General features: G+C 42.7%; 9 protein-coding genes across 12 annotated transcripts; 4 read left to right on the top strand and 5 right to left on the bottom strand.

The window, feature by feature from the left end:
• The first annotated feature begins 75,710 nt into the window (after nt 1-75,710).
• Nucleotides 75,711-140,362, top strand: LOC104342396 (poly(rC)-binding protein 3). 2 transcript variants are annotated; one of them, XM_086469478.1, is made up of 12 exons: nt 75,711-75,788; nt 90,260-90,283; nt 90,381-90,413; nt 93,094-93,210; nt 98,995-99,126; nt 102,993-103,121; nt 105,173-105,316; nt 110,101-110,157; nt 110,644-110,719; nt 112,565-112,617; nt 121,815-121,984; nt 140,302-140,362. In XM_086469478.1, exons 1-12 carry the CDS (start codon nt 75,711-75,713, stop codon nt 140,360-140,362), a joined length of 1,074 nt encoding a protein of 357 aa, XP_086325604.1. The 2 variants fall into 2 exon arrangements, with proteins under 2 accessions (XP_086325604.1, XP_086325603.1); XM_086469477.1 differs by lacking the exon at nt 140,302-140,362 and adding an exon at nt 127,666-128,014.
• Nucleotides 137,201-148,764, bottom strand: ZNF830 (zinc finger protein 830). The gene is made up of 10 exons (XM_086469479.1): nt 148,634-148,764; nt 148,397-148,496; nt 147,244-147,364; nt 146,678-146,711; nt 145,070-145,311; nt 144,663-144,753; nt 143,949-144,012; nt 141,219-141,299; nt 139,803-139,879; nt 137,201-137,873 (listed from the first exon to the last, which is right to left on the bottom strand). The coding sequence occupies exons 1-10, from the start codon at nt 148,753-148,755 to the stop codon at nt 137,690-137,692; spliced, it is 1,116 nt and encodes a 371-aa protein (XP_086325605.1). The 5' UTR covers nt 148,756-148,764; the 3' UTR covers nt 137,201-137,689.
• Nucleotides 148,765-149,431: 667 nt separating this feature from the next.
• BAG1 (BAG cochaperone 1) lies at nt 149,432-169,614 on the bottom strand. Of its 3 annotated transcripts, XR_015183736.1 has the most exons (8): nt 169,557-169,614; nt 165,656-165,784; nt 165,425-165,507; nt 164,629-164,742; nt 164,019-164,126; nt 163,722-163,859; nt 158,663-158,728; nt 157,356-157,409 (listed from the first exon to the last, which is right to left on the bottom strand). XR_015183736.1 is itself a non-coding variant. In XM_086469375.1 (7 exons), exons 1-7 carry the CDS (start codon nt 169,597-169,599, stop codon nt 152,700-152,702), a joined length of 630 nt encoding a protein of 209 aa, XP_086325501.1. In that variant the 5' UTR covers nt 169,600-169,614; the 3' UTR covers nt 149,432-152,699. The 3 variants fall into 3 exon arrangements, 2 of the variants coding, with proteins under 2 accessions (XP_086325501.1, XP_086325502.1); XM_086469375.1 differs by lacking the exons at nt 157,356-157,409; nt 158,663-158,728; nt 163,722-163,859 and adding exons at nt 149,432-152,789; nt 155,064-155,126; XM_086469376.1 differs by lacking the exons at nt 157,356-157,409; nt 158,663-158,728; nt 163,722-163,859 and adding exons at nt 149,432-149,715; nt 155,064-155,126.
• Nucleotides 169,615-170,106: 492 nt separating this feature from the next.
• Nucleotides 170,107-180,485, bottom strand: CHMP5 (charged multivesicular body protein 5). The gene is made up of 8 exons (XM_086468872.1): nt 180,354-180,485; nt 175,466-175,570; nt 174,653-174,699; nt 172,975-173,068; nt 172,824-172,895; nt 171,712-171,820; nt 171,194-171,306; nt 170,107-170,716 (listed from the first exon to the last, which is right to left on the bottom strand). The coding sequence occupies exons 1-8, from the start codon at nt 180,420-180,422 to the stop codon at nt 170,666-170,668; spliced, it is 660 nt and encodes a 219-aa protein (XP_086324998.1). The 5' UTR covers nt 180,423-180,485; the 3' UTR covers nt 170,107-170,665.
• Nucleotides 180,486-180,858: 373 nt separating this feature from the next.
• On the bottom strand, nt 180,859-197,153 carry FH (fumarate hydratase). Its single transcript, XM_086468978.1, has 10 exons — nt 197,037-197,153; nt 191,709-191,843; nt 190,828-190,938; nt 188,994-189,170; nt 187,858-188,040; nt 186,714-186,879; nt 184,674-184,877; nt 183,390-183,517; nt 181,639-181,792; nt 180,859-181,075 (listed from the first exon to the last, which is right to left on the bottom strand). Exons 1-10 carry the CDS (start codon nt 197,151-197,153, stop codon nt 180,933-180,935), a joined length of 1,518 nt encoding a protein of 505 aa, XP_086325104.1. The 3' UTR covers nt 180,859-180,932.
• A 504-nt stretch (nt 197,154-197,657) lies between these two features.
• Nucleotides 197,658-212,979, bottom strand: SDHA (succinate dehydrogenase complex flavoprotein subunit A). Its single transcript, XM_086469020.1, has 15 exons — nt 212,920-212,979; nt 209,573-209,659; nt 209,102-209,263; nt 208,677-208,820; nt 208,368-208,532; nt 207,009-207,157; nt 206,120-206,244; nt 204,764-204,932; nt 204,006-204,201; nt 203,110-203,281; nt 201,656-201,774; nt 201,169-201,280; nt 200,103-200,233; nt 199,505-199,618; nt 197,658-198,634 (listed from the first exon to the last, which is right to left on the bottom strand). Exons 1-15 carry the CDS (start codon nt 212,977-212,979, stop codon nt 198,548-198,550), a joined length of 1,992 nt encoding a protein of 663 aa, XP_086325146.1. The 3' UTR covers nt 197,658-198,547.
• A 340-nt stretch (nt 212,980-213,319) lies between these two features.
• CCDC127 (coiled-coil domain containing 127) lies at nt 213,320-215,975 on the top strand. The gene is made up of 3 exons (XM_086469101.1): nt 213,320-213,350; nt 213,793-213,921; nt 214,572-215,975. The coding sequence occupies exons 2-3, from the start codon at nt 213,801-213,803 to the stop codon at nt 215,243-215,245; spliced, it is 795 nt and encodes a 264-aa protein (XP_086325227.1). The 5' UTR covers nt 213,320-213,350; nt 213,793-213,800; the 3' UTR covers nt 215,246-215,975.
• An 11,913-nt stretch (nt 215,976-227,888) lies between these two features.
• On the top strand, nt 227,889-251,409 carry LOC104340296 (sodium-dependent neutral amino acid transporter B(0)AT1). The gene is made up of 12 exons (XM_086468898.1): nt 227,889-228,090; nt 235,389-235,529; nt 237,022-237,159; nt 238,886-239,067; nt 239,868-239,978; nt 240,738-240,850; nt 244,015-244,143; nt 245,665-245,821; nt 246,567-246,771; nt 247,364-247,523; nt 249,812-249,974; nt 251,200-251,409. The coding sequence occupies exons 1-12, from the start codon at nt 227,889-227,891 to the stop codon at nt 251,407-251,409; spliced, it is 1,911 nt and encodes a 636-aa protein (XP_086325024.1).
• A 2,559-nt stretch (nt 251,410-253,968) lies between these two features.
• On the top strand, nt 253,969-281,138 carry LOC104348647 (sodium-dependent neutral amino acid transporter B(0)AT3). Its single transcript, XM_009953986.2, has 12 exons — nt 253,969-254,125; nt 263,300-263,440; nt 264,802-264,939; nt 267,202-267,383; nt 267,754-267,864; nt 273,054-273,166; nt 273,454-273,582; nt 274,194-274,350; nt 275,942-276,146; nt 277,771-277,930; nt 279,693-279,855; nt 280,926-281,138. The coding sequence occupies exons 1-12, from the start codon at nt 253,969-253,971 to the stop codon at nt 281,136-281,138; spliced, it is 1,869 nt and encodes a 622-aa protein (XP_009952288.2).
• The last annotated feature ends 6,027 nt before the right edge of the window (nt 281,139-287,165 follow it).

The raw sequence follows: 287,165 nt of genomic DNA, 5'->3' as shown, positions 1-287,165 counted from the left end.
ATTTCAAGAGGTCAATTTTTGTTGGTCAATATTTGAAAACTATGTAGGTGTTTCTTGCAGAAAGCAAATAATCTGTCCAGTGATCCTCAATGCTCTGGGGAAAGCCAGAGAAAATAGTGTGTACTTGCATGCTGTTCACTGAGAACGGTTGATTAGGGTAGACATCAGATGGGTTCATAGCTCAGTTGTTGTTGTGAGACCAGCTTTCCTGTCTGCAGCTTTGAATAACTGCTGCTTATAACAGTCTCTCATGCCTTTACACTTCTCTTTTGTAAAAAGGACTTACTGAACTGTATCTGTTCAGATAAATCTCTTCAATTTATGATGTATAATCAACAAAGTATGGAGTTAATCTATATTAATTTTAACCAAATAATGTTGTTTAATTAATATTTAGTCAAAGTCGATAGTTTTATGTAAGCACTGGGCACCTAATTTACGTACCTGTCTGTAGCTTCTATACACAGTGACTTTGTGACAAAAATGGTATCAGAGGGGATTCTGAGGCATAAATATCTTCTTCTGTTTCTCTTTTTTGGCAATGTGAAATGCCATTGATCTGCACTCCTAGCCAATGATGCTCTTAAATTTGAAACTGTAGCCATATTTTAATACAGTTTACCTGGTTAGATTTTACGAATTGAAACAGCTATTTGTATGTATTCCACTCATTTTCTGCCTTAATTCTTTGGGAAAGACTGTGAAGGTTGTCCTGAACTTTAACATGTGTGCAGAAGACCAAATGTGATAAAAGGCTTATCTAGGGGTAGCCCTCTCCTGTGGTAACGTCCAAGGGAGGCGTTGAGGAGAGGAGGAGATGTCCATAGAGCTCCTGACAGAATTTCTCCTCGATTTTTCTGTTGCAGCAGTAGGATGAGAAGATGTTTCTGTCTAATCCCCGAGGGCTCCTGGCATCCTCTGTTCTCTTACATCCCAGGAACATTCATCTTTGTGGTGACACTAAAATGTTACCAGGCACTTCTGTTGACTTGGGCTGCAAGATGGCATCTCATTGTGAAAGTGACGTGTGATACTGTTCCAACTCATATCTGAATAAGATACGAACTTTTTCCCAAGTAACAAGCAATAGGACAAGAGGAAACATCTTCAGGTTGCATCAGGGGAGGTTAAGATTGAATATTAGGAAAAATTTCTTCACCGAAAGGGTTGTCAAGCACTGGAACAGGCTGCCCAGGGAAGTGGTTGAGTCACCATCCCTTGGGGTATTTAAAAGACATGTAGATGTGGCGCTTAGAGACATAGTTTAGTGGTGGACTTATCAGTGTTAGGTTTATGGTTGGACTTCATGATCTTAAAGCCCTTTTCCAACCTAAATGATTCTGTGATTCTGAGATCCATGGAAACTGTTTTTTAACAGGCCCTGTCTTCTCTCCTCATCCATTTCTTCTGAGTTTCTCTCCCCTATTCAGTTTTAAGCCTCGATGGCACCTTCTGTTGGGGTAAAAGAAGAAAGAAAAAGGTTTGCAAAGATTCCTTGTCTCAATCATGGGACCAGTGGAAAGGGGGAGTGACAGTGATATATCCATGAGATTAGAAAGGAAGAATGAAAGTCTTTGCAATATGTTTAGGTAGAAAATGGTTACCTTAGTATGTGGATTTTTTTTCCACATCCCGAAGAGGGGATACTGTTTTTAATGACGTGGGAAAGGTCTAGTGTTTAGTGTGGGAACACGACACTGTAGTGCCTTATTGTATTGTGTCCACCACCGCTTCCATAGGAATACAGACTTTCCAAAACTTGGGCATTTTCATTTCAACCTCTTGGAACATTCAGCAGTGAAATACCTAAAAGATCATATTTTAGGCAGGCTCTTTTTTTTTTCCCCATTCAAAACTGTCTCGGCCCCAGAATTTCTGGTGCTAGCTGAAATGGAAGTAAATGCCACAAGAAGGTGCTGCGGTGGCACGTGAGCAGACAGCCTTAGATGGCATCCAGGGCATCTGAAACCTCTCTGTGAAGCTGTGCATGTCGGCATGTCTGCGTAGGCAAGGGACACTTAATGGGGTGGAACAACTAGGCTTTGGTTGGTTGTTGACCGATCCTCCCTAGTAAACACTGGTGTATTATCTATTGTGCTGTAATCACTGAATGGTAGGAGTTGGACTATAGACACAAGTGCATGACGTAAAAATTTAAAAAAAAACCCCACCAAACGAAACAAAGAAACTCTGTTGCAGCAAGAGGCAATCTGTAGCTCTGGATACACTTTTAACTACTGCAGTGTTTCTCTTCTGAGCTGAATATGATCGTACATCTTGGGTGTGTTTGTAGAAAAATACAATTGTGCAAATGTTTGTCAGCAAATGGACTGCCGTCGATTGCCTTTCTTGAATCTGTGATATTTCCATAGCAGAAAAAAAAGTCTCAAATGGCCGTATTTGGACAAAGGGGTGCATTCTTGTTCCACTGCTCATGTAAGCTTTCATGACAATTGGCAATCAAGTAAAAAAATCTTCCCAAGATGTCTGCAGCAATGCCATTAGGTATAAAAAATTCTTACTTGCCTCTTCCTAAAGCCATTGTAAATCAGTTGGATTGTCAGACACACACTTAAGAGTATTACAAGTGTGCAATCCAAGGTAAAATGCTGCTGTTTCAAGAATTTAGTGGGCAGTTATATCTGGTTATGAGTATGATGTGTCTGGTGTGAGGGGAGAGTATTCCCCAAAGCAGCCCTACAAGGCTTCCCCCCACCCTTGGCTATCTGTAGTGGGTGGAGAGAGGAGCACCTCCAAGCAGAGCAGCTCTGAATTGCCTGTCTCAGAAGCCAGTCATTCTCCCCTGACTATTGGGAAGCCTTGCTAGGCTGGAGTTAACCCCTGGACATAAGTCCGCTTGGATACATCAGTATTTGGCTGCTCGCAGTGCAGACTAGTGCATCACCGCAGTCCTCCTGCAGATCTTTTAAAACTGCCATTAAGTGGGCTACTTGTGCTGTGCCAGCGATGTAGCCACAGCAGCACAAAACCAGGGAAGAGCCTGAGCTTTTTCCGGCATCCCAACGTGGGTTTGTAGGCTGTGTTTACATCTGCGTGATTATGGCTACGCTGCCTGCACAGTGCCCAAGGAGGTAATTACTCTCAAGTTATCTTGGTCCGTGCTGCTGTACAGCAGCGTGAGGGGTACAGCAGCAGCCTTCTGGATCTCATATTAATCTTAAGGCCAGCTTCTTACTGTCTTTTGTAGACTCCTGCTGCCATGTTGGATGTATTTGCAAAGTCAAACTTGACTTTTTTTGGTCTTTAAGGTAAATCTCTACTTACTCATTAAAAATTAATTGCTGTGAGCAGGTTTTGCTTATGTTGACATTATTTGAAAATTCGCAAGTTGGATTAATTGAGAGCAAGTCTTCTCTTGCTGTTTGAGACACCTCCTGGGCACTCGCTGTGTGTCCATCTTTAACTGTTATGATGGGTTTTTTGCCATATTAATGCCGTTATTCCCATCTGTGGTTAGTATTAGCAACCTGTTTCCCATAAGTTGCAGGTGAAAATAAAAATACTTCTTTTGGACAGCCTGTCATCTACCTTTAAACCTACTCAACTTTGATGTCTCTATGAATTAATCTCTGCTATTTGGTACCCAGACAGCAAAACAAACGCTGGTCCATTCTGTCGGCGGGTGACCATAGGGCTGGGCTGTGTCCTGCTAGGCACAAGACTCGCTTGTTTTAGTTGGAACTGCCGTGTATGTGAAATGGCTCCACCTTGATTAAAATGCAGTCCCATGCATACAGCTGTGGGGTGTTAGGTTTTGCAAATGTTTGGCCTACATTCTTCTGTTCGGTTTTTCCTTCTTTAGCTAAAGGAAATTGCTTCTCATCTTATCCTCTACCAGGACTCTAAATAATTCTTTTCTTTCATCTATATTGTTACCTGTAAGTTATTTATAGACTATGATCATATTCTGCTCAATCCTCTTTTCTGGATTATATGACTTTAGCTTCCTTAGTCTGTCTTCGTATTGAGTATCTTATCCTCCAATTCTGATATCATTTAAGTTAGCCTTCTTTGTATATGCCTAGTTACTTTATATCTTTTTTTGCAGTCTGTCGAGATAAGAGCTGCATACGATATTCCATTTGTGGTCACGTCATGGCTTTGTACTGTGGAATTATTACCTCCTTGGATTTACAGGAGATAGGTACACATCAAAGACCAGCAGTTGCTTCTTCTGCAAACCGATCAAACTTGCAAAATAATCTTCAATCTCCAATCAAATATTGACCCTACTTTCAGGTGGCGTCATGCTCGATAATTTTAGACAACTACAGTTTTTGTCAGTGCTGCTTATATTCCAACCTAAGGCAGGAATAGCTCCGTTGTGAGTAAATATTACCTTGTTTTCTGGGTCAGCACGTTTCAAATGTTTGTGGATTGCTATCCTCTTTGGCTTTGTAGACAAAGGCAAATAAAATGGGAAGATGCAAAATATTTCCTCTGAAATGCATGGACTTAATGGTTATGGACTTTTTTTTTCCCCCAAAAAATCATTCCTCTTGATACATATTTGGGTTTTGGTTAGTTTTCATGTGTATTTGTCGTTTCTGATTTAAAGAGAGCAACAAAATAATAGTTCTAAAATAGAGAGAAACTAGCTACATGTAAGACCAGCTGCTAGACATTCCAGAAGACTCACAAAACCAACTTCAGGTTCTGTGTTTAAGAGGCCTCTACATTTTTACAGGCTTGGTTGGTTTTGTTCTTCACTCCACCCCCACCCCCTAGTACATCAAACCTCTGAACTGTGTCTGATTTTCTCTATCTTAAATTCAAGATGTTTTCAGTTTCAGTGTGATCCAATAATGAATTACATTTATAAATCAAATTACACAGAAATATCATGAGGTTCTATGAATGACATCTGTAGTAACTTTTATAATAAAAAAAACTTTTTTAACTTTCTGTAATTTTCTCGTAATGTGCATTTTCCAAGTCAGTAGTCTTTTTCTGCTAAATTTATCCTACGTGTCTAATTCTTTCTCTACTGCTCTTTCTCCTCCCTTGAGTAACATTTAGCACATTTTGCTTCCTTCTAGAGTTGCTTATCTGTGTGAAATAGCTCACACTACTGGCATCTTGTATTGTTCTTGCCTGAGTGAATGCTACGATTTCAGAATTAGTAAGAAAGCAGTTTGTTCCTTGATTATCAAATGCTTCTACTCATCCAGATGTAAACATTTGAAGACTTCGTGCTGATTGTGCCACCACTGGTGGTTACTTATTCTTCCCATCCAGATTTGTCCTTGGCATTAGTGGCCACATCTCTTACTTGCTTCCATACTAGTCTATGCCAGAGGTTCATTTATTTCATTATCTTCAGTTGGAAAAAATTGCTGTAATACCGTATGAAATATTTTGATGCATGGTTCTGGGTGGTGCTTTGTCATAATCCAGGTGAAAGTTGAATAAGGCAAACTGCCTTTAAAACAGCCTGCTTCGTCCTGTGCCTGCTTTGTCCTGTGATGGAGGTCCTTGCTGATTGTTGGCAAATCCACTCTGATTGCCAGATTATGCTGGTTGTTTAAAAAAAAAGAAAAATTTTAAATGCATTAAGTGCACAAAGATTACAGCCAAAATGAATGTCGTTAAGTAGTCTAATGAACCGAGTTTGTTCCCTTTTGAAGTTGACAGTCACTGAGCTCTGAGAGAGCAGTGTTTGTCCTGAAGAGTTGAAATGCAGTCCTACTGTCCCAAGGGAAGCCCAAGGAAAGGGGACTTGCTGCAAAAATTGAACTGGAATTAGAAAATAACAGGATTTAGGGAGAAAATTTAAGCTATTTGAAGGCCTCTTTCTAGCCCCAGAGCTGGAATCTTGTCTTATACCTCATTGCCACCGAGTCTGCAGAGATGTGGCTTTGATTACCATCTCCTCAGTAAATGACTAGTTCCTTCCTAATGTCTGTCTCGCGCTATTAAACGTGGAGTTCATCTTGCCATACTGTGCTGGGAGGAGAGGAGTTCTGGGTGGTTATTCCTGCTTTGCCTTCCCCAACCTCAAAGCAGGTCTCTTCAATGCCCTTGACATTACTGTTAACTGAAGGGTGGTGAGGGGCAGTTAGGGGGGTGTTGTTCCCTGAGTGCTTGATTTTAGGATATTGGAGGGGTTATTTATTTCTTTTACTTGGCATCATTTAAGGTTAGTAGCCTGTACAGGGAGTTTGTGTTGTGGTGCATAAATAGCAAAAGAAAAATGTACGGTCGCAGACTGATATGTACAGATAACAGGTTCTCAAGATTAAAAGAAGCCATTTGGTTCCTACTGATACAGCTGAAGCTTTCGCTATTGTTTTGTTTCCGAAACAAATGATGCTGCCATGTTAACTCCAGTCCTGGGAGTGCCCTTGCAGCCCTGCAGAACCGCCTGGCATCTGGCAAAGAGGCCAGAGATCAGAAAGACAGCGTGAGTGGGCTCCGCACCACAAGTGTGCGTCCCCGTGGTATTTATAGGCTCTTGCAGCGCTGTTGGTAGGCAAGGCAGAGGCAGGCAGCGTGCAGTCGTGCTGCTTGAGGTTGCATTGTCAGCAAGAGAGGATAGATGTGCATTTGGGATTCTTGTGAGTGGGTTTGTGTTTTGTGGGTGGTTTTTGGTCTTTTTTTTCTTAATCTAAGCCACCCAGGTTGATTAGTCTGTTGAGAGCAGGCAGTTGGCCTGCACGGGCTAGCTGCTGCCTGAGTGTCCGTGTACCTTCTGGGATGAGCAGAAATGGCTGTTAAACAGCTTCATCTCGCCGACACTGGCAATGCAGCTGCTCCTGAGACAGCAGTCGTGTGTGTGTGTGTGTGTGTGTTTGTGGGGGAGATCCCTTTGCAAATGCACCAGATTTTCAAGGTCTGAGCAGTAACTTGTACTAAGTTCGCTTCCATTGTAACAAACTTCCCTTGCAAGGTTAAATAGGAAAACTGGCTCATGTTCCTAGTTTCCTGGTGTCTGGGGGTTGGAAAAAAGTCTATAGCCATTAGAAGAGCCAGAGATGAGGTGCTCATAAGGTGTGAGTGACCACTGGCTGTAATGCTCCCCTTCCCTCAGCTGAGGCCATGCCTCCTGTGTTTGCAGGCTGGACTGAGCAGGGACCCAGAACGCAAAGCCACCAAACGTTGCTGGTGCTGGGCTGGGAGTCAGGCAGCCAGGACGCCCTGACAGGGCGTTAATCCTTCTTGACAGAGAATCAAGAGACAGGAAAGGTGATTTTGTGGAAATTTAGCACACCATCACCACGGGCTTGCACATCCTGTCTCCTAACTGGTTTTTGTGTCTTAGTAGTCCTTGCACCTTCGTTGCTTTGTTCTTTGGCTTGCAATCCATGTGACCGCCACGGTGCTTGTCTTAAGGTCTGTCTTTAAGTTGGGATGGGACAGGGAATGCTTACAGAGGCAGGAACTGTGCGCTCTCTCTCTTCTGTTTTTGTCTTTTGTCCCCTTTTGTGTGTCTCTTTTCCTTTGGCATGTAAAGAAAAAAAAAAAATGTGACACACAAATCAGAGTAGCAGTCGCTTTGTGCACTCCTGACACACACCCACATTTAGAGATTGGCTCAGGAGAGTTAAGTTGCAAAGTGCTGTTAAACAATCCGTTTAAGACCAGCAGAAAGTGTATTTGTTAATAATGCTGGGAGGGCTTGGGCAGAATATAACAGTATGAGGTAGAGTTAAGTCACCTGGGTTAACTCTTTCTTCTGTGTCCGCTGATCAGACAGTTACCAATGGTAAGGAAGCTCTTTCTAGTGTGACCTGAGCTATTTTACTCTGTTTGGCAGCATTCTTTGCGAAGACAAGCATGTATATTTCAAATTCACTTTGATTTTCGTATCTTATGAACCAAGGGTAATAAATTTCAGTGCAATTTTTAACATGATTCCCTTATTTAGCGGGGGTTTTTTTGTAGTTATATTAGCATTACTTTTAATTTTCTCTAATTAAGTGGCCCAATTGCTGTTGTGTGAAGTAACAAAGATATTCAGTAAGATTCCATGGCCACATAAAGGGAAGTCTTGATGTTCTATTTCGTCCAAAAATCTGAAGGATTTTTCTGTAGTCCATTATTCTTTGAAGCCATTCTGGACCACTGATTTGTAGCTCATCAAAATCAAGTTTTTATTGAAGTGGAGTGTTTTGCAGATTTATAGTAATACAAGTATGAACATTAGATCTGTCAGGATGTTATATGTATCACTTGTCTGGAAAAAAAGCCAGGTAGTCTATTCTGCTTTTTTTTTTTTTTCCCCACAGTGAAGCTTTCTCGTGTGAACTGGTCTTTGTTTATATTTCGTGTACTTGATCTGGATCTCTCTGAAAGCACAGTTGCTCCCAATTGCAAATCGGAGGTGTTGACTCAGCCTCAATGTTGATCAGCCATACAGAGACTAAAAGAAAGCAATTTTATTTTATTTGATCAAGTGCAAGAGTAGATGCATGCAAATCTTCTAGTTTTGTTCATGAATTCCACACCCCCCCTTTTTTTTTTGATCCATTTTTGATCCTACCAAAGAATCTTGAATTTGAGCCAGATTTCTCTGGGAAATAGTCCCCTTGATGCTGATGTTTGTTAGGAAAGGGATTTTTATGGTGTGTTAGCAGGAGAAAAGAATGCTAACACACTGTAGATGTGGGAATAAGTTACATCAAAACCACAGTGGGGGGAAAAAAATTAGATTATTGTTGTCTGCACCATATAAATTTGTAAGAATTTTTTCTGGTGATTCTGTCAAGGTTTTGTCATGTTTTCTATCAAATTGCACATTCCGTACATACAAACTAGTCTGAGGATTTTTTTAGGTCATTATTTCCTGTATAAATTATGGAGAGGAGGGGATGCCATTATTGGAAACAGCCTGCATAATCATCTAGATTGGGTCTCAGCCAGTGCACAGTGACTGTATTGTTCTTTCTGCTCTGTAAGACGGTGTACCACCAGAAGCCATGGTGTGCCATAGCTGAACGCCAGAGTTAGAGCTGAAGCTTAGTGCTTAAACCCTTAGTCAAAATTTGGAAATGGATTGGGGAAGAGAAAGTACACAGCCACGAAAAACTCTATTCAAATCAATATTTCTTCTAAATGCCTGCACTGAGAATGCTCTGTAAAGAGCAGAAGGGATGCGTGTCCTCAAAACCAACATGTGTACAAAACGTGGATTGAGAGCAGTGCTCCAGGGGCTTCGATGGTCAGTGGGCACAAAGATGCTTTTGTTTGCGTCTTTGTGCCTGAGGGGCTATCTGTCACGTAGAGGACTCTTCATATAGGCCACATAATGCTGGGCTGGCTCCTTTGGGTGGATTGTATCTGTTGCTAAATGGACACGTGAGATGCTCCCAAAGGAAGTGTGGGGAGCACTGTATATAGTGTAAACATCTGTCGGAGCAACGGACTCTCCCCTCGCTCCAGTGGAACTGAGGGAGGGAAAGAATTCTGCAGGCAACTAAAAGAAAGATATTTTAAAACAAACAAAAAGCAAATGGCTTTTATAGGTTTGTCCCACATCTGGTGATTCTTGGGCGAATGGAGGTGACACAGGGTGGCAGGTATGCAGCTCCCCAGCTCCCAGGTTGTATATTGGCCTTTCACTTCATTCTGTAAATTGAGTCATGGTTCTGGCTGAAGACATTCTGGCTCTGAACATGGACCCGGCGCAGACCTTGCGTGCTGAAGATCAGTCTCACAGAGACATGGGTGCTTTGCTGTATAATTGAAGGCTGATAAACTACAGAAAGAAGGATTGCAACGTAATTTGTACCTAAACATCTCTAGAATGAAAGGATCTGCAAACATAAGCATCCGTGACTCCAGTTCAGAGAAATCTTGTCCACAGATCATGGGTAGTGTGTTTCTTCTCCCCGCTTCCTTTTGGAGGGAGCTAGGGTAGCAGTATTCTAAGCAGAACAGCTAAATTACAATAAAAAGGTATCTGTTAAAAATTTTTCAGCCCATGGTCTGTGAACCATATCTCAGAAGCACATTGCCAGGTAAAGATGAAAAGCAAGCACTTTGCCTTGGGCTTAATTTTTCTATTCAAAGGTCTGTATCTCCGCTGGAAAATATTTAGGGATCTGTGAACTGAAAACAGTTGAAAGTCACTGACCTGAAAATATATTCCCTCGTTTTCAGAAAATCAGCGAGACTGAGGTAGCAGAACGTTTCTCTATGGTGATGTTGATGCTTTTCCCCTCTACTAAAGGATCACACCATTTGTAGTTAGAATATAGCCTTTTTTTCTTATGGTCAAAACCTTTTCTAATGAGATCTTTTTGTGTTGAAACGTCAGCATGGAGCTTTCCTAGACCACTTGAACTGATGTGCTGCAAATTTAAATGCAAATTAAAAGTTAGATTAGTTCAAAAAATCATGGTTTTCACTTAATTTTAAACGGTCAGTTTTGCCAAAGAGATATCCCATTATAATGAAGATGTCTTATAGTTGTGGATCAAGGCTTATTTCTATTTATGCTCAAAAAAAAAAATGTACTACTGTAAATGAAACTGAGATGTGTCTGTACTAGATATCATAATTATCCATGACAGTGCAGCCTGCCTTTGGAATGCATGTACAGGCACAGCATTCGTATATTACAGACCTCTGACCTTAAGCAGATGTCATTATTTTAGTCGTATGGGCAAGCCAGAAGGAAAGGTCGGAGTTCATTCATATATACTTTTATTATAGTTCTATGTTATGTATACGTGTGGTGTTTTTGTTTGGAGGTTTGTAGGAAGAGGTTACCCCTAAAAGGTGTTTAGTTGGAATTGAGCTTCATTCTGACAGAAGGTGGTGTTTTAAGGAATGTGGCATTGTTTTCTTTGGTGTTTGGGATTCTGTGCACCCACTTCCCCCCTGCCCCCCCCTCCCACCTTCGTGGGTTTTTTCTTATCAGGGAACGTGTAGGAGGTTGCTGTTACCTAAATTATGCACTGAAATTGTGATTGTTGTCTGGAGTGGATATCAGCCCAGACTTTGTTTCCATCAAAGGAACTGTCATCTTCATAATTAATGCTCGTGTCTGACCACAGACTTTGGCAGCGGTCTTGGGCAGAAAAAACATTCTTTCGGTTCAGGTGATTGGGGCTTGTATTTGTTGCAGACCACTCTTGATGCAGGTAGGGAAGCTGCAGCTCATGGAGTTAATTGTGCTGGGTTTTACTTGAGCACCCCTGAGATATTTATGACCTTGCTCCTTTCCTTTGTCTGAGACCATATCATTTTATTTTGTGATGTTGCCTGAAGCCGCCTGGTTATCCAAATAACTTTCCAGCCTCAAAGCAAAACATAAAACCGTCCCCCTTTCCTAAAGATCCTTTCACCCTCTGCCACTACCACCACCGAGCTACCTTTTTTTTCTGGGAGTAAAAAAGACCAACCTTGAATCATCTTGCAATTGCTAACACAGCAAACAGGTCTAATTAAAATAAAAGGACAACTGAGTAACAAATTGAAGTCTACCCTGAAAGGAAAATGGATAGATGAGTTCCTGTGTGAAAATGTACCTTTTCTTATATTGTGTTGTATAAGGCGACTGTTGCATTTTAGCTGAGTAGTTGAACTCTGGAGTACATGCTTGTGATGCCGGGAGAGCAGCATGAGCTATGCTGGGAATTTCTCACAGTTAAGTCACAGACCTGTTAAAGCTTAAGCAGCAGCTCAGTAGCACTGCAATGCCATCTTAATGGTAAGAATAGCTGCATTTGTACCCATGACTTTATTGAAACAAATGCTGCTTTCAGGTCTTTAATGAAAGAACCTGTCTTTAAGCAATAGCCAAAAGATAGGCATAGGTTGTGAGAGGCACTTCAACTGTGTATTTTCCTGTCCACTACGAAAGCAGATACAGTGTCAATATGACCCCAAAAATACATATGAAAAAGTTTTCTGTATGTATGACCTCGGTGTTGAAGAGCATTCATGGAAGAGCATAGCTGCAACAGTCGGTGTATTGAAGCTGATTCCATCCATCAGCCTGTACAGTCTGGACCACTTGGTCCTCTGCAATACGGTCCTCCTGGGCTCCGTACTCAGGCAAGAGCCCAGGCAAGAATTCCTGAGCTGCTTCTGAGCTGCAGCTGCCCTTTGGCTTTCCTCCAGCCTGTGCCCTTTGATGCTCTTCATAAAGATTGGGAAGAGAAACTTGGCTCATTTGTAAAGGGTTTGTTGCTTTGTTTTATATATTTTAGGGGGAAAAAAAAAATCCTTAAAACTCTGAAAACTGTGGGAATTGGCAGTTGAATTCCTCCGTTTACCAAAACTCTTCTCTCTCTTCCTTTATCCACCCTCCCATTGTGCAATGGGGCTGGAAATTACCAGAGCAAGCTGAGGGCAGACACTTGCACTATCTGGATCTGTCCCAGGCCTTAAAGGAGCCAAGCAAACTGTGTTGGGTTAAGGTGGGGTTTTTTACTGTATGTTTTGTCCTGTAGGGCTGGATTCTGTAAGACTCAAAGCTGGGGATTTAGACCCTGATTTTAATTCTGATTTAAAAAACAATGACAATGAAGGGGGTAAGTAAAGCTTGTAAAGCCTAACAGTAACAGGTGTTACAAGAAGATTGACCAAGGTGAGCAAACCTCACTGCAGGCTCAAGAACAGCACTGACGGAATCCAGACTTGGCAGCAGTAGAGGTTAAAGTTTAAAGAAAAATAGATGAGTTATAAAGAAGAGATGCAAGAGTTCACTTACAGTTGATAGTATCTGGCATCTGTTTCCATCTACAGGTGGAAGGCTGTATAGTTTGGCAAAAAGATGCACAGAAATAACCGCAGGCATTGTTTCTGTGTGGCACTAGGCCACATCAAAATTACATGGGGCATGACGATATTTAGATCAAAGTTTTGAGTCTGAAAGGGCATCCGAATGTTATTGTACCTTTAAAAAAAATAATAAAAAAATAAAAGTAATGCTTGTAAAAGCTTTGGCACAGTATTCATTTGGGGAGAGGGAGAGAGAACTTTTGAAAGAGCTCAGGTTTGCATTGCTTGAAAGTGGAAGATTTAGACTTGTAGGTTGGGAAAAGCCACTTTTAAAGGATGAAATTGCATTGTCTGTTCTTTATGGAGTGATTATTAGTAACTTGATATGAAAATGTCCTTTACCTTCTTTGTATGGTATATGAGTCGACAAGTGGTTGCTATGAGTTAGCCATGCAGTGTTCAACATTGCTAGTACTGGTGGGTATATGTCATTTCAGTTCCAGAACCTTTGAGGGCCAAAGTGAAACACGTTTAAAAATGACTAATATTCTAAATGCCCATTTACTTCCCAGCTCATGCAGAGCAAGTTCTTAATATCAAAGGAATATGTTAGGGCATAGTTTATGTTCTTTTCTAAGTGCATTAAGCATCGCAGTTCCACCTAACAAACGAGATCCAAGGGTGGAAGTGAGCTTTTGACCTTCCAAGCCCCTTGCTGATAAGAAACTGTCCCTCTGTGTGCAAAGTACCTTATTAAGGAGAAAAAAGTTGTAACTGAGGATTTGCCTAGCCATAGGGGTTTAGGAACTCTGTTAAACTTTTCTCTGTAGCTTGGCTTTTCAAGAGGCTCTTGCTGGTTCAACCTGATAGAGTAGCAAGTGATTTTGATACTGAGGAAAAATAAAGAAACTTTAGGGGGCAAAACAAGAAATCTAAATTGGATCATTCCTTTATAAAGACGTGTCTCTATCTTTACTGTAAACCTGGCAATCTTGAAGAAAAATCTGTTTTCTGAGCCAAACTGGAAGAGTCCTAAATATTGCTTTAAAAGTGAAAGCCAGACACAATCTGCAGGGACTGCAACATTCTTCTATAAAACAAATGTTAAAGACAGAAGGATCAAAACAACGTAAGTGACTTCAGTTCCAATTTCTTGCTGAAGTCCAGACTATAACTGACTGCACTGATTCTCCAAGATAGGTGTAAAATGTTGCTGTTACAAACTGGTGATGTTTTGCTCTCTTTTTGCGTGTTACATTGCAAAAGAAAATAAAGCCAACCAAGTTCTGTTATCTGTGCTGCCAGTAAGGGAGATTTTCCCTGACTGAAGACAAATGCTGTAAAAGCTTTTGTGAGTAGCATGCACTGATCTGGTGGTAAACCCGTCACGGGACTGAAGGAAAACTGTTTTCATACACACTTTGGCACAGATGCCATGGAGAAGAGAATGGGGAATCTCTTGGCAGGCACCTCTTTAAGATTTCTCTCATTTCTATAAAGCTCACAGGACAAGGTTTTTTTTTCTGAAAGGGATTTATCACTGCTATCTGTTGTGTGAACACTGTGTACATTAAGTGTTTTGTAGCTACATGAAGGGATCGGCGCTCATTAGGGCACTATTGTTTTATGCAGCATATCTGTCAAATGGCTTTTATACTTCCAGTTTCGTAATATGTTTTACCTAGAAATGTGATTATCAGGACACACTTATTTATAAATAACTCCTTTACACCAGGACGGAAAAGTGAATATATAAATTCATTCCTAGTGTGTCTTTACCTGTTGGCCCCTTGTTTGTTGTTCAGGTCATTGAGACCTTTAGCAGTGCATGGGTATAATCTAATTTAATAACAAAAACAAAGAACCAGCTCTCTGTTTTTGTAAGTTACAGCAGATGTAGAGAATAAATTATAAACAATTTTCCAAACATAATGTATAAATTTATAGCAGTGACATTTTGATCTTGCATGAGAATTACAGCATATACATACTAAATAGAACAGTTCATGCTAACCAGATGCAGGGTCATCCATTAGCAATACTTTATCTGATTAGTATCGTTAATGGAAGGGCTTATCCAGCCATTTCATAAAAGCAGATCTGCTGTAGATCATGATTTCTTGTCAATACAGCCATCAAGGCTATCATGGTTAAGACAGCCCAGCTATTAACCTACTAGAGAGAACTGGAGAGAAAAATATACTGAGCAGTCAGTGAAACGGAGACGCTTCCATTTATTTTTCTTCCATGCATAGCATTGCCCTCTGCACTGCTACCTTTTCCATCATTTCAGTTGGCAAGACAAATTATTTCAGCGTCTTTCTTTATTCAACTTCTAATATATTCAGTGGCTTGATTGTGATAATTTATGGTAGTTTTGATTTTATATTCCTCATGGTCTTGAAAAATGAAAAGGTAGTACTGAAAGGGCATGTTTCTGGAACAGATGGAAATACCATAGTTACACCATAGATTAATTTTCAATATGTAGGTTAGGAAGCAAACAAAAATTAATCCTCTGTCTGAGAAAAGAGTGATCTTGAGAATGAAATATCCTGCATTAACTTTGAAGATGACCTATCTAATATTTTAATTTTGTACAATAAATTTCTGTTGTTTGTTTTAGCATTTCTGACATCAGACAATCACAGTATTTAATGATATGTCTTCATTATAAATAGGATGTTTAGATATTCACAATTCGGTGTAATTTTAATCAATTAGAATTTGTATAGAAATTAGTTCAACTGGTAATATTTTGTTTGGAGTAGTTTTGAGTTGGTTTTTGAAGCCACTGGTCAGCTAAAATATAGTGGGTTTTTTGTTTATTTTGAATAACCTGGAAAAAAATCTTATGTTTAGAAGTAAGATACACGATTTTAAACAAAACAGGTTTTCGGAAGCTATTTGCCTAGTTCTGAGGCGAAAACATTTATTTTTAATTTAAGATGCTGATACTTTTAAAAAGCTGTTGTGAGTTTAAATTCATTGGAAAATAGTCCTAAAACAAGTGAGGGCTTGCATGCGTGGTAAGAAACACATCAAGTAGCTGTGCTATGGCAGAGCAGTGAAACCACAGCGCTTCTCTTGGTATTGATCACGATCCCAGCGCTGTATTGTGTTTGCAGCTCCCATGTCAGACCCCAGCAGCACAAAGTCAGCTCTTTGTTGCCATGGTTGTGGAGCTGCACCATTAACTCGGAATACCTTCTCAAACCAAACATATTCCTTCCCTGTTTTCGGGAATAAGTAAAGATTAATGAAAACTTTGGAAATATGTTAGATTTTTATATACTTCTTGCTAAAACAAGGTGATTTTTGGTTGATGTCTGATTATATGAGGTGGTTGTATTTCTTTTCCTAAAATTATAACTGAGCTTACCATTAATTTCTTTTAAATATCCCTAGGTATTGAAGACTTCCCTCATTATTTTTTTCTTTTTTTCTTTTTCTCTGTTTCTTTCTTTATTGCACACACTTTTCTTCTTGTGTTTCTAACTTTGCTTGCATTTCTTTGATTCTTTGTCCTTTTCTTTATTTCCACGTTCCCTATTTTTTTCCTTCCATGTTTCACTTCCCTAGATTGGATATAGGACTTTGTCCCATGCTCTAGGTGCGTATGAATCTGTCTGTCCCTGTTGACCTGCCTGCCTCTCACTCCTTATGTAGGGATAGGAAATAAAACCTGAAAGATCTGAACAAGGGTTTTCTGACAGTAAAAGCATCTAATATTGTCTGCCATGACCACAAGAAGATCACAATTCTTGAATTCCTGCATGAACTGAGAAACATGAAGAGCTATAAAAACTAACAAAAAGGCCACAACATGCAAGTTTTGGCAATGAGGATGAACAGAAAAGATCGTATCTCGTGCATATTTGCAAGATCAGGATGTAGCTAGAGAACAAAAGCCACGCTGAGGGTGGAGTTGAAGATGGCATCCTCTTCAAAGATTGTGTGATTGGCAAGATGGTAGAGCCCTCGTGTTTGAGGAAAGAGATAGCAGGAAGGTCTATTGTTTGTTGTCGCTGTTCTTGAATTTGCTGATCATTACAGGAGATGTCAGAATGAAAGATCAAAATACAGGCTGGAGAAAAGGAGACGGCTATGCACAGGAGAGGTAAATAAATCAGCACAGGAATCCAATTTCTTGACAAGGTTACCTGGGGAATAAGATGCAGAAGGTAAAAGAACACAAGACACACCCATGTCAGATCTATTCTGAAAATCATGGGAGAAAGTGAGAATTATTCTCTTAAGTAATGATTGGAGGGGTAGGAAAAAGAGCGTTAAGCTTCTTGCAGAAAAAACTTCTGACTGACTTTGCAGAAGGCGGTGGGTGGCCAGGGTACTGATTAAACAATCTGACAAAAAAGAAGACACTAAAGCCTTCAGTGAAGGCAGGAGTTTGTACAAGAAGTAGAAGCCAAACTGCAGCAGGTCAACAATGGAAATGGAGAGTTTCAAACAGTATCTGTAAAAATGCTTGTGGGAAGTGAGATATCCAAACAGTTGCCATGCTTTGTAATGAGGCAGAAGAACAAATGAGTTGAGGATGAAAAAATTGGAAAAGGGAGACGATCTGCAGGCACATGCACATGAGCAAAGAAACTAACAGAGTGCAAGAGTAAACTGGGAAGAGGCAAAAAGTCATCAGCATTCATGACCTGGAAATCACAGGGACTTCCAGTGGTGGGGAGTGAGGAGGAGGGGTTGATGCTCTGTTTTAGCTGAGACCAGAAGAAGATAGGAGAAGGCTATCATGGCAGCAGGAGGTAACATGTTATTACTTAGTTGGAACAAAGTGAAATGAAAGGTTAGTCTGGCAGGGTGGAAGAATTGAATCAATGCTCTTGGCTGAATGAAGGTAGGAGGGTGATGAAGTGTCTAACTGAAGGAGTGGAAGACAAATCATTATAAATTAGTTCAGTTAGTTGTGAAGAAAGGAAAGAAGGAGTTGGTGGATTGTAGATGACAGCAACACAGAGGGGAGATGCAAGTAGAACTGTATGTGACACTAAATAAACCTGAAATAAAATAATTGAACAAAACTCCAGACTAGAGAACTTTTGGGGAAAGATAGCTAGGAAAGTCTGATATCCCAATGACCATCTGAGCAGAGGTAAGGAGAGTGGTAGGGAGAAGGGGAAATTGCTCAGAAAGTACAGTTGAAGGAGTCGTTTTGGAAGAAAGCATCTTGATCTCTCAGGGAATGGTGCAAAGGGGAGTTGTAAGGAAGCTGTGGCTGGTTATGGTTGTTTTAAATACAGAGTTTCAGAGAAAATAAAAGCAGAGACAGAGAGAAAGCAAGAGGTTGAGGCATGACATGAGGTGTGCAGGGTACAATAATGTTACTAAAGGCCTTGAGGTAGTGCCAAAACTGGGGTGGGAAGTAGAAGGTGGACATGGCAGGAAGGTTACTCCTGGGGGAGAATGTCACCAGAGGCAGGACAGTGGGGGGGATGTGGGATCGTAGGGTGGCTGAGAGAGGGAAGTGAAGAGAGAATAAACAAAGATGGTCAGATGTAGCAGACAGGAACCAAAAAGAAGTTAAAATAACAGAAGAAAGGAAAGGGAGAGGAGCAAATGGAGCTAGTGTGAGGAAAGGATAAAGGAGACAGATGCTATGAGGCAGTAGGGGATGTGGTGAGAGCCCTAGGAGAATAGCAGATGGACGGGGGTTTTTTGAAAACAAACAACAAAAAACCCAAAGCAAAACAAAACAAAACAAAAAAACACACAAAAAAACCAAACCAAAACAAAAAAACCCTAACAAAATAAAACAACAACAAAACTCCTGAATGACATCCAAGGAATTCATGGACTTAATCCACCTTCAAGAAAAATCTCATAAACAGCTAGGAAATCATAGTGAAATGGCTAAAATGTTGTAAATAGTTGTAAACTGCATGGCTGGATCCCCAGATGCTGTAAACTAAAATGTAGCTCTCCGCTGAATTTTTAACCCGTTACCACTCTTCCTCTGTTACCAGAGTGTGAGGGCCTTGCTGGAGCCTTAAAACTGAAAAGCAGCAAACACTGAGGTTTATATGCTGCAGATGTCCACAGTAATGAACTTAAACTCCCGCACAAATGCTTTTTGTATCTAGTACTTCTCACATCTATATCTTTTGTGTCTTTTCTGCATTTAGTTTTATATCTGAACACTTGCAACCATAGTTCCGAGTGGATTCTCTGAAAAACTGTCTGCATGGTCAGAATTTTACACACTTAGGCAGTATCTCCTTGCATTTGGAGCTACCTAAGATCTATGGATGGGACATGCTTGACTTTCAAGTCGTCTAGTTCTAATCAAATCAGTAGATATCAGCTCAGTCAGTGTAGAATCAGAGCAGCTAGTGTGCTTTCGATGACTGCACTCTGAATTTGCACTGGTGGCCTTCAACATAGAATCCAGCCACTTGCTCTGAATGAGTATAGGTAGGAGAAGAGTTTTTTCTTAGTGAATGAATGAATTATTGTTTCCTAGGAGCACTCAAATACTAAGTTTCTCTATGTCTTTGTATCGTAAGCATAAAGGACTGAAAGTGACACAGCAGTCATCTGTGCCAAATTATATACATAGTACAGCACAATAGCAGTGACACCAGTGCATCCTCTAATGTCTGCTTAAACGTCCTGATGCCATATTTGACTTAAAAGGGATTGTTGTTTTGTTACTCTGCATGACAACCATGCTCTTCCCCTCCCTTCACAGCATCTTGACTGAACAACCTATTGAATGGAATATGTTCTAAGTGGCCATATTTTATATTAAAATTTGATTACACTCATTCTGTAGGCCACTTCAATGTGAATCATAATTATATTATTCTGCCAGTAACTGAGGTAATATGATAAGAAGAATGTCACATTCTCTGGACTGCTTTTAATGGAGTATATATTACAGCTCGGTGCTTACCACATTCAGCAGTCCTCCCTTAAGAAAGAAATTTAGAACTAAATGGCAGCTTGGAGCTATAAAACTTGGTGGGTCACACTCTTCCTGCTCATGAATAAGCCTCGTTGGGTGTAATGGAAATCAGCGCAAGATCAAAGTCCACCGCAGGATTTGAAAAGAAGTGAGAGTGGTGATTAAACTTCCTCGTATTATTAAACATTTTTCCTACACACTCTTCATTATTGCAGGGCAAGTGGGGCACTGTACTATCTTGGTTGACCTCCTCTGTGACTTATTTTCAGCTCATCTCCTTCGATAGATGAGAATGGACGTGGCTCTCTGTGGCGGTTTGTTTTACTGCAGCAGAGCTAGCAATAACATTTCATAGCCCTCCCTTAGAGAATTCGGCTCCTCATGTACTGGCATTGCTGTGTGGCTTTGTGCTTTCAGCCATCTAATGCAGTTTTGGTTTAAATGAGTGCCGTTAAAAGAACAAAAGAGGAGAAATCTTGGTGAGGCAAATAAAGGACTAAGAACAAGGTAAGCAGTAGCACCCGTGTGTCAAGTTACTGAGACTATAGTTTCTATGTAGGTACCGTGTGTTGTGGCTTCTCCATGCTGCATGTTATTGAAATTTATTTTAAGATAATGATTCACAGTTGTTTGTTTGGTTGCATGTGTATACAGTTGTAAGAAAATGGAGCCTTAAAAAATAAACACCTTGGGAAAATTGTAGTGAATCAGCTGCTCCGAATGAGCAGTAGGGTCAGCGCTGATGCCAGTTTTGCCTTTTTATGCTACTGTTTCTGGGAGATCGTTTTGTCTTGGTCCTCTCCGCACTGATGTTCTTTTTTCCTTAATCATTTCTGACAAGATACCTATTGTATGAGAGAACTCAGACAAACTTCCAAGAGCAAAGAGTTTGTGCTCGGTGTCTGGAGAAGAGCCGCTCAAGTCCACTGTGATTAGTCTAATGGCTGAGGCACTGTCAGTAACTAGGGAGGCTGGTGGTGCGCTTCCCAACTGAAGAAATTAATTTTCCATATGTTATCAGTCAATGTGTCTGGCTCCTCTTTGGCCTGGGAACTGCACGTGCACGAATTAACAGCTACGCTCTGAGCTTTGATGCAAAAAGTAGTAAGACTCTGTTTTGGTTTTTTTTTGGTCTCTGCTAACCACGCTAAAAGTGTCAGGAAAAAAAAAATTAGTGACCTTGTCCTGCTAAGCCTTGAAATGGCATTGGATCAGCAGCTGACTTTGGCCAAGTTCTCTTGTAAAAACACCCCTCGGCAGCATTGCAACATGTGGATAAACAATAAGCGTCATTCTAATAACAGCACAAAGGTCGAATATAAAAATAAATAAAAGCAAGGATAAAAATTGCTGACCTGAGGGCCCCGTCCTCAATCACAGAAGTCCAGTGACTTTTCAGCATATTTCAAAGCAAGCAGTATGTCAGGCTGACCAGGATTAGTATTTTTCCTGGTCCCACTCGTATTTACCCTCTGTGTCATGTTACAGTGATCACTGTTCACACTGTGATCAGGCATTAGTAGCTCTGCTAGATGTGGGTCTTCTTTCACTGATACTGGAAGTGCAAATTTTTAGGTTTGGAGAGTTTTATTTTCACCTCAGCAGCAGATTCAACTTTTGCGATAATGAAATTGTCTCATCGTGTTAGCCGGTGCCTCACGTGGCTGTGTCTCTTCTCGTTGGGCTTGGCTCTAAATTTGGGATGTCACTGAATTCATTAATACATGGAAATGATTCATTTAAGGGAGGTTTCTTTCCCCTCTGTACATGCTTGCTAATTAGCAGATGAATTTTGGTGTTCTAATTGATCTGCTGCAGAGAGACAGCTGTGTGCCCCAGCTGTCCTCCGCTCCGGTGGGCCTCCGCTGCAGAAGGGAGGGAGCAGCCCCGCTTCTGACAAATTGATTTAACTAGAGTGCGCTGCCTTGGGGGAGTCGTACACCACGCTGTCGCTGCAGATGATCGCAGCCTTTGCGGGCTGCAAACACTGGAGCGCTGTAATTGCCCAACAATGTCCTTTCCGTTGCCTCGCTGAAATTCAATTTTGCATGCCTCACCAAGCTTTCCAGTTCCCCTCCTGCCCCTGGCGTGGAAATACTGTATTCTGCCTGACTCCCATTTTAGGAAAAAAAATCACGTGCTTGAGAATGGAGTTTAAGTTGTATTACATATGCTGATAGTAACTAAATATGCTCACTCAGTCACATATCAAAGTATTTGCATTTAATTCATAGGCAAGTATTCTCTAATTATATAGTATTTAGCAGGTAGTCATTGCTATGAACCTTTTAACAGTAATGTTAGTGCATCACCATTCATCCGTGTGTAGAACGATGGCTGTGGTATCTAAACGTGTACTCTTTCAATTGCAAGTTTTGCAATCGAAAAAAATTGCAATTTTTAAGGCTGCATGTCCAGTTATGCCACACTTTGTCAAACCTGGTAAATACTTGCATGTAACAGGTGCCTTTTCACAAAAATGACAACTGTGGCCGCAGAAAAGTACAAATATCTAATTATTAATCTTTCATGTCACACTCCCTCATGAATGGATTTCCAACCTGTGCACTGCATCATCACCACTTTCTGGAGGCTATTGATTTGGCCTGAATATACCTCTGGGGGGAAAAAAAAGCACTGCAAAGAGTGCATTCATGAATTCTAATGTGTGCCACACCATTACCTTTCTTCATATCTGATAGATAACCAGGCACATCCAACACATTTATGGATGTGCAGATTTATAGACTGCTAATAAGTAGCAGCTGTTCTGGAGGTCCACAAGTTTTGCATGCAGAGGACATACAGGATTCCTGAGAAATGGCTACCCGTTGCGTTTGCAGAAATGTAGCGACATTTTTATTATTATTTATTATTATTATTTGTTCTATTTATGCTCCTCTTTGTGTAAATGTGTGCCAGTGATTGTCAGACAGCAGAAAGGAAAAAAGATACAGGTTTATGCCATTGCTTGTTGAGGCAAAACCAAGGTATGTATGCGTGCAGGTATTAAGGCTGCTAGAGATTTTGTCAAATTGACCATATGTTCAAAGGTAAGTGACGACCACTATAATTTTTCAGAAAACTATCTTTCTGTATTGCAGAGGCATAGTCCCAAAGAGCTGCAGAATGGTTATTGTGGGGGGGGGAGGAGGTCAGAATTCCGTCAGTCTTGTATGCTGCCCCTGCACACAGGAACAATATGGGTTAAGCTTAAGCAAATAGTATTTAGGTTTAGGTAAACGTGACTTCCTTGATGTAAGTTAAACAATTTTCTTAATTGGTAGTGCTTTTCTCAAAACTCCTGTTATATTTTACATGTCTTCAGAATAAATACAGGTCAGCCCCTGTACCACGTGTTGCCATGATGGTTATTTTCATCCTTCAATAGCCTGTCTTGTTTTCTTTGTTATGTTTCCAGTGAGGTACAATGTAAGCAATTAGGCATGTTTCCCTCAGAGAATGACAGAAACATATATTGCATAAAGAGTAACACATTTTGTGGTTAAAAATAGTGCTTATTGGTCATTTATTTCACTTTGTAGCAGCAGCTGAGTATTTACTGAGTACTATTAGATGATACATGAGATTCATGGGCTGGGGAAGCAACCTGAACGCTTTTAATCTTTGGCAGCATGTAAGAAAGTGATGCCCTACCACTAGTAGGACTGGATTATGCTGAGCTCATTTGTAAACCCCTAATGGGGAGAAGGGTATTCCTAGGGACTAGGTGTACATCCCACCACTGTGTGTTGCAGCCCCAAGGGGCATAGAAGAAGGCGTGCTCTCCTGACATGCCTGGGATCTCTACAATGAGATTGCTCCTTGGGGGCTTCTGATGCTGATGGCTGTGCCTGCAGATGGCTACAAGTCACGGTTGCTGCTCCTGCTCCCACTGGAGTGCGAATGGGATGGATGCTGTACCTGCTCACCTTTGGCCAGTCCTGTTCTGTAGGGCATTACCTTGACAACCTGCTTGTAGCTTCCTACCAGCTGTGCAGTTACGGCTGGTAATAGCAACAAACCACAATAGATGGGGGAATCAAAAGGTCATGTCTCTTCTCCAAATGCAAAACTGTGTTGTGAGGCAAGTCCTTTTTATCCCAGCAAGGCATGAATGAATAAGGCAGAGGCTCCTTTTGGCGCATTGGTCAAGTGGGAACTTCTTACGCTCCGATAATGTCAGGCTGTATGGGTACCATGTCCTAGATGTGCCCATCAGACACATTCACTGGCTGAAGGTCTTCGGATTACAATGTATTATTTGTGGCTGAAAGTACTGCAGGTCTTGGGGCCTCCATGGAGGGTCAGATGTTTATGTCGCTTAATGTGCAACTCTGTCTTTTTCATTGCATTACTTCAGGGGAAAACATCCCGTTAATCCCTTTTTGTCATTAACACTGTGAGCATATGCCTTCTACACTCCTCTAGATTCTGTCACTGGGAAAAGCCAGTCCTTCCTCCCTCCCTCCCTTCCCTCCATTTCTCTGGGGTGAAGAGCCAGCAGCTCCTCTGGCTGCTGCCACACCTTCCTTTGCTCAAAAGCATTAGTACTAACAAGGTAGGCTGTTTCAGAGGAAACTGCTGGAACATTGCGGGGGTTGACCACTTTAAGGATTAATTTGCTGGAATGGGATTTTTCCCGCCAGCCAAGATTGTTTGTATTGAACATTTTAAGCTGTCACCTCACCTATACCGTGTTTTTTTTACTGGCAGCTTCTAATGCAGAGTACGGAGCATTGCCCATCTTCTCGTACATCTACATTGTAATGTTTAGCTGTTGTGTATCAAAGAAGTGTTTATTCCAACACATATTGCAACATACCATTTTGTGCTGACTTTATTTAGTTTTGTTTCATAAGAAGCTAACAGGATGCTAAGGGAATATCTGCAATACAGCCTCCACAGTATATTATCACAGCTAAGACATTAAGGAACTGCTACTTCAAACTTGCAGATGAGTACAGACACCAAAGAGAAGGCAGTGCTTAGCTCTTTTATTTTGACCACCGTTATGTAATTTCTTATACTAATCTTTCATTATATTTCCATGACTAGCAAAGACGGAGACCTAATTGTGCCTCTAGCTGTTGCTACTGCAAAGTACCTTTTAAATCATATTAACATCTGTACTTGATCTTCCTACTGTTTTTGACATGTAGATCACAAGATACTGTTAAATTACTTTGCAAGAGCGACTGGCTCAGGTAGTATGCAAGCCCCAGCATAGAAATGTATCTAGTGTGAGTGATTTGATAGAACTAAAAGAGGCATTGACCCCTTTTCTCTGGGAAGACATATGACCTTCATTTTTCAAAGCATTATGAGTTCTGTGCAGCATTCTACTCTAGCTAGTACTTCAATACCAAGATGCTAGAAATAGTCAGAAATTAATTATTCTACTTCTGGCTGTTCCAGAAGCTATGCTTCCTTTCTTTGGCACAGATCTAGCGGTAGTGATGAACACGTTCTGCACAACTAGGCTGGATTATTGTAACTAACTGAAGTTGAAGATAAAAGCTCCATAGAAACTTCAGCTATTGCAGAGCGCAGCAGCCTACCTCATTAGTAGGGATAGTGCTGCGAACACACAGCGCCTATGCTGTGCATCATCAGCTGGCATCCCATTTGCTTTAGCAGCCAACTGTGGGCTCATTCAGTGTATAAGGTCATCAAAGTACTGTATGGATGCTGTCCTGTCTACAGATTGCCACGCTAGCTTTATGTCTCTGGTACAGTGCTGCTGATCATGTGCAGAATTAAACTCCCTGGAACTGGACATGGGCAATTTTGGCCAAAGACCTTTTCCTGAATCTCAGAGGCAGCTACAAAAAAGGTCTCATCTCGCTTTATAAGCTTCACGTTCTTTTGAAGGAATCCTTCTACAGTAACAGAAGAGACGTTTAAAGATGTGTATGTCAGAAAGGAAGGATACTGAAACTTGGGAGCAGAGAGGAGCCCACCCTGGAGATGTGTGTGAACTTCCAATACTGACATTGCCATTCTAATCATGTAGCAAGAGATGTCCCAGAAATGTCTTAGCTAGTGTTTACATCATAGTGTACTGTGGGTAGATCTCAGCCTTTCTGTCAGGACATTGCCAAGAGGTCGTTTAGCTTCTTTATGTACCTGGTTCCTACAAGAACAGCAGACAGCTCCCCAGAGTCCAAAGGGAGCTGTTGTCCATGCAAAGGTTTGAGAGGGCTTGGAAGGCCAGGGCAGAGGTTTGCAGGAAAGGCAGCAGGGAAGGCCAGAGGTAGTTGCAGAAACACCAGGAAGATGGTTCTAGGAAACCTCAGAGAGCTTTGGATGATGTGCTGACAGAGGGATTTATGAAGAAAGTATATTGTTTGACTCTTCCCGCATGAAGGAAGGTGGAAAACTTGTCATTCGGCCCTGTTAGGCAGCCCTGTTTTCTCAGAAATGTAAGACTAGAGGGCAGAGAAGCTGTGAGGGTGACTCCTGCAGGCTGTTGGGTGGGAGCACCAGGCCTTGCCAGCCCTTCTTGTTCAGTAGGTGGGCAGCCGTGCTACAGGGGGACGGGGCTCATCTCTTCCCCTTTGCTGTGTGGACCACCACAGTTCTTACACTGCTTCTGCTAGAAGGGGTCTCTAAAGGTCACCTAAGATTGAGAATTGTTTATACTTACGTTGTCTCTTACAGGATTTTTTTCTTAAAAATCTGCAGTGAAGGGGATTGCATGCAGTACTCCTGCTTGTCTGCTTTGTCATCCTTTTAGTTAAAAGTCTATCCTCTTATTAATTAGAATCACAAAATAATTCTTTTTTTTTTTAATTGCAAACTAAACCAGTAATTTTTTGTCCAGACATAGAGAAGAACAGTACTGTCCTCATTTATAGGAACATTTTCCTCTCAGAAAACTGTCCTCTTTTCCTAAGACTAGGAAACCCCACTCTTCAGTCTCTCCTTCCTGGTCAGAGCTTTAGGAACTCTATGTTGCTTTCTTCTAGATTCTCTCCAGTTTCTCCACACTCCCTGCAAGTGCAGTGCCCCAAACACCAGATGGGGCCTCCTTGGTGCTAGGCAGCAGAGAATAAGTGCCTCCTGTCTTTCGCTTATAGCACTTCTGCTAATACGTCACAGAATGAGATTTATCTCTCCTGCTGCCCCAAACAGCCTTACAGTATTGCTTCTTATGCAAGTCATAATTCCTCGTGGGTCACAGATCCCCAAGGATTTTTGTGAATTTTGGTTTTTTGGGGGAGTTCTTTTTCGTTTTCTAGTTATACCCCATTGTGTACTGCTTGTATTTTGTACCAAAACTGAAAGTGTCTGCATCTAAGGACATCTGATTTCATCATGAGCTTTGTGTCCTAGTGAAACTGGTCCCCTGAATTTTGGGGTATTGTTAAGGTCAGAAAGGGGTATCAATAGTGCTTCATAAGGTACAGTGGTCTTAATGTGATGACTAACAAGGTCATTACAGCATCTGGCTTTAAAGTTGGTGAGAAGAATGATTAATGCTACTGTTTTGTACAGACATCCATGGTAGGTATTAGTACAGTAGAAATAAATGAGGGTCAGCTGTTGTTTTCTGTATGAAGCCAACTGTGGCAACAAGTCAGAAAGCCTCACAGAGGCCAAAGCAAATTCTGTGGGTTTCCTACTGAAATAAGTGGCATGCCCTGCAATGTGTGACATCTCTTCCTCTGACCTAGGACACCTTGCTTTTAGCAGCGTTCAGCTCTGCAATTTATACCGGCATTCATATTTCACTTTCTCCAGTTAATCCTAATAACCAGCTTTTAGAAGAACATGACAGCATAACATATGGGTGGTAAAACTGCTCATAAACCATAATAACATGGCCAAAAAAGATTAGATAGATAGATAGATGCACTATGCTTATTGTGACATTTGCTGATTAGGAGGTATAGCTGCTTATTACAGCCATTACCTTGGTGACTTGGAAGCAGACTGAAGCTGTTATTAGAAAAAACAGGTTGTAAGTCCAAATTTAAAACAACTGTGTACTTACAAGTAAGAGATATAATTATGTTTGCGATTCTGTTCTTCAGTGTGCAGATGGTAATTTTGTTCATTTATGGTTGCACACTGATAATGTTTTCTGTAGAACCAGAGTTGGCAGGATTAAGTGTATGTTAACAGTAAGTAGGCAGTCTGTAATACATGGTTATCATTTTGGTGATAGGGTTCTGGTGGGATGAAAACGAACCAGAAACATAAGTTCAAATGGTTCCTTACTGTAGCAACGAGACAGGCTTCCTCTGTGTGTGTGTGTGTGTTTTTGCAACTTATTATTCATTTTTATTGTGTGAAGAGTTTTGTTTGGGTTTTTTCCCTTCTCATTCAGCAACTTTTACCTTAGCTTCATTTTCAGAGTAGGCAGTAGAGTTGGGCATCTGCAGGTTTGTGCCTTTAGGAATAAAAATCAGTTTCCACTCCAAGTAATTTGAAGTTTTCTATTGGGTTTTAGGGGTTGATATATTACTATGTGCTTATAAATATGTATATGAAAGAGGCATAAAGAAAAAACATCTATTAAAGATACCCTTTTGATTTTATATCTTCTCAGAGTTGTTTAACATGTTTGAGGGCAATTAACAAAAAATTTTCAACAGCTACTCCACTTTTCTAGATTGAAAGGGAAACATAAATATTCAGATCAAGTCCGTAAAGTGCTCTTAAGATATTGAAGTTAGGTGTTAAAGAGTCATGGTACAGTATAGCTATTGGTACAGCTCATTATTCGGGTTTTCTAGTTTTAGAATCGTGTGGCACTCTCAATTTAATTAAATAGGTGTAAAAGGGGAAAGATGTAGGTATGTGTTAAGCCCAAGATGCATAATAACCATCCTCTATTGTTACTTGTTTAGGCAGTACGATGAGTTTTGCAATGTATTATGGGAAAGGGCATAGTACAGTATATATCTACATAAAATGTGTTACGTACTATTTAAGTTATATGCAAATATAAACATAAAAAGTAGACTGCATATGAAATCTACCTATGTATGTTTGTATGTTAAAAATTCTGTATAATACGCACAGAATTTGTGACAGAAAATACAGATGCTGTGGAATGTATTGTCTTAGAATGGCCAAAATGTTTTGAATTCTCAGAATAAATGAAGAAGCTTAGTCTGGACTGTGAGATTATGCTTTAGCAACTCAAACAAGATTTTACCAGAAGCATCATAGCCCCCAGAGCCATATAAAGCCATCATGATTAAAAGGAGGTCTCATTTAGCATGAAGAAAAGCCCTGACTAGTTTCTGTACTTTTATTGTGTGTTGGGTTTTTTTTTTGGTTTGTTTGTTTGTTTGTTTTTTGTCCCTTCTACGTCAGTAAGTTTATGAAAGCAGCATTATGGCTAAATGACTGTGTTTTATCTCAGTTTTCCATGGTTATGGGAGGAGATAATTGCTCATGGAGCCCTTTGTATCCTGTTAGGACCATCCCTAAAGAATCTTCCCTTCCCTTTTTCATGGGATGCAGCATTGAAGTGAATGGACCTCCCTATGTGTGAGGCTGTGAGTGGCACTTCAAGAAAAGCACTCTAGTAATTGCGTTGCACACAGACGTGTTTAGTAATGTATGCGCAGTGTTTAGTAACCTATAGGTTGGGAGACACAGGCTAACTTGTTTCTTTCCTGCTGTCTTTCCACTCTCACTCCTCTCGTCTCTGAAGCCTGTAAGCCTGCCAAGGCGAGGTTTACTGTCTTGTTCTGTAAAGAACCTGGTACGGTTGTTGGCAATGTAAGTGTAAGGAATATTGAAGATCACTCATATTAGCATGAGTGATGCATTCAATACAGAATCAAAACTAATTGTTTCCAAAATTGAAATGGTTACTGTGATTTCAAAAGAGTAAGTGTTTGTTTATGGGCCATCAGGCCCTTTGGCCTCTCCATTCCCCATGTGTTAATAAGTCCTTTATTAGGTATTATTAACACCAATTTATGATGTTCTCCATAGATACAACCATTCCACTTAGAATATGTTAGGGTGCTTTACAGACGCATTTAAGTAATTCAGGAGCTTGGAGACATGACTGGAGATGATTGTGGCCGTCATGAATTCTCTCACAAGGCAGTGTCAATTTAACGTCTGCAAGATAATTTGGGTTCTGATTTTTTTTTTAATAAGCCAGCATATAGTGAACTATCTGTGAGACAAAAAATGCATGAAGTAACCTGAAATAATGTTCTGAGAAAAACACAAGTGTCTATTTAAGGAGATGAACATTTTGTTAATTTTTTAACTGAGAGCAAATCCCTGTTTAAATACACTGTGGTTAAACATTTGGGTGTGATCAATAACCCACAAACGTACATATATTTTCAGATCCGTAAATAAACTTGCCTTTCCCTGCCCCTTGGTGATCTAATTATTGATGAAAGGCTGTTGATGCTTCCTGAAATTGTTACAGCTCTGGTCAAATACTCTAAAACAATCCCTGTTCTTCCGCCAAGCAGCGAGATGTCCGTCCTGTATTTAGTCCCTGAAGAGTTACAGCTTTAAACATATATCCTTAAACATATCATACAAGTGCCCCATATAATTTCTTCTTCTCCTTTCAGGAAACCTGTGAAAGCCAAGACACCCATGTGCCTGGTTTGCAGGCTACCCTGCAAAGTAGCATCCTTGGAAGGCATAAGCCACAGTCCTAGTTGATACTCCTGCATTTTTGCTCCTCTCAGTCACCCATCTTCCCGACTTAAACCCATAAATAATGCTTTCTTCCTGCCCTTTTACTCCTCCCCCCTTGTTGCCTCTCTCTGGAGGAGCAAAGTCCTTTTTTCAGACTAATGTTCAAACATGTGACTGGCTGGGACTTTGATTGCAGAGAAGGATGTGGCCTAAAAAAAAAAAAAACCCAGGGTGTGATAATCTGGTTTTAGACTGTCAAAAGAGATATGGCTGACTTTGAAACAGTCAGCAAAAGTGGCTTTGACAGCCTTTGGGGCCTGAAAATGTCCCCTGAGAAATACTGTTGACTGATTATTAAAAGAAAAGGTGAATTTCATGAGATGGCTCCCCCTCCAAATATCAGGAGTAGCTATATTGTGAACACATTTTTCCCTGGATTTTTATGCAGAAGAAAAAATAATGTAAATCTGGAGTTTCCCGTAGCATGTTTATTTCTCAAATAATCATTAGCAACTATCTCTTGTACAGTAAGTTGCTTTGTATGGCAGCAAAAGGGAAATGTTGGAAAGCAGTATCCCAGACCCTTCCTTGGTTATTAGCCACAGGCTAATAGTAGTGTCATTTTTTTGTGTGATTTGTCAGTGCTAACCCTGTGAATACAATTTTGAATACTGTTGGCACTAATCTGAATTGTGTATTAGTGACCAGATAACATAGATAACCTTACATAGGTGACAATTTAAGTTAGCAGGCCAGTATATTGCATGTACCTCCTAGGAACGCAAGCTCTGCCTTTGCCACAAATGCTGTCAAATAAGTGGGGCTTTGCAAGTAGAGTCATAGGAAGGAGTGCTGGAAGGCACCTCAGAATGTCATCTAGTGCAGACCCACTGCCATAAGGATCAGCTTTCCTTAATCATACCATGAAGGTCATCACGTTCCAGTTTGTTTGAAGAACTTGCTCTTTGCTGTGGTCTACAGTTTACTGCCCTTATGAAGAGTATTGGAGTTGCAATCCTGTTTTTTATGTACAAGAGTGACAATACACTCTGCAGCTATGGCAAGAATCATAGAATCACAGAATCATTTTGGTTGGAAAAGACCTGTAAATCATCAGGTCTGACCATTATCCTAACACTACCAAGCCCACCACTAAACCATGCACCTAAGCACCACATCTATATGTCTTTTGAACACCTCCAGGGATGGTGACTCCATCGCCTCCCTGGGCAGCCGGTTCCAATGTCTGACCACTCTTTCAGCACAGAAATTTTTCCTGATACCCAATCTAAATCTTCCCTGGTGCAGCTTGAGTCCATTACCTCTTGTCCTGTCATTAGTTACTTGGGAGAAGAAACCAGCACTGGCCTCACTAAATCTTCCTTCTAGGTAGTTGTAAAGAGCAATAGTGCAGCGAGAGGGACAGTCACTTGAATACATCAGACCAGGCTTGGATTTGCTGGGGAAGGGAGAGGGATGATATTTTGGGGGCTCACAGGTTTGGATTTACTGTGTCTTGTGACAGGAAGATGCTTTTTCCTCCATTTCCCAGAGCTGGGCTGAGCCGTGGCATGATGCCTGTTTAGAGCTTCACACATGATAACCAACACCTCAAACTCTACCTGCTGAGCCGTAGATGCAGCCAATGCAGACCTCAAAGCACTAGGTATGGTCAATTAGCGTGCTGCTTTGCTTCTCATTAACGGAAAGGCAAAGGCTTTCTGCCAGGGCCCCACTGTTATGGGAGGTGGTGAAGCCATGGAGGGTGAATAGCAAGACTGGTGTCTCTGGATGGAAAAGGTTCGTGTCCTGCTCAGGTGGATGTGGTGTGAAGTTGTCTGGACTACTGCTGTAATATGGTTGTCTACCAGCAGGTGGGTGAGGAAGGGCGAAGGGAAAAAAACAGTCCAGCACATGGTGGCAGATGGGACATAACCTGCTTTGCCTCAGTTGGGAAAACTGATGGGGACTCTTGTAGCAGGGCGCTGCTGTACAGTGGGGAGGAGGGTAGAGCACTGATCACTGTGCAGTTCTTCAGGCTTTGTGGCTCTGCCTTGGAGAGGTAGCAAGCCTCCTTCGTCCTAATGCATGTTAGCTGTGGGTGTTCATAGCTGAACCCAGGGGGTTGTCCTCTCTTCATTGTGGTGGTGCCTACAGATCCTCTGTGGATTAGGGCTGTGTAGTGCTTTGATGCTTATGGAAGCTCCTTCAGCAGCTGCAGTCACAGAGGGTGCAAGCGACCACACTGCCTTCAGGGAGCACTGCTCTTTAGCTTGCAGTACCTTGGGAGAGTATCTAGTCTCCCCTATGACCTTCTTGCTACTGATTGTTCCTCATCACAGACTCAACTGGGTTTGTGTCATGTGAGTAGACAGAAAGTTAATTCATGATCTCTGCAAATGCTTTACTTGGTAAGGATGGGCACAGAGTGCATGTGACAAATGGAGATGCTAAGGGTTGCGAGACCGTGAAAAGGACTGTGATTTAGAGTCAGTCCTCTATTCCTCTTTGAGTCAGGCTCCTGAAGGCAAATGCAGTGAATTGCTTCAGTCAGCTGCGTGCTGTACCATAGGCTAATTATTTCTGTTTGAATGCATGACGTATGAATAACCCACCGTCTTTCATGAAGAACTTGTGCATTCCCATGCAAAAGGCTGGAATCCAGAGTCTCCAGCTGAACGGACGGTTCCTGCCTTCCTCCTTGGTAAGGGTTAAGTGACCTTCACAGTGAGAGGGCACTCACCAGCTCTTAGCCTTTGTACACTACCAGATGCTCTAAGCAGCCTCATAGGTTTCTGGTCTCTGTCTCTTAGGTGGGCAATGCCTGCCTAACTGAAAAATGAGTACTGGAAGGAAACAGTATGAAAATAAACAGATAATAATTTAGTCAGAGTGCAGCTGTTTAATTATTCACTTTCTCCTTCTATTGGGTATTTGCACTGTTTCTTTTTCCTGGAAATAGACTTTCGCACAAGTAATTTCTAGCTCTTCATTTCCTAATAAAGTCTTTTGCTCTTAGCTCTGCCTTCTCAGATGATTCCTGTTGCCCTTTAAGCCTCGGTGGTTGCGATACACTTGGTCATGAATTAGTATGTATTAAAAAAATTATATGGACAGGTTGTCTTTGGTATTTAAGAGGCCTTTATCTCCTGCAGAATCTTAAGTGACTTGTAATAGTTAACACATTTCTTTTAAAGGCTCCAGGGAGGAACAATTAATCAGCTTGTAAAATAGATAAATGAATTCACTTGCCCAGGATCAAGCAAAAAGTCTTTGGGAGAGGGGACGTGAAGCAAGATCTCTTATAGTCCAGTTTGGTAACATGTGCCCTAGGCCAGCCACTGTCTCTGATAAAGTCAGGCAGAAATATTCAATGGAATGTTTAATTTTGGCAACTGCAAAGGTCACTTCTTGGAAGCTGGTATTGTCTGTGTGGATTATTCTTTGTATTTTTATCTACCATTTGCTTTTGATCACAACTCTTTTTTTTTTTTTTTTTTCTTCATTATTCTTTATATGAAATGTCAGCACTTCATCCAAAGAAGAGCTAAATTCTGGTAGAAAGGTCCGTAGTAACTTTCATAACTATAACAAAAGTAGCCTCAGGTCCCCAGTTGATGTAAATCACAGGGGAGCTTCAGAATTGCATTTGAATTAGGTTGCATCCTCATCCCAAACCTCTGTTGCATTTTCTCTTTGTAACAAACTGGCATTGCAAAATATTTGTTTGTTTTTCCAATACAAACGTGATGGGCTTGTAGCTGTCCAGACCTGTCAAATACTGCTGGTTGCCCCAAAGGCACCACCCAAGGACCTGCCAGCTCAGCAAGTACACACTTGGCAGGGTTTGCAGCGCTTGTGCTTGGCTCAGTGAATCCGAGGGAAATGGGGGTAGTCCTGAGGTTTCGGTGCGTTGCCTGCGTATTGGCTGCGGGGCATCGCGGTGGAGGAATGGTAAAAATAAGGCGGCCCTGGCAAGGGTTACGGTACTGTAATGACTGAGTGAAACAAGCACTGTTCAATAAATACTTTGTGTAATTTGTATAATACCTTTTTCTGTTAATGAGTTGAAGCTGGGCTGGGGTGCAGCTGCTTGGGGGCAGGGGAGGACTGAGGGGGGATTTGAAGCTGTTTGACAGAACACTCAATCTCTAGTAATCTGTTAAACAATTTTTAATTTACAATAGGTTTTCAGAATATTTGCTCTAGTCCTTTTTCCGCACTTATTCAAAGCGCTCCTAATGTGTTAATTCCCACCCCAATGGAACATAAAGTGAATAAACAAGGAAATGAGTGGAGATGTGTGAAATGATGATCTTAAACTTAACAAGCCTGTTTGTTTTTTCAAGCTGCTGAATAAATCCTCTGTGGTTTACGCTGCAGAGGTCAATGTTCTGCAGTAGGAAATGACTGGTTACATGTCAGTATTCTCCAAGAGTTCATCTCAATTACTGGATTTGTCAAACATGACAAGCCTGAATGACTCTGTGGTGAAAATAGCGCACAGTTTGACTATTAAAGTAATTGGAGCATTGACATTTAACCGAACTGCAAGAGAATTGCAGTAATAAGTCTGAGGAGCACAACCACAAGCAAAGCAGAGAATAATATTTTTATAAGATCTTCAGTGAAACTGGCACTTTCTTGCGTTTTGATTAATGTAAATTTCAGTATCTTTTAAATTATGAGATAATTCCTTTTTGCTACTTTTTTGGAAGTACTGCTAATATTTGTATAATTGGAAATTCCATTAATTTAATATACACCCTGGTGCAATTTTAATATTGTTACACATAATCTATGTCTGTATTTTTAATGCCCTTATAAAGTACTATATATACACTATACACTTAAAAATTTATGTATGTATATATGTGTATGGGGAGATCATCATGTGACGATCATCCCAGAATTAATGCTATAAATGTGACAACTGCTTACTGGATCTCTACTTGTGCTCTACCTTGCTAAACAGCTACTCTGGGCTTTCAAGCCTGAGATTTGGGACTTAAAATTCATTGCTCTGGTAAACACAAAAGAGCTTGTCTAAAATCATTTAGAAGTCATTTACTTGTATCCATTTACAATTAGATTTTCATTTTTTTGAGTAAGTTATTTATGATTGTAAATTCTACATACATCAACTTTTCTTTAGACTTTAGAGAGCAATATGACTATCAATCACTTTGCATAATTTGGATTTGTCCTTGTGGATCTGACTGGATTTTACAGTCACCAGAATTGTATTTCAGACAATGGCTTAAGCCACAGCGTCTTCCAATGTCTCTGGAGTGGGGACTGAAATAATGATAATTTATGACCTTAGTCTCAGAGGGCTCTTCCTCAGGTGAGTTAGCTGCATTTTGGCACATTGATTTTACCTTATCTGAACGAAAGTGTGTTATCTCCCAGTGATGGGAGCAAGTCTTCGTGTGGAAATTGGGAATCTCCTATTCCTGGTGAAGGAAACCAGACAGATAGTAAAATAATCCCAAAGAGAGGGGTAAAAGCATGGTACAACCAATGATCTGTCTAGAATACCTTAATTACATTAATTTATAAGTATATTATTTGTGAAGTAGATTAGGGGTACAGAGTGTGATTTGCCACTTCTGCAGTCACATCTTAATTATTGTGATATCGCAGAAGCACAGAGCAGTACTTTTAAGTTTAATCTGTTACTTGCCTTGACTTGCTTAAGTCCCACCTCCATAGGGCAGTTGAACGTTACGCTTAAATCCATCTCCCGTGTGTAAATGTAGGTATGTATTTTAAATCCTTTTGATTTATTCAGTGAGGCTTATGCATATAGGTATGCCTTTAGCTCAGTAGAAATAAACCGAAGCATAAATTTAACTGTTTTACTGAATTTTGGACTAGAGCAATCCAAAGCAATGCTTACTTGCAGCCTAAGTACAGATTTTGGGCAGCCTTCCGTGAGGACAGACTTTCCAGTATTTCCCTATGGAGAAAACAAAGGAGAATTCAAGAAAATACAGCAGAGGCTTGTGTGACTGTTTGCTGACCTTAGTGTGGAAATGGAGTATTTAGTAGGACCAGAACTGTGTCTTGGAAAAAACCAAAAGGTACAGGTGAGAGTCTTAGTTTCTTTGGTGTTTTTTTTTTTTTTTTCTGAATTGCATCCTGCAAGTCTGTATAGACTTGAGGTTGGGGGGAGGATGACAGACCTACAGACTTCAACTTTTTGAAGTACATTCTGTAAAACCAGTTATCTCCTTGTCTACCATGGATGTAAATCCAGTCAATGTCCTGTCAAAATGTAAATCCAGTCAATTTTCCCCTAGTGTAATAGAAATCAGATATGCATCCCCACAGAATGAGCTCCAGCTTCAGAGCTTGAGCGGCGCTGTCCCTACCTGATGTAAGTTCGTTTACTTTATGAGTGTCATGGCACATTGCAGTTGTCTGACTCCTACTTTTCTTGCCAGATTCTCCTAGAATTTAATTCTTAAGATCCAAACTCATACTGAAATGTTCCTCACAAGAAGGGACTCAAGTAAAATGAAGTAAATAAATAAAAAGGAACAGCAAGCTGTTCCCTTTTCTGTGTGCTATTCAGTGGAACTGGTGTCCTCCAAAGGAGAAACATCCATCCGGTTCCAGGAAGAAAAAAATCATGATTCTGATTGAACAGTAAAATAGCAAAATAGTTTGGGGTTTTTTCAAAGCTTCCCAAGTAGGAGAGGATCAGGTGAAAACTGGTAGCAATCATACCTTTCAGTTCTTGGGCAGAGGGAGGAAGGCAGCATTCCCTCCGATAGCAGGAGAGCAGCATAGCCTGTGTTAGCCATTCATCCTGTAACCATGTTTTGAACTTTGAGATGATGGAAACTGATGCAGAAACACTAGATACCAAACTGAGTAAATCAACATCCAGCAAAAGATTGCTGACAGACGTCTCCAAAGCAGCAGGAGGACCTTGTAGAAGTTTTGCTTAAAGTCTGAATACAGTGAAATAATGTGTAGTTCTTAAGAGTAAGAAAGAAAAAATTAGGGAGGTCTGCAGATGACTACCAAGCAATCGCAGTCACTAGAGACACTTTGATAGGCACCAGTTGTGTTAGGACTTCTGAGAAGATCTGCAAAAATCCCAGGTGGAAGACCACTGACTCCAAGATACCAAGATTACTGGCTCTGCGAGGAGAAGATGTCAGCCTGCGAGGCCTAAAAATAGTAACTCTAAAATGCAAGAGTGCAATCAGTTAAAACACCCAAGGCTGTTTTGCTCAGATTTCATGCAAATTTGCCCGAGATCCAAAGCCATGTGGGTAGCTGCCTTACTAGGCAGAACTGCCTGTCTAAAAAGAAATTTCGTCTAGTTGGTGGTATGAGTTATAACAAGTTTCATTCCAGAGACTTGTCAGTGACTGGGGCAACAAAAGAAAGCCAATTGCAGTGTAGTTAACAAATCCTTTTGTGGGTAACTTACATGGAGCAGATGGGGAGCAGGGCTGGATTCTGCTCAATGGGCTGTGATTGAAGAGCTCCACTGATTCAGGCCAAGGCCGTTTAAGAAGTTACTGCCAATTACTTTGCCCTGCCTCTGTTGGAATTCCTTATCCTTGAGGTAAAAACAGCAGAAAGTAGTGTGCTGGCTCCCCAGCCACTGCAGCTCCCAGCCTGAGGGCAGGGTAATCCACCTTCGGGTTGTATTTGGTGTCGAGGCAGTGTGTGAGCAGCTGCGGACTTGGACTCACTGACTCATCAGATTTAATCGTGGCAATGGGGTGGTGTGGGAAGAGGATGGGAGGACTGGCAACCTCTCCAGTCACTGCTGTTAAATCCAGCAGGGATTGTTTTGCAGAGTGCTTGCTGTCCAGGTGGCAGAAGTTGCAACGAACCTTTTCTTATCCGCAATGTCATTGACTGGTACTTTGCTATCTTCAGGGGATGAATGGGCCCTATATTAGCTAGTAACTCTAGTCATCTTCTAATTGACCTTCTTTCATGAGTTTGCTTGCAAAAGACTTGATGGATAGGAAGTAAGTACCACGTATGAGAAGTAAGTAGATGATGACTAGAATGGAGCACGCTCATCTTCCTACATTATTTTCCTGTTTTCTAGAAGATAAGGTCTTAGTTTGGCTCCTGTAACTGTTTCAGGGCAAAAATAAATACTATCAAGTAGCAGATGACTAACCATGCAGTGAGTAGGTATAAAGCAGTTGTACGATTCGAAGCTGCCTCAGGAGTAATTTTTAAGAAACCATCAAATGCATTGAATGTGGTAATCATGAAGATCCGTTTATGTTGGTTGTAGTTGTGTGATTCTTCTCTTTTAGCAAATTTTAAACTAGAGATCAGATTATGTGTTTTGTTGGGTGGGGAGAGTGTCTTTTTCAGACATGGAGATGTCCAAAGGACCTTCCGCGGGGATCTAAAGTTTTGAATTTACGCTAGAAAATATTTTGTGATGCATCACGTTATTTTTACAGGAAAAGATGGACAAGTCCATGAATCTCATCCCTTTATTCATGCTCACACAACAGTAAAGCTTTTAAAGTAAACCATATCTACTTGTAAGGTCAATATAGGCTTGATGTAGAAAGGCACTTTGACATTAGTATAGTGCTTTAGCACGTGCTTAACTTTGAGTGTAGAAGCATGCAAGTAGCTTCTTGAAATGGAGAGGGGTAACCTGGGGCTGTATTCAACACAACTCAAAAGCTTTCTCAAGGAGGAAAGGGTTTGATTCTCCCTTCTTCCTCTCTGTGTGGGACACACTGAGCCTCCTTTTGTAAGAACGATTTTCACTGTAGCACTCGGGGAGAAGCAGGGAAGCAGGCAAGGCTTGAAGGAGACTTCCTAACAAGTGCTAACACACTGCTACCTTGAGACAGCGTAATTTAATTATCATGATTTTCCCCAAAAAAATCTGTGAAAATGCTTTAGTTTTATAGGATGGAAATGTTGAGACTTTCTGCTGAGTTTTGCTTTTGCATTTGGAATCCCTTTGAACCCAACACTCAGGACAACAAGCTTACCAGCCAAAGAAAGCATTCACTCATATAAAACCCTATGAAGTCAGAGATCTATTTCATACTGACTACTTATTAGCCTATTCTTATAGCAGAACTCTCAGCTTGCTTTGTTGTTGTTTTTTTGTAAGGAAAAAAAACAAAAGTTGCTTTTATTTTTACCTGGGTTGGGTTATTTAAACGGAAAGAATCTGGTGCAGTACATTTTTAATCAGTTGTTTTTAATGAATTCTAGTCACTAGGAAATACTGTTATCTAGGTCGGATTTTTTGAATATTGTTTTTCTGTGACTGCACGTCCTGCTGTGCTTTCTCTAAATGAGCTCCCCAATGATGTTTTACATTCTCACAGCTTCCTGGAATGACTTTCCTAACTATAAGTGTAGGTTTTGTTTTGGTTTTGAATACAAATTTACAAATGGCTGAACCAGCATCCACCCATCTAAGACTCAGCCCTAAACTTTCTTGGGGGAGAAGGGGAAAAGTAGTAAGTTTTATCCTTGATTTGAAATTTTGCTTCCCTGGAAGGAATGGAGAAAAGGTGATCAAACTGGAATTTATTACTGAATTTCAAAGGTATTGACACAACCGTTTCCCAGCTACTTACATCAAAATGGCCATAGCCATACAGCAAGGCAAGACACCACCTGATGCCATGGAGAGGCTCTTAGAGGTTTCTGAGCATTTCAGTTCTTTCTGGCCCTTTAAGAAGACATGTCTAGATATCCCCTAACTGATCTTGTAGTATGTCTTCCCAAGAGATTTCTCAGTGCCTTAAACGGAAAAGCATCAAGACTGCTAGCCATGCTTACAGGAGGGGACACTGAGCAGTGGTCACCCAAGGTCACCCAGCAGATCTGTGGCAGAGTAGAAAATTGCACCAGTTTCTCTTCAGCTGGCCATCCTGCTCCTTTCTGAGACCACATTTTCTTCAAAGTGTTACATGGATTAGGCGCATACCTCCGTGTTCATTGGTAGAATACCACTACGCAGCTACGTAGTTTCTTTGTTAAATGGATATCATTCTCTGCTCGTGGTGGAATAGTTACTTGCATAAAGATATTTCCAGGATAGTATAAACAGGTAGATGTTCTTAACTTCTGTGCTTAGTGATAATTTTATTTTTGTTTGTTGTTGTGCTAAATAGAAATTATATAGCCTTACTTGGTAGCAGGTGCTGTGTGAGCTGATATGAAATTCATGTAAGAGGTCGTGGTTTAGAGGCATTCAGTGAGAATCCAGGAAGGCAGATTGAATCCATACCATTGTCTCCACGTATAGCTATTTACAGCAAATATTTATGCCACCAGTGCCTCCCATGCTAAGCACAAATAGTACTGGAACAGAAAGTTGTCAGGAGGGGACACTTTTTCGCCTAATGTGGAGTGGAAACGTTCCTATGCAGCATGAAGAGAACTCAAGTCCTTCCACTGAAGTCCCATGAACTGGGGGATTTCTACAGAAAACCTTACATGGACCACACAATTGCAATAGCTAACTAAATTATTGCATGCATTTTCTTAAGCATATCTTGGGCAGGGAGATTCTTTTGGGCTCACTGGGAAAAATAGAGTGTCAGAAAATTGCCCTTTGCACAGACACACCTGTGAATAGTAATCTCAATTTTGTCTTTACAAAGTGGTTCTTCTCTCATGTGTTTTTTGCCATTGTAGCAATATCAAAACCTATTAGTAACGTAGCTGTGGCAATTTGCTATGTGGGGTATTCATTTCTGACAGTGATGTAACAGAAGAGAGATGAGAGAACAAGGCTGGATGACAGCCTGCTGAAAGCAGTTCTAGAGCAGCTCACTCAGTGCTTCCTGTTTTGGAGCTCACATTTTGGGGTTCCTGGGCTTTCTGTCTCACTGAGGTTGATGGCAAACCTCAACGGTTTGAAAAGAAGGGCTGTAGCAGAGCACTTGAGGAGCAGTTGCTCTTAAAAGCTTGGGCTTGGGCTGATGGAGTGAAAACATGTCTGGGGCCTTCCTTTCCTCTAGAGAAAAGAAAGGCTGGATAGAGTCGCTGGTGCAAAACCCAAATAAAACTGACTGGTCCCAAGGAGTTTTGAGCTCTGTGAATGCTAACTTGGATTATTTGTCAGTGTTTGTCAGTGTTAATATAAGGCCTAATTTTAATAAATATTTATTTATTAAAATAAATGCAGCTTTTCTAGAAGTTTGCAGCTGACGTTAAAGTACAGCAAAGAGACATGGGCTTCAGCCATTAAGAAATCCAGCCTTTTTAAACTGACCTGACCTGACCTGGTGCAATTCTGTGTTCAAGTAACACAAGCAGAATTTCAAATGCACTTGCATAGATGGTGGATAATTGACTCCTAGTGATAGATTATGAACATGGAGGTGCCTGTGCTGCGTTTTATTAGTTGTATTGTCAGCCTTTGACACCATCGATCACAAGGCTTGTTGATTCGTGTGCTGTATGCTCTACTTCATGCCTAAGTTAAGCATTCAGGCAGGTGGTCAGCATAACTATTATACCTCTCCTAAGTCTTATTTAAACCCTAGTTTGAAAGTTCAAGAGGGACTTAAAGCTTGCTAGTCCTCTGCAAAAGGGGAAACTACTCTTGAGCTGAATTTTGCTATCTGAAGGAGCAACTGGCTGAGGATTTGTATTTCAGTAGGCACCCACCTCTGGTTAGATCTCCTAGTTACTGACAAGGTAGTGCATTGGGAAACATCCGTGGAAATGGAGGCTTTTTTTAGTAGCAGTTTGAAGCTGAAACAGTTGTCTCAGTCCTTTAGCCATGCTCAGTTCTGGTTTTGTTATGTAAATTAAGTGCCATTAAAGACCAGCTGTGGTGTTGGATTTGTTTTTATTTGTATACATTCTATTTGTGCTGAAGACATATATCCTTAGAAAGTACTTGTACCTTTTTATTAAAGGTTATAATTCTGGCTGAAGCATATTTATTTGGACAGCTCTGACCAGTGACATTTCAAGATCAAGACCTTTGAGGTTCAGTGTGTAGAACAAAATGTTACGATTCTTTTGTTTCTACCTTCAGATTCATTCATTGAGATGGCTGAAACTGTGCCTAGTGAATCAACAGAGAGCTCTATCTTGCCTCTTCAAAGCTGGTGGGCAGGGATGGGAGAGGACATCAAGGTAGCATTTAGAGGAAAAATGTCTTTTTCTCCGCAGTATCAGTTATCTTCCATGTAAGCTCGACAACGCATCTAATGGGAGTGAAAGTCCTGTCTTGTATTAATTGTATTTTCTCAACAAAGCAAGAGTTCAACAGTCTTCTATTTTTAACATGGACAGTGTTTAAAAATTAAGTAATTAATTTTGATTAATGCTTGTCCATGTTAAATAGCTTTGTGTAACAATACTGTTTTATTAGCAGCACAGTTTAGTTCTAACTAGTGCATTTTATACAACGATCAAGGCATGAGAGATTGACAACTTTTCCACCTGCCTCCTATAATGCTAATGCCTAGGACAGCCCTTCTGCCATGTCTGCAAAGGGCAAAGCCTGCTCTTTGCAGGGTGAGTACCACTCCTCATTTCATTACAGAAAGAGGCAAAGGACAGCTTTAGTCTTACCTTTTGGCCAGCCCAGCCAGGCCTAGCAGTTTGTGTAAGCATCGTGCAATAGAAAGCCGCCTTTGAATGTACCAGGGAAGAGCTTAGTCCAAAGGTTTTCTTTATCTAAACAAAGAAGTTCCCACTCAAGAAGCTGACACTTTTTGAGGGGTGTTGCCTTAGAAAACCAGGCACTGTCACTCAGCTCAAATGTTTTAACCATCCAATAAAGAGTCCATCTGCATCACTGCTAGTACTGATAACGGGTCCTCATCTCCTAAGGGAGAACGTAGGTTCTTGTTCTATACTTTGTGCTCCTGTATATATTTAATCTTGCATTGGGAACAGCCTTCCTGTCACTGTAGGTTAAGCAGTACCAGTGGGATTCTTGAGGAAAAGAAGTTTTGGAGACTTTCAGAAGTCTCCAACAGCAGGGACTGGGTTCACCTTGAGTTTGCAGGGTGGCCTCAGGCCCTCCTCCTTCCTCCCAAGTTTGCAGCTATTCCTCCAAGTGCAACGGCGCGGTTGTTCACTGAACAGCCTGGGCTTACCTCCCCGTCTTTGAGGCGTGTGGGAGTGGAAGCCCACAGTCATCCAGGCTTTGTGTGAGTTCCCAAAAACAATTGCCCCTTTTTTGGAGATGGAGGAAACGCCCAGATCCAGACAGCATGCAAGGTCAAAACCTTCTCAAAGCTAAAGCAGCTTGTGCATTTCAAAAGAAGCAAACGATAAAACTGTAACAAAACACGATGCTGCCTTGCTCAGAGGCCCTGCCTGAAGAAGGGGCTGAAAGAGAAAACAGGACAAAAGATGTTAGCACATAGTATTTAAGCAAAAATGCTCAGTCCTGCTACTGCAGGTCTTTGATACATCCTAAAGCAACAGTAGGGACATAGTCTTTTTCCTTGGCAGTTCACCTTTAAATGAAGAAAACAGCCCATTAAAGTATATATATTATCGAGCATTATTAAGACACAGGCTACTGCTCATGTACAGGAGCTGAACAACAATAGCCTAAGGGGAAATGCCTTTAAATTTGTAAGAACACCAAAGAGACAATATTATCTTTGATACATCTTATTTGGCAGTGATGGATTTACCCTAACTTTTCATTTCACTAATTGACTCTCTAACACCTAACATCTGTATTGTAACAAATTAATCTTATGCCTATGGCATTTTAAATAAAGGTGTGGTTGTAGACAATTAATTTATCTACCATTTCCACTGCCATTGATGTGGCTGCCATTTATTCTTGTGGCAGAGCTCCTGGTGGTTTCCACAAGAGGAGTACTACGCTTTTAATTTTAGTTTTCAGGATCTTAACTTTTGCAAGTAAGTATGAACTTAGGAACATTTAAAAGATATTTCTTTTCTTTTAAAATAAGATCCTCTTTTTAAAACACCGACAGCGAGAGTATCTAACTATTTTTAGCGTTGTGGATGAAAGCGTAATCTGCCTTGCCCTTCTCTATGCAGTCATACAAATAAGCTAAATTAATTTACTCTAGACTTTTATTAGTCCTACTGAAAACAACATCTAGTGAGATCAAGGTAGTAAAGGCTTTTTATATGTAATTTGCATATATATTTTCAGAAAAAGGATTAAAAAAATTTGTTAGCTTTGAACAAATATGTGTACAAATACAGCTAGAAGACTAACAATGTGTAATGTGCTCTGTCTGTGTGGACTTCTGAAGAGCCTTCAACTCTTGATGCACAACATTTTCAAGTTGAGCTACACCTTCAACAAGTAACGTCTATATAATCAAATGTTTGATTGTCTATTGAATTATTATGTTTTCTAAAGAAAAGGTACTAGTTGCACATTTCATTGAAAAAGAGCTCATCCCAATGCTCAGTTTCAAGGGACAAATTATCTCTTCAAGATCTGGTTTAGAAAGTGTTGTATTATTTGGTGGACGACTGGCTATGTGGTCTATGTTGATTTGTTATTTTGGAGAATCGTGACTCGTTGTAATTTGGTCTGGGGCTCTCTGGCCCCATTGTGTTCATTTATACATGCCCTGTTAACTTACTCCTGATGCACTCCAGATATTCTCTTCATGCAGTGGCCTGGTTTTTGTCTTTTTCTTAATATTGTACAATCTCCCACCGCTTACACGTGGTCAAAAATTGCATCATCAATTTTATTCTAGTTATAACATTACCCTAGAATCTTCCTAGGCAGATTCCTAGCAGCAGATTCATTCCTAGCAGCTGCTTTCAAAACAGAGCAAGATCCCTGGGGCTTCTCTTCCCAGGCAGTTTCTTACTAACACGTTCTCCGAGGCATCTATTCTCTCTCTTTCCCTATCTAGCAGTGGACAGCTATTCTGAAGAGTCTTTCCCAGACCCACAGGTCCAGTCCCCTACTAATTTGTTCAGCAGTACAATCAGCATAGAGGTGCCTAGCAAGATGAATTTCACTGCTGCATGGACACTGAAATAGGAGCCACAGATGCCTAGAGATCTGTTGGGAAGTGAAGTATTAATTCAACAAGAAACACCAACTTTTCTCACTTTGGCTGAACATCTAAAAATGCCCTTATAAAAAAATAAATCATCTCATTGAAGCAGTTTCCTACTGTTTTTGTGCTCAAGCTTGCCAATTTCCCAGCTGCCTGCTATTCAGTACAAAGACAGGTACCATCCTCTGTTGTGCTTTTTTGACCCAGATTCTTTATTCACGTATGTCAGTGTTTGCAGTAAACAGGAATTTGCAGTAACCAAGTGCTGGATCCTGTTGTCTTGCAACTAAACTTTTCAGTCGTTGTTATTACTACCCATCAACTGGATAAAAATAAAGCAAAGGAATAAAGCCTGAAATACTCAATACAAATGAAAATCATAAAAAAAAAAAAAAACCCAAACGTGCGACGTTTATAGGAGGCTACTCTGAATCATTTGCGTATGTTGCAATTTACAATCACATCTGCTTTGCACAGTCTGCAGTTGTTTCTCTGTCCCATTCCCCTCATAGCCAACGTAGAGTAGCCTATCTTCCGTTTCTGTGATATGGAAAAAAACAAGGGGTGTCTGAAGAATTTTCCTTCCCAGGCCCTGCTCCTGTCTGCGCTTCTGTGACACTGTTGTAAACTTAGCTGGGTTGTTATGTGTGTCTTTATAAAGGATATCAAGGTATCATTTTATCTGTTCTTAAGCTGGATTTGTGCGTTTGCAAAAATAAATTCTATTTATTTCAAATCATTTCAGTAACAGTAAGAAAAGGAAATCAACTCAGAAGTCTTTAACTAATGCAGAGAGTAAGCCCATACATCTCGCCGGGAGGCAAAGCTGCCATTAGCATGTTTGAATGCCTTACTACAAGTGATACTGTGTGAAAATGCAGCACTTTTTGTGGGAATGAAAAGAGCAGTTGCAAAGCAGGTTGTTAATTAACAGAAGAGTTAGTGTAGTGTTTGTTGTGATTTCATCCTAGTTTAACAGACCAGAACCAAACTGAAGAGCCAAAAAAAACAGGCAAGCAACAGCTCCGTTGTTGGTGGTTTTGTACATCCTGAGAATTTGACTTTATACGTTATTCTAGTCCCTGTACATTAAGGGGCAGAAAATTATGAAGCGTTGATTTTAGTTCAACTGTCCATATGTTATAAGTAGGTACTTCTATTTTTCTGAGATTATCTCTAGTTCTTGCAGAGCTCTGAAATGAACAAGGTTGTTTTGTTGTTGAAGCCTTATCAACGTTTTAGTCTGAGTTCAGACTGACACTTGACAGCTAGATTTTCTTTGCAGAGGAAATAAGAAGGAAAGAGAGTCTCCCTAGGGTAAAGGCATCATGTTAAGGCAACAGAGTGTTCTCTCTTGTCCTGCACTCATCCCACTGCCTAAGCAAAACCGTGTGTGAATGCTCACCTAACATTGTGTCCGTGACATGCTTGGAGGCATGCTTCAGGTTAAAGTGACTGGATGCAATTTTGCCACTGAACCAGCGAAGGTCGTTGTGGCCTGCCTGTTTTAATGGTTTTGCAGAATGGTTGAACAAATTAGGTGCATTCTGACAGCTCCTAATATGGAACATCACTAAATACACAGACTCAGTGAAAAATTAGTATTAGCAATTCCAGAAAAGCACATCTAACTAATTTTGTTAGAAAAGTCCTTAAGATAGGCAGTCCATTCCAATTTTCTTAACTGATAGCCTATTTTCTGTCATGTAAAATGCAGTAATGTTACAGTTTCCCCTTGTCAGCTGAGGATAACTGATGAATGAAGTTCCTTTCAGTGTAAGATCGTGTGATAACTCAGCATGACGAAATCAAGTGAATTATAGATCAGTGACAGATGAAGAGTGCTCTGTCCAAATTGTCATCGATACCGTGCAGTGGCAAAAAGATTATCTCCTTATGTGCTCCTTTATGAAATCATTTGCATTGCTTGCTATTCCTGAGTTGCTAAGCCACTTGGTGCCTCACATCATATCTGCTTATGCTCCAGCAGAGAACAAGCCAATACATTCACATCCTGGCAGTCTTAAAGCAGACTCTTAGCACAACTCTTTCTTTGGGAAGGGGATCGAGGAAGTTTTCCTCTCTCCAGCCTCACGTCCCCATCCTTGCCCTGCTTGCAGAGTCGAGAGTGATTCAACTGTAACGGGAAAAGGGCAGTGATAGGTGAATTTCTCTGACGCTAGGGTTAATGAAGATGCAGTTTATTGCAGTCAAAAAGAGAATACTGTTCCCAGGCTTTGAGTGTCTTACTGAAGACCCACTCAACAGCAAGAAATGTTTGGGGTTTTTCATTTTGCCTCACCTCCCAAAGTCATTTCAGGTATCCATGGCTCTGTTTCATTTATTCTTCAATGAAATATGCTTTGTAAGCGAATTTTCCTCAGCTAAAGGCCCATGTGCAAGTGAGCACTGAAACCTACATGATCACAAATGAAAACACCCCGTGCTGTTGAAATGCCCAGAGCTGTCCCAGGCCTGGACTAAGGCCATAGAGCTCCTTTGACAGCCTCTCTGCGCTCACAACTGCACAGCGCAGCAGCAGCAGACTGTGATGACTTCCAGGGTTTGAGTAGGTCTTCTCTGCCTCCGGCTTTATCAGTCCTGGCACAAATTTGCCCTGAGAGGGTTGTTTCTCAGAGACAGCCTTGCCTTATGCTATGGAGAACCTCATGGCATGTCCAAAATAGAAAGGAAAATGCCCCAGAGGGCAGCATGGGCAGGTCTGGGATCTGGCTTGCACTGTGTGAACTGGCTCCGAAGAGCCACGAGTGGACTAACTGTAAGGCATCACCCATTGCCTATCACTGGTACCAGTCAGTGTCTGAAACACGAAGAAACAGTGTGCAAAAACCAGGCTTTCCAGCCCCAAACCCCATAAAGACAGGTTTGTTGTATTACAGTTGTGTATTAATTGTGCAGCACTAAACATTAGCAAGAAAAGATTGTTTCATTACTCATACTGGTGAAAAATCAAGTGATGTCTTTGTGGTCACTGTGAACAGGACTGTGTTTGTAAGCCAAAAAAATGTAAGCTAGAAAGCTTTCTTGTTTCCTGTGATCAAGTTATATTCCCGCATCAATGTGCATAGCAACAACTTTAGGAAACAAAAGAGTCTTTGTTTAAACTAAATGATTATTCAGTCCTTTTTAATTTAGCATAGAGTGACCCTTTATATTCAGAACCTGAAACATGTCTACAAATTGTTGGAGTGCTTAAAATTCTCTGCATATTAAAATTGCTCTTTTTAGAAATGGAAACAGACTGAGCATAGCAGGAGGAGGACTCTGGCTTGCAAGGAAGAAGAGGGCAGAACCAGAGGTAGTGCTGCTCTTTCTTGGTGTTGGTCGCTTGCATGCACTACAGCTCTGACTCTTGTTTAAAAAAATCCTGGTGTGTGATGACTTGCACGTTATGTGACACTAATTGTAAAGCAGAACAAAAGTGGATGTGATATTGATTGGAACAATCAAGCTTAATGAAGTAATTGTTAGGGCATAGTCTCCATATTGAGGAGGCTCAAAGTGCGAGCTATTCGCTCAGAAAAAAACAACTCAGGCCGTGTTTACGAATGAAGGTGGGTGGGATTTAATATCTGTGCTGTAAATTCTGCCACACTCTAGACTGGTAACAACATAAGCTTAGGTGGTGTTTAGCTTTATTTCCATCTGAAGGAGTTCCCATGTCTCCTCTAGTAGTGGTGCAGGGCTGTGATGCCTGTAGGTTTCACTTTGCTGGTGGTGGGAGGTGAAAATCACGAAGTTCTGTGAGGCCAAAAGGGTTCAGGCTCTTTTCTTTACGCATCTTTTTTACTTGAAAGGATATTCCTCAAGACAGAGACTCTCTTTATATCAGTTTCGCTGTGCCACTAACCTCACTGTCAGTGCTTAACAAAGACTGTGTAGCCTTGCACTGAAAAACAACATGAAAAGAACTTTAAAGTGGCAGAAACAAGCTCTTGGAAGTTAGGAAAAGCCAGATGTGTGGTGTCTTCTGTGCCTTCAATTTGGCCTTATACATACGTATTGTGTTACAGTCATGAATGACATCATTGCAGCCCTTTTTCCAGAAGAGCAGCATTCCCTTTGGGCATGAGATGAGCAGTGTTCAGGGCATGAATTAGTTTGGTGTAATGAATGAGGATGTTGTTGAAGAAGTTAATCTTGGAATTGACAATTGTGTCATGAAGAGGGAGGATGACTTCAGGAACGGAAATGACGGTCTTGTGTTTCAATCAGATGAACTTGAGGCAGAAGAGTTCACTGCTGGCACTGCCCCGGGGTGGCAGGGAGAAGGAGGGCATTGGGATTAGGAACTGCCTCTGGGCAATGTGGGAAGGGAGAAGTCCAGCTAGGCTTATCCATTCCTCTTGGCTGCTGGCTGTGGGCAAGCCAGGCTGATCTGATCCCCAACGTTCCCAACACAGTGTGCACAGCTGCGATGGCAGCAGGGGAGCCCAGCTGTGGGACAGCCTGAGCTTTGGTCATCCCAAGTCTGGAGGGTGCAAGCCAATGGTGAGAAATGGTCGTTCTCTGTGGTTTGTTATGCAGGGAGAGGAGATGTCAGTCCAGGTTTGAAGACTTGGAAAAAATCAAGTTCGTCCAAAGATGATGTTGGCACCAGGCTGCCAGGCCTGCAGAAGACAGGAAAGGAAATTTTGGAGCCGAGAGCCAGGCACCAGTGTCAATGCAGGCTTTGTTTTAGTGGGCAGGATGTGGGTCATGAGCTTGAACCAGGGAGTTACTGAGGACAGCAAGACCTCTGGGGAGATGTTAGGAGCATGCAATCTAGCTGCTTAGATCTCTGTGATCACTAGCATGTGCTCTCCAGCTAACCAGAAACAACAATGCTTTCCTGATCTAGAGAGGCTTAATGAGGAACTGCGGATATTTTGCAGAGCCTTATTTTCATTGGGCAAGATACTGCAGATTATTAAAATGTAATATAGGGAATTATTTTTTTTTAATGGAGGAAAGAAGAAAAGAAAGGTAAGGCCCAGGTTGAAGCTTAGATCTGTCTGTTGTGGCTTGGTGGAAATGCTTGTACTTGTAGGTAGAGTTAGGAAAAAGTGCCACTTCAGAGTTTGGCATTCTCAGCTCAGTCTTGGTTTCAACCTATCTCCAAAAATCACATTAGCGAAATTGTCGGAACAAGATGCTTACGCAAAAGCGTTCCAGGACACTGGCATAGAAATGGGATGATAAAGTTTGCTTCTGATACCAGTTGTTATTCCTTGCCACACACTTCAGTTTAAACATCTTCTTTAATCATTCCAGCAGCTTCTAAACTAATCGGATTACTCTTGTGTGGTTCTTCCTGCAAGACAAAAATGAGTTTAAATCCACTTCAGGTGAGCAGGGAGAATTCAGTTAATAACACTGAGCCATTTACACTGGACTGCCAGCAGTTCACTAAAATAAATTCAGCTTGCTTGGCATGCCTTTGACAGGACATCTGCTGATGAATTTCACCTGATAACATCCGGACCCAAGTACTTTTCTAAAATGGGGGGGAAAAAAAGATAAATTGTCATGGAGAAATAATATCTGCATTTCTGCTGCATTTAAAATTCACCGTAAGCATTTTGCGTGCTGCTTCTCTAAGGATGAGGAGGTGGTAATTTTAACAGTAAGGCTTACACATTATCTTCTCTCTGGGTATCTCAAAACATTTCGGAAATGTGAAAGAACATTTTCATTCAGTGATCAAAATATGTTTGCAACAAAGCTTTAATTTTCTTCAAAAGTTATAATTAGTATATAAGAAAGCACAATAAATACTTTTTTTTTTTACTTTTCAGTCTGTATTGAGCAATTAGTTGTCACAGTTAACTGGAAGACAATGTATGCTGCTCTGTTCAAATGAAAAAGATCACACCTGTGATTTGATATGTAAATTGTTGAAGAAAATTTACAGGTTAATTCAGCCTCCTGATCTGACACGTCTTCGCAATTTGGTTAGCTACCAACACCGCAGCTCAAAGACTGATGAAGGCAGCAGTAGCAAGAAGTGACCACTCCTCTTGTTTTGCTAACCCAAAGGCAGTTATGCTGCACATTGCTGAGCAATTCAGCTCCACAAACGCATCCCTTCCTGGAACTGAGACAGCATGATTGAGAACCAGCAAGGAATTGCGGACAGATACCAAGTTGTCATGTGGTCCCTGAGAAACAGCAGAAAATTTTAATCCTGGGTGACTAGAAATGGGCAAAACTGCGAGGAAGAAAGTGTAACATCTGATTCTTCAGTGCCATCCATTTCGTATAGCCAGGTGTGGTTACACAAACATTTTCTCAGTCAGCAAAGCCAGTTTAGTGAGTCACCGTTCCTGCACTGTTGTTCACCCACTTCCGTGTTGTGCCAGATGATTATTTGCAGGGTTGTGCTATAAACCAGAAACAGATTTTGAGTTGGTTTTTTTTTTTTTTTGGTTTGGTTTGGTTTTCAAGTCGAATCACTTCAGTACAGTTTTGTTCAGTTTATGGTTGCATCATCATGACTGAGGGGATAGAAGACTGCAGAAAACGAAGCAAATATAAAGAAAAAAGGATGGAGACTGCTTACACTGCACTTGTCATCACATAAAATGCTTCTGTAACTCTGCTTTCATTTTTACAGGGTGAGGGTGTGCAGTGCCACTGTTCTGATGTGACAGCACCTTCTTAGGAGTTTCCTAATGAAAGAAAGAGCAGAATTGTCAGAAATAGCATTATCTGCCACTACCCAAATATCTTATGGAAACAAAGGAGTTTCAACATCATCTAATGAAATATTCCTCATTATTTGTCAGGTTACTTAGAGGGCTGCTAAGGACATGAAAGCAATAGCATGTATACTGGAGAAAAGGATGTTCAGTGTGCACGTGGACTTGTCTGCTGTGATACCAGGAGCTTGGGAGCCTGAGCTGAACAGGCCTTAGGATCACTTACAGTTCTTAAACACATATGTGCATAGATAGAGGGAGCATATTTGATTAATTTGAAAATATTTTTTATTCCATGGACATTTTATTTCAGCTTCACGCACACATGCACTAAGCTATCAGTGTCTAGAAAGGCTAGTTACATTATGCATGAAACCAGACTCAGAAACTTAACAACTTCTAAACAAGCTGTTAAATTAGAAACTGTTTTTATGTCGATCAGTATATTTTGAAGGTACTTGTAAACCAGGTTGTATTAAATTGAGTACTATTATTTTGAGATACTAATTTGAGCCAAATTGCCCTACAATGGAATAAACCAAGTTTGTTGTACACTTGTCCTTGCGTACCAAATGCCGAATGTTGTCCGGTTCCTGTGTTACTCACTGTGAACAGTTCAGGATAAACCTGTAGCCAGGTAAATCAATCCCAGTACACCTGAGAATGGGAAACACACATATAAAAACTTTATTTTCTTTACAGACAGTTTACCAGCAGGATGAAAACATTGTATTTATCAAACTGTTGACAAGCAGTGGTTGAACTAGCTTCAGTGTTCATAGTGATCACTTAACTGCCATGGTATTGCAAGATTTTGGATTTAATCTCCTTCAGTGCCAGCGTATGATAAATTGTAACTCTATCACAAAAAGCAGGCAGTCATAAAGCATCTTAAAGCAGGGACGTGTACCAAAATAAGTGGATTAGCTTTTTACATACCAGGAACAAAAGGGATACAAAATCCTCCAAATTAAATTTATTTGAAAACCGAACTCAAATGAAGCCAACAGTTTTAATCTACTAAAGATGTAAATGGCTGTTCACCTTGCAGAGTTCAAGGTAATGTTACCAGCACAAGGATAAGGCCCATTCCTGTATACCTTCAAAGCAGACTCAGTGAGATTAATGGTGTATGCTGAGGTAATGTAAATACTGGCATGGCTTTGTAACCCCACAGTGCGATACTACCAGTGCACCCCTTGTATGTTTACAGCTTGGACTAGCAAGTGAACACGTTATAGCTTGTACACCATCTCCAAGCACAGTAAACTGCTTCTGCTAGGTACCTGGTTTTGACCATATATTGGCCTGGAAGGTTGTATTAGCAGAGCTTTAGCACCCAAAAATTACATCTTCTTGTCCCTTGATAGCCCATGCGGGCAGAAACTTGTAGTATAGATCTAGTTAGCCCTTACTAGGAAGCCTGTTGTGCAGACTAGTGCTCTTGCTGTTAAGCTTACATGTAGAACTAAATGTTGTTTCCATTTGCTTTGGTCCTCTGTAGCTGTTACAATTATTACCTACCTGCAATGAGTGGGGAACCCTTTTGCCTCCTTGCTCTGAGGTAGGTAAGTCCACAGATATTCCATGGGATGTTACTCTCTTAAATGTCTGCAGAGTTTGCAGCACCATTTTTGACAGTGAGAGCAGGGCTGTAAGTTTGTGAGACTTGAGGTTGCAATGATAGGATTTATAGGTCTATATAGCGAGGCTGTGCTTGGCCTGAATTCCTGCAGGAGCTGGGAGATGGCTGCGGTGTAGGAAATGGCGTAGGTGGTTGGATTCAGATGGCTTCAGCTGCACCTGAGACCTTGGACTGTTTCTGTATATTCTGGCTGCGCCCACCAGAGGCACCTACCCTATAGGAAATACTGGGCACAGGGACTTTTGCACATATGAACCCCAACTTCAGGGTAACTCTGCCATTTTCTGTAGTGCATGTGCTGTCATCGTAGGGCTTCATGCCTATCTTTTGTCATTGCTAGCATTTTTACTCCAGCCATCCCTACATACTTGTGTTTCATTGCTCCTGCTGAGCTGCTCCTCTGTGGAGTGAGCAGACAGGGGACCACAGAGTGTCCCTCTTCCACACCAAGACAGAAGTCCTTGCTCCTGGTCATGGTCCAGAGAAGTGCATTCACATTCGAGCGAGGGAGAATGGGATGAGGAAAGGGAGTTTTCTCTCAAAGCTCATACTGCAACTGCTTTGGGCGAGATCTGAACAGCAGAAAGGGAGGGAGCCTGGCCCGTGGGTTCACACTTTGGTATTCTAGAAGCTACATGGTATCTGCTAGCTGCCAGTTCATCCAGCAAAGACTTCTCCCTGTGAAGAGCTGTTGTTGTTCTAGTATGTGCTGCAAACGTGTTTTGTGATTAAAGTTGGAAAGTGGAATTTGGAATGTCCTTCATGCAAAAAAATAAGACTGTTTAAAATTTTTAAAAAAATCCCAACAACAGAACAGCTCAGTTTTCCATGAAAAAGCTGTTTTCATGAAAGTTTTTCAAGTTGCCTGTCAGTCACTTAGGCATTTGTGGGAGAGACCAACAAGATGCCTTTTGTAATAGGCTGTGTACAAATTTGCTTCCTGCCAAATCTACATGTCTCGGAGTTGCAAGCCTATATTTTGCTAAGATATGACTCATTTTATCCTCCCCTCCATGGATTCTTAATTTCTTTCTTTTTTTTTTTTTTTTTTTTTTTTTTTAAGTATGTCATCTGAAAGGAATTTCATGGCCACAAGTAAGAAATTCTAGTCTGATGACTTTGGTCACAACACTGATAACTCTGTATCTCGTTTTTTGAAAGAGTGCAGCTGTTAGTATATTCAGTCTGCATGTAAAGTCAAGTCAGGTTGTGTTAATAGTCCGTCAGTAAGGAGGAGGTAAGACCCACTGAGTTTTGCATTATGTATTTCCAAAAGCTGGATGGAAAAACGATTGTTTTCAGAAGTGCCAGGATGGCAGCAACTGTGGGGGCGTGGGGGCTGCAGGGGAAGAGAACATGTAGCTGTAATTATTCCTCTACATCAGCATCTGTGCTTCATGGAATAGAAAGGGAATGACTTGCATTATGTATTTGCATGACCTTAAAGGTACCACTTAAGTATTTAGTTATCTTTGCATTTCGTACTTACAACTCTTTTGTTATTTTGCTATTATTTTTGCTAGTCTTCTCAAGCACTGTTAGCGTACAGTAACATTTCAGTACTGTGGTTATCTCAGTTATCTGTACTCCCAGGAGAGCTGGCTTCTGCTGTTCTTTAATAGCAGAAGTGTCTGGGAATGGATGATATTTGACAAATGTTTAGGTAACAGAAATAGGACTTTTAGACTAGTTTCTCATTTAGGAATTCTTGACAAAATAGCTTGCAGAAATTCAGAATATTTGGATTTGAGTCTCTTGAGCTAGCTGGCAGAGACCTGATGCAGCGAAGGAAGCAGGTAGTGTGGCTCGGAGGGAGGAGAGGCACTGTTAGTTTGCCTAGGGCTTGGGGATATCATCACAGATATCCCTCTATTAACACATACACACCTCGTATAAAACGATGCCTTAGGCTTTGTGTAGCATTTGAAACTTCGTCTCTGAAGAAATACTCTTGCAGGCAATGATGTGGTGTTGGAGGTTTTGGGGGGGGGTTATTCAGCTAGCCATAATAACAAATTACCTGTGTAATTCTTCTCCAAGGTCCTAATACTTCAACAGAATTTATGTTTCTCAGACTTTAACACACAAAAAAAAAAACCCACAGAAAATGATTAGGTTCAACATTTTCGGGCTGTCTACATCTTTTTTGCTCAATTTTGCCATTAACCAAATCTGTCATGATGAGAAATTGTGAAGTAGAGCCATTTGGAGGCTATTGGTAAAGCCAAGGAAATCCTTCAGAGCGGTTCACCACCTTTCCTATTTAGAGCACAGGCAAGTCAAGGGAAACAGCAAGAAACATTTAACACACCACGTATGTCTGATATTTCCTTTCCCTAAAATGCCCTCTTTTTCACCCTCTTATCTGACAGATGTCCACCAGCAGCCTTTTATAAACAACAGGTTGCTGTAGAAACAGTAAAAGGGTGGTCATCTGTAGCTGTCACCCACCTGGTGGTGTGCTTTTCTCCTTTCTGTGGTTTTTGGGTGCCTGACATCCCTCCTTAAAGGCCCAGTTTGTGGCCAGAAGAGCCCCACCTGTGGCCTTCCACTTCCCATTCACCTGTGCTCATAGATCAGAGAAGCTGGAGCGTTAATTTTACGTATCCACGGAAGTTGTCCTGCCCTGCTTTTGTGTGATGCTGCATTTTAGGGGTCAGAAGTACATAAACATAATATTTCATTTGGGCCCCTCTCATGCCAGAAAGGCAGAACCAATGTGCCCTTGCCTATCACTGCAGCAAAGGTTTTTCATCCTGCGAGGTGCTGAGAATTCATGCCTCAGCTCCACGGGGGACCCTGGGTAACCTGGGGCACATCTGTAGCCTGTGAACGATCCAAACTGACATTTGCATTGGCAGGAACAATACATAATCTGACATTTGTGTATGGAACGACTGTGTGATAAAACAGTGGTTGCTACTGCATTTTATGTGATCAGAATATTATCTCTGAGCACTGAGGGAGCATTGGGGCTACACAGGCACTTTTATGCAGTGGGACTCCATATCAGGATGAATATATATATGTATATGTGTATTGCATGGCTGATCTTTCAATTATCTTGATTATATATTACAGTACAGGTTGGGAGGACTCAAGATAGCTTGACTAAATGCTGTTACAAAGACAGCTTCATCTTTATGGTGGCAATTGAAGACTTAGATCCTGAAGAAAAAGATCCTGCTCATGAGCTCAGTATTAAACAGGCTCAGAGCTGTTGCAGTCTGGGAAAATCTTGGCTCGTTTTATAAATTGATGCAGACTAGTTCCTCTCGGCAATGTTTTGGTGTCATATCCCAGTTTATAGAAAATATATCAACCCTCTTATCAGCACACATTGGTTTTATATGTAAGTACATGTGTGGACATGAAGGTGCACACTGCTATGTGTTCTACATTTTGAACAGTGGTTAATTAAGCAGAGGACAGTGAAGCCTCCCACACAGATTATTTTCCTTCTATTTTATCACTTCCCCTATTGAGGAGGAGAATAGCTACAGACAGGAGCTAGATCTGCCCATTACAAACAAGGTAGTGTCCATTTTCATTTCAGCCACTCTTAACTGCTTTCACTTCAAGGATTTATATATAAGTTGTAGATGAAAATCAATTACATAGTTGAGAAATGGAGCATCAGAAAGCAATTTATAAGTAGATTTCCCTAAATGCTGCAAAAAAAAAAAGTGTTAATTTGTACAGAGCATGTCAAGGGGAAAGGGCAGAGGAGCAGTTAATATATATAATGTGGTCCTCCTCCTGTGCTGACCTAAGAGCAACTGTGCTGAGCAGGTTAGCTCTTCAGATACATCGTTGGGTGTAACTAGTTGGCTCCAGGCAGTCTTGGACAGTCTCTGTAGGTAGCTGCTAGGGGATAACTGTCCTATACTTATGATCTTTTTTCAAGATAGGATGACTGTAGGCATCTTTTTTTTTTCATGGTAGCAAGATTTTGAGGCATAGTGGTTTGGCTGCAACTGTGCCCACACTGGGCAGGTTCTGGTATCCTCCATGTGTTTGGGTTAAGGGGCCTAAATCACCCAGTTATATAGTCAGCTGCACCTAAATAACTAAGGACTTGCCAGAGTCTGGACACTTAGGAGTGTCCTACTGTTCCTACGGACATACATTGATTTCACTTTTGGAAGAGCTGCTCCCTGTTACCAGTGCAGCCTTTAAAGTGCCTTCAAAAAAATGTTTCTGTGCCCTGCCTAAGACGGGGTGGTGGGTAAAAGGCAGGTTGTGCTTTTGTGTAAACTGCATTTCTCTTACTGCTGGAGTTCAGCAGCTCTTAAATGAAGGTGGAAAATAGAGATGCAAATGACCCACATTAACACTTTGATAATCCAGTCCAGCAATTCTGCTGAAAAAGGTTTTCTGTGGCCCACTCTGACCCGCAAGTTGCACGGAAAAATAGGTAAAACAGTTTTCATACAGCTGAAGCTGTAACAGTGAATTTAATTCTTATAGACAGTTGAAAATAAGTAGACACAGGGTGTCTATTACCACCCTAGGGGAGCTTTTGTTTTAAATGCAGCCCTGTGCAAAGTAGTGATCTTATGGTGGCAGGAGACCTGTATTGCTGCTGTGCATGAATGCTGAAATTCCCTGTCTGAACCTTAAATAGCTAGATTCCAAGGTGGTTATTGCAATTTACTGAAAACACAAGTTTTACCTTTTAAAAAATTGCTTTTAAGAGGACAGACACATTATCCTCACACTGCCTTGTCTAGAGCTTGTATGAATCAAACGTGACCATACCTATACCCTGCCTCCAGGGCTCATGCCAGGAGCACCTACCCTGATGCTTCTTCAATTTTTCTGCCTAATTCATTGTTAATATCGATCATGCCTGATGCAATCCCAGACTCTTAGCACCAGTTTGGCTTGTCACTTTCCTCCTGTGAATTACTCCATCTCCAAAGACTCTTTCCCTGTCTCTCAATGCTACCTGCATCACCTTCTTGAAGAAAAAAATAAAAGAAAACGTAGCCAAGTTGGCTGGCTGCTGTCTCCTCTGCTTTTTGCAGCATCAAGCACCTTCCGTCCCTCCTCAAATGATGGCAAAAGTACCGTTCTCTGACTCAGTGCCACCTTTTCACCCTTTCTCCTTTGGCTTCTCCAGTAGGAAAGTAAGTCAGCTCCACATGACCCTCTGCTCCCTTGGTGTCAGGGTGCAGCTCCCACTCTTTTCTCATTCAGCTTTCCCTCGCTGCATCCTGCTGACAGGAACTCTGTCTGACACTGGCTCAGTTGCTTACCAAAGCACGTACCCAACCTCTGAACATCTGAGCAGGTGCTAGCACCAGCATCCCAACTGGCATCAGCACAGGCAACAAGCTTACAACTGTGTTGCTCTCTTAAGTGACCTGAGTAAAGAGCCACTTACTACGTGCTGCCCTGTCCTGATTTGACCCTGACCTCACAAACAGCATTTATTATCAGTGCTTAAGGAGTTACATTGTCTTCTGACTCTTCAGTTGCTGCAACAGTCCGAAAGCTTCATCCAAAGTTCATGTGAGTAAGCTAAGGTAGACGTCAGTGTGTTCAAACACCTACCTCGTCTTTCAGGACACTTTTTATGAAACATCCTGGGGACAGAGACATTACCGAGCCACATCTGACCAGCAGTACAGCACAGACATCTACTCCTTGTCCAGTAGTGGTCACTAGCTGGTACTTCAGAGGCAAACCTATTTTCACCTTAGCTGCTGAACAGTAAACTCTTACAAATTCTTTAGGAAGAATTTCTAATTAAGGACGATGGCTTTTGTTCTTTGGCAATGCTGGCAAGATGACAAAGCCTTGTCAAATTGTCATAACCCTCTGCATCTTACGCTGTGTACAGTTTACTTTGAAGCTCTAGAAAAGCAATGAGTAATTCCTTTGCATGGCCATTGGCCCTGCTCAGCTGCTGTGTTACAGCCCGTGCTTGTGAGGTGGAAAATGAGGGGAAGAAGTGAATTTATCTAAAGTAAAAATTAGAAAAAGAAAGAAAGAAAAGAAAGAAAAAGAAAGAAAGGAAGGAAGGAAGGAAAAAAGGAAAATAGTTGGTAATAATATCTGTTAATAGAATTTTCACAGGCGTGTCCTGCCACTGGAACATACCTCTTATCAGGGCAGCTTCCCCACCTGCTTTTAGCCAAATGGAAACCTTCTGTGAATAGGTGATATATTCTATCAAATCTTCACTTCTTCAGAAACCAGAGAGATATCGGGGAGTTGGTTAGGGAGAGAACCTTGTTCTTCTGGGTTTCAGATAGTTCTTCAGCAAGATACTCTACACTGATGACTCTTTTCCTTTTTGTTAGCTGTGTATTTTTGTTTTGCTCTGTGTTTCTTTCCAAAAGTTTGAGTTGTTTGCTTTTGGGATTATGTCTTTCATGAAAATAACCAGGCTTCCAAATGCGGTCTGTCAAGCTTGCCAAGTTACTAGACACACAGGTTGCCAGAGGAGTTTTGCTTCTCGTTTTGCCTGTAAGTAGATCAGCAATGTGGAAGCTTTTGAGCTTTTCAATGTCCTTAGCTCACCTGCTCTATTTTGCTGAGGAAAGGTGAGGCAGTGAAATACAGAAGAGGAGGAATTTTTTGTCTTTTTATGACCTTCCCATGGGGACAGCAGCATAGTGCATGGGCACCTCTTAAGACCATGTCTTTGGAGGTGCAGGAAATCACATGCCCTGTAAGGGTGAAGTCCCAGAAGAAATCTGGGACTGCTTTTGACTGGAATAAGAGTCAGTCTGGCCATACGAGAAAGGAAAGCCCAAATGCTTGTGACAGTTAATTAAGGCTACATGACTATGGGAATCAGGCTGTTACCAAGGTCCAGCTGTTGTGTCTTTGCATGATACCTATTACTTTTGGGGACAATGATTTTTCTTCATTATTATTCCGAGAACTGTATCGCCTCCTTTTGGATTGTCTTTAAGTAATTGCTAGCAAAATACATGTGTCCACACCAGCTGGATAATCTGTTTGGTGTGACAGTTCCTGACGTGCTTGCTACAGCAATAGAGCCCAGAAGACCAGCAAATAACACAGGAAAAAATCTCCAAAAGCAATGGAGCGGCAAGACAGGCAAGATTTTAAACTCTCAAAAGTGAGAGCATGTTGGGGATTGTTTTGCTTGTTATCGTTATGGTCTGTCCTCTCTGATGCTTTGAATTTTAGTGGCCCTGGTTCTTAAAGCCACATTGTACGGATTGTTCAGTTGCTACTCTTCTTCTGTTGCCAGAGGTGCCTTCTTGCAGCACTTCCTTATTGAGGCAGTGGATGCTTCTTAGCAAACAGGCTGAGAGAGTTGGGGGTGTTCAGCCTGGAGAAGAGAAGGCTCCGGGAAGACCTTATAGCAGCCTTCGAGTGCTTAAAGATGGCCAACAGGAAAGGTGGGGAGAGACTCTTGATCAGGGAGGGTAGTGAGAGGACGAGGGGTAACAATTTCAAGCTGAAAGAGGGGAGATTTAGATCAGATATAAGGAAGAAATTCTTTACTGTGAGGGTGGTGAGGCACTGGCACAAGTTGCCCAGAGAAGCTACGGCTGCCCCCTCCACGGCAGTGTTCAAGGCCAGGCTGGATGGGGCTTGGAGCAACCTGGTCTGGTGGAAGGTGTCCCTGCCCATGGCAGGGGGGTTGGAACTGGATGGTCTTTAAGGTCCCTTCCAACCCAAACCAGTCTGTGATTCTATGAAATACCTGTTCACCCCCTGCAAAAAATAAACAAAAAGAATAAAGAACAAACCAAAACCTGGCCAACACCTGTGATCTGTTAGAGAGCGCCTCAAATGCTTATGATGGTTTGCGGGTTAACAAACCCATAACACAAAAATAAACGTCAGTTGCCAACGGTGATTTCCGTTGTGTGGAATACAAGCTGATACAGGCACGGGCATGTTAGAGATGCTTTGCACTTGCTCATCTGATACCCAGGTGACCCAGTTGACGTCTGCTGATATGGGGAATGTTATCCATCAGGGTGACTGCTGAGCTGTGTGCTCAGCGGTCCATGCTGTGGCACTCTGCAACAGGTGTTGGCTGTAGCCCTGTTTGGAAGGGTGTCAGGTCGTGCTGGAGCCTGGGTTTAGCTCGTTTATTATAGGGACTTTTGTCAACTGCCACAGATCATTTCAGACTGCTTTGTGATTCTCGAGGGATGCGGTTGCAAATGTAGTTCATGAAAATTATATTAAAGTGATCAAGCACAACATGAAGCTTTAGCTAGAATGTCTTATGTATTGCATCTATGAACTCCACCTAAACATTAAAAGGAACTGACTTAGTGACTCATCTTTTCATGTATCATATCATCCATGAGATAACAGCGTTTTCAGAAGCACAGGAACAGGTCAGATTATTTTGATGTCTTCTGCAGCCTGCAGCATAGATTTGCTTTCTCTTTCCCCCCCGTCTCTTCCCTGCCTCCAACTCTCTGTCTCTCTCTTTTCCAATTTATCTGGATTAAACAAGTCTCTGATTATTCTTTACGCCACTGCAAATAAAGTCATTTTCAGAAACAGATGTCGAAAGAGCCCAGTGAAATAATCCTGGAGGCAGATGCAGTCTCCCATAAGCTGCCAAGCGCATGGTGCAATCAAAGTGATGAAACAAAATGGAACAGGCTGCAGAAAAAGTAATTAAATTATAGTTCCATTGTAGAAGCACATTTTAAAATTACTGAGATTCAGAGCCCATAATGCTGGTATTATAGTTGAAAGAATACTTGCCATGGGTCATGAGCATTTTTTTTTAACAGTTATTAATCATGCTTGACTGGAAAGACATGTGTAACCTACAACAAGCACTGGCTGTAGTTGTGCCAAAGGAAGCTTTTGTTCCCTGAAGAGAATTGTATCAAAGGCCAGTGTGTCCTATTATTACATGTGCGATAGCAAAGTGCAGAATCTGAAACAGGGCTTTTCAGATTTCAATACAGAGCACTGGAGGGGAAAAAAGAAAACAAGTATTGTATCTTTTTGAATACTATATGACCTCCTTTTTCTCTTACCAAGTTAACTTACTTATTGGCTAAGTAATAGTAAAAAATGTCTAAAACATCCCTGCTCTCCCTAACTTGAATAAAGATAATGCCAAGGCTCTTGTGAAAATGGAAAAGAGTCAGAAAATGTACAAAGTCTTGGAAACTGGAGATTAAAAGACTTCATTTGTTCATTCGACTCTGTCTCTTTTCCACTACAAAGTGAGTCTATAGAAGAACAGATAGATAGAAATTTTTCAATTTTTTATTTTTTTTTTCCGATTGTCAATATCTAAATGTTGTGTGGGAATGTGTTGATTTTCTTATTAAAAAATTAACTGAAAGACTTTGATAATTACTGTCCATAGTGCCTTTGCAAAATTGTAAAATCATGCCATTTTGGTTTTCCATTGTAAAGAGATATTTTTACTTTGAAATATGTTATGCATAGTAGAATATAAAACCAGCAAGTTGAAGTCTTTAAAAAAATGCAGTTATAGAAAAATAACTTCTTTGCATCGATAAAAAATGCTAAAACATAGAATCATAGAATCACAGACTGGTTTGGGTTGGAAGGGACCTTGAAAACCATCTAGTCCATCCCCCTGCCATGGCAGGGACACCTTCCACCAGACCAGGTTGCTCCAAGTCCCATCCAGCCTGGCCTTGAACACTGCCAGGGAGAGGGCAGCCACAGCTTCTCTGGGCAACCTGTGCCAGTGCCTCACCACCCTTGTAATGAAGAACTTCTTCCCAAAGGCTAATCTAAATCTCCCCTCTTTCAATTCGAAACCGTTACCCCTCATCCTCTCACTGCCCTTCCTGATCAAGAGTCCCTCCCCACCTCTCCTGCAGCCCCCTTTAAGCACTGGCAGGCTCCCCGGAGCCTTCCCTTCTCCAGGCTGAACACCCCCAACTCTCTCAGCCTGTCCTCACAGAGGAGCTGATCCAGCCCCCTGAGCATCTTTGTGGCCTCCGCTGAGCCCCCTCAAACTCACATGCTCACACACGAACACACTAAATTGTTTCAAAATTCGACCTTTTGGTTCAATTTGGGATGAAAGCAAACTTTGCAAGATGGAATTCCCTATAAAATAGGCACCTGTGTCTAAACTCTGTTTAAGACCTGATCTGGCATTCCCAGGGCTGAGTGTCTTGCTGACTGCAGTGTATTTCTTATAAGGCTTCCAGGAACCTTTATGCAACCTTTCTGCATGGAAACATGAGCGGCACTGCCACTTCTGCAGAATGTCATTCAGCATGAGAGGTATCCCAGATGGCTTTTTGGGACATAAACTTAGCATTGATTTCTTCCTTTTTGGGTAGCAAAGCTATCCTTGCATCAGCCAGCCGCACTTGCAGCATCCTAGTTTCTCTCCTTTTCTTTGATTCCCTCGTATCAGTAGCCTTTTTCGAATACGGCCTCATTTGTTGCTGGCTAAAATCAACCTCCATTTTTGTATAATTTTCTGTTAGTAGTTTTTTCTACTCTTCTCTCAGTGAACTCCCACTTTTTCTCTTTTTTCCCTGTGGTTATGGAGTGTCCAGATCCAAATATGAAACAAGATATGTTTATGTGAGCGTGATTGCTTCCTCTTCTCCAGCTCCAAAGTATGTTTTCAACCTCTGATTTGCAGCCCTACATCATCCCCAGGTCTTCTGTATCGTTAGTGCGTTCGAGATTTACGTCATTATTAAGGATTGGTTTTCCCTACTTGTCATATTTGTATTGGGAATGTATTGTGATGTGAATGTATTACTTTTAAATTATTGCCATACATTTTTTCGCCGTGTTTCTTTTCGGGTTGTTATGTTTGTTTGAGCTCTTCTCCTTTATAATGTCCACAGTCCTTCCACTTGACCATCATTCATGTGCTGCTAATGGCATCTTCTAGTTGCTGATGTAGATACTACCAAAACTTCAGTAATGCTTTTTAATTTTTTTTTCATTTAATAGTAAGCTATTCCTTATATATACAGAGAGAGAGAGAGAGAGATGTATGTATGCATGTATTTGTAAGGAAAGGGGCTGACAGAGAGACAAAAGGAGGATAATTCATGAAGCGCTGTTTCAGCTGAGTAACTTTGTGGAGCGAATGAGTTGTGTATGCAAAAATGGGCTCTTTTCCTTGTAAAGGTTGTACAGAAGTAGCAAATGGATAGCCTTAGCGCTGTTTTTTCCCAGCACTAGAGCAAGATATAGTGATTCACTTTACAGCTGGCACTTTGAAGTCATTAATAAATAAAATATTTGTTTTTTCTTTGCTTTTGAATACTTCATCAATTAGAGTTGCTTTTGAGTTTTAAAGATTCTCCTGGTTTAAATCAGTGACAAAAATATTGATTTAAGTGGCTTAAATCTTGGCACGTGTTTGGCTCTTAACTCTGAGTATTGACTGCCCATAAAAGAGTCATTTATTGTGGGCTGTTAGTTTTTTGGTTGTTTTTTTTTAAATTATTTTATGTTGTTAAATCTAGTTTCAAATGAAGCTCTGGGAACTTAGTGGGTTTTTTTACCCACTGCATAGTCCTGAGTTTCACAGTGAAATTCGAACTTAAATATTCATCTTGTGAGCATGAATTTTGAAGGCCACAGTTCCAACAATCTGGCAGGACATTGCAACCTTGCTTTTTTTTCCCCGTGAGTGACGACAGTCTTTGCAGCACTCAGCCATATTTGCAGCTGTTACAGCTGTGCTCCTGTTGGGCTAGTTTCTCTTTCTCAGACAATTCCCAATCCATCCTTGCCCCAAGTGAGCCCAAATAACTAATGACAGGACAAGAGGTAATGGCCTCAAGCTGCGCCAGGGGAGATTTAGATTGGACATTAGGAAAAATTTCTGTACTGAAAGAGTGGCCAGACATTGGAACAGGCTGCCCAGGGAGGTGGTGGAGTCACCGTCCCTGGAGGTGTTCAAAAGACATATAGACGTGGTGCTTAGGGACATGGTTTAGTGGTGGGCTTGGTAGTGTTAGGTTAATGGTAGGACCTGATGATCTGAAAGGTCTTTTCCAACCAAAATGATTCTGTGATTCTATGAGTGTGTTATCCCAGGCCTGTGACTCACATCCCAGAGGCTGGTGCAACAGAAGGATGGGAGCTCAGCCTCTTCCCTCCCTTAGATGCTGTTTGATTTTATTTTATTTTTTTTAAATGAGTATTTATTTTATTCATCCAGGGAGCTTGAATGGGTTTTCAAATCACAGCCTTGAAAATAAATTAATTAAGGTAATTACAAAAGTGATATTTTTGCTTGTTTGTGTCAGAGATTCGATTATATCAATATATAATATTTTCCTGTTTAATGTATTAAGGTGAAATGTATTATTATCATTAGCTTCTTTTCCCTAACCAACACCATGTTTTATACTGGATTGAGTGGAACAGCTGACTCATGTTTATCCAACCGGCTATGTCTGCAAAACATTTAATTTACAAATAGGTTGTACAAATATATATTCTAAGACAGATGTCGTTTCAACATTGATGGAATTATAAAAATACAAATATATTTAAATCTTTGTTTATTCTGTGCCCAGTGGGAACATACTTAATGGGTTAATGTTTCCCATTAAAGACATTGGGACTATTCTACTGTATTGGGCATTTTTTCCTTTGATCAATAAGAATCTGTCTGTCTCTTGTGTGTACTGGCAAAGAAAATTACAATTCTTCTTTAAGTCTGTGAGACTGTTTTTACTAAAGATAAAAATGTCATTAAAAAAAATCGTGCTATTCTTAATATTGGCTTACTAAATTATGCCCCAGCAATCCTTTAACATTTGTCCACATCTGTCTTGTAAAAAATGTACCTTGCTTACTTTCCAGCATTTAACTGTATTCTATCAATATATCCATACTATATTAAAATAGATCTTTTTATATATGTATAGAAATCTTGCTCACTTACGATATCTTGGAAACAGATCGTGTGAACGATTTCTCTATTCTACCAGAGATTTTAAAAAATGGAAAAAAGAACATCTGCTTAGGCTTGACTGTCTTTTATTTGGTGCAAGTGCATTTATTTTTAAAACAACAAGACGAGTTTGTATGCCCCAGAACCTTTTTAGTTGTTTTATTTGCTTTGATTAAATGAAAGTAAATTTACAAATGAAACATTATTTCAAAATAAAAATATTTAATTGATTAAATGTCAAAATCATGCCTTTAACTTTAGGGGACAGCGATAAATCAACAAATATAACACACATTCACAATGGTTAGGTTATCAGAACCTAGTGGTTTTCCAGGAACAGGTGAGGACTGAAAATCTCTCCTTGTATGGTAGGCCGTTCTTGTAAGCATCTCTGTGCTGGAGAGACCACTCCGCTATTGTTGGAGGTCTGTGCCATTTTTCCCCGCCTTCACTCTGACTTATGTACATTTCTTTATTATATTTATTATCTCAGACCATATGGAATGATTAACGCGAGTTAGTTGGAGTGTCTGTTTCTTAGCTGAACATAGGCAAGTAAAGCAAATTTTTTTAAAAAAAAACTTGAGCCACATAAAAACAAAGATTTGAGAGAAACAATGCTTAACTTGAGGGTTTTGGAGCCACCGTGGCAGGTAAAGCTGATCTTGTGCCTAAAGCTGTGATTAGAAATTGTTCTTTGGTAAATAGCTGATCTACCGTATGTGTATATTGCCTTCCCTGATCGTGCAAACTGCCAGGTCCATGATAAAGCTTACAGTTAATTGCATTGCATGCCATTAGGAAAGGAAAGAAAGCACCTTCTGGTCCATCCTGAACTCATTGAATCCTCCCAGAGAATATTTGTACAGAATAATTTACGGTGGGCTGCCACAGCTTTCTTATTTGTGGAGGAGTTTATGTCATTAGTCATTAGTCTAACATTCCATCTACAAGAGCTTTTAGCTGCCTGGCAGTTTCACGTATGCCGAAGAGCCAGTTGGCTGGTGGATCTGTACAAAGTATTGACATCCACGCTGTGGTGCTTTTTTTTAGCCCATGGCAAACTGTAAGGATGCTCTCTGCTTTCCTGCTAAGGTAATTCTTTCTGGAGTAATTGCAGAAAGGGGGAGCAGAAAAAAGACTTAGAAAGATGGAAGTTATCATTGGCAAAAGAATCACTGTGTATTCCATAGCCTGGAAATCACTTGCTTCCCTCAGCATCCCAGATCTGTTTGGCATTTGCAGAAGGCCATTATACAGCTTTTCTAGGTTTCCTGAGACTTGATTTCTAGGCATTTGGTAGCATTTATTACCTGTTTGACAGGTGATGTTTTCTGAAGGGATAACTTTCTATGTTTTGGTGAAGTGTGTAGCTGTCTATTCACACACAGCGTAGTATTTTGATATTAATTTATATTAAATAATTAATTATTTACTGTTGATACTAAGAAATAGTTTGGTGAACAATGAGACAATAGTCTTTATTGTGCTTCTTCCTGTAATAAATTCATGATGCCATATTGTTTACTTAGAAAGCTTTACAGAAATTGTTATAAGTAGAAGAGACAATAAATATGTTGCTGTATCCTTTAATAAATCAAAAAGGGAGCGACCAGTGCCACTGGCCGAAGTGTGTGCTTTTTGACCAGCATAAGGAAAAGTGGTCCATTTAAAAAATGGGCCTCATATACGTCAAATTCGGCAGCTAAACATCCATCGGTTGGGAACAGAAAAAGTAAGTCTCTAATCTTTTGCTGATCTCTTCAAAGATTATTTGACATGTCATGATCTTCAGCAAATGAGGTGTTAGTCGTATAGGGTAAGGGCATTTCTCATTTAGAGAGAACGCAAAGACAGCTTCTTCTATAAATAGGATAGGTTCTTCCTCTGACAAAATAGCATTAGACGTATCCCTCAGGGAAAATCTAGTACTGCTTTACTTACTACTTCTTTTGCTTCAACTGAAACTGTAAATAGCTGCTGATCATTATCACTTTTCACCATTTCTGAAAAGAAGTTCCTTGAAACAAAATAATACAACTGGAGCTGGTTTTGCTTTTAATCTCACTTTGGGTTGGTTTGGCTTGGGTTTTTTTTTTTTAACTTCTGCCAGTGTTTTTCTGTATAATTACACTGTTTAGCCCTTTGACATCCAGAGATGTTACTTTCAAGTGAAAAGCCATGGATAATAACTGCTTAGCTTATCAATACTTGAAAGTAGTTATTTCTTCATTTGATAGCATGAACCTTTCTGTGGCAGACAGCTTATTTTTAATTTTAAACCTTACATATATGGCTGAATGTGTGGATTTCTATTTATAATGTCAGCAGTTCTTGTCCTGCAGTAATTTTCTTATGCTCCTTTCAGTCTCTTTCTCCTTTCCTATATTCCCTCCGGTTTAAATGAAAGAATAAAATCGTGTAAGTAGTATAAATCTGTTCTCGAAGAACTCTGCTCTGCTGAAAGCACAGGTTGTTTCTTCTCATCATGATCCCTGATAGTGTGCTTCTTCTGATTCCCAGGAGGTCTCCCTCCACCTGGAGGCATCTGATCAAGAGGACTTAGCTACAGCCTTTTCATGGCTTTCCGTATTTCATTTTTCTCAATTGTTTTTTGTTCACTCTTACTATCTTCTTTTCCTTTTTTTTGGTAATAACACTTTTTTTTTTAAGAGTTCTCGGTAAACAAACCATACTCTGAACTATTTCTTCATAACATCAGTGTGTTACTGTCCAACTTCCAGTTCTTCAAACTCACGATAACTCTCTTTGTTCATCTTCAAGTGACTCTGTTCCTGTCTTAGTCTCCTTGTTCAGCCCCTGTCTTTTCCTGCCCCCATCCCTATGGCTTGATCATCTGCTTAGCTACCCCTCCTTTGGGATGTTTCCATATATTATGGAAACGACAGATTTACTGTGAGAGACTGGATGTTCTTACGTTTCCCTTATTGAAGTTTTGTTTTTCTAAACCTACAGATACATGGGAGCAACATGACTGAGTTTAAATGTCCTCACTTAAATTAGACATGGCTTCTGCTGAATGTCGCTATAATTTCCCCCCATTCTTTTTTCTTTGTTTTAAAAATGTTTTTCTTCCAGTGAACAACTGGAGTTTGCTCTTTCATATTTCATCTTGTGCTGGTTTTGGCTGGGATAGAGTTAATTTTCTTCACAGTAACTAATATGGGGCTATGTTTCGGATTTGTGCTGGAAGCAGTGTTGATAACACAGGGATGTTTTCATTACTGCTGAGCCGCGCTTACACAGAGCCAAGGCCTTTTCTGCTTCTCACATCATCCCACCAGCGAGGAGGCTCGGGGTGCACAAGGAGTTGGGAGGGGACACAGCAGGGACAGCTGACCCCAACTGACCAAAGGGGTATCCCGTACCATATGATGTCATGCTCAGCAGGTAAAGCTGGGAGAGAAGAAGGAAGTAGGGGGCGTTCACAGTGATGGTGTTTGTCTTCCCAAGTCACCGTTATGTGTGATGGAGCCCTGCTGTCCTGGAGATGGCTGCACACCTGCCTGCCCATGGGAAGTGGTGAATGAATTCTTTGTTTTGCTTTGCTTGCATGTGTGGCTTTTGCTTTACCTATTAAACTGTCTTTATCTCGAGTTTTCTCACTTTCCCCCCATCCAATTCTCTCCCCCATCCCACCAGGGGGGAGCGAGTGAGCGGCTGCGTGGTGCTTAGCTGCCGTCTGGGGTTAAACTGTGATGCCTCTGTAGATTCTTCCTTGTTTTCTTCATAATTATATCTTTCTGTTGATGGTGATGAAGCACCATAATTAAGCTCAAGAGTCCCTTTTGAGGCTCCAGCACAGGAATGCTGTGCTGGGTGCCCTGACCAGTTTCATCTTTCCTGACAGGCTCAGATTTAACAAGCATACAGTCAAGATTTCACATACCAGAGCAGGCTTCCTCCTTGAACGTTTTCAGGTGGTTCTTATTTCCACATTGATTCTTCTCACATTATTCTCTGTTTCAGCCATTTGAAGCTTCATCTCTCTCTTTCTCCCTGCCTTTCTCCTTCTTTCCTCTCTACATCTCTTTCCTTTCCAGCACACCTCTGTGACTGTGCAACTCTGTCCCATTTCACCCTGTGCACACTCTCTCTTTCTTCCCCTCCTCCCTCTTATTCCTCGGGATCTTCTAGATGAGTAGCTTTCTTGGCAGATTCATGGATATCAAATAATTTCTCGTGGCTTTAAACTCAGATCACTTGCCTGATGTCTGCCTTGGTACTGTGTTGATTTTATTCATCGTTGGCGTCCCTGCCTGCTGTGGAGTCAAAGGCTTTTTTGCCCTGTGTTTCTAAACTGGTCACCTTAGACAATTAAAACATATATATGTGTATTCTTCAGCACTGTGCAGCAATATTCTCTGTAATGGTCTGCTTATTTTCTTGAGAGGGGATTAGTAGGCTTGAGGGGTAGGAAGAAAGGGGGTCATGAGGTTGAGTTTCCATGTCTCAGGCTTCAGGCACCCATCTCATACTACCCCCTCGGCCATGTGGATTCCTAACCTCCGTTTGTGGGGGGGTTATGGCACTGCCCTTCAGCTGTATAGTTCATCTTGTTGCTTTTATTAATTCAGCGAAATCCTTGAGGAACTGTGTTGTTCTTTGTAGTAGTCTGATGAACACGTGGCTTAGCTGCTTGTTGTTTTAGTCACTTAATTACCAACAATTTTTTGAAAAGCCATGTTAGAAAATCGGTGGTCCTTATGTAATTAATAGTGAGCATATAGGACATGCCGGTTTATGCCAGCTCGGGATAACTGATGTTAAAAATGTATAGAAACACATACCTAGAGATAAAAGGCATTTGCATGAAACTACATGTCCATTTTATTGGCATTTTCAGAAGGTTTGGGGTTTTTTTAATGCATTTGGATGCCTTTTCTACCTAAAGTGAAATTTTCACATTTTATATGATAAACAGCAGTGGAAATGTCCTCAAAAGTTCACGCTCAGCCCCACAGGAGGAAAAGATCTGCTGTTTGCTTGGAACTGTCTGATGTGATCTACTTTCCTTAGTTCCCTGTTCATAATGGTTTTTTGCTTGTTACCTGGAGCTGCAGAGCCATGGATCTTGGATTTTGTGCATTCTGGTCCAGAGTCCCAAGGTCAGGAGGAGGATGTTGTCCAGCTGTCCTCCTGTTGCTGCCAGCTCTCTGCTGAAGGCAGGGTAAAATGCATAAACCCTCACTCTTTACGTTCAGCCATGCCATTGACTGTATTTGCCCATATGATACTCTCTGCTCACCCGTGGAGTCCCCTGACTTTCCTCTGGCATCAGGAAAAGTGTGACACATTGATTTTTTTTCATAGCCTGAGACTCAACTCTCCCAGCCCTCCAGAGTAGCCATGGGACCTCTTCACACAGAGCTTGGGAAAGGAAAGCCTTATGTATTTAGGCTTCTGTTTGCTCACACAGAGAGGCACGCGTAAGCCAGGAACCTAGTAAATTGTTCAAAACGCTGATTTTGCAAAGGAGATGGAAAATATTTTACTGATTAAATATTCATGAAGTGCTCGTATATTACAGCAGTAGGTTTATAAATACATGGATGTATTGCTGGCTGGTAGGAGGCTTTGTAGAGGAAACCATTTTCTTCCTTGTGCCATGAACAGACATCTCCATGCACACAGAGATCTAGACCAGCATGTGTTTGTGATGATACCTGTGGAAAAATTTGCTCGAGTTAGTTAAAAATAATGAAGCACAACAATGCATTTTATTTTAACCTTTCTTTAAAACTCAAATATTCAGGTAATTAACAGTCTTTTAGGTTTACTTCATAAAGCTGTAAAGTTTTACCAGAATACTTGGACTCTCAGGACAACGGAGGCAGTTGTAAATCACCTGGCATAGTAAAAACTCTTCTTTTTTCATGGTATATGTATAGGTTTCACGTATGCTTCCTTATCATGTGAGGTTGCCTTTTTGAATTCATTCCTTTTGTATCTCACACAGCTGCCTCACTCCTTGCAGGCACACACACTCTCAGCCCTCCCCCAGACATCTGTTCTGCTTCTCAGTACCAGGTGCCAGAGTTTGAGCTTGTTGGGAGGAGGGGCAAAGACAAAATTCTTCAAAAAATTAGATGGTAGTGATATTTTTAACAATATATGTGGTGGGATTTCATTTTTAACCTCTCTTTTTAAGAAGAGCCCAAAAGGTGTTAGCTAAAAATACAGATTTTTTTCGGGTTTTATCTGGAAAAGGTCAGGCTTAGGTGGGGGTTGGTTTGTTGTCTGGGAAAAAGCTTTCCTCCAAATTTTTTTCCAAAGTGAGCATACTGCTGTAGCATCACAGCAGTAAAAGGCCATGGCATCTGTAAACCTTTTATGTAATGCCTCCTTCTGAGGAGGTATTATTTTTCCCACATGGGAATACATTTAATTAGAAACATAGCTGTACCTTCATCACTAAATTTTGGTCCACAGAAGGTCTTAAATACTTTGATTCTACTTGAAACACATCCATTATGTGAAATCTTCCAAGCATACCCTAAGCTAGCATGGGTTTCTAGAGATCTCAGATGGTCAGTATTGCTCCCATAACGTCCAGAATGCTGAGAAGTATTCTACTGTTTATGTACCGAAGTGCCTCTGTTTGGTGTTTTAGGGTTGTGGGTTTTTTTTTTTACAGAGCTGAGCAGAAAATGCTTGGGCTGTCAGAGCCAGAGCATTTCCCTCAGCCAGCAGCAAGGAGCAGGTGAGCACAGTCTCCTCCCCTGCTCTTGTCAGAAGGGACTGTCGGGGTCAGGCTCTTGCAGATTTTACCGTGAGTCCTGGTCTAATCTTAAAGAAGCAGAATACAGCCCGATACTTTTCTCTGTCGTATCCTACCAGCTTGCCTTGAGGCATTTTCCTCCCACCCTCCTGCACAAGTGGTGCATCAGAGACATGGCCAGGCTGCTTCTGTTTTCTGCCTTCTCATTCAGGCACCTTGCTTCTCTTCGGCTTTTCTCCGTGTGGCTAGGGGATATGTCATGTAAGTGATAAGTGTAGAAATGTGCAATAAATGGGATTTATTTCAGTTGCTGTGGTCTGGATGGTAGAGCATATGGTGTGAAATAAACTGAGACCATGCTGGGTTAGGGAAAATCAGCCCTGGCAATGGAGCAGGTAGGCAGGAGCTGCTCTGTGGTAGAGACTACTGAATTTGCTTTTAGGAAGAAGGGGTTTGTGTTACTCTTTCTTTCTCTTTCTTTTCACCTCTCCTCAAGCATATCTGCCTCTAATTCTTGCAGTCACTGAAGGCACAGAAGCTCTCTGTGGTCCTAAGTACTCCTGCAGAGACTTGAGAGAAAATTCTGCATCTTCCAGTGTATTTCCCAGCAGCAAAAGCATCATGAGTGCCTTGGCCACTCACAGGCTTAGGCTGAAGTGAGAAGCACCAGCCATCAGAGGAGCAGCCTCCTGGGATGATTATCAGATAATACACAAAGGGCAAAATGTGTAAAAAGGGGAAATGACCGTCAGCAGATTTAAGACAGATAAAGTGGATCACTTTCTCGCATACTAATAATTAATCTGTGAGACCAGAACTTTTGGAGACCAGATGTATGGATTCAAGAAGGGATTAGACAGATTCATGGAGGAGTGGTCTACCAATTGATGTTGAAACTGCTGGTCTGGAAGCAGTCTCCCAGAAGACCCTGAATCACTGATTGCTGGCAGCTCAGCAAGTCTATCAAGGATGACTCCATACACGTTTCTTGTGCCCTTTCTTTAAGCATTGCTGTTGACTTCTCTCACACATAAAATGCTCAACTAAGATGGGCTTTACTTTGGTTGGTATGTCAGTGCTTAGTAGCTCTGAAGATGGAGTTTAATCAGTTGATGAAACAGTTTGCATGATACTACCTTTGGCGTTTGTAGGGGAATGATCTCACAGAATCACAGAATGTTAGGGGTTAGAAGGGACCTCAAAAGATCATCTAGTCCAGCCCCTCATAGGTCCCTCCAGTGGTTTGGTCCCTGAGCAGTCTCTGCAAGGGGGCAATAGCCTGCCACCCTGGTGGGGCACGGCTGTTACGTTCTGAGCCACAAAAATCATTGTCTCTAGGGGTGCTTAATAGCCAGTGTCCAAGACAGCCAAATTTTTGGGAAGCTCCAAGATGTGAAGCTAATAGGGTTGTCATTAATAAGGGATGGTTACTGAGAGACGTGATGTCTGTTTAAGTGTTTTATGCTCTATAAGATAGACCTGGAAAACACAAAAACAAATAAGGAATCTCTAAGGCTTTTCTACTGTGGAATTTGCCTGCCCTTGGTAATATTCCTTCCTGCCCCCATTTTTGTTTGTACTGATAAATGTCCTTGCATTAATAAACTCAGAATGCATCTTGTTTATCCCTTCAAAGCCAGCCCTTGCAGCTTTCATTAGCATATTAGGATATTTATGGCTTTGTAAATGACTGAAAATATGCAATTTGTCATTAGGAATTAAGAAAAATCTCCTTCTACTTAGGGCTGAAGCTCAGCTTTGGCCTTTGAGGGACTGAGCCACCTCTGTGCCTGGTAGACAAAAACAAAGTCAGACAGTACCCAGATTTACAGCAGCAAGTGGCTCTTAGTTACTCAGATGTCTTTGATAATGTGTCATCTGCTGTTGCTGGCAGGGATCAGTGTTTAGGCTCAAGAATTAATTTCTCTCTAGCTGGAGAGAAAACAAAAATATCTCTTCTGCAAGAGCAAAAAGAGAAAGAGGTAGTAACAGAGAGAGAAATGAAGACAGCGCCAGGCGTGTGTCAAAATGCGTATATATATTGCATGTGCACACCACAAAGGTTAACAGAGAGAAAGTACTGTTCAGAAGAAAACATAGTATTTCACTCTGTTGTGTTCTGTAATTTCAGCTTTGAAATACAGGAAGTTAAGAGAATTTTTAAGGTTTCAAAAGTGAGTTTATCTTGTAATTGGTGAAGGGCTAAAGAGTTGGTTGGGGAGGGATAATAATCAAAGGAGCCTTTTCAACACTAAACTGTAGTCCAGAAAATCAAAGGGAGGAATGTTAATTGGTTTGTACAACATGATATTCAGAGTTCAGAGTAGCTTCAGCCACTCAATGGTACTTTTTCTTTTTTTCTCTCTCTCTCTCTTTGTAGGTTGATTAAGTGAATAGAAAACAAAAAAGAAAAACGAAGCTGCTTTCAAGTATTGAAGATACAAGGCCAGGATGAACACGAAGGATACAAAAGTGACTGAAGGAGGTCTCAATGTCACGCTTACCATACGCCTTCTCATGCATGGCAAGGTGAAGCATTTACTGTTGCCACAGCAGTTGCCTGTGTATTGAATGTGTGCATTTACTATCAGAGCCTGACAGTGGCGTTGACAGAGGGTCTGCTCCTCCTCCTCCGACTTGAGTCAAAAGCACCATTGCCATGACTGAAAAATCACCCCGTGCCTTTCAAAGGCATCGTACTTAAGTTTGCACTGCAGCCCGAGTTCATTGGAACAAACCCTGCCTGTAACAAACCCGTTTTGAGCAGATCCGGTGGCAAAAAAAAGGGTTCTTTCATTGATAGTTAGCTAAATTGGGCAGACCTTTGCATAAGGCTGACCTGTATACAGCTCGCCTTTCCTGTCATTTGCTGGGTTTTGCAGGGTTTTTTTAAGATACTGGAACGTTGACTTGTGTGAAATAATTGCCACAGAATTACTGTCTATTTCTGTGGCATGCAAATGGGATAGTTCTTCTGTTCGGATGTAGCATCTTATTAGAGCGACCCCCCTGATATACCAAGCATTCATCCAGGTCCCCTGCGGGTTTGTTTTGGGAGGTTGACTGTCATTTTGTTGCTGTCCAGTGCAGCACTTAAGCATGCAGATAAGTGTGAAATCTGTGCCATAGACAAAGTGCCAATTCAGTATTGTCAGACTTAACAGTCTGATAGCCGTTTATTTCACATTGCCAGATCACACAATGGGCTTTTAATTAAAAAACACATTTCATAGGTTTGTTTGTGCTATTTGCATCAGGCAGCACCAGGCATTTTTAGGCTTAATGAATGAATGTCGTGTGAAGGAGGCGGTTTGGCTCTTCCTTAACAAGGAACAGTGAACATATATATATGTAAAGTTCTGGAGATCAAATTTGTATATATAAATCTAAAAAGTATTTTTACTCCTAGAATTTAATTTAACAACTAAAAGTATATTTACATTTTAAAACAGTGCATGCTTTCAACCTATGGCATGAACACACTATGTTCACCCATAGCACAAATGGGAGACTAAAGTATCTCCCCCTATTTTACTTATGGAGCTGATAAGAAGAAGTAAGAGGGGATACAGTTTAAGTTTGCAAATTAAAAAACTCAGAAATTAATTTATGTCAGAACAAATTATGTATTTTCTCAGAAATTATCTAACCATTTTGTTTGATTTTTTCCCCTGAAATGTTCAGCTTCAGGCAGGCATCTGGTGTGTAAAATCTGCATTTTAAATAGGAATCTGTCAAACAAATTTAATAACAGTCTCTCTTACCAAACCCACCTAAAATCTGTACGCATGTCTGCACTCAAAATTAGGTCTTAGGGGTTGATTCTACAAGGTTCTGGTCCCAATCCAGAAAAGCATTTGGACATACCCTTATCCTGGTGGGTACAAGTAGCCCTACTGGTTTCGGTCAAATTCCCATTTGCTTAGGCGTGCTTTTTTTTTACTGCTGTCAGCCAGCTCTGCATTCAGAATCATGCCTTTAAAGCAAAAATCAAATATCTGTCACTTTCAGGACATTTTAGTTAAACTGTGGGCTTGGAGTTTTTTGAAACAAAACCATTTTTTTTGAAATCAGAAATTAAATTAGAAAAAGCTATTTTTCTGTGTTAAACATCAATGACTGTGTGTACAACACTTTTTAACAATAACAGACGTTATGTGTCCAATCTTCAGTGCATATGTAGCCCCAAGGGTCTGAATTAAAACCATAAAACCTACGAAGTTCAAATTTTAAGTAGGTGTATACCATGCAGCCTCAGTTATCAAGGCACGACGGATATACTGTTAACTCTACTGTGCTCTAATCATGTGTCCTATTGTGCTTAAGTATTGCAAAGAGTACATTAAATCAGAATTTATTTTGGTAATAAAAGTCAGACCCTTATGGTTTCTTTGATGTCATTTCTGTGATTTAGAAATCATAATACAGAGGAATGAGGGATGTCTGGGTCAATATGAACTCAGTGTGAGAAGGTTCATCTGAAAGCTGTGTGTGCCACTGAAAAAGAAGAAATATATTTCTAGGCTGTTCCTTAAGATTTGTTGTGGTAATGGCACTGGTGGAAGTTGCTGGTCTGTAATTAGTATTTCTAGACAAAACAATTAACTGAAGTAGAGCTTGGGCTGTAAATACTGGTCGTAACGTGAAAGAGAAGAGCGCAGTTAAAAGGTCTTTTTAAAAATAACCATAGCAAACTGGATTTGGTTAGATTTGTTTATTTATTTATTAGTGTGTTTCATGAAAACATGGGGGTCTATCCCCACTAGCCTTTACTCTGTCTCTAAACCTTTATTACCAGTCTACCTTTGCATAGGGAAGGCCGGTCTATGTGCTTTGTGATGTTTACATTCATTTTGATTGAAAGTCCAGAACTTGTGCGGCTGTGCTTGGTTATCTCTGCTGTAAATCCTGCAGACCTAGGAAATTTTCAACGTGTACTTTTCATATGATTTGAATAGAGGCTTTAAGTCAAGGATGGACATGTTAATTAGGCAATTAAGCTAAATTCTGTACCTGCAGGCAGAAAAGTCAGGATTTGTATGAATGGACAGACCTCTGCAAGAGGGTAAGGAATAAAAAAAGCACCTTTAATAACAACAAACAAAACAAGCAGCAAAAATCAAAGACAACGCTGGTGTCTGGCGAAAGGAAAACAGATGGGAACAGTGCTGAGCTCCAGGAGAACCCAGGGCTAGTGCCTCCCCGCTGGTAGGACACCTGTCATCAGCACCTTTGCTTTCTCTTGCTTTGGGAAAAGCAGCAGCTGTAGGTCCAGCTGAGCTCCTGCAGGGCTTTGTGCAGCCTCCTGCCGCAGAGGCTGGGCTGGCCGCTTGGAGAACCACCTCAGCTGCTCTTTCGCAGCATAGCAAGACTTGGGAGCAGCTGACTGGCAACAAGGCAAGGCACAGCCTTGATTTTCTCAGGGCAGAAAGTGCAATGTTAAGGGAGAGCAGCAACTTTTTAGCTGTGGAAGCAGCAAAAAGGCTTGTGCGGACCCAGCAAAAAGCTAACCGCTGTGAGATATAAAAGGTTAAACTCAGGGTAAATGTTTCCAGGGCCTGATATGAAAGGTGTCTTCCTGAGCCAGGACTTCAGAGAGCGTGTGAAGGTGTAAGATGAAAGGCCTAATATTCATCTTGCAGTGTGTTAACATCAGTAAAAAAGTTACGATAGTGTGACAGCCCCAAAGAGAAACCAGGAGCAACACAAAACATTTTTTGTTGTACTTTCTTGTGATTAATTAGAGGGCAGGTGTTAGGGATTCTACTGGAAGGGCAGTGCTCAGATGTTCTTAGCATCCATGGAGAAGCAACTGTGTCTGTTTGCAGGGAATTTTAAAAGCAGAATTAGGAAAACTTGTTATGTGGATGCGTGAGGAGGGAAGGAGGCTGCCTGGGAATGCCACACCATCCATCACTGGAGGTTTTTAAGGACAAGTTAGACAAAACTGAATATATCCCATAAAGCTGCCATGGCACTGCAGCCTCTGCTGCCCGGGACCTTTTTGACTGAGTTACCTGAATGCTGCTCCAGAGAGGGCAGGAACAGAAGAGCCTTTTGAAGCATGTTCAGGAGTTGCATGTGTAAAGTATATTAAATAATGCAGATATGCATTTTCATCTTTTATTAATGAGAAAGATGCACCACATTAAGGAGTAAAGCTGTTTCACGGATTTTAGTAGAGAAAAACAGAGAGTATGGGCTGGGGCTGTTTACATTGCCCTACTTCTGTGTTTTGCATCTAATTCCTGCTGTTTCTTGAAGTAAAATAAGTAAGATCACTGTGTAGGGCAGAGACATGAATGGGTTCGGACATTTTATTACCTTTGTCTGCTTTAAAAATATAACTTCTGGGCAGGACTAGAATATTGCAGGGATTGCAAGATTTCTGCTTCCAGCGAAGGCAAAAATGTCAGCTTTTACCCAGATCAGATCAACATTTTTGACAGTCTTAAGGAACACAGACTGAGTGTGTGTGCGTTCATGGGCAAACAGTCCCCAGATCTCTGTAAGGAGAGGCAGAGCTCAGGCTCCAAAAGAAACGTGCCTTTCACTTTTTCTTCCTTTTATAATTTTTGTCAAAAGCAAACTTCTTTTGGCTATCTGCATGTTGTAGGGTCTTCGATGGAGCTCAGTGTTTCTCTCTTATCATTCCTTGCTCACCTTCTGCTGAATTTTTTGTTCCCCTGACTTGTGGCTGGGATTTTTTTCTTGCTTACTGCCATAGGTAATGAGGTTGGAAGGCTGTGGAAAACTGAAGCCTTGCCCACAGGTAACTGCCAACATACCTTAGCCCTTGGCCTCTGCAGTGCTCTTGTTCTAGTTTTGGTCAGTTCATGCCCAGAAAGAAATAACTCTTGAAAAAGCACCTACTTCGACTATACTGGATAATGATTACGTGGTTTTGACTGGTTCGGATTTGTACACAGCCAGTGTTAACAGGCTGATTAAGACCCTAGAGACTCACCATTAAAGGTTAATTTTAGATGTGGGTGATAAAGAGACTGTGCTGGTAGAAAGATGTTAAATTCCAGGAAAGCGGCTTCATTGGAGATTTAAAAGTCAGGTCCGTGAGGTGGAAGAGGAGAAAATGTTCAAATGTGCCAGCATGGAAAGGGCAGCAGGGTTACAAATCCACTTCGGTCTCTGTCTTGTAGTGGTGGCACAGGAGTCTCTGCTTCCTCCCAGTCAGTACAGACCTGCAGAAGAAAGAACGCATCGTTTCCAAAGGCGCTGCATGGAGGTGTGCGTCGATGAAGCAATATTGGGTGCAGTGAAGTCTGCAAGAAGCCGAAGTAGAATATGTTAATGTATTGAGTTTGAGGAATCTTTTAGAGAAAAGGGAAGGAGTTCAGAAGAAGGAAACAAAATGGATTAATAAAGTCAGATAGTTAGGAAGAACAAGGAAATAATTTACAGGTAGGATGAAGGAGGGAAGGAAAAACTGGCAGGGAAGTAGGACTCTTGCCAAATACTGAGAGGTGTAAATTGGAGGGTTGAGGCAATTAACCGGAGAAGGTAATTTAGAAGATACATGTTCAGTGAGAGAAGGAAATCTGGAAAGCATAAAAGGCTGAAAGGCATCAGATGTGGCAGCGTCTAGAGAGTGGCACATTTGGGATATGCTGAGCTGCAGAGGAAATCTTCTGCAGCAAAAGTGTGTGCAATTTTGGATGTATAGCATCGGTGCATCGTGGGGCGAAGAGATGGTAATTACCTTACTGTTCTTCTGGCAAAATCACACCTGCAGTTCTGTGCTCAGCAGCAGGTGCCACATGTGTGAATGATGTTGAAGACTGAGCAGAGGGGGAATTCACAGAAAAATAACAAAGTTTTAGGAGGCTGAAGAGACTGTGTGTAGCTTTCTTCAGACATTCTCATAAATACCTGGAGAGAATAAATATGATGGTAATAGAGTGTCATTATTTTGAATGATACAAGTTCTTCTGGCTGGAAATAATGGGATAAAATATATTTTGAAAAATAAATCCTAATAAGGGGATCCCAAGAGAATTTCCTGGTATTGAGATTTTTATGAGGTTCTGGAATTCTCCTAAGCAGATTTTAAACATGTCTGAGGAAGATCAGCACATGTACTATGTGGAATATATAAACTATGTTGATGGAGGAAAGACATGGTGCCTGAGTGGAGCTTTTCCTTCCCTGATACCCTTTGCTCAATGATGTGTTTCTCATAGTTTCAGCAGTAGTGAATTAGAAAAAGGTACCTGCAGTCAAATGTTCAGGTTTGGACAAAACCCTGTGAGTGCCTTGATTTTTAGTCACTAAACTTCCAGTACTTACAGCTTAATTTTAGATGCCCTGAGGAATTCTCTCCCAATGGTTTCAGCAGTATCAGTGGGTACCTTGTGGCACTGGAGGGAGTGGTTAGAGCAGACTTACATCCAGCTTCAGTGGTGACTTCCAGATATGTTGTGATTATTTTGTGATGCTATATATAGAAATTTTTACAAGGAAAATAGAAGAAAATTTAGACTCATTAAGGTGAGTGCTCACACTTAACGGCTCAAATATAGACAGAATAAAATCATGGAGAACATTGCCATTTTCATCAGTATAGATAATATAGTGTTAGCATCAGAGATTTCTTTTAGTGGCCACTTTTTTGTGCCTCCTAAATTGCCCCCTGAAAGACTGTAAAGCAAGCACAGAAATAATTTTTCCCCATCTTGGAAGGTAATGCCCTTCTCCTTCCCCATTTTTTGCTTTGATTTTTTACTTATTAAAATAGAGAATAAAACAAAATGGCTTTAAAAATTACCTTGTCAGTAATTTAATCCAAGCCATATAATGCCAACAAAGCCAATGTTTGTTCTGTTCTTTCTAGTTTCCACAAACACTGTCAGGGTATTATGAGGATTGACTGTCCTGCCTATTACTATTATAGTTCTTGCTTTGTTTGTTTCCATTACTGTGGTACCTAAGAGCTCTAGTCATGGAACAAAACTCTGCGTGCAAATACACAGCACGAGATGGATCTCCTCTTACGTGTTTGTAGTACGAGCTGAGAGGTTCTCACTAGCCTAAAAAATCAACAGAAAGGGCAGAGGTCTTTTTCACCAGCCCCTGGGCACTGTATGTCCCCAAAAACAATCTCCATAGACAAATTTTCCCACTTCTGTCAAACAGAATCTCCTCATCGGTCCACAGCTGTAATGAACTGAGACTGCAGAAGACACACACCCTGAGTAAGTGCTGCTGCTTCAGCATCACAAGTGGAAGGACAAGCTAAGGGACAGAACTCTGGTTTGATTTGTTTTGAGGGGGGGTAGGCTGGGAGTTTTGGTGTGAAACTGAATGTAAATTGATTACCCATCTGCTATCTAAAAGCAAATGAGAAATGCCCATTGGCACATCTGCCCCAAAATGGTAGGTGGGCCTACGGAAGATTCCTAACACTGGCATCTCTACCAGAAAGACCCTAATTTGAAGATTTCCTCATACGCTACCACATTTATTAGCATGAGATCTGTCTCAGTAAGGGGTTGGACTGCAGTGCCTTACGAAATTAGGGCTGTTTTAGCAGCAGACAGTGACTACTGAAGCATCACCTAGGAACATGAGATCTCCCATGTCAGTGAGACTAATCCCTCATAATCCCAGAACACGAATCAAACTCTCGGTTTATCTGAGGCAGCTGTTTGTTCCTGAGGTAGACACGTTACATCGTGTTTCCCAAATCTGACGTTTCTTCCAGTCTTCGAAAAATGCTCATGCCCCATGTGCTGCACGCAAACACATTGTTCCAAACATCATCTAACATGTTCCTGAGGTCTTCCATGCAAGTGTATTCATGAGTTTATACAAGTATTGGTAACTCTATCCTCAGAACAAGGTGAAGAGAAAGAGTTGGGTTATGTTATGCCTCTTAAAGGATGGGAAAAAGACAACTGGTGCTGGTCTAGAAAACTTTATCAGCGCAGATGTTTGCTGTTGCCAGGATCCCTCCTTGTCTCATGACGGACGTGCTTCCCCACCATGGAGGGCTGTATTTCTTTCCTTTCAATGCTTTTCTAGCAGGCTTTTCTGTTTGTAGAGTCCATTCCTACAGGTTCTACCTTATCCTTGATCATAGAAAGCAGGTGAGCCTATGCAATCAAAGCGTTGAATGAATTGCAGGCTTTAGGATGTGGTCTGTGCTTTGGGCTGGAAGTGTATATTCTTATATTATTTCTTAAACATTTTTTCCTTCTAGACGTGGCTTTATCTCAGGGCTCCTGTGAGGTTAGTGTTCCATTTGCCCAGTAGCACTGATAACAGAAGCTGCACACTCCACGGTAATAGAGCAGGGCCTGTGCTTTTGTATGGTCCTGGAAGAGCTACCTGTTTTGTTTTGATTTCCTGGCACACAGTAATTAGTAAGCTAGCCTCACACTTTGAAAAATGATGGAATTTCACACATTATGTTTACAGATCAAAGGTTAATCTTTGAACTAAGGTTTGTTACCATTTGCTAAGCCTTTTGTTTTCTTAACATGACTAATTTCTTTCTCTTGTTATTCAAAAGGCACACCAGATAATTGATTAGGAAATAGCTTTCTCTTACAGCCTGTTTAACGTCTTTGTTTAGTCACTACCAAGAGCCCTGTGAAAGCCTTGGCTCACAGACTTCTCTGCTGCCACCTTTTCTTCTGCTGGTGCTGTTGCACTCACCACAGATGATGCAAAAGCTGCAGAAATAGCTTTCTGCTCTTTGATGGGCCCACCACTCCCCAAGTGTTTGTTAAGAGCAAAACTCATCCCATTCATGTGATTAGGATGTGCAAATAATATTATATGCTGCATTTCTGCATGAAAGATAGCATCCCCTGTTTTTACCATTGCTTTTCCTCAAGTTATTCATGATGAAGTGGGTGGTTGACTAGCAATATACTTAATTGCAGTCTTCCAGTGTTTGTTGGTAAGGTTCATCTCGTGTTGTTTTATCTATTTTATTAGAAATAGCATACTAAAGAAAATCAGTCATAAATCAACTGAGCCCCTGCAGGCTTGAGAATTATTTTCATGCTGTCTGAAATCAGCATGTACATTTAAAGTTTTCCTGGGGTTTTCCAAAGTGACACTGTTGGAGCCCAAGTGTGAGGCTGTCCTGCTTGAGATACTGTTGCCTGGAGATAAGCCCTTTGGAAGGCGTTACCTGGGCTGGGTGCTCAGCCTAATCTGAATCTCAGGCCCCTTTGATGAGCCTTAGGTTAGGCACCCCAAATTGCTGTCATTTCTTGAAGGAGAGTTGGTATCTATCCGTTCAGTGCCTGTATGTATATATTGACTTCCCGCAGAAATGTGTAAGTGTGTGCATGTGTGTATGCATATGTCTCAGTGGATGTAGGCACGTGCACACTTGCAGCTTTTCAGGGGCCTCCTGTTCATCCCACATGGTTGCTGTGGCGTATCAGCTTCTGAACAGATGGGTGGTCATAATATGAACTTGTTGAGGCCAAGGAACTTGGGTAGTACTTTTAGCTCTAGCACCAGTCTACTGGGTTGCCTTTGACCTGTCTTTCTCCCTCTGAGCTTTAGTTCCCCCATTTATAACTTCTCTTTTTTGTGCACTGCTTTTCAATCAGCTGTTGAAATGTGATTATATGAAACCCAGTAATTGTTACCATAGAACTTATTTTCCCACTGTGTTTACGTCTAGATGGTTAGTCAATAAATCCGTCTGAAATGGTTCATAAATACTTACCTTTAGCTTGTATTCGTGAGCACTGGAAAACAGCAAATAGTTCAAGAGTTATTAGTATATTCTAGTAGGCTGTAATCTGCTAGGACAGCTAAATCAAACTCCTGTCTGACCTGCACTGAGGCTGAATTTGACATCAAGTGTAGGATCCCTCTCACTAGACTTCAGGTATGTTAGTGTCAGTCTGGGTTTCTTCTACTGCAGATGGAGAAAGATTAAACCCTCGGGAGTACACTTCTTCCTTCTTCTTTTAGGAAAAAAACATCCTCTGCTATCTCTCCCTGGACTGCAGAGGAGGTGGTGTGCCTGGCTCACACTAGACTCCTAACTTTTAATGAACTGATGTAGGTGACAGACATCCCATCCCTTCAGTCTTAGACGGTTAACTGCAGCACAGTTTGGTGTCTGGCAGATTTAGAAATGCTTTCTGAAGAAGATAAAGCCCTCAAAGTAACCTTGGCTAGAAATATTGATAAAACTCGAGTGTCATCAAAATGATGTTAGATATCTCATTAAGCGCTAAACGTAATTTAGGGTGATATAAGAATCTATATGAAACAAATACTGGCCTGTATAAAGAAACATTAAAGGTTGGATGAAGTAGCATTGGTAGTTTGGAAAGTGAGGTGTAAAGAGTCTTCTGAGTTAATCTGTGGCTGAAGTTGGTTTCTCATTATAATTAAAGACATGATCTGTTGTCACCAGTACTTATGGGGGCTTTCCTAGAAACAGCTAAGGCCCCAAAAAAGTCTGAAGTGACCTGTTTGAAACCATTCTGGATTTTTTTTTTTTTAGTAATCTGTATGGATCAAAAATTCTGGAAAAATTAGGAATATCCATGTGAAGTTAATGTTAGTTAATGTTTCTCTCTCCCCCTGTGCTCTTGCCTCACGTTTCCAAGCAGAATCCCAGCTTTCAGTGCTGGAGGAGAGGTGGCATTTGCCTGGATGCTTTGAAACTGCCTGCTTATAGAATAAGCTTTAAATTCACCCTCTGAGGAGGCGAAGGTTTGACTCCATAGCATTACAGTGACGTTTGCTAGCATATTCCAAGGAACTGGTCACCATTCTCATTGAATTTTTTTTTTCTCAGTGCGATTCACGCTGTTCATTTGCTCAGTTCTTCGGCAGCTTGTGCTCTTTGGTGATGATCAGTCAGGTAGAATTCCTGTCCCTACTGAAATGAATAGCAAAACTCCCACAGACTTCAGTGGAACAAGCAGCTTGAGAATCCTAATTCTTTTTGCTCTACTCTTTAAATACTCCAAATTACCTTGTTTGAAATGGACTATCTTTTTTACTAGTGCTGCAAACAGTATACTGCTTTTTTGTTTTCAAAGTGAACGTATCTTTTCCTATTTCCAAGGAAGATATCTTTGTACATGTAGCCATGACCCATCCATAAATTTCTGAAAGAACAGCATCTGTCATTAAGACCCAGGATGATCAAATGGATCAGGATGGATTTCATCATACTAAGTGTATACTGGCAGAGCGTAGTGGCAGAGCCTTGCAGGTCCAAAACCAGGCCTACAGCTTCTAATGAAACTTCAGATATCCAAACACTGAAATTGTACCATGGGCTGAAATACGATGGTTTGCCCATAGCAATCAAAACACGATATGCTCAACCTTAGCAAAAGGTCCTTCTACCTCCCAAGAATCTGTTTTATTAAATTAATTATTTCTGAAAGCTGGGACCAAGAAGAATGGAAAAAGTTTCCTTGGTAAAACTGCTGAATGTGCTGAGTGGTCAGATAGGAACTACTAGACGTGAGGGTTCCCAAGGCTTATCGTTGTTGAGAGTTTTACTCCCTGTATTGTTTAACCCCATTCAACAGTTACAGGCAGGTTGGCAGAGTTACAGTGATCATATTAAAAAAAAGTAAGATCTGGAAAATTTTGTCGAATGGGTGTCCCAAATTTGTGTCACTGCTAACAAAAAAGCTGCACCTCATTAGAGAGCCTACACGGCATGCTGGTACGGCTGTCTCAGCCACAGGAAAAGGCATGACCTAAACCCACATACTAAGTGACACAGGATAATTTGGTCACAAGACTCAAAACTGCAGTGATTCCGCTTCATTCATTCCTCTTCTCACAGAGCTGCTTCTTTGCACTGTATGTGCAGATGTACAGATGTCTCATAGTCCCAGACAGACCCAGGAAGCTTTAGAAAGAACAGTCACACAGCTCTGTGATGCATAAAGGTCTACTGTACATCAGCCAGCAGAACTGTAGGTTTGCAAAGCAGATACCTCTGGAAGATTCGCAGTGCCTGTCTGGACAATATCAGTTCTCTGGTCAATATGTACAAGAGAGCAGAATCCCATCTTGAAAGAGCAGTGGGAAGGGAAACAGAAAAGGAAATTTGAGACAGAAAAAATAAAATTTGAAAATAAACCTGAGAAGGAGCCTCACTGGGGTGAGCAACTTTGTGGCTAGTTAGGCATTGACTTCAGTGGGTATAAGGACATGCTTAAAGAATTACAGCCTCATGGAGGTTGGAAGGGACCCCCAAAGGCCTCCAGTCTGACCTCCTGAGTCAAGCAAATGCCACTGGAGTAGGTTGCTCAGGGCCTTGCCCAGGCTGGGTCTGGACACCTTCAAGGATGGAGACTCCACAGCTGCTCTGGGTGCCTGTTCCAATGTCCAGCCACCCCCATGGTAAATTTTTTTTTTCCTGCTATTGAATGGGAATTTAATGTTGCAACTTGCTTTCCTTATTGTACACCACAATAAGATGCCCACCACAAGTCTCCTCTCCCTAAGAATAAATGAACACAGTTCAGGAGACCTCTTCTCACATGTCCTGTGCACTGGTCCCCTGACCATCTTGGTGGCCCTGCATTGGATTCACTTCAGTGTGTCTTTGTCTGTCTTGTACTAGGAGCCCAAATCAGGAGACAGTTCTCCAGGCGTGGTCTCACAAACACAAGGAGAATGCAAGAATTGTTTGCCCCAGCCTGCTGGCTACACTCTTGCTAATACAGCCCAGGGTTTGTTTGGTCAGGGATGCCCTGCTGATGCAGTCATGTACTCATGTTGGAGTTGTGCATTGGGACCCTCAGGACGTTTCCTGCAAAGCCTGTTTGTATGTATCAAGTTTTTGCCCAGCTTGCCCTGCTGTATGGGCTGATTCCATCCCAGACATGGGACTTTTCATTTGACTTCATGGTTTCTCTCAGCCCATTTCTGCAGCCTCTCTAGGCGACTCCAGATAGCAGCCTTGTCCAGCAGTGTATTGACTGTTCCCCCCAGTCTGGTGTTACATGCAGACTTGAGGAGAGTGCAAAGGAACCCTATGTCAAAGTTCTTCATTGAGATAGGTTCGTCTCACTGCCATGCAGCAGACCTGGACAGGCTAGAGAGCTGGGTGGAGAGGAACTTAATAAAGTTCAACAAGAGCAAGTGTAGAGTCCTGCCAAGTGTATTTCTTGGGAGGAATAACCCCATGCACCAGTGCTGGTTAGGGGTTGACCTGCTGGAGAGCAGCTCTGCGGAGAAGGACCTGGGAGTCCTGGAGGACAGCAAGTTGGCCATGAGCCAGCAATGTGCCCTTGTGGCCAAGAAGGCCAATGGTGTCCTGGGGTGCATGAAGAAGAGTGTGGCCAGCAGGTTTAGGGAGGTTCTCCTCCCCCTCTACTCTGGTGAGGCCACGTCTGGAGTGCTGTGTCCAGTTCTGGGCCCCCCAGTTCAAGAAGGCAGGGAACTACTGGAGAGAGTCCAGCTACAAAGATGATGAGGGGACTGGAGCATCTCTCCTACAAGGAAAGGCTGAGAGACCTGGAGCTCTTTAGCCTGGAGAAGCCTGAGAGGGGACCTTATCAACAGATCAATATCTGAAGGGCGGATGTCAAGAGGATGGGGCCAGGCTCTTTTCAGTGGTGCCCAGCAACAGGACAAGGGACAATGGGCACAAACCAGAGCACGGGAAGTTCCACCTGAATGTGAGGAAAAACTTCTTTACTCTGAGGGTGGCAGAGCCCTGGAACAGGCTGCCCAGGGAGGTTGTGGAGTCTCCTTCTCTGGGAATATTCAAAACCCGCCTGGACACGATCCTGTGCAACCTGCTGTAGGTGACCCTGCTCTGGCAGGGGGTTGGACTAGATGGTCTCCAGAGGTCCCTTCCAACCCCTGCCATTCTGTGATTCTGTTAAAAGTCTTTACATTTTGTGAGCAGGATGTGAGGAGTTGTAAGAACAAGCACCTTCATATTATGAGCTTATAAATAACCTTCTGGTGAGAAATAGCTCTCTCAAGGTCACTGCAGGTAGTTCTCTACTGCAGAGTGAAGTTAGTACCACTTTATCATGAGTCCATCACTGGAGCAATGGAGGACAATTTCTTAAATCTTACTCTTTGGACTGTCTTTCAGGATGGGTCAGACTTAAGTATATAGACTGGAGGTGGGGAGGGGAGGGAAACTGTATGTCATGTCTGGGACAGATCAGCCATGTCTTTAATCATTGAAGTAGATTTCACAATCTGAGTATAGGAGACGAGTTTGTTTTCCTTTAGCTGGTCTCCTCTCCATGAGATGATTTCCAGTCTGATGTCACACGTGGGGGCTTTGTGTAACATATCCAGACTGCTCATTTTGGAGTTACTAGCTTCATTTTTGCTACCTGTTGGTTTTATTCATCAAGCTTTTAACCCTCAGGATGTTGCCAGAACTGCCAAATTGTTCCCCTATTGTATGTTCACAGCCACATTTCTCAGTATTTTCTGTCCCTTCATGGAAGATTGTGGGAGCCCAGTAGCAATTCCCAAATCCCTAAAAAGTGATTAGCTATTATTGTTCTGTAAGTGCTTAATAGGGAGATTAAGACAGGCCACCAGGTGTTTACACAATAACACTCAGTAGCATGGAAATTCAGCTCTAGCTATTACATGGTTTAAAGAGGGTAAATGCCTGCCCTCAGAGAGACCAGCAATTATTTTGGTGCTTGTATTATATCCCATTTTCTCTCGGAGGTTGTGCAGTTCTATTATTTTTGAACTTTTCATTCCCTGATAGGGGTTTCTCTGTGTTTATAGTAGCAAGATTGATCTGTAACCACAAGATCAGTTTCTATTAAAGGTATTTTTCTTGCACAATCAGTAAGCTGCAAAGCCACATTTTTAGTCCGTCCCGTTGTATCTAACATGGCGCATTTGTATACAGCAACAATGGAAGGGGGCTACGCATCACATTGCAGGTTTGAAATAAGTGATAGTGAAACAGCTTAGGAGCAGAGCAGATGCTCTTCTGTAGTGAATCATATCATTCACAGTGTCTTTTCTTTCTGTTTCAGGAGGTTGGAAGCATTATCGGAAAGGTCAGGAAATTACTTTCTTTCTTATTTTCATGTCAAAATATTGTATATCAGTTCACTTCATCCGCCCAGGCTAACTTTTTTTCTGTTTCTTTAACAGAAAGGTGAGACAGTTAAGAAGATGAGGGAGGAGGTAAGACGAGTCTTGATGTCTTTACTTGCCTTTCTTTCCAGCTCGGAGAACGGGGGAACTCGGTGTGTGCAGACCGACACTGCCATCAAGTGGGCAGTTCATTTAACATCACCATTCTTTGTAAGTGGTGGTGTATAAGTGTGCCGGCCTGAATTAAGCGTTGTTGTTAGTGTAACCGCCTTATCACCACAGCAGTCTGGAGTCTTTCATTCCCATAGCAATATGCCTGCTGCTGTCTTATCTCAGGAACAGCTTAGCCAGAGTGATTCTGTGCATCAAAACCATTGTGTCTATCTTTAGCACACCAACATCGGTCCTGCACGTGGCTTGGCCTCCCAGTAGAGAGTTTCCAAAATCTGAAACCAAGCATTAGACTGATGCTTAAAGTTTGAGCGTAGACACAAGCAGAGCTGGAGCCAGACTTGCATAAGCCAAAGTATCCTGCTCACATGTCTTGGCAAAACCTTAACTTTTCGTCATTTTGCAGCTGGGAATAGGATGTGGACAGCATAAATCTGCACACCCTGTATTCACATCTTTTGAAAAGGCTGTAAACACAAAATAAAACAGGGCACTGCATAAACCTCAGTCTTCCCAGTGTCCACAGGCTCCTTTCCCTGCTGCAGAGCAACCCGCACGGTCTTCAGAGGATTGTGCCCAGGTGGAGGTTGCAGACTTCTCCTGTAAGGCAGCACATTGTGTCTGGAGGTCCATGTAATTGTCCTTCTTTGAAGCAAGTGCTAAAAGCATAAGTCAAAAGACAAATCGTGCTGTTTAAAACTTCAGGAGTGCAAAGTGTATAGAGGATGCCTCAAGAAAAGTCAATTTGGTTCTGGTAGATCTGCAGTACATTACTATGTCAGCTGCTTTGTTGGTTTATATGCTGAAAGAAGGTCTGTGGCAGGGAAATCTCAAAGTGTTTGTGGTAAAGAAAATTGCTGAGATCCATCTTTAAGTATATACAATAGGGAGTTCATTGTCAGACCGACTGGGTTCAGAGCTCCTTTTTTTGAAGAGCTTTCACCCATGTTTTCACACATTAGTACATTTGCTAAGACTTAAAAAAAATACAAGAAAAAAATTTTTACAGTATACTACATAATCCTGCTAGTTGCTTAAACACATTTTAGTGTAATTATTAATATGATCATGGGCAGATACCTTTGGATATAAATTGCATGCACAAAAGGGAAGGCATCATTGGAGAGTGCTCCTGGCTTCGGAGTTAAACATCTTAAAGAAGAGTTATGATCCCTGGTTAGTTTTTCAAGATAAACATCAAATGTTCTTCTTCCATTCCTGAAAGCCTGCTGTCATGTACACGTGGTCACAAGAGGCTTTATTTGGTTGGTTGTTTTTTTAAAATAAAGGAATTATATGCATCTTTATATCAGCACAGGACTAAGAGTCTGTGTCTCCACATGATAATAACTTGGTCCTCCTTTAAATGACTACCTTCTTCAGTACTTCTTTAAAAGCAAAATGCAACTTCATTTTTACTTTTTGCTGGTGTTTGATGAGGGCAAGTCCCACTCAGGTTGGCCTGTCAGAAGGAGTGCCTGCTGCCCTTCTTCCTCTGAGTGCTGAGTATGTCTGCCAGCCAGGTTCGTGGCAGCAAGATTTTTCTATCAGTAGAGTTGGGTTGTTTTGGGGTTTTTTTTCCTCATGTTTGATTGCTGTCGTATGGGGAAACACGGTATCTTGCTGTTAAGCAGCAGTATGCGCATGAATAAGGGCTCAGGCGCAGAGCACATCGGCTGCTTCATGGTAACCCTGAAGGCAAAGGGCCAAATCAACCCAGGTTATCTGATGTTTACTACAGGCCCAGGTCCTCGAGAAGGTCGGTGCCTGTGGATAAGTTGAGGCTCCAGGGACTTGTTAGACCACATTACACATTTCCGTGCCTGAAACCTCAGGGAAAGTATAGGGTGGGTCTTACCTGAACGGGGTTTGATCATTATCTACACCAAGATCCTCTTAAATATATTTACATCTGGTTTAGGGGTTTTCTGTGCACTACCACAGTGGCATAAAGGGGACCGAGTACACCTGAGAGCCATCCTGGCTTGTCTCTAAGACTTAGGGTTTTCTTCCAACAGGCTCCTTGCCTTACGGAGATAACACCGTTACTGTTCCCCCCACTACCACTACTCCTTTAAAGGGTTGTTCAGTGCGTATTAACTGACTGCCTTCACATGGGACACATCCATAAGGAACTTTCTCCACAGTGCAAAGCAATGCCCCAGCTAGATAGATCAAGCCCTATCTTTGGGTCTCCAAACGGGAGAGTGCATCTTTCCTGGGAGATGTTGATGCTCCCTGGAGACAACAACCTAGTCTGAAATTCTGCAGCTCCAGTCCTACTTAAGATTAACCCTGCAACAGGGAAGGGAAAAGACTTGATTATGCAATTATTTGCAACTTTGAGTTGCAGAGATGCTATTTGCATATTGCGATGAAGTTTGGACAAGTATTTACCCAGACAGAATCCAGCTTCCTGCAGTTAGAAGAATTTTTGGGTTGTGATCAGTTTATGCTGAAATTATATGATGTTGGGGCTGCAGTTGTAGGGGAGGGAATTAGATGCCTCAAGATATTCCTTCCCAAACTATGTCCCTGATCCTACTTAGTTTGCTCCCTGGGAAGTATAAATTTGAAATATATTTGTTCTTTTTGACAGAGTGGTGCTCGAATCAATATTTCAGAAGGCTCCTGTCCAGAGAGAATTGTGACAATAACAGGCCCAACAGATGCAATTTTTAAAGCTTTTTCTATGATTGCACTAAAATTTGAAGAGGTAAGCAAATAAAATATGGGGTTTTTCTCTCTTCAAGTTGAAATACAAACACTGTTTGAATTTTCTCATGTTTGCTTTAATGTTAAATATGATTTGTTTAATGTTCTATTTAATAGCAATAAAAGTGGTTATATTTTTATAAATGCTTCTGGCAGTAATGCTGAAGAAAAATAATGGGTCAATTTACAAGCTGTTTGATCATTTCTTTTGCTTTTTGGAGGCTTCAGGGAAAAGCAATTGCTTCTAGTAATGTGCACTAATGGTAGGAAAAATGTCTTGGAAAATTTCTGATCCCATTGTGGGTTTGATATGAAAAGAATAATTGCCTAACTTTTAGCTTTGTTTTTATATGATTCCATTTGGTATTGATGTAAATTTTATATATGTCAAAATGGATATATAACTCATTTAACTAGAAAATTTTTATTTTAAAAACAAACTATATGATTACCAATTACCAATTACCACGTTTAAAGCTTGGTTTTTGAAATTAATTAAAATAAAGGCACTAAGAGTAAGTGAGGCAAAAGCTCAATTTACTGTAGAATAACCGTTCTGTGCAGATATGTACCTAAAGTGCTGGGATCTCCTCAAGTTTCATGGGCCAACTACAGTTAGATGTGGTCACTACTTTAATAGGAAACCTCACTGAAAAGACAGCAGACTACATAACGTGAACCCTGGTTACTCAGGAAAGGATTTAGCTGCTTCTGCTTTTGAAAATCATACGTCTAGTCCAAGCATCTGTCCTGCTCTCTCTGGAGAGAGAAGCGCCCCTGCAGAAGGCAATTCACCTTCTCCTAAAGGAAGAGCCTGCAGACAGGTGGACGGTATCACCTGCAGCAGGAGAAACAGCCTGTGTCTTTCCATTGATGATTAAACTAGAGGGATGTAAATCCCTTTCTTGAGAGTACTTATTTCTCCAGGTCAATGAGGTTAGTCTCCACATCTCCCCATAGCACTGGGAGATACTGGCGTTGGTGGGGAATGTCAGTGTGTGCCTTTATTTACCCATGGTGGGTTCAGGTTTAGAGCAACAGAACTAGAAAAGAGCTTGTGGGTCATCAAATGCAGTTGTCTTCTAGATAAGCAGTATGTCTCACAACTTGCAACTTCACAGAATGATCAAAAACTAGTTATTAGATTTTTTTCTATTTCCTGATATCAGACCCACAACCTTAAACACTTTATTTTCACTCCTCACCTGAATTTACTCATGAACAGTTTATGCAGCTTTGTTTCTGTGCTAGCACTGGCCATTAGTTTAAATAATTCTTGCGTTTCCATCCCTGAGGATTGCCCTCTTAGACATGTTTTTAGAAACCAGTTTTATCCCCTCGCACCCTTGCTCAGTCTTTCAGAAGATGCATTCCCCACCCCTCTTGTGACTCTAGTAGTCCCTTTCTACCTTTTCCAAGTTACAGTTTGTATTGAATGTATATGTTAATTGTGGACAGGTTGCGAATTAAGTTCCACAAGGGTTTATTTAATGGCATTAACAGTCCTCTGTCCTGGCTGTCATGCTAACGTATGCCTCACCTCCTACTAGAGTAACGCTTTGCACACAACCACGCTCTGCCTGGCGGGTATCCCCAGCTCCCGCTCCGGTGGGAGCCTCTTTGGGCTCAGCATACGTTCCTGTCAGCCCCCAGACAAATGACCCTTTTTTTCTGTACTGCAAATGTTAATCACATTTATTTCTCCAATCCTTCATGGGTTTTCAGACCTTCCTTTGTGATATTCCTATCTTTCAACATGTCAATAAAGTATGGTTTTGTGGCGTGGTATATTTTATAAGAACGCTAGGGTTTTTTACTTACCAGATTTTGAGGTTGAATCCTGCAGAACCACACAAGTAATTCTCTCCAGCCCAATTTTAAAACTACCTGTTGTCACCTCCTTCTCGGCTTTATTGCCTACCCATCTTGTACCAATCCCTGTTTCTTCTAGCTTAAGAGGCGGCTTCGTGTACGGTACCATATCCTCCAATCATGGAGACCTGGAGAGAGCTGTCTCTCTGCTCTCTACCAAAAAACATTCTCTGATTAAGGCCTTATCCTGAAAAATGCTGAAGGAATCATTAACAGAGATAATCCCTGCCAGTTGCCACCAAAACGAGTACCCAGTGGAAGTAACACTGCATTTCTCATGAAAACATTGACCACTGCACAGCATCAGATCCCCACCACCCAACACCACGTTGTCTTTCAAAGCGCTGTAGCAATAGGCAAAGAAATCTGAATTCAGGCATATGACTGTATTTTATGCATATTCACCTTTATAGATTTTAGAGGTTAGTCTGGACTCTTCATGTGAGTATTAGCAGAGGAGTATTGGCACTCTCTGCAGATAAGGTACTGCGTTTATATTCTGCAATATCTGCATTTAGTTTTAATATAATTGGCTTCTGGTATATTTAAAAGAACAGTGATAAAGAAAAATGTCTCATATAATCAGTTAGGTTTCCTATAATTATTCCTGTCAAGAAAATGAGGTAACTGTAACACCTTGGAGGCCAAAAAAAAAAGTACTATTTCAGAAATTACAAATGAGCTAGGTACCAAATGTTATTTTCCATGCATATCTTTTTGTGGGAGATTTTTTCAACCATTTAAAAAATTGAAAGTCCTGGAGCAGACAGTACCTGGCCCATCTCTGATTATCGCAACTACCTTCAAACAGGACAAAGAAGATGCATGTGTGAGACTGACGGTTTGAGAGATTTTTTGGTGTTTATTATGCATGCCCACATGAAGCATTTTGGCATGAAGCCCTTGAACCCTAAATTTCAACCCTACAGCTGTATAGCTGGGGATAAGCCAGTCTAGGAAGACATGGGAGCCCTTGAATTCTTTTGTACTGTTAGCAAAAATCTCAAAATGCATCAGAAAGATATAAAAAAAGAAGGATCTAGAGGAGTGTTCTCTGTGCAGTTGCTCTGCAGCCTTGTATCACCCTGCTTTGACAACCTTCCTAATAAAAGTTGATTTTCTGGCAGCCTGATGATGAATTTAGAAGCTAGGTAGGTAATTACATGAACAACTAAAGTGTTCACTGCAGAGGAAAAATAGAATCGTTAAAAAATGGCACTAACCCAGGCAGGCCATTGGAATTGCAAGAGAGGACTTTGAGAACAGTGATTTCCAAACTGGAGGCTGAGCATCAAGAGATGCAGCTGTAAGTTCACTGGTGAGTGGGGCAGCTCTGGTTTTGGGTATAAATAGGCATAATCCACTGGAAGCACATGGTAGTTAAGTGCTGGAAAACCTAGCAGGCAGAGCTCAGTGGTCAGACCTTCTCCAAATAAAGAAGAAAAAGTTTGGTGGAATCCTTGTTCATCTGCAAGCATTTATGAAGAAATTGCTCAGCTCTAGGAATAAGGAGGCAAGGTGATAAAAGCAGTTCAGATGATGCCTTTTGACAAATACTAATTCCTGCTGCTACAGCTAAGGTAACTCCTATAGTGGTCATGACCAAGTGAGGAGCCACCTCACAGACTCGTTGTACTTGCTGTGGAAATTGGCAGATTTAACATTTCATTTAGGAACCAGGAAAGAAGAATTTTGATACGTTTTTCCCAGAGGTTTGATTTTTGAGCTGCCAGGTTTAGTTGCCTTGGGAAGTCTTAAACACTGTGACTTTGGGCTGCCAGGAGCTAGGGATGCTGCAAGGCTTCAACACTGGGAGCTGGCTTTCCCACCACTTCTAGGCTTTCAGTTAGCCCATCCTGGCTGAGCAGCAGCCCAAGCAAGCAGGCAGAAAGCTGTGCAAGGTCCATCTCTGGTGTCTGCCAGAGCCCTGAGGAAAGATAGGTTAAAGAAGAAGGAATCTCCCAGTTTGAAAGATGACTGTTCTGTGTGAAAGTCTCCAGCCAGCCCTACTTGGAAGCCTGCAGTTCTGGAGGGGATTTTTTTCTGCTCATTTCTCTTTTGTTGTGTTTTTAAGGTGAACAAACTCCTTTATGCTCTCCACTCTGCTGAGCCTGGATGTTTAGATTTTGCACTTTTTAAATGATGAGGAGAAAATAAAGAGAATAGCAGCTTCCAATTTTTGTGAAGTGCTTTTGAAGGCAGTAAGCACAATGAAAGCTTTGAGGCCGGGCCACATATGCTATGGCCGTGGGAGACATTATCAGGGTCATGCTGGGTGGCTGAAGAGGGTTATTTACCTACATCTGGATGATCGTGTGCCTCCACCTGACACAAACATGATATAGTGGGATAACACCTTCCAGCTGAAAAATTGGCATGACTTGCGCTTTATTTCAGATACATGGGTGCTGCAAATTTCCATTATCCCTCTCACTTTATTTTGGACTGCAATCTCTCACTGACACAAGCACTAAAGAAAATGTGAGTTACTGGCTGGCAGGGGAATGATTTGATAGCTGTCTTGTGGCATGCAGCAGTGCCTCATTCCGTTCAAGATTTTTTTTCTTCTCTGAGCCATTTCTTGGATGGAAAAACACTGCCATCACAAATGCAGAGGTACTGCAGGAAGCAGCGCTGGTGTCCCTGAGCTCCCACACCGATTCAGCAAGGTGTGAGGAGTTGTTCAAAGTACCTTTTTTTTTTTTTTTAATTTGGGGTCTTGATCACACAGTATAGGCACTTTTTTCTTTTTTTTTTTTTAACTAGTGGTAGTCTTGGTAAGTGAGAATGTAGGGAAAGACATCTGATGGAACTCCTGTTGCATTGTAAATGAGTTAAATATGAAATGCATGTTCTTTGTTGTTTCTGTCCTAATCTTTTGGGTAGCATTTTAGTGAAGGGCTAATAACTGTGCCATGCTACCTCACAGATAGATGAGATGGTCTTTTCAGCTCTCAGCTAGTGTTAGCAAACCACATGGAAATTCTCTTGTTGGACAGGTTCTGTGCAGCTTGTGGCTTTTTTTTTTTTGTGATCCTAAGTGCTCTCAACAGCATCCCATCGATCAGTGGGAAGATAAACTTTATCTTGCCCTCTGTAATGAAGACATCAGAGGGATTGTTTTGTCTTGCCTAGGAGATTTTGAACTATAAAAATATATTTAAAACAGTGTAAACCCTGGGAAAAGTAGTGTCTTGAAATGCTCATGAAAACCTGCAGTGTAGTCTTACCAGATAATCAGATGCAGGTTACATTACGTGGGTACAGGTAACTGCTGTTCTGCTGAGCTGTTTGTACAGTGGTTACATAGCTGTGATGGAAGAGGTTTTAGAAATTATGTAACACTACAAATACTTATGGATCTGTTAGAAAAGATAAATTAAACCAGGGGGGCGCAGCAAAATATTTATCAAAATAATCTGATTTTCTCTGCATCACATTATTCACAGATTCTTTGTCATTCCCTCTTTTAACCTTTTTTCTTTGTATCAAACCTGACAAGAAATTGCGTGAAATGTAAAGACATCTGGTTTAGTAGAAGTGTTCTAATTGAGATGGTGGAAAAGAGACCAAATCAGGATTTGAGGGCCTGTGAACTCAAAAGCCTCTTTGTCTTTTCCATCTGCTTTGGCTGGTCTAATGACCAATACCTCCTCCTCCTAATCTTGCCTCAGAGACCATCCTGCAGTCCCGCAGTGTGGACCTGCAATGCCAGACCGCAAAAGGGTTCCTCTGGCCCGAGCCGCTTGTGCGGTTCGTGCTTACGGCGTATCACCGGCAGAGCCGGCGGCTTTACCTGCGACAAAAACAAACCCCAGGTCTCCATGACAGCTCAGGCATTTGCTGTGAGCCCTTCAGTGCTTACCAGGAATGACAAATCCTCCGCTAATTCTTACTGACATTGTCATTACAGGACATAAACGCTTCAATGACAAACAGCACGGTGACAAGCAAACCGCCTGTAACACTGCGGCTCGTCGTTCCAGCAAGTCAGTGTGGCTCCCTTATAGGAAAAGGAGGTTCCAAAATCAAGGAAATCAGGGAGGTAAGTCTTAGGATGTCTGCTGGGAACACTGGCTAGCTTGGCGTCCTACCACAGTCATCCCTGCCACCGTTGGCCACTGCACTTTGCTCATCGCACAAACATGAGTGTGTGCTGAGTGGAAAGCCTTGCTCTGGGGGACGCACAGGTCCAGCACAACTGCATCCTTCTACCTTCCTTGAAACTAAAGACCGTGTGTGAAATAAAGAAACAGCCTTACAACATAATAGTCTCTGATGCACAATTTAGCAAAGCAACATTTTAGCGACAGAAATGGCTCATCGGGTTTTCCTTCAGGCACAGCCCCTGCCTCCCCAGCAATACTCAGGGGATCCCGAGTTGGAGCGTTGCAGCCATTTCCAAATCAGCTGCCAGCCTTGCAGCCCGAGAAAGGCCCAGGTAGCACTGGGGAGTCTGGGTTAGTAGATCAAACACTTGATCTACTTTTTAGAAAAAATTAATTTTCGTACTCCTTTCCTGTTCCTCCCTAGTCTCACTGTGCTACAGGTGACTCAATTTCATGTGTTCCAAACTCACATTGACTTTTTTTAATACAAACTTTATCTAAAGGTATTTATTCAATGTGCTGTGCTAGCAGCCACTTTTTCCTTTAACCAGAAAATGCAAACATTATCATACGGTGCCAGTTTTAGTTCTTCCATGCGTGACTGTAACAACCTAGCACGTGCCACACTAAGGATCCAGTGTTTGTAATCAGTCAAACAAGAAAATTAGGTACATGCTCAGTTACGTAGAGAAAATCTGAACAGAACATATCAGAAAAATGGATTTTTATTCTGGTGAAAGTGACAGTACTCCTTCTAAATTTATCTTCATTCCAACATGGGTTGAGGTGCTGAATACCAAGATAACATGCTGATCAGCTTTTTTCATTTGACTATGTTGAAACAGAAGCTTTTGACAGGCTTTACCGAAGTGGATCTTCCTTTTTTTAATCTAAAATGTAGATTTGAGACAGTAGGCTTCAGTGAGCTTTCATGTTTGATTTCAAATGTGAAAAAAGTTAACAGATATTTTCCTATCAAGGAAAATTTGGTCAGATGTCAGAAAGGAGTGGAAAATCCTTTGATCAAACTTTTATATCCAGCATTTGCTATGAAATGTTAGTTTATGGTAGCCTTGGAAGGAAAGGTGATGATAGCGAGACCGTTAAGGGTCTCATCCTGTTGACTTTCAAGTTCTTTGTGATCCCAATTTGTTTGTCCCAGGAGTTTTTTTAACAAAGTTCCCTCTGAAGGTTTGTGTTCACCTTTCCGGATTTGGCCATTACTGAAAGGGTCTTTTCCCTCCTTGCATACAAGCAAGTAAAAGCAGTGTGTACCTCTTCCATCAGCTGACAGAGCTGCCAAAAGCTGTTTCAGAGGTTTTGTTGCCAAGCAAACAACATGTTGTTCCTCCATCTGCCTCTTGCTTTGTAAACTGTGTTCATGAAAACATGCATAGGTTGCCTGCTGTAAACTCACAGAAAACCACTTGAGACCTTGCCATTCAAAGGGGTCTCTATGCTTACTGAGATCTGCAAATAAAAGTCAATTACAACTCACATTTTTTTTCTTGGAATGCTGTTACTTTATTTTTAATCAAAGAGTCCGGGAGCTCTGCCTCTCAGGAGTCCTTACTGTCGAAACAGCCTTTGAGATGTGGGAGAAAGGAGTCACTTGACGACACTGAGGGGAAGAAAACATTATCTCTGTGCAGATGTTAGGGTCATAGGAAACCCTCTCTCTTTTTTTTTCTTTACTCCCCAAAAAGCTTTGCCAGAGAGCTTTGTGTAGATGGGAGAAGATACTTGTGTGTTGAAGTGCATTTTCTGGGTGGAAGGAAGGTGTTTGGCCTTAGGCATGGGACTTTTCTAGCTCGGATTCTGCAACCACCAGCCTGTGAGTTTTTGCAGTGGTTTCTGTCCAAGGGGGTCAGAACGCCTGCCGAAGGGCTGCACGCTCTCGCCCTGGCAGGCAGCAGGCGAAGACGGGCTAAAGCCTTGCCACTGGAGAAGGCAGAGCTACTGTCAGAGCACACGGTCGGAGATGATCTCAGCCACAAGACGTGGTTTCTCTCCCAGGAGAGCTGTCAGGCAGCAGGAATCGAGCGGATTTTTTAGTTGTGTTAAGGTAGGAGCCGGTGTGAGTGCTCAGCTCTAGGTTTTACAGCTATCGATACTTTGGATTTTATTTTGAATATTGGTAACCTCATCTGGGGCAGTGAGTGCTTTTAGGACATAGGTTTTTAAGGGTGAGATTGGTCTGTTGGGCTGTGTATGTTAAATGACTGAAGTGATTTTACTGGTGAGCACAGTTTCAGAAGCAATGACCTACTAGTTTAGTACAAGGAAGGAAAAGGATAGTATTTGGCCAAATAGGTGTTTTGATAAGGCTAATGTAGTGAGAAGTCACACTTCGTGTTTTCTTAAGCATAAGGGTAATGGACAAAACATTACTCGTTTTATCATTGCTGACATATGACCAAAGCCAAAGAATAAACAAGATTGGCACTGGAAGCAAATATGTAAATCACTGTGGTACTCGTCAGAGTATTTTGTGCTAGATGTACAGATACCCAGAACTGTATGTTAAACAGCAAATTCGATCAAACAGAAAAAAAAAAGAAGCATTCAGCTCAAGATGTGGTCTAATTTCATCATCACACAACACGCTGAGCAGCAATTGCATGAGGGATGGTCTTTTGTGTTCAGTCATGTGCCCAGGAACAACATGTAGGGTTGCAGTACTATTTTCAAGATAAAATTACAAAAAAACAAGAAAAGAAAAGCATGACTGATTGATCAAATTATGGTGAAATTCCAAAGCCTATTATAGAGCAAGGAATTGATATTTTGGCCTTAAACAGCACTAGTAAACAGAAGATGCAATCAGTAATTTAATCAGTCTTTGGAAAGAAGAATAACATGTGTTGTATGTAACCAGAAGGAAAACAAATTAACTCCTTGCTGGCCAACACAAAGTCAATGGTTACTGAAAATACTTTTTTTTAAAAGCCCAAAGTGTTGCAATAACTGTCAGGAATACATTTTGTTTGTAATACGTGAAAGTGCTAACTCAATATGAAATTTTTCTCTATTGACTGAAAGAGGTCTTCCAGGATGTTTGTGAAATAATGCCAGGGATTGTTTTGGCCTCATGTATTTTTTTCTTTCTTTGCATTTTTTTTTTTGGTTGACTAAGATGCATTAATGCCAAGATTAATTTTTTTTTAAAAAAAAGAAAACAGAACTGGCTTATTACCTCCTTGTGTTCATTAATGAGCTAAAAGTTGGTGATGTGCATATTAATTATAATTTAGAAGTGCTTCTGTACCATCCTAAGATGTTCCAGAGCATAAGGCAGCCCCAAATTTCATCCAGAGACACAAGTCATCCATCAGTGGATCAAAGAGCCATTTATCTGCAAGTCATTTGATTAGCAGACCTTCTTCAGTTATCAGCACTTTTTTCTTTTCTTTTTTTTTTTTTTTAAATTATTGAAAAATACTTCATTTCACCTCTTTCATTTTTCAGTAAACATTGCAACTGCCTGTCTTTGAGAAGGTTAAAAGACTTGTCCTGAAATTCAGGTCACAGTTTGATTCATTAACAGCTACTGACTGAGGGCTAATCTTCCTAGGATGGGAGTGTTTGCAAATTGGCTTGACCAGGCAAATCCATGTCCTGCCAGACCCCAATTACCCTGTCTGGGCATGAGTTTACATTCGCGCTCTACCATGTATCTAGCAAAGACAAGACAAAAAGTCGAGAGGTGCATCCCCTCCGTCACATCAGTGAATCAGTGGGTTTGGGGAGGTGCCGTTGCCTGCCTCCCGGTGACTCTCTCTTTGCTTTGTCTCTGCTCAAGTCCACAGGAGCCCAGGTGCAGGTAGCGGGGGACATGTTGCCAAACTCAACGGAGCGCGCAGTGACTATATCGGGCACTCCCGACGCCATCATCCAGTGTGTGAAGCAAATATGCGTGGTTATGCTGGAGGTAAGTGAGGGCTTGGCATACCGTGTCTCACCTGGGAGGCGCTCAAACACTTTATTAATTTTGCAGGCAGGTTCCCCAGGGGTGCTGCCTGCCCTTCCTGCGCCAGGGACTTCAGGAGGACTCTGTTAGACTGTGCCCTGCCTGGTGTTTGAGAGCTTCTCACAGGAGGGTTTAGCCATCAAAGACCTGGGCTGTCATGACACTGTCAAACAACAAACCACGTCCAGCATGGTGCTGCAACCCATTCTGAGACAAAGGCATTTTATTCTGATGCAGAATAGGGCAGTAGACATCTACGTCTTGCTTTAAATAGAAATAATTCTGACTAGCGTGATTTAGATTTACCAGGACTTTTTGCTTGGTGAGGGTCAGGTCATTGCATAAGGCCAGAATGTTTTGTTTTGGCAGCAGTTTTTTAGCTCTTAGATTAAATGACACAAAATTAATTTATATAAAAATCTGGGCGTTGTAAGCCTTGCTGAAAATGCACCTAATTTCATGCAAGTACATTTCTCAACTGATGAAGTTGAATAGAAGTTTGAAAAAAAAATATTTCAGCAAATCCAAATTAAATATTTTGACCTAGTAACCATAATTTTTGACAAGGAACATGAAACATCTCTGCATTTATCACATTTTCTGCTGGAAATTTTTCTGTAGTTTTTTTTGTTTGGTTTTTTTTTTTTTTTGCCTAAGTCTAGTCAAGATCTCTGACACCCTGCTATTCTCATATTCTGTAAAGACAGGAGAAACAGTGGAGTGTTTGAGACAGCACTACAGCTATTGGCTGTTCAGAAGTATGCAATGCATCAAAATGTCATACAGCCTAATGCAGATAAAAGTGTAATGACTAATAAATCCCCAGTGTTTTACTGGGGAAATTTGACTCTTGCTTCAGTTTTTGCTGGACTACTGTGAGGAAGGAGTTTCTTTATAAAAATGCAAGACAACAGAAAGATAATAATAAAAAAAAAAAATTAGTTTGTTAGAGATGGTGTATGTGATGTCAGTAGTTACTAGCTTTCTGAATACAGAGTGTAATCTATTGTCCAAGTGACAATTGTGGAATAGTTATTTGCTAAAGATGAGAGAAGCTACTTCTCAAAATCGGAGAGACACAGTCCTATTTTCCCACAGGTAGAGCCACTTTTTAAATAACAGTTTTGACATAAGTACTTCGTTTTAGTGTTCGGGAAATCGCAAGCAACGCTAAGATGACACTGGCTTAACTACAGTTTGATGCTTCAAATGTTTAAGAAAATTTATGTCCTCTAATTTGCAGCACATTTAATTTGGCAACAAACGTTTTCATTGACGTGAAATAGCTAATTACGTGATATTAATTAATAGAAGTGGTATTGTTGTTGTCTTCTTTAGTTGTAGGTAATGCACTGAAATGAGGGCACCATGCTGTTAGGTGTTGCACAGACAACATCCCTCGGTCAGGGATTTTCCCCTTGGATCCTTGCCTTGGGCTACAGGGAACAAACCCCCTTTTCATGCATTGTAAAGGCTGCGGTTATGCTCCTACTGAAGCCAGGAGGAATTTTCCCCAATCTCACAGATCAGGCTGACCATTTGCAATTGAGCATCTGACTTAACTGAGTCGGTAAAACAAGAAACCTTGATGTGCAGCCATGTAGGAAAGATCAATAAGCAGGAGATGTGCTCTGTGTTAACAAAGTGAGAGCACAGGCCCGACTCTTCCAAAACATGGACAAATTTCAAAATTGTGCCCATGTTTCCTGAAACACCTTGAAATGCTTAATGAAGCTTCATAGCTTCATCCAACGATGGCGGTGATGAAGCCACGAGTGCCAGCACTGCCTGTTTTGGCTGTGCAGTAGGGACCTCAGCTCTTCCCCTCGAAGCCTGGACAACTGGCCTCTGGGTTGATTTTGTGCTGACCGGGCGGAGGGCAGGGTGGGATGGGCTGGGTTGGGTTAGTAGCTGCATGCCTTGTTGTCTGGGGTGACCAAGATAAGGAGTGATTTTTTTAATATGAGCTCAGTTTCATTCTTCATTCTGATCATTTTGTTTTTTGTCTGCAGTCCCCACCCAAAGGTGCCACCATCCCCTACCGTCCCAAACCTGCCTCTGCACCTATCATTTTTGCAGGTGGCCAGGTAAGAGCAGACACCATTTTGGCTTCAGCTGGAAACCACACCGTCTTGGCCCAACCTCAGCCAGCGCCTGTTAGTTTTCAACTTTTACTCTTTTTTGCCTGGTATAGTATTGATGTGCTTTGTCTCTCTCTGTGTGCTTACACTTTGCAGGAAAGGAGAACACTGCATTGCAAACTTGACTCGTAGTTGTGTTGGCTGGTATTTTACCAAGATTTAAAATTAACTTCTGTAGTTAAAAAAAGTTTGCCCTTCTACAAATTGAGAGGTGTCGAAATCAGATGCTCCCTGAGTGGGAGAAACCTGCTTATTGTAGGGGTTGTTTTTTTTCACTCTTAACTTGCAGCTCCACTAGCAGTATAAGCAGTTTTGTCAATTTTCAGAGATAATCAAACAGCAGGATGTCTCTGCTCATGAAAGGCATAATTTCTCTCATAGTCTTCATATTTTTTAGGACCAAATACTGCATTTTGCAGTAAAAATTTACACACGCATCATTTCTGCTGCTTATAGTCCCTCAGGACCAAGTAGCAATGGGGCTCTGAAGTTACAGGAACTACATACATGCAAGTGTAGACCTTCCCAACCATGGCGTGTAACAGCTTGATTGATGACACAAGAACAGTGCTCCTGTTTCTTTTTTGCATAGTGAAGTTTTGATGATTACCCCTTCATCTTAAGCTGTATCAGTCAGGATTCTCATCTGTTGTAAAACCCCATGTGCAATGTGACTCTTCCTTGTCTTTTCATAATGCTCTGAAATGGGTCTGCAACGTGCGGCTGAGACATGGCAGGAATTTGCTCTGCCATCATCTGTTGCAAGGGGAATGCAGTTTTAGGAACTGATGAGCCAGCAGTGAACACAGCTGGCGTGTACCCTAGAAACACCATAGGAGGCTCACAAGGGACCCATATAGCCACCAGGCTAAGAGCAGCACTGCCCAGGTGCGTGCAACGGTGGAGGAGTGAGATGCTGCAAGCCCTGCCCAGCTCAAGAGGAAACTGATCTCCTAAATCTGGCCTAGAGGAAGGCAGCCATCTCTCTACTTGGGATTCACATGTGTGAAGCCTCTCAGGCAGTAAGGCACCCCCACCCAGCCAAACCTTTACCCAAAGATGACAGCAAGGCCTCTTTTTAAGTAGTTACCTGGTGGGAGGAGCCACTCAACTGCATGGTGGAACATCTGCAGGAAGGTCGCACCTTCCATCCCATTAGCCCAGCCCAGGTCATCATGCTGTCGTGGGGTGTGAGGGGTGGGCTGCTGGCATAGCAGCCCTAGAGACCTTGTCTCGCCCCAGTGGGCGATTTGGAGGTCATATGAGAAGCCAGACACGGGGTTTCTGGTGGGGCAGAGGGCACAAGGTGCTGCTGGTATTGTTGGTGGTATGATAACCTGTGCCAGAACAATCTGCTGGTTTGTAAGGAAGCTCCTGCACATCTTAAGCATACACCAAAGGCCCTTGTAATGAGTTTTCTCTGAATTTTTGTCTCAGAGTTTTACTTTCTACTCTGTAATGATACGTAGCTTTCAATTCCTGGTGTTGAAGCCTACTTCTCTTAGTTGTCTTCAAAATAAGAAAACTGCTTCCTTAGTGACCAAAGCTGAACTGAAATTCAAAATCAGTTACCAGAAATTGGTCTATGAAAGTTCAGAATAATTTACTCCATATACATAAGTTTACACTGCAGTGTTTTCCTTCAAGAAATATGTGTGTATATATGCAGCAGCCCGTGTTACCAGTATTGTAGTTGCCACTGCCTTCAAAGTCTGTCTCTGTATATGATTACTCAAAAGTACGGAAAATGTTTGCTAGAGTGCGCTGAGCAGTTTGTATAAATAATTGAAAGTGTCCTATTTTAAGGTCTAATAGCTCTTGTCATCTTCAGTTTTATCAGTTTAAAAAGTGTTCTCACTTTTCCAATGCAACCTTGTTGATGTGAGAGTGTAAGAGACAGACACTTTCTGTGTGCTTTGAATTTCTGTGTGCTCTGACTAAGCAGACTCTTTAAGAAAATGCTTAAGGTGTGGTTCGGCGTCGGTATGGAAAGACACTTTAACCAGGTTTCATAAGTGAAAATTAATACTGAAAATAAAATGTTATCGGCAGTGTTAATTCCATCCAACCTTTTGGCTACGTTATCAGAAATTATTTTTCTTTCTAAATTATAGCATGGCTGTCTTAAAAGGTTTTGGTTTGTTTAACGCTTGCATATCAAGCAACACTAGCAAAACCAAATCTCTAGTGTTCCTTAACAAGTTGGGGTTCTTCTGCTTTAAGAATTGCTTTTAATTGTCTTGTGCTTCTTTGATACTGTATTGCATGACAGAACTAAAAGGAAGCTGAACACTGTCCTGCTCTGCTCTGCCCCTTATCAGTATTTAGCATATTCAGTGGTTAAAAAAAAAAATAAATCAATCCAGCACTCCTGCCTGATGGAGAAAAATTGGAAATTTCTACCCACCGTGCTGTGTTGCTGTTTAGATGGGTACTGACAGGGTGCAGCTTTGCTTTATGTCTCGTAGCGGTTTTATGGTTTAAATTGAGGAAGATTTGTAGCCCAAGTCACTCGTGCTGTTACTAATGTCAGTACGTCAGTAGAAAAGTTGCCCTTGACTTTGCTGGAAGCAGACTTGTAGCTCATGTCCTTAGTGAAATGTTACGCTACAGATGTCTCAGTAGCCTCTACCAGGCTTGTACTTAGAGTGCCTCAGCCACAGAAGGGCACAGTTCCTCTGTCAAGGAGTAAAGCAGTCAAAGAGAGTTTTTCTTAACCTAAATCAACCAAACGACCTTTTGGGAGCCTAAGAAATTAAGAGTTTGGGGGGTTTTTTGACTGTGAAAGAAAAATTCAAAACCCATCTTGTCCATGCTGCTTTGATGGTTTTCATTGACAACCAAGTAAGAGCTGGTCTGAGCTCTGAACGTTCCTGGTTTTGTATTTCTCCAGTTTCTTTGCTGCCTCGTAGTGTACATGGAAGCATGAGGGAGCAGAGCGACGAGGAAAGGGGTGACTTCTGTTAGGTTCACTGGTGATTTTTTTGCGGTGCTTTCTTGCTGGTTTGCTTGGGAAGCACCCATGTAAGAGATGTTCTCTCAGCTGGGTTTGAAGTAAAGCCAAGATCAGAAAGGACACTTGTGATCCAGCGCAGAGGCTCTGAGACCAAAGTTTTGTTTCCAAACCCGCTGTTTTCTCATGGACCTAAGCCCCTGCCCAGCATCATTTCCAGCTATAACTCCCTGAGGCTGCTCCTGTACTCGGCTGCGCATGGAGCCCCCACTCAGCAAAGCAGCATAATATCTCCTTAAGGTTGTCCTCATTTGGTAAAACACTTAAACACATGCTCTGCTTGCTTGAGTACGTGTCTACTTAAGACCCACTAACGGCAGCGATCACCTGGTTTGTTGGACTGGAACCTTTTCTTGTCATTTATAACTCGTCAGTAAATGGCCATCCCCTGTAGATGCATGTGAATATGTTTGCCCATGAGCATCCCATTGAGCCCAGTCACACACACTTCTGCCGGAAAACTGCTCATGTGCATAATGTTTGCCAGATTGTGGCCTTGCTTTATAACTAATTTAAAAACTAAATGAAATGTTTCTTCTCCAGAAGGGAAATTCTGCTGCAGAAATGTGCATCAAGCAGTTGAGGCATTAAAGGTTTTAGTATCTGAACTCCATTAAATGAATTTTTTTGTCATTTGCAGAGAATTCATTACTTTCTAAGAGGCCTTTTGTCAAATAAGCATTTTGCAAACTAAGCTAATCAGCTCTGTTCCTGTTTATAATTCTCCCACTACAAATATTTGTACATTATAATTTGTCCTTCTGCTTTCCTGCCTGTCTAAGCACGAGCACATGAAAATTTTTCTGACATTCCATTCCTTTCAGAAAAGCCCTACAAGATTTAATAGAAAATTATAAACTCTATAGTTTTTTCTTTGTAAGCCATTAGAGAGTTGTACAGAGCCAGCAGGAGAGGCAAAGGGCCGTGCTAAGCGATGCCACCGTATCCCTCCTTGCTCATCTGCTTTTTTTGCCTCCCCTACCTCACCCCAGTGCTGCCAGAAGTGCTGCCAGAAACTATACCCCTTGCACTGCTCTTCTGGTGCAGAGAGGATGGATTGGGGGGGGGTTGGATGTTTGACTTCTTGTGGAAGATCAGACTACCATGCTGGGCATCTCCATCATGCTCCTACCTCAAACTGGTGTGCTGGCCCCATGCCCAGGCGCTGCAGGACAGGCTGCCATCCAGCACACGTCCTCACGTACCCGCTGGCATGGCAGCCTGGGGCACGAGCCCTGCGGGGTGCACCGGGGCACACGTTTGCTGGCACTTAGCATCTGTGGCTTTCAGTAGCCAGATGAGGTGGCTCAGAGCCAGCTGGATGGCAGGGCAGGGCATCCCCCGGGCCAGTCTGCCCCATCCTCGCTGCCCCGCTTTGCTGCTTCAGCGTCAGCACCTCCCTGCCTGCGTTGGTGGCACTGGGCGGATGGGGCAGCCCGGAGGGGAATTGACCCCCTCCCCGTGCTCCTTGACCCCCGCAGTGTCCCCAGCTCTGCTTCTGGCAGATGGAGCTGGACTAAAGAGAGGTCCTGAGGACCGAGTTCCTCAGAGCTGAGGCAGTGGCATTTGGCATCCCCCTGCTTGCAAGGGGTGCACGGGCAGCCCGACAGAGACCTTTCCGTACTGTGCCGAGTGTTATCAAGCAGCACAAGACAATTAAGCTTCACTCAGCGTTGAAAGCGATGTGGGTGGCATTTGCCTGCAGGAGGAGCTTTTCTGATGAGGACAGGAATGCTGCTTGTCCCACCTGACTGACCTGTGTCTTAACTGTGCTTCTTGTTTTCAGGCGTTCACGATTCAGGGGCAGTATGCCATCCCTCATCCAGACGTGAGTCCAGCGCATGTAAATTACTCCCTTTTTCTTCCTCTCCCTCTTATTTGTTCTGGGCAACATTTGCTTTCTACAGTTAGCAATAAAGACACGGCCTAAGGACACCTTTTCTGAACAACACACTGTATAGCCAAATGTTAGCTCAGCTGCAGCTCTTACCTTGTGTAATGATTGCTAGAAAGTACAATGGCCCAGGAACAAATGACAGTTATCTTGGTCTTTTTTGCATGTGATATATTTGAGTTCTTTTAATATGTAATTCTACAGTAAGTAGTTAATATTAACAATAGCCATTACATGTAATAACAGTAGAGATGTCATTTATAACAAGTTTGGGTTTGTTTTTTTTTCTCTATGATAGATTAGAATGAATGGTTAAACCTTTTTTTTTTCAATATAATTTTAATTAATCCAGTTTTAGAACATGTAAGATGGTTTCTCTGCTCTGAAATAATTCCATTTGATTGGTTAGTTCTAATTTCCCATCCTGCCCTGCAGTTGACCAAGCTTCACCAGTTGGCTATGCAGCATCCCCCCTTTACTCCCCTTGGGCAGACCACCCCTGGTTTCCCTGGTACGTACCCATGACCCCCTGGGGATGTCCTTCTTCTTAACAGCTTTGTTTCCCGTGGTCATTACATCATTTTAATAATAAATGTGGTCAATGACCAGCGATCCTTCTGTCTTTACACATTAGTCTCTGTTCTTCCCTCCCGTACCTCTGTTACAGTTCCTTTTATCATTACTAAAAAGTGCTTTGTTTGTTACATTTATTAATCAAAACCGCTTCATTTGTGCCACTGGCTAAAAGCCCCCAGTTTCTTTTGTTCAGTCCTTGTAAAGTTATTGTGGACCATAACAGTATGTACCAGTTGGTCCCCAGCGAAGTACTTGGGCGTGCACCTCATCAAACTTCCAGTTGGGTAACATGGTTCAGAAAGAAGCAAACACAGGAAAACAGTATGTAATCGTGGTACAGAAATACTGATTACAGAAATTACGGCATGCTGAAACTTCAATTCCTTGTAGAGCCAAATGTCTTAAGAGCATTTATAGTCATCGCTGCTGGGAAAAGTGCCTCCCTTCCTACTAGACACGCAGATGTAACTACAAAGTGCAATGGAAATTTAGTTAAATAAAGGACTGCAAATTCGGTCCATACTTATTAAAGCTGAAGCTGAATTCCTGATTCAAGAGTGAGAAGTCACTTAACCCTGCAATAAATCATTTTTACTCTACTTTGCTACATACGTGCTTGGCATCTAAAAACTTCACAAAACAGAAATACCTATGTACTGGTACATGCTTTGTATGGCAGATAACATTTTATCACATACATCGAATTCTGTGAGCAACTTGGTTGTTCTATATTCAGTGTAAAATAAGCATATGCAGCTCTTAATTGAAGGTAAACATAAGTAAAATGTAGGCGAGTCACATTTAATTGTAGTTAATTGTAAGAGAGTTTCTTTTCCATCTGTTCTAGTCAGAAATGAGTATTTTTGGCTTGTCTTTACAGATAAGAATAATAATAAATACCAAAAAAAAAGATAAAAGGAGAGAAAGAGACATGACATCCAAAACGTACTTTTGTTTCTTCATGATGTATCTGATAAAATATCTACAAGTAGTACTAAATTGCCTTTCCTAGCTTTATATTTTCCTTATTCTTGTCATTAACATGCTGCTCCTTAATCTTTTCCTGGTTATATTTGTGAGATGTACGTTTCTGTAACGTTGCTGTGCATTAGAGCAGTAAATCCATTTTTCCTGAGCATTTTCCTTTTGTCCACTCAATTTACAAACGTATACAGCTTAGAGTGTTTTGTACATTTCCCTTCAAAAATTACCCTTCCCAACATTTCTTCAGCAACTAATTCCACATATAATCTCCAGATTTTCCTAGGTTAATTTCCTCATCCTTATTTTACTTTATTAATTTTTCATATCTATGTATTTTATTCTGCTAATTGTTCATTTGACTTCCACTTCCATTTTCCATATTCTAGAACTCCTGGTAGACAGGTCAAATTTCAGCCATCCAATAATTTCTCAATTGATGTGTTTAGAACAAACTTCGAAGACTATTTTTAGGGGAATTCACTTCACTTTCTAGAAGCTTTTTATGACCTTGTGGAATCTCACGTGACATTTGTTGCTTTGGTGGGTTAAAGGTTAATTAAAATAAGACTCATTTAAAATTAATCCAGCCCTCTGAGTTTTGCATCTCTTGCTTTCTTTTCTGTTTCACTAGCAGTTCTCTGTTTTTCTTTGCTCCTTTCTTTTGTGGGGTTTTTTTTTTTTTATTATTATTTTTCTCCCTTCTTTCTGTATGTTTCCTTCTTTAAAATATCATTGGTTGTGTCTTGCCCTTCGTGCGAACAACTGGCGTAACATTTTCCCTCTGTCCCCTGAATAGGACTGGATGCCACTACTCCAACCAGTTCCCATGAACTTACTATTCCCAATGATGTAAGTGGACCGATAGTCAGTATCGCTTTCTCTTCTCTTGCTCCTCTGCCACGGGAGAGGAAACCTCTCATCTTTGGCTGATCTGTAAACACTAGTCCCCCCTAGAATAAGCTGTACAGCACTCAGTCTGCTGGGGAGGGGGGACTGGGGGTTAGTGAAACGCTGGGCAGAAGCAGCAGAAGCGACTGGCCCCTCTCGTATCAGGTCTTCAGCGATGCTGGTTTGGGTGCACGACGGTGGCAGTGCCGCGGTGCTTCGCCAGCTTCGGTCAAGCCTGGGTGCCTGCTACTTACAGTGGTCTTAGATGGGTTATCGGAATTCACCCCGCGGGTGGCACTAGCGCGGGCGGCCTCAGCAGAAGGGCTAAAGGGGGTGGAAAAACCTGCAGCCCCACGCGCTGTGTGTTGGGCTGGAGTCCTCCGTGCCACGGGGTGGAGAGCTTGCACCGCGATGGCTTGTGCCACGCCAGTCTCCAGTGGACCCCACGCTTACCCGAGGCGGCATTTTTCCTGAGCCAAAAAGCTACTTCAGTTATGTAAAGGTGCAATGTAAGGGTCTATTTGAAAAACAAGGGCTAAAAGCTTCCTGCTCCAGTGGCTCTGGGTCGGCTGCGATCAACAGACCCAGTCTCCATGAGCAGTACGGTGCTGAATCTCAAAACAGCTACTCAAAATGCCCAACTGATATGCTGCGTGTCATGTAAAAATGCCTTCCCGTCTTACTCACTTTCCTTGTGAATGGGGGGAGGGAGGAGTAGTGTTCAGTTTTCATTACAAATGAGTGACCTGGAAAATGGAAGATTTCCCCTCCAGTAAAAGAAGCTTTCAAACATGAGTAGGATCACAAATAGCACTTATATTACTTAAGAGATACTTACAATATCGTGTAAGCCCTATTAAACTCAGTGGCAGTGATTTACATTAAGAAAAAATACAGAATAACAAAGAAGTGAAGGTGTGAGTGCTGTGAATTCGTAAGCTTTCTGTTACTTGAGATGCCCTGCTGATTTATCAATACCTGCTTTACAACCCAATTTATTGTATGTTGAGAATTTTATGGGAGCACCCTATTTATCCTTGCAGTGCAAGATTTTAATCTCACTTTCAGGCAGATGTTGTTCTTGCCATCAGTGATACAAATCCAAGGTCACTCTTCTGATTTCACTTCTTTCAGGATTTATAGCAGAGAAAGAGAGGGAGAAAGTTGGCCTTGTGTCCTGTAGTGCAGTAGAAAATTAAAAAAACCCAAACGGTTTCTCATCCAGGAGGTATGAAATGCCCCAGCTCAGCACTGTCCTCTGAAAAGCAAACGCACATCCGTGCGTTGTTTCTAATAGAAGATTTTTCTGGCTCTGTTGTTGTTGCTAAAGGAGCAAAACCAAGGCCAAACTGGGGTTGGGCTTCGAAACAGCCTGCAGGGGCCCTGCGGGTGGTGAAAAGGAGTTCCAATGTTCGTATGACACACGGACCGAAAGCCATCAGTGCTGTGTGTGTGCGTGTGTGTGTGCGGAGGGTACCGTCCCTGGGGTCTCCCAGCATAACCGTGCGTACTGGTGTCCCATCACCGCTGCAGCAAGGCTGCTCTCAGTGCCAGAAATGAGGAGATGACGGGGGGAGACGGAGGGACACGGGGCAGAGAGGCAGCTGGGTGAGGAGATGCCAGCACCCGTGTTTTGGGTGTGCCCTGTCAGTCAGATGCTGTGCGCCGAGGGAGGTCGGGGCGGGAGAGGCAACGGCAGTTGTGCAGCAAAGCCTGCAGCGGCAATTTGACTTTGCTTCCCCAATAAGCATCTTCCTAGTCCCAGTTTTGGTAGACGGGCAGTCAGCGTGGCACGGCGGTTATTGATCTGGTTGAAGGGGAAGGAAGCTGCAGGCCCTGGCACGGGGCTGTGGCGCAGCACCAAGGCTGCAAGGGGCCAGTCCCCTGCCTGCCCCAGCTCCAGGGGTCCCCTGTGCTGTGTGAGTCCCCTGGCTTTCTTATCATATGTGCTTACGTGTGCAAAAGTCCAGCACACGCGAGGAGAACATGAGACTTTCAAATATCTATATTCCCTGCAGCCACCAGAGACATCAGTGTATATCTACATGTGCTACACTTATTTTTTTAAAACCAAGGTAGTCATAAGCACATAAAGCCAGAGCCGCAGTAAGAATGTGATGGAGCAAAATCAGATTGAAAGAGAATGAGGAGCTCAGACTTTAGCCTAGTCTACAGAAAGCAGATGTTAATAGCCATTTACAGTTTGCATAGCTTCATAAGAAAATAAATTTTCCTCGCTCCTTCTGGCATTAAGGCAGTGACAGAATTTTTTTTTCTGTTATTATTAATTCCTCTAACAACATCATGCTGTTTTCTTCATGCAGTATGCTGATACTAGCAACTAACCTGTTGCTTGATAACAAAGAGATACCAGAGAACAAAGAAATACATTTTACAGAAAGTTATTTTCCACATGCTAAATCTGAGGCTTCCTCTCCAAATAATGCATTCAGAAGATTGGCCTTTGTAGGTTTTCTCATAAGTTCTGGGTGTTTTCAAAAAGAAAAGAGAGTGGACATTTTGCCAAGTCCCTCTCAGAAGTCACTTTGATCCTTATCTAGTATCTCCTTTTCCTCATCAAAACCTCTTATAAGGGCGTTTGGTTGCCTTTCTTTCCTCACTGGGATCTTGTCTGGCCTTCTGCTGCTGCCTAATATAAAACGCAATATAAGTGTGTTTCACATAAGTCCCAGAATAAAGTGGTGTTAACAGTGGCAGGTCCTTAAGGGAATGGAGGGTGTACCTGATTGGGCACAGATAACAGACATCTTAAGATTTCATGATCCAATCCCCCAAAATGCCCATTGAGAGTAAATGAACAAACTAATAATAAGAAAAAAACCTGTATCATAAAAAATTATGCATATTTTGCATATATGTGGGAGGGGCAGGCAGAGGCAAGTAACAGGAAAACAATTTCCCCCTCAGAAGGCACCAAGAGCATTTTGTGAAAGTTGTAGATCTGATCCATACTCCATAGAAGCAGAAGTGTCCGTCCATCCAAGTTGGAAATGGCGTACTGAAGAACCGCTGTTATATCCCCACGGAGGCAGACGTACTTCCCTGCAAACGACAGAGGGGGACCCACATATGCAAAACGCTCTCGGAGCAGCCCACAGTGAAATCCAGCGTCAACTCCACGTGATGCTCCAAGGAGGTCCATGTGGTGCTGTCTCTTCCACCAGCAGTCACTGGGGGGACTGAGCTCTCATCTTTGCAGGTCCCCAGTCCATCGCCTGCAAGTGGGGAGAGTCAGTGCGAGCCCTTAAGGAGAACATAAGGGCAGTGTCCGGCCCTAGCTGCAACTTCCACTGCCTCAACGTTACAAGAAAAGTGAACCTCACCCTCCCTACAGCCCTCTTCCAGGGAGAAGAAGGGGAGAACAAGGGCCGTGTTCTTCTTATAAAGCCAAGCTGCTGGCTAAGTCCATCCCTGGCTCAGAACTTTCCAGTTGTATAAGAAGGTAAAAGCAGCGGTTAGGCGAAGATGCAACAATCCACACAAGATGTGCTGGCAAAGGTCCTGCAGTAGTGTAAGTCAAAGCACTTCTACTGGAGGCAAGGGACCTGGGGATTCAACCTCGACAAATTTACCTTACTGCCGAGAGCCTCCCATGTAGTAGAGAAATAGTGCCCAGAGCAAAAATAGAGAATTAACCAGATTCTTTCTATTAGCAATGTTTAAGGGGATGTATTATCAAAAAAAAATTTATCATTTTTTATCCATTTGCACATGGCCTGATTGTTGTCTCCCTTTAATCTACGAAAATGGCATTTGATTCCTCAAGTAGACCTGTCTAGATGAGCTCAAGAATCAGTAGAAAAATTTTGAAGACTTAATATCTATCAGAAGCCAAAGTGAGACCATTTAATTCCCCCCCCAGAACCACCTTTGCTCACTTTAGGGAACAGGATGGGAACTGGTGTTGGGCTCTCAATAAATTGAAAAGCACACACAAATCTGGAGAGTCATTTGGGTTACAAAACAAGTACTAAGAAGGCTCGTTTCTGAACGTGTTGTCTCAGTTTTCCGTATGCCTTCTTGCAAAGCCTGTAAAATGATTATAGTCCAGGTTTTCTGGCAAGGAAAGTGAAGTTTATTATTTTTAGTATTGTTTTTTAAGAGGCACAGGGTATTTAAGCATCTTTTTCCAGGCCTTGCAGTAAGTCTGTAAAGAACTGTAATCACACCTCAGGAGATTGTTTCTCCCTATGGAGTACTCTGCCCCAGCATTTCTAACATAAAAAAAAACCCAAAACAACCCAAACCTGGAACTGAGAAAGCCCGTATCTTTACAAAAAGCGATTGAAGAGTCTCCTTCATGATGAGCACCTGCTTGCTCAACTAATGCAGAGGCTTTGCCAAAGGCCATGGACTTGCTCTGGGTTGACAGTGGGGAACCAAGGGGAACCACGTGTACCTGTGGACAGGTATGGTCCTCTGCTCCAGACAGCAGATATCAGCTTGCAGAGGCTACTTCCCTGGCCCTTTTTACCAGCACTACATTCATCATAAGAAAGGAATCTGATTTTTTTTACTAGTATTTAAAAAAAAAGTGAGCTGCGTGCCCCTTCCTGTGCCAAGCAATACTCTGCAGCATTGGACTTGGATAATAAACCCAAAACTAAACGTCTAATTGTTCCCAGTGCTGCACAGAAGTAATGCTGTGTGGTGGACATAGAGACGCAAACCTGTAGGAAACACTCGGCAGAAAGCTGTTATTATTAGGCTCTGTCAGTGACTTTAGCAATATGGGAAAAAATATGTCTATTTAACAGTTATATTTAGTATTATGGGAAAGGGGAGAGACATGGAAGAGAGGGACCTGAACCAGAGATGGCATAGAGTATTGGAAGAAACTATCAGCATCAAGAGTTTAGAGCGGGAAGAATCACAGTGGACCTTCCAGTCCTGCCCTTTAAGAGTCCAGACCCCTAATTCCATCCTGTTTACATTGGTACCAGCTGAACTTCACTGAAGGACAGAGTAAAACTAGAAAAAGGCAAAAAGCAGAATCCATGTTTCAGGGTTGGTTTGTTTTCTGGCATGAGGAGAAAGGAGGTACACTGCGGTAGAGGAAGATGGATGGGAAGTGGTGTAGAGGAAGAGAAAAGGGGACAGTTTTTCCCTGGTGCTCACAGTCCAGGAAGGAGGGGAAATTTTGAGGTGTACGGACAAATGGTGATACTTGCACACAACACACAAACAAGCTCTGCAGATTGCTGCGAGGGTCCTTCCTGGGCAGCAAAAGGAGAAACAGGTTCAAAAAGAAATTGTCAGACACGTGAACTGTGTCTGCATGAAGGCAGAGATGCCAGCTGCTGCTCAGGTAGTCTGGGGCAGTTTGGGATACCAGTGGAAACTTTGTTTTATACCTTACATTCTTTTTAGCCATTTGGGGAGGGGGTTGTGAGCATGTGCTACTGCCACAGTCAGAGAGACAGGCTGTTGGGCTGGGTGCACATCTGACATGAGCTGTTCTGCTCGAGTCTTGAGAGAGCTAAAATATATGTGCATATACAGACACATATTATGTGTGTGTGTGTTTGTATGTGCATCCATGTATATTATATATATTATACCTATATATTTATAGCATATGTATTATACTGTAGTGCATAGTAGGCTTGGCATACCATAATCTATAGTAGGTTTGGCTCCTCTCTCACATGGGCCAGCTTTCTCACTTGTTTTCTGGAGAATTTCCTCTTGATTTACTCCATAAGTGAGAGTAAGGTTCACTGTATGATGTTGAGCAAGCAGGCGACCATCAAAAAATAATACAGCACCTAAAGTCCTTGAAAACAGCTGTGTGTTTACTGCCCTCCACATTCCCTAACTCCATCTGCTGAGCTTGGAAAAGCAGCAAACCCATGTCTATGAAACACCCGGCATTGCATGCGAGGTAGCAACTTTCAAAGTCAGGGCAAGCTTGCTGTTGAGTCGAGGGGCTTTTGTGGGACTGAATTACACACAGCCTGCCAAATCATGTGAAGTGGCCAGCTACATAACAACACGGGGGGCAGCTGACAGCATTAGAAAGGTCAGTCTTGAAGTGATGCATGTTTGGATGCAATTTGACATGGCTTCATCTCAAAGCAAGGCAGGGCAGGTGTTTTCATGTAAAACCAAATGTCCATGGCCTGACTGATCAAAGCTCTGTAGATGAAAAACAGATGAACTTCTTCCAGAACCCATCAGCTCTTGAATATTCAGATACTGCACAAATTTCAGCCAAAGTAATAGGAAAGCACCCCAAAGAAAGCCCGAGCACCCCAGCACTACTGCCCTTCCTGCGTGGCAAATGGAGAATTGTATTCTGCGTGAGCTGCAGGTTGTGTCACGGCTTGCAGAGCATGTTCAAGTAGCCCTTTGTCACAGCAACAAAGGATGACTTTGGAGAGCTTCAGACTGAAGATTACCGAACCTTTCTTGCATCACCAATATCCTTGACCGGTTTGGACTGAATCCTTGCTACCTAACTCAAAGTCAGCCAGGAGACTGCACAGCCTTTGTACTGACCCATCGGGGTTACAAGCCTCATTGGAGAACTCCCAGCCCATACCAGTGGCAGCCTCCTGAGTCACCCAGTAAATGCCTTCTCAGAGCTGGTGAACCAGATATGTAAGTCTGTCTCACAACATGCCTGAAGAACCACCAGTCTCATCCAGTTCCTCTGCTTTGCACGCCACAATGACAACCACAGCTGTGAACTGGACTGCTTGAAATTCTTCTAGATAATATATTTTTATATATTTTATCATGGTTTTACACCAAATAATTTTATCAGGTTTCCACTCTTCTGCTTTGGACAGACTAAGGGAATATGTGCAGTCTACATTTTCCTGTAGACACTGAGAACATAATTATTAAAGCAACCTGAAGCCTATTCAGATCTGCACATCGGGTGAGAAGTATCAGAGGAGTCTGAAGATGTGATGGGCACCATAACAGCTGCTTCACAGAGCCTAAATCTTGGTCACTGCTTTGTAAGATCATCAGTAGCAACAGATGGATTCTTGACCAGTTGCTTCAGGATCATCATTGCAAAAATGAGTAGATGCTGGTTGTGGCAGAAGGAAATACTGACAGCCTCCACTCCTGCTGGCCATTTCAAGCCACTCTGATATCTGGGGGAGCTACTCTGGCTAGCAGTCAAGATGACCCAAAGTTTTTCCCCATTCTGTGCTCCATTCTGCTTCTGCAGTAGTTAACACTTCAGATTGGAGTAAATGATAGCTACAGTATAGCATCAAAATGATTCATGGGAACAAAATTATGGAAGTCTATCACCAGGTTTTAACAGATAAGAGTGGATCTAATGCTGCCAGATCTGCTGTACAATGGCGCTCTGGTAGGACTGCCTTTGCTTTCCTCACACTGATGCCATACTCTGATAAAAGCCGAACCCCACCCCTGGCTGGCAGTGGTGCTACCAGCTGTGCTCTGGGTGATCTTCTCTCCTGCTTCACCTTCGCTACCTGCGGACCGTGGAGGCCAGTGAGACTGAGGTGTGGGAAGCAGATGCTTAGGGATGCCAATGCTGCTAAAGCCAGTGTATGCCGGCACATTCTTGCGCACAACAGCCAGGCTAGAGGCTTCCTGGTGAAGCTCACATAGCTCCTCTGCACTGGCACGTGCAGTCACACACTAAGACAGGTCCTCAGGGTGAGGACAGGGAGCTCAGAGAGGTCCTCCTGTTCAAACAGGATGGGAAATCTGTGTGCATTTCCTGAAAACCCATTTTTTCCTCCTTGTGGGTGCTCCCCTTGTGCTTGGTCTCTGTTTTGGTTACCTGCTTGGGCTTCCTGCTTGTCCCTGAGCATGAAGCAAGGATCATGTTGGGGCGGGGGGGCCAGGCATTCTTCTTTTTTTAAAATGTCTGAACAATGTGAATCTGTTTCTGGCAAGATACTGTAGTACTTGGAGTAACACATCAGGGCGTGAAGCAGCGGGAAGGGTGGGAGGGGAAGGCAGTATCTCTCTCTCGCTCTCTCTCTCTCTCGCTCTCTCTCTGCATCTTGGCACATCCTTCTGCCAAACTGGCAACATCATCCCAGTGTCAACAGACCCGTAGAGCGAAGTTTCCATTTTCTACCCATTCTGGCCATTGCTGAGCTTCTCAGCACCTATCCTTCCTTAACACAAAGCAAAAATCCACCTCCTCAGCCTTACAGGAGCCAAAACATCTCAGCCTCAGCTGCTGGCTTGGTGCCCACCTGCTCCTGGGGGGCTCCCCGTGCCAGAGGAGCAGCACCCCAGCACAGCCATCGTACTCCCTTACCCCAGCTGCAGCGGTTATGTGTGCTGCTAAACAGTTTCTCAAGGTGATGCACACAGCTTCCAAAAGCTTGTGACTCCACCAAGACAATTTAAACAACCTTTAAAACACCGTTAATTGGAGATAGCACCAATGCAACTCAACCAAAAAAAAATTGTGGGGATCTAGGGACACCCTCAGGCTCAGTTTTATTCATGAAATATGAGTTTTGGTATGTTACCGTCAAGGATCGCAGGCAAATATCAGTCTCCTCCTGCAGTTAGAGAGCTGTAAATCCCCCTGACGTTGATAGGGCGGTACTGGCCGCACGGGGACCGCATGTGCCCGGGGAGGTCGAGGACTAGCAGCGCGCTGGGCTGGTGCAGAGCCGCAGGGTGGCAGCTGTGGGTGGTCAGCCTGACCTCCGGCTGCTGTTCTTGGCTTGCCGCTGCCACCGGCCGGTCGGGCTGGGCTGTGGTTGGTACCCGTCAGCACCACGGCACGCTCTCGTTTTCCGCCACGGAAGACGGCGAAATAATCTGTGTTCATGACCAGGGTGGATGGAGCCTTAGGCGACCTGATCTAGTGGGAGGTGTCCCTGCCATGGCAGGGGGGTTGGAACCAGATGATCTTTGAGGTCCCTTCCAACCCAAACCATGCTGTGATTCTATGAATCTGTTATTGAGTTGATAACGGTGCAGCAGGGAAACTTGATTGAGAGATGGGTGACCACAGAGCCAATAGGCCGCGGTAATTATTCCTTCCAAACAGCACAGCAAAAATCTTTTGTTTTGCTATTGAGCTCTTCATAACCATGTTTTTAGCCATTCTACAAATTGCAGTTAAGTGGTTTTTGCTTGTGTCTGTGGCACTAATCTCAGTCTTTGTCCCGCTCCAGTTAATAGGCTGCATTATTGGCAGACAAGGCAGTAAGATAAATGAAATCAGGCAGATGTCAGGAGCGCAGATCAAGATTGCTAATGCCACAGAAGGCTCCGCAGAACGGCAAGTTACAATCACAGGATCCCCTGCAAACATCAGCTTAGCACAGTACCTCATTAATGCAAGGTAAGTTTGCTTTGTAAGTGCTAATGCTTCTGCGAGATTGCTCTGTCTGCTCTCCAGCAAATGTCTGTCCTGGATAGATCCAGAAAGTTGCTTCGCAGTGTCCATTTTGCATAGTATTATTCAATTCCTAATGATTTGTAAAGCCTGTGTCATTAGAACCTGTGTTTGCTGTTGGTTTATATGGAAAGGAGCTTAATCTGGTGCAATTCCAGGTACATGTTGAATGACAAAAGCTGAAAAAATCTGAATACTCACGTTAGCATCCACCTAACACATAAATTAAATGAAATGACAATCATAAATTCTTTAGAAGAAAATACTTTTTGCAGACCCATTTTACTGTCCTAAATGGCAAATATAGTGAAACAGATTGCAAAACAGATTTAATTTACTAACTGGAAATTGCCACTCGGAGTTGGTACTAAACTGACATTTGGTTGCTGAAGAGGCACGGGATTTATTTTTTCGGAGACAGCATCACAAATTTGTAAAAAGCGTTCCCTGATGAGACGGGGTGAGAATATCTGCTTCTCCTCAGTGCCAGAATTAATGAAAGCACTGGCTGTTTAGCTATTGTGACAGTTTAAGCCTCTATCAGTTTTGATATGATTATTTGAAAAATATTAAAATTGATACCACCTTTATTTGCAATTATCCTGAGAAGAAAGTGCAATAGGTATCGAGTGCTGTCTCATTGATCTACTTGTACATGGTGGACTGAGGCAATACATTGTGGGGAGGGGGAGCATCTATGTATTTTATTGCCTTTTTTTTTTTTTTTACCTTTTCTTTTTTCCCCACGAAATACGGTGATATGAATCAAGCTTCATGTTTAACTATGTTTGCTGTTCAGGTAGTAGAAAGTATGTGCTGTATATGGGGGGGGGGCTGTAGTCATAGCAGGTCTACAGCTTCCTATGGTCCAGCCTCCTCTCCAGCCCAGGTCTGTAGTGCACCACTGTAAGCCACTGTCAATGTCTTAATGGAGGAGAAGGATGTTTGGGCAGCTCTGTGTTACAGCAAACATGAAATACTACTTTTTATGATTCGGTTCGAAAGTAGTTTCGTAAGGAAAGATATATTGAGGGGTGGCGTCGCGAAGCTTAAGATAAGCCGTTTCCAGGGTCCTAAAACAACCTACAGCTCTTGATTTATATTCTTTGTAGCAAATATAAGTCACTTCCGTAAGCCCTGTAATCAAATAAAAATGTGTTCCCTCCTTTAACCCTTAAGGATATGTTCTTCTCTTGGTGTTCAGGGATTCCCCACACATCGAGACGAGAATAGACCCCTTCATTTTTAGTTGCACAAACACCATATGGCATGCATCTGGATCTCAGAAGATAACAATTTAAGATCTTCAAGACAGCTAAAGCATGCAAATAAAATAATGCACTTATTAATGGAGTTGCAGTGAGCTGCTCACCAGAAACTCTAGTGAACAAACCTCTGTTTGACTCACTTTAGCAAAGTCTGTGAACTCTAACACTTCGGTTTATTACTGTTTAATGATTCTTTTGATGGAATGGGATATATATATATATATGAGGTCTTTTAACTTACTTTTGCAAAGAAGAAATCTTCTCGGCAGTCATATACCACGGATACTCTATCTATACCCTGTGAAACCAGAAACAAAGTATTTTCTTCCTGTTGACTTTCTAGGTAGAAGTCATTTGTTACCATCATCTACAATAAGTCATCATATATTATTATGTACCATGTGTTGAAACTGTATTTAGATGAAGTGACTTCATTTGTAAATGAAGACTCTTAAAAAGTAATGTATAATAAATTAAGCTCTAAGGTAACATAGGACATTAAGGTGGCTTTTTCATTGTTAAAAAGTGACACTGTTGCAGATTTCTCCTTTCACAAGAGAAATTCCCGTCTGGTTAGGTGCCACCCCAGCAGCAGTGCTAGTTCCCAGTCGCACTGGAGGAAGAGCCGAGGAACTTTCAGGCAAGAGGGAGGTTGCTCTAGCTGGGGTTTAGCTGCTCGGGCAGGTTTCTGAGAGGCAGAGCTCGGCTGCCGCCGCCTGCGCACGCTGGGAGCCAGTGTCACTGTCTGTCAGCCCTAAACCTGCCACAGGTACTGCCGCCTCTCCTAAAGAAGTCGGCATGAAATAAACAGAGCTTAGTACAGTACCTAGACTGCCCAAGGTATAGTCTGGTATGTCAAAATAATAGTTATAATAAATAAAAGCCATATAAGCATTCAGGGTAAGGTGGAATTTTTTTTTTCTCTCCCCCACAAGATCTGTCATTTTGGTGGATTTGGTTTCCAGGGCCCGTATTGCTGCGTAAATCAACGTCTCACAGCAGCATAGGATATAAAAAAAACCCCAAACAAAACTATCCACGGTATTCCTGAAATGTTCTGTGTGTATCTTTAAACTAGCCTCCAACCAAAGTTGCCGTCTATAGAGTAATTTCTCAAATTGTTTTAAGACTTCTATTGCAATCTGGTGTGGAATATGTACATAATATACTCTAAATTATAGATATATAAATACAGTGATGCAGTATCAAGATAGAGATTTAAATCTTTCTGAAGTATTGTTTTGATTCTGTACTGATCACCCGAGCGCTGACCTCTGTATGAGTAGAACGTGTCCTAGCTTGTTTGCAGTAGAAGTGTCTTTTTTTCCTGTAAAATCTTCTGTCTCTTAACTGGTCTCCACTGTAGTAACTGGATTTTCATTATCCAATTCCATCCTCTAGCTTTTCTTAAGAATGCACCGCAGTTTAGGTTTCCTGTGTAACAGTTGACTTTGGATTATAAATGCAGCAGGACTTGCCCCTTGTTGAAGAGCAGTTTCCTGAAGATATTTTTTTACTGCCATTTTGATGGGAGGTTCATTCACAGAGCTAACAGGACCGCCAGAGCCACACTCGAGCTTTATTCCTTTCACCAGTTTTGGATAACAGAGGACGCGGCCTTCGGTGTATATATCCATAAAGTGTAGGTCTTCAAAGGGACAGGGTAAAATTGGCACCGTGAAGTTTTGCATGAAGGCTGCCTCATCCGCTTTCACATTCGGTTTTGCTGCAGCTACAGCTGGTTGGGGAAACTGCCGCTGTCACAGGGCAGCTGATAGCTAGCCTGATGCATTACCACCAGTACTAAATGTGAAGCAGGGCAAATGATTGCTTTAATCATACCTGTAAATATGCCAGAGACGGGGAGTTTGAGTGGCTGCCAGCAATACCAGCATTTAGCCTGTGGGATCTATTCTCCCTGCTGGTGCAGGAAAAAGCTCAGGCTCAAATACCCCCCGTGTCAGTAAGGATTGTTTTGGATTCGATAAATGCAAGGGAGGGAAATTTGGAGTCACCGAAACACTGAGTCCTGCATTATCTTTCTATATGCCTCCCTCCCAGAATAATACTGAGTTAGAAATAATACAAAGAAATCCAACTGTATAAACTGAGTTTTTCACAACCTACTAAGGTGTCACCATCTAACTCCTCCACCCCCAGTCGAGGATGTGCACTGGAGCTGGATTCACTGGTTCAGTATTCTTGATGTAAATCCCGCTGTGTGAATAGATGGCAAGGGGCACAGCTGACAGCACAAGGATGCTCTTCTCGCTGCAAAGAACAACTCCGCTGCGAGGTTAGAAAAATTCTGAGCCGCTCATCTGTGGGGACAGATCAACACACAGGGTAGGAAAACCAAAACTTTACCTCCCACAAACAGGTCTGTATTTCACGCAGTCACCCTCCTCCCCTCCCGAGAAGATGTGCGCCTTCCAACTGCGGCTGGAGTTAATACTCCAAGAGCCCTCGGTGCTCAAGCGTTTCCCCTCTCTCCTCCCCAGCTCAGACCCGCTTCAGGTATCCTTTAGACTCGCCGTCAGCCGCGGTGCTTTGGGAAACTTTAGTCCAACGTCCCCTATGTCGCGCTGGTTGATCGCTGGCATCCTTTCCCAAAGCAGGCAGACCTTTTTTCTCTGGCCGTGAGTAGACCAGGGGCTGTTACTCTCAAAGCTGCATCTAAGTCTAAGGTGAGGAAAAGTGAGGTTCTTCTAAGCCTGCAAACCCAGTCCCTAGCGCCGACAGGGACCAGCACAAACCCTGTGCGGGGCAGCTTCCCCAGGCCCGATGGGGTTTGATAAGAAAGCAGCAGGTCCTCTGCCACACAGCTCCTCTACACGGCCAGCCGCTCGCTGGCACTCTGCTCTGGGAGGGAGAAGCTGCTGCAGCTCCTCCGCTCACCTCAGGAGAAAGCCCAGGAGCCTGACAAGTCAGTAATTACTGAAAAAAAAACCCAAACTTGGAATTAATACACATATAACTGCAGCTGGCAAAGATTTTCTAACCCATAGTCCTATTTATATGCCGGGCTGCCATACCTCCCAGCTGGTCACATGCAAAATGCATCCTAAAAGTAGCGTTGAGGTGGTTTGCTGACCCAAAAGCCAGTGCACCAGCTGCGACAAACAAACGGCAAAGGGAGGATTTATCTAGGTAAACGTTTTGGCACCTGAAAAAAACAATGCGTCCTTGGAATTACTGTATTTTATGTCTAAAAATGTACAGAAAAGCCTGAATACGCGGGCCAAACTCATCTCACCTGCTGGTGGGAGGAGTTAAGAGTGAAGTGAAGGTGGTTTGATAGCTACATCCTCCAAAGAGCCCGTCACTGCCTTGGGCTCGGAGGTCGGGTTTATCTGAACTTCCTCGTGCTGGCGGGGTCTGTCTGACGATGTGTATGTTGTATCCACGTAGTACCTTGTCTGTCAGCTGGTAAGCTCGTTTATGTTCACTGTAACCACTGCCACAAGCTCAGCAAGGACACCGCTGCTGTGGAAGCCGGGGTGGTTTTCCGCCTTCCTTTTTTTACTCATTTCCTTATAATTAGATTGCATAAATACATTGTTGTGATTTAAAAAAAAAAATGTCTGGGGAAAGTACAAACCGAAGTGAACAGTCTGGGTAATCAGGTTTGTTTTATATGAAAAATGCACACTGACCTCACAGTGAATGAAATGGAAAACTAACTTTGTAAAAAAAAAAACAACCCAAAAACCAAACCAAAACTTTATGCCTTAGATGGCAGCAGCAAATCATTGCTCAGTCTCCTCTCATCCTAGCAAAATGACAAAGGGTACTATTTGTGTCACAAAATTGACAAATTGAAAAAATTACCAAACCCCCCCGCGTCCCCCTTTCAAAAATACCGTAATTTTGAAAAGCTAAATTCACCATATCAGTGCTGGGGAGTAAACTTCATAGTTATTTTAAGTTTTCTTTTAAGTTTCGTTTTTTCCATCTTTTTGCCATTACCTGCATTCCTTAGATTTCTTTTCTCATATGTAAAATGAACTAGCAACCCCCCCCCCCCCCCAACCTCTTTTTTTTTTCTTCTTCTTTTTTTGGAAAGAACTTTAGAGTCTCAGAAATGTTTTCACCATCGAATCATGAAAAACCCTTTTGTTATTTCTCTTCTTTAACACATAACATGTTCCTCCTTTGACCCTCATTTTCCCTTTTTTTCTCTCTCTTCCCTCCTCTCCCTCCCTCTCGTCTGTCCCCCTCGTCCACCGATCTAATCCTGCCCTTTCGTGGTTGCTGTCCCTCCCTCCCTTCCTCTTCCTCCTCCTCCTCCTCCCGGCCCCCACCTCCCTGGCTGGACCCTCCCAACCTGTTTGTTCCTCTTCCTCTCTTCGTTTGCAGCTTAGAGATGGCTAAAGTCAGCACCCAGACCGCTTCCGTCACGACCCCTGTTGACCTCAACATGAACCTCTCTCAGTCTGCCACCCCTACCTCCACCCCCACCTCCATGGCCGTGCTGGCGGCCGCCTCCGCCGTTACCGTCAGTACCCCCCCTCCCCTACCAACTCTGCCAACCACCCACTATGCCGTTCCTGTCTCCAGTCTGCTTGGCATGAAAACTGTCCCACTCCTGGCACTAAATGCCGCGGCCGCCGCGGGGGCCACGGGGAGTTTGTCCGCTTACACTGCCAAAATTCCTTCGACGAGCGGGGTTAAGAAATCTGACCGCCAGAAGTTTGCTCCATATTGAAGGGATGAGACACAATGCAAGCTTTGCCAGCTCTACCAAGAGTCTGTGGTAGATCCTAGTTATCAAGGAAACAATACGGCATCTTTTATTTTCTGTTAAATTGCTAGTGTTAACTGTTGCCGACTCAAGTCGTCTTCCGCTCTCCATAACGACTAACACCCGGGCACCACCGACCAACTAGTTCCAACAGCGGGCGGGCGCCAGCCCAGGGGCTTTCCCCGTCATCCCCGGGGGCTTTTCTCCCTCACCCCAACACCGTGGCCAGGGCTGGCTGTCCGGCAGCCCCGCAGCACAGCAGGGTCGCCCCCCCACCCCAGCAAGGAGACAGCTGGAGAGAAAGGAAAAAAGGCATAAACGGGGCAAACTTTTGCCAGCCGGCACTTATATCCATTTGAAGGGATCCCCCCAACCGCAGAACGATTTTCTGTGGCAAATTGGCCCCTCTGATGAATTTTTCTATTGCTAGAGCCTGCCAGTCTGGCACTTCTGATGATTGCTGGCGCCCCTAAAATCCCACGGGAAGCGCTGCCCCCCCCCCCCCCCCTCAGTCATGCTGCTGCTGTCCACAGGCCTGAAGGCTTGCGTCTTCCCTGCCCCGACACCTGCCCTGTGAGCAGGAGAGGGGCGCTAGGACGTACCAAACACCACTTCTGTGCAGCAAATGAAGCTTTCTGGTCTGAGAAAAACTGCTAAACTAAAATGACTGGAAGGCAACAAGAAAAAAACCTGACAGGCACCTGTGCCTTTCCGCTCCGTTCTTCTAAAGGTGCAACCATTTTTCTCTGGTTTGGAAAAAACATAATTTTAAGAACTTTAGGGAGGGAGAGCAGGCTCCTCCTTTTGCACCCAGATGTTTTACTCTTCTGAATACTGACAAAGTACTTATTTCTGCAAGTACTTTATAGTAGGTACCAGTCAGACATGCACAGTCACTGTTCTGGTACCCGCCTCTCGAGTATATTTTGAGCAGCCAAAATGACCATTTTTTGTTAGGTTCCTGTACAAAACTACATCCCTGGTTAACTCACCGCTGATCATGCGATGGGGTTGTATTGTAATTACGAATAAAATCTAGCACTTGCCAAAGGTTCCTGCCCGGACAGATAACATCCCTTTAACGGGAACTCAACGATGCTCAGATTAACTCAAACCAGACGCCTACTTGCAGCCAAACCCAAGAGAGCTGGGCGATGCGCTGGCTGGTTGCTAGCTGTTGGAACTAGTTTTTAACTGCATTTTCTGTTTGTCCATCCACCTTCTTTTTTTTAATTTCTGTTGCATAACTCAGTAATGCAATATTGTTTTCCTCACCACTTCCGAATCCAGAATCCCATTAGCCCACCACGTTCATCCACTTTGCACTCCTTGGACACAAAGCTTTAACAATTGAACTGTATTCAGTGCATTTTAATATAAACTAAAAACACAATGCAAATGCAATACTTTTTAAAACATGGTATTTCAAAGTGTGTTATTATTCTTATTGTATAGGGCTAAGTACTATCTCAGTATTTTGTGTCATTTCTGTATTCTGTGGGCTTTTCTTCACCTTAGCACCTTTGCACTAAGTTTTGTCGCTGTAACCATTTGTAGAACTGCCATTGTTACAGTTTGCACTTATCCAGATGGGGTTTTTGGTTGGTTTTCTTGTTCGTTTGTTTTTCTTTGTTTTGGGCTTTTTTTCTTTTTTTCTTTTTTTAATTTTTTTTTTTTTTTTTTGTATATAATGAAGGAAAAACTGGAAATAATGTCAAGGTACCTCAGCTATTTAACAGCTCTAGAAAAACTGCTGTAAAATTGTTCTGGACTATTGTAACTGTTTCAATAACTGACATTTTAAAAAAAAAAAACACACACACAAAAAGAAACCACCAACCTCTGTGTGAGAAAACTTGCCTGCATTGAAATGCTGTTCTATGCTGGTTGTGCTCAAGTGTTACTTTTTTAATAGTGAGAAGATTTTTTTTCTTTTTTTTTTTTTGCCTTTTTTTTTTTTTTTTTTTTTTCTCCTTTTCTGTTCCTCGTTTTTGTTCCTACATTTTAGGCTGTCTTCAGAAGTTACTGGCCTGGGGGCTCTGTAATGTATCTCATCATGCCCTAGTGCATTAGCCACCAGACAGGACTTTTCCAAAGCCCCATGAGACAATGCTTTCTATGGACTAATCTACAGAGGAGTTTCTGCCATTTCTAACTTTCTTATTATTCTGAGACATCAAAAGAAAATACTTCCTTTACTCTTTAAGCAACTGTGCTTCCTAACCCTTGTGTTGCTTTCATTACTGTTCCAGTTTTAACACTGTTGTGGCTCATAACATAAAGCAAAGTTATTTTCGGGGGTCAGTTTTCATTGATGTTCATGCTTTGGCTAACCTGTATAAAAGCATGGGCCGTTAGTGTTCTAAACAACTGTATTCAGCTAGAGACTCGACAGTAAATTAAATGAGACGTTTTTATAAATAAATTTTTTTCCTGATTTAAAAAAAAAAAAAAAAAAAAGACGTGGTAGCTTTGTGCATACAACTGTTGTGTTGTTTAAACTTTGTTCTTTGTAACCAAGTTGCTAATTTGTCATTTGAGAAACACTATTTTATGGATTGTCAAACTAAGCTCATAGACAAATGGCTTGTTTTCATTAATGATTAAAGGTTTCATATCATCACGCTTAAGGTCCCAGTGCTCATTGGGAAGGAGTGGAACAACTGTGCAATACTGGCAATCTTAGAAAGTACATGAGCCCGTTGTTGTCAGGGATGATGAGTGTTTTCTTGATTAGATGGAGCCAGATCGTGTAATTAGTAGAGTAAGCAGCATTTCTGCAAAGCCGTATTTGGTTTTTTAACAAAGTTGCTCTAGGAGAGCTTCTCGCACTGCATAGAAAAGGCAGAATTTGGCTGCTTGCTACAAGCAGCCGCTGGTTTGCATCGCTCTTTTTTTTTTTTTTTTTTTTTTTTTTTTTTCCCATACTGATTTGAAGATCAGATACTGGGGAAAAGAAAAGCAAGAACAAAAAGACCGACCTTGGGTACCGAGCACATTACGGCTGAGACCCTTCCCCTTTTCCCACCCCCAGCAGCACTGCTCAGTGATGAGGTTTCTAGGCAGCACCTTTCACCCGGCCAGCAAACCAGCCCAGCAGCTGGGAGGAGCATGTCAGCTGCCATTAAAAGGGGAGAACGGAGAGCTGGCCCAGGGAGGCGTCTCGCCCTGCCCTGACACCCCGCTTGAGCCCTTCCGCTCCTCTGGCTCTGCTGGAGCCCTGCAGTCACGGCCTCGCCTGAGCCCCTCGCGCAAAAGCAAGGGGCTGGCCCCGAGTCGGGGCTGCCCCCGGCGCTTCGGGCCACCTCCGCTCTCAGGGCACCGGCAATACCTGCACGTTTACTGCTCTGTCCTCGGGAGACAGCAGGGTTGGCGGCCGCGCGAGCGAGTAGCATCCTTGATGACGTGAGACTAATTCTACGACCTCCAGCCCTACTCTACTAAGGTCTAGGCTTGTCTCGGGGTAATTAGCCTGAGGTCCCGGTTCCCCTCCCTGCCCCGGCTGGGTGCTTGTGGGCTGTATCGCTGCTATTTCCCACAGACTCCAGGGTACAGAGAGCTCCTACATGTCTGCATTGAGTCTGAGCCTGGACCTACGATATGCCCGGGCGTGCGTACGGGCTTGGCAACCTGTAGAAGTCCCCAGCCTTGCCAACACAGGCGCAGCCACAGAGCAGCTCTTGACAGCAAAGGCTGCCGGGGGAGATGACAGAATGCCTGGTTGCATCCCAGCACCCAGGAAGTTACCCAATGTTGAATTAGCTATTCCAGCCCTTGGGTTGGAAGAACCATAGGCTGTAGGACTAACCTTGATAAAATCCTGTGTTATTATTACTTAACATGTATTTGTATTACTTAAAATATATTTAACTTCTTTTACTCTCGAAAGGAGAGCTGAAGCTGGTTTCACAGCACAGACCTCCAAACTCTTCGTTTCCTAAACACATACTCTTCATTTCCTCAACAGCAAAAGCCATTTCTCTGGCTAGCCTGGCTAGTGTAAATGAAAAAAAAAAAAAAAGAGAACATTATTGCAGCTCAGCGCTAAGTAGGTCAAGGCTCTGCTCTCCCACTAAAGCTGCCAGGCAAAGGGCAGCAGCAGCTCTGTCGTGTATAGCATCTTTCACATAAATAATTCCCACGTTCCTTGCAGAATTGGCTAGAGAAGAGTGAGACTTAAAGAAACCGGTGCAGGGGCTTGTTTGTGCGTGGAATGAGGAGCAGTAAAATGAAGACACATGGACAAAGGAAGGAAATAAAAAAGTCTTTTGAGGTCTTTTGCAAAAAAAAAAAAAAAAAAAACAGGCAGAAATGTGATAAAACCTAGGCCAACTGAGGATTCATTTAAATTTAATTAATTTAAATTTTATTATTTATGAATGGCAAGAAAAAGTTCCTGGATAGCTTTAAAATACAAAACAGGCAAAGAAACCACAAGAAGGTACATCTGCAGGGAGGGGAAAAAAAAAACAACCCACACCAAAAAAAAAAAGTAAAAAATAATATTATCCAACATAGAAAACTAGACCACTCATGCCCAAAGGTAGATAAGTGGAAGCACGCACCTGGTATGAAAAGGTCACTGCCCACACAACTGTGAGTTTGCAAACAAAAGATAGCACAAGTTCCACAGCTTTCACGTCATCAAATCGGTATCAGAGCTGTGGCAAACATCTCAAATAAATTCAAGCAGCTCTGTTGTGCTTCTCAAGTGAAAAAAAAAAAAAAATAATAGAAAGTACGAACGCTGGCTGGAATAGTCAGCCAGGAGGAAAACAAACACACAAACGAAGAGGTATCCAGCCACAGAAACCCAGTCCCTTGCCAATACGCAGAGCCTCCCTGTTCTCAGACGTAGCCAGAAGGCGCCTCTGGGCCCCAAGGCGCGTGTTTGTGCCAGTCAAGGCCCCTAGGAAGCAGAAATCTCACTGGTGCCATGAACGTAGGCACCCAGCAAGTGCCTCAGGCCCACGGAGCTGCGTGGGCAAGGTGTTTCTGTGAGGTTGTACCCGACAGCCTCAAAGCACGCGCTGAACCTTCCCCACCCGAACTAGGCAGAAAGGGCAGCGTCCCTGGGGTTTTTCGCTTTTAAATACCCAACAGCATGAAAGCAAGAGTGCTTCTCTGGGATGGGGGAGATCCAAATCGTTTCTTCCATAGCCTCGTCTCAGCTGAATCTATTTCAGCACTATTTATGTACTTGGTGTTCCAGGACCTTCCTCTTCTCAGGCGAGTGTCATGGTTATCGAACAAGAAAGTCCCATAGGCTAGCTAATTCGATTATTTTACAGTGGCAGGGGTTCTACAGGAAAGACTGGAGTTGTTGGGCTGCTCAAGTAGGTCACAGAACTGTATGTTCAAAGGACAGCATAGAGGAGGGATAGATCTCTCATATCCTCCATACGCAAGGCGTTAGCCCCTCTGCTGTGTTTTTGGAAGAAAGACCTGGTTTAGATGTCTGCACCAGGGAATGGCTGGCGTTGCTTTTCCCAGCTAACAGGCCAGGATAGTTCTAAGTGAAGTGATGAACAGATTAAATGAACTTGTCCTGAGCACCACTTTGGAGGGATACAAGCACACCCTGCCTCTCCTGCCCCTGAAGCGTACTCGCTCCGTGGTTCCGGGAAGGAAGGCGGTCATGTTGGTTAAATCAGGTTCTGCATCAAAGCATGTCTCCTGTCACCCTAGACTGGCAGAGGTCTCAAGACAGTAACTGAAATGAAAGAGGAGTGTCAAATTCATCTGATGGTACCTAACAAACGGGAACTTCGGAAACATTACGTGCTCACATTATGGTTTCTAATGACAGCTGCAGCATCATCGCTGTTGGTTGGACGACTCATTTCCTAGTGCAAGCTTTCTCGATCGTAAGAAGAAAGGAAGTATTTCTAAGCGCTGAAAATATTTGAGCAATATGACCTCTCTCAGTAGAGCTACTTCTATCTCAGTGTTTCTAAGATGATAAAATGCGGAGAATTTCATTACCGTGGCATGTAATAAATTTGTGTCCCCTCAAATTGCATTTATCGGCAGGGGGCCTGACCAAAGCTAATGTTAATGTTCTTTTCAACCACTATTCGTAATTCTGAAGCAAATTTTAATATGATATGCTTTAGTGGAGGCATGACGAACAATCACGTTGGCAAATGAGAACACCGCTTTGTTTGCTGTTGTTAGTCTGGTTGGTTTTGCGCCATCGCTTCTGGGCTCCTCTGTACCAAATACAGCCCTTTTCCCACATCCACTTGTGAGTCGCGACAGCAGCAGCTTGCTCCTTCCATGGCGGCCCAGAAGCTGGCACACAGGTTACCGCGTGTGAGGGACTGCCCTTGCCGGAGAACAGCCAACTGCCAACAACCGTGGTCAGCTGCTCCCTGCAGAGCTGCTCCTCGGACCTCGGGCTCAGCTGCGCACGCACATTCTAGCCCTGGAAGTCACCTTCCAGTGTCAAATCCACTGAGCTGGGGAATCGCAACTATTTCTTGGTGGCATGAAATTCCACACTTCTTAAATTTGGGCAACACTCTGCGTTGTCGTATCCATAAATAAGGATTACAAATGCTAAGTCTTCCCCCTCAATTCTTCAGTTTTCTGGAAGGCCTGGAGGTCAGAGAATTAAAATATTCTTCTCAGCTCCACTGTGTCAGAGATTAAAACTTCATTTTTAACAGCGGCTATGGACAGAGTCAGTTATTACGACTCCTTTCATCTTTATTGTTTAAAAACAGAATTCAAGTTAAGACATTAGGAAGAAATTAAGGAAGTACATATTTTTTAAAACCATTATTTGCTCTGGTTAATCATCTAGCTGAATGGCCCATCAGAAGTTCACAAAACTGTTCTCTCAAACTGAGGACAGACTTCAAACATAAATTAACTATGCCTATGTTTTTCGAAGACACAGGAGACTGTTTACCTTGATAAATTAGCTTGACTATTCGGTAAGGTTGGGATAATTCCCTCTTCTCCCTCACAGGCATGGCACTTTCATTGCCAAAAGTCAGGATGATTTCTTGCCTTGTTCACACAACAGCCCACGTACATCAACGGTCGCGCAGGCTACAGTTAGCAAAGTCACTCCTATCTTCTTCACACAGCTCTCTGAAAGCTTTCTTTCAAGTGCTGAAGAAACGTACAGCTGTACGCACTAAGCTCTACGAAACTTGTGACCGCACGGTTTGCAGATCTATGAGATTCCCGCAAGGAAAAAAGCACCAACTCCTAAACAAGCAACAACCACGAGGGACCTCCTCAGCAATACACACCCACAGGCTTGTCCGTCACCTTTACTCTTCCAACAGACGTTATGCAAGGATTACGAACGGAGCAGTGAGTGATGGGGTGTTTACTCCTGCCGTCTGCTCCTAATAACTAACACAGCGGCCTGCACCGGTTTGGATTTGAACGTACAAGCTCCCCGTGCCGTGACTAAACTCACTGCCTTTAGCTCCTCGCCTCTAGAGAGCGCCGAGGAGGAGAGCAACTGAGCTACAGCAGCTGAGCTGGTTGAACAGTTTAATAGCTCCTCGCCTATTTATCTGCAGCTGAAACCACGATCTGCAGATTCAGGTACAAAGTGGAAGTAACGTTACAGCTCGAGGTACAAAATGGCAGTGTTGAGTTATAAACTCAGAGATTCACATTTTTACACTGCAAAAGCATCTACGTCCATGACGCTCAGTGTAACCTGGCTTTAGTCACGTTTCCCTGACGTTGAGCCCAACGCCGAGAGCGGTTCGGAAGTCCAGTGCCAACAGCTCGTACGCTCTGGTGAGCGAGGGCAGGGAGAAGCAGACAACCAGAAACTTAGCTTAGGTCTTCTGAGAATGCAACTGGGGGAGTGTCGCTTGGTTTGTATGAAAAAACCTGTCCATCTGTTAATACCGTACCACCCTCTCAGCTGGAAGTTCTCTTTGTGGTATCAACGCACCTAGAGATCTTTCACTACAGCATCACAGGCGCCTTATACATTGATAGTCAAATGTTTCACGCTGTAGAAGGGAATTTTATTTCCGTTTTTGCCCACTGAGTTTTCTCCAACTTGCCAAAACGTTCATTATTTGTTTCAGTAGTCTCTGAATGTTCTGTATTTCAGTGCCACCTCAACAGCACTAATTCATGCAGGACTGCAGCGTGGTGTCACACATTTCAGCAGTAGCAGCCACTCGCTTAGGGTTATTACATCAACCAGAAGCCAATGGCCGTCAGCCAGCGTACGTGGGCAGGAATAAACGGATGCACCAAACCGCCAAGGACCACTGCTTGAATTTTGACAGCTTTATAAATATAAAGAGCTGAACCCAAGGGTCACAGAAACCAGGAGTGGGGAAAAAGCATCTCACGATACGGAAAGGGCTCCCACCGTATCAGGTCTTTCTTCCAAAACGGGCAAAGTAAACATCTACCTTTAGTTTTTCTCTCTATTTGCTTGGTTAATAAACATCTGTGAGGCAAGTGCCTAGAATGCCCTCATAAGAGCAAAGCTTGTTTTCTCCCTTTAAAAACCTCACTAACTTGTTTTAGAACAAAAATCTTTTAAAAAAAAAAAAAAAAAGGAAAATGTTAAGCTGTTCTGTCACAACTTTACTTTTTGATAAAAATCAAGCCACACATTTCTGCTATTTTTTCAAAAGTCTTCAGCAACTTTGAAATGTTTTAAAGTTTGCAAAAGTAAAAAAAAAAAAAAAAGCTTAAAAAAAGACACTTACCAAAGCTCAAGGTAGCTCTGCTTTCCATGTCCCAGCCTTGTCAAGTTTGTTGGTTCTTGATTTTAACTTCATCTGTATTTACCAGAACAGAAATCAATCTTAGATGCTCTCCACGCCAAAGATAATACCTGAAGACAACTGCCAGTGTTTACAGCTAGAGAAACGATTGTACCTCCTCAGTGCCCGGTGCAGTACCTTCCTCTCTGGCGTTTTGTCACCCTTGTATTTAGTTCTGCAAATATGTAACCATTGTCTTTTCATCCCTCTGCTTCAAGAAATGTGAGGTATGCTACCCTGTGGCTGCACTAAGCAAAACAAGATACTGTAAAGAAAAATATTCAGCACTGCCTACAGCACATGACAGGGTACACACTGTGGAGAAGCCGTAGCTCAGCGTTTCTGAGCTTGGTCCTTACGCACACAGAGAAACTGTAACAGATCCTGAAAAGAAATGTACGTATTTTATTGGGAGCTGGGGCAGTGGATGGAAGAGCACTTACAAATTTTAAGATAACATAAATGCGTAATATTTTCCTTTCCCTAACCCCCCCCAATCTGGGAAAACTCCATACGCTATCGCTTCTGCAAGTCCTTTACTTCTGTACACAGTAACCCAAGTCTCAAAATTACCAGATACATCTAATGCTTCAAAACCTTAGAGATTCTTATTAATCCCATTAAAATACCTCTGTTAGGAAACCAATAATTTTAATAGGAAAGGTGCATTCAATACTGTAAAACATTTGCAATGTACAGTTTTTACAGCAAGTCATATGCCACTGTAGATCTACAAAGAGGCGCTTTTTTTAATACACTTGGTTCTTTACCATCTCATGATCCTCTTTAAATAAATACTTAACAAAAGCGTCTCACTCTGGACAACAGAAGTAACATCACAGGTAAAGAGAGTGTCAACCCCGTGGCAGAAATGCTACAACAAAGCCCCTTTCACCCGCCAGTCTTGAGACAGCAGATCCTGCAATTCTTCTTCATCTTCGCTACCAACAGCCTCATCCTCTTTCTCTTGTGCTGCTTTTAACCTCATGGCTTCCTTTAACTTCTCCTTCATCAGATCCTGGCGGTTACGCAAAAGCTCAACGCGGCGATAACATTCACTGTTGAAAAGCAAACCACCTATTAACACTTGTGGCCTGTCCACATTAACTGGATTTTCTACAGGGCTGGATTTCGCTTCTCCAAATTTGGATAAAAAAAAAAAAGCTCCGTAGCTTCCCAAAAGCTTTTAGAAAAAAAAAGCTTTCAATATGCTCGTGCACCCTCTCTGTGGTAGCCAAGTGGAAAGAGGGCAGAGGAGAGGCGCGCGCCCTTCTCTCGCGATGAGATCTAACGCAAATATTTAACGTCAGCAATACCACCACAAATCTTTTTTTTTTTAAGAAAAGCACAGCACCAATATCCACTTCTCCACAAGGAGAGACGCCATTCTCTGCTCCACTGAAGGTTTCACATGTGGTAGAAAGGCGAGACATCAATTGGCTATCAGTTTTGGTAACTTAGTGCTGGCATCTCTGCAAATGAAACAGCTGCACGAGCGTTCAGGTTCTTTCTCTGCTCACTGTGTGCTGTAACCGAACATTTTAATTGAACACTATCCACAAGTTTCAGTTTCCCATTGACTTAAAAGGTTCTCTCCTTGAAATATGTTTTATAACAATTAATCTAGCCATTTTAACAGGGTATTTTGTTGAAAATGCCAAGCCAGGTCAGCCTGATTTAAATACATCTTTGATGCTTTCATTCCTATTCACTAGGAGGAGCCAACAAGGAAAGATTTAATATCTGGGTCCTGTTTTTGCCTATCTGCAATACGATTACGTACAGGCAGTCACAGCTGAAGATTTTAAGGCCGAGGAAAACACGAATGTCACTGGAATGAATCTGATTTTTAATTTAGTTTGAAATAGCTTGCATTTAAATATCCTCAGAAGACAAAGCTACAAAAACATTCCTTAAAAAAAAATAATTCTATTTGGAACTTTTATTTTGGGGAAAAATAATTACGGTAACAAATCTGAAATCTCTAGAAATTTCTGAATTTGGTTCTACGTACTACAGCATCCTAAGCTACTGGGAAAAATGACTGCTCAAAGACAGCCAGGTTTAGCTCAAGCCCTCTCCAAAATGAATGACCACTGTTAAAAGGCACTCCTGTACGGCCCAAGCTCGGTTTGAACGCAATGCTGGGGTTACTATACGCTGATTATCTGCAGCGTGTAAATCTGTCCAGGCGGCCTAAGTGTTGCTTTAGTTTTTAGCGTCTTCTTTTTGTCCCGAGGTTCGTTCAAATCTGAATTCACCTTTTCCTTTTCAGTCGCTACCATTGCCATAATCACTGTTAATCAACGTGTTAAGCTACATGATGATGGCAACCGTCTGTTCCACTCAGCTGTCTTTCAGGTTACTCAGAGTTTAAACTGACTCTTACCCAACCGCTACACCTACCATTTCAACAAAACGAAACACCTCACTTCATGCAATGAACTGCATTGTTCAACAAAACTATTAAGTAAACTTTTGTTAGAAAGAAGGAGAGTTAGTCACAGACCAAGGCATTTCCAGTACAACAAAAGGACGGTCGACACACAAATCTTGTTACTGACATTTTAATTGCAGTGCAGAATATCAGACCTTGTTTTTTTAAAAATGTTCACATAAATTCTGCATCAATCCGAATTCACAAAGAAACACAAATCAAGACCCTTGACAGGGGGAAGGGGGACAGTTTGTTCAAAGAATTTGTCTTCTATTGCTTTATTTTGCCCATGCCTGCTTGCTGTACTTTCAGTGATTCTAGTGCATTCTCTCTTTGCAAATAATTACATAACTTTGCACCAAAATTCATGTTTTTATTAGGTATCATTCTGCAATTTGAGGGAGTGTGTCTTTGTCCTTCAAATGTTCAGGGGATTAATGCAAGGTAGTATCACAGCAGATTAAAATTAAAAATGTTTTTATCACTCTAGTCAAATTGCAATCCATTATGCTGGAGAATAGAAAGTTTGAGGAAAATCTGAACTACTTACATCTGCTCATCGATCTCTCCAATCTGACGATCTAGTCGCCCCTCCTCATCCTCTTCTGCCACTATTGCTTCTGAAATCTAAACCAGAACAGCGCTAAGAAAACTCACCTTCATCCTGAATTCCACTGTTGTTCCTTTTTGATGTTTGTGTCTTCCCTCCCTCCCCTCTCCCTCAAGTCAGTGTCAATCTCCTATACATATACTCCCACCTTCACAAAAGACTCTGGAGGCAAATACAGAATAAAAAAAAAAAAACTGATCTGGTTTAATTTGAAATGGAAATGTTTTTTTTCCTTAAAAGTCTGGCTGCTTTGGGGTTAACCTTTTGAATTTTTCAATGCACTACTATTTGAGCATAAACAAACTACGGGCATCCAAAGTCTGAGGCTGAAACAGGAGCCACATCCCAGTGCTTGGGAGTTGATTACACGCTTATTGAAAGTATTGGTTAAATATTCCCACTAGATCCCGAAGTGTTTCTAACCTGTTATTTTTTTCAGCATATACTTTCTCAAATCTGAATGTCTGGGAGATGCTATGCAATCAATGGTCCACGCATAACTGAGAAGATTCCTTCTAAGCTGAAGAATTATCTGAATGGCTAATGCTAGCAAAATGTATCCACCACTGCTTTTGTATGAACATTCGCTCTGTTTATAGTGCTGACCGCTTTAAAATGAGCAATGCGGAATTTGTTTGCGCCACTTTTCTTAGCAGTTGACGTATGAGCAATTATGTACGATTAAAATTAAAAACCTAGCGAATACTCTAGGGGAAGATGAAGAACACCAGGTATCTTTAGTGACAGTTTTATATTGTACAAAAAGGCAGACAAAAACCCGTTCCAGGAAGACTTTCCATGCAATGCTAAACAGTAAAAAATGGAAGTACAGAAAAATCATGGCCAACTTACATGTCTCGCACACAAAAATCTTTTGTCACTTTCCCAAACGTTGGGGTTCCTTTCCAGTCCATTTAAATTAGCCATAAACCCCAGGTGACCTACACTTTATGGATCCTTTTTGAAAAAGACAATCGGGTGACGTTTTGTTCTGTGGTTTTCAAGGTTAAAATATGACTAGAGCTCATCTAAAGAGGTGCCCACTATTATGTCCTGTTGGGATACAGGATGCTGATCTGAGGTACATGCTCTCTTATTTAAATACAATTTAACAAATCTAACTAGATAGATACTGATAACTGGATCCTGCTCAGCAGTTTTTTCAGCTTAATTTCCCTTAAGTGGAAAAGAGAAGGAACCCTTTGCTCATTTATAAAGTGCATTTAACCACACACTGCATTGCAACAAACAGCTGACAAATGCAGATGTCAGTCATTCTGCAGAGCTGCATGAAACTGTTGTTTTCCTTATTGTGTATAGTATTTAGAATCAATAAAAATAGATTCCATTACTTACTGTGTTGACCTGTCGCATTGCCTTTTGAAATTCATCCCATTCTTTGTCCATCTGATCCTTGGGAGCATCAACTTTTCGCACCTAAGGAACATGAAAAAAAAAAAAAACAGGCTTATTAAAAATTTATGTCTAGTGACTCTTTGGGGCACTGTACAGCCTCTGGAGAAGCAGCACAAGCCATGCTTGTTCCCAGGAAAGGCTGGCCGACACGCTTCAGTTTAAGTAACGCCTATGAGTAAGAGAGCGCAGCTGCACAATGGTGTGGAGGAAAAACCTGACTCCAACCCTGGACTGAAACAACGTCCTTGACTGCAGCGTTAAAGAATAATTGACTAAGAATGGATGGTGTGGAAGGGTTGGAGTAACAAAAGGGACCAAGTCTGTTAATTTGATGGTCTGTAATTTCATTATGGCAGGTGAGAACTAAATTCTCCTGTAAGCTGCCTGCTCAATCGTGTACAGTGGCCATCTCACAAGCCAAAGAGCAGCGAGTTATTTGCCTTTGGCATAACACAAAGTATCAAATGATTCGGTCACTAGCCTGACTGGTGTTAGGTAGTCTGACTATATTTCAAACCTAGTCTAATTTTGTTGGCTAACAGAAGAAATAGTATAGCTACGTACCAATCTGAACGACATGCAAAGCTTTTTCTTCTGTGGTAGACAGCATTAATTACTGAGACGAGAAGACTGAAAAAGTAGTAGCTGTAAGAATGTGTTTGAGATCTACAACTAAGGTAATCGAAACCGGATTGTGCTTTTAATACAAGCAAAACAAACAAGATCATCCACCTGTGTAACCAAAACTTCCACCATTCAAGACTGGAAGATGTGGCATATAACATACGTTAGATGACAGATTCTGCCTGGCTCTGGACTGGGTGGAAACTATATAGCTAGGAGAACTAAGCAGTTTGAACAGAATAATTCGTGACACCATCTTTTTGCATTAGCATTGTTTTTGTTTTATTCGTTCCTCTCTCTTGGTAACACACATCAGTCATCATCACGGTAGAGACAACGGTTTGGTATATTTTGTTCCTGAACGACGATACAAAATCCAGTAGTATGAATTAAGTTTGTAGAATACACTAGAAGCTTCCAAGCAAACTGCATACTGGGAAGGAATAGTCACCATTTCATTTTTCTGTTCTGTGATTCTTTCTATCATATGTGTATGTACTGTGTTATTACGCATTGTGGTTGTCTTTTGTAATTCATAATTATTTGTATTTCTTACAATAAATTTAAACACTAAAGACATTATTTTTCCTTGAAATATTTATCTAACCTAGAATTTAACTACTTTATAAACTCCTGATGGAAAGAGCCAACGTTTTTCAAGCCCCCAATCTCCCTTCCAAATGCTCACTGTTAATTCAGAAAAGAATTATTTTGTGTACGAGTCCAACACAGAATCACTGCAACCCTCCCACAACATAAGCGATGTCACCAACATTTTCCTTCCCCTGCATATTAGCTAAACTTAGAAAGGTCTGATTAAAAAGGAGAGCACCTGAAAGCAGTTCAAGGAAGAGCTTACTGGAACATGTATCCACTTGTAAATGTTATCAGCTGAGGCGATAACCAGAACAAAGATCACTGACCAGCGTCCGCACAGATAGAAGCTCCACAGTGTGAACAATAGGGAAGTGTACTTAAGGAAAATAAAAGAGGCTTTGAGCCTACAACACTATTATTTCAATAGAGCAAGCAGGAAAGCCATCAAATTTGTGGCAAATTTTACAAAACAAACTAACAAAAAAGGTTCGTATTCCAAATATTGGTGTTTATTTTGGTCATCATTTGGAACTGCGCACGCTGAAGGAAGTATGAATGATTTTGATCAAAAATTCAAAATTTTTAGTTGTGGTCTTTTTTTGAGAAGCACATTGAATGCCCACATTTCTCTTTGGAGCATCAAAAAAACCCCATCAAAAATGAGGGCTGAAAACCAAGTTCACTGTTGCAGTATGTCAGTACTAGAGATTACAGCGTGTGCCATAATCGAGCTATTTTAATTCTAACAGGATGTACAGTATCAGTCACACAGTAACTCTTAACACTTTTCAACAGGCTCTCTCAAAGTACATTAGAGAACTATTTTTACATCCTTACTTCCAAAGCAGAATTGGATGTACAAGTTAGGTGAAATGCTTTTCCAGGGATGACTCAAAGAAATAAAAGTAACGGGTGGATTGTCCAAATCTCAGTCCAGCATTTTAACCAAGAAGTGACATGTCTTTGGTTTTCTTTAAGAGCCACAAAGGAACCACAACCAAAAATACCTTCTGAGACACGATTTAACAAGCTCTTCCTGCCCACCTCCGTCCCTTTTCATGCTTTCTAGTTAACACAGAATGAATGGTTCAGAGCTGCGCCAGGGGAGGTTTAGACTGGACATTAGGAAGCATTTCTTTACCAAGAGGGTGGTCAAACACTGGAACAGCCTTCCTAGAGAGATGCTCAATGCCCCAAGCCTGTCAGTGTTTAAGAGGCTTTTGGACAACGCCCTTGATAACACACTAACTTGGTCAGCCCTGAATTGGTCAGGCAGTTGGACTAGATGATCACTGTAGGTCCCTCCCAGCTGAAATAGTCTATTTGAAATAGTTCAGTGATTTTCTTATATTCTGGTATGACTAACTACCCAGAAAAGCACCCTTACTACTCAGAAAATCATTCCAACTGGCAGAAATAAATCCAGCAGCGTAAAAAGAGATCACCTACCTTTGCATCCACTTCAGGATCATCAAAGAAACCTTCTGGCAAAGCTTCCGCAGTATTTTCTTTCCTGAAATGTTTGATTACTATTATCCCAAGTAAACACTTTACAACCTGCTTTATTGTAGAGCTAAAAATAGTCAAGAATAAAATCCATAATCTTTTATAAAAAGGACCTAGAAATGGAGCAAGTTTTTTATGCCCCGAGTTTTCCCTACAACCGTCAAAACTGGCTGCTTCAGTCAGGTCTTACCTAACTTACAAGGAACTGCACAGACAGGTTTAAATCTGTCAAATCAAGAGCTATAGCTTAGGCTTCTTAAACTGTGTGCTGAGCACCCAAACACTTTAACAGCAGAGTCTCTACTTTTGAAAGCCTAAACCACTGTCTAAAAGACTGCTCATGTGAGCTGAACCATTATTAAAGAACAAGCAAACAGTTTTCTTTGAACAGTTAAAAGCAGTGGCTGCCATGGAGCATTAAAATCTGCAGACAGAGCTGTCCAACCGACACTGCACGGCACTGCTCCGTCTCTGATCCTGCCCCGACGGTGCGAAACACCTGCCTGACACAGCGCGAGAGGCCGACATACACACAAACCATTCCAAATACGAGTTAACAACATGACAGACTTGTAACTGATCACAGTCTGTGCTTTCTGGAAGAAAAACGTTTATTTACAGTTCCCAAATCTATCAGCATTTGATTTGACTGCTTACCTTTCCACTATCTTCTCTTGTATCTCTGCTTTCTGTATGGATCCTGAATGGGAAACTAAAGGAGCAGCTGTAGTTTTGCTGTCAAAGAAGTCTATAAGAAAGGACAGAAGCCGATGAACAACAAGAACAACTATTCAAAGCTTCTTTATAAAATTCTGACTAGAGAGGAATTTCTGTTAATACCTTACTGAATCAAGGGAGGAATAGCCAGACAGCCTCAAACAATTAGAACATACAATCAATAAGCACGCTAACAAACTAGCAAGGAATCTCCCTTCTCTGCTTCCGATATTACACGCCCTAATCAGCTAATAGCAATAATTAGAAAAATAAATGAAAACCCTTCCATCACCAGTTAAAACACAGCTTCTCCTTACTGAATCACTCACTATTTCAGTCAGCATTACCTGCAGGCAAAGAATTAGCTTCTTGAGTTGGAGGTGGAATTTCAGTTTTGTGCATAACAGAAGATTTTTTTGACTGATCTTGTTGTTCCTCCTCCTCCTCCTCTTCATCATCATCATCATCATCATCATCATCATCATCATCATCATCATAATTTCCTGCCAATAAGCTGGGACCTGGATCCTTTGAAAGCTGTTCGTTTGCATTACCTTGCTCCGTGTCATCAAAAAAATCTGCTGGTAGCCTAGTAAAGAACACAGAATTATTTCAAACCTCACAAAAATCAGCGACAGTCCAGCACCCGAAGCCTATCACTCTGTGAGCAATACAATCTTTTAGCTACTGTGCAACACCCTGAACTGCACAGCTACCGATGTAACCACTGTCTGAAGGCAGCACAGACTGGTTGCTTTTATTTGAAGTTCCCCAGAAAAGCTCAGGTTCATTCTGCAAACCCATTTCAGTCCCATTTTTGTATTCAGTATCAGAAACGTTAATAAAAATATCCCCTAACAAAGTGCATTTGGAGGAACGGAAGCTTGGGTAACTCTAATTAATTAATTAATAATTTAGTTAATTGCATCAGTGTACCCAGGCTGCGAACACATTAAATACAAGACTCATAGTTCAGCAGTCACACTAATGTCTCGCCAACCTCGGTAACCTTCACGCATAACACACCGAGTTATTCTGGGTACCTGCTGCTGCTCCGAACTGCAGCTTACCAGAGCCACACAGGCTCAGCCATGAGGAAACTCGGATTTGCTTCGAATAGCTGCAGGCCTCCACGCCAAACATTCTTCCAGGTTATATTTTAAAATCATCATACCAATCAGTTTCACAACGAACAAACCTCTCCACTGTTAGTTCTGCACACACGCTCAAAATTTCTACAAGGTAAGCGTCTTCTCCTGTCAAGATAACAGCACGTAATACCTACGCAAGACAGCAATAATTTATCCTCTGAAGAAGCGTACGGGAGACCTGCAGGCCTCGTGTGACACCTACCAACCCCACAAAGATGTCCCAATACCGTCAGAAATCTTTAGTGGCAGTAAGATGCTGAACCCAACCCCCTGAAGTCAAGTACGCTCCTCTATCTGGGAGAGTTCAACTGCATGATAGGCATTTACATGAACTTTAAGTGACAAAAATGCGTTGATGACATCTGTTAGTAGTCTTTGTGAATAAATATCATCTAAATGTACATTTAAATATACATTTAAAATTTGTCTTAATTTCAGACTACCACCTCTTCTGCAGTATGCTAGCATTAAAAATTAAGAGTGCATGCCACAACCTAGTTATTTTCATCCTAGCAAACTGCAGAACACCACCACATATTAACCCTTAAAAGTCTGACAGTAACAGTAAAACAATTCCTGTTTTGTCAGAGACTCTAGAGTCAATACCGTGGTTTTCTCATCTGCACTGAGGAAGGTGCTGTCGTGTTCAGGAATGTACACCCATGTTAGAAAACGAGCAGAAACAGGGATCTGCTGATTCTCTGAATCTTTACCCTTGGCTAGGAAGGAACAATGAGGAAGAACAGGGTGAGAATACAGCAGCTGGTAGTTACAAAAATCTCACATGTAATAAGATCTACTTACCCAGACGTAGAAGTATGTGGCTTTTCGTCTGTACCTGTGTAACAGCCAAGAGTCACTTCTTACAATCCATGCTTTTAAAAGAAACATCCCTCAAGCCTACAGCAGCAAGGTCACAAATGCACACTTTCACATATTTCATGTATTTACATGTTTAGTAGCACCACAGGAAAAATATGAACTATCTTTCCTTTAGGATGAACTTTCATGCAGGATTTGAGGTAAACCCACTGAAAAGGAACACCACCACTTCTGGGCAAGTGCTTCTACTGCGTAACTTACACTGCTGCTGGTTCTGTTTGGACCAAGCCCAGAGCTCCATGACCTAATTTAACCCAATAAACCAAAACCGGGTAAACTATCAAACGTGCAGTTTTCTCCCGATCAGTGAACTCACTGAGAAAGAGCCACACAGACTTTTTCCCGTTTCAGCAGCAACAGGCTGACGTTAACTCAACAGTCTTGTGTATTCACACTCACTTCCACAGGAAAAAAACAAACCAAAACCATCCAAGATGTGAAATGGCTAGATTCTGGCAAGTGCTTGATCGGTATTTTCCTCTCCTTACCTTTTACTCTCTTTAACTCTGTATTTTCTGTGTCAACAGTTTTTCTCTTGACAGGATGAGATGATGTGCTAGCAGCTGAACCAGTTGCTGTCTGCTTTGTGCCTTTTAATTCTGCAACTCTCTGTAAAGAAGTACAAAATTCAGGAAGCTTTCCTAGCAGGAACTTGTGGATTGCAGCTTAAAATATAGCGCTTTTACAACAGTTTAATAAAGTGAGCTAGTATCTTTCTAGAACAAGATCACTGAAACAGACATCACGGATAACAAAACCAAGACCAATGTTTCTGCCAGCCCCTTGAACGATGTGACATGAGGGCAGAGGAGCTGACAGTTGCACAAGAGAAGCTCTATGAGTGAGAAAGGAAAGACTAAGATCAGTGACATCTACAGCAGTAAGACACTGGGGGAAAGGGCAACAAGGCTGGACTCATCCTAAGGTCCAAGAACGTTAAGCGTTTTAAAATTAAAAGACAGCAGTAGTATTAAAGCCATGTCACTGTGCCTTGCCACAAGAATCTACTCAGAAGGTAATGAACCAGGAACCCCTCACGTCTTTTGGTCTTTTCCTCAGTACTTGTAAAATTAAATGCAATCTCTTCAGTTTCTGCTAAGAGGCAGAATTTGAAAGGACAAAAACGTCAGACTGAAGGTGGCATCCACGTTACAAGCTCACGGAAATTGTTTTACAAATGCTTTACTGCTGAATTATAAAGAAAAAAAAAAAGCACATGTTTCCTTAACGAGGTTTAAGCTGTCCCTTGGTAACATACAGGTAACACGCAATCCCAGGGAGGGTTTCCAAGCCCGAGCTGCGGACAGGGGACAGCTCCAGCTGTCGCTAACTCGGGAGCGGCCCCTCGGAAGGCACGGGGCGATCCTCTCCATCAGCACAGGGGTGTCAGAAAGCCCAAACGCGGCAAGTTTTCACACCACCCTCCCCTGGCAGAAGCTCAACCGGACCCACTGCCGCACACCTCCAGGAGCAGCAACCCCCCCCCCCCCCCCCCGCCTCCCAACGCGGCGCCCCCTCCCCGCTCCTTCCCCTTCTCCCCCCGTGACTTCCCCACACCACAAACCCCGCCAGGGCCCAGCTGACACCCGCGCCCCCCACCCCACGGGCACCCAGGCCCACGGGGCCCCCGCGGCCGCTCACCTCCCGGTGCTGCTTGCCCAGGGCGTGGGTCTGCCACAGCAGCTCGCTCTTCACGGGCGCGTTGCACAGCGTGCAGCTCAGGTGCCCCAGGCTGTTGTACGTGCCGGCCGCCGTTAAGGGAAGCAGGGCGCTGCGCCGCGGACCCCCCGCCCCGCCGCGGCCACCCCCTCCCTCCCTCCCGCCGCCCGCCCGGCCGGCCCCCGAGGCGAGCGCTAGGGAGCCCGGTGCCGAGGATATTTGGCGAAGGGCGAGTCGATCCGCTTCTTCCCCGCGTTCTGCCGCTGCTTCTCCCGCATGAGGCGCCGCAGCTCCTCCTGCCGCACCTGCTTCCGCCCCGCGCCCACCCCGCCCGCCGCCATCTTCTCCCGGCGAGCAAGGCGGAGGGGCGGGGCCAGCGGCCAGAGAGAGGCTACGGCTCCGCCCCCCTCGCCCCCACCCCTCCCCCCGCCGCGCGACGCACGTCGGGAGCGAAGGCGGCGCGGGCGGGGCTTCGGCTGGGGGCGGGGCCAGAAGGGGCGGTCCCGCCCCCAGCCCCCAGGAGGAGGAGGAGGAGGAAGGGGAATAAAATCACCTCAACAATTATTCTCCGGCTTGATCGGGTTTTTCAGCGGTTGGGCCTTTGGAGCACCGCTGTAACCAGAGAGCTGCCGCCATCCAGCTGTGGGCCACAGCGCTGGCTAAATTCCCCCAAACGTGCGCCCAAAAGTACCCAAAAGTAGTGAAAAAGAATCAAAAACCCCATGGTACAGCCCCTGCGCCCAGATCCAGAACCCCCCAGTGTGCAACACGACTGTGAAAAGTGCTTCAAAAAAAAAAACCACCCAAAACCCAAAACCCAACCCCCCGGCTGCTCTTTATGCCTCCTCGGCCGGTGGCCGGCCACGGCGCCATTTTGGGCTGGTGGAGGCCTGGCAGGGCCAGCGGCTGCTCCCAAACGCCGCCCGCCCGCCTGCCGAGAGCAGCACGCAATTCCCCCTCTGAAACACAGCCCAACCGCAGCATTTAGCAACCGCGCCATGACCAAGGACAGCAAAGAACTTTCCATATTTTATTTTTATCTTTCCATTTATGCTCATACAATGAAATAACTAAAAAACCCAAAACCCCTAGCCCCAAGTTCCACAGTGCCAAGTGCTCCACTCCAAACCACGAGTGACCATTAGAAGTCAAAGAAGCGTTACTCCAGGTTCACAGCGACATTACCTCCAGGAGGACTCGGTCCACCACCAGCAGCGTATTTGACGCTGTTCCCAGAGAGCAAACCGTCCCACAGCTCCCTGAACGGCAGGTTTGGTTCGTCTCACACCAGCCTACAGGAGCTGGGGGGAGAAAACGGGGCGAGGAAGTGTGTAATTTGATTTCCATTTTCATAAAAGACAAACTTTGTGGTAAGACATTCCGCCCGGACAGCACGTCCGAGGTGCGTAAACACGGCCAGAGCAACACAGCGACTGGGGGAAGACGACGGGGTAAGTGCAACTAAGGCAAAAGGGAGTAACTTCTCTTTTGACATCAGCAGCATAGATGGTCAGGGTGAGGAAACAATTCAGTAGCAAAATAGGTACCACGGTACACCTAGACTACAGAATCAGTAAGAATATAGTTTAAGCTTGATTGAGATCTACGTTTACCTTTACAAATTCTGAAGAATATTTAAAATCTCCTCTTCCTTCCCCTTCCTCCCACAATTGTAGTCTGCTGCACTTTTCAAAAGCACAGAAGTTTGCTTTTACTGAAATTTAAGGCTATTATGAAAAAATGAAGTGTAGGACTCCTCCTTCAAAACTCAGTATAAAAGTCAATCCACTCTGGAAAATCTTAGATAACTCTACAACCATCCATTTTCCAAAACAAATCAACTAATTTTTATATTTGGAAGACAAAAAAAAAAATTTATACTGCAAAAGTTTGTCTTCATACACATACTTTTGTCCTAGAAACCCGATACCAGCAGTTACCACTGTAAGGCCACTTCAGCTCAGGACACCCACCCTTTGCTGAATCCAGATGCGCTGGTGGGAGCATCATCGCTCCCTTTGCCTCAAAGTACCAGATTATCAACAGATCTACTATGGAACATCTCAAAGTTAATCCACCTGGCTTTAAGAGGGGCTGAGCATGTACTCACACAAGCACATCTCAAGAAGCAGCAGTTTCTGGGAAGGAGGGCTGGGAAGATGGTGTCTGCCTGTTCGTGTTGTCACCCAAGAGAGAAAAACACTAAAGAGCAGCAGAAACGGACACAGTCCAAGCCATGACCACAGCTCCCAGTTCTCTTCATGGGCACATGAGGATACTGTGCTTATTATACACGCCCTTGTGAAAGTTCAATGCATTAGAGGATTTACACGTTGAGAGGGTGAGGATCCTTTCCGTCACAGGAAAGTGGATAATTTTGCACCCCCTGAATTAGGCAGCAGTGTTGCTGGTGGTTTAAGAGTCAGCTGAATCCGGTCCGGAAGCAGTACCAAGCTAGGCAGGGCTTCACAAAAATGGCTATAATCAACTCTTCTTCCCCCTAACCTTAAAGTGCTGGGAAAATGCAGCATGACCACACTAGTAGCCTAGGAAAAATATATCCACAGTCCTACCAAACATTACCATCTCCTAACGTGAGAGACAAGCTTCCTAGGAGTTTAGACCTTATAATCCTCCACAGATGCTAAGAAGAGAGTTACATATGGAAAAAATACAACCTTGAAGAAAAGGGTTAACAGTAAAAAATACGGCCACTCCAACCTTCGTATGGTCAAAGCACATTTTTAGAATAAAAGTGACCCTTTCTAATGCAGGGCTATCACTTCATTTGTCCAATGGCATTTTTCACTAAAATGCTCCTCCAACTACAAACATCAAAGAAAATACTTTAATAATAATACTTTAAGTCTTATTTAAGGTTTATGACTTATTAAAAGTTAACATCTTTTTACACACATTTCCTATATTTATCTTGAAAGGACAGCTAATCTTGGAACAGTCACATGTGGATAAAGGCTCACTACCTAAGGGCCATTTCTAAACATCCTCAGTCTGACGCATTTGAGACGAAAGAGCTTTTTTTTCCCCACAGAAACAGGCTCCTATACCAGTCACTACCTCACCAGCCACTGCATGTACGACTGACCCAACGACCAGAAGCACCAGTGAAAAAGCAACTCCCACCTCAGGTACGTCAGCTACAGGCTCTGACCAACAACTGCAAAGTTGGCTGCAACTGCTGACAGTCACAGTCTCCGGCAAAAGCTTATTTTTCGCCTAACACAGAAGGCTAAGCGTGGCACGTATCCGACTGCGAGAATCAGTCATAACCCTCAGATGCACGGCATTGCTAAAATAAAGTTGTGTCACTTTGTAACATGTTATAAAAATTCACTAATTACCTTAACAGACTAGAAATAATCACTGCGATTTTCCATTAAACACAGCTTCATGAACACAGTGAAATCAGAAAAACAGTATAAAAAACCCTTTCAACATAGCTCCTTTGTTATACCTTGCTTGAACTGAACCATTGGTATATGAGCAGCATGAGTAATCTCATTTCATTTCCCGCCATAACTCAAGACAGAACACAAACAATAAAAATAAGAATATTCTATAAAAAACACCGTACATCAGAAATCTAGGTAAAAAACGTATGTCTGTATCAAGGAGCTCAGTTACAACTTAAAGCACCACTCAAAATTAAGTACCATACATGTTACAGTACATTCCATTTATTATGACAATTTAAGGCTAAAATAGGTACGACTCCCTTATAGTCAAGCTTTCTTATATTTAAAAATGCATACAAACATTAAGTAGATACAAATGCGTAGGGTTGGGGTTTTTATTGCTCTGAACTGTCTACTAGAATGTTCTGCTTTCCCAGATGTCGTCTCAGTTTGCCTTTTTCAATCAAGCTGAAGTCCTACAATCACAACTTATGGCACCTGTACGATTACAGACCTTCTTTGATTTGAGCTGTAAATAAATTCAAGGACATATCAGACAAAATTGCCCATCACTGCAAACTTTATAACTTAGTTCACTAAACATTTGTCCATAAGACACATAACAATTCACCACAAAGATTATTTCTGCCATTCTTCAGGAAGGATTTTCTTTTCAAAAGAACAGGTCTAACCAAGCGGCAAACAAGACAACCAGCAAGAAATGATTGACTGGTACCAGTCTAACAGACTGGGCTTTAAAAAAAAAGACAAGGAAAAAAAAAAAGCTGAATACATGCTCCAAAACAAAGAGCAAACTTTTCTTCTTGCTCATAGAGCAATTATGTTTCCTAATTAAGTAGGGCAATGCCTCATTCTGCCAGTGCCAAATTCTTTGACTGTAGCTTGTCTATTTCTTGACCAATATTTCCTTCAATGGTATCACACTGGGCAAGAAAAACCTGAGAATAAGAAACAAACAAATGTTATTGGGAATGCAGTTACAGCAATGGGAGGTGCTTCTCAAGAACAGAAACTGCAGTTTCCATGATGAATTTGAAGATGCCAACTCAACAACTACCTTCCAGTTCGGTTTTGGTAACAGCTTCTTCACACGTTTGTTCACCCAGAATCCCAACAGAGACATGGTATTTGATACGGCAGTAACGTGGTTGCCCGGCCTCACCAAGTCCTGCCGCTGAAGCACTCTTGAGTTCGTCCAAAGTTCATAAACAGCAACAGGGATCGTAAAGGTTCAGACAGGTTAGTCCTTTGGTTTGGACTTTCTAAAACACGTACTTCTGTAGCCGAGGGTGGGAGCGACAAACTCACTCAGTCAAGACTAAAACAAGCTTTCATTAAACCAGGGCCTCTTCTGTTTCTCAAGGCACATGAACCCCCACCTTCATCAACAAGTAGCTGCTGTGCCTCCAAAGACAGAAGGCTCCCTTCCAAAAAGGGCAGTCCACAGCACATCAAGCTTTCCTGGAACCTGCCCACGAGTTCTTACAGCAACCCCCGCACAGCAATTAAGAGCCAGCAGCCGCTGGTCACTCTGCTCGTGCTGTACACAGCACAACGCACCAGCACTTTAAGCAAATAAAGTCTTTTAGGCCAAATCCAACATATGAGTGCACTGCAGTTTCTGAGCAGACTCTCCCACTATCTATTTACATCTTGCACTCAGTTTTCCTACACCTGCACCGGACTTGAACAACCAAACCAGATATTTAAAGTTATTTACATTAAAATGACATTAAGAAACTTCCTTCCCTCTAGAGCAGCAAACTACTGGGCCAGCTGATTGTCTCTCAACCATCACGCTGGCTGCAAATATATCTGTCTCCCCAGTCTGGAAGATACATGACTGCCAGCAACAGTTAATAGCTCCCCCTCGCTTTCATGAATACTTAAAGAGTAATAAGCATAACTTGCCATCGTTTTCTCGCTGTAGAAGAACAAATTGCTGTTGACAACTCTGGTCTTAAATCCCTTACGATTCTTCTGCAGTCCTCAAAGGGTTCATAACCTACAGTTGCAGAACACTGTGCCTATAAAGGCACATCAACAATCCTGATCTCTGCTCAACATTGTCTGTTTTATGCTTTAACAGCAGTTGTGACACAAAGCCCCACTTATTTCTGCAGTAACTTCACCCAAGAGCGGAGCTCTAGTAGCTTGCCATGAGGTTTACAGCCATACCTCTGTCACAAGGTTTTCCTGCTTTGGTTAGGGACGTGGAATCAAAAGCATGTTCAGAGCCCATCTAACACAGCTATGCCACCAACCATCTTCATTTCAATTTGCATTGTCTGAACTTACCCCTGTAACAAAGTGCTTTGCCCCTAAAGCTATAACAAACCCCATTTCTACTATGAAGTACTTCTTGGTAGGGCTTCCTCTAAAACAGATAGCTTTTTTAAAAAATTTGGGAAATATTAATTGAAAGTATTTAATAAGGTTACAGAAAAAGACAAAACTTTTCAACTCCATAGGAATGCAAGGTACTTTCACAAACAATTTTCAGGGGTCTAACCTGGGTCTGAAGCTCACATAATATGAATAAAACCAGTAATTTGAGCAGCATTACCACTCATTTATGGAAGTTTGACTTTGGGGCGGGGGCAGAAAGGACAAATTCAAGTATTTATTAACAAACCTTCAGTTCAAGTCTCTAAGGAAACAATGCCTAGGAATTTATACGCATCATACAATGGCAAAGCAACTTAAAAACCCACCCGCAGCACAACTGCTCTTCTGTACAGATTTTACTTTAGAGACGTACTCTCTCCACAGAAAGTTGGTACATTGCAATAAAAGCTAAATTTCCAAAGAACAGCTCCAGCAAGGTTCAGAAGGAGTTATGGTTGACTGCAGCCTTGTGCCCAGACCTCATTCATTACCTCAGCCCACCAAGACAGGAAGGGAGGAATGATCCCGGTTTTTTTTACAAGTTATCAGAGTTCCTTTACATCATCAGGCAGCCATAAGGCCAACCACTAACATGAATTACAAACATTATCTGAGAACAGCATGAACTATGAAAATCTGTATTTCTGTATGCTGTTTTATAAAGCTATTAAACACCTCTTCAAGGGGAGGTCATAGGAACTACCAATGTAAGAAGAAACACTGAAAAAAATCTGAGCTCTAAACAGCTCTCATTTTCACAAACTCTTGGTATACAAGTGCCCAGCGTTAACGGAGAACAAAAAAAAAACTCCCAAAAAACTCACCTGAACCCTTTTTACCAACCCCTTCTTTTTCAGTTTGCAATCACTGAAATTCTCTGGCAGACTCTGCAGTAAAACAAACAAACAAGTTGATGCGGATTAATGTTGATATTAACACATTAAACTTAGAGCAAAAACTGGATGTATCAAAGCATCCTCTGAACAGACATCCTCAAAATGCCATGCCTGCTCAGTGAGCATGATTACACAAGAGAGAATTTAAAAGAAACAGTCATCAATTCAAAAAGTCGGGGATGCAGCACGCTGATTGCAAAGATCTGAGCTGGCAAATTTACCACGTGCCTTTAGGTAACATACAGCAAAGGCTACATACACTGCTTTTGTCTGCTGAGCTGCAACTTCAGGGTTTTTTTCCACAGACTGTAAGATGAATTAATTTCTTACAAACACATTAACACAATCACTCGCCATCATTAGAATGCATCATCAGCAACAGAGGCATTGCCAGCCTAAGCTGTACATCTCATCTTCTCTGCAATCTACTCATGGAAGGCTACAGATGTGAAGTGTTAATGCTGACAGCTTGTAATTTAATTCAAACTGCATCATTTTCTGTACTCCTACCACCCAATATATTCATGTATGCCATCTTAGCAAATGTTACATGCTTTGTCCTTTCGGGGCTACGTGAAACTGGGGTGCTGGTGGGGAACAGCGCTCAGGTTTACGATGTTTTCTTGAAACAGGTAAAACACCTGTACAGATCATTATCATTATACAAAGTTTATGTGAACGTTCTTAGAAACCCTGTGCTCTTACTGTTGAAGATGCATAAAAATCTTGGAGTTTCTCACTGGTATACCTTTTATTTTCCACCCTAACTCCATATCAAGAATAGAGGTTTCCCTATACTGCTCTCTGTTTCGTTTCAGATAAAACGCAAGCCTCACTGGGAGGATTAGATATATATACACATACGTATCTAAATAATAACAACCAAAAAAACCCCTCTGCTCTCATGAGATCCCACCTGTAGTACTGTGTCCAGCTCTGGAGCCCTTAGTACAAGAAAGACATGGACTTGTTCGAGCGAGTCCAGAGGAGACCATGAAGATGCTCGTGGGGCTGGAGCAGCTCCCCTGTGAGGACAGGCTGAGGGAGTTGGGGGTGTTCAACCTGGAGAAGAGAAGGCTCTGGGGGGACCTTACAGCGGCCTTCCAGTGCAGAAAGGGGGCTGCAGGAGAGGTGGGGAGAGACTCTGGATCAGGGACAGTAGTGATAGGACAAGGAGTAATGGTTTTGAACTAAAAGAGGGCAGATTTAGACTAGATATAAGTAAGGAATTCTTTACAGTGAGGGTGGAAAAGCACTGGCACAGGCTGCCCAGAGAGGTGGCAGCAGCCCCATCCCTGGAAACATTCCAGGTCAGGCTGGACGGGGCTCTGAGCAACCTGATCCAGCTGAAGATGTCCCTGCTCACTGCAGGGGGGCTGGACTAGATGGCCTTTAGAGGTCCCTTCCAACCCAAACTGTGCTGTGATTTTATTTCTACATAAACTTCAGATCTAAAATCTCTCTCGCTCCTACACTCAGCTGGAAAAAGGAATGCACAATGCTGCTGCTTGTCTCCGAGGAGAGCATGGAAGTTGGAAGTGGGTGTAACTACTACTACTCTCTTCCCAGGGTCAGGTTTTTTGGTTTATTTTATTAGTTTGCTTTTGTAAGATGAGTAAGAAAATGAAACTTCTGTTCCTGTAGTCCCACCTTCCATTTCTGTGGCTCCAGTACCAGTTTTCTCAAACCGCAGCATTATCAAGCTGGATAAAACTCCTATCGACTTTTAACACTTCCCTTGGAGATCAGAAAAGGTATTTCCCTTGCAGAGAGCCTTTATGTCAGACTGCATCTCCTGAAACAGAACTAGAAACTGGACATACTTCTTTCAAGTGGAAAAATGATTATCAGCATCAGAGACACAAGAGGTCAGTGTGGGGATTAAGGGAGACACCCTTCCAAACACAACTGGTGCAGTGTTATCTTACAAACAGGGACAGAAATGTCTAAGACCTAACAGTTACAATTTTGGGTTTTTTTCTAATTGATGTTAATCCTCTCATTACCAAAAACACTCTTCAGTTTGTTCTAAGATGCATTCCATCACCTATCTATCCTTTCCAAATTCTCTTATTTTGTGAGAAAGAGGAGGAGAAGTAGCTCTGAAAGTAAGTTACCAGGTTAATGCCAGGAATCTGTCATGAACAATGTAAAGTCTCCTACAGGAGCCTTTCTACACCAGTCACTTTGTTCATTCATGTAATGTCGCCTTCCTTCCTTGGATTTACAGCACAGGATGGGTTCAGAAACTGTTATCACTTTTTCAACGACAGCCTGCCCAAAATGAAAACTCCTTTTTACCAGGTGGCATATGTCCATTTTCCAAAGCACAGCTTTTTTAACTTGCTCATTTTGGAAGCTACTTTGCTTTTTACAAAGTGTATCTTGTAGTACTGTGTACTGCAACAAGCCCCCGCTCACTGCAGCATGCTGCCCCTGCATGTCTCCTCCCAACAAGCAGGACACTGTGAAAAGGTTGCTTTACGTGCTTTTCTTGCAGAAACGGAATGCTCCAAAGGCATTACAAAACAATTGAGAAGTTAGTTTAAAGCTGTGGGTGAATTCTCTTCGAACAGCAGCTCTAGGTCACAAATAAAAAAGGCAGCCTTCGCAGTACTTATAGCTGTCCCAGGGGAAAAAAAAAGTTTTACAAAATATTGCAAATTTATATGAACTGTTCCGAGGGATCTTAGACATAGGACCCTGTAACCACATGAGGAAACATTCCTATTTTTCCCTTGGTTTTCGACAACCCAATTCCCTTTTTAAAATGGCCAAAATATAACAAGGAACATTTAACATAAAGAGAGTATTTGCTGCGTACTATTTCGACTCCATGCATGTAACAGCCTGAAAGAACAAAGATCGGTCAGGCCTAACTATTAATGGCCGATTCTCACCAGAAAATGAAGATGTTCTCTCACTGTCACAGAAATAACTCTGCCTGGAAGTTTTCCATGACTTGGAATTTCTTAATAATCAAATTAAAAATGACATTATGCACTAGCTCAGTTACGCTGCTCATCTCCCTCTGCTGAGTACTTATTTCAGGCTGTATTTTCTGAAGGAGATTCGGGCCTATGCAAGTATTCCTACCAATCTGAAACACCAAATTAACAAACAATTCTCTGTCATCAGAATAGGCCTAAGTTAACTTTCAATAGCAGACAGGGAACTCCAGCTGGGCTTAGCACCCAAAGCCTGTCTCTAAAGCAGGGATTGGTAACTGGAGGAAACTTTGAAATCTCAGTGTAGAGAAGACATTCAGACTATTTCTATTTTTGACAACGTTTTTCAAAACTGTTCTTTTTAAGTACATCTTTGCGTGCAAACTCCAATATCTGCTTGCACACCCACACAGATGTGGGGTTTTTAAAATCACAGGTTGCAATTCCCTTGGCAGAGACATGGAATTGGAAGGCCTACACGTACTAACTTATCAGCTGTTTAAAAGGTGTTTTGCCATCAAGTTAGTGAAGTTTACAAATCTTAACATCAAATTAAATCTAACGGTCTCTCTGTTTTACCTTAGTCAGCTTATGTCTCCTCTCCACGAATACGTTGTCCAACTATTCAGGGTTTAACAGGTGAAGCTGGCAATAAACCTTAAGTCACAATAACAATTCCAAATTTAATTTAAATAAAATTTAATTAAAGAAGGAGTAGCTTAAGCCTAGGCACTGCTTATGCCAAACCCTTGCCAAACCTACATTTTGGTGCTAGCACCGCTTGCAGAGCAGTGGTTTGGATCGCCATAGGGCTTTCCACTGCGCAGCATCTTCTTACTTTCACGGCAGGTCTCCTCTTTGCATTGCACTTGCTCTGTGACAAAACCCTGCCCAAAGTCTCACAGTCCTTGGGCTGTATGGTCTTAAACTTCAAAACTGACTGCAGTGCCGGCTCCACGCCAGCAACTTCAGCAGAATTCCTCAGCACAGGTTCTCTACCCTAGCCCCCCGCCTCAGAAACAGAGCCCCAGCCCCTATTACTGGTGGCCATCTCCCACCCCACACCCCCGAATTCAGAGCTGCTTAACCACATCTCTTGGGGAGTTCTCACCCTGCAGATACACTGACCAGATGCACTGCACAGACTCATCTTCTGTATGCACAACACTCATGCTCTATACAAGAAATCCTTAAAACCAACCACCTTTTACACAGTAATAAATTCACGCGTGTGCGTTATCCTGCCTCTAGCTCCTCTCTTTCCGACTGTTCTTTTAACTACAATCCCAGCACCCCTCTTTCCTGAGCACTGCTTTTTACAAAATACAGACTCTCCTGTCAGTTCTTCCCCCTCTCCCAGCTGATCTCGTAATAAAACCACCTCCCTTTGCCACAGAACATCACCTTCAGCTCTGCTCAGGTTCCATTTGTTTTGGAAGTGCTTCCAATAACAATCTTTAAGCTTAAGAGTTACCACGACACCTTTGTTCTCCTCTTTTGTTACTTATTTCCCAAACCACAGATCGCAGAAAGTGGATGCCCGAGTCCACTCTATAGCAGTGTAGTCAGTCAATAAACAAAACAAACGCCAGTCAAATTTGTTATTTACCACTATCTTATCAGACACCATTGTTCAAAGAGGCAATCTCCTACACTAGCAGTTATCTAGCAACAACAGCCAGGAACATTTTTGGTTTGTTACCAGATTGCTTAAAAAAAAAATAAAAATCCCTCTGCTACACATGGCACCAAAGATAATCAGTTGCAAAAAAAGGATTTTTTGCTGACACCTCATCTATCTAACAAGAAGCCTTTTTGTTGGTTTCTTTGAAAAATCCAAAACTATATACAATATTTTAGTGTGTAGTTTTGATCAACTACCATCCCTTCACTTTTTTTAACTTATTATTAAATAAATTAGTAAACTGGGTAACCACATTATGCTGACACTGAATCTTCTTCCATTAAAGCAGACATCTGAACAGCTTCTTTAAAAGCAGCTATTAAACGGCAGCATTTATCAATGGGTTTTCTGAACGCAGAACTGGTAACTAAGCGTTCTGCCCTCACTGGGGGGATGACAGTATTTTCATGCTCCTTGTGTTTTAGAAAAATTTTCCCCCGAAGCTTTGATTCTATGTTTACGACTCATGCTAAGAGACTTAAGAATTATAATAAGAAATGCTTATCAAATGTTTATTTATCCAGATAAATTCGAAGGTTTAGTAAGAAGTCCTCATATTTTTAAGTGGCAAAACATCCCAGAAGCCTGGGAAACATTTGTTACAGGCGCAATGATTTTTTTCAGAATACTACTTTCTTTTAATCCTTGAATGTTAATCTGGGATTGATTTACCAGACAACAACTATACCAGGGACAAGGAGACTGAAAAAAGCTTCATCAGAACAGTACAGTAACTTGAGTTTTATAGAGCAATTACAAAAAAAAAAAAAAAAAATCCCCAAGAAAGGAAGATGGGCCACCAGAACATAATTGAGTCAGCAATGTTATCAATACCGATACATGCAATTTGACAGATGATTCTGTCATGAATTTATGTGAACAAAATCAGTGACTGGTATTTCAGAAAAGGAAGCTCTTTTTTAGTCGCTAGAATAATCTGTTCTCTGCAATATTGTCTTTCTAGATTACTAATCTGCCAATTAACATGAAATCACCGGGAGAACATGGTAACCTCTCAGACTGCAATACTGGTGACAGACTTCATGTAAATTAGAGCAGGCTCACAAGGAGGACATAGTGTCATGACTGTGGAATTAAATTTTCCATTGATCTCAGAAAAGCTTTCCTTTTTTTTTTTCTTCAAAAAGCCTTTCAGTTATTTAAAAACCTGTGCCATCTGATCAAGTCAAGGATTTTCTGTGTTCTGCTCCCTGAGATTTATAGCATACTTTGACTTTTACTCCTGGATCAAATGTTTTACCTGCTGAAATGAATGGCATTTCTGGTGACGGCACACACAAACCTTCAACTATTGAACGAGACTCAATTTGTATTCCTCCTCAAGAAAACCTCAGAGACCTCCGGCTTATGGGAATGTCTGACTGTGTCACAGCATTGAACAATTTGTAAGATGTTCCTAAGATCCCTCCACCCTTCCCGCTGTGGAAGCAGTGACTATTTAAACACACCCAAAAGCACCCCTTCTAGACTTCCCTTTCACACCTCGGGCAGAGGCAACACTGTATTTACTCCTCTCCCACCCCAATACTGTATGACTACTGACCTACTTCTCCGCTTCCTAAGTCACTTCTTTTAAATTCATAGTTGTTGAATACACAAAGTCTAGTAAAAAGGAGTGTCCTCTAGTAGCTCCTCTAATTAGCGAGCCTGCCTGCTAACAGTAAGGGGGTGACACCTCTAGAACAGCTAGAAAACCATACGCAGGCTTCCTCACCCTTGCCTCTCTGTAACCACGCAAATCTCAGTTTGTACCAGCCTAGATGTCTTTGATTGATCCAAACAACGTATGACAGCCAAGACCCTTTAAAGAGCTTGCTGGTACATTTCACTTCTACAACGCACCCACTCTTCAGCCTCAGCAGAAAACAGCTCACTCAGTCACTTTTTTCCCCCCTACCTTTTTTTTATCATGCTGCTGATTGAATCAACAGCACATCTATATGGTCAATAGCATTTAAGAGTTCTGTCAGACCCTGCTTTTTACTTGGCTAACAAAAGAATACCAAATATCATATAAAACGATTCTGAGATACAGATAAAATACTTTCTGGAAGCGTTACGCTTTTCTGCTTTGCATTCTATTTACCATTTTTCACATCAGTGAACTCATTTATTGTTCATATACATACCTCATTACCGTTGTGACGTGTTGCTGTCTCTGTATATTGCACAACTACAGAGAGCTAAGTAATACCTCAGGAAGCTGGTAGCCTGTTCACCTGATCTGGTGTCACACCAGTACACTGAACAGCTACATTTTAAGCAAAGATTCCACCAACTACATGTATCACATCTGCAAAATTTCACAGAAGTTTCACGGTTTTCACGACAACAACCACAGCTGCCTTTGTATATTAAAACAAATAAATACGGCCTTTGGTATGTTTAACACAACTGTTTAACGTAACTCCAATCACTGGCAATAAAACCCCTCACTTATTTCTAGCTTTAAAAAAAATGAGGCTCATCAATGTCATAGGCTCTCATACAATAAAGTAACAAACAACTATTACAAATATTAAAAGATACTCATTATAATTTGCTTTAGCTTTGGCTGCTCCACTTCCACAAGAGACAAAACTGAGGCACAGAGAAACGAGGTCACTAGATCATAAGTCTTCTAAAATCTTGCACTAAACCTGAAAGTCCCTTGCCCAGTACTCTTTAGAGTATTTTGGATAAGGAGGTAGATAATATCAAGCTTTCAGTTTAAGACATGCAAAAAGTAGCAGAATCAAAAGTAAACTTGGGAGATTCAGTTTGGAGTAATTAGGAAGCGTTGAAAGGGTTTTCCAAGGCTGCTTGCTGGGTTTCAGAGCTGTATACCAGCATACAAGCACTGACTTTTTTCTAAATAGGACTCAGGATCAGAAATTGAAGGGATCAGCAACAAGCTTTAATCCCATCCAAGTGAAACAGTTGTCACCTTACTGCTGTTTTCATGATAACTCATAGTAAATCTGCCACTTCCACCGGGGAATCAGTCAGAGGAAGCCTGTACAGCCAACAGCATTCAAGAATTGTCAGTAATGTATTTTCCTCTATACAAGGCAGAAAAGGAAAGAGAAATTTTAAGACTTTAAAATACTGAGCATATCACACTTTTTAAAAAGTCTTTAAGAACTGTTGGCTGTTACAAACAGCAAAGGCTAGTTTACCATTAAAGGTGCACAATATAAAGAGAGGAAATAGGTTGCTGAGCTCCCCACCGCTCCTAGGAACACACCCACATTGTACAGCATTTGATGATGCCCAATTCAGATCACGGCTCTTTGATTTAGTCTGCTGCTGAACTTTTTCAAAGTGTCCATCAATTAAATTACACCGGGTTCACCAATTACAGGCATTTGCATGGAATCCTTCTGAAACAATCCCATAAAGGGTCCCTGTAGAAAGGTGTAGACCCAAAGACATCACTCCCACAGAAAAGCAGCATTTTTCCTTCAGAGCAGGATGTTACGATGGTGATATGCAACATAATTATATAGTGAAGTTCACAGAGAATGACCAGCAGACAGAGAAAGGGAATAAGAAAATACCTCAGTTGCCACGATCTTCTATTTATCTCTGCACTCGTCCCTCATTCTCACCTAGCTCTCAGCTACTACATGATACAGGAAGGTATATATCATACTCTGGAAATATGCTGTAAGGTTATGATCCATTAATGACTGTGAAGCACTTGGATATACCCCACTACATTCCAAAAAAGCATCTAGTCCTCAATATGTGGGCATCTCAAGTGAAAGTACTGTCAGTCCACGTACGACTGACCAGAAAACTCCTCAGCCTTCAGGACCTCCTTGTTCATATGTGATACACAACACAAAGTGTATCTGCTGGGGTTTTTTCCAGACCTTCACTGTCACCGTGAAGTTTAACATGAAAGTTTGCCAAGACAAACTAAAAGGGTAAAACTTGAGTAAAGGATACCCATTTCATGTAGTCTTAACAGGCTGCTGCCCCAAATGAAGCTCTTCTGTAGAATGGGGATGCATGCACAGGCATTAATGTCACCATTTAGAAAGAGATGCTGCCAAGTAGCCTTTTGGAGACATACAGGGACAAGAGCTGGATATTGAAGAAAAAATGAGCAAACCAATTAACCAATTTTCAAAGCCAAACCAAATTTTTCAGTATTTTAAAATATCAAATAAATGACAAGAAAGATATACTCTCAACAGCAATTTTCTGTTGGGATTTGACCCTCTTCTGTGGTTATTTACTTACAATGGCATCAATCTGTTCCAGGATCTTCATGAACTGCTCTGCAGTTCCTTTTATCCTCTTGTCCAGCTGCTTTAGTGCTTCTCCTTGGAGATCCTTTGCTAAAAATCCCTGAGGAGGAAAAAGAGGGAAGACAAAATTATTCCATACCCTGCAGAACACTCAGCTTAGAACATCTGTCAATCCGCCACAGCAGAAAGCACCTTTTACTATTTCTGCAGTTTCAAGTATGGTGGGGATTCCAATCTCAACCTGTATTCCATCCCTCCTTGAAATGCTAAATGTAAGATCTGCTAGGATTACTTAAAAGATTAAACAAGTAACAGACATTCTCCTTCGGACTTTGAGAGAACTCTTTGTGTTTTTCCAGATCTCAAGAATATAATTTATCCAATATGCATCAATATTTACCTTTTTCCAAACAGTGCCATGTCTCTATTTTGCAAACTCATAAAACACATTTGAAATCCAGTAAAAATTTTACAGGACCCATGGACAGTTAGGAGGGGCAGCCTAATACTGACTACTCAAAGCCTTTAAACTATTTTTTTTTAAATACATACACCCACAAAACTGTTTTGCAGAGATATAAAGTCATAGAAAACTGACATACCTTCTGGATACTTGTGAACTCTTTATTAACTTCCTCTAACTTATTAGCTATATGCTCCACTGACTTCTCCAAATCTTTTAACTTCTTTAATTCAGCCTCTTCTTCTGGACTATTCTGTGTATTCAAAAGCACAACATTCACAACTATGGAACAAATAGAGACACTACGCAGCTACAAAGCGGCAACAGCGGTGATACAGACATAAAGCCTTCTGCTGATTTAAAATACACACCACATTGTGGTTATTCTTTCCATATTTTAATACCTATCAAATAAGCTTCTTCCAAAGCTTAATGACGAATACAGTCAAAGAGGGAATGTATATAAACACATAAAATGAGATGAATTTAAAAGGAAAAAATGCACACTTTGTTTGCTAGCTTAGCATGTTTGGAGGTAATGTTTATATCACGAGACACTGCCTTGTCCTCTAGTTACCAGAACCAGCCACAAGCCATTTCACAGACTCAGTAGCTACAGCTTTTTTTTTTAAACCAGAAAAATAAGATGAGCAGATAAGGTCATCAGTGCATAGAAGGTCTACAAGCACTGACAAGCAACAGATTGGGCAGAATTTTGTCAATAATGTAACACAGAAATCAGTCAATAATGTAATTTCAGGAACGTACAAACTGCAGAGTTATTTGCAGCACAACGTGAGATTGAACTTCACTTTGTGGGCAGGTGTACAAGATCAGGTGTACGCTGTATCCTGTTTCTGTGTTCAGCAGCTGAATCACTGACAGAAATGACACTAAGGGGGGAAAAAAAAAAAAGGTCCAAAGGCAACACTTACCCTTTTCCCAATCAACATGACTTTGCAACCATTTTTAACACCCAGTGCTGACAACGGTTGTTCCAACTCTTTCAGAGACTTCCCTGAATGAAAAACGAGAGAGGGAAAAAACAGTTAAAACATAGCTAGTGGCATAAGAATGTCTCTTTGAAGACATTCAAAACCTGGACCTGAAAGTGACCAAGATGAAAGGTATCATCTGTAAGAAACACTGACGGATTTGTAAGGTACCTTTGTATATCAGTTTCTGAAAAGGAACCGGAACTCCAGTGACTTGTTCAATAAGTACAGCCATGTCTTGTAGTGTAGGTTCACCATCTTCTTGTTGAGAAGCCACCTGAATACTGTGTTTTTCATTACCTAACCAAAAACAGAGTAACAGTAATACTTATTGTCACCTACAAAATAAATATTACAGGAAATCCATTTCTAGTATTTATTTCCATTAATGTAGAAAGATCTCAAGTGACCGATTCCCATGTACAATCACAATTTTCAACCAAAGGATTCCATTGCATTTTCTTCCTCCTTGGAGTGACTTACCTTCCTTCCTCCTTACTGCTTCACGGTGTAACCACCTGAAGAGCTCAATCAGGCATATTCTCATGCTATAATGCTCCTACTAAATTTTATTCCCCACCTCTCTGTAAGAGTGGGGATGGCATCCAGACATCCCACAAGCTAAAGCGTGAAGGCCCGCTCCTTCCTGAGGTATCCCATTTCCTACCCACAGCAACTTTCAACGGCATCAGTCTTGGGGAACCTGAGACAATTTGTCACTTCCTTTGCTCTCTGCTCCTCATACCCGAGAAGCAAGCGATCAGTGTCTACCCCGTCTCACCTCAACCTCAGAGAATTCTCACAGTCCAAAAATTATTTGTCCCCGTAATGCTGCTGATAGGCAGCCCTCACCCCTCTGAGAAGTGTCAGCCTGTATGTCACCTTCCACGTACGGAGCACCCTAGCCAGACTCCCTAAGATGCCTGCATGCAAACAGCAGAAAGTTCTTAGAAAAAAAGGAGTCTGTCTGAATCTCTGCTTTGCAACAGACCCCTTCTATAACCCCCTGCTCCCACACACTTAAGGCCTGCAAATCCAAAAGCACCCACAGGAATCTGCCACCATTGGTGCTGGGGAACTCAAGACAGGAATTTTTCACTTTGCAGGAAGAGAGAACTCCTTAACAAACACCAGAAAGAAAACTATTCTCACGCCACTAATTTAAAGTGCATGTATATCTTACAAAGACAAAAGCTAGAAACATCGATTTTAAAATGTTCCAGCCTCCCAGAGCGACGTGACAAGTGACACTGTGGTCTCTAAATCTTGCCAGCTCCAACAATATTTCTTAATTCCAAAACGGTTTTAAGCTCAAAATCACACACAAACTCTCCCCCGAGTATTTCCCATAAACAGACCACCTTCTTAAAAGAAACACAACAAAAATTTAGGTCCTGACCTCAATATATTTCAAAAGGTTGGTTTGACATATCCAACTGCTCTGTGTAAAGGCGGTGCCTGTCAGCAGCTGAGGGAAAGAACAAATAAGCAAACAGCCCACGGGGGAGGGAACAGCTGAAGTTTGCCTAGGAACAGAAACCGTTTTAATTACAAATCATGACTACCACTTCGGGGCAGAACTTAACAAAAACTTTACTGTAAATTCACAGCGGAGTGAAATCACCACGAAGAATACCTCATGGGTTAGAACTGGTATCCTAGCTCATCAGTTTGCTTCAGTAAATGACAATACTAACAACCACTAGCGCAAAATTCCAAAACTTTTTCTTTTTAAAAAAAAGCCTAAATACATTTCAAAACCAAGCCAATTCACTTTCTTGCAGATTGTCAAGTGATATCTGTGGGTCTACTACCATTTACTTTCTTAACCCTTACTTCCACCTTTCCCCACGTTCACTCATGCACGCAAAACTTTAACGTTTGTGCTAAGCAGTAAGCCAGCACCTGACAGCGACAGGTATAAATCCGCCAGCTGAAGTCCAAGATGACAATGCCTTCTATCTGCTACTTATTAATGACGACGTAATTACCAGATAAGAAAACAACTGGGAAGATAAAAACATTCTCAGACAAGATGACTGTTGGCAAACAGCAAGATGATGGAATTACAAATATGTTAATATAAATTATTTTCATCTTTGCAAATGAAAACCCCTCGGCTCAACTGGGGCTCTCTGAAGGCATCAGTGAAAGCACATGAATCATGAAGATTCAAACAGATTATTCCACAAAGTTCCTCGCCAAAGACTCTTAGATAAAACTGCTGGGTGATAAAGGAATCATTCTCACAAAGTAATGTAACAGTCTGAAAACACGAATGAGCAAGCAGAAATAAACAATATGGTCTGAAGGTGGAAAAAATATCACCAACATAGTGCAAAAGGAACAGGAGCAGAATTTATTATTCAATAATTAAAAAACAATCCATTAAAAATTTAACAAGTTTTAACAAAAATCAGCTGAAGAATAACTTGCTGGTTTAATACCCTACCATCCTCCTCATTCTTCCTACTGCCTCATTGAGATCCCCTTCGTCAAAATTTAACCATGCTAGTTCTCACCTGATTTTGAGGAACTATGGAGTCCAGGCTATTCTTACCCCTTCACAGTAACTTATATAGTTATTTGCAGACTTAACCACCTCTTCCCTTCTACCTTCTTCTCCCTCCTCCTATTTCTCTTCCTGAGAGAAAAAAGCTCAATCGTGTCAGCTGCCCTGAGCAACCCGCTGCATCAGGCCAGGGCCCGACTGTCCTACTGAAGAAACCACCACCTTCTGCTGCAACCTCACATCTCGCTGACCATGAACATTCAAGCTTCTTCAACAAGCAAGAACAGAGCCCATCGGAGAGCACCTGCTTTTCACATACGGTGCTGACTTCAGTGATTCAGAACCACAGACTGGTTTGGGGTGGAAGGGACCTTAAAGATCATCTAGTCCAAACTCCTGCCATGGGCAGGGACACCTTCCACCAGACCAGGTTGCTCCCAGCCCCGTCCAGCCTGGCCTTGAGCCCTGCCAGGAAGGGGGCAGCCACAGCTTCTCTGGGCAGCCTGTGCCAGTGCCTCACCGCCCTCATGGTGAAGAATTTCTTCCTAGTATCTCATCTAAATCTCCCCTCTTTCAGTTTGAAACCGTTACCCCTCATCCTCTCACCACCCTCCCTGACCCAGAGTCCCTCCCCACCTCTCCTGCAGCCCCCTTTCCGCACTGGAAGGCCGCTGTAAGGTCTCCCCGGAGCCTTCCCTTCTCCAGGCTGAACAACCCCAACTCTCAGCCTGTCCTCACAGGGGAGCTGCTCCAGCCCCACGAGCATTTTCATGACCCTCCTCTGGACCCACTCGAGCGGGTCCATGTCTGTCTTGTGCTGGGTACCCCAGAGCTGGACGCAGCACTGCAGGGGGGTCTCAGCAGAGCAGAGGGGCTCTCAACCCCTCCCTCAACCTGCTGGCCACATACAGTTCACCTAAATGAAGATCACTGCCAAAAAAAGTGACTTCTGCTCTGTCCTCTCTGGCAAGGACAGCCCTGTCGCCTGTCCCCACCACCATCCTTACAGTCGATCCAGCCCTGCGCGGTGACTTTGCTCATCCTGCTGATGTGAAAAAAAAAAAAAAAAAAAGCTGTTTTCTTTTTTTTCCTTCTGTTGGATCAGCTCGAGCGATCCAGCTTGAGGCAGCCAGCGGGAAGATGCGGCCAGCCGAGGAGCGAAACCCGCCGGCAGCAGCCGGGGCCGCGGCCGGGCTCAGCGGAGGGCGAGGCCGCCGCCCCGCCGACAGCCGCGGCCCCGCGCAGGCGCCGGCAGCGGCAGCTCCGGCAATCTCCGTCTCCCCGAGGCTTCGCGGCGCCGCAGCCGCGGGCTCTCGGGAGCCAAAGGCCGCCCCACACCCCTCCACACACACACCCCCCCCCGCGCCTTTCCCGCTTACCCGCGGGCCCGCCCGCCCCGCAGCGCCCGGCGGCCCTTAACGGCCGAGGCGAGGCCAACGGGGAGCGGGCGGCGGCAGCCCCGGGAGGAGCCCCCCGCAGCCCGGGCCGAGCGGGGTACGGGGCGCCGCGGGCCGCGCTCGGCTGGAGGGGGACCCCCGCCCTCCCTCGGGCGCCTCTTACTGTAAGTGACGGTGACGGTGACCGGGGCTCCGGGCGCCGCCATCTCCCCTCACCACAAGGAAACCGTTCTGCGGGCGCTTCCGGGGGCGCGCCGCTGCGCGTCACTTCCGCCCTAACCCCCGCCCCTCCGGCTGGGAAAGGGGGGGGCAACGGGGGGGGGGGGGCGTGACGCCACAGGGCTTGTCGTTCACCGACGTCACCGAGGGGGTAACGGACGCGTTCGCCAGGAGCGAACCAACACGGCGCGGGGGCGGCGGCGGCGGCGGGGCGCCCTCTGCTGGGCCCCGCCGAGCAGCGCCGGCCCCCGGCCCCGCAGGCGGCCCCCGGCGAGCGGAGCCCAGCGCCGACCGCCGGCCCGGGCCGGCCAAGGAGCGGCAGCCGCGCCGCCCGGGGCGGCCTGGGCCGGGACGCCGCTTCCCCGACAGCGGCGGGGCCGCGATCCGAACCTGGCTGCGCCTCCGTGCTCCGGCCGCACACGGCACCGGGTAAGAACGGGGGGGGGGGGGCCGGCTGAGACCCCGTTCGTCACCAGAAACACCACACGACAGGATGAGCTAATCTACGTGATTTTATGTCTCCACAGAACACACCAAGTTAACGACAACCCCGTTCGTTACAGCTTCCAGGGTTACAGGTACGACACCATAAAACGTCTCGAGGCTGCAGTAGTTTAAAAATCGCTTTCAATTCTTTTATCAAATAAGCGTAGTAATAAGGGAGCTATTTTACAGAGTAAGCAGCAACGCACAGTCTTAGTTTCAAGAAAGAGAAACATAATACAAAGCCAAAATAAACCTCAGCTATCAACAGCCACCACTACTCTTCACGTGTTACTTTGTCCATAAGACACGGAAATCAAAACCTGTTAGACTGACTGCATCCACCCAGGGAATTGTGCCGAATTTTCCGTTAATAGAAAAGTCAGTAGTAGAACAACTTTCTTCAAAGAAAGAACACCACCAGCCACTCATATTGCATTCTAGGATGTAGTGCTATTACGGTTATACTGGAAGGACAAGTTCTCCAGGATTTAAAAACAAAACAAAAAAAAAAATCTTAAATTGATTTGTAAAGTGTAGTTCATTATATCCATTGTGCTTCTGAAACATCTATGTCGCAGGGATCTTTGGCAATCCAAATTCATCCACCAATACACCATCCTGTAAGAAAAAAGCAGCAACAGGTTAGCAACTCTCCACCGACCAGAACATTTCACAGAAGTTTCCTTACAATTTCCATGAAGTGATGTAATTGTCTCGGTGTGACAGCTGCGATCACAATAAGAGCATCAGTGTTCTTCTGCACTGGGAAACTATATTAAAGCCCCAAAACCAAACACACAGAAGACTGACTTATGTTTTTAAGAGTAACTACATTAGGAGCTATAACAGTACACTTAAATTCTACTTGCAGTCTGACAAGGTTAGACAGGGGTTGTAACAAGCCATTTTAGCTCTTTAAAATGTAACACAGAGCATTCAGTACACCATATTCTCTCATGTAGAACATCCAAAACATTCAGCACCTTTTTTTGTTAAAAATATTAAGGATTCCAAATATCAAGCAACCCACACAAATGTGATTAATCCAAAACAAACAAACAAATGTATTTTGCTTTCAAAGAGGAACAGACTCACTTTGTTTTTCGTGTCGGTAGGAGTGACCTCTGGGATTGCTGGAGCAGATGCAGCTTCATCTAAGTAGGAATTGTCTTCATCAGCTAAAAGCTCGTCACCTAACGCATCCAGTTCTGAAAACGGATTATGTTGGTTGAAAAATTATGCAAGGAGTTTCTTTTGCAAAAGAAAAGTTGCCCTCACAGAGAAAGAGGATTCATACTGCACGCTTACATTCACGCTCACTTAGCATCACTTGGTCATCAGCTGGGAACACACACATAGACAAATTAGAGAGAACCTTCTTTCCTTGACTGTAGCATTCCCTCAGCATCTCCCATGTTTGTCTCATACCCTTGTTACTGCTCTTAAGGGAAATGCAACGTTTACGTTTAAAACAGTGATTAAAACTTCTTTTTTTTTTTTTTTTTTTTTTTAAACACACAAAGTATTTAACTAACGAAATTAAAAATCACTGTGTGACCGTATGATGATTTTTACATTCAGTTATGTAAAAAATCATCCTCCACCTTCCTAACCTGCTTCCAAGTCATCTTCATCAATCTCCGGTGTTCCATAGCTACGGCTCAGTGCCTCCTGGACTTCGTTGGCTTCTTCCATCATATCCTCTAACTGATCTTGTATGTCCTGAAGCAAGAAACAGTTTCAGCTGGTCCATATTTAATAGTTCTAGTTGAATTTATCAAATTCAGCTGAATAATTCCAACCTACAAGGCGCTCAAATTTTTTAATGCATAAACCATTTTTTGAAGCAGTGTGAATACAAGTCAAGACACAGGCATTCAGTACTATAGTCTGGCCTTAACTGCTATTAAAATTAAAATAAATGTATGAGGTAGAAAAAGGGGAACCTTGAAACGTCATCTCTGCGAAATCCTTTTGTCCTAAGTATTCTTCAGGGTAAACTGAAAATCTCTAATAAATTACCCAGAGACCAGCCTTATCAAGAAAAGCAGGAGAGTCTGAAATCTGGAGAACTTCAAACTACTGTCTGGAGAACAAGCACTAACCCGAGTTGTGCCACAGCAAAATGTAGAAGATACTTTAGCACACCTACTGGCACTGCACTTGGGTACAAGCAAGGAAACAAGCAATACTTGCCTGAAGATTTACAATGCAGGCCACATATAAGAACAGCACAGGAAAGAGAATTTAAAGGAATTCAGCACAGACAGGGCCAGGCCTTGCAAACCCCTTGAAATTACATCTGTTGTTTGGTTTTTGGTGGGGTTTTTTTGGTTGTTCTTGGTTTTCAGTTGTTTTTTTAATCAGGCACTACCTTGAACTGGAGGAGCAAAGGACTAATCTGCATGTTGCCAACGGGGAGGGGGGAACACAGGACAAAAAAGCCACAGCACGAAGTATTCAAGGAACTATTCAATAACATTTATGCTGAAGTGCAGAGGAAACAAAGGGGGAGATTAAAGATCAGCCCAGCAAGGAAATGACAATCAGCGCAATGAAACCAACAACTGACTGTGCAGTACCACTGACTGTGGTCCCATAAAAAAAAGAGAGGCAGACTCAGGTGAACTGAAACAGGCAGCTTATCTTTAAATTACATAGTCCACTCGTCACTACTTCAGTACACCGTTTCTGTTCTTTAATAATTTAAACTATAGCAGCTCACCTCGATTTGATCAATTTTGACTTGCTTGTAAGCTTTCTTCATCTCCTTCACTCCCAGCTTCATTGCATCGACCTAGAACAGAGTCATACACCTGCTTGTATCTGATGCAGCATACACAAATTAAATGAATGTGAGATTAACAGAGTGGTACCGTTGTCTTTGTATCCTTCAGTGCCTGAATAGTGTAATTAGCTTGCTCCATATTAAAAGACTGCTGTGATAGATTATCCCTCTGTTGTTCATACCTGTTAAAAACAAGGCAAACAATGGCTTTAAAACACCGTCCTAATTATTGCCACAAAAATTCTTAATTTTTTTAAAAAAATTAAAAATCAGCAGCAGTAGTCTAAGGATAGGAACAGGTTTAATTTTTTTAGTTTATTATAAACAACCACAGACTAAACAGCTTCATAAAAATCTGGCCATTAGGCATTTCTGTGTATTTAAAGTTGACAAAGCTGTTCCTGAACTAAGCTTCTGTTTCAACTGACGGCGACACCGTATTTGTACAGGCTCACACAGCAGGTGAGGATACAGCCCAAGCTTTAACCACTGTAAGCGAGAGATGCACGCTGTTGTGTGCTAATGCTGTAAGCAGAATGGAAGAGGTGCAGGTTATCCACACCACAGTGGCTCTGCACTGGAGCTCTGCAGGGCAGGGAGGAGGGGGAGGACAGGGTAGCAAAAGGAAACTGTTAAGGCTAACAAAAAAGAAAAGGGAGACTTAAAAAAAAATAAAAATCAAGAAATCACCCTTCTCAAAGCTAAACTTGTATCCAATCAGAGTGTAAAGTATGTCAAGTGAAAGACAAAAATGAAAGCAAAAAACCAAACAATGAGTCCTTCCTCAAACATCCAAGGCAGGAGGTCTGCGAGACAAGGATGATCCAAATACAAACCAGCTGCTGGACAAGGAACGACTAAATAGATTCCTGTTCAACCAGATGGAAAAGAGATGACTGAGGGATAGGATGACAGCCTGTTATGAGGGGCCCAGTGACTATTAATAGGGGAACAACTATCAAGGAAGACTAGCAGGAAAAAAGAAAAAAAAAAAAAAAAAAAAAAAAAGAAAAAAAGAAAACCAAAACCAAGCAGTCCTTCCCGCAACATCTAACTAAACTATTGTATCCTTCCCACGCGGGGGTATTTTGGATGGCAAGAGTTCACAAGTCCCAAGTAACTGAGCAAGCCTGCAGAGGTACAGTTCATCTGAGGGACGTCAAACGCAAGACAGTACGAGCTTTGGCTCAGCTAGGATCTAAGAGATTTGCAGTTCAGGGACTGTAAGATATTCCAGTGAAGCACCCCTGAACACCTGCCACGTTCTGACATTCTCCCCTTTGTATCTGTTGCTGGACACTTTTCGGTACCAGCCTAGCCCACACCACAGGCTCACCCGTCCTGTCCGTTCTGGGTTTTTTAACAGACACCATTACCTGCACTACATGTGCTCAAGTCCTCAAGGGTGTCCTCAGAGGACAGGTAAATTTCCAGTAAATCAGGCCAAGATCGAGTGTGCAATTTACAGTAATCAATTAATAATATAAAATGAGGCACTCTCTGAGCCAAGCATAGCTTTACTAATGAGCAGATTTAGGTCAGCTTGTCCCAATCCAAATTTATATACTCACATACAAATAAGGCAGAAATATGCTGATGCAAGATCTGTAAGGAGATGCTTCTGAAAGGCTGGCTAGCTTGTTCCGCGTTTTTCTTTAAAGAATGTTCAGAAGCAAGAGTACTGGAAAGAGAAATTAAAGAGTGCCACCCCCCTCAAAAGAAAAGAGGCTTTCATCAATCCCAAACTGAGAAAAGTTTAAACTTACATTCGCTTCTGCTTTAACACTCTCAACGCTTTTTGCTTTACTGTATTCTGAAAGACACAATATTGTTGCATTAGGAAAAATATTTTACTTTACTCTTGATTATACCATTTAAACCTAATGTATCACATTTAAGTTTTCTAAGATTCCTCAGTTACCAGCGCAAAGAGTTTAACAATAATGACATTCAGCATCTGTCCTGCATTAATGATCAACCGAATAGGCTTGTACATAAGGCTTCTAAGAGAAAATACTTTCAAAATTTCTGGCTTTTGAATTTATTTTTTTTTTAATAAGCAGAATACAAAGACAAACTTAGTCCATCAGAATTATCTTTCATCAGCATTTTAATGGTCAGCACCAAATAACACTGCAAACAGTACTTCACCAATACTGTTCATATTATTAGATACGTCTATTATTAGATACTTTTTATATTATATGTTCATCCCCTCTCAAAAACGGGTTTTCCTCCTCCCTTTCTGCACAGTGCGGACCTTTTTGTTTTGGCTCATGAACAAAACAGCCTCTCCAGCAGATTTCATTCAGGTATCGGAAGGAAGAAGGGAAGCAAGTTACTTCTGATTGAGGACTTACATTACACTTTGGAAGAAATAAAAAAAACAGTGAAAACACTGTTCAGAGATGTACGTCCAAGAGATGCTGCAGAATAAAAACAATCCTGCAGGATCTTATATGTCACCAGCAGGGCAAGATGCAATTCCAAGAACCTGATAAACTGGCTAAACCACCCCGCTACACAACAAGAAGTGCGAGTCACATCCTCTCGTGCTTAAACCCCACAGAGATTCTTACCTTTGCAGGCCCCTCTCTCATCTTCTTCATTTGATCCTTGTACTTCACTAGTTCTGCATCAAGCCGAGCGATTTTCTTGTCAATTGACTCAGCTCTGCTATCCACCTTTAACACATGACAGGGAAAACACATAAAACCACATTCATTAAGGTTTTATTCAGTTATTGGACAATAAAAAGAACGGTCTCAGTTTTATTATGCTTCTAACTGAATTGTTTCTTCACTCAGTGGTTTTATGAGCAGTTTAAAGTGAAAGACCTTCTACACGGAGCACAAGAAACGTTCCGAGGTTGCAGGAAGCTCTGCCCCTGTAACGTGTTCTCAGCATTTTGAAATGCTCCCTTGCACACCCACTCAAGTCACAGTCTCTATTCAGGAATTTCTGATAACATCCAGTGCCAGGGACTAAACCGGAATGGAAAAAGAAAAACAGAAGTGCACCACGCTGGCAGATAAGGGGGCAATGCGAAAGGGACAGGGGTGTGTTCAGCAAGGCTCAAGGTTTATTTTTGGTGGGCAGAGAATATTAATCCTTCAGAGTGATACCTGGATTACTGGTTAGGTTTAAGAAGCCCAGATTCAACCTTTTTTTTTTCCAAAGGTGCCTGACTTCTTTGTCAGAGAGACACTCTTCCCATCGCTTCCCGCAAAGGCAGCCAGGAGGCAGCGGTTCCCCCGGTAGCTGCTGGGAATTCTTACTGGGGTTTCGCTCCCAACGCCAACAGCAGCTGCCCAGCTCAGCCGCCAACCCCAACAGCCCTGGCACAAAGCATGTCACGGAGCTGTCATGGTGGAAACGTCTTAACCCTTCTGCATGAGAGGGTGGAGGATGACAACTACGTAACGAGCATGGGTACAGATCACTAACAGCATACGCAAAGTCACAACCCAAAGAAAATCTCCTTAACGTGAACCGACTCTCACAGCATTTCTCTGGGAACAACAGAATAAAGCTTATTAACTTCTCATTCCAAGAAGCCTCTATAGGGATTAGAATACAAGGACATTCCAGTTATAGCAGGAGATCAATCAGGGCAAATCTACAATTCTGACTTGCTAATAGTGTGGCTAAACACGGGTAATTGTGCAGATTTTCATTTTGGTGTCTCAATGATCCTTTTAAATCTCTGCTCTGTGACAGCGGCATGCATTTGCCAGAGGCACCCTGAGCAGAACATTGGATATGAACACTCCACACAAGACACAAAATTGCCTGGGCACAGCTGGCATTGAAAAAATTCCATTCAGCTTTCTATTACACCAAATATTTTACTAATAGCAAGGAAAAAAAAAAGATGCATTTGCAATTTTAAAACTCTTGTAGGTTCAAAGTGTAGCACCTCCTCAAGATCTTCATCAGCTAAATGCACCTTTGGGGTCAGCCTCCTTCACGGGAGAAAACCAGTTATTTGGTTTATTTATATAATGATTCTTTCAGGCAGTACTAGCAGGAAACAGAGACAGATCCTCCTACATCGATTAACTACAGAAAAATTTCACACACATGTTATACAGGACCTAAGTTTTTAGAAATGAGAAAGGGGAGAAGAGGGGAGAACGGATCTAATTTATCCAAAAGAAAACTCAACTGTGTATTAGGACTTCAAGAGCTGCTTTCCATTGTTCACAAATACGGCACACCAAGGTACGTTTCGTTGCTACAGAAGGGCCCCAACTTAAACAAAAGAAATGGATCGTGGTATCTGAAATCTCTGCTGAACAAAATCACAGCTTATTTCAATAGAAAAAAAAAAAAAAGAACAGCACGTATAAGATGAAATTTTAACATCGTTGTCACAACTATCAGCCTTATGTTTTGTTTCATACTTACTACTCCGAAAAACCCTAAGTTTGGAGTGTTCTTCCAAAGAAGAAAAAGTCAAAACAATACCAATGCCAGAGTTCCTGACGCATCCTTCCTCCTACCAGCCTCATGACAGCTTTGAGTCATCTGACTGTGCTCATCAGCACGGACAAAAAAAATCCGCCGCTTACTGCAGTGTCAAGGGGGGTGCGGCAGGAGAGCGAGCAGGAGGGAGGGAGGGTGCGAACGCACCCGTGGGGGGCAAGCAGGGAGCCAGGAGGGCATCACGCAGCCAGCCGGCACACTCGGCAGTACCCAGCCACGGAAGAAAGCAGGGAGAAGAGATTCCTGGGCTTCAGTAAACACCTCAGATTAGTGATCCCCCAGAACCAGCTCTTTAAATGCAAGTCTGGAATTATTCAGACACCTTAAGGGGATGTTTGTACTCTTACCACAGGAATAAAGAGCGCATTGTGTGCTGATCTCACTGGGTTCAGCCTGCATACGCGGGAAGGAACATCCAAAACACGAGCATAATTACTGCCCAAGAGTTGTCTACATTTCTACCCAAGGGTATCGAGGAACATTATCATTGCTCACCAAATACCCAAGTCCCTGACTGCCATGTAGTGGCGAATTACCACTGAAGTAACATGGTAAGAGATTTTACAAAGCAATCTGGCTCTTTCAAAAGGTACAACGAAACGTGTCCAAGATTGAAAACAGCACAGAAGTGATACAACTTGAGTCTCCAAACCATCGAATTTAACATGCTAAAGAAACAGTGCAAGTTTTTTAGTCTCTCACACAACTTGCTTCAATAATTCCCATGTAATTTAAGAAAAAAAATTGAATGGTATCTCTAGTCCTTCAGCAGGACCTATACCAGAGACTTCACTGTGGTGGAAATGAACTGAAAATACCGGAAGCCTTTCACAGATCAGACAGATTACTTCATGTAAACTGGCACAAAAAGTTAATTCATAAACTTCATACTTGTAAGAGGCGGTATGTGTCTCCCCACACCTTCCGTATACAGAACTGTCTGAAATTTTAGTTCCATCCCCAGAAATTGAAAGTTGTCAAAACAGGGCAAGAAGCCAACAGGAAGATCCATGATGACAACAGTGGCTTATAGATTTCCTCGCACCAAAGAGCTTGCTCAGGGCCAGCCCTTCATCTCCCAGCAGCTGACCAACACAGGCTCATGAATTCATACCTTAAAAACCACCTCGTAACTCATCATTGGTTACCAAGTCCCCACGTACGTAAAATAAACCCGAAACTCTGCTTTTCAGTTAACCCGCTGCCTTGTGCAGCCGAGTTTTCAGAGAATGTAATTACAAACAACTAGAAGAGGATCAAAACTGCACGCAGCTCCCGGAGGGTGGCTGTGACTATCACCTTTTTGGGAAAAAAAATCCTAAATTCCTGGTGTTGCCAGTCTAAGCAGCTGTTTACATTGTGTTTTTACGTACCTCAAAAAACCACTGGGATTGAACAAGCTCCTAGTGGCAGACAGACTACCAGCATATCTAAGTCTGGCCTGTTTTGTTATGATCTGTCTCAACATCAGAAAATGGACATTACCTCAGAACTGTCCAAATCAGCCCTCAGAAATCTAATTAATCCAGAGCTGGTTGCCACAAGGCAGAGGTTTGCTCTGATTTTCTGCTTATTGCACTGAAACGGCAAATTTAAGTAATAATAACAGTATCTCAGATGGATTTTGGAGTTCTAGATATCCACCAAAGCATTCACTGGTAACAATAGGAAAGTTCACCCTGATTTTTGAGCATATGCTGTATTTACTGCTCTAAGTAAGCGCAGTCAGAGATATGTTTAGGATAGCAGGTTGTTCAACAATAAAATAACATAAAAACCCACTAACTATGATCACTTCTCCCAGCCACTGACACACACAAGAGATTGATGTGCATGAGCTTGTGTAGGTAGCACTGACAAATATTAGGTAATTAAGAGGTCTCTTCACTGGGTAGCAAAATAAACCTTCCAGGAGGAAAACGGCAAATTTTCCACAGAAACTTTTTGTTGTCAGGTTCCACGGACATTACTTAGTTAACCTCCATTTATACCACAATGGACCTTTTACCTGACTTTGTTAACCACTCAGGCAAATACTCGAGACCTCTGTGTTCTTTCTTCAGCTTTTAAAATCAGTTTACACAGAAGGAGCTATAAAAACATACCACGGTTTTCTTCACAAACTTAAAAGCCAAAACCAAAACAAAACAAAAAAAAGACTACGAAATGACAAGATTAGCCTTCTTAAAACTTCTCCTTAACCTTCCCTTCAGGCAGGCCAACCTCACAACAGCTGTGAAGTGTTCTACCACGTTTTGTCAGCATTTCTTGCTTGGTCCGGGCTTGTTTAACTGCCCATCTTCGCCACCGACCCTACGGCAAGCTCCTCGGTAGTAGAACAATCTTCATCAGAAGGTGAGCTCGTTCCCTTGCTCCTGCCCCTGCCTTCCCACAGCTTGGCGTGGCAGGAGGCAGCCAGGGCAAGCAGAGCCGCCAAGTCCTCCGGTGGAAACACCGAAAACACCCACGGGGCCGTGAGGAGCGCCAAGCCCCCGGCGCACACGGGGGGCCCGCACGCCCGGGCTGTGCTCCCACGCCCAGGGCACACCACCAGCCACGGCCGCGCACACGCCCGCTCCCGCACACGCTGTGCCGGTGCGCGGGAGCACGCTAAGACACACCCGGGCACGGGCACGGAACCGTGCGCTTCCGCGTACCGGCAGGCCGGCCCGCCCGCCCGCAGCTCCCCACCCGCCCCTCCGCGGGCGGAGGCCGGCACGGCCCGCGGGCGCGCCCTCAGCCCCGGGCCTCTCCCGGCCGGGCCCCCACAGCCCGGGCTGGCTTGCCGGCCCCGCGGCCACCCCGCCGCTCCCCTGTCCCTCCCGCGGCGGCGGCCGGCCCCGGCAGCCCACCGGCCGGCCCCGGCAGCCCACCGGCCGGCCCCGGCAGCCCACCGGCCGGCCCCGGCAGCCCACCGGCCGGCCCCGGCCCTTCGCGGCGGTCGGGGGCGCGGGCCGGGTCCCCCGGGAGGGCACTCACCGTCCCGATGCAGTCGGTGAGGCTGGGCGGAGGCGCCTTCGGTTTCGCTTTGCCAAAGAAGCGGTTCATGGCGCCGGTGCCTGGGTCTCGGTCTCGGTGTCGCTCCCGGTCCCGGTCCCAGCAACGGCGCTCCCCGCCGACCCGGAAGTCCACCGCCGGCCCCGCCCCCAAGGCGGAAGCCCCCGTAGACGGCCCCGCCCCCGAACTTCCGCCCTCCGGTCGGGGCGGCGGGCCGGGCCGGGCCGGGCCGGGCCGGGCCGTTCGGGGGGCGGCGGGGCGCCCGCCCGCAAGGCGCCCTGGGTGCTGTACCCGAGCCGCGGGGCTTGCACCGCCTTGGCAAAATGGCCGCCGCTGCCGAGAAGCATACCTTTACGGTGACGTCAGCATGGACACCGTGCTTACTTCCTGTGATGTAAAACAAGATTAAGGCGGCAGAACCTTCTCTGTCAGGTCAGCTCGTCTGACCGGTTAAAAACTAACACCGTGAAAACATGTGGAACAAAAGCATAGTGGTTTATTTTATTTATTTTTTACGTTAAGAACACTTTTTTTTTCTTTTTTTTTTTTTTCGCAGAGAAGTCACTGAGGCCCCAACATATCTTTGGGCTTCACCCACTGATCAAACTGGTCTGACGTAAGAAATCCCAGCTTTATAGCGGCTTCTTTTAACGTCGTCCCTTCTTTGTGCGCAGTTTTGGCGATCTTGGCTGCCTTGTCGTACCCTGTAACGACACAAAGGGCACGAGTTACCCACTCGCAGCTTCAGAAGGTTTTTCAGAGGCGAGAAACCAGGGGGACACTTGGCCTTCAGGGAATTAACACACTAGATATTGCTATTACTGCTTAACTCAGCTTGCAGTAATGGGCACCAAATGTTTACACCAACTCCTTACTTAAAGTGAAGGTAAACTCTGTTATTCTGGTCTTAATGCATTGAGATAAAGTTTTATGGGACTTTCTACTTGAAAAAAAAAAAAATCCCATACTGTAATCTTTCACTTTTCACTGTTATTAGTGGTCACATCAGGACTACAGGTACACAAACTCTCCCAATCTCCTATTAGTTCCAATTATTTTTATAATGCACTGGTACAGCCGCTGCAAGGCGGACACATCTTTTTTCAACAGCAATAGCAGTTGGTGACGTTCAAGTAAATCAACTTTTGGCCTGAGCCGTGACTTGGTCTCCTAAACATCGTGACAATACAAATAATGTGTGCAAAATAACGTTACCGCAAAATATTTCAGTATGATGTTTTGAGGAGTTTCTGAGCCTTAAACCTACCTATGTGTGGGTTCAGTGCTGTTACCAACATCAGAGATTCACTCATTAGTTTGTTGATCCTGTCTGTATTGGCTTGGATTCCAACTACACAGTTGTCCGTGAAAGAAACACAAACATCTCCAAGAAGTCTTGCAGAGTTTAAAACATTTTTAATCTAACAAAAAAAAGAAAAAAAACCCCAACTGTTACAGTCAGACATTAATAGTTGCACAATCAGGCGCATTTGTTCATAACTAGTGCCCCCCTGCAACACCCACTTCTCTAACGGGCTCTTTGTAGAAAAGGAGTACAGTGACTAGGACACCCTCCTCCCTCGGGGGTAAGCTCAGCCACTCCTCTTTGAAAGAACTCTGTGAGGAGCACTCAGGAGAGGAAGAACTCTTGCAGAAGACCACCACAGGATGCACAGACATTGCTACAACAGTTCACAAACAACCAAGTAAAAAAATCCATGAAGGCATCTGGTTCATTGTCATTTCCCCCCATCAGACACCAATCAAGAAGAGACACCTAAAAATATAAAGCACAATGATGCCCGGCGTTAGTCCTCCACTTTGACAATCCATAACATGCCACTTTTTTTTTTGAGAGGTGTCTGTTTCTATCAAAATTTATCTTCTGCTAGGTCCCTCTCTTGGATGCTCAACATGATTTTATTTTTTTCCTCTTCAAAACCAGTTGCCATATGCTTAGAAGAAATATGTTCAGATGGGTGGAAAAAACCCATTATCCTAAGCAGACACAGTAAGGGAGAGACAAACACTGATTTTATTATAAAATTTCAATTTTCTTTCAATCATTTCTAACTAGCATAATAAAAAAGCAGTATCAGTCAGCATAGGCTGTGCAGAAAAACAACATATGACGTGCTGCTTCCTTTGTGGCTCTTATTTCTAAGGTAAGAAAGACTCAAAAACTTTCCTTTTATTTCTATTTAGTATTAGAATCTTTTCTGCAAGTCACCTTAATTCTTTTTAAACTGTCATCCCTACTGTAACCTCCATGCTACTCCTTCAACACCCTATGCACAGTTCTCCACAATCTTCTGATTAATGCTTTTGATTATATTCTTTTACTCAATTTCTCCTCTGTTGATTTTTCCTTCTTGGTTTAGAGAAACAAACAAAAAAAAAGTAGATAGCCCAAAGAAGAAAGTAATAGTTGTGACTTGGTGTGAAAACATCCAAATTTCAGTACAAGGTGTGACACTCAATTAACTTGACTTTTTTTAATTAAATACAGAGAAGCTGCAGTATGTATCTTGGTGTACCCTGCTCACACTGTAGAAGGCAGGGGTTATTTTAAATACTGAAGTCTAACACTAACCATTTACAATTTTACATGACTCACTTGCCAAAAGCATGTAATCCTTCAATATTCAGCAGGAACGGAAGTTACTAGCAGATAGTTAAAGAAAAAAAATTCCTTCTTTATCTAAAATACCAAATTTGCTTTGGCTTTGGGTAAAATTTAGTCCCAGATTGTGTTCCTCTCTCCCCATTTCCTCAGACTGATGATAAGCACACATTGTTAAGACAAAAGCTTATCTGCGTAAAGGTTTCGCGTAAAAAAGATTGCCAGTTCCCTGTCTAAACAACAAGGACTTCCCATACAAAAGAATAAAACTTGTTCTCACAATTTATCAGCTCCTCCGGTGCTCGTATTAACCAAATATTCACCGAGGTTTTCTTCCCCGAGGTCGTACAAACGATGTTTAAAAGACCTACGTATTTAAAACACTATGAACTTACCATCATGGGCTTAAACACATTCAGTTCGAAGTGCCCATTGCTACCTCCTACAGTAACAGCAACGTGGTTTCCCATCACTTGGGCTGCCACCATGGTTACAGCTTCACACTGGGTGGGGTTCACTTTTCCTGGTTGTGGAAGGGAGAGAAAAACATTACCAAAGAAGAAGGAGGAAGAAAAAAAACCCCAAACCCATCAAAACCCAGGAGTTTGCTCATTTACCAAATCACATTCAACAGAAGCTGTTTTGTAGGAGGTAACATGTCTTACTCATGTGTTTCTGTGCACCACAGAAAGGAAGTAATTTCCATAAATGCTATTAAATTGACTGTCCTATTTCAGTAATCCAGCTAGGATGCTTAAAGCAGCTGTGACTGCTTTAGTGATCTACCAGGGCCTTGAGAGCTGGATCCAATGTGCAGGAGCTAAGCGGCTGGTAATTACCACAGTTCTTCACAGTCAAGAGATTATAACCTGTCTTTACTCCTGCAAGCAGGCATTTCTGGTAAATCACTACCAAACCTCAGTCAATTTAAGAAAAGTATTACTATTTTGTTAGAATTACTTGCTAATAAAATTAGTACACTATGTTTAGTTTGTCAGGAAAGCCAAACCAAATCAAATTACAGTGGTCTCCTAACAAGGAAGTTTTATGGTTTATTTCATTTTTAGAAATAAACCTAGTAAGAACATTGATCACCTCCTTTTTTAAAGCCAGCTCTGCTCGCTGGTTTCTTTTATACAGGAAGAACATGCCTAGCATAGTTTTGGATGTATGATTTCCATATATACATCCTTTTTTGGGAGAGAAGCAAGGAATTATTACCAATATTATCCGTTCCTTTCTGATGCTCCCATAGAATGAGATCATTGCAGAAGGGAAAGTGTGAGTCCGTAACACTAATCATGCTGGGAAGTAAAGACAAGTCAATTTATGTCACGATATTGCTACAACTCATAGATTAGATCATTTACAGCTTGTTTCAGAATAGCCTTTACATAACAATTGTAGAGATCTCGCAATTCAGAAAGAATGCTTGTATTAAAATAAGTCGTACGTTTACAGCCACTACTCTCCCCCCATACTTGCCACACACAGCTGTGCAAGCGAGCATTTTTATGAACACAAATGTTGGTAAAATATGGCAGAAGATTAAAAACTGACAGGAGTGTTGAATCATGGACTTACTGATGTTTGTGGTGGTGTTTGGTAAATGTCTGTTAAGAGTTAGTGGTCCAAAACAAAAGAAACAGGCAATTTTTCTCTGTATGTCTTCTCTGTACCTGGCATGATGCTGCTTCCCGGTTCGTTTTCAGGCAAGATGAGTTCTCCTAGTCCAGAGCGTGGTCCAGAACCCAGGAAACGAATATCATTAGCTATCTTCATCAGACTACAGGCCACCGTGTTCATGGCTCCGCTGAGTTCAACGAGAGCATCGTGAGCCGCAAGAGCTTCAAACTTATTTGGAGCAGTGACAAAAGGCAAACCTACACGGAGGTGGGGGAAATATTAAACCTGTGAGGCACCTCCTTGCAGACATAAACCAGATAATCCAACACATAATTAGCTTAATTTAAAAAAAAAATACTAACACTGTAAGATCATCTGCTTCTCTAGACCTTTCCTCACGAATATATTCCTTAAACAGATTAAATTCAATACAAAAGACACAATAAAGTCACTAAAAACCAGAATAATATGAACTTTGAGCATCCACCCACAACGAAGGTACAAGTTTCAAGCTTTCATACTTTTGCATACTAAGCATTGCTTTGCACCACAATATATTGTGGATATCAATAATCTCTTACAAGTTAGCCCAAACTTAGGTATTTCTTCCATTAAATCAAGTTAGATTCTTTAGATTGTCAGTTACTGTGACGCTTTCTCTCAGTTATGAAAACAGGGGTTTGCAGCACAGCGCAGACATTAGGATAAATAAAAAGTAATCGCAATGGAATTAGCTACTTAAGAAAAAACGAGGCATCCAAGGATCAGCACTGGAAGGGAACAACAAACGAGACAGAACATGTGAAAGCGGATTCAGACTCAGGACCCCCGAAATTGCTGCCAACGGCAAGAGCACTGGAGCAATGGAGGCGACAGCTCTGTTTATGTTAATTAAACGCCTGAGATTTAAGGCTGGGTTCCATAATGGAAAACAATTCTTCAGGGCTTTGCCCTGGAAGAAAAGTCTCAGCAGAATTTTATTAGCGGTAGCGGGCATCACTAAGGACGTGTGCGGGGATGCTGACTGCGGGCTGGACTGCTGCCCCACCAAACTGCTGCTCTGCGCTTACACTGCCAGTTTCACCAAGAGCAGCGTCACACCGCTTGCTACAGAAACAGCGGAATTTCTACTATGTTTTGCAGTTCCTGATAAACACCAAATCCCAGCCAATTTACACGGGCTTCTGAACTGCACAGCTACCTTCTCAGCTGCAGAGATCCTTCCCAACTTTCCATTTTGCCCTCGCCAATAAACTTCCCCTGTAAGAACACGTGGAACTCCAATAGTCTGCCCGACTTGTTGGAAACTCATACAACCTGACCACATGGTCCACCTAACAAGTGTGAAGATGGGAGAGCTTCCTAACACCACCACGGGCTTCTTTGAGCACCAAACCAAGCCCTGTACTGCTTCTCAGCAGCCGTTGCTTACGACAAGTTACTTCTTTCCTCTCAGGGTACAAGAAAATCTTGACCCTCTATGAGACAGTGAAAAATTGATTCATTGAAACAAAAATACTGCTGATAAGCAGTTCCAGGTTTCACAGCACATTTAAGTGAAAGGCATATACATTCATTTGGGGGGGCACTTTTAAAACCAATACTGTGACAAGTAACTGGTTCACAGATCAAAAAACTCAGTGGCTCCACAAATTAAGGTTTAAGACCTATAAAGGCAGCATCAAAAATTAGACAGCTAACTTTTACTTTCACAGGAAAAAATGTGGTGGCTTTGGGAGGTCTTTTTTTCCCTCCTCTGTGCCGAGTCACCATAGATGAAGGGAGTCAGAGGAGCAGAGGTCAAGAGAGAAGCTGGACTAATAATAGAAGCTTGAAACTGTAACCACCTCCAATAAGCCTCGTTAAGAAAAACACAGTAATTTCAGTCACTTTCATTGCATTGGGTATAATTACAAAAGTACATTCCATGAAAAATCCTAGGTACGAGGCATATAAAATACAGCATCAACATGTTAAAATAGAAAGACAATTTGAGAAGCTTATGAGAAGTATGGAAACTGAAAGATTAGGTTGAGTTTGGCTGTATGTTACGCAGACTGCTTGACTAGTAACTCTGAAATATCATTCCTCACCCGTCAGTTCAGCCACTTTAGCAGCAACTTTCTCGGCAAAGCCAATCCTTGTGTTTAGTCCTGTACCAACCGCAGTCCCGCCAGCTGCCAGCTGATACACCCTCGGCATGGTTGACTCAATCCTAGCCACACCGTATTTGATTTGTTGCACGTAGCCACTAAACTCCTTTGAAAGAAAGGAGGACAACATAAAGGAACAAAGACAACAACCAAGAATAAGCATCTAAAATTATGTACATTTCTAAGATGATTGGATGAATTTCTTTAAAAACCTGGAGGCACTGAACGTCACACAGATGCTAAATCTGTGCATGTTTTCATTAAGAGGGAATATGTGCATATATTAGAAGATTGCTCTCATGGTATGAACCATTACACATAAAACCAACCTACACATCTCAAAACGTATTCACAATGCATCTTCCTCTTGCCTTTTCTCTCAGTTGTGTACTTGGCAGGATCTGAATCCAAGGTACATCAGCTCTCAGATTAAATTCATGTTCCCAAGGCTCAATTAGAGAAACTGATCCTGGGCTTTTGTCACTTGATTTTAGTTAGTGAAAAAAATCACTGTGCATTATTGGAAAAAAACCCACAAATTTTACATGGATTTTTATCAGTTCAGTTTAAGTTAATTCATTACCAGATTAATGTAACATAAGCCATTCTTGACAATATGACAGCAAAGATTTGCTTTCATATATGTGTAAACACACATATATATACACACACGCGATCATATATATCAAAGATTTTTGTTCAAAACACTTAGCAGCCTTGTGGGTTGGCAAAGCCTCGTTTATGTAAGCTCACAGATTACAAACTACCTTCTTCCTTCCAGTGACAGTGTAACAGAAATACCATGTCATGTAATTTGGTCATGGAACATGATTTAAAAATCACTTCTATCTTACTACTGTTAGAAGTATATACACGGAAAAAATGAAGAAAATTTGTGATGCAGTAGAGTACAGCATCCAGCAAACTCCAATAAAAGATGAAAACACTCTGACTGAGATCCAGCCAGTCTCCTGTCAATTCTCTTAAGCTATCAACTTGATTTAGGCCTCCTCAAGTTCGTCTCAGTTTCCTCCAATATGTTTACAAGAATTTTCCAAACAAATGCATAATTATTTTTTTTTACCTGCCCAAGTGTAAGTGGCACAGCATCTTGTGTATGAGTGCGCCCTATTTTTATGATTTGGGAAAACTCTTTGGATTTCGCTTCAAGTGCATTCTGTAGCTTCTTTAGTCCAGGTAACAGCACCTCATTAACCTCCTGGGCAGCAGCAATATGCATGGCCGTTGGGAAAGTGTCATTTGAACTCTGTGAAGGAAGTTCAAGAAATTTATTTACAAGCTTTTCCTACCATTGTTGCTGTAAGATATACACCTCTGGCTTCATTCTCTTTATTCTATAAACAAGAAGAAAGTAAGCAACTTTGCAGTGTTCCACAAGTCAATCTGCAGGAATAATCACATTTTCCAAATTCCAGTCCTGTACCTTATTGATAAAATCAACTTTTTATAACTACACCCACAGAAAGATAAATTGAGTTGATTGTTCACAACAACATTGGGACAAAAAAAAATAAATTACTATAGTAGATATGAGAGATGAGTAACAAATGGATGGATGATTTTAAAGGAACTGCAGGTGACTTTAAAAAACCCATGTGTTGCTTTCATAATGTTAAATGCATAGTTCCCAGAATATTTAAGCTCAAAAGATCAGGAAGGGATATAACCAAGTCTGTGGCTTAAACCTCAGCTAATCTGAAGGAAATATTAAGAGTGAAGTATCATAAAAATGTCTACCACAATCCCTGGGGGAAAAAAAAATTGAATGGATATTTCATTTGCCAATTACAGGACTTTAGCCCCTTTATAATCCTCTCTGTATGCTTTATGCAATGTACTATGGAAATAACCGTTACAAGTATCCAACCTTTAGAAACTGGATCTCTATTTAACTTCTTTAAGACCGTCTGCAGTAGCACTGGTTGTCACCAGGCCACCTCTGCCCACTGCATCATGTGAATTCATCTGTCATGAATGAGTTCAAAAGTTTTAATCTAAAAAGCTCATACTGTCACTGACTAATATTTTAAAGTTCATCTAAACTGAAAAACCTGGAAGATTGTTGCCAAAACTGTACATAAAACTCCTTTTTTTTTTTTTTTAACATCTAAATAGTGGCAATAAGACAATTCAAATTCACAATTCAAAAAAAGCCCCAAACTTTTGACGTTAAAAGAAGTACAATACAAATAACACCACCTGGCTTTTGTTGACATGATCATTCGGATGTACTGGGTTTTTGCTCCCCAGTTCGCCCCCCATTATCTCAATGGCTCTATTGCTGATGACTTCATTGACATTCATATTGGTTTGAGTTCCAGACCCAGTCTGCCACACCACCAATGGAAAGTGATCATTTAATTTTCCTTCAGCTACCTATAATGGGGAAAAAAAAGAGAAAAGTTCTACCGGAACAAAAAAAAGTTAAAAGGATAAACCTGAGAATTTTATAGCTATAATTAAAATAATATTCTCCATTATATTTGAAAATGTACATATAACAAGTGTGAATTTATACCAGAATAATTAAAGAGCGTTTGATATAATACAAGATATTAAAGCGGAAAAAAAAACTTCTACTAACGCTGAATTCTGAAACACAGAGAAATACATAATTTGATTTCATGTTCTACAGTCACAGAAAGAAAAGATTTTTTTAAAAGGTCTTTTAGGTTGTATCTTCTCCCTCCCAAACAACGCAGATGGTTTTACAAGCCAAAAAACATCACCCCCTTCCCAAATTTTAAAGCCATTTAAATCTAATCCTCCTGGGTAGGACTAGAGGCAGTACGTGCTGGTTCTCCCTTCCACAGTTACTTGCTCAGGTTAGTAAGATCTCCCAGGCAAGGGAAATATCCGAGGTAGTTTCTCAATCAGAGCACAATAGGCGCTTCAGGGTACTGATTCGGTGTTGTGTGTTTCCTGATGACCATGGTTATGACCACCCTTTGGGTGTCAGAAACATCAATTTTTGGACAGTGCTTATCTGTTTACAAAATCCTCATCGCCATGGGTGTTCTGCTTTCTCCAAGGAAACCAAGCTTAACAACTGTACAGTTTCATCATGAACACTGACCACAACCGTACAGCAATTTGAATTAACAAGCATTCGAAGTCCATTCCTTACGGGAAACAACTTTCAGAACCCATTAATCTACACTAAGTAGCATTTAGCTACTTCTGATCCACCTTTAAGCAGGAGAACTCTAGAAACCACAAGAAGAGACTGGACATATTCTGGAGTTCGCTGGAGCTCTTGTGTCTTGGGACTTACGGTGCTACAGCTGCTAGAAAGAGGGTAAGGCCTTCTGCAAACACTGAAATACTTTGAAGCCAGTCGAACAAGAAAGCTCTGTAAAACAACGCTTCCAGACAAATATATCTGTGGATTTACAGAAAGCGACACACCTGGTATTACCATCCCTCAAATAATGGTCATTCATAAACTCTGTGCACTTGGGTGGCGTTTATCCTGGAAAGAGAAGATGCCTCTGTGTGTCACATCATGTTCCTCTTTAGCTATAAAAGTGATACTTTAAAAGCACAGATTTACTAGGGAGCTTAAGTCTGCAGAGGAAACAGACTAGTAGCAGAGAAACTGTTCCGATTGCGGATGGTCTTCACATTACCAAGATGAAATTGCTTAAGAGACTGGAGACTTCAAAATGAAAAAGCCGGATGAACCAAGAGTCCATTCCCCTCACAGGTTTTTTTATACTGTTCATCTGGTAAGAGTCAACACTATGCAAGTAATGGGTAGGCTTAACAGAGGGGAAAATTACATTGTTTTTATAACTTAAGTATCAAAATGCATTTGATCATTCTATCATTTCTATAAATGCAAGAAGTAAAATAGTAGAACACCGTATTAAGTAAATGATTTCTCAACCTGAAAACCAAAATTTACTAAAAATAAATGCCTTCCTCTAACAATTTGAGAAATGAGAGGTCTTCCCTCAGCCTCCAAACTTCCTGTGAAAAGCTTAACAAAAACACAAAGACACTTCTAGTATTTTGAACTGTTTGTTCCTACCTCATTTGCCGCCTTTACGATAGCATTAGCAATCTTTGGGTCGAGACCATAATCTTGATTTACTTCAGCAGCTGCTCTCTTCAAGATGCCAAAAGCCCTTATAACTTGAACCTGAGATACAATAGTAAGTTTAAATACATAATCTTTTTTTTTTCCCCAAAGGACATTTTAGGAACCTATAGCCCAGGTCTAGTTCTAAACCAGACTCCTTCCGAACTTAAATCCAGCAGCAGCCCAGCAGCCAAACCAAAGTGCCATCAGCTCACACGACCTGTGCTCCCGTTAACAGTAACATTTACCCACACAGTACAGAGAGCACTACCCAGCTCACGCCTTCTGTGTAAGTCCAGATATGCTTCGTGTATCAAAACAGATTACATTACAATGAACAGAAAACAAGAACTGGTTCTATTTCTAAAATAGCATTTTTGAGGGCAAACTGACACATTTCAGTCCACGGAAAGCCAGTGCACCACAAAGCGCGTGCACACTAACGCTCCATGCACAGCTACACGTGAAACAGTAACCGTATCAACTCCTGCTACACCAAACATCTCCAGTAACAAACTACACAACGCTGTAGCAGACAAACTGTTCCATTCAGTCTTTCATCTGCAGAAAAATGACACATTTCTATTCATCCTGGTTATTAAAAAATTTAAGCAAGACAGCAAAACAATTATTCAAAAGCAATATTCAATTTATTTAAATTAAATAAAAAGTACTTCTAACACAGAACAGTATCTTGCCATGGAATTTCTAACTTCAATTAAAATTCAAAGTTGCTCATATTCCCAGCAAAAGTCTGAGAAGGCGGCATTCACTCTCACATCCAAAATACAGGTAAAGAGAAGAAACGAACACAGCTTTAAATTACTTACTGGCATTCTTTCTGAAACACCTCCAATCTTGAAGTTCATTGTAGACCTTACAGTCTGGGCACCATAGTACTTGTCACTTGGGACCTTCAGTTCACCAAAGGTATCATATTCTATCCTAAAAGCCTCTTGAGTGGACTATGGAAAAGGAAAAAAAAAAAAAGCATTTCAAATATTGCTAAACAGCACATCCTTTTTGAAAGCTGATACAGTTAAGAAAAAATGTGCAAGAAAGGGGAAAATAAACAAAGACACGCAGCTAGTCAGAGGTGGTTTTCTAATTATATCTTCAAAGTTAAGATATCTGTCTAGTTCGAGCACCCGTCTCACTAAAACTCACAACTACTAACGCTCGTCCCTAGCAAACCCACTGGTGACAGGCAGCACTGCAAGACTTCAGACTCGGCTGCCGCCCACTGGACGAAATAAGCCATCCTGACAAAAGACTCAGTGTCTCTCTTTGAAGAATTAGGAACTTACCTCACAACGTACAGAACTGGTGTTTTGTGAAAACCAAACTGAAGGACCAGCACGGTGAGAATCCAGGTGGCACCCACCCAGGCAACAGACACCTAACGCAGTCCCTATTGGAAATCCACAGTGCACATGGGGCAGAAGGAAAGTACTGGAAGGGAGCAATGCTTAATGCAGTACCAAGTTACTGACAATTATCTTCTTAAGCCTAAGAAACCAGGAACACAGTGCCCTAGCTGTGCAACACGAAAACCTCCACCTAGGTATATCTTGTGCAAGGTAAGGCAGCATTTCTGTAGCGCATGCATTATTACCTAGCACAGGCAGAGGTACATTAAGTTTAGCTGACATACACCAGCTAAAAAATAATCTTTCACTTTTTGTGAAACAACTGGTCCATTTGTGATGATGAGATCACATTCCCATGCAGCTCAACAAAGATTACAGGACGGGACAGGAAGCACAAGCAGTTTACTCTTCCTCCCCCCACGCCTTGGTCAGCCAAGTCCCCGTTTTCTGAGAGAAAGGTGTTCATCCTTCCCCAGAAGAGGAGATGACCCTTCTTGCACTCTTCAGGAAGTGGAAGAAGTCTTTTTTAAGTCTTTTTTTAATTCTTAATCATAGATGAAGTAAAACAATCCCAGCTCCATCGGTAGGCTACACACATACATATCGCTGGGCTCTGCCCTAACAGAGGTGAGTCCTCGGGATCGCTGTAACAGAGCATTAGGTCAGTGTAGCAGCACAGTGAAAGAAGAAAAGCAAATGTTAGAAACCATTAAGAAAAGCAGAGGATGCAAGAAGAAACATTGCTGTGCCACCATGGTCCATCTACACTCCGAAGTCTCTGTGCAGATTTGGTTCTTTTATCTCAAAAAGCATAATACCGGAAACAGTCCAAGAAAGGCAGTAAGGCTGACGAAAGGTAGGGAACAGCTTTCTTAAGACAACTGTTTCACTCAGAAAAGAGACAACTTGGGATTTGAAGGAACACTGAGGTCAATAAAACCATCAGTAGAATGGTGATGGGTATTAGCTGCCCACTGCCTCTTCCAACACAGAAACAGGAGCCGTACCATCAGGCTAGCAGGAGCCAGGAAAAGGAAGCAGCTCATCGCACAAGCAGCAGACTGACGAAACTCCTGCCACCTGATGCTGTGGATGCAAGAGGCCCTCATGAGTTTAGGGAAAGCCAGATAAGCACTCAGAAAAAAGATCTAAACTGGGTTATTACACAGACAAACCACAGACTCAGGAAATCCTCTGGTGTGAAAACGAAGAGCCTGGTCCAGAATAAGAGGAAAGCATCATATCCGCGTGCACAGTTCTTACTCTTCCCTAAGTGTCACTTCTGAAGCCAGACTGTTCCCCTCTTCTCTTGGTCCATGTTACCTGTTCCTCGCTCAGTGGGTCTCAGTCTTCTTGGACAGGAGCCCAGCTGGGCATTGGGCAGAACGCCCTCTCCAGCAGCACTGCCTTTCTGCAGCAGCCTGGCCAGGTCCACCTCACGGCGGAGGGCAAGCTGCAGGCAGCGGGGGGGGGGGGGGGGGGGGGCTGTTCCAGCCTTTCTCCTGGTGGTCCTAGTCCTAAGCAGCATTCCCAGCTAGGGAGAGATGCTCTGCCCTCAGGTACTCCAGCAGTCGCGTGCCAGAGAGACCAGCCCCGCTCGGTTAGGGCACTCTGGCAGAGCAGGTGGTGCATGTCACCCAAAAGAGACTGCCCCCCAGATCAAGGCCAGCAAGGGTTAGCTCTCGCATCATTGTCCCTCTCCCCACACCTCGTGTTTTGGCTGATGCTCTCCCAGACACCGAGCCCAGAATAATACAAAGCTTGGCGTGGACCAGTACGCCATCCCTATGTTCTTTAATCCTCTTTATCCTATTTCAGTCACTTAGCACTCGTTAGCAGGCTAACAAGAAACAGAACATAATCAACGCTTCTTCAATATCTTACTCCAAACATGATTAATAGTGTCCTACTGTACACGTACACGTACTGATAGTCCAACAGTAGCGATTATCGTGGTCTCTGAAATCCCTGCTTTTGCTACTTGGGCGCCTTGCATAAGCAGAAAACGTCAAGCTTTCCCTAGAGCTGGGTAAGCAGAACCAGTTCAGCTCCAAGCCCAGCTCTTGGTATCACCAGTGGTTCAATCACCAGAAGGATCCGTATCGGAACAATATAAAAAGTTAAACTACCTGGCACCTTTTAGACAAAAAAATCTAGCGGTTGCACAACTCATTCCTCAAACTTATGTAATTCCAATGTCAACAATGATGAAACAGAGGTAAATAGGATCCGTACCTCCTTGTACAGGTACCTTTTAATGACCAAATCCTGTTATTAAAAAAAATTTACTTCCCTAGACAATTCCACGTTACACTTACAAACTCCAACAAAATCAACAGGGTAAGGTGATTTAAGCTGAATGTCACTGGCTGATCAATAGCTTAACAAGTGACCTTTGGTAAAAAAGCAAAGTGTTATTTTTCATACATACCAAAGTAACTAAACTAAACTGCAGCACTACCTTCAGACTAACGTAGCAGCCTGCAGAAGTCGCTGTCTGAATTTTCATATCAAAACCACGCTTCCCTCGCTCCTTAGCCAGAACTCACCCCCTTGAGCGCCTTTGTAAGCTGAAGGTCCCAGTTCCTGAATCTAAAGCGGTTTCTGCCGCCGCTCCCCAACGTGTGTCAGCCCTCTGCTCCCCCACCCTGCGCCACAGGAGAAGCCAAAAGGAGACCTAGCAACTCTGCCACGAGCCAAGGAAAACTCCTGTGATCGCTTAGTGTCTATCACAGCTATCAAGTCTCAGCTCAGAACTACTATTCCTCACCTTTAAAAAAGAAAAATTATTTGTTTTATAAAGAGGCATGACAAGGTGCGCTCTGCCCTCCAAAATCCCAAGAACCCACAGTCCAAAGCTTACATGGTTGGGCAAATATAACTGTCCTTTGCCTTGTTGCAGGGAACAAATCAGCCAGAACTGATTGCACCATAACGCACTGGAGATACTAAAATGGCAAAACCGCTGCAAAAGTGCTTCCCGCGGAAAATTACCTTCTGATTTAGGGATGCAGCAACTTTTGAACATAAGTATTTCAATTTAAAACCTCACCATTTTTAGCACGTCAAAACCAATCTTTAAAGACCAGCAGAAAATGGAATTGGTGCTCAACTGCTCTCCTTTGACAGATGAAGAATGTTTCCAATTTTAATTGTTGTTTCTCCTTTATAATATCAACTGAGTCACAAACTCTGAAATTTACTCTCTAGAAACCAAAAATTTTACATTCATTTGAAGCAGGGTCATTATGGTCACCATCCCATTTAAAACATCTCGTGCAATTCAGCTCTAAATTAACACAACAGTCACACTGCAGAACAACAGGAACATCTGGTTGTGTCTATACAAGGTGTTCCAAATCACAGCTCTTTCTGATGAAAAATCTCTGCAAATATCAAAAAGTAGTGTCTGGGGTTTTTAACGTAAATACCCGTTGGTATACTTTTGCCTGTCCTCTTGGAAATAAAAACAAAGTTTTCCTGTAAGAATTCAAGGGCTGCTTGAGTTCCAAGTTCGCTGAGGAACATTTCGCTATCACTTCTACTGTTATGTAAACCCAAGCAATTAATACCATCTATTTACGGGACAGGTCATATTTCTGACCAGCAAAGACCAAAACACATGTATTTCACCTAATACTGTGGCCTTCGTAAATATCAGGTCTTCAGCAAGTCAATGAAGACCACGGGCTATACTGGTTTTCTTGGATGATGCCAAACAGAAAAATAAAATTAAAAAAAAAAAAAAAATATCACTGACAGGCCAGTGGTTTGTGAGTTACATACTCTGCTCCGACACAGGTTTTCTTACACAGGTACGTGTCATTCACCGTGCAGTTTATTCACTCATTTGGAAGCTTGTTCTTTTAAATGCTCTTTTCTACACCTTGATCAGTATCACAGATTTGGAAGTTAACGTTCTAGTTAAATTCATTAACTAATTTAGCAAACTAAAGACCTAATAAAATCCTGAACACCCCACTTTCTGCTGAAATTCTTCTGACAGTCTAAGTTACCCCCTTGTTTTAAGGAGTGAGCTCACAGAGATGCACCTGAGCCTACGGCTTCCATGCGACACCCCAGCCGCCAGTGCCGAGATTCGAAGCTCCTCGCTCCAACCGCGGTTGAACCGTGCGTGACAGCCCAGCCCCACTCGTGTTTCAGGCTGAGACCCCACGGACTAGACTGGAGCTGAGGGATCTGCCGGAGGTCGCAGGCGGTTCTCCGCTGGAAGCCCCCCAGTTTTCAGCCAGCCCCAAAGCCTCTCCAGACACCCCCGTTTCTGTGAGGCAGCTTGTTCTCACTTGTACCTCAGCAGCTCTGAGAGGGCCCGAGGTTTCTGCGGAAGGAGCGGCGCTGGCAGCAGGCCCTGCAGGGGCATCGTTCCTGCCCGCCCGCCCGGTGGTGGGACGCCGGCCCGGCCCTGCCCTCCCCGGCCCCGCCGGCAGAGCTCACGGCCCTAGATCTCAGCGCATCCGGAGAACTGCGCCCCGCAGCCGACCCCGGGGGCCGCAGCCCCCTCCGCCGCAGGCCGCACGGCGCCGGGCGGGGACAGGCCCCGCAGCCTCCCCGGCAGAGGAGGGAAACGGCGCCAACGCCTTTCCCGGTGCCGCTGCCGGCGCCTCCCCGGGCAACACACCGGGCTGGAGCCCCCGCTCCTCCCGGTGCGGGCGGCGAGTCGCGAGCGCCGGCGGGCGCAGGGGGCGGAGCCACGGCAGCAGCGGCTGGCGGTAGCAGTTAGAGGTCACCGCTCCCCCCCTGCCCCCCCCTTACCCCGCCGGTGCTCACCATGGCGGCGCTCGGCGGCGGCAGGCCCCAGCGGGCGGCGGCGCGCGGGGGCGGCTGGCGCGCGAGGAAGCCGGCGGAGCAGCCGAGGCGGCGGCAGGCGCGGAGTGAGCGGTGCATGGCGGCGGCGGCGGGGGGCACCGCGGGGGCCGGCCGCAGGGAGGAGACAGGCAGCGCGCCCGCCCCGGACGAGCGTCAAGGGGGCGGCAGGAGCCACCCTCGGGGCAGGGGCGCCGCCGCGCCAATCCGCCGCCGCCGCCGAACCGCCTCCGCGGGCGGGGGCCGGGGGCGGTGCCGCCGGGCCCGCACCTGCGCAGAACCGGGCTGAGGGCGGCACCGCCCACGCGTCGGGCAACTTCCGCCCGGCCCTGAGGAAAACCGTCCTGCCCGCGGCGGCGGGGAGGCCGCTGGGCGAGCAGCGGCCGGGCGAAGGGGGAGGCAGGAGCTTATTTAAGGTTTCCTCCCCGCTGAACGACAGGCAGGCTTGCTCCAGGACAAAGCCAAGGCCAGACCCCCTGCCCTTTTCCCCTCCTGCCCAGCACCCCGGGGCGAGGCACGCAGGCACTGCAAGGGTGAAACAGGGCGGGCTCCCTTTTTCCTGCCACCACCAGCACCATTCCACCGTTTCAGTTTTTCCAACATTCATTTTTTACAACAGCAGTCAACAGTCAAACCAAAAAATTGTCAAAAATTAAGAAATGATCCATTCAGTTGCAATTCACATAGTTACGCTTCAGTCTCCCAAGGACTAGGCCTTATTCACAGAAATTCTGCTTGAAACTGCTTCCTTAGCACTAAAGCACACTAAGGTTGAGCCAGGTAAGCTTTAATATTCATGTGAGTCTTCTGCAAAAGAGAGAAAAGACAGTGCATGACCTACATACACAGGTCATACCCCAAAATTGGCTTCAGAAGGTGCAGAGAGAGTACAGATTAGCTATCGAAACTAGATCCTGAAGGAAGCAACTGGAGTAAAGGTATCTTGTTTCCTTCAATAGAACAAGAGTATGACCATTTTTACAATTTTAGCTTTGGAAAAAAACAAAGTTGTAATTACTAGTGCATCATTTTCTTTTCTTTCATGTTACTTACAATCAGCAATTACAATGCTTACAATTAAGTCCCCATATCATAAAATTCAGCATCTCAAGCTTGTCCAAAACCACTGCAATGCATTTCTTGTTCTTAAAATATGGAAGTAACTATACATTCAAAATAAAAGCATTGCAATTATATACATAACAGCGTATTCAAGCAAATACAAGACTTCCGATCACTTATTCAGACACATTTTGTGCTTTCCCTGTCAGTTTTGACAGAGGGGTGAAAGAACATGAGCGTTCCTGCATCCCATTTTCATAACTGTACAGTGAGCCACAGCAGAACACAAGCTGGGTAAGAGTTTAGTCAGCATTTTTCAGTCATCCCTAGTGACAACACGATTTGGATTTGCTCACACTATGCTGATGTACACTCCCCCTGCTGGGAGAGGACCACAAGTTAAGCGTAAGTTACTAGTAGGAGCGAATAGCAGGTGGGACACTTGAGCAGTCTTCTTCATTCAAAGTTCTGTCAATCACAGGTCTGTATTTCAAGGTAACCTAAGGCAAAAGAGAATAGAGGACTTTAAGACAAAGAAACCTCTTGCATCCCACAAGACAGCCTAGCCAACAGCAGTGACCGAAACCCACACGTAACTGAATGACTTCCAATTCCTCCATTATTCTTTTTCTTCCACAGAAAATGAACAGTTAGTAACCTACAAGGAACACTTCAGTTCCACCAAGTTACCACTGCCCGAGTTCCTTCAAAGCAAAGCCTGACCAGAAACGGTACCAGCAGATGACTACTTTGGAAAGGCCTTTTGGACAGAAGTCAAGTTTTGGCCAAGATTGCTAGTTCCTAGTTCTCTCGGCTAGGAAAGTCTTGGAAAGAGAGAACCCAGCAGATCAGTCAGGAGACAGAACTGCGTCAGTCTGTCTTCCCATTCTCAGCAGCTAGTCAGTGAGTGAAGCATTCTCACTTGGCCCCAAACTAGAGCCAAGCAAGCTGGCACTGGGGGAGAGGAAACAAAGAGGATTCAGAGAATGGGATCCAAAAAACAACACTCAAGATATTTGTAGTGTCAGATTTTAGTTCTGCCTTTGAAATACCACAAAAACTTTACGCTAAACACCAACAGGTTTTGCCACCATCAGAGGAAAAGAAAAAAAGCTTTTGAACTAGCCTGATACAAGGGGGAAAACCCAGCTCGAATCATAAAGTCACTTCCTTTCAGAGAACAACAGCAACTCCTCCCAGTTCCGCCTGCTGTTCAATTTCTTTATTTTTTTGCTGTAAGTACACTGAACTGGATCAGGTACCTCAGACAGTGACGATTATTTGCAGCATTATCACGATATCAGGGCTGCCTACGAGAGCAGCTGTCTGTCCACAGTGAGAAAGACCCTCAAGCATCAGGCTCCACGTACCTTCCCAGATGGGACATCCACATAGGAAAGGGTGTGCTTTCGCCAGTGCTCTTCAAACGCCTTCCGCTGTTGGCCTTGGAGTGGCTTAGAATAGTCAAACTCATCTATCCGTAACTAAGGAGAAAGTCAGGTCAGTACAGGCCAGAGGTTACACCTGCAAATCCCTCTACAACCACGTGACTAGTTGCATTCCAACTACAGCTGTAACACAAGGTGTCTCTAGTAGCCAGCAAGCTTTCCCTTAACACTGCCCACGTCACATTTTAAATACTGAGGCTTAGCAAGGGCTTTAAGGTGATGTTCCTTGCACAGGACAATTATTGTGCTCGAAGCCCTGTTTATGCATTCGTGACCTTATTATTACTACAGTCCTGGTTTAGACCTTTCTAATCATTCAGATGGAACCCCGTGTTGCATGCATTGCTCATTTTATAGATAAGGAGCAAGAACAGATAGAGCAGATGTGACCCCAAAGCAATACTACATTAATCTTAACTCAAGACTCTGAGGACTGTACTTTGAAGAAATTACAACTATTGAATACTCCAGCCAAGGACACAGAACAAGGAAATTCACCCAGGTCACAAAATATTTATACCTTATAGTCCTCTCTGGCATGAGCACCCCGGGACTCTTTGCGAGCCTCAGCACCATAAATGGTTTGCAGAGCACAAAGCATCAGGTTTTGCAGTTCGAGGGTCTCCACCAAGTCAGTGTTCCACACAATACCTAGTAAAATATTAAAACACTATGGAAGATGTTCTACAAACAAGTTATTCCTCAATTCACTTCTGTCCTATTGCTGATACTTGGAATCAAACTAGCCAATGCTCTACTACTGCAGCCACAGTACTCTGCAGTACTGAATCACTCACCGCGGCCTGCAAGGCTCAGCAACAATTCCTACACCCTGTAACAATCGTAACAAACCTTGGAAAAATTCAGTAGTTCTACCAGGTGTCCCTGCTGTGTGTGTACTACCGAGACAAGAATCACACCACAGCTCTGTGCCTGCTCTGTATCATACCTACAAGTCAGTCCCCACATCTCATTTCAAATCACAAGATCTGGCTAGATGGTAGCTCAAGTAGATCCCTAGCAGATCCAGACACCAGGCTTTCCCTTCCTTCCCCACCTCAAGAGAGAGGAAAAAAAAACCTGCTAGTTATACAAGGCTGTTCTTCATTTAAGTATCTCCAGGGCGGACCCAAGTTCACTTACATTAATGTATCTTCATTTTGATCCCTGCATTCTAAGCCTCTGTAACACTTCTCTTGATGCTTGGTGAGAGCTGCCCAAGAAAGCCAGTTCTGCTGTCAGTGTTAGGATACACATCCAACAGCAGCAGTTGCAGAGGAGCACACAACGTGAGTGGACAAAAGGCACATCACCAGCTGTACTGAATGAACCAAGTTCTCCTCAGATATACTGGAAGACATGGCAGCGTCCGTATGCAGCGCTACCAGCTCAGCTGAAGAATGGAAACCGAGTGTTCGGCCTATGACTAGTCTTGCCACCTTTCTGCCTCGCCCTGACCTGTTCCAAATGGTCACTCTTTAGCCAAAGTTCCAAGAAACACATAAGAAGTTTTACAGAAGGAAAAAACCCAAACCCTTTTCCCAGGCAGTCCTCTGCCCAAGGTGTATTCCTCGCTATCAAATTACCTCTGTCAAATGTCTTCAGATGAGTCAGATCGCTATAGATTTGGCTAAGTTTTTCACAGCCTTCTTGGAGTACAGAACCAGTACGAAACACAGCAGCATGGTTTTGCATTGTCTGCAAGGCAGTAAAACAAAATCAGTTTCAGACACTGCATATGCATAACATCCCACGTCATTCCATTGGCTCCAACAGAGCTCGGTATCGAGCTGGTCTGACTTCAAACATGTCTACAGCCTGAAGAAAATAACATTCTCCTGTTCACCCTGAACAGAGGGAACCCCGCTCTATTATACAGTGGATATACCAAGAGGAATAACCATGAAGGGAAGAAGAAACTAACAAAACCGATACAGCCTTTGCTGCACCCAACCTTCTCACACGGCTTTTCACTTCTGCAAAGCAAGTCCTGAAATGTACTTCGCCAAGTGACCAAACTTCCTGCTGTTTGCAGCTTCTCCCCCCTTACACGGAGAGCTTCGCCAGGCTTACCTTCTGCATGTTCAGTCGCACTTCTGAAGTTCTGACGGTCCCGTTAGCAAACCTTAATTTGTCAAGATTAGCAACTGACTCTTCACCAGCATTTGGTTTAATGGAGGGAACTGCCTCTCCTAAGAAGAAAGTCAGTTTAGTAGGTCAGGCTTGGTTTTGGTTTCTGGCAGTTTCATACACTAGCAACTACTAAAAGTCAAATTTGGCTAAAACACAATCTGTTTTCTTCCTCTGAGGTACAGGTTAACTGTAACTTTCCTGGACTCCCACCAATAGTATCCATACACCTAAAAACAGAGTTCTTGGTAGAATGTATGGTTCATTCATGGCAGAATATATGTCATATTCTTTCTTCTGACAGTTAGTAGGGAATTTATAGGTTTGGCTCAATTCTGCCATTATTCCTTAAAAACGACACTTGAGGCAAATTCTTCTAAACTACGAAATAAGCTCGTGGCTCCTTACCACCTTCTCCTATACCTTCCTTGCTGCCTCACCCCCAACCATCCCACCCTCTCTGGGCTCTGTTAAGGAACCAGTCAATCAGCTCAGCAGTTGCAGGCGAGCTCTGCATCTTGCCTCTAATACGAGAGCCCATCTGGGTAACAAACCAGGCACAGCGTCTTACCAGCACACTTCATCCTACGTGTAGCTTCGCAGTCAGACTAACAAAAAAACCTTCCTGCAACTTCAAAGAAGCCACAGAAAGATCCAAATAAAAATTCACGCAAAGCCACAGCCAACAGGCACCTCTAGGCCTAAGCCAATTCCATCGGGAACCATCTCGCTGTGCACTTTGCGCAGCCAGACTGAAAAACCAGTCGTATTAATTTGGATGGTAAGCAAAGAGAAAGTGGGTGACTACTTCTGGACTTCAGCTGCTCTGGCAATATAATTACCTCTTACAGTATTTTGTTATTGTTGCAGTGGGGCCAGCGTGTGTGTTTGTTTTCTCAGCTCAGAAACTGTTGCTGAACCAGATTATTTAAAAATAATATTCAGCAGTAATAATCCACAGAAAGGGAATAAGACGTTACAATATCTATCTCTTGCCACTTGCATGTGCAGCCTATGGTATAAATCAGCAAGGTGTCAAATTCCACTACACAGAAGTGCCAAGTGTAAGACTTTGATGCAGAAGACGCAGTGCAGGATGCAGAGAATTCAGTGTTCGATATTCTGCTTTGCTAATTTGCAAAAAACCTCAACTGTTTTTGCCAATAGCATTGACCCAATTCTATTTTCAAAAACATCAACTCACAAAGCAAATGTTCATGTCAAACATTTGCATAGCAAAGAACATGCCTACGAAAAGCATAAACACTGATTTCTGCCTTTTCTAAAAAACAGGAGCCTGTGTCTAGCCTGCTGAAACTGAATTAGGTAGCAACAACTCTTTGTCGGGCAGAAATGAAATCGTAACAGCAAACATATCTCAAAAAAGTGAGACTCACCAGGCTTGCACGTCTCTGCAATGGTAAGGGCACAAGCACGACCAAAGACCACCAAATCCAGAAGTGAGTTTGCTCCAAGTCGGTTTGCGCCATGGACAGATGCAGAGGCTGCTTCCCCACAAGCGTATAAACCAGGTACCACTTTATCCTCACCATTCACGTGTGTGATCACCTGTCAGTTCCGACAGTCAATTAATACTCGTTCCTTAAACGGTTTGTAACAGTGCACATCTCCTTACTTGCAAAGGCTGTGTGCAATTAAGGACAAAACACAGCAAAGTCTTCTCCAACTCTAACACCATAAATACCTTAGTTCTAAAGGGTAAGCAGTAATACTATGGAAATACAGATGGCACTAAAACTTAAGATTTTAGTTATGCTTCTGAAGAGTACATGGTTCTGTTTCATCACAATTCTGCAGCAAGTCAGTCAGAAAAGCACAGCAAGAAAGTCTGATCTGCATGCATTTCTAAGGCAAAATTTTATTAAAAAAATAACAAGTACAATACATTGAAACAGAAGAATTCAGCTGACAGCATCACATTGACTTCTAACTAGTACGAGTTGGAGGAATCTGCTTTAGTGTAGAGATTACATGAGGTACAGAGAACTACTAAACATTAACCCAAGTTATACATTGTAATAGAGCCCTAGTTTGATCTTTGTTCAATCATATTATCCTCAACTTGTGAGCAAAGAATTGTTGTCAGAGGCGACAGTAACTTTGTTTTAGATGTTTCTTGGAACTCCCATCTCCAGATGGACTGGAACGCGGTTCTCAAGTTATTTACAAAACCAAACCAGACTGCGTGTTTTAAGTACTCTGACATCATTATTATATCATCATCAGTATTATGGTGGAAAAAAAAATACTAGAAGTGATGTCTATCACTCACCTGTCCTTTGTAGTTAGTAGGAATACCTCCCATATTGTAGTGCACAGTTGGCAGAACAGGAATAGGCTCCTTAGTGACATCAACTCCAGCAAATATCATAGCTGTTTCTGAAATCCCTGGCAGACGGGTTGCTAGCTGCTGTGGTGGTAAGTGGTGCAACTGCAAGTACACATGGTCCTTTTCAGGACCACAACCCCTACCAAAAAAAAAGTCAACATTGGAATACATAACAGGAATTCTGCAAACACCAGTAATATTTCTAATCAAATTTCTTCAATTTGTGGAAAAAAAAATATATTTTTTTCAAAGGTTATCTGACAAACATTAGCATCGAGCATATTTGAAGACTGTTGAACCTGGCAGAATTTAAATGTATTTTTTACCTCCCAGCTTTTTCACAATAATTCACAGTATTTAAGACTTTAAACCACTATATCTCTGCAGAATTATGTAAAAATTTAAGGTAATTAGTGAACAGAGAACCAAATTATTTCCATTGTTTGCATATACATTAAACTATGTTGAGCAACTGTCTCTAGATGCACCGAATTCAAACAGGAGGCTCCTAACATCTTGTGTTCCCTTTCAGTATCATTAGGAACTAACAAGCAAAATTTCTGCCCTATGTGCAGTGTTCAGTAACAGTTATTAAAGCTCCCTCCCATGAATTATCATGTGTTTATCAAATGAACTATTGTACTGTTTACAGTCTAGTACGAATATTTATTCTGCAGCTTTGTTAAGAGTATTTAACTAACCTTCCTTCACGGATTTCTATGGTCATAGAACGAGACACTACATCCCTGGAAGCCAGATCCTTAGCAACAGGTGCATATCTCTCCATAAATCTTTCACCTTGACTGTTAATTAGAATACCTCCCTCTCCACGACACCCTTCTGTTATAAGGCAGCCGGCCCCATAGATACCTATGAAGAAAGAAAATACCATCAAATGAGATACTCTCTAGACAGCTTCATAAATCAGGATAACCAGGACTGAATAAACAAGGTCTTCTTAAAATAATGCAAGTAAGTCATAGGGATAGATTTTATTCCACCCTAATCATATTGCTAGGAACTGTCCCCCAAGACTGCTTAGAAACACTTCAAACACTCCTCCCGAAAGGTAAGCAAGTTCATTTGGAACACCCACAGTATGTAAAATATTAGAACTGGAAGAGATCTGCACCCATCAATGCACAAGTAGAATTTTACAACGATTTTGTAGACCTTCAGGAACTTTGTTCGAGATTTTTAAGTAAATCAGAAGTTGATTATCTCAATGCCTGTTTGCTCATCTTCATTCCCTCTTCTCCTGGGCTAAGGCAGGACAGGGTGGCTTCAAACTGTGTGGCATGTCAAGGCTTACTCAGTTTTCTTTTCCTTTAGAGAAGGAAGGCAAGCTACACAGCACTGGTGATCACAGACAACAAAAATGCTGACCAACTCATGCACTTGATAATTATATCAAAAGAATTATCATGCAAGCAATAAAACTTCTTTGACTAGAAAAACCTTAGCTAAGTCATATGAACATTGGATCTCTACGATATAACACCATTGTAAAACTAAGTGAACAAAAAAATTCACCTATAAGTTAAAGCTAAGCATTTAATTAGCTATAAAAAGTTACTTTTTAGTTTGTGACCACTGTTGTCCACAGTTTAGACACCGATCCTGTACTATAAAACCACAGTCCTAAATATATACCTTTACTTCAACTACCCCACTTCCACAAAAGATTCTAGCAACTCCCTAACATTTGCTTCAAACCCCTTAATATTTTAAAGACAGAAGGAAATGCAAGTTTAAGAGGTCAAATGGTTTCAGCCTGGAATTCATAAAACCTGCTAGCATTGTAAACATAGCACCTCAAAATATTTAACACTGGCCTTTAAATTAGAACACCTGAGCCTCTCGTATTGTAAGTCTTACTCTCAGATTTATACTCAACAACAGCTGCAGACAAGTCTGAACACTTGTCACAAGCAACTCATGAACTAATGAAGTGCAGCAGAAAAGTGCAAATTGACTTGAGCACAGGCTTTGTTTAAAAAAAAAATCTGTTCAGCCAATTAAAAACAATGCTGTAAGTATTATTTCATATTCTGTACCTGTAGGGTGAAACTGTACAAATTCTAAGTCCTGGCAAGGGAGACCAGCTCGTGTGACCATAGCAGTGCCATCACCCGTACTAGTATGAGCAGATGTACAGCTGAAGTAAGTGCGGCCGTACCCACTACGGAACACAAAAATTAACAGAATTACAAGGGGAGAAGAATTTAAAAAAAAAAAATCACTAGAACATGACTCAACTACGCTGTTTGCGCAACAGTGGAAATAAAGCCAAATTATGTAGGCAATCAAACTAAGTATTTTTCTTTGACAGGTATGTTTGTAAACATTCTGTATACTGAAACAGATAGCAGACAGCCATAAGCAGCAAAAGACTAATGCATATCATATTCTATAAACATATACAAACTTTTATAACCAAGCAATGTTAAGTTACAGTCATGTTCTGATAATTCCATCCTACAACAATTAGACTGACAATGTTGGTATCAGTGTAATAGATTCCCCAGAATTTTGAAAAAGGCTGTTTTCTAGAAGAAACTCAGAACCCTACAGATAGACACACATGTTGGTAGCACTGCAACAGTGTCTGCTTTAAACAGCATGTTTTAAAAATCCAAGACCGTTTGGACAATACATACTGCTCTTACATATCCCAACTTTATGTCACTGTTCTAGAATTCAAAATTAGACATTGTACTAAATTTATACTGGGTCACAAAATTAGTACGTGCCTTCTTTCTCTGAAAGAAGGGGATGACTGAATGCAGTTATATTACTTTTGATCAAAGGGATGGGATGAACAGATACATTATGTTTTTCAAGTTAGGGTGACATCTCCACACTGTGGATTCAAATACATGTACAAACCCACAGACTTCCAACTAGTAGCACTCAAGTTTCTGTCCATCATAAACATTACGTTACCCAGTGGCAATGACAGTGTTCTTTGCTCTAAAACGATGTATAGTGCCATCTTCTATGCAAAGGGCAATAACACCACGACATTCTCCATTTTCCATAAGTAGGTCTAAGGCAAAATATTCTACGAAGTAGCTTGTATCGTATCTTAGAGACTGAAGGAAAAAAAAAAAGCTTTAGGAAAAATCCATCAACCAAAGTAACCTCTCTTCAAACCTGTCAATGCATATGGGCTGTATCAGGATAAGAACCACCCCCACCAACTCTCAGGGAAGCCAGTTTCCTCACAAATCTTTACAAAAGTTTGCCAACGAATCTGTTCTAGCTTAGAGACACAAGTAGTTACCAAACCACTTAATCTTGAGAAGTCATAGCTAGTCAGCAAGACTTGTTATTTCCCTCTACATTTGGCAACACTTCAGTCAGCTGCAGTGCTCAGTACATGTACAAGCACGTTCTACTTAACCTCTCACAGAGAAGCAGAATGTATCTCCTGGAGCCCAGTATACCAGCAGAAGCAGTGGGCATCAAGTCAAACATTCTTTCATGCCCTCAAGGATCAAAGCAGTGCTTGGCAGCCCTGAGCATCTATACTGCAGCAGCATATACAGCGTGAACCTGAAGGGAGAGCAATTAGCTAGCTACTAAGTAAATAAAAAACCAGTAGCTACTAGCCACTTAATTTCAGGCTTCAAGTAGCTTATTATCATTTTAAACCAGCCAAATCTTTCTTCAGTTGTGGTTTGTAGAATTGACAGGAACAGATGCTGGAACACCAGCCCGTCACTTGCCATACAGCAAGCTCACAAAGGCACAGTAGGCCTTCGTGCACTCACACCTCGTTTCCCCCTACTCCCTGTTCGAAGGTAAGTGAAGGAAAATGCTGCCTCATACCCTCACACCCTTTTCAGAGTTCCCCAATGCTGCCGTGCCAGATTTCTTGAAAAAGGTTTTTTGGGGAACGTCTACATAAATTCCCTTTGGGTCTAGTTAACAGACACAAAAGTACCAACAGTGAAGAACTACTACAGACCACAGCACTAGCAGCATAAGCTAATTAATGTCCGTTAACAAGAGCCATTATAATTATGATCTTTCTACATACTCCTGACAAAAATGAAGCTTCACATCCTTCCACATTGCCTCAGGAAGAAAGGAAATCTGGAGTTGTTTATCCTTCATTCCCCTGGATTCCTCATTCATATTTGAACAGCTGTTTTTTGTTTGTTTGGGGTTTTTTCACCAGCCCTCCCACCTCTCCCAATTCCGGGGGGGGGGGGGGGGGGGGGGGGGGGTCAAAGGAAAAAAAAAATCATTAATTGCAAATACAAAAACTCAAACGAAGTTTACTTCACAGCCGCTTACCCTGCCATACAGCGTATGCAACAGCGAGTGCCCTGTCCTGTCTGCAACACAACAGCACCTGTGAGCCTGTCCTCCTTTTCCAAACTGCAGACTCTGCCCACCAAACGCACGCTGATAGATTTTTCCTTCTTCAGTTCTGCTGAACGGCATCCCGTAATTTTCCAGCTGTTGAACCCAAATACAAGCATCAAACTCTAGGGCATAGCAGTCCAACAAGTTATTTTGCTATGTTCCAAGTTCACTATGTTCTTTAGAAGCTAGTCTGTGTTATAAATCCTTAGAGCTGACACCAACTCCGGGGAGTCTCACCTCTATGACGGCAGCTGGGGCTTGCTCGGTCATGTAGTGTATGGCATCCTGGTCCCCCAGCCAATCAGACCCTTTCACTGTGTCATAGAAGTGCCACCTCCAGTTATCATCCTCCATGTTTCCCAGAGCAGCATTGATCCCTCCCTGAAAACGAAAATACATTTTCCTGGAACGATATTACTGAAGTACAGTTTAGTAGGTTTTCCCCATTTCTGTTAAAAATGACACACCACATACGCCTCTGTGTACGTGAAACACAGTAAAGTCAGACCTAACGTGCCTAACGTTGCCCTCAAACAGCTCCAACTAAATACACAGTACTTATAAAAGGAAGGGCGGCCCTGAAACACGATGTCCATGGGCACATCCAAATCAGCTTTCTGACAGCAGGCATTTCTTCAACATTTGTTCTACTCCTTTCTCACCTGTGCAGCCACAGTATGAGATCTGGTGGGAAACAGCTTTGTAACACATGCTGTATTAAATCCAGCTTCTGACAAACCAAACGCAGCCCGCAGACCCGCTCCTCCTGCACCCACAACAACTGCATCGAATTCATGGTCCACTACTGGATATTGTGTAGAAATCTGGGAAAAAATATCAATCAGTTTGTTATGATCACAAATACTTCAAGCTAGGTCAAACTTAAGTTTCATGAAGGCACAAGCAATATAGGTTTAATGTTCTTAATAGACTCCTGCAGCAAATGCTCCACCTGTTATGTACTCTCTTGGGTGGGAACTATCATTAAGAAAAGCCAGACATTTCAGCAACTTAGTCTCAGCATGTACTTGAACACAACACTCCCATAAAAGCCAAGTACCTGGTTGTTTCACATCTCTCAAGCTTTACATGTACTATCTAAGCTGTTAAGATATAAAGAAGTACAAACATACCGAATCAGAAACCTTCGTAGAAGCATTTTTCTTTCCGTAGACTGTGAAGTGTAAGTTGCGTGTGAGCGCCTGGCATGCCGCTGGCCACTGCGGAGAGAAGTCCTTGTTACAGAACAAGGTTTCCACACGGCAGACCTCCAGCACTCTGAGCTACATTTGTAACAAACTTCTACTTACCACCGATACCACAGCTATGAAAATATCCTATCAACGTATTTTAGAGCTACATGCAACGAAGTCCTGACTTTCCTATACTCACACCCAGATCAAAAAAAGAAAGAACAAAATGAGAACAGCCTGCAAGCAACACGGTGTCGCAGACTGTTATTTACATCACTAAAACTAACCAGTCTCTCAGACCTATCTGAGGCTGCACTGACAGAAGAGTATATTTGCAATTAATGCTGTAGTATTCTTACTTTCTTTTTTTGTAAGTAAACAAAAAAGGATATTGCTTTATGGGAACCACAGGAATTAACGGAAAATAATGCTCATTTCAAGCAATCCTCAGAATTTGAGTTATTTCAGGTGGTCAAGAGTAATGAAGATAAAAAATTAGGTGGTAGGTAAAGCTGTTCCAGCTCATCCTTGCTTCAAACTTCAGAGATACTTCTCTTTTTCTCATTCTCTAGTAATTAGTGGCAAATTTAGAACCATTTATTAATACCTAAATGAAGCACAAGGGCAGTTTTCCCCTTCTGTAACGTTATTCCCTCTCCCCTGGCATGTTCAACAACACAAACACACCCCACCATGCAAACCTACCCAGTATCCAGTCTTTGCTTTAACAGGTTAAAACAATCAGAATTTAGGCTCCACAGTATAAATAGCCAATTTCTTGGAACCTGGTATTCCCTCTTTACACTGTTCAAAAAAAACACACCTAACTGAGCACATATGATTGATGAGAATAGCAACACAAAGCCACAGTACTGACCTGTGCAGTGACATCAGCACCTCCCTATTTGAAATATCTCCTAAAATGCACTGGAGTGATAGTTGCCTTTTCCAGCAACTGTTATTTTCATGGTTCAATCACCCTATAATACACTAACAAGCAGCTCTTCCCTCCCTATCACTTCCAAACGACCATCTCTTCCCCCAATCCTGAAGTGAACTGCAGTACACTTTCCTCGACCTCGTTTTATCATCCCTTATACTAGTTTCTTCAAATTATCCTCTTGCATAACAGTGAATCCAATGTGTCATCACATGTGCTAACACACTTCTCTTTTTTACAGCCATCTTTAAATAAGATCAGTCTTAACACCTATTCATAAGGAGTTCCACAAGTACCCTCCTCCGCCCCCTTCCACCCTGCTGTGTTATCACACTTTGGGGCAATTCCATGACCATCTTAATTCCTGTATTAATCATCTCCATTAATATTTTACATACAGAATCAGATCAACTACTCCACCGACAGCCAGATGAAACCTAAGCACCAGATCCAATCTATCTGCAAAACAGCTTTGCCAACAATCACAGCTCAAGCTAAAACGGGGTGCGCTCTCTGCAGCAGAACTGCGTTCACAGGCCTGAGTGCAACTGAAGTTAGATTAGCAGAACTCTGACGTGACAGGCTACACTGCACACTTTAAATGTAGTGCCCGTGTATTCTCTAGCATATACTACCACTGCTTGTTTCCAAAACATTGTTCCAGCAACAGTAAAGCTCTTTCTATTGCAGTAAATTCTTTCTTGAAGGTCAGCAACAATACCCTTGGTTACTGAATCAAGCAATTCAAAGAAAATCTTTATATAAAGGCAGCACACACAACAGACAGGTTTGTACATATGTAGCATTGCTTAAAGATAGTGCAAATGACTAAGAGGAAAAAATACCACCAAAAAACAACCCCAAGAGCTATAAACTGTGGTTATGCCCTAAAGCCCCAAAAGAAACTGAATCATTTTGCTTCTCCCCTCAAAGTAAACAGCCTGCTGCAATCTCCAGTCAGAATTCTGCCACAATGCCTTGCAACTAATATCCTTTTAAAAATTTTTGTTCATTTTCTGAAGCAGCTATAAAGAGTTATCAAATATATTTTGCATCAGAGAACTCTGGAAATATATTATAGAAAAACAAAACCACACAACCGTTCAGCAGATTGCTTTTCTTCTCATATCTAAGCTTTCACAAAACAGTTTTCAGAACTGCTATTCCCATCCATATGCACTTTTTTGTTAAACCTATACGAAGGAAATCCTGCTGCCACTAAGTTTTGTTCAGAATGAGTCTGAACAAAAGCCCACAGAGCAGAAAAAGATGTTACACTAAACCTGAAGGAAACACTGATCACACTAATCCTGAATTGTTATGCTACCAGGAACATCATGGCCCTTACAAAATTAAAGGTCCAACCAAGGCAAGTCTGCTGCCATCTAAAACATAACAACACCCTTTAAGCTTTTCTCCCTGTCAGCACATTGTCTTTTCTGCACTTGCTTTGCAAAACAGGGGCAACTACAGCTGCATTTACAGGGTCCTTTTCCCACGCATTTATTTTTTGTAATCCCAAACTCATTATGAACGCACAGAGTGAGAAGAGTAGAAAGAAACTGAAAATTCTCACTTCACCGTGGAGAAAAACAAGCCTTCACTAAGAACTGCTTATAGATCAGCTAAAACAAAAACTGTCAAACATTTAAGAAACAAATCCTGGAAACAACTGCCAGCCAGATTTAAGCAACATGCAGTTATACACCAGCTTCCCATGCAGGTCCAGGAGCCAACAGCAAGTTTTCTACCCAGGTGCTGGGACTGGAAGGTGCTGCACCTGCCAGACTCTCCCAGAGCCTTTCCCCAGCACATCCCGTACCCGCTGCTTTCCTCTGTCCCTCAGGGAGCCTCGCTTCCCAAGCCGGGAGGAGCGGCCTGGCCATGCCCGCAACCGGTTAACTCCCAATAACCTGCCCCAGGAGCCGAGCAGTAAGGACGGCTCCGCTCCGCAAAAAGAACCGGACGGACCGAGCCTGCCGAGGCGGGCACTCGGCCCCGCACGGCCCCGACTCGCCCCGCTCCCGCAGCCCGGCCGCGGCTCCGCGCCCCGCGGCAGGTGCTCCCCCGCCAAGGTCACGGAGGAGACTGCGGGTACGGGCCTCCGCCGGCCGCCGCGCACCAGGCCGCGGGAGAGGGCGGGCCGGGCCGGGGTCGGGCGCTCCCCCCGGCCGCGGCTGAAGGGCGGGGCAGGAGATGCGCGGGATCCCCAGGCCCAGCCGGCCCGCCTCCCTCCCGAGGGGGCTTCTCCGCACCAGCCCCGCGGCCTGACCCTTTCCCCTCCGCCGGGACGGCGGCAGGAGGGCACGGCAGGGCGGAGCAGAGCGGGCCGAGGGCAAGCACTCACCGCCCGCGCCGCCGGCCGCAGCCAGCGCTTCGCCAAGCTCCGCGAAGCCGCCGCCGCCATTTCGCAGGGACCCAGAGGAGCTAACAAGGGCGCATGCGCGAGACCGCTGATAACGGCACCGCTACCCGCAAGGCTCGGCGGGAGAGACTAATTGTGCTGGGATGGGGGGGGGGGGGTGTTGCAGGGTGAATGCGTGTGTGCTTGCGTGTTTGTATGCGGGTGCTCCCCCCAAACCCCCTCCTCGTCCCTTTTCCTGAGTGTGTGGACCGAGACCAGACGAGCGGGAGCGCTTAGTACTCGAGCGAGTCCGTTCTCTGTCCCCCTCGTCTTTTCCCCCCCTTCTCTAGGCTAATGGGCCTGCCCGGGAGGGGCGGGGCCGGCAGGTAAGTGACAGCGGCAACGCTGCGCCGCGGCTCCGCGCTCCCGGGCTGGTACGTGGCGGCCCCGCTGCGGGCCGGGACCGCGCCCCCCGCCCCGGGCCGGCGCCGCGCTGGTGGTGGTGGCGGGGCCGGGGCTGGGGCCCGCGACGCGGAGGCACTTGGAGGCCTTTGGAGCGGCGGCAACGTCAGCTGTTTGCCGCCGTCCGGGGAAGGGGGTGGGCGGTGACCGCGGCAGCGCCGAGGCCCGGAGGGCCGCCGCGGTGCGGTGCGGTGCGGTGCTGGCCCCGCCGAGGCTGTCAGTCACGGAGCAGGCCGGGGAGCCTCTCGCGGGCCGACAGCGCGTCCGTGTAAAGTTTCCAAGTGACGGGGCCGCCGTTTGAGGGTCCCGGGCAGGAATACCCGTCCTAGAGGCGGTTGCGGTCCGGGTGAGGGTGGCTGGGGGAGCGGCCTTGCTCCTCCGCCTGCCGCTAAGGCCGCGTTTCTCTGCTGTCAGGCGCCTTCATGAATAATTTAAATGACCCCCCCAACTGGAACATCCTGCCAAATCGACGAGAGCCCGGGGATGAAGGCAGCCGATGGAACTACGCCTTGCTGGTCCCCATGCTGGGCTTGGCCGCCTTCCGTGAGTAGCGCCCGGGCCTCCCCGCCGGAGCTGGCGTGTGGGGCTGCGCTCGGCCTCGCACCGCCAGCCGCGGGGGAGCCTCTGAAGCCGTACAGTGATAAAGTGATGCCCCATCTAGGGATTTCCTCTGCTTTGTTCATTCATAATGTTATAAACAGTAAGGGCCGTTTATAGCGTTAAGGCAAGGGCCATTTTTCACACGTGGAATTGAATCTGTGTTTAATAAGCTCCCTTTACAAACTCCCCATCTTAGAAGAGTGGACATATGATGTACTAGAGAGCCCAAAGGTAGCAACCCAAGGAACTGCTCATGTATAGTTATTTACTGGACCTAAGAGTTCTCAGTGCAGTTCCTGCATTGGAAACCGCCAGTTTGTTTCCCTTAACATTTTCCTTCTTTGATTAAAGAAGTGTATGAATTAGCAGTAAAAGACTAGGGGAGATTTTTACTTCAAAGGAAACATGATCATTTAAAGTGACTTGCTGTGAAACATGGACCCACGTTTTGCGGGACATGAACAGAAGTGAATATCACTGGGGAGGGCAGGAAATAAAGTCTTTTACCACTTACTACCTTCTTTAGAGGCATAGTTAATGATACCCATCAGTGTTATATGTGTTGTGTCTGAAGTCTCATTTCTGTGTGATAGGTTGGATCTGGACCAGAGAATGTCAAAAGGAAATAGAAAGAGAAAAAAAAGAATATTATAAAAAACATTCATCTTTACAAAAAGACCTGGAAGCCAAATACCGGGATATAATCACAGAAAATCGTCGCACGGTTGCTCACTTGGAGTTGGAGCTTGAAAAGGAACGCAACAGAACCCTGAGTTACCGTGAAGCCCTCGTGTCCCAGAGCCGCAAACTAGTAGAAGAAAGAAGGATCCTAGAGAAGGAGCAGGAGAAGTTAGAGCGAGAAAAACAAGTCCTTTTGCACTCGGGAGCAGCAGGTAACTTGTACCAGACTTGTCTGGCAAAGGAAGAAGAGTGGCAAAAGCGAGCCAGTATTTTACTAAAAGAATTTGAAGAGGGACTTAAAGAAAGGCAGGACATCTACTGCAGTCTTGTCGTACCCAGAAGCCAGAGACTAGAAATAGAGAAGAATCTTCTAGTTAAAGCAGCAACTGATCCAGTTGCTATGGCTCTACATATGGAAAGTGGCTTAAAAGATATTTTCAAACATGATAACTACTGTGGCAATCTGCTGAACAGAAACAAAAGTCAAAATGGAAGACTTATGTGGCTGTATCTGAGATATTGGGAACTAGCTATTGAACTACAGAAGTTCAAGAGGGCAGAAAAGGCCATGTTAGGAAAACGATAAGTAGGGGAAATAATGGGATTTCATGTGATCCACCGTGCATAGTAGGGACAATCACAGTGTAGGCTGAAGCTGTTAAATTCTCCTACTGTGTTTCCGTTTCTCCTCCTTGTTGCACTTGTATTTGCATGGGACATGTGCAGTGTTGGTGCCTTTCCTTTCCCTGTCTAACAGCAGATGCTCCAGTGAGCTATGCATGCTCTTAAACTCTATGAGTGTGTTTGTATTGCAGACTGCAGTGTAGTATAGAGATATGCCAGCTTCCATAGGTATCAGAAGCAGCGAAACAGAACTCTGTTTAGAGTGATTTACTGGGTTCATGGCCATACTCTTATCAACAGAGAAGTTGTGATTTGTTTCCCCCAAGTGGGGTGGCACATTGTGCTCCTTATCCCTAATGTTTTACATGGTGTCTCAACGCTACCTTTTTTTCTTTTTTTTCCCCTAAGTTTGTTTATTTGCTTAAGCAAGACTGATTTTGAGGCAGATGTTTGGAAGAGACTGTTTGAGCAAGCTGCTTGCCACAAATCCTGCGTGTATATATATGTACATTTATGTAAATATATATATCTGTAAATGTGTGTGTATAAACGTATGTATTAGTGTTCTGGAAAGGGACATAGTATGATCATGTTTCAAATTAATCAGTCTTGCGTTGTCTTCCAGCTTAATACACAAGTAGTACTTTATGAATGAATCATCCAAGATGCTGATTAAAATAACACCTAAAGAAACAGATGAAAGTCTCATTGGAGCTGGAGATCCATGCTTGGGTGCTGGAGAGTGTATAAACTCAAAGTTGTATTCCCATCGTACTGAACAGATGTCAAGAATACTTATGTTTTTTTCTCAGTCAGGGTGTTAGTTGTCACCCAACGGTGTGCCTCCATTATAGCTGTCACCGTGCTGCTGCCTCTGCGTCCCGGTGCACTGGCCACTACCTGCTTGGCTTGCAGGAACCTCCGTGGGCTACAGCCATTGCACCTGGCTGTGTTCCTGGGATGGGTCCTCTTTGTTATTTGCAGATAGGAACCTCACTGCAACCTGCACTGGCAGCCACTACCTCCCTCTCTGGCTGTCTCAGTTCTCCCAGAACTGAAGTATGTTTTTCCACAACTCTTAAATTTTGAGCGTATGGTTCACCGCTTCCTGTACACGTGACCATAAGAGCCTACAGTTATACAAGCTTTGCAAACTTTTAAGGAAGGCAGCGTTTTAGTTTAGTTAGCACAGTAAAATAAACAGATCTAGATAAACAAACAAAAAACCAGTGCATTTCCATGCTTAAAATCCCTTAAAACTTTAAGTATTCTTTGTGTCCTTGTAGCAGTAGGAACCTCCTTCTTTTTCAAATGTGCCATGTGTTTTGGAGAATAACTGTTTTTTTTTCTTCCTCCTTTCTAATCCAGCCTTAGACCTCAAAGGGGCAGTGTTTACCCTTTGGTCTGTAGCATCTGGTCTTCTCTGTTACTTGACTTTGATTAGTGTTGGTAGGTTGTCAGTTCTTTAATTAGAGGTTCTTTATTTACTGAGGGTTACACTTGACAAACACGTTTGCTCTAGGCAATCAGCTACTGCATGGCTTGGAAGCAATCCAGCTAAGTGAATGCCCATCCAAATGTAACAGAACTCCAGCAGATGTGGGGTTTTCTCTTATTATTTCCTCCTGGTTTCATTTCAGTCTGGGCACAGAAGACAGCAGATAAGTCTTTTGAAGTAGTGTGTGCAACCTACTGCAGTTACTCAGCAAAAATACCTAACATGGAACAAAATGGTTAAACAGAATACATGTTTCCCAACTACTCAGTTTTCCAGCTGTGATTTTGCTCACTGTGGTGGTGCTAATTACACTGTTGTATTGATTTGTTAGTCTCTTACATAGTAATTTCTTAATTTTTGTTTTAAATGAAATTGTAATAGATAGACAAACGTGGAAAAAGAAAAGAGATAGAGTCACAGACACCAGAAAGGCCAGTTTGTCTGGATGCCAAGCGTATGTGGGTTGGGAGATGAGAAGGCAATTGAGTTACTGCTCTTGTGTGACAGCCTGAGCCAAGCTGCTGTGGCTGCCCGTATGCACATGCCCTAACTGCCCAGTAGAACAAATTAGTTTGAATAACTTACCCTGTGCGTAATTCCTCCAGGATGTGGAAAGTGTCCGACCGCAGAGCTGGGGCACATTTCATGCCTACAAACAGGCAGTTAAGCAACTCTGCTGACAAACAGCAGCCAAGGAATCGATGCCAATGTGTTTCAGATTCATGCCTTGAATTTGTACATGCTCATTAGTTCTTAGTGTTAAAAGATCAAATGTTTTATACTTTTTTTTTCATAGTTTGTCACAGATATCACTCAATGTTTAAAGAGAATGTAATCAAGAGGGTGAAATACTTTTTTCCAGTGTAAGTATGTACGTGGAAGCATCACACAATTGTACAGGATTGGATGCAATGTAATAAATGTTTGATACTCGCTTTCACATTTTTAGAAGTGTTTATTTCTACAATTAATTGTGAACTATTGTTCATGGACACCTTGTAGATGAGTATGTTCAGAGTTATTTGAGGAGGATTTTTAAAAGTGTATAATTCATTTAAGAGGACAGGTCCTGTTAATTTCTACTAAAACTCACAATCGTTGGTGTGTTGCATATTTTTTGAAATATTCCCCCTTTGTAGGTTCTGTTGGAAGTTCTGTTGTGAGCTTTGTCTTGCCCAACAGCTATTGTTCTGGATTGGTTATTTGTTTGGAAATGCGCATATATATGTAGAATGCAAGAATAATTTGTTTTCAAGACATTTAATGAACTTTGTTATGAAAATGGTCACTCACCTGTTAAACAATAACTATTAATAAAAACCTTTGCATATTTCTGTACTGGTTTGTAACTTGGGCAAGGTGGGTGGGAGGAATGGAATTTACCGTTTTATTCCAACTTTCCAAGCCAATTCCAAATTCCAAGCACAATTTTAAGGTTTTACAAATTGGACAATTTTTAAATTGACATTTAAAAAGTTTTGGTCTTCACACTGGAAGACAGTATGTTGGAAAGTGTTTTTTTTTTCCTTAGGAAAGAACAGCACCGTTAAGGAGATAAGTGCACCAGCTTTAAAGATGAACGATTAAAGATGACCATCTCGCTGAAAGACTGGGGTAATTCCTTCTGTCTCTTCCTTATGTAGGGTATTCTGCCTTCCTCCAGAATCTCCCAAATGTCACTCTGCACATCAGCTCCTTTTCGTTTCCCTGTGTGGATTTTCCTACTCTGTGAACTACAACCCAGTTGCTCTCGGACAGTGTCCAGACACTGTGAAAGTCCTTGCTCCCTTCTTAAAAGATCCTTAATCTCTTTTTATTTGACACAGTCCTTCCCATTTACCCATCCCTCATCATCACAGCAGTAGCTGTGTTTGTATGACTTTCTACCTTTAGACAGAGGTAAGGAAACACCCTGAGACATCTTGTGCTTTCAATAAAAGCAAAAAACACATTCTGTTTCATCTGTCAGTTGTGTGACAGCTGCTGTCTGGGTACATGCAACACAGAGAAAGATAAAACGCGCTCTGGACTTCACAGAACTTGGACTGAGTGCTAAGAAGGTGAAATCTTCTTTATAAAATGCTGCTGAAGGGGGGTAGGTAAAGAGGAGCAGCCCAGAGCGTCTGGCCTTCTCTCACTCCTGCCTAGACAGGAGCTGCCTGAAGATGGCTGACATGACAACATCTTGCTCAAAGGGATGCTGTGCTCTGGAAGGGACAGCTCTGTTCAGATCCTCCCTGAAGGGAAGGGTCTGAGGAAGCCACCCATTGCCTCTTGCTCTTTAAATCATGCTTCCGAGCACTCCTATGTGAGGATGAGAAAACAGTGAGTGTTCCTCTGTGGAAGATACAAGGCAGAAACAGCGGTCAGTGGATCAGGTATTGTGCCAAAGTCGAAGGAATTTGAGATACGGCTGTGATGAAAGGATGAAGTTCAAGTTTATAGTTGGAGTCACAGTGCAGCTGGATATGAAGGCTTCGTCTCTGTGCAGGCCAAGGTCACTTGGTCATTGACTGACTGCCTGGTCCAGGAGCTCTCCAGCTGATCACTGCATGGCTGCGACAACACATGGATCTGAAACGTAGGGTAGTTTGGCAAATTCCCCCTATGAGCATTACCCTATGCAAAATATCCCTATAAAAATCACAAATGTTCTGTCTGTGAATCTGTGCAGCAGTATATTCAATCAGTGAAGTCCAAGTGGGAGAGCAAGAAACTATTTCTCAGCACAGAGGAGTTTCAGAGTCTTGGGAAGTAGATAAATTTTAAACTGACAACACCTAAATACATTTTGAAGGAGATAAAAGAAACAAGTAAAAGCTCAGCACCTGACCTAGACAAAGTAAGTTTAAAAGGCCTCGTACAGACAGACACCCACAGGACCGGTACTAGCAGAACTTTGACTTAGGGATGGCAGCATGTGTACTGGGTAGTATCAAGGAACACAGAACAATTTTGATAAGTGAAATCAACTTATGGGGCAAAACTGAGACCCATCACAATCTGATTAACCATCTTAATGCCCTTCCCATGGATTCTGACAACCAGGGTAACAAAAGCTTGGCCTGTTAATGGCTGATGGGTTACAAAGAGGCCTTATAGCTGAACCTGAGTGCACAGTCACTCCAATCATCATTCAATCTGCTAGGAAAAAACACAGCCCTTGCAGGCAGTATTCACAGAACCGGCCAAGGCCGCCTACTCAGCGACTCATGAACATACCTCTTGGTGCTGAAGTAAAAAGAACTGTCTGAGCGTGTGGTCAGATGAAACTTGATTTGGAGGTGACACCACCCATCTGGAACTGAAAAAGGGTCATGCTGAGCCAATTACCAGCAAGGTCAGTGTCAAACAAAGGAATCCAACGTCACCAAATCAATCCATTTACTCTGCAACTCACAAAAAGATGGTTATGGAGTCCACCAGAGCAAATGTCACGATGTGGCAAAACCAGATTACCACCTTGGCCTTTGTTGATGACCTGGTCCCGCCAAGGAACACATGGGAGGGAATGCACAACACCATCTCCCTTCTAGCAACCTTTCTGCATCTGCACTGATCTAGAAACCCACAAGGGAGAAGTGTTGTGGCTTTTTCATCAACCCCACCCACGACTCTTACACAATCAATGACTGGAAGGTGTTCAACATAAGCCAAACACAATTGCTTCAGGAGATTCTGAAAAATACACTGGGTTGAAAATTTACCTCTGGATAGGGACATCTAAATCTGAATATTGAAACTTGATTCTTGGTTTTCTAACACGGGAAAAGATTTGTCAAAACCTTTACGGAAAGCTCACAGCTTTGAAGACCTACACAGTACCAAGACTCACATACTGAGTGAACCATGTAGACACAAAGGGGGCAACCTGGACCTTAACATCAGAAGGACTGTTAAAAAACAGTCACACCTCCCAGCTTGCACATGTGATAGCTATTGTACAACAGCACTAAGGGTGGTGGCCAACAAGTCACCTGCGTGGCAAGCTTTATCCCAGATGGACAAGTGCAGTCATAGCATATAAGCCTACTCACAAGGTACCACTGTCTGAGAAATCACTGTGCAAGGAGTTGTGTAAAAAGGCTAATTACAGACAGATTGTGGATCGCTGTCAGAGAATGTGAGAAAATAAAACATTCCTGGTAAAATACCCTGAAAGTGCTAGCTACTGTAATACTAAAGGCAACAACCAAACAACTGAAAGTAAATGGTGCCTCTGGCAACAGAGAGTCTGTGGAGGAATTGGAAGAGTGCAGAGGGATTGTGAGACTTGACATGATGGCCATTCACTTTCTTGCAACCACAACAGCCCCGTGCTCCAGGCTTACCCCAGCCCAAGCCATCCAGCTGCTGGAAAAACACCTCTTCACCCTTCTCTTTATGACGGCTCCTGCGGGTTTGTATTTCTGAGACACTTCACCTCTAAGCTTGACTTACACCATCAGAACTAAATCCTCAGCTAAAGTGGTTAGTGCTTCCTATTATTAAAGGCTACCTACCCCTTGTGGCTAATAGCTCTTCTAGCCAGCAGCTTCGGCGGTACCTTCTGTTCCCATGAGTTCCTCTAGAGCACATCTGCAATGCCACGGCATCAGAGCTCTCTGGTTCAAACACAACTGGAGCAGAGTAACAAGAAAAATTTAAAAAGAAAAAAAAAAAAAGAAAAGTGGTGTTTGGTGACCAAGACCAAGTGGCTATTGCAGTAGACCTCTACACAAAGGTGGCACTCGCGGGATGTAGTTCAACAACCTGTTAGCGTCTCATTGTGTACTACAGCACAGGAAGAGAAAACAGTAACAACCTTGACTGAAGAACACTGTTCATTGCTTAATGAACATGGCAAGCAACACCCTACAACTGTCAACATGTTCTGCTAGAGAAGAGATGCATGTGGTGAGAGATCCAAGCAATAGCACTTCACTGGCTAAGAAATTTAGGGTGATGCTGGCCATCATGAGACCACATTATTTGGCGCTAGCCAGAGAAGCATTTCTACACTGATGCACCTTACCTGTAATTCCCTAAAAAATGATTCTAAAGATGAAGTGTATTCTTCAAAGGTAAAAGCAATATTTTGGGGAGTCTTCTGAATGTATGCAGCACAAGTTTAAGGACAGCACATCTCCCTCCCTGGTGTCAATAAGAAGGAACAAAACGAAGAAGGACAATGCTGCTGGAGCTGATATTACTTCAGTGAAATATTTATGTACAAAGCTGGAGTAAGTAGTACACAAACTACTGGTATATGCAAATGTAAAGATCGTGCCTATTTCTGGAAGATAAAAAGGAGAAAAGTGCCACATGGGCATCAGTGTCAGCTCAGTTCTGGATGAACTACAACAGACATGGTGTTCATAGCTTGTTTCCTTTAATTCTTCTGTGGCTAAGGACACTGCTACTTCCACAATAAACATGGACTGGCAATTTCTAGGCATGTCATATTGCTGAAGAAAACTCCCTGACACCATTAAAACACTCCAGAATGGGATGCTTGTGGAAGTCACTGTATATGACATCCTACCTCTGTTGTATGCCCAGTAGCCTGAGACAGAGTTTCAATGACAGCCCAGTGCTGTCTTTTTTCTCCTCTGCAGGGATACTTGCCGGCACAAAAGGACTTCTCTGCCATCTGGAGAAGTTTACAATCACATGGAAAGAGATTTAGCCTCCAAAGTTCATTGGAATTCTCCAAAGCCTTCAAGGTATCCCTGCTTGAACTGCCATGGGGTGGCGGCAGCAGCCTTAAAGCACACACACAGGCAATCGAATCATGCCAGCTGAGGAGCTGTGTCCTTTGGTTACTTATCAGGTAGAGTTTGAGAACAACAGAGCATAAAACTTCAATCAAGTTAAAGAACTACAGAACATTTCTGGCAAGGTAACCTGCATAACCACCTGCCATTGATTATTAGCCTTAAAACTAAGCAACTCTGAAGCATTTTGCCTGCATATCTCCTGTGCTAATAGGATCGTTAGTGTCCCCTAGGCTAGGGATTTTGAGTCTCCTTCTGAGCCTGGGGTTCAGTGCTCCCTCTGTGCATAGCTGGTCAATGATTTTACCCATTGGCAGCTCATAAAATGATTTTGTGTTTTCTCTACGTATTTTAAAGATAGTCCAACCAGATTTTGCCAGGGACACACTGTCAGAGAGAGTATTTTATTTAACCTCTGAATTTTCTTCTTCTTCACTGTTTTTACATCTGTACATTTAGCCTGTACCCAGGGCTAAAATGTAACAGTCACTATCACCTGATAACCCCTCACCAGCCAAGGAAGGGAATCAGGAAAAAGAAGAGCAGAGCTGTGGGTAGAAGTGAAACAGATTTAACAAAACCACCTCCAATACCAACAGAGATACACAGAGTTATACTCAGCCAAATGAATATCCAGTTGTCACAGAGAGCAGTCCTCGGAGAAGCCAGAGGAGGAGCAGGAAGAACCCCAACAGGAACTCTCTAGGAGCTCCCTTTCCCCCTTTATAACGACCATGACACTATGGGCTGGGCTACCCCTGTAGCTCCCTCAGGTCAGCTGCCCTGGCTGACTCACCACTGCTAATGGCCTACCTGGCATGGCTGGGCTGGGGTTCTGTCCCAGCCAAACCAGGACAACATCTTTATCTCTTTACACTTCCAAATGAGAATCCCGTGCTGTAGACATTTGGCTATAGTTACCACCATTCTAACATTTCTATCTTTTCCTGTTCTAGGTTTATCACACAAAAGTAATCGTGATTGCTGTACGCATTATTTTGACCACAAAGTAGAATCTGACTGAAAAAAACTCAATGTGATTAATGCAGGTAGAGACATTGCTATAGAATCACCAGGGTAAGAGATTTCACACCAGTATCTGCTACAGTACTAAAAAGGGTCAGAAAATAATGTAGTTAGTCCTAATAGCATAGTATATTGTAAGGCAAGATTAGAGAACAAATTTGGTGTTTATGATGAATTGCCTTTGGCTGCAATGTTTTGTAAATGCCACTGTGAATGTATTTGGAGAGTTACAGACTTGTGCTTTGTCATACCAGGGATGATGGGATCACCAGGAAAGGTCCGTACTGATTTTTTTCCTGAATCTGTGACTGGATGCAAACCACATGTATTGCTGCTGCTCTCTGCTTTTCTCAATGGCTTGAAATGAAAGGAGTTGTGTTTCTTAAAGAACAGGCCCCTGCCCTGTCTTGCTGGTTGCTCCTTGTCCCCCTCTTCACAGGATCCAGCCATAAACAGTTCCCCCCAGTGCACCCCCCTCCAGCCCATGGTGGAGGGCAGAAGAAGACAAGCGCTTCAGCCAGGTCCTTCAGTCAGTCAGCTCAGCTCGTTCATGGGTGAGAAGAACCTGCCCTTCTCCATGTGGGGTTGGCTTCCCGCAGGGCAAGTGAGCTGTGCTGGCCCAGGAGTGCCTGGGCCAGCACCAAGAGAGACCCCCACAAGGTCAGAAACAAGAGCAGCTGCAAAGTGGTCAGTCTGGGCCCACCTGCACTTCAGGGGAGGACAGCTTGTCTCCCTGCCAGGATCGGTCCCCTTGGAGCCCAGGCTACCACAGACACTTTGGGGGCTGCCTGTAGCCAGGAGCTGCCTCAGCCCAGGTGGGTGCCACACCATGCCTGGACTTGGCCCCGCAGAGGGAAGAGAGCTGCTCTGTTCTCACTCTTTGATTTGCATCCCTGATATCCTTCTACTGCCATTTCTTTTCTTTGCTGCTACCCCCTCTCATATTCATTCCTGACATCTTCACCGTCCTGTGAGATGAAAGACATTTTCATCTAAGAAAAGGAATACGCCCATATTCTTCCACAAATGGGTATGTGTGAATATGCCAGTAAAATATATTATTTTTAGAAAGAGGATATTTCCTTTTTAATCAAGTTTTTGTAGAAGTGTGAGTTACTTACGGACATGTTGGCTTACATTTTTGAAAGCCTCTTTTTGTTTTTGAAAAAAAAATACTCTTTTTGAAAAACTAGTATATTAGAAATATGGGGGTAGTACACAGAAAGACAAATGTGTCATTAGAAATATTTTACATGAGTAATCAATCTAAATATAAGATCCATTTTCTCCTGTGTTTTTAATTAGCAATTTGCAAAACAGGCAGCCTTTATTGTGAAAGGATTGATTTATTAGCCATAACAAACCCCATGGGACGTGCTGAACCTAAGCCTTGCGTTACTTGAAGGAGAAGTATACCTTAGAGCAAAGGAAAGGTCTCAGTCAAACAGGTGACTGTGACTACCACAGAGCACCCCCAGCTTATTTGTTCAAATCCACAGGGTGGCAATATAGACAACCCCTCCGTGCAACCGCAAATCGTGTTCGAGCTGGTGTCATTGCTACCGCAGGTCCTTCAGGAAAAGGCTCTGTGCCTTCATTAGCCATGCATTTACACTGATAAAGAAATTTGAGCTAGATGCTATACCAGTCTGTTTGCTTCTGCAAATATTTAACAACGGATAGATAGCTAACAACCACTGGAACCTGGCATTAGCAAAGTAAGATGAACTCCTCTAGAAAGACATTTTGGATTTATTCAGTAGAAAGCAATCTGGAAGGTATTTTTTGGTCCTGATGGAAGCTGCTTGCACGTGAAACTTAGCAGAGAGAAATTTTCAGCTCATCCAAACACACGTGTGAACTTATTTTATGTCCTATCATTTTGTCCTCACATAATTTGATTCCCAAGGGAAGCTACATTCGTTCCTTCCATGTCAGCCTGCACTGTGCTTAAAGAGAAACATGCTCTTTTAGGTTCAATGAATTCTATACAGAATCTTGATTGTCAAAGATTTCTGATTACAAAGAGTCATTAGCTTGTAACTGTGAGATATGTTGTCCTGACAGGATGTAATTGTGATCCGATGCAGTTATTGAAAGAGGTTCGACATAGGACTTTGCAAAGATTTAGAACTAAAGCCTACAAGTCAGGGAATGTAGAAATATTATGGGGAGGATGTCGGGTTTTCCTGTCTGTCTTCTGTCTGTTCTTTATTACTGCCTTATATTCTCTACAGCATCAATGCTAGGATTGTCTTCCAGTGATTCAGGAGGCAGAATAATAACCCCGATGAGTTGTGAGCTCCTGGACCACGTGGTTTCTTGCTATTGACCAAGAGGTCAATGTCTTTCTGCAAAATCAGAAGTTGAAGAGCTGCAATTTGAAAGTTCTCTCTTGCCATTTATAAGTGAAAATTGTTTTTTCTAGGCAAGGGAAGTATAGCAAATGTAGTCTTTTTGATCTTCAGTAGACCAGTTGCCACCTGACCACAACTAGATGTATTAGCTGAGCTAAACAGGAGAAATAACGCTAACAAAGAACTAGATAAAGATCTGATGATGATGGTAAGCTGTGCTGAAAGCAGAAATGGTGGTCTAACGGGAGGCCACTCATGCAGTTCCTCAAGGATCAGTTTAGGAACAGTCTTTTGTCATTCTTCAACTAATAACTGAGGACAAAAAGTAGTAACATGTTAGTGAAATGCTCATGACAATCTCAGAAGTATTGTGAATGCTGAAGAAGTATCAGTGAGGAAGAACTGAGTAGCTCAATACACTGGAGTAGCAGAGACTGGGTGAAATTTAAAATATGCTTTTAGTAACTTAGAAAAAGAAGTTCTGCTGCAAGCTAGGAAATCCTTAGTTGGAACTGCGAAAGGAGAAGAAAGGTGTTGATCCAGTGGTTAATCAGGAGACGGCTCATCAACAGAACCGATAGAGTCATGAAAAAGGCAAGTGCTATCACTAGGCACACTGATAGAGATATTTCAAGTCAAGTTAGTGAAATATTAATAATCGATTACAAGGTGTAAGAGTCGGTCCAAAAAATAGCATTGTCTCAACACAAGGCACAGGGAAAATCCATCCGGGCTACTGTATACGCAGTTGTTTGTGTGAAGGATGAAGACTTTTTTTGTACCTTTTTTGTTCAAAAGATAATGAACAGCCTTCTTTGGGTGTAAGAGGACTGAAATTCTAGACCAGCCTTTTAGAAACAGGGAGTACAAAAATAACCAATTTTGAATCAGCGTGACAAGGTTGCAAAGGGATGCTCTGATGTGTTCAGCTGGACGTACAAGATCCCTTCTAGTTCTTTATTTTGACAGCCCTGTATCATTGTATGCAATGAGCCTGTAGGGCTTTGCTGACAAAATTCTGTCTTAGGACATATGCTGTGTTAGATTTTATGTGTAGTTTTCAGTGGCAAGTATTTACCTTTTGATAATACTGAGGTACAAACGGCACAGTCTTGTTATGATTGTACTGAAAGAATGAGGATGTGAGTGGTGTCTGTGATACTTGTTAACCATTGTCTCTCCTTTATTTTTGACCAGTGTATCGTAGGGTCATTGCAAAGGTGAAGGGACCTTTGATTTCAAGCCCATTTACAGAAAGGTGTTACGCTCTTCAGACCTTGTTCTGTAATGATTAGAGGCATTAGAGGTAAGGAGATTACACTTATGATTTTAAAGGTCAGATGTTATAATCACTTTGGTTCTCCATCCTTTTTGTCAGAGCGTTTAGTAGAGTAAGATCTCTTACAGAGAAGGAAGAACATGTTTTAGTACTTATCACAAAACATACAATTTTGTAAGCATACACTATGGGAAAATGAATGTGATGGTGATTGACAAGCAGTTTATCTTCCTGATAAAAAATAGTATGAAACCTCTATATTCAGTCTGAGGCCAGTGGAGTCTTTTTACTCCGTATTTGCTAAGGCTATATATGTATTTAAGTGAGTTTAAACAGGGGAGTGGCAAGGGGTGTTTCATAACTGTATAAGCGATTACAGTTTATAGCCAAATTATCTCCTGAATTACATTAGCTGAAATCAATGTCTTCTACTAGATGAACAGTCTGTTCCATAAAACCTTGACAGATAAAGCATTAATAAGTGTCAGAGCTGACTTGGTCAATCGAATGATTTGCTGACGCTTCTTTTTGCCACAAGCCTGCACTTTCACGTTTCGTGCCAAAGGTTCACTATATATAGCTGAAGACAGCAAATAGATGTTCTCTTTTTGTGCAGATGTCTAACTAGCTAGCTGCCTGTTTCGTTATCTCCTCACTGGGGCGGTGTTTTCAGTCAGGAAATTTAAAATATGGTGAAGCTACAGTTGCCCAATCCTGGCCTGGAGGACAGGATACCTTCCCATGCAGAACTTGAGGTCCTGGAGAAAGAAGAGGCAGACTCCAGACCAAAATGGGACAACAAGGCTCAGTATATGCTGACGTGCATAGGGTTTTGTGTGGGCTTAGGAAATGTGTGGCGGTTTCCGTATCTCTGTCAGAGCCACGGAGGAGGTATGTCTTTAATATATCTTAACTAACTTTGGCTATAAATGAGGTTTAATCTCTCTTTTGGGAAACAAATAATAGAATATGTCTAGAACTGGTCAGTTCCGGTGAGAACAGTGATATCCATCTCTAGAGGACTGTCTAATGGAGAAGATTATTTCACAAATTATGAACTCCCACTGGAGTCGTGTTAGTGATGGAAGAAAAGGAAGGGACTGTTTTTATTTCAGGACAGGATTGACAAAAACAGTCTCGCACTATCATGTACATAATATTTTTTCTCAATCTAAACCTAATGTTGCTTTACATACATACATACATATATATAATGTATGGTTTAAAATATTAATAAACTACTTGGCAGTATGATTCTGATCACTGTCCCAAATGATCTTTTCATAATAGGGTTTTTATTGGTTTTGGAATGATCTTTGTATCAGCTGTAGGGTCAGTGTGCATGGAATTTATGCTGGGAGGAACAGAGTGAAAGTAGTTAACGTTAAGAATATGGTTTTAGCAGATGGTGTTACTAAATCATTTAAAATCCAAATGTGTGATATTTACCATATAGTTCACTGAGACTCCTTAAGGTTTGGGTTAGGGCTGAATGACCATATTGAAAATTTTGTTTCACTGTTTTGCTGTTTGTTTTTAAAACTGCTATTAACCTGGACCGTTGCTTAAATATTATATGACAAAATAAATTTCTCATTTTCTGACAGTCTTTTCTGCCCCCTATGTATTTGTTATCTGCTTTTCACTCTGGGATATGTGTAAAAAATGTTTGTTCCTTGGTGGTGTTTGATCTTGAAAGATTTTTGGCTTAAGGAACAGTATTTCAAAGTTGTTTTCATTAAATGTACACAGTGAGAAGTTTAAAAATTGCTCTTCCTAGTCAGAGTACAGACCAAGGAGGGCTCTGTGGGAAGCCGATGTTACAGCCTTAGGGATGTTTATCAACAGAGGACTCCACTGCAAGAAGAGATGCTTTTAACATTAAGACTTTTCTAACATGGGCTGTTGTTTAGCTCGCAGTGTAAGCTGAAGGTCGTTTGCAGCGCAGCCAACTCTTGTTACAAAAAAGTTACAAGACATGCAAAAAAAAAAAAAAAATCACAACTCCCTTTCTGTGTGTCACAGTTTTAATTTGAAAAAGTGGATAGAGATCTCAAAAATCCCTGGCACTCTTCTCAGGGTCTTCTTTTACTTAGTCTTAGAAAGTGAACATGCCTTGTTTCCCGGAGTGATTTATAGGCGCTTCCCTGCTTTTCTGTCTATCTTTTCTTTCCCTCGTGTTCTAGCCACATGAAACACAGCTGAAAAATGAACATCCAACAAACACAAGGAACTTGATGTGGATCATGGTTTTCTGACTGATGTCAGTGAAGATTTGTGACTTGCTTGTGTGTGTCTGTCAGTGCTGTGTTTTAATTTCTCCTTCGGCAGCAAATATTTTTCTTTCCCATCATCCTGTGGCTTGACCCTGCTTAGGAACACTAACAGTTATCCCTGGCTTCTTGCTTCCCTGCGACTCTCTCACTCAAACTTCAGGCAGAAGTTGAAAGGCAGCACATATCAGAGAAATAACATAGCCGGCTCTGGGCTTACAGCGACTGCACAGTCCCTGTGCCCAGGTGAGGTCTGATAGCAAGGGTGTAGGCAGTCAGTATTTCAGCAAGGACACTCCCAAATGAGGTCGGATGTCCACCTACTTTGTGAATCAGTGTTTGCATATTTTATATCCCTCATGAAACATAAACAGACTATAGTGAAGTACAAAATTTACCCTTGTAGTACTTGGACATCAAGGAAGGTGGATTTTTTTCTCTGCAAATTGAGTGTAGTGAAGGAACACTCTTATTTTCAGATGTTTGAACTTAAATCTGGGTTTATTTGAGGGCTGCTTCTTCCTACACACAGCACCATGGTGGTGTTTTAACACTGTGATATACAAATATACAAAAATAAGTAGGTGGTTACATAATTTACTTGCTTTTGTTCTCATAGATTATGAGTTTCTATTTTTAAAAATGGAATATTTACCACAGTAAAATTTAGTAAAGCACATTTTATTCTTTTGACGTCTTAAAAGTTGTAAAACACATCATTACCACAGACGGACTGGATTTCAATGTACACACAATGTAAAAGCTGCGGTGTTTGCCGCAGTGCTTTCACCAGCTTAATGAGATTGAAATTTCCTTTCATTTGATAGCTATCTCTGACATTACCCATAGCTTTTGTTTAATCTTTATTGAGCAACATGTCATTTAATCAACTGTTAAACATTTCTGTTTCATCCCTAATGAGCATTATAAAAAAAAAAGGATGTATATTTAATGTTTAAACCATCAATAAAAAAAAAAAAAAAGTCTTTAAGTCTACAGCTCGCATATGTTTGCAGTAAACCTTGCCACTACGTGAGGGAGGTCTTTTTCATTTCTGTGCCTGCCACACTGAGTGAAGTGACAGTAATGACACCAGCAATTCCTCACTGGTACTGGTGCCCTCACTACAGTTGAGGTGTAAGAATATGATAGTATACCAAAACATCTCCGTCCGAGAGTCTACCTGTCTTCCCTTTGTGAGGAATTATGTGAAAGCAATAATAATTTTTTCCATTTCAGATTAGAAACTCTTATACTAAAGGGAGAGTAATAGCTATACAGATGTTCAAACCAAGTATTATGTGTTCAGAAATACAGCACTGAAACAGGATGAGAGTCTAATACCTGAGCTGTAAGGTTTTCGGACTTCAAGATTACTCATTGTTTATATACATCTATACAACATTTATTTTCAGATCAATAGTTTATTTGTTAGGTTAATAAAATTGTGAGAGCTTAAAAAGCATTGATTTTTTTTTTTATGTCCCACATAGCAGCTTTGCATAGTCATTATCGCTTATTTTTCCGTTATAACTTCTTTCAGAAAGTTTGGGGAGAAATGGAGAGAAATGGAAGAGTTGGACTTCTGAGCTGGCTGTTAGAATTGAACTCCGGAATGAGAACCCCCCAAGAAAGAGAAAGAAGTGGCATACATAACTGAGAACTACCATTTTATTTCTTTTGGAAATATACTGATATCCCTAGATCTAAATATAGGTAGTTTTACTTATTTGTCCAGTTCTGACATGGCACACCCTGCATTTTTAACTCGTCAGAGCTACCATACTGTACACAGCTAGCCCTTCAAGTTGTACCTGTGTGCGTAGGGACATAGATTCTGCACTGCAGGTGTATACACACACCACGTGCTTTATGTCTGTGATAACAAAAGGGGTGGACAGAGACCCACCTTCTCCATTTGTGTCCATCTCAGAACCTGAAATTTGTTTCCCAATAATTCCAAGGAAGCTGGGGAGCTGTGAGTATACAGTTGGAGAGCACACCTTTTTCATGTGATAGATGGCTCCACAAAGGACATCCTTTCCCCTTTTTGTGGCTGCGCAAGGAATGTCATGGGGTCCCTTTGACTGCTCTAAGATGTGTCATGCTTAAACACTTCTCTTATAACATCTTAAAAAAGGTGCCCCTGTAAGTGACTTGAGACCTCAGGAAATCCCCTGAGGTGGATAGAACACTTGTGGCACGTCCACCACAGAAGACAGTTTAGTTCTGAGAGTCCTGCAACAAATTTGGCACACTGTGCTGTCCGTAGGGAGAGTTATGGTGTTGGGACCGCACTGTTGCTGAATCTCGCTGTCTTGGAGAGCGAGGCATGATGTCTACCCAGACTGCTAGAGCTGTGTGAGTGGAGGTGCACTTTGCATTTAGGATTTCCAAGAATGTCTCAAGCAAGGAACAAATGGAGCCCAAATCAATCAGCCTGCTCTCTTCTGATAGTGGGAAGTTGAGACTGCCTTTGAATGCTTTCTAAAGGAAATGATTCTAATGTTTCGTAGGAAACAGCCTGTTCTTCCCTCCCTTCTGCTAACAGAGATGGTAACTACCGAAAAAAATGTTTTCTTTGACATGTATGATAAGAAACAAGTGGTCATAGATTGAAAGGACTGTAAAGGCTGTGCATTTCCTTACGCAACAAGATCTTTGACCAGGGAGAGATTTTCTAATCAAGTCCTTAAGTGATCTTACTGTGACCCGATGAGAAAAACACGTCTCCATTAGGAGCAAAGATGTTTAAAGCAATGCACCTTAGCAGAACTAACTGCTAGGCCATTCTTAAGTTTCAAGAGACGATCTAAAATCACTGTTGAGTTTCAAAGGGTGACAAGGACTTACCCTGAGTGCAAATAAGGAGTATTTGGATCAAGTAACTGAACAAATCCGTCTTCTGGACTTAATTACTACCATCGCTGAAGAAGGGCTTTACCAGAGAGAAATGAGATTGCAGTACAGCAGAGACCTATCCAGCATCCGAAAGGGAAGGTAAAAAGAAAAGATCCAGATGGAGAAGCCGTACAAACTCTGCAGGGTCAGGTTTCAGACTCTTAGGAGGTGTCTTGGGCTCGAAACAGAAAGAATACTTTGGAACTATAAATTGCTGATATAAATGCAATTATCTTGTCCTTATCTTATCTTACCCTCATGAGAGCTCCTGGACAGCGTGTGATAGGAGGGAAACCGTGCCAGCCTGCCACGAGGTTGGAGCACACGATGTATTTCTGACTGCTTGCAGCTCCACGCGTTGATAAGTAATGTTGTCTCAGTGAAAGGCCAGAGGCTCTGTGTGTGGAGGTTGTCCCGCTGACCCTCCCATGCAGGAAAGAAACCATTGGGATGTAGGGGGACAGATGTCAAGTGAGCACTCATCGTGTACACTGCAAAAATCCTGTTTTCTATGAACGCAAGAATAAAACAACTTGGGAGAAGTGTTATTCACATAAATTGTGTGGGGTATCAGTAAAGAACAAATTCTTTGAAGCCAAATCTGCATGTTCCAGCATACCTGAGCAGGTCCATACAGACAAAATGGGAGAAACCTTTAGAAATCCCAGAAACTGTCTGAAAGGACAGAGGGAGTCAGTTCCTTGCAGTGACGGAATCTGACACAGTTTCAATGAATCCCAGAACTTCTGCCAGCTTGGGTTAGACTTCTGCATTGCCAACAGTGACTCTGGGGCACAGGCAGCTGAAGAATACATCACGATTTCTGGTGTAGGTGCCTTTCAGCAGTCAGTCAACAAGGCACGGAGAGCGGACTGCCCCATTACATCTGACATTAGCAGCTCCTGCTGCCAGGGATGTTGTAGAAGTCCCTGGAGTGACGGGAAGACAGAGAGGAAGAACCTCGTTTTGGAAGTGATCCTAGTCCCTCTAAAATTGTAATATGCCCTATATGTTTCATGTGTTTGTGATGTGAAAATACATATTCAGAAAGACAGGAGGCAGGAAGTAAGCCTGGCACCATATGGAGTGATACCTCAGCTAAGACCACAGTGTTGAATTTGACTTTGCAACTAGAGGAGTTCAGTTTCCTCAAATCTAGGGTGGACCACCATTCCTTTCTGGCATTACAAAATAGACACCTTCAAGGTGAGAGAGTACCAGCTTGAAGCTCCTAGGCCTGACAGGTAGCTGCTCCCCACTAATGCAAGGCTTTTGTTCTCACAAGGGCTGCACGGTCTCTAGAAAAGGGAATGTAGCTGAGATGTGAGAAGTGCGGAAGAAAACAAATGGGATACTGCCCTCCTTGGTGATGAGGTCCATATTATCCATTTCCCAAGGTGACAGACTGACATAGAAGAAAGAAGAGTCATCAGAGTTGGAACTTTAGCAAGCTTCTCCTCAAATACCAATTCGTAATATGTCCTTCAGTTTTCCTTTTTTTTTATATTATATATAATAAAAAAATATATATCTGAAGTCCGTTATTCTTCTACCTCTCTTTTGAAACATCTTCAGCCTCTTCAGTTTGTCAGTGTCTGTTTTTACAGTGACAGTTTTTAGTGCACACAAGATGAGATAGATACTAAAAATTTAACACTTTTCAAAATCAGTGTAAGACCTTCTTGTGTTGCTAAATAACATGTTTTACTGAAGTCTTGAGAATGTCCTGTCTATACAGCTACCTTTGGCAACTGGGTTCAGCAAAAAATATATTTGCTGGTGCATCAGCAATTAGTCATTCAACCTGATGTGTGGTGTGTGCATTTTCAAAGTGCTCAGCATTTTGAATAGCATTTTATATATTCAAAATTACTGATTTTGATTAATCTTAAAAATGTCAATGAAAGATAGGTGAGTAATGGGCATTACTTGAATTCAATAGGAGTGGAAAGCAAGAAGCGTAGCTGGCTGATTTCATTACAATAATGGCCACTCAATACAACAATATTGTTTTCAGCAGACTTTATCAAAGTCCACAGAAAATGAAGACTTTGCAGTAATGATCATTTCTGAAACTCTGGTGTCAACAGTATCAAGAAGATACCCCACGGAGGAGAAAAACATACAGTTCAGCTCTTCCAAAAAACATTCAACTGCCTTGAGTTCAAAACTACAGTTTCCATTCTTCAATTTTCCTCTTTCACTGTTGTATGATTTTCATTGCATATGTGAGGAAAAAGTCAGCAAATACCCAAACCTGAGCTGTTTGCATATTGTTTTGCATTTTTAATGCACTTATTTACCGCCTGCAATTAGGAAGTTAAAGACTTTTTGTAGTGACAGATAACCATAATTCTAATACATAGCAGTTTTCAAGCATTTGACTCTACACTTTGGTATTCCACTGTAGTGTTATATGTTATTTCCATGCCAGAGGTACACTTTATTCAGGAAAAAATTAATTTAAAAAACTTGTCTTATACTAATCAGCCTTGTCATAATTAACAAGGCTTGAACCCTGAACTTCAGATCTCTCCTACTCAAACATAAGAAATTGAAGACAGCGGCCAGGAAGTTATTGGTTATTTTATGTAGACAGCCCCAGGCTCCTGCCTAATCTTTCAAGGCATCTTGCTTAGTTCATTCAATTACTTCATATAATTCGCATGATTCACAATTATAAAGCCATAATCTCTTACAGAAAAAAAAAAAAAAGGAAGTAATTCCAGGAAAGTAACTGCCTTTCCTCCACTTGCAATCCAAAGGTACCTTCTTCAAAGTTTAACCTTGGGAGTGTATAATTTGTGTTTGTCAGTAGGGAAGAACATGAATTCCTACCTGAAACCATATATGTAATAACGTCCCCTGCTTGGGCAATCAGGCAAAAGCATTGTTCAGAAACTGGTGAAGGGTTTCCACCAGTATGCTTACAACTTGCTTGATGTTTCAAAAGTCCTTGGAACTGAAGTACTTCACTGATGTGGAAACATCTTTGTTTCTTCTTATCCATTTCAGGAGCCTTCATGATCCCTTTCCTGATTTTACTAGTCCTGGAGGGTATCCCCCTTCTTCATCTTGAGTTTGCCATTGGTCAAAGGCTGAGGAAAGGCAGTGTGGGTGTCTGGAGCTCTATCCACCCTACCCTGAAAGGCGTTGGTAAGTCTTAATAGGATAGAAAAAGCTGCCTGAGAAAGCACAAGTCTCCAAACAGATAACCTTAAGAGAAAAGCTTCAGAATTTTATTCCTGTATGCCATTAGAGATTCCCTTCTCACCAACTCTCCATTGATAGGTCACACTAATCATAAGGCACTATGATAATTTTGCATCCACATTGCCAGGTACTGTGGGTCCATTTAAAACCTTTCTCTAATTGGAGACCAACTTCAGGCTTCAGAGCTATTTTCTGTGTTATCAGTATCAGCTGTTTTTACCATTAGGATGAACATTTAAGTGTGCCAAAAATTTGTTCTGTAAATAAACAATAGTTGAATATTTCTCTAATCTGGTCTACCAGACTTCAGGTCCCTGTACTGTTACTTTCTTACATCTGAGAAAGCTGCCATGCTGAAAGCCATGGAGACAGTGTTTTGCAGAGAATACTTCTTCACGTCTGTATTAGACTTCTGAGTATTCAAACACTATCTGACAATGCAGTAAAAGCAGCATGATGCCCACAGCATTAAAAACTCCGCAGATACCTCATTACACAGGAAACACTGGGAGGGTGAACAAATACTGGCACCAAATACAGACACAGCTTGCCCAGAGATGTTGTGGAATCTCCACCCTTAGAGATACTCAAAATCTGCCTGGACATGGTCCTGGGTGACCAGCTGTAGGTGCCCCTGCTTGAGCAGGGGGCTGGACAAGATGACCTCCAGAGGTCCCTTCCCACCTCAGCTCTTCTGTGACTCTGATTACCACGCATGTGAAAGGGAAGGAACACAGCCAGGTAGGACTATTATTGGCATCCACCACATCTGTAAATCAGTTACAAAAGAGATTTATTCATTGCGTCTGGAATTTTTCAAACTTCTCCAGAACATTAGAGCCCTTGGGAGCTAATCATTAGCATTTACTGTCTGCCAGAGATCATCAGAGGTTGATTACTTGGGAGCAAGTGGAGAAGGAGAGATACCAGCTTGAATCCTGCACCTTTTCACAGACTGTGCCTCCTGGCTGCTACCCATCCTGTACAACAAATATTAGCCAAGCACATCTGCTGACCTCTGCAGTAGCATTATGGAAAGGGAAGAAAATTTGGGTCTCATTTAGGCAAAATCCCAAGTCAGTTGAGCTTTATGTGCACCCAGCATCCCAAGCTCCCTACATATCAGGAGGAAGACTGAGCAGGATTGTGCAGCGTCTGCAGGGAGTTAGTCCACCCATAACGTTGGCTCGTAAGTGGGTATCAGCTTCAGTGCCAGAGTCATTTTAGGCTGTACATCTATGTTGAACTCACCTGTCCAACCTTTCAGTAACAAATTCAGAGTGATTAAACCTACTTGCAAAATAACACTTTAAACCATGGAATTGGGGTGGGCAGGAGAGTAGGGAAAGATTGAGCCTCATACCACATGTTTTGATATGTCTTGAAAACAAAGAGTATTGAAATTTACATTGTGTTCCAATTTTATTTTTTTCAGGCATAGCAGCAATGTTTGTATCCTTCTTGGTGGGTTTATATTATAATACTATTATTGCCTGGGTAATGTGGTATTTCTTCAACTCCTTCCAAGAGCCCCTGCCTTGGAGTAGCTGTCCTCTCAACGACAACAGAACAGGTATATTTTATGAAATACTGTATTCTGTGGAACAGCACATTTTCCCATTTCTAACAATTAGCCTAATTAAGACTCTTTCTGTAAAACAACAGAAAGGCATAGCAGTCCTGTCAGGAACATTGTGCTATTTTAATACTTGTGTTTTGTAAAAAGTCACCTTATATAAAAGGTGATCAACACTTAATCTTGGAAACAAACTTTGACTTTTTATATGAAGCTTCAGGGCTGATTGACAGATGTGTTCACATACAGAATATTCACAAAGCACAAGTCTAGCATTGTCTACATTTAGCCTGGACCAAGGGCTAAACTGTAACAGTTGCTCTAACACCCAACAGCCCCTCACCAGCCAGGAAGCAGAACCAGGAAAAAGGAGAGCAGAGCTGCGGGTAAAAGTGGGACAGATTTAACAAAAACACCACCAACACAAATACACGCAGTCATACTCAGCCAAATGAATATCCAGTCATCACAATCGACCAGAGAGCAGTCCTTGGGAGAAGCCAGAGGAGGAGCAGGAAGAACCCCAGCAGGAACCCCACAGGAGCTCCCTCTCCTCAGCAACCCTTCCCCCTTTATAATGACCATGACATGATGGGATGGGCTACCCCTGTAGCTCACTCAGGTCAGCTGCCCTGGCTGACTCACAACTGCTAACGGCCTGCCTGGCGTGGCTGGGATTCTAACCCAGCCAAACCAGGACAAGCATAAACATTAACATTTTCCAGATTTAAGCAATGTGTTTCATCCATCTCTTCACCAACAGCCCTCTGTTAGTATATTGAAAAGGGAAAAAAAAAAAAAAAAAAAAAAGAGGTGCATAATCCATAGGAAACGCCTGTGTCTCAGTATGACAACAGTCTATAGCTCCTTGGAGACTGCTTGGTTACAACAGCTTTGTTTTCCATAGTCAGCCCTGTGTGAAACTGTGTGAAGCAGATTTTTCTGGTGGGCCAGTGAACAGGTCTTCAGGAAGCTTTGCTCCTCTTCTCCCAGAATAAGTACAGAAAGCCTCATATAAGGGCAGGCCAGGGCAGAATATCGCTCAGGTCAGCACATTGCAGGGAGCTGAGAATTCAACATGAGCTGGCAAGACCTTGAACAATGCTCCACAAAATAGAAAGACAAAGTATTTCTGATCTGAAGGAGTTGTGGGAGGGGAAGAGCCCCCCGGCTGCAGGAAGCTGTGGGCAGGTGCCCACACTCCATCAGGCAAGAAAGAGCAGGATGCAAGTGGAAAGCCTAAAGCTGTTTGCTTTTGTTTTAAGGTGCTGTAGGAAGTGTACAATCATTGAAACACATCTGTGTAACTGCTTTTCTTCTAAGAAACTGAAAAACAAAATATTCCATTCAATACATTTATGCTCAGAAATCATCCCCACGCTTTCTTTGGCACAAGGGACTTCTAACCTCACATTTTTGTAGGAAAAAAGAAAACAATACAAAGATAGAAGAGTCTTTGAGTGAGCTTCAAAGATTTCATCTGCGTGGTTGAATTAACAGAAAAAGAAAAAAAAATCTATATTAAAATCCCTGTTAAACAATTCTCTTTAAAATGTCTCTTTTTCCATGAAACCAGCCTCCAAGCATCTGAAATTTGCCAACAAGTTCGTTGGCATTAGGTGGTATAATTTAGAACAGTGGTGTTCACTATTTAACTTCCTTTTTTTTTTTTTTTCCAAGTAAATAGAAGACATACAGATTGACAACCATTTTGTGGTTACAGATTACATAGAAGAGTGTGCCAAGAGCTCTCCCGTAGATTATTTCTGGTACAGAGAAACATTAAACATCTCTGCTTCCATTGAGGATTCAGGCACCATACAGTGGTGGCTTTTGTTATGTTTAACGTGCGCATGGGGTGTGCTGTACGTGTGCACAATTAGAGGCATTGAAACAACAGGAAAGGTACTCTATTTTGGTTTTTTATGAGATGATATTCATTATGCTGTTATGATTCCTTATTCATACAGACTTAATCATATGTAGAAACTGCCCTTTTTTGAGTAAAAGCATGTCTAAAACTTCGTGGGTCATCACTGGGGCTTCTTTTTGAAGACGGAAGCTGAATAAAATGGAATTTGATTTGATTTGATTTGATTTGATTTGATTTGATTTAATTTGACTTGATTTATGGAGAGATTTCTGTGTGCAATTCATCTTCCTTGTCCTTATAGGTCTTAGTAAAACATTCTTTAGGTATTACCACCTTAACATTAATATTAACCTTTAATGCAGGATCGAGGGACGCTGTCTTTGTGCTATGGCCAATCTCTTCAAAACACACCTATACTGATTTGTTTGGGTTTGTGCTAGTCCTTAATATTGTCTCTCTAAAAGGGTGACAAATGTTCTGCTGCCCAGCGAAGCCCTAAGAGCCCACCCTTGCATCGGCATCATCAACCTGATCTCAGGGTGTAGATTATTTTTTTATGCTGCTTTTGAGTGATCTGAGTCGAATCTCAACAATGACAATTTGTCCTAAATGGAGCACTACAACTGCAAAACTGTTTATTACCGAAATGTACTGCACATGCTCTTTCTCTTGAACACGGTTTTCTGTAGTACAACGATTGTGACTCGTTTGAAACTTGCCATTTTTGTTAGTCACGGTACCTTGTTTATTCCCCTCTTTTCTTCCCTGTAGTGCTATTTTTATTCAAGTGTTCTGTTTTATTTAAGTGTTTTATTTCATACTTCTTGTGCAGGCTGTGTATGTAACATCAACTCTTCCATACCTTGTGCTTACCATTTTTCTAATCCGTGGCTTGACGCTGAAGGGATCGACAAATGGAATTGTGTATCTCTTCACCCCTAACGTAAGTCACTGCAAGGTCCATCCCCCAGTCAAACATGATTTAGTTCTCTTTATAATTAACAACAGATAGAAAATTAGTCCCCTCCATTGATGCTTTTCTAACTATCCCTCAGACATCTTTAAAGTCTTGATTCTGGAAGGTGAATCCTTTGCACTGGATGTAAAAATCGTACACATAAGCACACATTCTCTCCCTCTCCACCGCCACCCCCCCACACACACACACACTAAAACCTGTTATAAAAAATTGAAGGATCATCAAAGAGCAATGGGGATGCCATAAGGAGGCTTGCTTTCTTTTCCTGTATTCTAGTTAAGGATAAGTCTAACTTCAAAGCACAAATCATGCATTGGGAGTAGAACCCATCTAATAAGCGTGGCTATGTGGACAAAAGGCCTAAGAGAATGTTTACCTATACAACAGTTTTTAATCAAAATTAAAAGGGCTTTCTTTTTCTATGAGAAGAGCTCTGAATGGTCAACATTAATGCTAAATAATAAACAACACTTTTTCTGGAAACAAGCATGACAGCTATCACCTATGGAAAGTAATTTATCAGTCTTCAAAATACTTGTATGAAACCTACAGATAGGTTCACTTCTTGGAAAAAAAGTAAGTTTGACAAAAGTATTGACCTATTTGTTAACTTTCTTCAAAAATGGCACATTCTGCATGGTTAGTGTTCTTGTTTTAAATCCCTCATGTTCAGTCTAAATAGCAATGTTGCATATGCTTAAAGCTGTATGTCTGATGCCTCAGGTTACCGAGCTGGCTAACCCAGTGACGTGGCTGGACGCGGGTGCTCAGGTGTTTTACTCTTTCTCCCTGGCCTTTGGAGGCCTGATTTCATTCTCCAGTTACAACTCTGTTCAGTAAGTAGCCAGGCAAAAGCCAAATTTTATATGAATATTTCATTCTTTCAAATGAAGCATGTCCACTTCTGCCCTACCGTTACACAGTGATTGCTTGGGACCAGGACACTACATGCCTGACTGATTCTAGCTCTCCCAAGCCAAGATTTCAGGTCGCAGTGCTGGCTGATTTCCTGCAGAAAGATGTGGTGGCACAGGCTAGAAATAAGGGGGCTGGCTGCCCACCACCAGCTGATGAGCAGGAGTGCATGATACATGGTGTTGCCCTTTGTCTCCACACTGTCAGAGCTGGGTGATGGTACACACATTTCAAAGCAATTCACAGACCACAGTTTAAATCTTCACCTTCAAGATTAGAAGATATATCTAGGAGTTTTGAAATTCAAATTCAGTTCCTTCCTTTATACATGTGGTGGGGCCAGGGAAGAGATGGAGTTCAAATTCTCATTGCCCAGGGAATGACCCAGTCAGCAAATTATGACATGGTGCTATATTCTACACTCGACCTCCTAAAATATTGGAGCAACCGCCAGTGCCTCTTGGTGCCTTCCATCCCTTCAACACTGTCCTCTTGAAAGACAAACTGTGCAGCATTCTCTAAACCTAATATTTTTGATCAATACCTCCGAATTAAGTTTTGGTTATCTGGTTTGGTCACACATTCAGAAATCTGTGTTTCAGTTTTGGCTCAAGTATGACCACACCAGCATTTCAGTCATTGATGTAATTCCCTGCCACCACTCTTGATTTCCAATATTTTTCAAAAGTTTTTCTGGAACTTTTGGTGCCTGCAAGTCTCAGCGTGAGGTGACAAGCCCCGCTTCAGGTCCAAGCTGATGTTCCCACAACCGCGAGGAGCAGGGCTGAGAATGTTCCACATCTTTCCAAAAGACCCGAAGAAAAAGAGCAGCGTCCTCCTGTTTTTCCAACCCACAGGGCTGTGGCACCAGGCCGCAGTCCTTCGATTCTCAATTATTCATGACGTAAGGAGGAAACTGCAGAAAGTAATGAAATTCCCATGGAGATATATGGTGCAGTCAACACACTGGAGGGAAGGGAGGCCATCCATAGGGACCTTGGCAGGCTGGAGAGTTGGGCCTGTGCGAGACTCATGAAGCTCAAGGCCCAGTGCAAGGTCCTGCACCTGGGTCAGGGCAAACCCAAGCACAGATCCAGGCTGGGCAATGAGCGGATGGAGATTAGCCCTGCCGAGAAGGACTTGGGGGTGTTGGTGGGTGAAAAACTGAATATGACCCAGCAATGTGCGCTCTCAGCCCAGAAAGCCAGTTACATCCTGGGCTGCATCCAGAGCAGTGGGGCCAGCAGGTCGAGGGAGGGGATTCTGCCCCTCTGCTCCGCTCTGGTGAGACCCCTCCTGCAGTGCTGTATCCAGCTCTGGGGCCCCCAGCACAAGACACGCATGGACCTGCTCGAGCGGGTCCAGAGGAGGCCACAAAGATGATCAGGGGCTGGAGCAGCTCCCCTGCGAGGACAGGCTTAGAGGGTTGTTCAGCCTGGAGAACAGAAGGCTCTTTAATATCGATTCTTTTTCTTATGTCTCAGATGAAATTCTCTTTCTGGGAGACCTATCTGGCGTCCTTCCAGTACTGAAAGGGGGCCTACAGGAAAGATGGGGAGGGACTCTTTGCCAGGGAGGGTAGTGACAGGACGAGGGTTAACTGTTTCAAACTGAAAGAGGGGAGATTTAGATGAGATATTAGGAAGAAATTCTTTCCTGTCAGGGTGGTGAGGCACTGGCACAGGCTGCCCAGAAAAGCTGCGGCTGCCCCCTCCCTGGCAGTGTTCAAGGCCAGGTTGGATGGGGCTTGGAGCAACGTGGTCTAGTGGAAGGTGTCCCTGCTCATGGCAGGGGGGTTGGAACTAGGTGATATTTAAGGTCCCTCCCATCCCAAACCAGTCTGTGATAAAAGAAAAATACATGCAAATTCCATAGTGTCACACTGTGGTGGACTAGCTGGACCAGGTGTGAATGACTCTGCTCCCAGATGGTCTGGGAGTACAAACATCCCAGGAAATACTGTGAGTTTTCAATGCCAGCGGGGATTTACTCATTCATAACCAGGAGAAGCTTGAGCAACTTACTTTCTCTGAAGGAAGGAAATATTTTTACCAAGCCTGTCATTGAGAATCTCATGTTACAGTGAAAAAACTGCCACAAGAGTACAGCAAGGCATTTCAATTCAATGCCTTCTGCCCATTAGAGACATATGTGCAGTGCTGTAAACGAGGAAAGGTCATAGTGTCACAGGTCTTGGCTGGACAGGCTTGTCTTTCCTCTCCTCTTGAAGGTGATCAGAAAATTAAATACGACATCAACTTAATCTCAATAGTGCTCTCTTCCCAAGAGAAATACAATATCTAGAGCTTTACAGCCTTCTCATAAAACCATTAACTAATTTAATATTGATCCTTTATCTTCTCTTTCAGATGAAACTCTCTTTCTGGCTCTGCAATTTTTTTCGCCTTAGCACAGATACGCTGGCAAGTGCCCGCAGCACAGAAGTCTCTACAAAGCAGTTTAACTTTCACAGTGCGATAGCTTGTCTGACCAACCCTATCAGCTTAATGTTCCATCATATTTCCAAAACTTCAGGACATTTTGAACCATCTTCTGTCCAACAATCAAACAAAACTGTTCCTGAGTACTCTTGGCTACTGCAACTTCACCATACCAGAGTGCTATGGAAATTTTTGGTCACTTGTTCCTTCTGACTGTCCAAATTCAACCCCAAATCTTTCACCTTGCCTCAGAACACCCCGTCAGCTAAGACACAGCTTATGCCAATGAATGTCTGTACACATGCATGCCAGGCATCAAAAGGAGGAGACATACTTTTTTGCCCTTCATGTTTTACTTTCCGTGAGCCAGACACGGAAACAACCTTGGCAGTTATTCCTTATGAATAGGATTATTTGAGGGAAAAATAAACAAACCATAGCTATTAAACTGCTTAAGGCACCAAGTTTTAATTCACTGAATCTATCTTTAACAGCTGTACTTGTATATTCTTAGAGAGCATGCTATGTACCTATATGTCTGTAGGCTACTTTTTTGTTAGTCGTGGTAGCCAGCTTTTAGTACTTGTTTTGGTAATGTGTTTGAAATCCATTCTTTTTCCATCTTTTCTCTTTTTGAATTGCAGCAATAACTGTGAGAAAGATGCCCTGATTATCTCAGTGATCAATGGTTTCACGTCTATCTATGCAGCAACTGTCATATACTCCATCATTGGATTCAGAGCCACAGAAAGATACGATGACTGTTTTGACAAGTAAGTTATTGAAAAAAAAAAACAGAATATACAGGTGTTTGTCTGGCTGAGGCAGCTCTGTTAGCCTGATAATAATGGATTTATTATTGCTGAACAATTGCAGCACCTGACACACATAGTATCAGACCACTAATTGCTTCAAAAAATTTAAGTCATGTGGCATTAACCCCATAGCGATAATTATTTGAGCCACCTTATTTCCTAGATAGATGTTGCTTAAGCAACCATATTTTATGTTATTCCCTGATGTTTCCAAAAAGTAACGAGGGAGGAAGCGGATATTCCTTATTTTGATGTGGTTTTTTGAAACAGTTCTTTCAAATATAACTGCAGTTTACATAACAATTTCTATTTACATAAAGGTAAATTCAGTTCATGATACGTTATTTCCCCAAAACGTGCTAGAATAGCTATAATTTTAGAGGTAAACGTGAAAAAGTAATCATTTGCAACAATGTTTATGAAACATGTTCTGAAGCAATGTATTAACTGGATAAGGCAAGTTTCAACAAAATTAGTTCTGTGAACAGTTGGGTTTTACATTGCATACTTCAAAACCAACCAACCAAACAAGGATGCTAGGCTGCTGCTCTGCTGTTTCTGCTATGGCTCATGTCAAATCCTCAAAGGCCTCCTGACCTAGTGGCCAAACTACGCGGTTCTGCCTTGGAGATCACCTGCCATGAGCCGCTGAAAGCACTGCCCGTTTTAAGCAAGCTCCCCATGACCAGGCAGTTCTGACCATCCTGCAGAGTCCTGGCCATAGCTGGATCACAGGGCGGGCACCTCAGGCACTGCTGGTGACTCTGCATACTACGTTGGGAAATTTCTGAAATTAATTCATTAAATTCTTGCCCTTTTAATTCATTAGATGAAGTTCTACCAACCACTGGAAAATTGTCTAGAAACTCTGAAAAAAAAAATTGCAAAATTCATAATAATCAATGTTTGCTGAGCTGACGTGTGGCATGATCTTAATATACCCTGGTGCCTGTGTCAGCTCTGTATTTAGGTTGCCTCCAGGAGAGCTTAAATGCTTACGTCTCATCAGAAGTACCTAGTTTTACAAGAGCAATTCAGAGTGTCTTCTAACTGGGCTGCCAGACCCTGTGGTTCCAGTCAAGTTCCTCCACATCAACTGTGAAAGTGCATGACACGTAACTGCAGGCACCTTACACATTCCCAGAAGCTGCCCAGTCTGGGAACTGGTGCCCAGTCTGCAGTGCAAAGATGGGCACCTAACTTACGCACAGGTCCCTAGGGTGCCCATCCATTTAGCTGTCATCTGTGCCATGAAAGACAGTATCAGACTCACCTTGGAAGAAGAAAGAAAGAATTGCACGTGCACAAAATTGCCGGACTTCCCAATTTCAAAACCTGATCTTGAGCGACAGAAACTTTGCTTCCTTTGCGTCTTTATAAAAGGCATCATGTCCTTAATAACTTGCTTGATGATGAAAACGAATCCTGAGGACGCTTACAAATAAATAATTTCAAGTTACTGGTATTTCACTTTTTCAGAAATATCCTTACTCTGATGAATGCTTTTGATTTGCCAGAAGGCAATGTAACCCAAGATAACTTTGAACAAATGCAGCAGCTATGTAACATGACTGATCCGACAATTTTTGCAAGCCTGAAGTTTGAATCCTGTAATCTGGAAAGTTTCCTGAATGACGTAAGTTTAACACCCTGACTCACATCAATACCATAAATACGGTAGGAACACATATCAGTTTTTTAATTGCCTAATCATTTTTCTTCTGAGGTTGTTGGGTTTTTATGTATTTCCACTGGTTGACTGCAATTGACTTGGAGTGCTTTTGGACCAAAGAATTACTTTTGTTTACCCCATTTTGCCTTTGAAGAGATGAACTCTAATTCCTCTGAAAAGTATTAGCAATCTGCCAGACTAGTAACTAAACCCACAAATGTTCTAGGCTGGCCTCGTGTAGCTGGCAAAATAGCAGCAAGTACTTCTCTGGAACTAGCTGGTTGCAGCCGTGGTGGGACAAGATGACTAGGGAAGAGACTCCCAGAGCGAGGAAGCAGCTGGGGCAAGCCCTGTCCTGACCAGTACCACCGTGTCACAACACAGAAAGAATGGACCTTGACACTGGGGTGAAAAAAGTTACAAGAAGAATTAAATGGGTCCACCTTTTTTTGGGGTTAAAAAAGTGGTGAATTACAGGCAAAAATAGGTGTCCATAACATTCCATGAGACAGAATTTGTATTATAATTACAGTAAACATTTTGCTGCATTAGAAGTCCTTTGTGGAAGCAAAAAGTGTAAGTATTGTGGTGTGGTGCAGCATACGCTAAGTCTAGCAATCACCAATGCAAATGTGAGTGCTGCTCAATGTTAATGAGCCTAATTTTGGAGCTATGAGCCTAATTTTGGAGCTTCTGAAATCTTCCACAGGGAGTTGAAGGAACTGGCCTAGCCTTTATTGTCTTCACTGAAGCTATTACCAAAATGCCTGTCTCGCCTTTATGGTCCATTCTCTTCTTCATCATGCTCTTCTGCTTGGGTTTGTCATCTATGTTTGGAAATATGGAAGGTGTGCTCGTACCTTTACAAGATCTGAAGATTATACCCCCCAAAGTGCCTAAGGAACTTGTTACTGGTAAGTGTTTTTTTTGAGACAAGTGACCTCCCCCCTCCCCAGGAAATAGCTTGTGTGCTGAAAAATCAACCCACCACCCACCTACTTTCTGATCTGGCATGGTCCTGACTCCTGGATAACCTACTGAAGGTTTCCTCGTGTCCCCCAGAGGGGCAGCTCCTGTGAGGTTCCTTCTGAGCCTGCAGGCATCTGCTCATCCCCTGGCTTGCCCGTCAGCCTCCTCGTGATGGTTACCATGATGATTATCACCCACTGGGAAGCTGCAGGACGCACATCCTTCACCCAGGCAGGATTTCTCTCAGTGCAACGTTGTCCCACCAACTAGGAGGAAGAGGACTGCTTTGCTTTCCTCAGCCTTCTCCCGTTTTGTTTGCAGCATCTCCCACATGTGCAATGTTAGGAGAGTTTTGCCGTTTTACCTGCACAGAAGCAGGCGTTCTCAGAGTACCATCAAAAAAGAAAGTGGTTACCTTCAGGCTGCAACTGCATTAAAAGTTACTTATAAAACTTTCTAGCTACAGGGAAAAGATATTACTTTTTTTTTCTTTTGCTTTCTTTGCCTAAATGTGCTGTTGTTTTTTTTTTTTCACAGGTCTCATTTGTGTGGGGTCTTACTTGATAGCTTTTATTTTTGTGCTGAAGTCTGGTAATTACTGGCTGGCTCTATTTGACAGTTTTGCTGGCTCTATTCCCTTGCTAATAATTGCATTTTTTGAGATGTTTTCAGTTGTCTACATCTATGGAATAAACAGGTATGAAACAGAAGTTAAACATTACTGGAAACTAGTGCATAAATCGGTTAGTTGTACAGCTGCAAGCTCAGTGCACAGAATTTCATTGTAGAAATCGCTGAAAATATGCAACTGTAGTTTAGGGTTGCTTATATAATTTAGGTGTCTAAAATGGTTCTCAACAATATGAAAAAATGCTTGTTAAAAGTGCAGTGGGAATTTTTATTTGAACATGAAAGCTTTCCACTTTATTGATGCATTATAATAGATAATGCTCTATAACGACCAGCTAAAATAAACACATCCCTAAGATATCACAAGAAAATATTAAGCATTAGCAAGTGCCCTAGAGTACAATAATACGAGTGGAAGTAATTTGTTTTTCAAGTAGGCATCAGAATGTACATATTTGCAACAGTTACCTAGGTGCCACTGCAGCTCATTTACATTTTAAATATGGTGACATTTACAATAAATCCTCTTCAGGACAATTGGATTAAATATTTAATTAGCAGAAGCAAAGTACAAGCACATTGTCACTGAGCTGAAAGTTTAGAACAGAGGTATGTCCCAGGAGTGGTTTAGGTGAATGCTATGTGGTGCTGTCCGAAGTGGGGATTTCCAGGCAGGCTGCAGATACTGTTTTATAGCACAGTGTAAATCCAAGGCTACTGAGATACGTTCTTAGCTGATAGTTTCAGGATTTTATCAGTTGTAACAGTGAGTAATTATCCTATCAACTTTCTAGAGATGTAATAAATCAAATTTTGCCATCTTTCTGTTTGTAATTAATATGTAAGAAATATGAAAAAAGCATGGGAACTTCGGTCACTCATAAGTTTTGCTTGAACCTGTGCCAGACCCTCCAGCTGTGCTGCTCCTGCCAGTGGGGTGAATGTCCTTGTAGCCCATATTCCCATACTTAAAGTTTTTTATTACCTCAGGAGGCATGAATCAACTTAGGTAAATTAGACGAGCAGCGGGAGTACCTCAGAGAAAAAAAAAAAAGCTTATTTTAACTTTGTTAAGGACAGAAAAGTCTGTGTCGATCAGTTTTCCTCCCCTTTAAAATCTCAGAAGACTTTACAAAGTCAAATGAAAACTATTCCCAGGACACAAACATGGGCTTGGGCCATAGAGGTATGGGGATTGATTCAGAAGAGAGTGTCACACTGAACTTGCATGTTCCTGGCCAGTACACGTGGCTGTAGCCCTCTTTGAGTACAGAACTTATCAGGGCTGCCCAAAGGTAGTGTTATCTGCTCCAGAGTTTCTGGTACTTTCTTCTGAGAAAGGGTCATTGGTAAAAAGATGGCTCTCCTGCTTGAAGGAGAACCTGTGTGTTATCCATGACAATCAGCTGAACCACACCTGGGCGGGCTCTGCAGGCAGGATATGGGGCTCCAAATCATTTTAAGAATCATACCTAGATCTTAGAAGTTAGGGATGAAAAGATAAAATAAATTTACGTAGTAGTTGAGACTCAGATGAATTCTGTGTGTTGTTCATAGCTGTAGGACCAAACGAATAGTCCCCTCAGACTTGCCCCCATAGAATACACAGGAAAGACAGACAAGATGACAAACAATAGAAGCCCCAAACTCCCCAAACTATTATTTTTTTAAAGAAGTGTGTGCATGTGGTGCTGCATCATATGTAGAGGTCATAAATCAGTTCAGGACTGATGCAGACAGTATCACTCTCAATGCAGGGGTTGTTTTTTCTTGTGGAGACATTTTTGCCTCATTGTCCACTGCATGTTCCGTGAATAACCCAAATAACACATTTTTAGGTGTTCTTAATAGTGTGTAAAGTTAAATATTGTTTCAGTATTCAACCCGAAAAAACTGGTAGAAATCCAAATTAAGCAAACATTATGCATAGAATATATTTTTTAAAATCACTCCAATTTGCTTTTGTTACATTTTAATATTATGACATTCTTTTTAATTTATGCAGCTCTGAGATACTTACCAAAAAAATCCTGAAACAATACTGCAATGTGTTGTAAGGAAAGTCCATCTGCATTGAATTTTTCTCATCGAAAAAATTTCACGTGTGCTTCACAGACTTCTTGAAGAAAATACCTTTCCCAAAATAATTTTCCTGATCGCAGTGCTACCCGTCTTAATTTGAATTATTTAGGTCTAACTCCTGATGTTGTCGTCAATCCTTGTTTCACACTGACGTTAGCAAAGTCCGGGGAAGCACAGCTGGGGGTAGTTTGGACTTCCCAAAGGCAGGCTGAGCAGGCACCCTTTGGCCCTGACCAGGTTTTACTGTCCTCAACTTCCTGTTTTTGTTTCTAGGTTTAACAAGGATATCGAGTTCATGATTGGACACAAGCCAAATATTTTCTGGCAGATTACCTGGAGAGTTATTAGTCCTCTCATTATGTTAGTTATCTTCTTCTTTTATTTTGTGGTGAAAGTCAATGAAGAACTGCTCTACAGCGTTTGGGATCCTAGCTATGTAAGTGTATAAACCCAAAATATTTATTTAGAATTAGTTCGTGTTCTAAGAGTCATAGTCAGTTACATTCATCTCCCATCTGAAACTGTTTTCCAGTAAAAAAACTTACTGCAAGACATAAAGTAATAGTAAAAAGTAACACTTAGAAAAGTAAGTCTTGAGTTCAGCTGTGACGCCCGCAACTGGTGTACAGCGACACCTGAGTCGCTTTTCCAAAGTGGACAAAACCAAAACATTAGTCCAGTTGTCAGGCAAGACTGAAACAGATGTCAGTCCCCCAGTAGGAAATATAGAAGAGCTGGAAATGTCACAGCCTTTCTATGTTGACCAAAGACCAAATCTGTGAAGCCATTTTGATATTGCACTTCTTTCTGCGTGCATTTAAAATCACAGAGCTGCACTGGTGCTGGTTACTCATCACTGACAGATGAAATTAATATTAATTAATTTTAATATCCAGATTTCTTCTTTCCCATTCCAAATGTATTGTTATGATTTAAATTATAACTGCAGCAATAAGTTACCTACTTTTCCTTTCCTCCCCTTGCAGAATAAAAAACTGTATGTGGTACACAGAGGGGCATATTAGAAAAAATGTGGGTCCCGTAACTTTCTCCATCACCCTGTCTCTTCCCTGCCTGTCTAGCTCTGCTTTTTGTTCTCCGGCCTTACACCAGCCACCATCCTTAAAGCAGAAACAGTCATGCAGCACACCTAATTTGTAAAGTTGAATTTTTATTTTCTTAAGACAGAGACAGAAAGGGACAGAAAGGAAGATGGGGAAATGGGACTGCTTTCTTCTCTCCTCCTTGGCAACCTCACTTGCTTCTTAATAATGTTTCAGCCCTCCCACACCCTTTGAATTCAGCCTTCCCACCCAAAGGCTCTTTGGCCACCAAGCCCTGGTGGCCTGTGAGCCCCCCCCAGCCTCACACTCCTCTGTGCTTGGGAAGTGTGCCGGGAGCAGTCCCACCAGTCTCCCTTCCTGGCTCTTGCTTCTTTCAAGCCGTCTTCTTTCCATTGCTGTCTGGTAAAAGTAAGTCCAAAACGGCTGAGACTGGAAACCCTCAAGCTGGAAACTGCTGTGGAATTGGCAAATAATTGTGCCATTGTGGCCAGCTACTGTTCTGATTATATTTTTGATCTGTTGAATTATTGAATGTGTGCATGTTCCCAGGTATTTGCTCCTCATGACTTTCTACAACTTGATTGTTTGCTCTTGCAGGAGGAGTTCCCCAAAACAGAGAAGGTTGAATATCCCGGTTGGGTGTATGCTATTATTGTAATCCTCGCTGGAGTGCCAAGTTTGGCCATCCCTACCTTTGCCATCTACAAAGCCATCCGAAATTTCTGTCAGAAAGAAAATGATCGTACAGGGCTTATAATCTCCACATCTGAGACTTCTGTTAATGGAAACTTAAAGTATTCAGCATAAAAACGTTTAACAAAACGTGGAAGAATGCTTTGTCAGTGAGAAAAGTAAAAATACTTTTTTTTTTTAAGAATCCAGAGTTAATTTTATTTTCCTAAAAGTATAACTGTGTTGTTTCCAGGTAAACATTTGTTTACTGAACAATGCAATGCACTGTGAAGCGTTAATGGCTTGGATCTTGGAAACAAACCAGCCACATTTGCAAGTGATTGGGGCATCAGGCCAAATTGTTTGTCCTCCTGGTTTTGAAGACAGCTTGTTTGAAGCTGGCTTGCAGTTCTCTCTTTGGGCATGGCTTGACATGCCATAAGTGACTCTTCCATGTGCGATCACCCTGGTTGGGTGGCCGATATGAAGGGTAACTCAATACTGACTTCTCTTGCACATTAAATTGTTTTTACTTTACATGCCACTGTGTTGCACAAAGCCACCAATATTGTTTGTCTCATGCAGAAGTTTAAAATATTTAATAAAAACGTTTCTAAGTATAAGAATGACAGTTTGATTCATTTATAACTCTGGATATTTTATTAATTGCCTATTACTTCCAAGTTCCCAGCAGATAGCGGTGGTTTTGCTGACGACAGAAGAGGTAATCTTGCAATGGGGCAGCAGCCGTTCAGGAAATGGCAAAATCTGCTTTCTCTGGCACCCATGAGCAAGGGGTCCACCACTTGCCTGGGAGGTCCGTGCTGACGGGGGATTCAAGGCACCCGAGTGGTGCAAGGCTTCTTGCTCTCATCTGTCACAACCAAGGTGGGTAGCTCTAGCTCACGGGCACACAGGCACATGCACACCTACCCTATTTCAAGCTTCTGACTTCCATGTGACCCAGAGGAGCTCAGTCAGGAGTCCTGTTTCTGGAGAGAGAAAGGAGCACCGTCAGAGCGCCCAGGCTGAATGCCAGAAGCAGCCAGTGCAAATGTCCCCTCTGGAGAGGTGGTCCCTTTCATCCAGCTGTCCCTGTCATAGGCAACACATTTGTATTGCTTTGCAGCTCTTCCTATGCCCACCTTTTAAGGCAAGAACTGATCCAATTCACATCCTGACTCTCCCTTAGAATCAAAATACTCTCTTAGAAGAAACAGGGATATTTAGGGTGCGTCTACTCTAAAGTGTATTTTTAGGGTAATATATCTGCTTCAAATAGAGAGTAAAGTACCAGGCACTGCATGGTTAAATCCATTTGCATCCCACTTTCAATTTTTTCAAATTATTTGAATGTGAGTGATTATTTAAACCATTTAAAGATGTTATTCTGTGATAGAGAAAACAATTTCTGTCAGATTTTCCTGCTGAGAAAACGCTCAGCCACCGAGAACGAGTAAAATGGAGTTCGAAGCGGTCGGCTGCAGGTGGCAGGTGTGGAAATCAGGGTGTCGCTAGGACGGCCCCAGCACAGCACAAGGCACCTCCCAATCTGAAGCCCAGTGGCAGGGAGGGGGCGGTGGTGGTGGGTGCCCTGGCAGCAGCGATGCTGTCTAAGCGCTGCCAACCCACGCGGCGCGCGCCAACTCGTGCGTGGACACCCTGGTCAGGGACTGGGAAGCTGAGTCGCTCCATGGCCTGTGGATCTGGGCTTACCTGCGGAGGGAGACTTGTGTTGCCCAGGTGGGAAACTGGCTTCTGGTTGGAGGGTCTGCAGCCTGAGCATGTTTGTATGCTGAGCCGCAGAGCGGGGCTTTGATTTCTCTCTCAGTATTTTTTGGGGGAAAAAATCCATCCCCACTTAGATACTCTTCCCTTTTGAAAAGGGGAATCCAGGCATAAAGTGTTGCTTTGCTGAAGGAAGCAAGCTGACTGTTTAGTGTGAGATGAACTGATTTGGCGTGCAAAACAGCAACACCCGGGTATAACTGAAAGACAGCAGAAAAATATTCTCACATACTTTCAACTGAAGGAAAGCGTTCAGCTCCTGCATTCATCAGTGACTCTTTAATGAACAATAAAATAGTCACTTGGGATTCATTGACAGGTGGAAAGGGATTAACCTTTAGAAGCTATGGTGACAATGGACCAAATTCTAATGTCTGCACATACATGCTCTAATTTTTATTGCTTTTTTTTAAAAAAATTTACTTTTTGCACTTGCAGAAGATGTCTTCAATCATTTACCTCTGTTAACAAATTAAGAAAAGAAATGGCAACACCTTATTCATGGATGATTCAAAGTATTCTACAGTTTTAAGAAGTCTACTGTAAAGGTTTCTTTTTAATTATATTCAGTGTCACACTTCTCTGAAAGTGTCTGAGAACAGAAGGAGAACAGAAAATAAAAACCTCTTTGATCTTGAGTTATCCATTAACAACATATTCCCAAGCTCTCTAACTATAGAAGGAGCTGAAATAAGCCAACTCTCTCTATAACAATAATTCCTGGTTTTGTCTTTAAACTGCAGCTTTGGCAATGACACATTCCTTTGCATCACATGAAAAGAAAGCTCCACCTCTCTTTCCAGGATCCTCCGGTCATCCCACATAAAACCTGTAGGAGAGACAGGTTTTGAAGCATCTTCCCATTTATAGGGAAAGGGGCTAAGGAGCCAAGGATATTTCATTAAAATGTCAAAAGATTTATCAGTGCCACCTGACATCCCTAAAGAAGATGGCAGACCCAAGTGGGACAATAAGTTCCAGTATATTTTAAGCTGTATCGGATTTGCCGTTGGTCTGGGGAACGTGTGGCGATTTCCATACTTGTGTCAGATTCATGGAGGCGGTAAGATTGAAATGGGACTTTGCTGAAATATTAAACTACAATTCTAATGTAACTGTACTATGTCATGCTATGTTAACTGTACTATGACGGGCATAGAAGTTATATGTTTGCATTGCTTTTTTTGGTAACTGTCTAATTCTCATAAATGTTTTGCGGCAGTTAGATTAGCTTTTCCCATAGAAGCGTATTTAATTTTAAAATGATGTGTTCATTTAGGAAGTAAGCCCAGCCCAACGCTAACTCTCAGCAAAAACGATGTTAAAGTTCTTACATTGCTGCTACGACCCCGGTGGGAGCAGGAAACTGAACCTGCAGGTCGTTACCTTAAGGAAAAGCGAGAAGTCCTGGAGAGGCCTGAGTGAACCGGCCCCCAGACAAATGGTCGCTGTGCTTTCCTTTGGGAAGGTGAGCAAGTCGTTCCCCTCGCTTCTCTGGTGCTCTTAGGAGCCACCTCATCACCTGGAACTGCCCCTGCATAAATCTAAATGGCACTTTTTGCTGTCTGTGAGGCTGTTTAAAATGCTCAGCTGATAGAACACCAACAGGAGCCTGCCAGGTGGTGCGCATAGCTGTCCCAGCCCGTCCCTGGGCACCATTCCCACACAGAATTGCTTTAGAAGCAGCCAATTTAGTAACTATAAATGGATCAGAACAGAATACTTCATCACTCATCATTCACTGTAGCTTTTGAGACCTGCCGTGGTGAGCTGTCTAAATCAGAGCGAGATAACCAATTGTTTCAGTTCAGCGTTATCCATTATCTTTCAATTAACTGCAGAAACAGAAAATTCAAACCTGGAGAAACTGTCAAATGACAGACAAAATTATTAAATCCAAGCTTGTTCTACCAAGGTATCTGTATTACTTGATGAACTACATATATTTGAATTAACCAAGGAACCAAGAATGGATGCTGCCTTTAACGGAAGGAGGTGTTTCAGAAAGAAGTAGCCACTTAGGGACTCTGGTAAGTAGCTGAATGAATGAGATATAGCAGGTTGTAGCAACAAGAAGAATCTTGTCATATATAAGCAGAGCATTAGGAAGTAGGTGGAGATATTGCCACAAATATTAAGACAATTTCTGAACTGCTGACTTCTTCTGAAAGTCCATCTTTAAAAGTCAACTTGAAAAATTAGACAAAATGCAGAAAAGCCCCAACAATTATTCAAGGGCTGGAAAACTTACAGGACAAGGAATGACTTAAGAATCCAACCTATTCAGCTCATGAAACTGAAAATGAAAGAGTACATTTATCATAGTCTACAAACAAGTAAAGGGAAATTATTTGGTGACAAGGAGCTCTTTAATGTTGAACATGTAACATCTGGAAGAAAAAATAACACAATTCAAATAAGAAAAGAGAAGAAGCAGTAGGTTAGATTCCTCCCAGGAGACTTAACATTTTCTGTTATTTATTTGCAAGATGTGAAACCCAGTGAAGCTCTTTCAGAGGAGTGCCTTAACCGGGTGGTTAGAAAGCCATAGGTGTAGGCATGCTGTTTCTCTGTGTTTGCCCATGGCAACGGCTGGAAAAAGCCTGTCACTTCAGTTAATGCTGCATGTGTTAATGAGACATGATAAACACCTTTAGAGAGACATCCCCATAGCAGATATGGCACGGGGCCTGCAAGGAAGATGTTCTTCTGGAGCAGGAGCTGTGGGTCAGACAAATACCCTACAGCACCTCAGGTGGCCTTTCTGTCTTGGAGCAAGGCAACCAGCATTTGGTATTACCAAACAACATAATAAAACTAACACAATGTGGTACTTTTGTAATGTAACGAACAATGAACACAAAGCTCCCAGTGGAAGGTTTGAAACTCACAGGTGGGAACAGCTCCTCTGCACATCTCATTGCACAGAGCTGCTTCTGGGGCCACCAGCTGCATGAGGCTGCATGAACTTTGTGCTTCAGGGGTTTGTGCAAATCTCTACTACGGACTAAGATGAAATACTATTCTACTGACCGTGGCTCTTGCACCTTCCCATGAAGGACCAAGGGTTGCTTCTCCGTGCTGGAGGCGAGGGACTAGCTGTGGCCGGCTGTGTTTCAGTCTCTTCAGATCCCAGCCCCACATCAGAAGATGAGCAGCACTCACCTCCTACTGAGGTTTGATCTCTCCCCTTCATCCCTCCCCTCCGGGGTCCCCTGCATCCCTGGCCTACAGACCTCTACCACCCCAGGAGATGCACGAGTCTGAGTGCAAGGAGACCCACTGCGACCTGGCTTACAGACTGCACAGTGCTCAGAAAAGGTTTGCTTGTGTACCCAGCTTCTGAGCACCGATCTATCCCACAGGAGCTGCTAGGGATCCTAGTTATCCATTAACAACATATTCCCAAGCTCTCTAACTATAGAAGGAGCTGAAATAAGCCAACTCTCTCTATAACAATAAACCCAAAAAAGGCAGGGTTTAGAGCAGGTTTAAAGAAAAGAAAAATAGGAAAATGCTGCAGGGACAAAGTCGAGTCGTTCCTTTGCTCTGTGAGTAGTAATTTTGCCAGTGAAAAAATCAGTTTAAAGTAGATAATGGGCTCGGCAATGGCACAGAGCTACTTTGCATCATTACAAACAGTGGCACAAGACAGTGGCAAATAAAGGTCAATGTATGGATGTACAGAACAATGTTTGGTCACTGGATTTTAACAAAGGGCTCAGAGAGCTCCACAGCAGGATGGACCCTGTAACAAAGTGCTGTGGGTTTTGTGAGTAATTTATCCCAGAAAATTGGCACTGGAAGAGTTGGAGTGAGCCACAAACACCACCAGGAAGACAGAGCTGTTGGGTTCACACCAGCGTATAGGGTAGTTGCATCTTTCTTCTGCTAGTTTAAGGCAGTGATGTGATTTGGGGTTGCAGTTTTGACAGCAAGCAACTCAGATGCAAAAGCCCAATAGATTTTCAGGGGTACTGGTGCATAAATCCTGCTTGTGTGCATCTGAAGATATGAACATGGGAGATGGCAGCAGTATGGTGGTTAACTGGGAGCCCTGAGAGGTGCAGTGGCTCTGTGCCTGCAGCCACAGCCACAAGTGCAGTGAAAACTGGTATGGCTAAGCCCTAAGGCTGACTGGCTTCTTGGGTACAGATCAGTTTCACAGCTGGTTCAGGTGATATCCAAGTGTTTAAGGGCTGGGCAATGCACTTTTCCTCATTCCTAGATCTTTTAAAAAACAAGAGATAAAAATAAGATCTTGTATATTTATCTCATGTCAGCTGTTCTCATCAGACCTCTGGACCTTATTCATTGCACATTAGTGTTACTCAGTAACTCAGATCTAATAAAATATCAGTTTTGCTGACATTTATCACCCGCTGTCGTTACTGATTATTTGGATTTATTGCCTGAGTTAAGTTAGTTATTTACTTTTCATGACTAATGGATATGAAGGTTGTTTGCCACAGTAAGTGGAGACAAACACAAAGGTTCCCGGGCAACTGGAATTGAAAAGAAGCCTCTAAATGGCTCAGTATATAGTCTGTCATTTAAAACTGAGACTCAAACAAGTCATATAGCTATATATATACACACACAGTCACCAGAGTATTCTTAAAAAAAACAATCCAGTTCTAGCTGGAACGTACTGCAGTGTTTTACCTTTGATTATAGCTAGCTAGTACATATACGCTTGCCTAACCCATGGGTATCAAAAATGTGCATAGTGCCCAAGCCTGCAGGATGAACGAAAAATACTTTTAATATAACATACAGTTTCTTTCTAGGAAAACAAATACATATATACACTAAAGTCCTGCAAAAAAGGAGAACGGTTTACTTCTGAGGCAATGATTTACAGACTTTCATAACCCGTGGCCTACCTGACCTTTTGCTAGAATTTGAACTGCAGTCTGCTGCAAAACGCAGTTGCCTGGCTCACTGTGTCCTCAGATGGAAAATAAAATCTGAGAGGAACAGGTATACCTGGAAGATACTGTAAAAAACCAAATACGTTGGGAAGACAGAACAGTCTACTCTGACAGAAAAATTAGTTATGTTACAACAAGTAACAAACTTCATTTTCTGGATGGTTACCACGCCCTGCTCAAGTCCTTAGTGAAAAGCTGTGGCATTTGGGGCCGATCCTTTCATAAGTCGTTGTACTTGGGTGCCCTTTACAGCTCAGGTTGGTGTGTGCTTGCACGCGGGTGCTGCTCTCTTGCCTGCTTCACAATTCCCTATTTCATAGGGAAGTTCATCAAGGTTATTTTATAAGTTGATCTACAGGTGTTACCCACCTTCGTTTGAAATGGCTATGGCCCCCTCGGTGCTCTGGGCGTGGCTCTAGCTCCATCATTGCTGCTCAAGGAGATGCAGCCATTGACATGGGAAACTCAACCCTGCAAAGTTTCAGCATCTGTAAGACGTGCAATGTGGCCTGTAGGTCAAAATCACCGCCATCACAAGTATGCTGCACAAACACGACGTTTATAGTAGCTCATACTTTTCATCTGGATTAAAGGGTGTGCAGAAGACCTAACAAAGATCATGAAGCATCATTTTCCAGAGAGTGGGGTGAATATGACTAAATTGATGCTTTTTTTTTGTACCTGATGTCTTGATGTGATTTGTTGCTATGTTGGCTACTTTGCTCCTCAGCTGAAAGCCCATGGAGAAAGGGGGACAGGTCTGATAATCCCCTTTCAATAGCTCATAGCTTTGTATCTGAATAAGTAGTTACCGCCTATTGCAATTTCTGTAGGTAAAACATAAATCATCACAGGTATCCTGCTATTAAGTTTTCAGTCTTTTGGAAAAACACACCCATCACTGTTTCTCCTCTGTACCGACAGAACCAGTGAAGTGGATCTCTGAACTCTCGTTGCATTGTATCGTACATTGAGATGTGCTTTCCGAGTTTTTCAGACTCTACAAATGGAGTTACTATTTCGCTGCTTTCCAGGTCATTTCAGTCTTCATTACAACTATTTTTTCCATTCCCAGATCTCTAATCTGAAGGAAATTTATTATTCATGTTCTGGCCTTTCAAATGTTCTTGTGCCTTCAGATCATCAGTTCAAGGTACTTGCCTCACCTCTGCTAGCCGATCTGCAGGCGCTGGTGAGACGCAATATTGAGCACATGGATCAGTTCCTCTTTCTCCACCATTTAGGAAGTCTTCATCGGTACCCCGGCATCAAGCAAAGCTATTGGGTTTTCTTCTCTGCTTCTCACTGTGCCTCATCGATTTCTGCTGGTCTTGGTACATCTCGACTAAGAGGTCATCTGGCTGATACCTCAAACCGCTTCACATTTCCACTAGTCTGGTCTATTGCTCTCTCTTTCTAAGGTGTGACAAAACCAATTTGGCTGTTTCACCCTGCTTGGCTGGTTGCCACGATTCAGCTTTAGACTGCGCTCCTTCATTCGCCTCCTGGTCATTCTGCCCTCCAGTGCACCAGCAGCTCTCAACAGGCTGCCTAGTAGTTCGTGCATTTTTCTTCCAGACTGTCATGAGTAGGTGACATAACAAAGGCTGTGCCCTACAAGTGTCATTTTGCAGGCAGAGGGCTGAATACGGGTGAGCAGTTGCTTTTCTGACCGGATTTGCCTGTACATTGCAATTGAGGGGTCAGGTTTTAAAAACCCTCAGCCTATCTAGAGTGCACCAGGCATTTCCTACTGCCATGACTGTAGAGCGATCTCCGCTCCAGAGGTTCTTCTGAGTTAGCAATGACACCGACCGTGCCACACGCTGGTGCTCCTTGTCACTCGGGACTCTATTGTCAATGAAACCAGCTTACCAATATGTGCAGTATTTGTAGCTGCCGACAGCCTAGTTTGAAAAAGCTCTTCTGGGTTCTCTGTGCCTTCTCATCTGCACAGGGATTGTTCCTCGGCTTTGCGGTATCCCTATGCAGGATCTCCTTCCAAAAGAACTTTTCATTCTGGTAGATTTTGGACTGACTTCTTTCCCCCATGACCTTCTTTTAGCAGTGCATGTATCTACTTGCAGGCTGGCTGCTTTATGCATCTTGAGCATCTTTCCAACGGAAGGAATGGTGTAGACTACAATTTTCCTATGTCATGCCTCAGGGATGCAACTACATCATGCCCTGGTGATACTTTTGATTTTTATGGGCATTTCTCCAGGCTTTCAAGGTACTTAAAAATGCTTGATCACTATCATTTCCTTTATTCATTTTTTTTGAGAAGAAAAAAGTACTGAAGCTAAACTTCTGGTTTTTTGAGGTCCCCTCCTGGGCTTGCTTCTTATGTATGTCATTTATTTTTCTTTCATTGTGAAGCGTCTAGAAGATCTAGATATAAATAAACCCAGACTATTCAGATATAGAATAATTTGCTTACTGACACTCCATGATTTTTTCTGCTAAGGCTTCCTTTCCCCATGCCTCGTGGAAGTCAAAGCTACCGAGTTCCTGCTGTACTTGCGCTACATGTCATATGGGTGCCGAGAGGGTTTTGTTGTGCCTGTGTTTGAATGTCCCATTTTGTAATAGATGCTCCTTCATGCTGCTTCTTGGATTTCCTTCTTGCCTTTTCCATGGTTAGATTCCTCACGGCATTTTTTTTTTTTAAAAAAAAGGTATTTAAATTCTGCCTTCCGGCACATCCTCCCCTATGTATTAAACAGAGCCCTTGACTATATAGTGCTAGAGGGTTCCAGCTCACTATTATGTATCTGACACCCTTCTGGTATTCTTCTTCTTTATAAGGGTTGGGGATTTTATTGTGGAAAAGAGTAAGCTTCAAGTGCTTGAGCAGACTGTCTCTGCTTTTCCTGACTTTTTTTTTTTACCTAAAAATACTGTAAAGCAAAGGAATGAATAACAGAAACCATATTTTTACACTATAAGCCATTTATTTGAATTAGGTTTGAGAAACATTAGCTCCATTAACTTTCTGCTTAGCCCAGTCTTCTGCCCTATTTTCATATTTGCAGGCAGCATAATTTTCATATTGTTGTCATGGAAAACCAGTATTTTCTTTCCAAGTGTGACATTATGTTTTGCCATGCTGTAAATATGACTGGAGATACGTACAAACCAGCACAAAGTAAACAGGCTTTTATCAGCAGAATATCTAAACATGCTCTGCTGCCAATGGTTCAACTAGCAAACAGAAGAGGGGAGAGAGATAACCGGGGGCAGTTTGCACTAATTATTACACAGCTACTTCCAGGGAGATATGATACGGGAGATAGGTGGGTCCCCTACGGAGCGCCCTGCTAGCAAGGGCTCAGCACCGCACGGGCTGCAGCGACCCAGCTGCCGCCCGGGCGAACAGGCGGAGTGCTCCCACCGCAGTGCCCCCCTCGCTGCTGTGAGCGCTTCGCTTTGCCCAGGAGCCAGCCCGAGGAACGGGGCTGTCGGCGGGGCTCAGGTGTGCTGTGGAGGGGGACAGTGCAGCAGGTTTGAAGGAGAGAGCAGGACTGAGCATGGCGAGAGGGTACTGAGTTCTTGCGGAAGGGACCTGCGATTCCTTGGTATTTACCTGTGGGCTTCGGTAGGTAGTTCCAGGGGAGGTTTCATCAGGTGGAAAAACACTTAAACAAACTATCGTGGTCCTTAACTCCCCCTGTAAATCTCTCTCTTACGGTTTATAACAGCTGCTTTAGAGCTCCCCCAAAGGAAGGGCACTACTGAGCTGGGGTACTGAGGATCCAAACTGAGGATTTAACGTACTGGGAATTAACCGCGAGACTCCTGTTTCAAATCTGCTTCTTAGCGGTTAAAACATCTTAAGAAATCAGGTCGTACGGAGAGACGTTTATTTCCACCTTTGGCAAATGAAGAACAGTCCTTCGTCGAGAAAAGCTTTGCCGATTTTTGTTCCTATGTATCTCTTGATAAAGGGCTAAACCACCAAACAACACACCTTCTCTGGGTGTTGTAAGTAATTATTGCAGCACCTAGCAATAGGTAGCAAAGTTATTGCAATGCCTAACCCAAGGGATTAGATTTATCTGCCCAGCCTTTCTAAATCATTTGTAACTGCAAAACGCAGGAGCTGTTCCAGGAAGAGACCAGAAATCCTCGCTCACTCCCCCACCTCCCTCTCGGGGCCGAAGACAGCAGAGCTCCGAGCTGCTCCTCTCTGCTCTCTCAGATGGTGATAGTGAAGCTGCTCTCCCTGCCAGGAGGGAGAGGAGAAAGTTTCCAGAGCTGGAAGAGCAGAGCTGGGCAGGCTCAGATATGAGATTTGGAGGGAAAGGTGAAAGGGTGTAACAAGGCACAGGTTTATTGACAAAGCGATGAGGAGCACAGAGACGGTACGAGTCGGCAGGAGGGGGCTGGGGCAGGACTTCTGCCTTTGTTTCCCCAGAGAACAGAGGCTTCGCGGTCACAGTGGTTGTTGGTCATGGCAATAAACTTCAATCTATTAGATTTAATTCATTTAATTGGACATTTGGGCAGGTGCTTTAAACATACTGATGATATTTCTCCTGGTCTCATGAAAACCAGTACCTGTGCAAAGGAGGGAGACCCAAACCTGTGTTCCTTCTGAGGGAAGGCAGGGGAGATGAGGTGTTGCACACCCTTTTGCAGGAACCGGCCAGGCTGGCGGCAGCACGGGCTGCCTCTGGTCCAGGGGAGCCGCTGTGAGAAAAACGGGGAAGACGTAGAGGATGCAAATCAGGAGGAAATCAGGTTTCATCCTCCCACAGCCCACAGAACAACTTCAGTCTTGCTTTCAAGGTTTTCATTAGCCAGAGGCCCTGAGCAGAACTTCATGCAATAAAGTAACCTGGTCTCTCGGGGGTCTGCAGCACAAAATCCTGCTTTACCAGGGCAGGGCGGAGGAGCACACGCCTGAGAGCTTTCGGGAGAGAAACGAGGTGATGCACTGAAGGGGGAACAGATGGCATACGGGAGAGGCAAACCCTTGTGCTTCATGAGCAGGGGGAGAAAAGAAGATGCCTACAAGAAAGGGAAATGGAGGAAATACCGAGGCTACGTATAATGGGCTGCAGCAGTGCCTGAGGGGAAGCATCCTGCAGCACTAAGCATCCCAGCGCTTCCCCCTACATCTCCACCAACAAAATTACCAGTAACAGATGTTACTTGGCAGGCATTCCTAGCAATGCTCCCTCGCTCAACACGTCCCACAAGGACTTCGTTAGGGTCATAAAGCAGACAAATTACAAAACAGTAATTTCAGCGAGACGCAGACAATCACGTGGCTCAACTGCACTTCATTGTGTTTTCAGGGGCATTCCTGATCCCGTACTTCATTGCTCTTCTCTTCGAAGGAATCCCGCTGTTGCACCTCGAACTAGCCCTTGGACAGTGTCTGAGGAAAGGCAGCATCGGTGCCTGGAACACCATCTCGCCTTACCTCGGAGGAGTCGGTACGTCCCTCAGGGTCCCAGCTCAAGGAACCGCAGCACTCGCTTCCCACGGACCTGTGCCTGATGCTCCTCCGGGCATCGCTCCCGTCGGGTGTTGCCCCAGGCACACAGGAGCCTTACGTCCAAACCTCATCACCTCTGCTGTGGGAAGCACAAGGACCTCGAGCTCTGCTACCCAACACTGCCCCGTTCCCAGCGCAGCCTGGAGCTTGCACAAGAGCCGCCTGCCCACAGTGCCTCTCGCTCCTCCCTCAGAGCCCATCCAGGAGCCAGTCTTCTTCCAGGGGTGGTCAGACTGGAGCAGGGGGGGACAAGAAAGATACAAAATCAGGAATGGGAGCCCAGTGCCTCCTAAAGCACCTGGGAAAGTTTCCCTTTGGGAGAGGGGGGCACAGTGGGGCTACTGAGGGGAAGATTATGAACATGGCTGGGCACGAGGGACAATCCGCACAGCACTGTGCGTCAGGCCGGTGTGCAGCCCTGTACCGGCCACATATTTATTTATTTTATTTAACATACACTGAAAAAAAAATGTAGCTGGTGTCCTGTGCACGCTGTTAGGCTGCAAAACGTGAATGGGAGCAGTCACCTTCAGAGGGCTGAACCACCGGCTCTGACGGTTTTGAGACAGCACCCCCCCTGCGTGCGGGGGCAAGGAGAAGCCCTCGGATGCTCCAGCCAGCACGGCTGGTCATGCCCTGCCTTAAGCAGGTGCCTGAAAACGGGATTGGCAGCGACAGCCCATGCCTGTGGGGGTGCGTGGGAGGAGGAGGGGTGGGTAAGAAGACTTATCTAAGGGCCAGAGGGCAACCAGGAAGAAATGCCAGGCAGCAAGGGTGGTGCCTCCAGCTAAACCCATCTCCTACAATTAGGCATGTCCATCCTCCCTTCGCAAAAATGCCAGCAAGCAGAATCCGTGGTGGTGGTGTTCTTCCTTATTGTAGGAGCGAAAGAGCTACCGGTTTAGGGCATATGTGCATGATTTGGGATAAAACAGTACCCTCATGCAGCTACAGCACGCTGGGAAACTTCAGCTTCTTTTGGTCTCCACTATTAAATTTGTCCCACGTTGTAGAAACCAACATATTACATGCTAGAGCAAAGATTTCAACCCTAATCTTCTAAGTAAGTAGCGAGTGTCAGCCTTCTTGGAGCAGGACTGGGGGGCTGGGGAGCTGTGCACCAGCGTTTGGCTACCGAGGACACAAATGCCCATCTTTCATGTGCAAACCTCGGGGGGTGCGGGGGTGAGGAAGCAGAAAATCTTGAAAAATTAGGAAATGTGAGCTTCTAAGAGCAAGTGCTGAGACTGTTGATTTTTTCCAAAGCTTTCCTAAGCTGAGATCTTGTGCTTTCTGCAGGGGTTGGTTCATGGATGGTGTCAGTTCTGGTGAGCTTATACTACAACACCGTTTTAACCTGGGTGATGTGGTATTTCATAAACTCCTTCCAGGAACCTCTTCCTTGGAGTGTTTGTCCTCTAAATGAAAACAGAACAGGTAACTACCACTTCGGCTGTCACTGCTAGCAAAAGGAGGACCACAAATGTCAGAGTCTGGGGGCTAGCAAGGGCAAAAGGGAAGTTTTGTTTATTCTTTTATGCTTGTGCTATGATACAAATACCAGTCTAAAAGAGCATCCTCTGCTTTCTGATTATGGGGAAATAGTCCTTTATCAAGACACACGTCAGTTATCATAAACTACATATCAAGACACGTGAGACTGTTAGCATAATTAAGAGCCAAATTTAAAGCAGTTACAGAAAGATGTGGCCATAAATAAGACTTGTGAGTTTTCATTAGGTGGTGATGCACTGGTTATGACCCGTAACAAGCTCGTGTAGAAACCTTTCACCTCCTTTGCCGTGTTGTGCTGAGAAAGATCAGCTGAGTTGCCAGACCAGGAAACACAACCCTTCTGGTGAACTTTAGTTTCTGCCTGTAGGTTGCTGAGACTACTTTTCCACATCGGACAAGGCCGTTTCCTAGAGCAGCCAACCAAGAAACCCCTGGGAAGAGAAGCCACGCTTGATTTGTCCCCGAGTTGTGCACAAGACCTTGTTTGTTTTCTTGTCAAAAAGCTACAAGAGTGATGATATCCTACTAAAATTCATCATCCTCACAGGAACAACAAAAAGTCCATGACCCCTTTTGCTTAATTTCAAAATAGGAAAGGAAGTAACTGCATCCAAAAAAAAAAAAAAAAAAATAAAAGCAACTAAATAAGCAAAGTGCTTGTGAGGTAGCAGACAAATGACTTAAAGATGGAATCTTTGAGGCTCAGACCAAATTCACACCTTTAGTAAGACCAAAGACAGACAGTACCTAAGCAGGATAAAGGAAGACTGCTCTTGGGTCTTCACAATTATTTTTCAGTGTTCTTTTTTGTTCAGAGCACGAGAGATGACAAGTCCCAGGGCAGAGCAGGAAACATAATCTAAGCCTCATAATTAAGAGGCTACGAAAAAAAGACAAAACTTAGCAGAAGCCGACTTTCTTTTGGAGACCTTAAGACCATTCTAGAGTAGGAAGACAATCAGACATTCCCCATCTTATTAGAGAATTAGAGAAAATTCTTCGGGCTTTAAGAAATAGGATTCTTTCATTTCTTAGGATACAGATTTCCCAACTAGTGAGCTAAACAAATGTTTTCCCAACCTGCTTTGGAGATCAACTTTTTAATCAAGTAGTTTGTTATACAAAAAACTGCACTTTTAGCTAAGCATCTTTCAGAAAACATTGAAGAAGTCCTCTAAGGATGGATTTTTCAATACCAGTGCCAAGGTGGGAAGAACGTGCACTTCACCACCACGATTGCCATCCTCTGTCCAAGGAGCTGCTTAAGTGAGCCACGTAGCCGCTGCTCCCATCCACCAGGCTTAGCTGAACGTAGACTAAAGTGGCGTTATTTCAGGCTCAGGTACTTAAGCTGGGACTAATGGGACAAGAGCAGCAAAGCTGTTCACTACACAGCTCATTACTCATTTACCCTGCTACAACCCACAGACTCGTTCAACAGCCAGAGACTGGGTATTCAGAGGTAACTGGGATTGCACTGGTCAGTGCATGCCCGGGTGCACGTCCAGTTCAGGTTTCCAGCTAGACAGCAGGTCAGTGAGTTGCCTGAAGACCTCCTGTCAACCTCCTCTTCAGGCAGTCAGGTTGCCCGCAGGCAGAGGGGTGAGCATGGGTCGTGGCGTACGTCGTGTTCCCGGTTCCCTCTTCTCCAAGCGCAGAGCCTGGCTGGGGACCGCCCGAGGTTCCTGCTCACAGAAATCCTGGAAACCTGAGCCAAAGAGGCTGGTGCCTGGGTCTTGCCCCACTACTGGGCCACGACGTAGCCAGGGGATCCTGGGATTAGGTGTATCCTCAGGTGCCCGACTCTTGTTATGGCTCCACCCACCTGTAGCTAAAGAAGTTGATGGTCTCCACCGCAATTACAGTTCAGAGTTCACCTTGCACTGAGCGTGACACCTTTTCTATGTAGAAAGCGATCGCCTGTAGAAAAGCCGGTGGTGTTCTGGTGCAGGGCTCACGCAAATCTCGCAGTCCCGGCCTGCCGTGACAGTTCGTCTGGCTGCACGTTACAGACGGGGCAGAAAGGCCCCTTCAGCCCATCTCTGCGTTTGAGTTGGCAGCTCACAAGAGACCGACCTGCCCCCCCTCCGTTAGTATAAAGTATTGCTCCCTAACCCCAGCGGGAGTGGGAGAAACATCACCCATTTTAAAGTCCATTCTTACGCTCGCCACGTTTTTTTCCAGGGCTCAATGAAGAATGTTACAAAAGTACCGCAGTGAATTATTTTTGGTACAGGAAAACTTTGAACATCACACCCGATGTCACCGAGAGCGGCACGCTGCAGTGGTGGCTCATTTTGTGCTTAGCAACTTGCTGGGCAATTGTCTATCTCTGCACCATCCGAGGAATTGAAACCACAGGAAAGGTACGGAGAGGACAGAGCAGGGCATTATCCCACACTTTGGATCTTGCTCTCCAGATACGGAGTCCAACCACCAAGGAAAGCCTTCCCCATTCGCCACACCAGCACCACAACAGTGTGCTGCTCGTCCAGCAAAGCAGTAACAGCGGTACAGGAGGCTCAAAGTGACACTTCTGCCCTACCAGTCTCCCCTCACACAGTTTTAAGAGGGATTTTGTTACAAATACATCCTGCAAAAGCGCATTCTGCTTCTTTTAAAGACGGCGATGTTCACCTGTAGCTGTCTTATCTAATATTATTAGGATTGTACATTGCAATGACTTAAACGGGATTTATCGATGTTGTCAGTAACTGTTTTGTCTTCTTACTTCAGGCAATTTATGTAACAGCAATATTTCCTTACCTGGTCCTAACTATATTCCTTATTCATGGACTCACTCTACCAGGAGCCACTGACGGTCTGGCTTACCTCTTCACCCCTAATGTAAGTATTGCTGCAGGAGTCAGAAATCTTATTTTTCCTTTTTCTCCCTCTCGGATCTCATGCTGTATATTCATTTCTGAGCAATGCCTGATCTAGCTGCCCATGCAAGAGCTCAGCTAAGCTCTGTTTTCTGAGATGAAGTGATTTAGTATTTTAATATGCTTTAGCAAGAAAAGCAGCAGCAGAGTATTTAACAGTTCAGTAATAAGCGTATCAGAAAATCCTGGAAAAGTAAGTACGTTATGGGTGCCTTGGTCTTTCATGTGTAAGTGAAACTGATGCACTGCATGAACAGAATCATCTCTCTTTTACACATGATAAAGACGGGATTTCCCTGCCAACACTACAGAATTTACACAACTTTAATCTTTTAAGAATTCACAAGGAAAACAATGGAGGAATTACACTGAGTTTTGTTTTGTTTTTTTTTAAGGTTGAAAGTAATCTTCTCCTATCCCTGTTTCTCCATAGCTGAAGTTTTTCCCCCTGTAGCTGCCCTAAAAGACAGAACTGCTGGAGAATACCCCCCTCCCCTTTTTTCTCATCTTCTCAACGGGACAGGAGTCCCGGATCCCTCCCTATGCTGGCCACTTCAGCAGGACCTCTTTACCCCGACCTTAGCGGCCTTCCCAAATGCAAAGCCAAACTGTCCCACCATGTGGTTGCTACCAACCGCGGGCTCCTCACAGCCCTGCCTTCGTGCTAAAAAGCTCCACAAAGCGGCGAGCGCAGAGGAGGAAGAGCAGCACCTGCCGACAGACGGTCTCAGAGCATCCTCTGCCTCCGCAGCCTCAGCAGTGCTTCCCACCACAGGAGCACTGGGTATATTTCCCTTTCCCTTCCTATGACAGGAGCACAAGGAAAACATAAGCCAAGAAGCCCGGAGACAGGTTACATGCCAGCCTGGAAAGGGACAATGGCAAGAGAAAGCTCAGATGAGGCAGTCCCCTTCTATCCCTCCCCCTGCAAGCCCAGTGGCACCGGCAGCCATCTGAACGCTGCCAGAGCTCAAAAAGGACAACCTTGGTCTTTACAGGAGAGCAGGACGTGCACTTGCATTTCTGTAGGGCTCAGACAGGACAACAAATGCTCGGTGCAACGTCTCAATGAAGCAAGCAGATCAGACAACACAACCAGAAGAGGGCTGGGCCTGCTGGCATCTGGTCTCAGCCCAGCAGTCGGGTTTCTCTACAAGAGCTCAGGCACCGCCGGGACTTACGATCACTGCCCAGCGAACCGAACACAAAACCTAGATTTGTGCGTATTCACAAAAACTGGAGGTACTGCAGGGCTGGGGGAGAGCAGACCGCCGTAAAAGAAGAGCCGGATGGTTTCGCAGACCGGCGCCAGAAGACAGAATGAAAATCCAGCTGCAATCAACCTGCAGTTAATGATTAGTCCGTTTGAGGAAGCAGATCCTGAGGACATCCTTGAAGAGTCATCTGAAGATGGTTTTGGTGATGAAACTATGCTCTTATCTACAAACATGGGAAAAACTGATGCAACAGCCTGGTAAGTGATATCTGCTATGGGTGTTGCTATTGCATAGAAAGTTACAGGGGAAGACAGAGCCTTGTTAAACTAACGTGCTTGGCTAAACTAACATGCCAACTGCTACGGAGGACTTTGGCACCTCAAGGACTCAAGAAGACAGCAGGCATACAACTGCAACCTTTCCTTGCTCTCTTCTTCCCCCTAGCCCACAGCTGCAGTACCTGTATTGCCTTTTCTGTTAGCCTGTTTGATGAGGAACTATCCCCATCACCACCATCAGTAAATACGTGTTTTTCTTATCACACTTCTCCACAGGGGATGTACAACTCACTTTGGGACAAGTGGGATGTTGGTTTGTGGGCTTTTTTAAGCAAAGATTTACCTGACCCCCCCAGCCCACGTTAGCTTACAGAACTGTAAAGCATTTCTTGTGTGTTGTTTTCTTCTTCTTTTCCTGTCTTTTTTGCAGAAAGTTTGTAAAGTTTTAGCAAAATAAAGTAAGAGTTAGCTCACTTACTGCCTCTTTCAGCTTGTTTTTAAGAAAGAAAAAAAAAATCAGCCTTCTTTAGGCTCTCATTAGAGGCAATCTTTTCCAACTTTTTCCCAACTGCAGTGCAGCAGAAATTGTAGTTTCTCTGCAATAGCTGCCACATCCACTCTCTGGTAACTGTTGCACCTTGCTGTTCTTGAAAATCTGTGAAAGAAAGTAATACCTAGTGCTAAAAGTCACATCTTACCTAGTGTCAACATCATAATCACCCAACTGAATTTAATTTTTTTTCCCCAAACTACCATTGCTTAAATTCACTCACTTTCCAAGTGAATAAATATCACAAATAATAACTGCATGCATACAGCTTTTAAACATGGCAGGCTGCGGGTTTCTTTTCATGCAGAAATACATAGTCGGCTTTTTGCCACCCGACACACTTCCACACCTTAAATTCTAGGACAAATAATGAATACTTCTTTTCATTGACTTTCAGACATGGAGAAGTCTGATGATTTACTCACCCTCTCTAAATCCTTGGCTACCTGGAAAGTGAAGCTGCCACGAAAACAAAAAATATACTGAAGTTACACTCACGGGAACTTGAGGAGAAAGCAGAAGATGTACAAAGATTAAGCAACACAGGAGCTGGAACAGAGACTTTTGGAAAGGTTCTTGGAAAAAAAAAGTAATCAGAGGCAGCAGAAAAGGGATCGCATCAAGCATCAGCAACGTCCTCCACGCAGTTCAGCTCCTGTGGACATCTGTGTCAGCTCAGGAGCACAAATGCCTCCTCCTCCAGTCTCTTTCACATCTGAAAGAGCTTCAGAGACTGTAAATATTTGGGGGTTCTCTGGCAATCAACAATTCCAGGAACTTGGTTGGGCCACCGGTGCCTGCGCCCAGAGCTCTGCAGCTCCTTAACGAGCAGCGAGAGTAGGCGAGAGAAAGAAGCAGGCGGTACAGGCACCACATCCTCTCTCACAGAGGCACCTTGTAATTTTTTTCCTCTATTTTGCAGTTTAGTTTTACACCCTATATATTATTGTGAACGGACACTTAAAACTTCTTTCAAGGTACCTGGTCTGTCCGTATTGTTTCTGGTATTAAGGAGAATGAAAGCGCTACCTCAATGAACTGCTGTCTTTAAGGGCAGAATTACTTCTTAGCCACCTGCGTATGAGAAAAGCAACGGCTGTTTTTACACCAAGATTACACGTCACAGGGATCCCAGTATTTTTTAATTCTGTTTTAAGAAAGTTTTTGTCTGTGTTTCATGTGTTCAAGTATCCAAACATCTCACCACCCAGGGAGGGAGCAATTCTGCTTCCCTTCCTCATTACCCCCGTGTTTATTCATTAACATTCTGGTGGTATATCTTCATCCACATATTTCTAGCTCCAGCACATTTTTTCTTCTGAAGACACGCTTACGAAATCTGTATGCCATATTACTGAAAATAGAAAATAACAGTTAGCTTCATAATTTGCTTAAGACCAGATAACGACATTGCCACAGCAAGCACGATGGTCTACACTTTCTTCAAGTTTGGGGGTTGATTAGTATCTTTTAGAGTCAACAAATGCATCGCATCTAGCGCCAAACTAAACTATCTCCAGACTCATTCGCTCAAGCCCCCAGTCAGAAAGCCAGACTTGTAACAGTCGCACCCATCAGCGCTGACAGCTGACTTGGCAGCACGTAATCAACCCGTGAAGGCCACGCAGCAACGTGGGTGCCGAGTTTCGGCACCGGAATAGCAACCTAGCTCTGCGCCTGCACAAGGTCCTGCCTCCAGCATTGCAGGGTTTGGTTAGGATCTTCCAGAGTAAAACCCTAGAAAGGTTTGCCTAAGCTGGAGCACGTCAGCCAGGAAGGGCTGCAGGTATCTGCTGGCCATGCGATGCTGTACAAAACCTTAGGCCAGTTCTGCTGCGCTCGAAGCACGGGCATGCTCGCGGAGAAAGCACCTGCGGTCCCGGCCTTCACTGCATCCATCCACACTGAGGTGAACTCATTATTCTCACTCTTCAAGCTCAGGCCAGCTTCAGAGAAACCCAAAATGCTATTAAGGGTCTCTGGCATACTTACCCCTCACTCCTACAAATGCTCCTAGTAGGATCCATCCCTACAAACGCTCCCACTCAGGCACTAGGATCAACAGCAGAGGCAGGCGGACACAACGCAGGAATCACACAACTCACGCTGCGTGACTGGGATGCTGGTTTGACCCAGAGTGAGGCAAAACAAAGTGAAATACGCTACAGCCCTGGTACTACTTTGGGGCCAGCTGGTTTTTAAACTAATTCTTAACTAATACTGGTTTCTATTCCCCCTACTTGATGATGGATTGGAAAGTAATTTTACTGTCAGGGTAGGAATATAACGCGCCACTTCTTGGTTTCTGCAGGAAACTAGTATTTATTGAGCACATGTACATTTTGCACATTACTTGTGTTTTCTCTTTTTCTTTCAGACCGATTTTAATGGTAAGGTTCCTTCTTAGCACAGCTATTCAAAACTGCATGTCGTTCTCTGCAACCCAACAATCATTGACGTCTTAATTTAGCTTCCTCTATCACATCGCCCTTACGACAAAATTAAAATTTCACTCTCAACTTCTCCTTTTTCTGTATTTTTCATGTGTTGCCCTTTTATCTTCTATTGCTGTTGTCACAGTATTTTGAATCCAAGATGCTCTTTTTAACGAATATCCTGTTCTTTTCTGCTTAGGCTTTTGAGTTTGTTTTTAATTTTTTTAAGCTACTTTGGAAAGCTATGGAATCACTTTGTATCTTAAAACAATGAAGGTTTAGTATTTGTTTATACAGCTTTAGGAAGATAATATTCCTAAACTGTAAGCTACCCAGTAAGTGGATTAACAAAAGAAATAAATTGAGGAAAAACGTAACGGACTGTCCCTATGGTGTGCCTAATGTGTACCATTTAAAAACACATTTTTGTCATCAGACAGGTGTACAATGAAAGAGATTCTATAATCACTACATACATTTAAATAGACCAAATTATGTCTTCAAACACCTGCTTTACTGACATGTTTTGTACTAATTTCCATTTTCAGTGCATTTAGAAGGCAACACAACTCTCAATTTCAGAAGGGAAACACGAGACGAGCTACGAGAACTGGGAGAGAAAAAGAAAACTCAAATTAGCCTAATACATGCATTTATTCCAATTATTTCAGCTGAACACTTTGAAAAATCCCCAAGTATGGCTTGATGCAGCTACCCAGATTTTCTTCTCTCTCTCTTTGGCTTTTGGAGGGCTTATTGCATTCTCAAGCTACAATCCACCGAAGTAAGTAGGACTACAACCTTTATCAACTGGCTAACTTCTTGCTGCATTTTGTGCGATTTTCTGAAATTTCCAGAAGTCTTTCCTTCGGATATTTATAAAGGATCTTAATTTTTCTAAAGTATCTTAAGAGCTGCTGTCTTTCTGAACGGCCAAATAGATTTTTCTAACAGGAAGGGGAAAAAAAAAAAAATCTAAAAAAATGAAATGTTTGCAGAAATACCTGAGAGAATCACTGATAAAATACTGCCTTTTTTCAATCACTTCACTTGTTCGAACGCTATTTCTAGAAACGACTGCGAAAAGGATGCTGTGACAGTAGCAATTGTGAACAGCGTGACATCCCTCTACGCTTCCATCCCAGTCTTTTCTGTTTTGGGGTTTAAAGCGACCACAGGTTACTGGGACTGCTTGGACAGGTGAGAAACCCGCGTTTCCAGTGTTACACTGTGCTTTCAACACCGAACTAGATAACGTGGTACTTGAAAAACAGGCATTTAGAGAATTTACTTTCACTAAAAATAAAAAGCATCTGTATGGAGAAGTCCAATATAAAAATAGAAAGTATTATGGCTCTGAGGCAAGAATGATCAGGGGTAGCATTTATAAGAAGCAAGACAGATTATAAACCAATGCATTGCGTCAAGGAACACATCTCAATCTCAGACTAGCATTAGAAGTAGCTAAAAAACCAACACCTTTTCCTATTCCACCAGATTCACTAAGTTATGAAACACAAGTGGTGGAAACGGTCTGGAGAGCTGGTAAAATAAAAATAGAAATATTTTAGAGACTGCATCTGCATAGAGTACTCAGAGTTTGTATCTGAAAGAGAAGACATTAAATAGTCTGAATATTTTCTCCTAACTATTTTATATATAAGTCCTCATTTAGTATCTTCCCTTCTATTGTAAAGAACAGCACAGAAGGTAAACACAACTTTCTATCAACATCTGAATACATGGCATAGCATTTCCAGCCACATGATCTGCAAACATTTAAACTAATGTTATGTTGGCTTCTCTGGCAGGAACATTATCAGTATCATCAACGAATTTGATCTTCCGGAGGAAAGTATCATGCGACAGAACTATACAGCCTGGCTTACTTTCCTAAATTCATCATATCCAGAAAAAATTGCTGGACTCAAACTGAAAAGCTGTGACCTTCAAGAATTTCTTGATCAGGTACCATAATGACCACAAAGTAACCCTTAATAACATATGTAGAAGGACTGGTATCTTCCTTTTTCTTATAAGTACTTGTACTTTACTTGTATTTAATATATTATACACAATCACGAAACAAAATAGTTTTTCAAAATTTGAAATAATGCCACTGCTGTAGGACAGTCTGAACTCGAAGCTGTCCAGTACAGCATGCAAAATTACACATTATTATCACAAAACTGATCTTCAGAGGTGCTCCTACCTGGAGCCCACCACAGACACTAGATTCAGCCCTACTTCGGTTTACAGGAATAAGCACAAAAGAGAAAACACATCCAGTTGAAAGAGCACAGAAAAAGGATGCCGAATGGGAGTTTCCTAAATCCATATTTAGGAAGGTATCAAAAAATCTATTAAAATGTTCACTGTTTGCCTTCAATCACATGTATGACCACCAGGAAGGTATCTTACCACTGACTTCTCTTTCACCTTCCTTTCCCCACCTCTTGTCCTCTCTATTTTTCCTCCTCTCTGCACAGAATCTCACCAGTATTTCCCCCCCCCGCTCAACCCCCCTCCCGCCTCTGCCAAAATACATCATGATCCTCCCCCTCTCCTTCTTTCCCAACCCTCCTAAAACATTTCCCCTACCACTAACACGGATGTTTCTTCTCTGTTCACTTCTCCAACCTCATCCCGCTTGCTCCAGTGACCCCACCCAGTCCTTTAACACTCATGTACTGCTCACTCATTTGCACTCCCTTGTTGCAAGTCCTTACCACCTAATGAGAAAAGAATAGGGCCATGGCTGGAGGAGAGAATATGAAAGAGAGGAGCTTAAGAAAAAAAAAAAAAGAAATCTTAGGACAAATTTGCCTGAGACAGTGTGTGCTAATGCACAACAGCCTTGGCACACGAGGATGGTGAAACAGGCTATTTCACTCACATGATGGAAGTCTCCAAGGATGACATTCCAGCCCTGAGACCACTCAGTTTCTGTTTTGTCTGGCTTCCTCTGACGGATGGCACCCATTTCTGATTTACAGTTTGGCATATTTTACTTCCAAATTAGAGCAACATCAGTATTTTTCAATGCTTAGATTTAAATACCCTTGTCCTTGGGAGACTGAATTCAAAGATATTCGGCTGAAATAGGGGGTTTCCCTATTAACCTTTTCTGCCCTGGTAATTATGGGGGGTTTTGTTCACCAACTCTCTTCCTGCTAGAATGGCAATCATATCCTTACTTACACCCTTTTCTTTCCAGCAGCTATTACATCATGGATTTTTTAAAAAACATATTTAAGATGGTATTAGCAAAACAATTGCTATTTCAGTTACAGCTCTCAGATCTGCTTTACTGTGGACCCATCTCTCTGTGCAAGCTAAAATTCTGCTCTACGATTGCCTACACCTCTCTGATAGACCATTTCAAATTAAAATCCCCACAAACACTCCCCACTACCCCTTTTCTCAGCTGCTGGCTGCCACAGAGTCCCCCAGGCTGACCAGCACCCTTGACTCCAGGGAAGCATGTCATAATTCTATATCCATGAGAAACTACATTTACGCCATTATAATGTGTATTTTTATCTGTTTCTGAATTCAGAGTGTATCGGGAACTGGCTTGGCTTTCATCATTTTCACTCAAGCCATCATTCTCATGCCAGGCTCCCAGGCCTGGGCCATCCTGTTTTTCACTATGTTGTTCTGCTTGGGCCTTTCTTCTATGTTTGGGAACATCGAGGGAGTCTTCACTCCTCTTCTAGAGCTTCGAATTATACCTAAATCAATACCCAAAGAGCTATTATCTGGTAAGGTATTTGCTTTGCTTTGTTCAAAGAAGGTGGCTTCTTTATAGGTGCGCCAACTACCAACTGCTTAGGGAATGTCACAGAGGGATTAAGAATCTGTAACGTTACCTTAGCTATCCCACAGTGTTGGTACGGGCAGCGGACTGTGTTTGCAGAAGATAAGCACCTAGATGAGGCAGCAGTTAGGGCAGCAGCTGTCAGATGACAGTACTATATTGCCCTTGCCAGTTTTTTCCTTAGCCTGCAAGAGCTGTTTCAGCCTGAGAAAGCCTGTTAAATTGCTGTTCCTGGAGCCAAGTTCACTCTGAGCTGTTGTAGACATCAGGAAGAGCCTTGTCTTCACTTAAGCACTTCGCTTTGGCACCTAAACAAGTCACTTTAAGGCAACCAGTGACACCAGCTGGTCTGCCATAACCACCTGCGAACTTACCACATTGTCACCACTGTAAGATAGGTCACTCACTCCTATTTCATTCAGGTTTCTGCTGCTACATTTACTGTGAACACGCGAGAATAGAAAATTACCACTTAGAAAAGGAGGAATGAGTGTGTGTCATCCTGTTCTTGCACCAAAACTGGAATCTTTACAACCAGAGACAGTTACTGAACCCAACCTGCTCCTCAAGAGTCAGACTCAGTGAGAGTCTGAGAGATCCTACTGTGAAATTGGTCCAGAAAAACTGGACTAGAAAAATTTCTGGCAGTTTGAAGTAATGGATTAACACTTCTGCAATGTGCCCTTTGAAATTATTACGGGGAATATTGCTGTCATGCCTTTTTCACAGTCTTCCTGTGGCATCTAAATGATATCCTTCTCATTTTACAACTTTTCATGTAGAAACAAATTTGTTTACAGCTTGATGAGGTAACCGTTTTATTTTTGAAACTGATTTTTTTTGAAATTGATTTTCCAATTGTGAGCGCTTTCTTTAAAAAAAAAAAAAAGCCTGGAGCCAATTTTACAGCACATTCAATCAAAGGCCACCTCAGAGTCAGAAGCATTTAGTAACACAGCACAAGGACACACAAATTGATTTGCAGCCCATGTCTGCATCCAGCAACACTTTTCCTCCTTCCCGCTTTTTCCTCTTAATTACCTCAAATCCGTATCTTGGCTCAAGGGGAACTGACGGCACAGAAGCGTAGTGAAACCTAAACCATACACATAAGGGACATACACATTTGGAGCTCTGGGCCCTTTGAGGAAACGGGGGGCAGGAACCCAGGGAAGCCCTCACGCTTCTCAGGTGCCAGCTGCCTCTGCTTTGAGCCCCGTGAAAACGGGAGCACTTGAAACTCCCTACATCAGTCAAAAACCAAGACAGGGCAATAGCACAGCCCAGCCCAGGCCGCCTGCTGGAGTTAGTAACAACTGAAGGATGCTCCGAGTCACACGAGTGCATTCCTCCTGCAACAGAGGGGTGCCTCTCGGCCAACACACGGGGGAAAACCGAGTTTGGGAAGTGGTATGAGCTCCTCTAAGGAAAAAACAGCTTGTTGTAGCTCCGTAGAGGAAGAGAGAATACAAATCACTAGAACAAGTGCAAAAATAATTCAGAACAAAGATATACTTACCAAGTTCAGTTCAGTACTCCCAGCAACAAAAATATGTTTTTTCCTTCAGGTATAATATGTCTAATTTGCTTCCTCGTTGCTCTGTGCTTTACGCTGGGTTCGGGGAGTTACTGGATTGACGTTTTTGACAGCTATGCAGGCTCACTGCCTCTTCTAGTCCTCGCTTTCTTTGAAGTGATTGGGGTTGCGTACGTCTATAAAATTGAAAGGTACGTTGGAAGCAGATGGAATTTTTTTTCTCATAAGAGAGAAATGCATTTTCCTTTTGCACAGGAATACAATATTAACTTATTTCTGTAGCACTTATCAGTTCTGTGAATGTCGTTACCATTCTTTGCTTCGAGTCTCCTGTATTTCTAAAACAGGATGAATAATCTCTGCATAGCACTCACAGAAGGGAGGATCCTAAGTTTAAAGCTAGAAAGTCAACAGCCATTGTAGTTCTTTGGCCAAGAGGAGTCACACCATCTTTCAAATATCGTCCTGTTACTGCCCTTTTGTTTTGTATATGCTTGTATTCTTTGTTTATTATTATATTTTCCCACTGAACTTCATGAAAGCAACATGCAGTAACTCCTCCCTGTTAAAAGGCTCAACGGGCGTGCGGAGAATCTCTGCAGGCACTGGCACTAATTAAATTCACTCTTTAGAAGTTTCCTACATCCTTCGTAATCATAAATGCCAGAAACCTTACCTCATTTTGATTTACAATAAACCTGCCTTCCCTACTCAGGGCCCTTCCAGTCCAGAAATTTCCCCAATTCTCAGTAAAGATTAATCTTTTCCCCTCTATAATTTACTGAATTACATACTGGGACTTCACCTTTCCAATTCTTACTCTGGCACTGGGATCATGAAGGTCCCAATTATTTGTGGATCAGTTTGTATACTGTACAGGTAATGAACTCATGTTTGGCCAGTGCTGTTGCATATCAAGGTGTTTCAGTATCATCCAACTTAAGACTTCCCATAGGCTTATGATTTTAAAAAAAAGAAACTGAAGGAAAAAAAAAAAGACAGATCTTCCTCACTTACAGCTAAAGTCCCTGCATTAATTTTTTTAGATCCACTGTTAAGATCCTTGGAGCATTTCCCATGTTAAACAGTGGTAACTCCCAGGCTATATCATCATAAACAATTTCACACCTCCCTCTTGCTGCCCATACAGCTAGCCTCAATCTTGTATGATGCAGAAGTAGCAACAAAATCTGGTTTCACACACTACGCCTCTATTTTCTTTGTTGTGCTAGTATACATACACTTTTTCTTCTTTGTTACTACAGGATATGAGCATAGTCAAATCACTTTTTCCTAGTTCTTGAGAGAATTTCTACCATCTTCAGTTAGATTAACAGAATTTAAGACAAAGCTGATGTTTGAACAGACACACACACACTCCAATTCTTATTCCAGATTACAAAACCCTTTCCAACTTGATAGATACAGGTTATCATGTAACTACTAAACCCAGAACCATATCTCTGCTGCCCCTTCAACATATAAAACTATAAGAGGTACATGTAAAAGATCAGCTCCATGTCCAAATGACTGCACTACTGACTGCAGAGGAAGCTGGCTCAGGCTGCAATCATTTTGCCCCTGACCTGATACATTCGGTACTGGTTAATTCAGACTTCTTCCTAACAAGCTATGTTTGTTCCCTTGGCAACTTTGTCTTTCTTTAAATGTTTTAATAGTTCTACAGAACGGCTGTAATATTTTCATCACTTACTTGTGCATAGAAACCTTAGACTAAGTGCTCAGGTAATACAAACTGGCAATGTAAACTGATCAATGAAGACCTACTTTATTGATAGTATTATTTATTTAAGTCTATAGTAAATTATTAGAGTATGGAATAAAAAATATTTAGGGAGCTGTATCATGTGTTTAACTTATAGAAAAAAATGAAAAAGTGAAACTGTTACCACTTAGATCTGACATCATGATAAACATGTCTCCTCTTAAAAGGTTCAGTAAAGATGTGAAATGGATGACTGGACGAAAACCCAATCTCTACTGGCAGATCACCTGGAAATTTATTAGCCCTCTGCTCCTGCTAATTGTCTTCGTGGCTTTTGTTACTCTTCAGATACAGAAGCCACCAAGCTATGCAGCCTGGAACCCTAAATATGTACGTTTACAAATATTTTCAAAATTTCTAATAAAAGCAAGAGCTGTATATTTCTCCCTTACCAGGTCGTTTAGAATCATCACCATCTACTGCTTACCTACACAATGCAGCCTGGAGTGATGCAACACTCGGAATGAGAAGGTTCCAGCAGGCATAGAGGTTACACACACTAAAAAGCGTTTCTGTTAACAGAGTTTCTTCTCGAGGAGTCCCAAACTGCTGAGGGGAAATGTCTCACAGGCACTCCATACCTACAGGGGCTTCAGAGATGGAGCAAATGCATAAGCAGAGCTTTAGAGCTGCATAACAGATGCCAGGGATGGAAACACTCCTCAGTGAGAAGTACCAGTGTCACTGGGGCCCTGATGAATACATGAACGTGTACTTCTGACAGGCAGACAGGGAGGGAGGCAGTGGTCTGAGAACAGTGTTGGTTGGTTAATTCAGCACCAAAGACATTGTTGATGCTGAGGACATTTGATCTGGATGTCACTGTCCAATGTCAGTTGCAGTTTCTTGGATCCTTCCCAAATACTCCCTGCACAGGGGTTTGAAGATCAATTCTGGTCTTAAACTGCATGAGGATTACACAGCAGCAGTGTCTCCTCTCCATTAAGTATCTATCACCCCTAAAGAAAACTCAGCCACAGGCTTGCAGAAATTGCATTATCATCATTCCCCCAAAATCTGTCATACAAATCTTCCCTATTTGTCAAAGAGCATGTGTGGTAACTGCTGAAACCAGGTAAGCTTTGAGTGCTAACAAGAATAATCAGAGCTTAACCAAGAGAGGGTGAAAGTTTGATAACTCTTTGGGCAACCCCTGCATCCCTAGGAATGTGTCACAGTTCCAGCCATAAATCTTTGAAACCGTACAACACTTCCAGCCACCTTTAGACCCATGAGAAGGGTATACTGAGGACTTGGCCACTGAATGCTATTGTAGAGCAAGAGTAAAACCTTTGCTATCCTCACTATAACAGCATAAGAAAATGCAAATGGAAAAATCACAGCAAAACGCACGTGTACCTACCAATTACTTCTTTTGCTTGCTTCTTTTATCTCCATAGGAAGGCTTCCCTATGAAAGAGGAGAAAGTTTATCCACCTTGGGTACTGGCCATCTGTGTGCTGTTAGTTCTCCTTCCTTCTGTGTTTATACCTCTGGTAGCACTCTTCCACCTGATCAAACAAACGTGCGGAAGCAAGGACCCAAGCTTTGTATCACCAGAAGTGTTTTCGTTTCAGGGGGCTAATAGCAACTTTTCTCATGCAAAAGAATAAATACCCATTGTATCTAAGTAAAAATAAGACAGCCTTTGTTAGACATGATTAGCTGTAGTATGGTATCATCCAGCCAACCTTGTTTATGCAGTTCATATGCTTACAGCCAACCCCTAACACCCTATAAACAGTGCTGCTACATTTCCTTTATTTTCAACCAATTTCACAAGTTATATTAATCTTGTCCCTCCTGCATCCTGTCCTGAACCCTACATACCGACCAACTACCAGCCTCATTGCTTTAACCCTTTTCACACATTACCAACTTCGTGTTTAAAGCTAGTCTTTAAACTTGGAAAGCCTGCTAGTTATGGCAAATGCCCTCTGTCTTCCTTCAGTTATCTTCTAAAAAAACCAGTCTGCTCCTAAGGATCAGCAACATAAAAACTGGAACACAAGCACCTATAGTTTCATTCACTGACCCCACTCTGAGAGATGTAGAATGGAAGCTCTTGAAGAGTAAGGACTCCTCTTACCTGCTACACTCTACTTTCTGTAAATCACTATACACACTTAAATAGCAGTTATTTTGTGATTATTTCACATTCTCAAGCATTGCAAAGAGCAAAAATAAAGCATCAGCAGTTAAAAGAATGTACATTAAGCAAGTCTGAGTAACTACTTTTGCACAAATCTCTCACCTTAGCATATTCCAGAATTTATTGTAGTGGAAAATACTGTGAAAACAAATGTCCCCAATTTTTTCCCCTTAATTTCTCACACTGAACACAGTACCTGAATACTGTGATAACCTGCAGATGTATGGAAGACTCTCAGTGAGCTGCAACCTTACAAGGCATGACAATGAAGTTAATCTTTACTTAAAACCAGGTTTTCCTGTACTTGCCTGCAGATCCTGGCCACTCTGCAGTGATGGGAGATGAGGATTCCTTTTGATGAGACATTTGAGCAACCAGCAGCCTCTGAAAAAAATATAGGGAAAGTATGCGAGGACAAGGTATGACAAAGCCTTTGGGCTGAGTAATTAAGAGAGTCAGGGAAAGGAGTGGAAGATTAAGGAAAATGCAGGCAATTCCAGTATTCAGCCTTGTGATAGGCTATGCACTAGTAGGGTGTCATAATGGGTAACAGGGATTTGGCCAAGCAGCGAAGATAAAAAGAGGCCAGCTCAAACTTTGCAGAGCAAAGGCAGTTACCTGACTCCTTGAAAGGGGCCTGTGATAAATAATTTAATCTAAAACAGGATTCTAATTACAGTTTACAATTTATTAAGCGAATAAAGGCAAGCAAACAGCGCTGGGTGCGCCGGGAGCCTCTGCTCCACCAAGACGCACACCATGAAAAACAAAACAACTGCTTTTATAGTCTAGTACTAATTACATATTCATAATAGGCATGTTCTTCCAAAAAACTCTCCACCTCCAAGTTGCACAGGTGCAGTAGTCCTTCCAGAAGCTTCTCGAACTTTCCTCAGTGGGTGGGGGGGTCTTCTAGGCAATGTATCTCCGACTAAGCCCCTTACTGCTTAGGCGCAGTAGCAGACATCTCGTGTAGCGGCCGACATCTTATGCAATACAAGCTGTGGTTATTAAAACTTAAGCAAGTTCAGCAACTAAACACAACAGACACTTCCCTTTTAACAAATACATACGACAAATAGCTTATACACAGTTATTTCAGTATATCCTATATTTACACAAACTGAAAGTTACCCCGTTCGCAACATCGTTTGATGTTATGACAAATGCCCCAGTTCTTCCTTAGGATCTCTTTACTTAACACTGCACGGTTAGCAAGAAAACAGTTTAAGCTGGTATTCTAAAATGGTTGTTAAGTGGCTTTTACAAGAAACAGGAACTATATATGTACCATTCTGCTTCTCCTAAGCTTGTGGTTATACAAGAACAAACAGAATGGTTAGAGGTCACATTTCACCCTACGGCCCTAGCATTGTTTCGTATTGACACGAATCAGGTGAACATATTTCACAGGCACAAGGGGAACTGCAAGCCTGGGAGGGAGGAGGGGATAATTTTTATCCTGCTGCTTAAGAAAATAGCAAGGTAAAGAAAGAGATTAATTTATTTTTTCTTTTAGATTTTACTTTTTTTAGATTTAGTATCCCCCTCACACAGGCCGCTGCTGCAATCTCCTGTCCTGCAGCTAAACGGGGACAGTAAGACTCTCCTGGACCAGTGATGGTACTAGAAACAGAGACATCCAGTCTGTCACACCAGTTCCACCAGCGGATCAAAAGCACACCATGCCTCTGCCTGCTGGGAGGGAACGCGTGGCTAAACTGGCTGGGGGCACAGCAGCTGCCGGGCCAGAGCCTCCTGGCCCTGCCACTACCTGGGATGAGCTGTACCACCTGCAGAAGCGAAGTGAGTGCCTGGGCTCGGCATGTTTTTATTTCTGAGCGCCATGGACTTGGGCAATGGTCTGCGTGACGATGTCCAGCAATTCCCCACGGCAGCCGGCCAACAGCCCCAGCCCTTCAAGTCAACAGAGGGGCAGGTACCTCAGCATGGAAACACAGCTCCTCTTAGCAGAAACCTCACAAGTCCCAAAGGCCCAAGCAAACTTCTTGATGGCCCGCAGCTGGCACTGCAAAGGCTCTTGACAGTGACACGGAAGATTTAAATTGCCTGTTGCGAATTAAATTTGAAAGGTTATGGGTGAAAAAACTTCCATAAAGAATGAATAATCAAAAAAACCTAATATAATTGCAATTTTGAGCACATATTCGTATACAAGCTGTAAATACATAAATAAGAATTTTCAATTAACTGAAGCATACACTCAATATTCATGTGTCTGACTACAGACAGCTAGATGTTCATTAAAATCATATATGCAGAGAATATACAGCAAGTTTAAGTATTTGGTCAGAGAACAGTTCTTAAAGAAAAACACCTCAAACTAGTACAGACACAAGCTGAGAAAAGACTTAAACTACATATACAAGACTTCCAAGTCTATAAATCTATCATCTCAAGTCACTGTCACAGCACTCTTGACTTTTGAGCTGTCCCTTCCCATTACCAGAAGGGAGACTTTGTGGGTCGCCAGAGATGCAGTTCAGCCTGGGATGGGACTCAAGGGGAAGACACTTTTCAGCTCCAGTGACTACAACTCAGGGCAGGGAAACGCACCAGCTGAAGTTACTGTTTAGCTGAAGTAGGCATGTAGAAAATGTGCTGAGCAACTCTTGCAGGAACATTGATCTTCCGTTCTCAGTGCACATCTGAGGTGACCTCTACTAAAATTCCTGTCCCAGAACTGTAGCCTTATTCCAGTAAAATTACTGCTACAATCTTCCTCTTCCTATTCATATGAAGCACAGCATCTTACAGGTATCTTGAACAGCGTGACTGACTTTGTCACCTGAGCAAGCATGTGCACATGACACACTGAATCTCTGTCCAAGTCTTACATACCAAGCACTTTCTACTTCTGCTCACTCTCCTCCCCATCTTTTATCTGCACATCCCATCAGATCTTCTTTGCTGTAATACTCTGCTGTGAACTCACACTGCTCTGACAGACAAGAGTCGCCCAGAATTGTCCACGGTGTAAGGACAGCCTGGATTCTTTGCACGTAAGTCTGTAAAGGACACAGACAACAGGAATGGTGGTGTTCAGCCTTAAAGAGAATCCATAGCCATGAGACAAGCCGCTCAAGTACCTATTAAAGGAAAAACCCTCAGAAGGGGCATTGCAACAGCACTATAAATAAGGAAGCACCCAAATTAGCATAAAACATTAAATAGAGAAAAGCTGCAGAGAGGGGAGCATATTCCTTCTGGAACACAGGCAGTTCCCTACGTTGCAAAATTTCACACCTACCTCAAACTGAGATTCACAGTCCATAATCCCCTCCCGAAAGAAAGCACTGGGGAGAAGGATGTGTTTCATAGATGCATCCAGATGCTAGAATTTCCTCTAGAGGGGCTTCTGTCAAGCTCCTTCCTTCCAGCCCTGCAGAGAGACACTAAAAAACACTTTTCAGCCCTGTCACCCTTCCTCCCCATATAAAACCCCCACCAAGCTGACTTGCACAGTGGTTTGCAACACAGGACGCACAGTGCAGCTACGCTGAGTGGGTTAGCTCTCCATCTCTCCACTTACCTTCTCCTAAATACTGAGACAATCTTAACCTTCCATTCAAGGCTCAAATCTTCTGCAATTTTCCCAGATTTCCAATGACTGTTGAAAATCCACACGACAGATTCAGAGCGCTCCTAAGCTAATTCTTTTAATATTTCCAGATTTAAGTTATTCAATCCACCCAAACATTCCCTGTCAGCAGTTGCTGTTTAATGCACTACCTTCCTACCAATCAAGCAGAAAATATTTTACCACCATATCATATTGCTCTATTTATTTTAGAGCAGTTTCATACAGAAGCAGCTTTATAGAATACTTCTACCTTCCCCAGAGAATAAACATCTGATTTTAGAGCATTAAATCTACGCCACCACTATGGTTAATCTGTTCCTCACAAATATGCTCACAGCATTTTTTTCCAATTGCCATAATCCGCAGCAGCAAGTAAGCACAAGCTTCCAGTACAGACTGACAGCTTTTCTTTAAATTTTCAAATTCACCATTTGCTGGAACATACTAATTCCAGGCTTATTCACTTGCCTTCTTGAGTGGAAGACATTTCAAAAAGAAATAGTCTTCTCTTGTGATTTCTGCATTGTATTTGCATCCATTTACAAACAGCCTTCAGAAACAGCAGTTACCGTTTAAAACTGATAACTCAGCGAGTAGTTATGGGGAAAGGCATACACTGGCTCAGAGAATTGCAAGCATTACATGTTATGCACTTTTATAAAATTACACCTTCAACTTGAAGCCACATCTGCAGTTTCTATTATCACAGTATCCATTGTGATACAGAGCAAAACTGGGCTAATCCAAACCACCAGTGAAGTTTACATTCCCTCCATTCTCCGTGTCAGAGCATCCTGTGGAAGCCACATAAAGCAGCAGTGACGCTGGAAACAGGACCCGTTGTTCTGAGCCTTCATGTGGGAACAGCCTCACCCTTTTCTAGAAGTGAGCATGCTGAAGGACATGAGAAACTTCTGTCTTTGAGATAGTAAAACTTATAAAATAAAACATGTTTTGGCTTACATGGAAAAGTCTGAGTTCAAAGGCTTAGCAGCAAATCTATTCATAACTTCCTTGTTCGTGGATGGGAGCAACGAGGTTTTCTTCTAGTCTTCCCAAGCCCACCTATCTGCAATGCTTTCTGAAGCGCTGACTGATTCAGCACAGCTCTCGCTCCAGTTACCTACCCCACTTACCCAGGTCACTTTTGAACACCCTTCAAGTCTGCCTTGGGACAGCAGTTCACTGCAGAAAGCCTCCCTGCTCTCCCCAAGGGCCCATCCTCCCCGTATGGATTTGTGCTGCAGGATCCTGGCAGGTGAGGTATCCTTGCAGGCTGCCCAACCTCCATTCCAGACCGTTCTTTCACGCTCGTTGGCTCTCGGGAAACGACTGGGCTCCTCTGCCTCAACCTTCTCTCAAGGTCCGTGCAGAACACAATGACCAGGACGAAGTCAGCCCTCCTGCTGCCCACCAGCAGGGCCTTCCTCAACATGACACACAAAATGCACAGGGCCTGTGCCGTTAAGTGGGAAGAGTCAGAATTTGTCCCATCCACAACTACTACGGCAGGAGAGGGGAAGTGAAGCAGGAAGGCAGGAATGCAGAGGCGAAGAAAGTCCGGACAACAGGTGAACAGCCACGGGCAGGAACAGCTGCAGCCAAAGTGTAGGAAGTTCTCCAAGTGCTCAAGTCTCACCCCTCAAGGCCCTCGCAGGAGCATCTCACTGCCTCTTCCTGATACATGAGCCAATAAAAAAATAAAATAAAGCTTCCTGCACTGCCAGGCCTCTCTTACGTGACGTCATCCATGACAGTGTTCCCTCACACCCGTATCACTGCAGAACATTGTGAGGGTCGGCGGGTTTTAAATGTGGGAGCTGCTGGCTGGAGAGCAACTGGGCTGCCCTTCATCTGCTCTCTACTCTAGTAGGAGCAATTGTC

Source organism: Leptosomus discolor, chromosome 8 (assembly GCF_034619465.1).
Source record: "Leptosomus discolor isolate bLepDis1 chromosome 8, bLepDis1.hap2, whole genome shotgun sequence".
NCBI classification, from domain to species: domain Eukaryota; kingdom Metazoa; phylum Chordata; class Aves; order Leptosomiformes; family Leptosomidae; genus Leptosomus; species Leptosomus discolor.
This window is presented reverse-complemented; position numbering and strand designations above follow the sequence as displayed.

Coding starts and splice junctions, on each gene's coding strand:
- LOC104342396 (XM_086469477.1), top strand. CDS start 75,711: ATGAACACGAAGGATACAAAAGTGACTGAAGGAGGTCTCAATGTCACG. Junction 93,211..98,994: donor TTGCACTAAAATTTGAAGAG/GTAAGCAAATAA, acceptor TTGTCATTACAG/GACATAAACGCTTCAATGAC. Junction 105,317..110,100: donor CCCAACCTCAGCCAGCGCCT/GTTAGTTTTCAA, acceptor TCTTGTTTTCAG/GCGTTCACGATTCAGGGGCA.
- CHMP5 (XM_086468872.1), bottom strand. CDS start 180,422: ATGAACCGCTTCTTTGGCAAAGCGAAACCGAAGGCGCCTCCGCCCAGC. Junction 172,896..172,974: donor TGAAGGATACAAAGACAACG/GTACCACTCTGT, acceptor ACTCTGTTCTAG/GTCGATGCAATGAAGCTGGG. Junction 171,821..172,823: donor TCAAAATTGATCAAATCGAG/GTGAGCTGCTAT, acceptor TTCTTGCTTCAG/GACATACAAGATCAGTTAGA.
- BAG1 (XM_086469375.1), bottom strand. CDS start 169,599: ATGGCGGCGCCCGGAGCCCCGGTCACCGTCACCGTCACTTACA. Junction 155,127..164,018: donor TGGAACAGATTGATGCCATT/GTAAGTAAATAA, acceptor GTTTTACTGCAG/AGTCTGCCAGAGAATTTCAG. Junction 152,790..155,063: donor GGTTGGTAAAAAGGGTTCAG/GTGAGTTTTTTG, acceptor TCTTATTCTCAG/GTTTTTCTTGCCCAGTGTGA.
- FH (XM_086468978.1), bottom strand. CDS start 197,153: ATGCACCGCTCACTCCGCGCCTGCCGCCGCCTCGGCTGCTCCGCCGGC. Junction 190,939..191,708: donor GTGTTTCAGAAAGAATGCCA/GTAAGTAATTTA, acceptor ATTGTATCTCAG/GTTCAAGTTATAAGGGCTTT. Junction 188,041..188,993: donor ATCATGTCAACAAAAGCCAG/GTGGTGTTATTT, acceptor CTTCCTTCACAG/AGTTCAAATGACACTTTCCC.
- ZNF830 (XM_086469479.1), bottom strand. CDS start 148,755: ATGGCGGCGGGCGGGGTGGGCGCGGGGCGGAAGCAGGTGCGGCAGGAG. Junction 146,712..147,243: donor AGAGTTAAAGAGAGTAAAAG/GTAAGGAGAGGA, acceptor GCTGTTACACAG/GTACAGACGAAAAGCCACAT. Junction 139,880..141,218: donor CAATGCGACAGGTCAACACA/GTAAGTAATGGA, acceptor GTTCTGGTTTAG/ATTTCAGAAGCAATAGTGGC.
- LOC104340296 (XM_086468898.1), top strand. CDS start 227,889: ATGGTGAAGCTACAGTTGCCCAATCCTGGCCTGGAGGACAGGATACCT. Junction 247,524..249,811: donor TACATCTATGGAATAAACAG/GTATGAAACAGA, acceptor TTTTGTTTCTAG/GTTTAACAAGGATATCGAGT. Junction 249,975..251,199: donor GCGTTTGGGATCCTAGCTAT/GTAAGTGTATAA, acceptor TTGCTCTTGCAG/GAGGAGTTCCCCAAAACAGA.
- LOC104348647 (XM_009953986.2), top strand. CDS start 253,969: ATGTCAAAAGATTTATCAGTGCCACCTGACATCCCTAAAGAAGATGGC. Junction 254,126..263,299: donor GTGTCAGATTCATGGAGGCG/GTAAGATTGAAA, acceptor TTGTGTTTTCAG/GGGCATTCCTGATCCCGTAC. Junction 279,856..280,925: donor CAGCCTGGAACCCTAAATAT/GTACGTTTACAA, acceptor TTATCTCCATAG/GAAGGCTTCCCTATGAAAGA.
- CCDC127 (XM_086469101.1), top strand. CDS start 213,801: ATGAATAATTTAAATGACCCCCCCAACTGGAACATCCTGCCAAATCGA. Junction 213,922..214,571: donor GCTGGGCTTGGCCGCCTTCC/GTGAGTAGCGCC, acceptor TCTGTGTGATAG/GTTGGATCTGGACCAGAGAA.
- SDHA (XM_086469020.1), bottom strand. CDS start 212,979: ATGGCGGCGGCGGCTTCGCGGAGCTTGGCGAAGCGCTGGCTGCGGCCG. Junction 201,775..203,109: donor TGCAGAGACGTGCAAGCCTG/GTGAGTCTCACT, acceptor CTTTCTTCTTAG/GAGAGGCAGTTCCCTCCATT. Junction 200,234..201,168: donor TCTGAAGACATTTGACAGAG/GTAATTTGATAG, acceptor ATATTTTACTAG/GTATTGTGTGGAACACTGAC.